The sequence below is a fragment of the Coffea eugenioides genome, chromosome 8 (assembly GCF_003713205.1).
Source record: "Coffea eugenioides isolate CCC68of chromosome 8, Ceug_1.0, whole genome shotgun sequence".
Taxonomy (NCBI): Eukaryota; Viridiplantae; Streptophyta; class Magnoliopsida; order Gentianales; family Rubiaceae; genus Coffea; species Coffea eugenioides.
Genome location: NC_040042.1, coordinates 41,325,017 through 41,570,819, shown reverse-complemented (window position 1 = coordinate 41,570,819; position 245,803 = coordinate 41,325,017). Strand labels below are relative to the sequence as shown.

Genomic DNA, 245,803 nt, shown 5'->3' with positions numbered 1-245,803 from the left:
ATTTTTCATTTACATTTCTTCTCTCGAATCACCCAACCCATCTCTCTCCCCTCTCCACTTGTACAGACGGCATCTTCATAATTGTGGAAATTTGATTGCCTTGCTACTCCCCAGGCAGCTCACCCACTCCATCAAGGGAAATCTCTTCTTTCTTATTTATGCCCCTAAAAGAATCGATTGGACATCACTACAGTATTGCTCTGGGCAGAGCTGTTAATGGAGCGGAGTAAGCTTGAACCAGACCCATTCAACTCAAAAAAAAGCATTTGAGCCTAAATTTTAAGTGGATAGACAGAGTTTGAGTATAAATATTAGATTCGAATTAAATATGAGTTGAGCTCGGGTCATGCTAGGTTCAAACTCAATTAAGGCCTCGTCCATACATGAATATAATTATATATATATTTTTATAATAATATCTATAATTCATAATTATAAAATATATTATATGTATAATTATATATTTAATTATGAGTTTGGACTGAATCCGACTTGAGCCCAAACCACATATAACAGTGTGAGTTGAGTTTGAATCTTTTAATTTGATCTCGAAACCGAGAAAGCCGGAAACTCCAAAGGCACCTAGTATAATTTTGTGAGTTAAGCCTGAACTTGTTAAATTCCGGTTCAAAAACCTCAATTTACACCCCTAGCTTCAGGAAAAAAGGGAAAAAACAAATCCTTCACCAGAATTTTAACCTTTGATGGCATTTGCACCTGTGCAAGAGAAGCATATTCGTGTTTCCTTCTTGTTTGTGGTGGGTAAGATGTTCCTCAGCAAATCAAACAAAACTTCTCTTCTTTCCAACTAAAATTTCGTTAGTACACAATGTTTATATAATTATATTATATATGTTGTAGTTGGTTAATACGAATAAAACAGTTGCAGTAGTAGGTGACAAACATGAGGGAACCCTTATATCAAAGTTGTTCAAGACAAATAGTGGGATACTAATACATTAGTTCGTTAAGTTCTTTTATGCTTTTAAGTACTTCAAAAAGAAGTCATGTTTTAGACTGTAAAAGCAAAAAGGGAATCATGTTTCAATAAATATCTTAATCTAAAAGAATAGTCATTATTCAGAAATTATATACAGTTCCATAATAACCCTTTCCAGTTGGGATATTTTGATGAATATCAAAATATTAGCCAACTGAGTTAAATTCTTCATTTTGACCTGTCCATAATTATGGGTATTTGGGGTATGGGGAACCACCTTTTCCATTGCCATTAAAAGCAAGTTCCTTTGTAAAAATTCTTGTGTAGCTAAACAAAAGTTTCCAAATTATTGCTTTCTGATACAAGTTTCAACTTGCAAATATTGTGGAAGACTAGAAAAGCTGTTAAATATGTCTCCTCATTGGCATCACAGCAGATACCCACTAAAAAGAATTCCTTATGCTCTTTTTTTTAAAAAAAAAAAAAAACTATTCGCCTTATTTGGTTTGTCATTTTCTCTTAAAAAATTTTACCTTTTTTTATGATCATATTTTTCAATCATCATTTTATTTCATATAGATCAAATTATTATAATATTTTTTTCTATAATAATTCTAAAAAATAGCAATCCAAGCGGATTTAGAAAAAGGGTTATTATCACTTTATCCCCTTAAACTATATCACTACTATCTGTTTACCCCCTAACGTTATCTTTTAGTCACTTTACCTCCATAAATAATTTAACTCAACATGTTAAGAAATTTTGGACAAAAATACCCTTTTATTTTATAGCATTACTACATTGTTATTATCACTTTATTCGTTTAGATTATAATGATACAATCACTTTAGTTCCTAACATTATTTTCTAGACATTTTACCTCATTGTTAGTCTAACTAGTATGGTCAAAAAATTTTAAATATATTTACCCTTTTTATATATAATTAAAAATAAAAAAATTAGAATGATTTTTCTTCATTTTTTCACTTTAAGAGATCGAAAAACATAAAAATAAAAGGGTTTTCTCAAATTTCTTTTTTTCACATTTATTAATACTAGGAAAAGAAAAAGAGATAGGAAAGAAGGAGACAAAAAAATTAGATTTTACAAAAAAAAAGAAAATAAAGAAAAGTCTAACATTATCGTATTACTTTAAGGTTGTCGAGATTAGGATTGGAATTTGGTGGTAAACAAAAAAGTGAAATAATTTTAAAATAATAAAAGTATTTACTTCTTTTTTATTTGTAAATTTTAAAAAAAGAATTGAGCTCTCTCTCTCCCTCTCCCCCTCCCCTTCCCCCTCTCCATCTTTCTATTTTTTTTTCAATATTAATAATATTGCCAAGAAGAAAGAAATTAATACTTTGATTTTTTTCTTTATACTAAAAAGGAAAAGAGTCGCTTTAAATTTTTTATTATTTTTATTATGCAAAGAGGAGGGTATTTTCTTCTAAAATTTTTTAACTTGCTAAATTGGTTTAATGGTAGGATAAATTGCTCAAAAAATAACTCTGGGGGTAAATTGATAATGAGACTATATTTTATGGAGGTAAAGTGATAATAATTTTAAGGGTTAAATATGTCTTTTCACTTTAATTAACAAACTCCGTTAAGTTAGACAGTTAGTCTTGGGGGTAAAGTGACTAAAAGATAACGTGAAGGAGAAAATTGATAGTAGTATCAAACGTTAAGGGGGTAAAGTGATAATAACCCTAGAAAAAATAATAAATGAAAATGCATAACACGAGATTCCTTGTCCTGCGGAGAATCCCATGGTCTTGCGTTTGACTTCCAAGAATGGCAAAGAATCTAGTCAAGACTTTAACAGCCAAGGATACATGGAGCCCTCGAAATAGAATTGTGAAGAAGCAATCTCCACCCACCGTTTTTGCTCACCAACCGTAGCAGTCTGATCCAACGGCTGTACCTTTTTTGCACCAAACTAGCCCCCCACCTTGCATGTATTGACAAGGGGGGCTTTCATCAGAGGTAATAAAACAACATTAGAAGAAGGAAAAAGTTACCATATTCCAAAATCAGGTTATTTGGCTCATTTCTCATTGATACACCATAATTTTTCCGCAGAATTCACTAACGAAAAACTGTCAGAGAATAAACGAATTTTTACCAGCTGAACCAACTTAAGTCTTATTACATTTGCTCATATGTTGCAAATTGCAATATGCAATTTCACACATTTTTCTCAATTGCAAATTGCAATGGTAGAGGCCAATCCTTCCATCCCTTATTATTAAATGCAAAAAAAAGAATCATTTGTTGATAAAAGGTCCCACACTTTTGGTTTAATGGGGAAGATTCTTTGGTCCTGGTGTAAAAGTGGAACAGAACTGATATTCAGCTTTTGATTAGTAAAAGATTCACCAACTTCCCCGGATATAATAAGGGACATGGGCCTATTGAAGCTGAAAGGTCTATAGAGTCTAAGCACGAATAATATCTATGAATGTCACTGAAAATCACTGGCAGAACAATCAAAAGAACAAAAAGTACCTGCTTGGATATATGTAAACTGCCTCCACGTGAATGGGCTGGTGGTTGGCGCCTCTTCCTCGGGACCGTCAGGTCCTGGGGTCGAACCTCCGCAGCAACATCAGTTCCGCCGTGCATCTAATGTGCTAGGTCTGATTGGGGCGTCGGACTGGGCCGGAGTGGGATTAGTCGGGCCGCCTTTACGGAATTGACCCGGATACCCACTTCGTCGACAAAAAAAAAAAAAAAAAAAAAGGATATACCTAAACTGTTATTTTACTGAAATATTTGGTCACTCGATTTGGACTTTTCTTTTTTTTTTTTTTAATGAAATGTAACAAGAACTTGTGTGCTTTATTCTCACGTAATTGAAAGGGAGCAGCTAATGACCATATTTATGTGGAGTTAATTCAGCATGGTAGGTGGACTCAGCTAACTAATATGCAGTGATTTGAACAAAAAGGCAACTTGCATTTCCTTTTGGCTGATAACAGGGTATTTATGTGGATGGAACAGTTCCTTTTAGAAAAAGTTAAGAGATTTCCTTTGAAAGTTGGTGTAGACGGATGGCATGGTACCCTGCATAATTTGAGAGCTGAAATTTTGTTGTTGGGGGGCGGGGGGGGGGGGGGGGGGGTTAAAAAAACTTTGACCAAGTTAGTTGTATTTGGATCTTCTAGTGCACAAAATTCCCTTAGAAATTTATGGCGGTTGTGAATGATGAGCAGTATCATTTCATACCATGTTAGGGACTAGAGATTCTTATAGTGCGATTGAAGTATCTCAGATACTACTATTTGACATCCTGCTACATTTGCCAATACTTTCTATTTTAATAACTTGCTGCTAAAAATTTTTTTTTTGTTGAACAAAGGAAACATCTGCATATATTTACTTCTTTATTCTTTTAATGCCTAGTTTGGGAGACGAGACTTGAGCAGAAAAGTAAAGAAGGGAAGAGAAAGGTAGGTATTTCCTACGTTTGAGAGTTTTAATGAAATAGAAAGGAAAAGAATTCGACTGATTTGAGAGGAAGAACAGACCCGTTACAGTTAAAAAAAAAAAATTTCCATCCAAATGGGGTAAAAAGCAAAGGAAAGCTACAGAAAGTCTACAAAAAATTTTTAAATTGTCCATTCTATCCTTGAAAAGCTATTAAATGAAATATTTATTGATCAATGTGTTCAAAATCATCTCCTTTCTTTCATAAACTCCGGAACAACAATAAAATTTCTTCTCTTCTTTTCTTATCCTTTTTTTTCCTCTCATAGCTTAAAGCTTTCTTTTCTTTTCTTTCTATCCTCAGCTCCCAAGCTAGCTATTAGAGTTCAGGTCTATAACTAAGAATTTCTTTATCAGGGCTTGAAGCAGGATCTTACTGTTCTTTATAGTAGTAGTTTATACAATCATTTCGCTGCTCTAGGGGAAGGGTGAATGGGGAGTTACATTTTTGTTCTGAGTATTTTTGAGTAACTAATTACAGTGCATGTTTTTTTGGGGGGCCAGTTATCAGCAAAAGCCTCATGTTTTCCATTGCTTATCCGAGCCGTAAATTTACTATCCATCCATGGCATGGTTATCATGTTTTTCTTAATAATATATTGAGATGTACTTGTTGAGGTGAGAGATTGAGATAAGCCAAGCGTGAAAGAGAATTTGCCAAGCCAGAGCAAATCCCACCCCATCACAACTTCCCCCTCTCCTACCAATTGATCCAAAACTTTTTCTAAGGCTTTGATTCCATTCCACAATTCCCCATTTTTCACTCAATTTTCATCCACTGAAACTCAATCCACCCCGATTCATTCCCTTCCATACATTCCCAGATCTGTCCGAGAAAAAAACATGCACACTCAGCACAGACACGCATGAATATACATAGATTCCCTCAAACAATTGGCTTTCACGACCTCAACCAGATGCCCACGTAACAAGAAGATCCCCGTCTTTTTCTTGACGTAGGTCCGCTATCTCTCTTAATCTCCACCCACCACCACCACCAGATCTTGAAATTGATTCTTTACTGCCACAAAACTAATCTTTATACCCACACATAAGAAGTATTAACAAATGTACAGTAGTATGATTAGTTAGTACTAGTATATATAATGCAAAAGACGGTATCGCCTCAACTCAACAACCCATTCCCACCACCCACCTCTTATTCAGTTAATGGAACAATAACAAACAGAGCAAAAAGAGCAGCAAAGCTTTAAAGGGCTTTGTAAAAATTCAATCTTTCTTGCATTTCTCATCCCCCTTTTCCAAACACTGAGAAGGGTATCTTCCTTTTCTTTCATTGCTGCTGATCAGTAATGGACCGTGCAAGAAAGCTTGCCAACAGGGCCATTCTGAAACGGCTGGTTTCACAAGCAAAGCAGCGTAGAGGCAATGGAGAAGCCAATGAATTGTTGTCAGCTCCTTCACCATTTTATAGGCCTTCAAGGTTTGTTTCCTCGCTGTCTCCTTGTTCGTTCCAAGGTCAATATCAAAGGACTAATGTCAATCCGAAAAAGAATGCATTTTTGCATTCTGGGATTGGCCAAGTTCGATTTGTTTCTGTTGAGGCACTGAAACCAAGTGATACATTTCCACGCCGCCATAACTCTGCAACCCCTGAAGAACAAATCAAAATGGTTGAGAATTGTGGATTCCCCAGTCTTGATTCGCTTATTGACGCCACTGTGCCTAAATCTATCAGGCTTGATGGTATGACGTTTAGTAAGTTTGATGAGGGATTAACTGAGGCTCAAATGATTGATCACATGCAAAAGTTAGCATCTAAGAACAAAGTTTTTAAGTCATATATTGGAATGGGATACTATAATACCTTTGTTCCGCCTGTTATTTTGAGGAATCTCCTGGAAAATCCTGCTTGGTATACTCAGTATACTCCCTATCAGGCTGAGATTTCGCAGGGACGTCTTGAATCCCTGCTGAATTATCAGACCATGATTGCGGATCTTACTGGATTGCCTATGTCTAATGCATCTTTACTAGATGAAGGAACTGCTGCAGCTGAGGCTATGGCTATGTGTAATAACATCCAGAAAGGAAAAAAGAAAACTTTTATCATTGCTACTAATTGTCATCCGCAGACTATTGATGTTTGTAAGACTAGGGCTGAAGGTTTTGATCTCAAACTGGTTGTCTCCGATATTAAGGATATTGATTACAAGTCTGGGGATGTTTGTGGGGTTTTAATACAGTATCCTGGCACTGAGGGTGAGGTTGTGGATTATGAGGGGTTTGTTAAGAATGCTCATGCTAATGGTGTGAAGGTTGTCATGGCATCCGATCTTTTGGCTTTGACAGTGTTGAAGCCTCCTGGCGAATTTGATGCTGATATTGTTGTTGGCTCAGCTCAGAGGTTTGGTGTCCCAATGGGATATGGTGGTCCTCATGCAGCTTTCCTAGCTACGTCCCAAGAGTACAAGAGGATGATGCCTGGAAGAATTATTGGTGTCAGTGTGGATTCTTCTGGAAAACCAGCACTAAGAATGGCTATGCAGACAAGAGAGCAACACATCCGCAGGGACAAGGCTACCAGCAACATTTGTACAGCTCAGGTAAAGAAATTATTTTGCTTTTTTGGCGAATGCTCCATATTTCATGTTATAAAGTGCCTTAAGTACCTAGGCTATTTAGGAGGAATTGAGTTTATTGCTCTTTGTCTAAATGATGACATAGAAAAAGGAACAAACATATTATTCATGGTTTATTTCTATCACTTGCAGACAATCATAGAGATATTTTTAGTTTCATATGACAGATCATCAAACATGCTTCTTAGAACTCTCTATCATGTTGTTGACTATTGAACATTGTACTATTGTGCTGTTATGAAGGCATTGCTTGCCAACATGGCTGCTATGTATGCTGTCTATCATGGACCTGAAGGGCTAAAAACAATTGCCCACAGGGTTCATGGTCTTGCTGCGACATTTGCTGCTGGACTGAAAAAACTTGGTACAGCAGAGGTGCAGGATCTACCCTTCTTTGACACAGTGAAGGTAAAGGTTGCGGATTCACGTGCAATTGCTGATCTGGCTTACAAGAATGAGATCAATTTGAGGATTGTGGACAAGAATACTGTAAGTATACTATTTAGTGTTGTTTACTGCATACATTGTGAGTTTCTTTATGGGATAACTGGAGTCTGTTCTCTTCCAGATTACTGTTTCTTTTGATGAAACAACAACTTTAGAAGATGTGGACAAACTGTTTCAAGTCTTTTCAGGTGGCAAGCCTGTAAGTATGATTGTTGCATTTTCCACATTTTGTGTAGTCATGATATTTTTAGAAATCACTTGTTTCTGATAAATTCATTATTTAGGTGGCATTCACTGCTGCAACTCTTGCACCTGAGGTTCAGAATAAAATCCCTGCTGTGCTTTTAAGGGAGAGCCCATTCTTGACTCATCCTATCTTCAACTCGTAGGTCCTTCCAACTGAATGTTAACAACCATTTTAAGTTTTCTTCTAGAGCTCATTTGACTTCTTTATGGCTTTTTAGGTATCACACAGAGCATGAATTGCTCAGATACCTTCATAGGCTACAATCAAAGGATCTTTCATTGTGCCATAGTATGATTCCTTTGGGATCTTGTACAATGAAACTGAACGCTACAACAGAAATGATGCCAGTGACTTGGCCTAGCTTTGCAAATATCCACCCTTTTGCCCCTACTGGACAGGCTGAGGGTTATCAGGTTGTTAGAATTATCTTGGAACCTTATTTCCTTGTGTTGCTTGTTTGCTCGATGTAAGTCGGTCACTGAACCATCATAACCTCTATTTCCAGGAAATGTTCAAGGACTTGGGAGAACTTTTGTGCACAATAACTGGCTTTGACTCTTTCTCATTGCAACCTAATGCTGGTGCTTCTGGCGAGTATGCAGGGTTGATGGTTATTCGTGCATATCATCAGGTTATTCTGATTCCAACTTGTTTTACAAATTAATTCTGCCCTTTTTGGTTCAAAAAATTGTGCTATAACGTTAAAGTGCATTGTGCTTTTTCCTCGAGTATGTGTGTGGTTCATGGCAATTGAGGAATGGATATTTCCTCCATTTTTTTATGTTTGGATCATGTTAATATATGATTTTGTGAACATGTGACAACCCTAGTTGAATGGTGCCCTCGTGATGTGGGGAGCGGATTGGCATTTGTGGTTTTCAGATGCCAATCCGCTCAAATTGAATGGTGCCCTAGTTCAAATTGAAGTTGATTACTTATATGCACATTCTTGCAACTAAATAATGTCTTATAAGCTGAACCACAACTAATTTCTGTTAGACAGATGAGGTGTCTATGAAGTATTGCCTTGCGCAACAAGTTTGGTCCTCAATTACTTACCCTTAAGAAGTAAAAACAAACTCAATATGGATATGATTCAGTAAATAAATATTGCAGTTGGATATACATCTGTCGGCATCCTACTGCAGGAGATGACTGTCCATAATACAGGATCACCTATTTGTAAATGTTAAAATAATATTTCAGAATGGAGTCTCTCTTCCTATGTCAGAGCACTCAAGTATGCATAAGTTAGTACTTAAAATAGGTGTGAGATGCCTAAATCCTTGACCTACATTTCATGTGCTGAGATCCTACATGTACTTTTACTCTCAAAAACTTCTAGAGTGTTTTTGAAGGCTGTATATGACAGATTTCTGAAGCATGCATGATGCAATTAAATGTTGATAGATTTCTGGAGCATGTATGATGCAATTAAAAGCTTCCTCTGACTTTCAAAAATATATAGTATGTAGTTATCTCGGTGTCTCTGGTCTATAAACTTAAGCTTTTTCAGTCTTTATATTGGCTCATGCGTGGACCTTGGGTTTCCATTGTAATCCAACTTAGAAAATTACAACAATGATATGAGTTTTTACCTTTTAAAAATGCAGTCAAGAGGAGACCATCACCGAAATGTATGCATCATACCTGTATCAGCCCATGGAACCAACCCTGCAAGTGCTGCAATGTGTGGCATGAAAATTGTTCCCGTTGGAACTGATTCAAAGGGAAACATTAACATTGAAGAGTTACGCAAGGCTGCTGAAGCAAATAAGGAGAACCTAGCTGCTCTTATGGTATGTGGTACATAGACATCCATAGTTTGTAATTTCTACATGTAGCAACTAAGTTTTCAGCCTTATTTTCTAATGGATTCTAGGTTACATACCCTTCAACACATGGTGTTTACGAGGAAGGTATTGATGAGATCTGTAAGATTATTCATGACAACGGTGGTCAAGTTTACATGGATGGAGCCAACATGAATGCTCAGGTATATTTAACGACAGTATCATTTCATGTTTAATGTGCACCTAGAAGTAATTAATGTTTATAAAAGTAACATCACTAATGCTTTTACCTCTTCATAAAGAGATACCCTTGAGAACTCTATTTCAGTCTTATTACTAGGATCCTAAATTCCTTTTTTCTATCTCTACATTTATTTAAGAATATTGATGAATATTTAGTTCATGTTTCCTTTGAGGTGCCAATGTATGTGTGTTCTGTTGTTCAACCTTTCATTGTATGACATTCATAGCAGGGCTTCATCATTTGGCTCCTTGATTTTGCCGCCCTAGGGTTTTCGTCTGAGGTTTCCTGGGAAACTTTTTTATTAGTATGCTTTTTGCAATTATTGAATTAGTTTTTCTCTGGAAAAAAGCTTTTTACATTTTGAATAGTCATTTTGTTCTTTGCTCTCCTCCTAGTGCTAATCCTGCAGCCATTTCCTTTTCAAAAATCATTCCTATCTTTGTTCTGTTTTGCAGGTTGGTCTGACCAGTCCAGGTTTTATTGGTGCTGATGTGTGCCATCTGAATCTTCACAAAACCTTTTGCATCCCACATGGTGGAGGTGGTCCTGGCATGGGTCCAATTGGTGTGAAGAAACACCTGGCACCATTTCTGCCATCACATCCTGTGGTATGCCCTATTTACAGCATAAAAAATATCACTTTTACACGTGGCACCTTTTGCATCCCACATGGTGAAGTATCTTTTTTTATTCTACCGTGAAATTTCTCTGTCTTTGAGAAAACTTTCTTATTCATGTCAAAACTGAATAATACATGTTAACTTCAAGTTGTTGTTATTACTGATGCTATTTATAAATGTTTAATACCTTCTAGAAATGATGGGAAGGCTAATAATGTGAATCAATAATGAAATTTTTTTCATTTTTCTTACTCCTCTTTTTTTCTGATTTTTGGTGCTATTATATCAAAGGTACCTACTGGAGGTATACCAGCCCCTGGAAAAAGCCAGCCCCTAGGTTCAATTTCTGCTGCACCCTGGGGCTCTGCACTCATTTTGCCAATTTCATACACATATATTGCTATGATGGGTTCTAAAGGACTTACAGAAGCATCAAAGATAGCCATCTTGAATGCAAACTACATGGCAAAGCGTCTTGAGGTATCTCCTTTGTTTTGCCTGATTGTTTCTTTGAGTTGGCTATAACTTCTTCCAAGCACGGCTATGTCACCCAAAAAGCAGTCACTACTTACATAAGTATTGGTTTTGCTTTTTTTCCATGCAGTACCTTTTTCCATTTTTTTTTTTTTTGGGTGAAAGATCATAAGATCTGCAGTTAGTTTTCCCGGTCAAGCAGACTCAAATCAGACATCAGTACTTGGTCTTATCGGCCTTTTTCAGATCAAGCCATTAACCAATTGATAATACTTAATTTTTTTAGTTTGCACTAGATTTTTTCAAGGATTAATATTTTAAAAATGGAATGGCAGAATTACTACCCTGTTCTTTTCCGTGGTGTCAATGGAACAGTTGCCCATGAGTTCATTATTGATTTGAGGGGCTTTAAGGTAAGTATGGCTAACATCAGTCGTTTATTGTGGGACATTCAGTTCTCAAATGTGGATTAGTTTCTTACTTTGACTTGCTGTACCTGAAGCACACTGCTGGAATAGAGCCTGAAGATGTTGCTAAACGTCTTATGGACTATGGGTTCCATGGACCAACAATGTCGTGGCCAGTTCCAGGCACTCTTATGGTTGAACCAACTGAAAGCGAAAGCAAGGTTCAGTTAACTTACACTTTATACCCATCTTTATCTATATAATTTAGTGTCCTTATTGTTGTTACTATGAGAATGCATTCTTTTGCAGGCAGAGTTAGACAGATTTTGTGATGCCCTTATCTCAATAAGAGAAGAAATTGCCCAAATTGAGAAAGGAAAATTTGATTTGCACAACAATGTTCTCAAGGTAAAAGAGGATGTTGCTTTCCAGGAAAAATAGTACTTTTTCAAGTAATAGGAGGTCTTCTAAAGATTCTCTCTCTCTCTCTCTCTCTCTCCTGCTAAAAGTTCTTCTAACCTTTCATTTCTTGATTTGCCTATATCTATGATATTTAGCTCAATTTTGGTTATGAGACAAACCAACATTGTAAAGCGTCATAAATTTCAATTCATTATGAAGACTTGGAAGTATCAAGATAGTTCACTTGATTAAAATGCTGGTGTTTGCCTAACACTTCAACATTATAATCTGCTTTCTTATCCTTTCTGTGGAGTTAAATGTTGTCTGTACTCTTTGATTGACAAAGTTTTCCCACTTCCTGCATAAAGTTCATAGATATTAACCGAGTTTTTTGAGTGCAGTCTGCTCCCCATCCACCCTCCCTACTCATGGCTGATGTATGGACAAAACCTTACTCACGGGAATATGCTGCCTTCCCAGCTTCTTGGCTGAGGACTGCAAAATTCTGGCCAACGACAGGTATGCTTAATACACGTTTTTGTCACAACTATCTGGAGGTGTCATTGACAAATTTCTTCAGCATAACATTTCCTTCCTTTTGTAAGTTGAGAGAAAATTTTGCGTACACATTTAGAACTCTTGAAAAGTGGTTATCAGATGGTGAAGTAGGTTTTACTTGTCCCTAAAGCTAATTCTTAGGGTAATACTAAGCTGCCATAAATATCCAAACCTCACTATGCCTGTAACAACATTAAACTTCTACTAGGTGGTGGCAGCCATATAGTATGGACCTCTCCTTTTAACTTTTGGGACTCCAATTGCCTTTCTGTTTGCACATATACAAGGAAGAGGAACACCTGTTTTATGCTTTATCTTATTCTTTGGTAGCCAAGTATACAGCTTAGCTGAAAACTTCTGTCAGATGCATCTCTGGGAAAAAATGTTGAGGTGATTATATACTTAACTGAAACGCCTGATAATATCCAAATGAAAGAATTGTCCCATGTGCAACACTTGAAGAACTTAAGGTTCGCTGCTAGGTTTCAGTTTCCTGACCTCTGTCTCTGAGTAGGCAGAAATTTAAGGTTTGCTCATCAAGACTTAGTTAGATCCAAGCGATGAAATAGGAGAAAAGGAAGCTAAATGCAATAGTATAGTAATGAAACAAATGCCAGATGAGTTTTGCTTTACATTTTCTTTCTCAGCCCTCTTGCTCGGCATTTAGATATTCCTTTTCTGAAGGTTATGCATGTTGAAGACTTTATTTGGTTACCAACCAACGGTACAAACTGGGTTGCTTTTTATCCTGTACATATTTTTGAATGCATGTTAAAACAAAGAGATTATATTTTGATTGCATTATGCTGCCAGTGTATCAGCTGTGTCATCTTAGTGTCTCAATTATCTGAAAGTTCCATAGAAGTCTTTATATCTTTTGTACAGAAAATGTTATTCATCTTTGGGTCTGGCATCCTCTTGTATTATTCCTAAAGCATCTCTAGTTTTAGAAAAAAACGTGAATCTTAACGAAGGAAATTTGATCCAGTTCATCAATTTATGATGTCGAGAACAAACTACAGAAACTTTCTTTTGATGAAGCGTCATCTCACTTCGTGTTTGATGCTCTAAAGAGGGAACAAACCATCAGTTTTTTTACTTTCCGTCCTCTGCCAACTTTTGGAGTATTCTTTGCACGTCACATGTGCTCCATCTGTTATTGCTGCTGCTGCATCTTGATGACTTCCTCGATAGTTGTTTCTGTACTAAAATGCTACTTGTAGTCGACACTAATAATTGTTTGGTTGGCTTATCAGAACGTGTTGATAATGTCTATGGTGATCGCAACCTTGTGTGCACCCTTCTTCCAGCAGCACAAGTTGTTGAGGAAGAGAAGGCTGCTACTGCTTAAGCCTTACAAGTGCAGCAAAAAACACAATGCTCCTCCACAATCATGAGAGCAAATCTCCCTCATCATTTTGTATATAGACATCCTTATCCGTATCCTTCTCTGTGGCTGCTGACTTTCATCTTCTACCATATTGATGTGCAGCTGCTGTGATGACACAGTTGTTTCTAATTTGAAGCATTCAGATGTAATTACCAACTTTTCTGCTTCCTATCTCTCTACATGATCTTATTTATTCAACAGCTACACTAAAAGGCTGCATTCACATTCAACCAACAGTGAAATTTAATGTCATGCTCTTTTACAATGAAGTAAAAAGATGACAATCCCCTATTGGGAAAGGGATCTAAATTGATGATTCAGAGTTGGTACCACAACTCAAATCGAGAACCAAAATAGCATGAAGGGAAATGCGGTTAGAACAAAGAATCTGGTTATACAAGATTGTGGTGATCATTTGAATTGGATGTGATATCTATGATGACGAAAATTAGCACATTGTCATAACTTTGATTCAAATTTTGATTATCATTACAAAGGCTCCTGTGCTTTTAGTTTGTTAATGATTTTCAGAAGCTCTTAAAACTGTACCCAAATCCTCTTGATGATCAAACTACTGCGACTTCTTTAGCCTTGTGGACAAACGACACCTGATTGTCATGTTATTTTTCTTCCTCTCTGTCTTATTTACTCTGATTAAATTTCAAGCGGGGGCTGGAAGCCCGCAAAAGGTTTTGGGTAAAAGTCTATATGATTGCTGTTTTCAGGTTCAGATTATATCCTAACAATCTCGAGGATCGTCCATAGATGAATCTCATATTGGACAGCACTCAATTCTGCACAGCAGTGTACTACTGTTCTAATGTACATCAAATAACTTCAAAGCCCACTTGAAGATATATATACTTGGTATATCAGTTACCTAGATCCTGTCCAATTAATTGGTTCGATATGGACCATGTTGAATTGTTGTTTTCAGAAATTTTTTATATTAAATAAATACGCGAATGAGCATGTGGCTCTAGGACCTGATGATCTGGTGGTTGACATATGCTAATCCTATCGTAAGTGTCCATATTGTGGCTTATTAATTTTACCAACCGAACGTAGACGTCTAGACATCCAAGGCATTATTAATCCAGGTTGATTCAATCCAAAAGGCAGTGAGTGACCAGTGATCTTCATTGGTCCAGATAAAATGGAGCTGGTTGAACTAGCAAAAGATCGTGTGGCTACACATTTTTTCAAAGAAAAATGTAAAGGCAGCTGAGGCATGACCAACAGTAAGCTGTAAGTGCTTGAACCTCATGCAGGGCATTATCAGATCTGGGGGGGCATGTCTGAAAGCTGAAATCCGCTGGTCAATTATAAACTTTTCTACCGTAAATGACGCACTAATCTGTGCAGGAAATTTTGCCCTGGTTTAGCGTCATACAAGCCAGCAATCTGCACTAACACGGGTCCAAATGCCCCTCTTTAAGTACATGAATCTACAGGCTTTTTACCAAGTGTACAAACTAGGCTTAGATGATGATATCTGTAAAATTCTGGCAAGATGGCTGTGTACAAGTGACTTTTAGACTATTGTCATGGGCTAGGAGTAATGCAGAAATGGATATCTGCAGATGAATGATAGTACTATTAACCATGATTTTCTACTAGCATGTTTGGATCAGGATTACCCAAATGAATTAGTGTAAAGGCGAGCAAAATCATGGAATGGGACGAAGTACTTCCTTGGGTGGTTAATTTGGTTGAAGGTGCTTAGGTTTCTCTACCAAGGAGTTCGATTGTGTTTTGCGTTTAGGTTTAACTATAAACTGTTTTAAGCTCCCCTTCAACATGGCCAATCAGATTGTACTCATACTTTTTCTTTTTTTTTTTCGACACGATAGATTCTATATTACAATTACTCCTACTCTACACTAGGGGGAGGGGGGACCAAAACAAGTCAAGGGAGGGTGCCTCTATGTTACAACAACTACTCCTACTCTACATTATTAGAAGGAGAGGAGATCTAAACAGATCAAGTGAGCCTGCCTATGCACTCGCTGGTGAAATATTTTCAAGAAAATCTGGATATTAGAATGCAAGCCAAGGGATTTGATCCCTTGACCTACATCCAAGAGAGATTCAAAACTTTCTTGTTTCCCAAATTGTAGTCATACATTCCAATACCATGCTATGAAGAACATCTATATGAACTAAGGATGACGAGACTAACTCTTTGCTCTTTCTTTTGTTTAATGGAAAGATGATCTAAAAAGTCCTTCACATTTTGAAAGAAGTTATTTTTTTGGTCCCTCACACGCACATATATATATATATATATATATATTCGTAAAAAAGCTATTCCACCACCCTCCTTCATCCTCCCAAAGATGGTGTTTGTGAATGCTTTTTGTCAAGAGAGTGTCATTATATTCATTCTTCTTGCTGTTATACCCTGAAGTAGGCATGGCCATGGTTCCACTTGGAACCGGGAACCGGACCGGAACCGAACCGTTTGGAACCGGACCAGAACCGGAACCAGAACCGTGGAACCAGAACCGTAGTAGAACCTTGGATAAAGGTTCCGGTTCTGGTTCTCTAAAAAATAGAACCAGAACCAGAACCGCCGGTTCCAGAACCGTTAAAAAATTTAAAAATAATTAATATAAAAAATAATAAAAGTAGAGGCATCATGATGACCAAGGTCATCATGATGCCACCACAATTTTTGCTCTCAATTTTTGCTCTCGGGGGCTCCTCCTGACTTGCACAAAGGTCCTCAGGCTCTCAATGGAAGAAAGAAACAAAGCAAAGGATAGAAAAAAAACAAGAAAGGTGGCTGCCTGCTAAATTTGACAAATTGGGGGTTAGGGTGAATTACAAGTTTACAACGTTACAATTCAACGTTGTAATTTTGTCCAAATTTTCAATACAACGTTACAAATTTGGAACGTTACAATACAACGTTCCAAATTTTTAATTTCATTTTGTCCTATAAATAAGACTTGAAATTTTATTTTCTACTACACCAAAATCAATCTTCTCTCTTCCATCTCTAAACTACTCTCAATTTCGTACTTTGTAGAATAATAATAAAATTAAAATATGATATTTATTTTGTATTTATTTTTTTACATTTTATTTAAAATTTTAAATATATTGTTATATTCGTATTAAAATTGGTAAGGATAAGAAATTAAATAAAATTGTATATAACCATACGGAACCGGAACCGGAACCAGAACCAGAACCAGAACCATAAGGAATCGAAATCAGAACTATGCGGTTCTGGTTCTACCTTTTTGAAGAACCAGAACCGCCGGTTCTGGAACCAGAACCAGAACCATCTTATATGGTGCGGTTCTGGTTCTACCTCTTTGAAGAACCAGAACCGGCGGTTCTGGAACCAGAACCGTTGGTTCTGGAACCGTGGCCATGCCTACCCTGAAGCATGAGCACGTGACTTGGACATGCAATTTTTGACGAAAATCTGATCAAAAGTCGGTTGTCGAACTAAATTAATACATTTATTATATGTGATGGGACTATTTTACAACGTTTTTGTAGTGAACCAAAAAAATACTTTTTAAAATGTGAGGACCATTTTGGCCATTTTAATTTTTTGACCGGCTCAACGCAAACACATATTATAATCTTTTTTCATTTTGTAGTTTGCACCCAAAAAAAAAAAAAAAAAAAGAATGCAGCAAATTATAAAAAAAAAAACTATTGTGCCAATATCTCATTACACAAGTTTAATGAATCAAATATCACCTCAATCAAAATTGATAATTGAGTTCATATATTGTTTAATTATACTAAAGTTAGAACTTGAACAAAATAACGACTTTTTATCCAATCAAACTTAAGTTGCTTAATTTACATGCATAGAAATTTTGCCTTTAATACTTGTCTCATAGAACTAAGTTCAAAATGAGATTAACAAAATTTATTCAAATTTGATCTAATTACATCAAGAAATTAATCACAAACGTCTCTCGAGTACATATCTAACTTTGTTGGCATTTGCACTTATAAATCCCGACCGATGGCATAAATTCGCATGACCAAATGTTCTTGTGATGGGTAAATAAACCGACTGATCCAACGGTCATTATCAAGTCGTTGGTCCACAAAGGTAGGCCACAGCTATTTATTGTACGCCTATACGTAATGTGTGTATTCTTCCTTGACTCGTCATGAAATTTTTTTTTTTGGGGTTAATTCTATTTTACGCCATTAGACTATCTCCTGATTTTTATTTTAGTCCCTAAACTCTAAATTGAGACACTTTAGTCCCTAAATTATGTTCTGATTTTTACTTTAGTCACTAAATTTTAATTTTGAACACTTTAATCCCTGAATTGTGGATTGAGTTCCACTAATTGGCTCCTAAACTCCTTTTTACCTTCTAATTATGGAATTTCTTTTGTTCTTGTTAAATATGATTTTTTTTTCTATGCCCTTAGAAATGAAACCATGCAAATAAATTGACTAGCATTATGTTAATTTCGGAAACATCTCGTTAATGATTGAACTTAAGTAGAACAATTTTTTATAATTTAGGGATTAAAATATCTCAACTTATTATTGAAGGATCAAAGTGGAAACCAAGATACAGTTAAAAGGATGCAAAATGAAATTAACCCTTTCTTTCCCACAAAAAAAAAAAAATTAAAAAACAAAATATAGTACTCCAACTTCAGAAGTTTTTATGTCAGTTTCGGAGCAAAGTTGGTCCAAAACCAATAAAAAAAAAAATTCCCGTGAACATATAAAGATCCATTTGCTAATTTTCATGCTAAGTGGGATTCATATGTTAAACAAAACAATTTAACACCTTTATATGTCCACTCAAAACTCTTTTTATTAGTTCGAAAATAATTAATAGTCATGTCTAATAGTTATTCCAAATCACTTCGGATCTGGAAATGGAACGAAACAATTAATAGAAATGTTTAATAGTTGCTCTAAATCATGAAATGAAATAAGACTCTTATATACACATGTGCATCATAGAACTTCCTTGATTAAAAATCAACTACTAGACATGGTAATAACTATTCCAAACCAACATAAAAATTTTTCATCCCAGTCCCACTCCCCAGTCCCCACTCTCCCAAGTCCCAACTGGAGAAGTAGTTATTATACACACATTTACACACCCAGATCTACACGCACTCAATTGTATATATATACACATATCAGTACACGCACTCAAATGTATATATATACACATCTCAGTATCGGTATACATCTGCAGTGACAGAAAGTGCTGGCTTTAATTGGAGGGAACTGGGGGGAAGCTTTTAATTGTATACCCAGACTAGACTACTATCTTCTTCATTAAGAAGCTTCCTCGGCATACCAAAATTATATAGAAAATTTTCCCAATTTCTCTTTCCACATATATAAATATATATATTTGTAAATATATATGTCTATCTGTAGAAGGAACTGATTGAGAAGGAAAGATTTTATTCCTTTTGTTTTTTCGTTTTTTTAATTGTTAAATGAGAATTGATGTCGAAGATGAAGCATTTACTGCGGAAACTACACATCGGCGGTGGTGGCGGAGGTGCCGGTGGCGGTGCCTTAACCGACCACCACCGCCCACTGCCTCTCGACCACCATCATCATAATCGGGGGACGCTTGTTGATCCTCCGGCGGAGGAACAAACGTCGACGAGCCAAACCACTACTGGTACCAATACGACGATGACCACCACCACGGCGACGGAGAGTTTGGAGTCGTCGGAGAATTCGAGTTTGGTGAGTTCCATCAATGCGAATGTGGCCGACTCGGATTTTAGTTTGTTGGAGGAGGAATTTCAGGTGCAATTGGCGTTGGCGATCAGTGTATCATCGGATCCGGATTCGCGTGAGGATCCAGAAACCACCGCCCAAATCAAAGCTGCCAAGCAGATTAGCTTGGGTTGTCCGCCTTCTCAGTCGCTCGTTGACTTCCTTTCTCTGCGATACTGGGTAATGATTTTCGTAATTAATTATTTCCTTTGTATTTCAGTTACTATTTTAGGTTTTCGATAGATTACTTGTTTTTTGGCTAATGATTCTCTGGTTTCATTGTTAATGTCTGAATTAGATCCTATGGTGCTTATGGATGCTGAAATTGTACACTTTTAGCTTCTGTTGTTTCGTATTCCTATTTACTGAATACATCTGTTGCAATTACCAAATTGGCTGCCAAATTTGTACATATTTATTGATTTTCATTTCCTGGTTTGGAATGTCTATAGTTAACCAGCTGCATTTGCTAAGCTGGTTGCCAAAAATTGTACACGTAAATTTTTTAAAATATTTTTCCTCTCATGATAATAGAACTTTAACCCATGTTCTCGGCTGCACTCACTAATTTGGGTCCAAGAAGTTTTACTTGTGTTATCATTTTGCATATTGTAATTGTGGAACTTCTATCTACTACATATCTATACCATATGAGTTGCAAACATTAACTTGGAAAGCTTGGATTGTTGCTTGTCTTCTCGGGTCTAATTTGAATTATGGATCATGTTCAACTTAATTGAACTGAAAATTGCTCGTTTTTGTTTCTCTTCCGCACCCCCTCCCCCCTGGGGGCTCTTTATGGTACATGACGTCATCTTAAAGCAAGAAGCGGTTTATCTTTGTTTCCTTGTGCAAAGTTTGGTATTGATATTGACGAATGTCTGTCAAGGCGTCATACAATTACTTAACAACCGTGCCAGACTGTTATTTTAGTGTTTAATTTGGTGTGAATCCTATCCATTATTCCCTTGGGTTTAGAGAGTAGGCGGTGTCGGTGTGATAGATGTTGATTGAGGAGCGTTTCACTTTGACTTGTTTGTTATGACAGTTATTTGTTTAATGGATCGGTGCGGTTCTTTTTGTTTTTGTCTTTTTAGTCATCATTTGGCAGGACTGAATTTGATATGGTTTTGTTTTGTTTTGGCATTGCAGAGTTATAATGTTGTTAACTACAATGAGAAGGTGATGGATGGGTTTTATGATGTTTATGGAATTAATTCCAACTTGGTGTCAGCAGGGAAAATGCCATCATTGGTGGACCTTGAATCTATTCCTGTCTTGGGTAATGTTGATTATGAAGTGATCTTAGTCAATCGTGCAGCTGATGTGCAGCTACGAGAGCTTGAGGAAAAAGTGCATTTAATCTCTATTGAGTGTCAAGCTCTAAGAGTGGGTGCTCTTTTGAGCTTTTTTGTGCAAAAAATTGCAGATGTTGTGGTTAATAAAATGGGAGGTCCTGTTAATGATGCTGAGGCAATGTGGAGGAGATGGACAGCCCGGAGTTATGAATTGAGAATCTTCCTAAATAGTATTATCCTTCCACTCGGCTCTCTTGATGTGGGACTTTCCCGCCACAGGGCCTTACTCTTTAAGGTTGTATAATATTTCCTTCTTTGCTTGTTATCAGTTATATTTTGAATTTTAATTGGTTGAATTTGCGATTTTTATAAATCATCAATTTATGTTCTTCTTTGGTTGTTTAATTCTCCATGAACTCGGGAAAAGCATTTGGAATACTCCCTCTGACCCATTCAAACTGTTGCATTTTCAATTCTGTGCTGTTCCAAAATTTTTGTCACTGCCAAAGTCATCAAGAAAATTTAACTCTGCCTTCCAATCTTTACCCTTCATTCAATCAATTTCGTTGAAATGTATTAGTGGGACCATCAACTGTTTGGATTGCAATTTTCTAGGGTTTTTATAAAAAATATATTGTAGTGATTTGATATAAGTGAGATAAAAAGGTGATTAGGAAATGTGTTAACGGAAAATGTAGAAATTTTTTGGTGAAAAATGGCTTTCCAAACAAGGCCTACAAAAACTTGAGATGCACACATTGGATCATAGCCAATAGTTGGCAAGCGTGTCTTCAGCTTGGGTCACTTCTGGCATAGTCTGGATAACAAACTTTGAATTAGAGGGACCCTGCATAGCATAAATTGCTTGACCATCGTTAAATCTTTACTACAGCTAGACAATTCAGTCAGCTTTGACATGGGTAAAATTGGAGAACAAAAGTCAATTTCAAAATTTTAGGCACTATAAATAATTAGTTGGAATCCCAAAATCGTCAAAAGGTATTGAGTGTCTTTCCCAAGTTCCTAATGTCAGGATTCTAGAGGGAACAAAGGCTAGCATCTTCATGTTGTAGATGTTGAAGAACTAATTTCATTAAATGGAAGAAGAATGAAAGTTTGATGGATGCTTAAAGTGGGCTGTAAGCCTCAAAAGTGTTCCATTGGAGCTTAAAAACTCAATTTGATAGGAATCCGCATTAACGCTGTAGTTTAGTTTGTTCATTTTGTTTTTATTTGATTAAAGTTGGCATTAATGTTATGGAGGTACTTTTATTGACTCAGCATGGTTGTGCTTCAACATGGTTCACATATGGGACTTGAGATTTTTTTAATTTTTATTTTCAATGGTGTACCCTACCCCTATGAGCTTTACTGGATTGCCTCTCTCTCTCTCTCTCTCCGCATGTAACAATCTTGTTATTGGGTACAAGGTACTTGCTGATAGGATCAACCTTCCATGTATGCTAGTCAAAGGGAGTTACTACACCGGCAGTGATGATGGTGCTGTCAACTTGATAAGATTTGATGATGGAAGGTAATTTTGCAAATTATAGCTTTCTTTCACACACTAACTTAATATTATTCCTTTGTTTGTTGGCTTTGTCACAGACTTTCATTTTATGTTACTGCTTTTGTCCTCATTTCAATTGGGAAAACATATTTGGTGACAAGCACTTGTGGTTTGATGGTAGGAATCCCATAAAGAGTTAAAAACTTCTCGCCTTCCACTTCCACTCCATACACTAATACTAGAATTAACATTGTCTCTTTCTGATAGGGTATAATATGGTGTTGAAAAGAGGTATGACATAAGAACATAGCAAATTTGTATGCTCTTGTTTTATGAATTATACCAGCAACAACTGTTGGTCTTTCTGTTTCTTTTTCTTGTTTTTCTTTCATTGGTTTCTTTCCTTTTTTTCCCCTCCACCTGGGAGGAGAGGGTGGGGGAGTACGTGAGGTAATGATGTTAACATCGAGTAGGTGCTTTGGGTTTTTGCTTCGTATCTGCATTAGGTAGATGATAAATTTGGACCGTTGTTGGGCAGGATTTAGAACCAAAAATCCAGTTTATACACAGTGTTGGAGCTTCAGGTTGTGATATCACACCTACATTTGGAGCTTATGAAACGGCCAGGGTGGGGGCGTGGACGGAAAACATTTAGAGAGAAAGTGATAAATTTTCTGTTCTTTGGGATTTCATCTGAGGAAGAAAAAGGAAAGAAAAGTTGAGAGAGAATCCAATGTACCTCTTATCACGCCTTTGAAAAACCTTGCTTGATTGCCCCATGTATTTTATTGTACATGTGATATCCAACAAACACAACTACTTCTCTGCAGGAAGCAAATCAGATGTTTACAAGTTATAGCTTTATTCAGATGGAAAATGTATTCACAATCCACATGGGTCTTGCCTGCATTTTCTAAATATTTTCTTGCCATTCTTGTATCAATATTGCTGTTAAATATTTCAGAAGATAATGCATGTTTGCTAATTTAATTTTCTGCTGCAGTGAGTACATTATTGACTTAATGGGTGCTCCAGGCGCTTTAATTCCTTCTGAAGTACCAAGTGCTCAGCTTCAAAGTTGTGGCTTAGATGTAAGAACCATGACACCCATTCAGGATATAGTAGAAAATACACAAGTAGAATTTGGGGGACCAACTGAAACACTATCCGTTATCCAAGGAGCATCAAATGTCGGCAGGTCAAGTTCTCTACCATCTTTTACTGGAATTGAATCACAGAGAAATTGTTGGACTGCTTCAGGGAACGCCCAAGCTAAGCAGTTTGAGCGTGAATTTGGAAATCTACAATCACTGGTCAAAACAACTGAAGGGTCATCAGGGGCTGCCCCTAAACCATCTGCTGCCCAACAGATCCAAGTTGAAGATGTTTCCAACCGTGTTGTTAGTGAAGAAAAAGACCCAGAATTTGCCCGCAATTCTTTAAGTCAAGGTCCTCATGATCTGGGAGAGCAGGAAGTGATTGAAAAGAAGCAGTTATTAAAGCGTGAGATGGTGTCTGAAGTTCAATGTCAACCACCAGCGTACTTGTCAGACCATAAGCAGGCACTCATACCCTTTTCTGGATTGCAGCTATCTAGCACTTTCCCGTGTAGCATTGACCTTAAATGTTCTCCTGCGGTATTGGTAGCGCAAAAGCAGGGACAGCCACCCAATAGGTCTAATGAATGTAATCCTTTAGGAAAGTTGTCTTCTAATACTAACAATTCAGGACATGTGCAAGTCAGAGATAGAACTGATTTAATGATCCAAACTGATGATCGACCAATCAACGTAAAACAAATTACCACCTGCGAGCAATTTGATCAGCGAACTACTCAAGACCAGCAAATTGATCCAGTGCTGGGTGAAGTTGCTGAGTGGGAAATACCATGGGAAGATCTGCAGATTGGTGAACGTATTGGCATTGGTATTTCTTTAGAACTATTCTCACTGACTTTTAAGGTTGACAGGCTTATATGATTTCCTGTTAGTTAAGCATCTCATGGTCATTTTTATATGACACTTTAGGCAGAATTTAAATAAGTTGACTGTTTCCTAGTCAATACTCGAGGCATCTTGAATTTTTGATACAGCTAACTTGAAGGATGTGTAACAAAAGGTTCTAATCAAGATAAAGTATGACATTCATATATTGTTTGTTGTGCAAAATTTTAGCTCATTGAATTCCTGTCTTGCAGGATCATATGGAGAGGTGTATCGTGCAGATTGGAATGGCACTGTAAGTATATCTTTGGTGTGCATGTGCATTCATCTGTGTTTTGCAGCTATTTTGTTTCAATAAATTGGAAAACACATGGTATGCCATTGTTTGACGTCATCTGCTTTAGCAAAGAGAGTTTTTCAATACTTTTTTAGTGCCGAAGAATTATGTAACATATCCAGATAAGGCTATTTGGCTGTCTTGTTGAGTTCTTACTCAATCCTGTTTTTAGCTTTGTGCTGTCTGTCAAATGTATGATCTATCCACTGAATCAACTGTTAATTGCTGTTGAAAAGCAAGTATTAATGTCAAATCTCTTTGCTTGTATAGCAAGACATATTTCACCTTCTGCTGGCATTTTGCACCACTTTGTGTTGTCTGATGAATGTGATTGCATAACAGGAAGTTGCTGTGAAGAAGTTTATGAATCAAGATATCTCAGGTGATGCATTAGCGCAATTCAAATGTGAAGTAAGTATGATAATGGTTTTGATTCTTTCTTCTTATTCTGTAGTTGAAATGTTTTCTGATGCTACAACTGTTCCTTCACATTTTATTAGGTTGAAATCATGCTGAGATTGAGACATCCAAATGTTGTTCTCTTCATGGGAGCAGTAACTCGTCCCCCAAATCTCTCGATATTGACGGAGTTTCTGCCAAGGTTGATGTCCCATTCAAATTGAATCGCTACTACATGAAGCTCGTTTATTTCTTTTGATGGGGTTGCTAATATGTAATATCTGACGGATTGCTTTTTAAATGATACTCTTTGTGCTGTCAAAGTGAAAGTATGAAAGTAAGGAGAATTGATGAAACGAACAAACAAAAAATTGGCTAAAGAAGAATTGACTAATCCAATCTGGTCTTTTTATATTAAGCTCCCAATCGTTTGATACTTAGTATGTTATGGGATCTAAACATTTACTAACAAATAGCTGATATAAACTATCTTTACCCACATCCTTTGCTCTCGTAGGCTTTGATGGGCTTTAGGTAATCTGCTGCAGTTACTTATTGTTAATTATCATCTTCGTTACAATGCAAAGTTAAACTTTGGCCATATAAAAGAATTCACGGATAAGCACAGGACAATTTACAAATTAAACACCCCTATATTTGCTGTTAGAATGTGGAACAAAATGTAGAAGGGGTGGCTGTGCATCAGACTTCTGCCATGAATGTCAAACTTATAAATTCTTTTCATTTTGGCATGCTCAGTACTTGCAAACTAGCTGAAAGGGCTTTCCGATCTATTTAGTTCCAGTTATTAAGCCATGATATATATGCCTTTTGGTGTCTACTCTGATCCACTCCTGAGCATCTGCTTCTTGCTTTTCCTTTTTTCCCCAAAAGTACGACTACGCCTTTGTCACCTGTGCTTAATTTTGTATAATCAGGGCTTTTTAGAAAATTAGTTTGAAGCATAATATCATGGCCATTTTTACTGTAGCAGCTGTTGTTGGCTTTATATGTTTATTTTAATTTTAATTAGCTGTTTCTTTTAAACCTAATACAACTCTGAAATATATCAATTGGACGAACTTTTTTGCCTTGTTGCATATCTCCTGGGCATATGGAGTGGAGGGATTACGAGTTATGATTAATTGAGATGCTTCCTGAATATTCAAGATGAATTTGTTTCTGCTGAAAGAGGTTTGTTTCTAGAGACTATATAACATGGCAAAATATCTTGATAAGGCTTTTTTTTTTCCTGCTCATGTGATGCAGGGGAAGCTTGTTTAAGCTATTGCATCGTTCAAATGTCCAAGTTGATGAAAAGAGGCGGCTGCGAATGGCTCTTGATGTGGTACAAGACTAGTTGGAAAACCCTGTTTCCTTTGAGTCTGTTATCAAGTTTTCTTCTTGTAAATATTGCTATTGCTATTTGTTCCAGGCCAAGGGAATGAATTATTTGCACACAAGCAATCCTGTCATTGTCCATCGAGATCTGAAGACCCCAAATCTCCTTGTTGATAAAAATTGGGTTGTTAAGGTTGTCAAACGACTCGAGCGATTGAGTTTCTATCAATATTTGTTAGGATTCATCACTGATTTATCCTTAATATGTTTTCCCTTGTTTGCCTACTTGATCTGCAGGTTTGTGATTTTGGGATGTCACGGATGAAGCATCACACATTCCTCTCTTCAAAGTCTACAGCTGGAACTGTAATGCTTCTCACTTTAAGAATATTGATCAGTTTATTCTGTTTATTGGGCATTTTTGCCTGCATTTTTTGCTGCCAAGTTTCATGGGATCTACTAAAGGTTTGCAACACAATGCAGGCTGAATGGATGGCCCCAGAAGTTTTGAGGAATGAACCATCCAATGAGAAGTGAGTTAGTTCTGCAGTTCCAGTTTCCATTTTTGTTGCAAAATTTTCAGTTTGAGTTGATTTAAAAGTAATTGTATTGGATGGGGCTTTGTTTGGATTGCAGATCGGATGTATACAGTTTTGGTGTGATATTGTGGGAGTTGGCAACGCATAAGGTTCCTTGGACAGAGATGAACTCCATGCAGGTGGTTGGAGCTGTTGGTTTCCAGGGTAGACGCCTCACTATTCCAGATCGTGTTGACCCTGTGGTTGCAGAAATTATAAGCAACTGCTGGGATTCGTAAGTTTCTAATTCTGTACTCATCTTCTGATTTCCATGGCGCTCATGAGCGGGTTTTTCAGATTGTATGGTGGGGGTGGTTTTTTTGATATACTGAATGTGGTGCGTGTTTTCTGCAGTAATCAAAATGCACGACCATCATTTAAGGAGATCATTACCCGTCTAAAGGGTCTGCAGCGTCTAGTTCAGAAAACAGATACAGAAACCAAACCGCAACAAGGTTGAAGGTAGGTGATTGTTGTAATGATAGCTGTGACTTTGTTCATGTGCTCGAAGAGCCAGAGCGGAACTTTTTGTTTCAGAAGCTTGTAGATGCAAAGAAATACACAGGACATAGTGGATTGGGAAGTGTTGGTTCAATCGAAGTGGGGGCTCAACACAGCCAGTTCAGTGTTCAGAAGCATATGTTCTCCGCAGTCAATGACGCACAAAGAAGTGCAGTGGAGGATATAGCAGCCGATGGCAGGTCAAAAGTAATTTATGCGCGGAGTTGTCACACAGTTGAAAGAAAAGGGGAAAAAAAAAGAAGCTCAATTTCTTCTTCTTATTAGTAGGCTGTAGAGATCAACATCTGTAGAATGATACATGTGTGAGAAGTCTATTCAATAAGTACATATGATGGGGTAATAAACAAAAAAAAAAAAAAAAAGAGAGAGAGAGGGAGGTTCTCAATCTGTGGAGGTCGTGAGGAAGCAAAATGTAGCTTCGCTTCAGTAAGTGTAAACATCTGGTCTCTGCTGGTTGTAACAAAAAACAGAATAAAAATCAATTGAATGTTTATCTTTCCGGAGACGAGCCTCTCTTTTTTTTTTTTATCCTTCTTAAAGTCATTTTCTTTTCTGATGCTTGATTTGAAACCTTTGGCATATGGAAAAGAAACAATTGCTCATTTTTGTAACCTGTCTTATCTGATTAGTGGGAGGAATGGTCTTTCTTCCCTTCCCATGCTCCATAATCCATATGTATAATCAAACATGATTAAAAATCTACTTTTCCTTTACCTCGCTGTAGTCTCTGCTTGACATTGACATTGACATTGCTGAAGAGGAAGCTAGCCGCCAATCCATCTGCTCTGTTTTTTTCTTTCCTGCTCTTAGGTAGTCATTTTGTCCCTTACGGGTTGTGTTTAAATGAGGTAAAGTAAAGCTTGGTTAATTCCTACCCAACAAATCAACGTCAACGAAATATGTCCACATCCTCTCAATCCCTCTGAACGCTGATCGAGTAAGAAACAAGAAAGAAAGAACCAGAGAGATATTTCGTTTCTTCAACACAAATTTATCGAAATGGACACACCTGCCAGTGCCAGAGGACTAGTGCTGTCCCTTGTGCTAAAGCAAAACAAAACTGCCAGACAAAATCAAGAACAGCAAAAATGGCCACGACACTCTTTCACTCACCGAAACCACCCCTCGTACAGCCACCACCCCCCACCAGCTACCAACTAACCACACCCTTCACTAAAATCAGCTCAATTCCCAGAGCTCAGACCATCCCAAAAACCAATCTTCACTCCAGATTACCCTCGGCATCATTCAGAAACAGCAGCAGCATCCCGCCAGAATCATCAGAAACAGGAGGAGGATGCCCAGTCCCTCTGGACCAGCAGCCCATTAATGAGTACAAGGCGCTCTCCAATTCCTTCCCATTTTCGTGGGCCTCAGCTGGCTTTGTTGAGTACAGCTCCCGCCTCTTTGTCGCCGGAGCTGCCTTTGCCGCCCTCGTCGGCCTACCCGTCTCCTGGTTCGGGTCGGTTGGACCAGAGTCCGACCCTATCAAACAGGTCCTGGCTGGCGTTTCAAGTGGGATTCTAGTGATGACTCTTCTGGTTGTGAGGATGTACTTGGGCTGGGCTTACGTCGGCAATAGATTGCTCAGTGCCACTGTTGAATGTAAATAATCATATTTTTTTTTTAAATTTCCAACTTTTAATAAGTTTGGTGATTCAATTCCAATTTCAGTTTAATATTTTATTTTATATTTGTTTTGCTTTTTTTTTTTTCAAAAAAAAATTATTTTGCAGATGAAGAGACAGGGTGGTATGATGGGCAGGTGGTTCCAAAATCACCTTTTCTTTTATTTATGTCTTTTTTTGAAGTCTTCGGATTTGACCCACTTTTATGCTGTGCCCATAAAATATGATAATGTATGAACTAACCATGGGGATTTGATCCGATTTGCCTCGGCAGATGTGGGTGAAGACTGCTGAAGTTTTGGCTCGTGACCGGCTTTTGGGCTCATTTTCGGTAAGCGATTTAAGGAATTTGATCCTAAACATATGACATGATAGAGACTTCTATTAGTATACCATGTAACAATATAGGATGTTTGAATAGTTGAAGCCATCTGACTACAATTTTGTGTTGGAAATACTGAGCAAGATGGGATTCGCAATAAAAGCATAAACTGGGCAATAAAGGAAAAACTATCAAATGTTACAGGTTTTTCCTGCCATTATACCACCATGGCCTGATTCCTACATCCCTGTAATAAGCCAAAGTTTATGAAAACAACCTCGATTTGGTTAATTTGAGGTACTTCTATTCGAAGTTAAAGGTCCTTTTTTGATTGGTTGTATGATTTTTTTGAGATGTTAAATGGGTTTTCTTGAATAAAAGGGAGAGGAATATCCAACTTGGAATGAAATTAATTGTAACAATAACAATTCTATCAAACTTGTTGATGGTTTAGGGCAATTAGTGGAACATATTCTGACCATTCTTTCACTGAGTACATGCCAATATTCTTCATGTATTACCGGTGATCAGCTGATTTATAGCTACAAAATAAAGTGATATAGCCCTTAGGATGGTACAATCCTCAAAACGTGTCAATGGCCATTCTGTGCTCAAGTTGGAGCTGGTCTCTAGTTTGATCTCCCCATGAAAGCAGCTCTTGACAAGTTATTTTTGAAGCTCTGAATCTACTCTTTTTTTTCTTTTGTGGTCGTAGTTAGCTTTCCCTGTTTCAGTTGTCTAACTAGTGGATTCTTATGCTGATTTTCTCCTCTTATGGTCCAAGCTGAGTTTCCATCCACGCCTACAAAAGTTTCAGATTGGTGGCTGCATAGATTTTTCCAATAATGGGACACAGTTTTATTGATCTGGCTTTCCTCCAACTTATGTCATCTTAGAGCAAAAGCAAGTATAGTCAGGTGATATCTGTGACTTCTACCAAACAGAACGCACAAATATGAAGACCAAATATCTGAGTTAGTTCTAAAATGTTCTCTACTTTGTTCTTTTCTCAGTTTAATAAATTTTTAATTACGAGATTATTACGGACATCTTACATATCTTCATATATGCAATCAACCAAAATATGACTTGTCACTTTCAAAACCTTGGTTCATGTACGTGTAGAAAGATAATCTTTTGATAGGACTTTCTCACACAATGGCACGAGTAATTTCACTGTTATGGCTTCCTTACAGGTCAAGCCCGTGCTGAGTAGATTAAAGAATACTTTGGTGACTCTTGCAATATCATTGTTTATATGTGTCGTCATCTTTTTGAACGTGGAGGGTAGCCAAGATAGGTCTTACAGGACTTCTGAGGAAGCTGGTGGTAGAGCTGTACCTGGAGTCTACAATGATGAGTCTGCTAGAACCTTTGAGCCTGATGCATTTTGTGGCGAACCTGCTATTAACTAATCTTAAAAACTGTCAGCTTTTATGTAAATATTATAGAATGTGAATTCCTTCCTTTACTGTACAGATGTGACTGATGTTGTCATATAGGATCCCTGTAATCTCTGTAAATTGGTTCCCCTGAATTTTGGCAAAAATTGTAGTTGGTAGTTGGTAGTTTGGAAAATGCCTGTGGAAGCATAAGTTCCAACATGGGTGAACAGAAAAGAAGCACAGCTTTTGCTAGATGTTGAACATCCACTATAATGATTACGTGAATTCTCAGCATGAATATGCCTCTTTTTCTCAAAATTCTTTTGCATCAGTAGGTTTGTGCTTGTGGATGGTTCATGAATGCTTTACTTCCATTGTGCATATGCTTTTAAAGATTTTGGATTCCTGCAGCAGCAGTGGATATTGGGAGCCTATTTGCAATCTGGCTCTTTACCAAAAGCTTGAGTGATGGTTGTAGCTGCTGCAATTGAAATGTGGAGAGCAGTCACAAGTTGACTGTTGTGACAACTTGGTTTTTACGGTGGCTTTTGCTGCAATTCCACCTAGCAGCCGGCCTTACATGGGATACAGGATGGTACCTAAGTTTAGTCTGGCTGCCATTTGATATTTCATATGCAGCCCGTTTTTCCAGTTCACTTTGGCTGGCCGTCCTTGTGATGAAAATAAACATGCACCTAGGTGTACATGAAAGTTACCCAATCTTGCACAGTATAGCCACCCATATCATCATTTGCACCAAATGACTTTTGTTGACGGATTTTAAGAGCTGAGAAGAGCAGCCACACGCTTGGAACTTGGGAAAGACTAATACAATATGATCATGTCTTCTTCCATTTGTTCTCCCTTCTGTCGGTGCTATGTGTAATGCAAAAATATCACGTGGTCTTATTTTGATGGATCATCCTAGGACACATGTTTTGCTTTTCTTTCTATGGTTCGTGTTTGATGTCAACACTATTTCTCTTAAAGAACCCCAAATTTCACATTTAAGTATCGTTTACCCAACTACTAATAAAGAAATAAAACAGTTTGCTTTTGTTTTTCCTAATTTTAGTGTAAGTAAGAAGATTAGAGTCGTGCTATTCAAAATAGTAGTTCTTCGGAATAAAGCGTTGTTAGTGTTTTTATCATAGTTATTGCAAAAGAAATTCCTAGTATGGTACAAGAATTTATTGCAAAAGAAAATTTTAAGAGTCAAATTACTAACCTCAATATTATTTAATACCCGTTCTTTAACAAGACTTTTATCATCCTAGTATGGTACAAGAATTTATTGCAAAAGAAAATTTTAAGAGTCAAATTACTAACCTCAATATTATTTAATACCCGTTCTTTAACAAGACTTTTATCATCGATTGTTTTTCTAAAAGAATTTATAGCATACATGAAGATCACTGTACCACACTTTTACCCAGCATTTTCTCCTTCTAAAATTGGAAATTAAAGGCGCCAACAAAACATGCACGACATGCTCTCGTCCAATGTCTAGATCCAGTTGCAAATTGCCTAAGTTTAATAAATTAAAGGACCTAACAACAATTAACTAAAACATCAGGGTCAAAATAAAAAAATACAAGGAAATCTTGCCCAACCAGCTAGGGTCCACCTTTGAAGAAGAGATTAAGTAGATACATGCATCTTCCCAAGTTTCTGCATCTTCCCTTTCCAATTTTTAATACAAAGAAAATCCGCCTAAAGGCAAAATCCAGTTACTTCCACCTCACAACAATTGCTAATAAAGTCACCCCTCTCATGCTCTCTTTTCTCTCTCCAGAAAAATTTCTTGTATTTTTTTTTTAAATCAGAATTATGGGAAGCATAAATATGGCTCCTTGTGTCTGCACCTGTATTTGTCGAAGTTTTCTTCTTCTTGTAACTCTTCTTCTCCTCCTTCCTCAGACTATGCAATATATAGCTGCCTTGAAACTATCGAACTTCCTTAAAACGTTCAAAAAGTGTTACAGGTTTGTTATCCATCTTAACTGTTTCTTAACTTAGTTTTGCTTTATTTGTTGCCATGATAATATTTGATTAATGGGGTTTTTTTTTAACCTTTTTTTTTCCTTTTGTGGAAAAAGTTTTGATCTTTTCCTTTCTTTATTTCTTATTTGGTTTGTTTTGTATCTGGGCTTGTTACATTGGTGGTATATATAAACTGTGACATTATCAAGATGGCATTTTAGAAAAGTTTGGTTACTGAGGGCTGAGTATCAAAGATAAATTAAAATTTTCAAGATATATAATTATTGTAGTTGCTAATCAACTTCTGATGCTTTAGGTTTATCCCCTGTTTATGTGAGTTATCCATTGTTGAGTACTTTATTTCACTTGTTGCTGATCAAAATATCTCTACAGACAATAATGATTGCTGGGGGAAAAAATTCAGTTGTTTAAGAAATCAAGTATGGGGTTTAATTGTTATAATCACAAGTCATAAGTTCATAGGTTGGTTTCTTAGGTAGTATTATGTTTAAGGGAGTTAACCAGATTCTTGGCCTTTCCCTTGAAGCTGGATAATTTATGAGAGTTTGGAGTATATGATGATTGAAAGATCGTTCAAGGTTTGACTGTAAGTTACTTTGAGTCCAAAAATTAAGAAATGCAATTCTTTTATAGCTTTTACTAAGGGCATTGGTTGTATGATATCTGAGTCCCACTTGGAGATGCTTGGTTGGCTTACTGGTCTTCATGCCGTGATGTTTCCTTAGTGGCCCTTCTCCAAAGCACTTATAGTTGTGGTCTCCCTAGTCGAATCAGTTGCTCCACATTAACTAGTGCTTTGGATTCCTTTTATTTATTGAGTAATAGAAACTTAATCATCCATAACTTTTAAATATAGGTCTCTTTTCTTCAAGCTCAAGCTTGATGTCATTTTTTGTTGTAATTTTGCTTGAGTGGTAATTGGAAATGTGGCTTTTCTTTGGATAGCAGGAATTAGGATTGGTAAGGCGGGTTAACAGAGTTTGATTTCAGGTCAGCAGTGAAGTCTCAATTGACCAGTAATGACTTATTGGCTTCAGACCATAACATCGTTGAGATAATAACCACATTCACTGAGTTAATTCCAGCCTTGTCAAGTACCTTTCTGGCTTTTGGGCTGCTGCCAATTGATGATTCTGTATGCATTTGTGCAAAACAAAAGCTCAATCTAAGTCATGCAGAAGGGATAGATTGCATCTTCTTCTGGCTCTTTTGGTAACCTATATTTCTATCATTAGCTTCTGAGGAATCATTCCATACTTGCCATCTTCCATCTCCAATACTGCACTTGGCAATCCTTTTTCTCTATGCAAGATGGGAATCCCATCAGCTAGACAGGGTGGAAATGTGGTAATGATTGTGTTACAAATTACAGAAATAGAACTAAATTGCAAGCTGGTATCTTCTAAATAAAAAGGGGATGAAAAGGTTGTATCAACTACTTTTTTTGATAATTATAGATATCTGACTTGAAGTTTTTGACTGCACGCCTTCGTTGCAAGCTTTTCCTGTCTGTTTTAATATTTGATCTCTGCATTTTGATTTCAATGGCTTACAAGAGAATTTCAAGGTGTTAAACATGTCTTTGCAATGCTACCATGCAGGGCAAGTTTAAGAGGCATGATGTGAAAGTTGAATGGAAATAAATGTACTTATGAAAACCTCAGTGTAGGAAATTATTTTCACTTTGATTTTTGTAATGAAAATGCTGAATGATCTTTCCTAGATTGGAGTTGATGGATTTGGAAAATATTGGTTGAAGCAATTACCATTTTGAGTGGCTAAAATTATTGAATGATACACAAAAAAGATAGTTGTTTTCCGTGCAGTAGTGAGTCACTAAATATCATGTGTGTTGCTAAGTACAACTAAACAGATCTTGCCATCTAATGAATGCTATCAAATGCATTCATGAGTAGATGGTAAGAGCATCTTCTGCTGCAACTTGTGGGTAATGTTGTATGATTTTTGGTAATTCGACAAGAACTGAATTAAGTTTGGGAAATGAATGGAAACTAGTATAACTCTATATAAGTGTTTCATGGAATGAATTTGAATATTATGGCAAAGAAGTTAGATTTGGTATTTGAGTATTCTAGACATTGTAATAGGTGCATATGTGCAGAATGCTTGAACCATATTTAACATTCTCATAACATTCCGTGTGCTCGTGTATGGATGCTAGTAAGGCATTAGGTAAGCAAGATATCACTCCAAAACAAGCTGCTTAATGCTAAATCATGGAATATGAATCTTTAACTATTTAATCAAGGTGAAGTGAATGGTGTGTATCAATGTGCTTCATCATTTAGTTCTGCTGCCTCTGTTTCTCTCTTTATTTTCAGATGAATAACCTTTGCTGATACTTATATGTCTTGTCTGAATTTTTTTTTTTTTTTACATGGTCAAGATTTTATTTTAATCAACATAAGCATTGAGTGCTTATTTCTGGTTGCTGCCCTTCATAGCTTAATGTTTCACTATAGTTTTTTTTTTTTTTTTTTTTTTTGCAGAGAACCTTTTTGCATTGAGTTACTGCACTATTGATATACCTGTCTCTGTCATCTTGTGTGAGTTGCATATCAATTATGTCGGAGGGTGTTGTCTGAACTGGAAATGCTTAAGAGAACTAGACTATTTATGGCCGTATGCCTTCAAGAAGACTTTCTATGATGGAGCTTACACCTATCCACAGCATTGGAAGTAAAAGTTCTGTGGGGAGGATTCAGCATGAATTCTGGCCACTTGGGGAGATTGATCCAAAAAATTCAAAGTTCCCCTGTTGTATAGTTTGGACGCCCCTCCCAGTTGTCTCATGGCTGGCACCTTTTATCGGACAGGTTGGCATATGCATGGAGGATGGTACTATTCTAGATTTTTCTGGATCCAACTTTGTGAATGTCAATGATTTTGCATTTGGCTCCGTAGCCAGATACCTTCAATTAGACAGAGAGCAGGTACTCCTTAATGACTGCTATTGCTTGATACTGGTGTCAATTGGTCTCTCTCTCAGTTAAGCCCCAAAATTTTGATACCTCCCCCCTCCCCTTCATTTTTCTTGAATACTAGAATGGATAGGAGAGGCAGCTCCATATGATTAGTCAGACTGTTGGATAACTTGTTTCTGCAAAAAATTTTAATGTTTAAACAGTGCTGCTTCCCTCCAAACCTTGCGGGGCACACGTGTAAGCATGGTTACAAACATGCCGAGAATGGGACAGCGATCACATGGGATGACGCTCTCCAATCAAGCATGCGTCACTTTGAGCACAAGTCATACAACCTTTTTACATGCAATTGTTACTCATTTGTTGCTTATTGTCTGAACCGGCTCTGCTACAGGGGTTCAATGCAATGGAACATGATTAAGGTTGCAGCTCTGATATTGTTTAAAGGGCATTGGGTTGATGTCCTGTCAGTTTTACGGTCATTTTTACCTTTTGTGGCAGTGATGTGCCTGGGTGTTGTCGTGGTGGGATGGCCTTTTCTCGTTGCAATGTTTTCTTTTTCCCTTCTCCTTATTGGATGGTACATTTTGGCTAATTACTGCCTTAACAATGTATTGGAGAGCTAGCTGGTGCGGCGCTCGGGAGATCTTGTTCTTGCCTGATGTAATGTGAAGTACCTTCTATTGAAAGTTTGAAGTAGTACTAGTTTTTGTTCGATAACTGATTATTTAAGAATTCACATTGGTCTTAGCAAATCCAGTGCCAGCCATTTTATTCATCTGCCGTGCATTCGATACAGGCAACATGCAAGGCGCCACACAGAGTGTTTTGGTCTTTGATGAAAGCAACATAGTGGCATATTAAGAAATAAAAGGGGATAACAAGGAAGTAGAAACTTTTTATCTTTCCCTAAGGCACTGAAGTTGATGAGGTCCATGTTTGAATTTTGGCAATTTCTGCATTACAATGGAGCATCTATAATGGGAAATAAATGCTATCTGGAGCACTAATGCAAATCATAGTGTAAATTGCAATGGTGAGAGACTAATGTGGTGGCTCACTCTAAACAAAAAGGTAAAAATCTATTATGATTATGATTATTATTTTACACCTATTGTCTTAGAATATACAATTGTTCCTTAACTGTCAACATTTGTTGCCTACAATGTACATTGTCTCGTACAATTATTGTGACTGAGTGCTCAGCCTCTCGCAGGTGAATTACCTTCGTTTCATGAGTAAATACAAGCAAAAACAAGAAGATAAATCTGGCCCTATACTTGAAAAGACCAAATCCATGCGGATAGACTGTTTCTCCATCCAACCATAGGAATGGGAAAAAGATGGTGAAATACTTTTTATCTATAGTATTAACTAATTCCCAGTCGTTGCTCAAGCTTCACAATTTGCCTCAACTTCAAGCTCCATACTTTGGGGCCTTCCAAAGCTTAAATGCCACTTCGTGTAGAAATCTATCAGCAGGTATCAAAAGGTATCCTCCATGCTGCATGACAAGGGGAGATGCTCAAACAATTACTTCAAATTCCAGAAAAATCGCCATGAATGTTATTATGTAGATGGTGAGTCACAATGATGATTATTGCAGATCAGTGAACCTAAAAAGCATCCAGTATGCTACTCACTAGAGGTAGGGAAAAGAAGCAAGAGATAACAATCTTATCACTTCTGCAACACTAATATGCATTAAGCTGAGTCTCAGCATCATCTACCTCACAAGAGTTGCAGAAATGACAGATTTTATAGGATCACCATAGGTCGTACTTAACAAAATGTCAATACCAGAGAAACAACAGACGGCCAACAGCTTTTTTGAAAAGCCAAACTCTTCATCCATCCTAAATTGCTAGTCCTATCCAGTTTTCCAACTTATGTGTAACAGTAGCTTGATAAGGAAGGAATTGGGTGCTGACTACATTTGATATTGAACTAAATGATGATTTAACACAGTGGACAACCCAGTCTCATGAAGTTCCACAAAATCAAACATGTGCACAGTAAAATTGGTGATTAAAAGGACTCCTCGTGCATTCCATGCTCGCAAGTGCAGCATAGCTATATGTGTAGATTCATCCAGCGGGGCCCTTAAATGCACTCAACAATTAGCAAAATAGAAGGGTTTGGCCAATAAATTTCCTACCAAATTTAGTTAGCAACAAATATTTTGTGAATGACCAGAAAGAAAAGTATGACGCTAGCAACGGGATAAAGGGAGCATGTAACTCTCACTTAAGATGCGCATTAAACGTCTATAAGTTCACAAATTTGTCGTCATAAGTAATTAATTTCCCAATCAAAGGACCTCCATGAATCACATGATGGAAACACCAAAACTGAGAAGGGATGCAACAAAATAACCAGTAATAACAGACAATACGGCTTCAACATTCTACTTGATCTAAAGTTGGTAGCATTAAAAACATATTGCATGAGAACATCTATCATGCTTTCCTACCAAAAAATAATTCATGCAACTACCCCAGTCAAACAGTTTTTAGTTCCTTGTGGGATACATATTGCTTTTGATTGTCAATGTCAACGTTGAGGAAGAAAATATTCTAAGATACGCAGAAACGAATAAGAGATGCAGTTGGATATTCAATCAACATAACTTGACCAATGTGCATTACTACAAATGGTAGACAAGAGTATACAAAACAGATAGCATGAGCACCAGTTCCAGGGACCAAAAAGCATTCAACAATCAAAACAATTGAAAGCTTGATAACTTCCATGGAGATTAACAAATATCCTAAGAACAAGGAAAGAAAACAAGGATGACACAAGAAGAGAGAAAGAAAAGCATCTACGAGTTACATGCTGCTATTCCATACTGTGCTCCATAGGATTCAAAGCTGTACCAAAATTTATAAATAGTACCTCTTTAAAATCTGAAAAGGAATAGGTCTCAACAACATCTTTGCGAGTTACAGCATTCTGCCATTGAGCAATTAACATCGGATAGAGGTGCCTGTTACATAACATGTTAGATGGAGGCAACATGTGTTGGTTTTACTAGAACATACCCTGCATCATTTACCTAACATTTTCTCGCAGCTTCCCTCCTTTCATTGTGTAGCTTTGACGGGGGAAAAGGACAGATAGCTCAGAGTTACTATCATGCTCGGCAACAGAGAAACAAAGATTTGGATTTTCATCAGTGAAGTTTCCATAACTCAATATAACAGACAGATGCAACCGAGAGCTAATCTCATTTCCAGGTTTTGCTATGTGCAGTAATGCACCAATTAAATCATTGACATGTTCAAGGTCCAAAAGACCATTTGGCTCTTCACCAGCTCCTATGTGAACAAAAAGTAAATCAAACTGGCTTGTCTCTAAAGTTTTCCCTCCTTCAAATCCAAGCAACTTCAGCAATTGAGAGGCCACAATTGATGAATCAGCCAGGGAAAGGCCACTGTCAATTACCTCATTTGACTGCAACATGGTTAATCCAAGTTTGCTCCCGAAGCATTGTAAATTTGAATTATTAGTAATTACAGCAGCTTTCATCCCCATAAACCTGAGATTAATTGAAAAGGTCAGAGGGGAACGGTTTATGGATGGACTGCAAATATTATCCTAGTCATACAGTTGGAGCGAAAAATTGAACCTCTCAGATATAGATGGAATAGGAGATTCAGCTTCCAAATATTCTTTCAGATTCTAAAAACCAAAACAAAGAGGTGTTAGAGTCAGATAAATTATGCTCACCAATATATCTTAATTCAAAAATTTAAAACTTACGCCCTTGTTATAAGCTTCAGAACTATCCACTAGCTCCGCAAAATCTCTAATTATTCTTGAATCTACATTTTTTGCAAGGTAATCCCCAAGTAAATAAAGAACTGACAAAATGCAATTCAAAGATTAAGAGTACGATGCTAATCATATTTGAAACAACTGTAAAGCCAAGAGCTTTAATTATCATCAAATTGTCCAAACTGCAAAGAGACGAGTTATACTTTCACGGCGAAGACTGAATCTTTGGAAATGTTGAAACCTTTATTCTCAAGAATTGGAAATAAATTCTCATTATTCGTGAATCATAAATTAGTTAGACCTGCAAACTTCTAGTTCACAGTCATTAGCATTGCCGGGTGAACTAATGGCATGCTCAGATACCAATTTAGACTATCTTAGAATCAACTAAGACAAAGTAACTTATTTTCTATAAAACAAAATCACCAACCCCACCAAAAGAAAAGGAAAAAGCGGCCCCATTTGGCCATTTCAGCTGTAAATAGCAACTAAATACAAATCACAACAAAGGGCATAGATAACTCGAAGAACTATATATGATGCATAATAGATGTAAGAGATTATTAAGCGTAAAACGCAAAAGGAATAAACAAAAACTGGTGCATGTAGAGAAGCAGTTACCAGAAGGAAGAGGAGGGGAATGAGGGAGGGTCAAGAAGCCACAGCAGGCGAGAGAAGCCAAGGAATGGAGGTGGGTATGAGACGGGGAGATGAATGAGGCCAACCCATCTCCGTACAACACCAATGCTCTGCTTGGCTTGTCCGCCATCTCTCTCTCTCTCTCTCTCAGGTGACAATAATGGTTACGAAGTCCCAGCAGGCAGCGTTGCGTTTGGGAAAGTCGAGACTAGGAATCAAACAGAAAAAACTGAAAAAGGAGGTCACCAGCGGCTTGCGGCCGAGGCTTATATAGCCTTTGCCAATTCCAAGTATGGGTTGGGCTTTGTCTTGGCTGTGAGTGGGTCTAGACATGTGTATGGTAGATGGATTTGCACCAGGGGCCTAGGGCTTAGGAACTCTTTCTGTCCTTTCAGTGTTTTGCATTTTTAAAGACGATTAACAAGGATTGATTCCTACTTGCTCTTTAGCTTGAACCCATCCCTTATGGATCGGTTACAAATGAAGCATTTTATTAACTATTCCTTACTAACTCTCTAACTCGACCCGTCACTTGTTGGCAAGCATTTTATCAACTAGATTTCACTTCGTTGTCATTTTAGTAACCAGCATAAATGTTGTTTGATAATTGGTTATGTAGCTAATAACCTCTTGGAAAAGTAATCATTAATAATCTTATACCTATGTGATGTGCAACCACTCTTATATAGTTGTTTAATTTGATTGATGACCACACTATTCTTAAAAGTTCTTTTCTTGGGTGATGATTAATTTAAAATGATTAAGTATTAATCTTTGCTATTTAAATGATTTTTTTTTTAAAGCACCACATCTCCAATTTCCAAGGAGGCTGTTATTATGTCGTTGTTTGTCTGGTGACAAAATTTAAGTGTAATCATTTGACCCGCCAACCCTTAGTTTTTAGTCACACTTTTCAAAAATACTAAAATCAAAAATTACCTGCAATACACAAATTGACGATGTATGTGTTAAGCATTAGTAGTCAAGCAGGGAGAAAAGCAGAGATAAAGCAATTTGTCATAGCTAGTATAGAGTTTGATTATTCATTATGAGCCAGACAGCTGCAATTACATGCAATCGAAGATTAAGCAAAAGTTTAAGGTCTGTATTGACGAGATTTGAACAATTAATCATCCTACTGCAAATGTTAAACAGTATTCAACTCTCAAATTTAAAGTACTGGAATACCCAAGAACAAAAATCAAGGATATTCTAGCTCTCTATTATAGATGACAATCGCCAAACACTAGGCAGATTGTAAAAAAGGCAGTCAATCATGTACAGAAAAATGACCCTAGTGAGCTTCACTAACAACAGTCAAATCTCAGGTGACCAGAAAGCAGAAAAGGAAACTGATGCATAAAAATGAGCAGAAAACACGCTAATGTATAATCCAAAGCTAAGGTTGGTTACAAGGAAAAGTAATGTACAGAAACGTTTGTAACCAACTGAAACATTCTAGCAGAAAATGCTGCAATGCTGTTGCTCTAAATAACTGCTCCAGATGAATATATGTACAGGGGGGCTTGCAGTTGGATTGTACGAGAGAATGAGATTTCAAAATTGATCAATCCATAGCAAGAAGAATACCAAGTGATGCCACCTCAAAATTCCCTGCTGAAGGACTGATTTTTGCACCTCTAAGAACTTGGTTGATATCTCTGCATCAAACAAGAAGCTGAGGAGCTAAAAGCATCCATGTCTAACCAATAGCAACCCCGAAATGATACTCTCCTCAGAATTTTACTTAAGCATTTTCAACCACTGTGTTGAAAACAAAACTGGGGAATACAGTGCTGATGTCTCTGGAAAATGAGAGAATCATGGTCAAATATTTTTTCAAGCTCTTCAAAATTGACAAAAGAGTACCCTTAGAAATGAATTGAAATTATCCCTCTAACAAGCTGACGAGGGCCGAAGTCTTAATAAGGAAGATAGCAATAAAGAAAGAGAGGGGAACTGGTACAACTTTCATGGGGCGAAAGAGTGCATGAAAGTCAATAGATAGAGAGCGCACACCATGTGCCTCCTACATATTGATGAGTAACTTCCAGTAGTGTAGGTGTCTTTGCTAGAAGGGGACTTCATGAATGTTGGAAAATGGTAAGAAAATGGAAAGAATGATAAACAAATAAGAATGAAGCCACAAGGAAGTGACATACTTCAAGTATGGAAGAGTCATGTTCCGCAAGAGTGAGGGATGCTGAATAACAAAATCCTTCCACTCCTCTTTATTAATTCTCCCATCCCTGTCTGCATCAACATCGGCAAAAGTCTACAAGTAGAATGAAAATGTCCAATCACAGCATGATCCATGAAGAAAGAGACCACTTAGTAAGCACGGAAGCATTGGTTAAATTTTGGAAAAACTAGTACCTTGTCAAGAATTTGCTCCAGAAGATCATCAGACAACTTCATCTCAGATTCCATTAGAATTGCAATCACCATTTGCTTGACCTGAAGTAAAGTTTTGTCGGTAACACCATAGACTCTAAATTGCTATTGCATGAAGCACTTAAAACTAATAGTTTGACATCGTAAGAATTGCTTATTAGGCCATTCAGAATGCAGATGATTCAAGGTGTATGAATAAGGACCAAGATCATGTTTGTCACAATGCTACAATTTTTTGTTAAAACAATGTGGAATTAGAAAATGCAATATGCCTTATGATTGGATGGTAACGAAATTCAAAAGCATGTCAAAAGCAGAATAAAAATGAACATCACCAACTTAAAGCAATATGTATGTGATCAATAACTTTCATAAACGTGATCAATAACTTTCATAAACCTGTTTATTGGAATGGGATTCTTTAGAAGGGAGCCAACATTGCCAGATTAATGGGTGGCTCGTGAGAGTCTTACTAATTATGCAGAACAGAAATTGCAACGTAGTAACCAATCCTTTATTGGCGATACCATTCCACCTACTTGAGATGTTTAAGTGATCATGATTTTGGCAATCACTCCACAATCTTGTAAGTAAAACAAGGTGGACAAGGAAGATTCCAAACTCAAAGACTTTTTGCCCTTGTGAAATTAAATTCAAGAAGCCATTTCACAAGCAGCATTGAATGAAAGTCACTAACCTAAGATCATGCAAAACATTAGCGAACATACACCAACTTCAATTTTAGTCGCATTTTCCATCTCTTTGTCAATGATACGGGAAAAACACATCTCTTTAGAGAGCAAAGTATCATACCAGTTGAGTTCGTCCAAAAGTGTGCGCCTCTAGAATACAAAAGACCTAGAATGACAAACCAGAAAAGCTAATTCCTACTGACACCATTCAGCCCTAGTTGCTTCTACTTTTATTCTTTACTTTTTTTCATGTGTCTGCTGATTAAAACCAAGGCTGCTAGATGATCAAATCAAGAACAAGGCACCAAACTAAAGGTGGAGGGAGGGAGGGAGGGAGAGAGAGGGAGGGGGGCATTCTCAAAAGTAAACTTTATTTTCTTTATTCTCATGCCTTTTAACATATTGCAATTCTTTTTTTTCCCTCTCCCTAATTAATACTACATGACCATGAGTAAAGAAATTAATTGACAAGCCACAGACATTAGCTTTAATAACAATGAAGTCTACTATGGAAATTTCCATGGCTTTTATGAGAGTTGTGTTTGACTTATACGTTCAAGCTTACTTATTTGCTTATTTTATAAGCTTATTCTGGTATGTTTGCATGAGTTGCAGTAAAAATGACAACTTATTTTTTCACTGTAACTTTGAGAAAGAAATCCGTAATGTACTTTGGCGTACTGTAGTTTACTAACTATTGTAGCCAATAAATCATAAATTTTGTACTTTTAGAGTATTGATTTCAGCAACAGTATCTACTAACAAGATGTTCATAATGTACCAGCACTTACTTCTTCTCGCTCAATGAACCCTGTCTGTCTCAGATCATAAAGCTTAAAGACAACTGCGAAAGAATACGAGGCAAATTTAGTCAGTACAATCTAAATCAGATGCCATTCTGTCAGCCAAAGAATTGATTCGCCTGGTCACTCACAATCTATTTTTTCCTCCATTGGAGCACATGGATGGAATACATTCAGGGCATGGATAAACTCCTCAAACTCAATTACACCATTTCTCTTTTCATCAAAAAGATCAAAAACCTGCAAAGGTGGCATCAGGTTAGTAAGTGAAGTAACTAAATGCAAAACAATTTGCACAATGCACGAACATATCACAATGACTCCTTAACTGGTAAAGTGATACGCTAAATGTGATATAGCATGCACTATGATATTGCACAAAATGTTAATCAGCTACGTCAATTTCAAATAACATTGAGCTCCAACATGTGCAATAGGCGGTAACTGGATGACTCAAATCAACTTGAAGGGATGGTATGCAAGCTTCCAGAATTGAGGGCCTTGCATATGAAATCTGGCACTGCTCTCAGGAGAGCATGACTTTGGCTATCATAACAACAGACACAAAAGTTGCAGATATAAATAAAAATTGAACCACACAATAAAAGTATCTCTTGTGATCAGTTATTTATCTGTTGCTTTCCCTGGTAATTACTGAGAATCATGGTCTTTGATTCACAGGAAGCTATTTACTTTTGAAAGGAAGGGGACAGAATAATCCTATATAAAGATAAAAAATGGCAGATATGGAAGTATTTGATGTCCCAAGTCACAAGCACTTGAAGATTTCCAAGTAATAAACAAATTGCAATGAACAGGCATGCAAAGAATTGCCTGCAAACATTTTCTTTGGAGGCCATTGAAATGAATACACATGCAAAGAATTGCGGCTCGTTAACCTTCTGGCAAAACCTAAACATGCACAAAATTTTGATTTCCATCTGGATCAACAATGCCTCATTAATCAACTCCATTTCTTTTTTAATTGAAGAAATAATTCGAATCCAACTAAAGGTTAGACACCCAAAAAAATGGGACAAAGAAAAAGAAGAAGAAGTGTTTATGGAGCATTTACCCGATCCAGAAAAAGATTTTCACCTTGTGAAGTTTGAAACAATGCTAGCTGAAGCTCTTCCTGTAATTGCAATAAATATCCAAAAAAGAATCAGATTTATCAAGGAAAAAGAAAACCCAGTACACCTTTATTAAGATAGCTAAGAGACCAAAAATTACCGCAATAAGAGTATAAACCAACACAACTGAAAGCGAAAAACCTTTACGTTAAGCAAGAATAAATTAAGAATACCTTGTGGATGAACCCATCATCAACAATCGAACAACTCAACTTCTTAAACAACTCATACAATGCCTCCACTTCGTTTACTGAGACTGAAAAAAGTACAGACCATTGAACACATCAACTTTCGATTCCCATTCTTCCCAACTGTTCAAACAGAATCCAGGCTTTAAACCGAAATTCAATAAACAAGCCAATTCATCCCTGTAGTCTAGTACAAAATCCAATTCATTTCGAGCCTTTCTTTTTCAAGTCCAACTCTTATGGAGGATAAGAAAAAGTATATCTTTTTCTGCATACCACTTAAAGCTAATCAAGTTTCGATCTGATTAGTCCAAAACCCATTTAACATTAGAGATCATAAATTCCAATTTTCATGCAGACAAACATTTCCACAACAAGAAAGAAAAAGAAAACAAAAAAGAAAAAAAAAATCCATTAGCTGCTGTTTCAAGAAATTTGAAGCCCACGATACAAGAATTGTGGATACATGACATCTGTTCAAGTTTAAAATTGATATTTTCCATTTTCGTCATGATGATTGTTAACGCAAAAGTTCCAGGCAAATAAGAGAAAGATAAGAACTGAAACGAATGAAGTAGGAAGTAGAAAGCATTTACATCGAGATTCTTGGGATAGTTGAACGAGTTCCTTGTATGCACACCGCAGTTTCTTGGGACGGCGGAGATTTATGGGATTGGGAAGACACTCGAAACAGCCCGACAACGCAAAGATTAAAGCTTCAGCTATTGCTATAAATGGGATGAGTGCGGCGCAAATCTTCTCAGGAAATGTGAAAGAACTTCCCTAAAATTTTCACATCATAAAAAGAAAAAGAGAGGAAACCAATTAACTCAACGTAATCAAAATCTACCATAGAAACACATTCATTTGTGAATCCATTGAATTCATCTACCACAGAAACACATTCATTTGTGAATCAAAATCAAAATCTACCTGAGAATTGTTGGTTGAATCCATTGAATTCATCTAAGCAAAAATGCATTATACTTCTCACATTTTTCCCGTCACAGCTGGGAATGTTTTCTTCTGCTTTTTGCTGGAGAGGGAATGGTTTGAAATTGAAAGAATGAGGCGACTCACTTGGTTGGTAGCTTTATCCGACCCAAATGTCATATATATAAATAGACCTTTTATAAAAAAAAAACTCTATAGAAAAATTTAGGATCGTATTTTGCAATTAGCCCTTTATTTATTTATTTATTTTACCAGATAAGATACCCAAAAAGATATCTTTTTTTTTTTTTGACGAAATAGAAGTTTACCCAAAAAGATATCCAAAAGGTGGGGAATCATCCACTACTTCATGGTGTTGCACGTAAGAAGTTGCAGAAAGTTGTTTGCGTATGATGTTGACAGCCAGAATTTGAGTAACATGTGATGTGGACCCGAGTTGGAATTGTAATGTGGAGATCGCACTTGTCATCCGAATTGGCCAGCTCAACAAGATTGCAAAGAATATGAAACCAAAAGTCTATGAATATTGTGTACATTGATTTACATGTGTTTCACACAACACCTGCATTGCTTTTTATTGTACATTAATATTTTTTTTTTCTGCGTAACGGCACGTTAATGAGAGGTAAGGTTTGGACCCCTGACCTCCCACCCCATTATTAATGTGGTGGTCAACTCCTCTATTGGAAGTTGGTTATACATTAGCATGTTTGAATTACTATTTTTAAGAGTTTTTATATTGTACGTTAACATGTTTGAATTGCTATTTTTAAGAGTTTTTATAAAAAAAAATTATTATAACAATTTGATGTGTTTAAAGTAAAAATATGATTGAAAAGTATTTTCACAAAAAAAAATGTAAAAATTTTTCTACAAAAAATCGCAATCTGATCATAAGCTTTCTATATAAAAAAAAATAATGAAGCTTGGTAGGGAATCCAATTAGTCGGTGAGTTTAAGGGACGATAATGACAGCTACATGTTACCAATTGAAATATTGGGTTGCATTTTTATGGATTTTTTTTGTAGAAAAATTACTGTAGTTATTTAATATATGTGAGGTAAAAAGGTGATTGAGAAATATGTTCACGAAAAAACGTAACAATTTTTCTTTGAAAAATTGCTGTCCAGACAAGGATTTGTAAAATCCATATATTCCGATTCGACTAAATTAAGGAAGCAACATGCTTTAAACTGTCACCGTGAAAGGGACAATGCACTCAATTAGAATTAGAGGTCCTGCGGCAGGAGTTTCCTTTCTCTGCCTCTTTCTCTCCTGCCCACTTCTTAAATTTCACCACTTGTCTTGTAGAAAAAATTGAAAAAAAAAAAAACAATAAACAAAGAATTAACTATGAAATTATTGCAAGTTTACACATTACTTTATCGGCAATGATTAAAGACACTTGACCTTTAAATTATTTTGGTCAGTGAATGTTTTAGAATTAAGAATTGTGTGTGAAGCCAAATTTTCACAAGTTAAATATCTATCTGTACAATAATACTAGGGGGTCCGCCCGCACACAGCCCAGGTGTTTTGACTTGTGGATTGGTTTTTGTATATTAACTCGTAGATGTTGGTGGCTATAAGTGTAGTTATATCAGTTGTAGTGCATCACAAAGCATGATTGGCGTGAAAGGAATTGTAGGAAATTATAATTTTGAGCTATGAAAGCAGAAGAATGAGCTTGGTATAATAAGCTCATTATTAAGTGTACAATGAGCTTATTACAATGAGAAAAATTGCAATAAGTGTAGTTGCAGCAAATTGAATTGCATTCTTGTAACTTCATCAGCTTTCCCATTTAACTAACTCCCATTTTCTATTTGTCTCAGTGACAAATTCAATGACTACTCAAGCCATTAAGTTCATTATTCAAAAGCTATGTGCCCACTTAAGAGGGCATTATAGGCAACCAACATTGGCAAAATGTATTACCATGTTGTATTGTATGTTAGGCTTCACCATTTTCTCCCTACTTGCCTCTAACCAAAATACCTCTACAGAGAATAATCCTCATTTCCCTCCTCAAAGGGCGATTTCTAAACTACACGTGCATTGGGTGTGCCCTTAACATTAGTCTATATAATATATAAAGGGCGATTTAGTGTAAACATTATTTGTCGCTCTTTGAACTTTCGATTTTACCCTTATAGAACAAAACACGTTTTACTTTAATTATTTACCTTAAACATACCTAATACCAAGCACTATAACTATCAATATAACAATTATTATGTGAAAGAAATTTAGGAGATTAATTATTATTTTGGCAATGAAAAATTCATATAAAATTTACTTACCATAAATATTATACATCTATTTATTGAACACACATCGAGTGTGCAATAAGCACTAATTTTCCATTGTAGCTAGCTACTTATAGAAACTATAAGCCATTGAGGTTTACATAATAGCCCTAATAGGTAGTACTATATATTTTATCAACCAAACTCAGGTGACTAGTGCCTTGTCTTAGAAGTCTGGTTTTGATGAGCACGAATGTACAGTTTTCTATATCCGTGTACTAGTTTCGCAGGCAAAATTCATGTGTTGGTAAGGCATAAAACACATATTCATATTGTGTCATCTTTGATTCCTTGACCACCTGTACAAAAAAAAAAAAACACGCATGTCTGATTAGATTGAAAATTATTTCAATTTTTTTTAGAATAATATCGTCTTTTTTTTTTTGCATTATGCTGTGTATAAAAACAAAACGATCATTAAAAAAAATAAACAGATAATTAAATAACATTAACACGATTTTTTTTTTTTTTTGGAAAATTAGGCATCCAAATACATTTAATATTTTTTGCCATTAAATTTTCGTATCAGGTAAGGCAGCAAATTTTCGTATTATGATTTTAGTAATCATCAATGAATAATGATAAAAAGCCGTGGTGTTAGTGTTACATTCATAATATATAAATAAAGATAATGTCGAGGTGTTTTGTAAAATTCAATGAATAATGATCAAAAGCTGCTGGTGTTACATCATCATAAATGAATCATTATACTTAATCTCCTTTACAATAAGTTGACCATTGACAATACTTTTTTTTATTGCCCATTGACAATACCATGACCAAGTTAATACAAATTTCCGAGATAAGATAGGTTTAAGTAGTCCTGTCTTCCAGTTATTGCACCTTTGAATTAGCTCCGTCATTTTGTCTCTTCATTTCTGGCTATTAAAGATGTCTAATCATTAGCTCCGTTATATACACGGTTTTGTATATATTACTTTTGAATTAATTAAATTCAAATTTTAATTAATTATCATGCATTCAACGGTAACAGTATATATATTATTTTTAAATTAATTAAATTTAAATTTTAATTAGTTATCATGCATTCAACGGTAATCGTGTATACACTGTCAGTATATATAAAATTGATCCATAGGCATAAAGGCACTACTAGTACACTAGCCATTGAGAATATTGCTAAACAACAAGATTACAATTTCTTTTAATTACCAAGTCGTTTACTGAAGACCCGGTGATTCAGTAACTAAGATTAATTAAGTGTGCTTACAAGAAAAGATTAAGTACATATTTGTTTTTCTTAGTTAATAAGTACGTATGATTTCATGAAGTTGGAATGTGAAAATTGTGCTAGCCGATTTTCTGCCTTATTTTTCCCCCCTTAATTCAAGAGAATAAACGGCACTGCAAGTCTTCAAACATTAGGTAAATTCCAGCACTGTTGCTTGATAATAAATTAATTGTTCTAATACACTACTTGACGTCATACCTTATATAATTGTGTAGCCTATTAAATGAGGTAACGTGCAGCACTATTTCTTGATAATAAATTAATTGTTCTAATACACCACGCGACAGTTCACCATGTAATGTAATTAACCGGGGGGTCCAATATTTTCGGGAATCACTATAGATCCCTTAATATCTCTCATTTGCTTTTCCACTCCATTTTTGTTCCATAACCATCCAAGCCCCGGTTCGTTTGCACATAGAAAACTTTTTCTTAAAAAACAAAGGGTAATAAACAAGAAAAACCTCTTGTGTTAAATTTAATATACAGAAAAGTCTCCTATGATTTTAAAACGTACAAAACGACACCTCATACTTTGAACTAAATTATAAAGGCAACAGAATTCGTTAAAATTAACGGAAATGACTTATTCGAACCTAAATTTTTTTTTATACTTAATGTTTAACAAATATACCTGTTTTACCCCTTAGCCCCTAATTCTCTATGTAGAAAATAAAATAAATGATTTTGTTGAACTGTCTTTTGCTTAGTTATATAAGGGCATTTTTGTCATTTCGTCAGTTCCCGTTAATTTGAACGAATTCCGTCACCTTTACAATTTAGTTCAAAATATGAGATGTCGTGATGCACGTTTTGAAATTACATGAGGCTTTTCTATATATTAAGTTTATCACATGGAGTTTTTTTATTTTTTACCAAAAAAAAAGATGAAAAATCAATGAGAAATGCTTCGTTAACTTTCAAAAGATGAATTAGTCACATTTGTCGAGACAAAAGTTTCAAGAGAATTTTTTTTCTCAGATCTAAGAATTTTTTCAAATCTATATGTTAGATCCGAAATTTCTTGGACCTTCTTATCAAATCTCTAACATCGATTTTGAATTTGAACCAATTGAATGGTAGATCTAAAGAATTAGACGTGCACAGATATTTATGTAGCAGCTCGCGTAATTGGTCAAAGCTAATGGTTTGTGATTCACAGTGTAATCCTTCTTATTTTTTAGTTTTGTTAAATCTAATGATTTTTCAGATCAAATATATTTGTGACATATTTTATATATTTTCCACCATTAATGTATTTTTTTTTTGTCAAACAAATCATGCTAAACAATTTTTAACTAATTTATTAATAATATTGACTTCTATTTTTATCAAAAACAAAATAAACCCCTCTCATGCAAAATCAAATTTAGATTGTCTGTCTAGCAAGCTAGGCATGCTCAAAGTAAAAACCAACTTAGACAAGTCCTCACCTATACCCTTGACTTTATTCAACACATTCAGGCGGCTCATATTCCATTATTTCCATATGAATTTGAGAGGATATCATGTACCTTTATGATATCATATCCTACATGGCACTTACGTCTCAGCTACAATTAATTAATGATTTAATTCTCGGTTGCAAGTCAAATAGTCCCACCATATCAGTATCCTGGTGACCGAGTGGTATTTGAGACGTGCAAACTTCACGTAGAAACAAAGGCCTTTCAACCTTTGACAATGGCACATTGTTGCTCCTCGACCAGTCCCGATCCATAGTCGTCTTTATCTATTATTCCCTGCATTTATGATAAGGCTGCCACGGTTGCCTCCTTCGGCCTATTTCTTGCTTGTAGACAGAAGAAAGATGAAGACAAAAGATTGTTGTGGTGATGGCACATCAATCGTGGTCATCCCTTATAGTGTGATTTTCTCTCATTTATGACAAATCATTTGATAATTTAGGCAAATTAAAGTTCATGTTAGACGCCGCTTTTTTTTTTTTGTGATAATGCTGCTCTGGTTTCACTTGTACAATCTTCATCTTTTGTCCCTTAGCTTTTCCTTAATAACTTATCTTTCAACTGTAATAACGACTATCAGTTGCTGTTACTTACATTTGCAAAAGAATAATATTGAGAAACAACCTTTATGATAATTATTTCTAATAATCTTTACCCATGTAAGCGATTTATAGTCTTATTAACACATGTTTTGACCCGTAGTAGCGATCAGAATATATGTTCTGATCCATAGTAGTGATCAGAACCGAAGCCATCCCAACTCTTGTTTACTAACAACAAAAAAATGAGCAAAATCATTCAAAATGTCCCTCATATTTAATCAAATGAATTTTTTGATCATTTACTTTTGAAATATTAATTTCACGTCTCTTACAAATTCAAGTTCGTGAAATTTGATCTCAACGTAAGTTTATCATATGTTAGATTGAAATCACCATGTGACCCACATGCAATCATATTTTATACATAAAAGGTCAGATCCTATCTTCTTAGTGCTAAGTGCTAAAAATGAATATGGATTGCATCAAATCCATTTTTTTTTTTTTTATAAATGAATACGATCTAGGTCAGATCATATTTTAGAAATAAAAATGAATATGAATCGAGTCATTTTTTTAACCACAAATTTGATCCAACCTTTTTTTTTTCCTAAAAAATGACCATGTGTGGATTACGTAATGGGTTCAGAGTAAAAGGTGGTAAAAAAATGCTTTGAATGATTTTTTATGTACACGGGGAAGCTTTGTTACACCATTTTTAAGGGTAGCTTAATCATTGAGTTCAGTTGTTCACTTGCGGGAAGAAGAGAGCACACACGCACATCGGGAGACACAACAGATTGTGATGTTGGTTCAGCCCATCATCGACAGCAGGTTCCGTGGGGCGACAGATAAAGTTATGACCCAGATTTATGCAATTAATTTTATTATTTCGTAAGAAGGAACAAGGTCGGACAGCTAAAGAGCTGAATTGGATTATTAGGCCTCCAAACTAAACTGGCCCGACCAATAAGTTCCTGTATATTAGACCCACCCAATTTCAACATGTGTTGAGTGGAGCCCAATACTAATATTTGCCTGTCTATTTGGGCCTTTGGATCCATATACTTGAATCCGACGGCATCTGCCACTTTCCTTCACCTTGGTACTCCACGTGTCATCCTCTCCATTTCTCTTCTGCCGACTCCATTTTCGTCCACTTCCAGTTCTTTCTTCCACTGAGTCAAACTCGACTCAACTCACCCCCCCTCTCTCTTTCTTGCCACTCTGCAACCATTAAGCCTTGCCGAATTTTCTACCGTTCCATTTCCGGTCGTTCTCAATTTCTCATTTACTAGCCACTTCTACTTTCCCGTCTAGTACCATGTCTTCAACCACCGCCGGGAGCTTTTCCTCCACGAGCACCGCAGCAGCGAAAAACGACGAAGCTGAAACTCTACGGCGCAACCGAATCCTGTCGAGCAAGCTCTACTTCGACGTTCCCCCTTCTAAAGTAACCCTAGAATTACTTAGTCCTACAAATTTCCCAATTATATGTGCTAATTTGCTTAATTTTTGACATAAGAAAGTTCTCATGCTTTTGTTACGATTTAAACTTTTTTTTTTTGATAAATTGAATCTGGAACAGGTTCCTCTGATATACTCGCCTTCATACGACATTGCCTTCCTCGGTATAGAAAAGTTGTAAGTTCTCTCCAGGCACGCTGCTGCAAACTTGCAGTTTTTCCTATTGTTGGGGTGGATTTTGGGAGGGGAGAGGGGTGAATTTGATAGTTATACACTATTTTTAGTTGTATATTTTAGGTCCAATTCATTAAAAATGCAGAGGCAGCTGATTGTCGGAAAGAAAGTATGGGATCATGAAAGATGGAGTAGGAAATTAATTGCCAGTCATACTAACCAGAAAAGCCATAACTGAGAATTAAAGCAGATAACGTACTTGTTTCCTCTGAGATGGGCGTGCTTTAGTTACTGCTGATTTACTCTATAATCAGATTGTCATTGTTCTTTACCATTGCTCACTGACTCACTGTACTAAAATTATGTTTTGGTTATGCAAATATAGGCATCCTTTTGATTCTTCTAAATGGGGCCGTATCTGTCAGTTCCTCATTGTGGCCGGTCTTCTGGAGAAAAAGCGCATAGTTGAGCCTCTGGAGTCTACCAAAGATGATCTCCTAGTGGTAACATCTGCTTCTCTAATCGAGAGTTCATCTGACATTTTATTGGTACTTGTACCTATTGTAGCCATGGTTCAAAGTCGCAGTCGTGGTTGCGGTCGCGGCCTGGACCGTTCCACATCGGTCTCAGCATATCGGTCGCGGTCTCGGCGAGACGCGAATTTTTGAAATATTTAATATTCTAAAAATTGTAAAAAATATGATAAACAAAAATAATTAAAAAATTAGTAAAAATAATAAAAATTCGAGTTGACTCAGGATGACTCGGTAAAACTCGGCCGTTTCAACCCTTCACGGTGACGTCTCGGCGATCAAGTATCTCGGTATCGTTTCGTCATGGTCTTGTCTCGGCCGGTGACGACTCGGCGGCCGAGTCGTCTCGGTCTCGGCCGAGTCTTCGAACCATGATTGTAGCTAGATGGTCATCAAAGTAACTCATTTGGTATAAATCATCTATCTATCTTGCACCTCATCCAAGGAATCCAAAACTTTTGATTATACTCTTCTTACATGTGAATAGCTTGCTTCTATCCAGTCAAGTTTCATTCTTGGGTAATTTGATTGTTACGTGGAGGATTGTATCTCAATTTGCTGCTGCTGCAGGAGGACTTCAAATATTCTTAGCTAGCTATTATATGTGATAGGTGCATCCAGAATCATACTTGAATAGCCTAAAGAGTAGCTCAAATGTTGCCATCATTGTTGAGGTGAGGTTTGCCATGCTGTCGTTATTTGTTATGTGATTTCTAATGTACTTTTCTGGCAAATGATAGCTATGGTAATCAAATTTATGGATAACCCTTTAGGTTCTGATCACTTGATCATTTGATGTATGGCATTTAGGTCCCCCCTGTTGCTGTATTGCCCAATTGTGTTGTGCAGCAGAAAGTTCTTTCTCCTTTTCGCAAGCAGGTGAGATTAACTATGTGGCTTCATTTTCTTCTTGCTTTGGTTCTAAAAGTTAATGCTAAATGTAACTCTAGGTTGGAGGAACTATATTGGCTGCAAAGCTTGCTAAAGAACGTGGATGGGCTATCAACGTTGGGGGTGGGTTCCATCATTGTTCGGCTGCTAAAGGAGGTGGATTTTGTGCTTATGCAGACATTTCTCTTTGCATACATTTTGCCTTTGCCCGTCTAAATATTTCAAGGTAATATGCATACATCAGATGCTTTTTTTTATGGATTTAGCAATGGGCACGCTCTTCATGGTCAGATGCTTCCCTTGCTCATTAATTGTAACAATCAACAGGGTGATGATTATTGATCTCGATGCACACCAAGGAAATGGGCATGAATTGGATTTTTCTAGTGACAGTATGACCTTGAACCTATCTCCTGGCCTCGTTTTGCTTTCATGATATTGATTGGTCTTCTATCATACTGGCAGGAAGAGTTTATATTCTTGATATGTACAATCCTCATATTTATCCCTTTGTAAGTCATCTTCTGAACCTCGTTTGTATTTATAGCAATCACGTTTGCTGGTTTATATACAATTGGTATTTTGTTTGGGATTTTCCTCTCACCTATTCCTTTTTTCTTTTCCTATTATTTTTGTTCAAACTTACATCCACCAAGTGGTGATATCAGAACAGCACAAAAGAGATACTTGTGTCATGATGGACATTCTGTCTGAGCCATTAATTTTCTCTTCATTGTTGTTTAGGACTATGAAGCCAGGAGGTATATTGATCAGCAAATTGAAGTGCCGGTCAGAATGAGATTTTATTGGCTGAGGTTTGTTGATTTGGATTCTTTCAAGTTTTCAAGTTGGATGACATCCTTTTACATTTTTTAAACAGACTGGGACATTAACAAGCGATTACTTGTCAAAACTAGATGAAGCTCTTGAGGTATATAAATCTGTCATTTCCAATCTTGTATTTTTCGTCCATTGAGTTGTAGAAAATCTTCTCAAGTTCTTTTCCTTTTCTTTTAAGTACAGATATGAACTCCAATATTACATTTTCAGGTCTTTAGTGGAAAAAGAAAAGCAGACACTGAAATTCTCCTTGAGAAAGATGACCTGCATGGCTGCATGTAGTTTGACATATGCATCATGTATTTTGTTAGTTCCTGAATGCTTCTGCAAAAGTGAAAATCGATGTTCTGTTCTGCTAAACGCATTCACAAGTGTTGCCAACAAGCATTATTGGTGGCAGCATTTCTAAGGGGGGTTATATGAATTGTTGTTCCCTCCATCTTTCAAATTGGTTCACATACGTTGCCTTTTATGTGCAACTACAGAGAGAGAGAGAGAGAGAGAGAGAGAGAGAGAGAGAGAGAGAGATGACAAGTTCTTGCTGAAGTTGATACGAAGGCCAAGGCCATTTACCTTGATGTCCAACTTTGCTTGAATTTTCTTCAAGAATTTTCATATTTAGGCACACCGGCTGATTTGAATTTGTTTCTTGTCGTCCTTGATGTTAATCTTTATGAGTCGCTTTTCACATACAGTAACATTTTGGTGGAAAAGTTGGGGGAGTTCATCCCTGCAACATGGGTTTTCATCCATAAGTTGCATGTAATGTTCTATTTTTCCCTCATTCAGTAAAATGCTCATTGATGACTTGCTTCTGGACTAGCAACATTGTTGTTCTTGGTCCAGCTGTAATTTGGTGGCTTGATATATTGCATTTCCAGCTACATTATTACATATTGTAAATTTTACCATCTGCATTGAAGTTTTATGGTTTTGATATCAAATTAGTTGTGTCAATTGTTCATCTGTTGATATAAATAGTGCCTTATTTGGTACTTTCTAGGTTGCTTCACGGAATTTTAGTCCTGAGTTGATCGTGTACAATGCTGGCACTGATATTCTGGACGGAGATCCTCTGGGCAGGTTGAAGGTATTTCTTTTGGTTTGGTTCTTTGGTTGTCATATATCTGTCTGGGAAATTATTAAAATCTAACTGGGACACTGTCAAATTCGCTTTGCTTTTGTCATGTGTGTGTCAAAGCAAAAGAAGACAGAAAGCAAACGTAACGCTGCCGATGAAGATTTCATGAATGTTAACTATCAAATGCATATCTTTGCAGATCAGCCCGGAAGGAATTGCCACAAGGGATGAAAAGGTGTTTAGTTTTGCTCGTGAGAGGAGCATACCTCTTGTCATGCTTACATCAGGTAATTGCTTATGAACCTTACCCTACAGGATTTAGGACCCCTTTCTTTTTACTGTCCACAACGCATTTATCTTATGCAACTTTATTGCATTTTTAGGTGGTTATATGAAATCCAGTGCAAGAGTGATTGCAGATTCAATTATCAACCTCTCCAAGAAGTCCTTGATAGATCTGCAGAGTTCACCAGGGAAAATTTAACCGCCATAGAGTCCTTTTTGTGCTCCTATTACAAAAAACAAAATGTTTACTACTTGGAAATCAAAATAGGTTCCTCAATTTTTTCTTTGGTATGCTAGTCAAGTACTCCTGGAAAACGAAAAGAATAGTCTGTAGATATAGGAGAAATTAGAAAAACGCCATGGATGTCATCATCTCCTCTCTCTCTCTCTCTCTCTCTCTCTAAGTGGTGATATGTAGACAGGCTACAAGTCTAATACAAAGCTGTACTGCTGAAATTGTTGTTTTATTTTGGAGTGGCTGTAAGGAAGCAAGATCAAGAGATGAAGGCTGAAAGTTATTCGGGTTAAACAGTGCAGAGCTCTCAATGAACTGGCAACTTGCTCCTGGAATTCATTGCAAAGGTCCAGTCTCGTTCTGACAAGACTATCAGATTCTTCTGTCAGCCATGAAATGCTGAGCTGAAATGGTTCTATCAGCCATGTAATATATGTGTCACATGAATCTTTTTACGCTGTTGAGTTCTGAAACCTCTCTCTGGGATTGGGAGTAAGCTACTTAATCCTCCTCTTAATGACCAAGAAACCATGGGGAGCGTGAGCCTTCGGCAAGAATACGTTGCTATAATTCCAATCACGAAAATATAAATTGGTTACTTCTAAATTATCTTGAAAATTCAAAAAAATTCTCGATAGGGGTTTGTAATGATCCTTAATGGATTCAGACGTTAATATTGTTCAATTATATTTGATAACAAAAAAGATAAAAATCTTAATAAACTAAATGGCTCTAAATTATTTAGATAAAATTTATTCAAAAAATAAGTGATACTTTGTTCACTCGTCGCTTAATTTAAAATATTGTTTACTTATCATTTAATGTAAAATATGCTTAATAAATTTAAATTTTAGATTTCAAACTTTAGTATCTTAATGATTTCACTTATGTGTCTAGGGATTAAGGATCATTACAACAAATTTCAATTTCACTTATGTGTCTAAAGGATTAAGGACCATTACGACAAATTTCAGATTTTGGTCCTTTTTTGTAACGTTCTCAATAGGTAGACTTTAGAAGCATTTAAAGTTCATTCTAGAATCTTCTAGTAAGAGGGACGTTTCAAACAATAATAATACTCAAAGTTCATCTCTGGCTTACTTCTAATCTTAAGCTATTTTTATGAAAAACGAAAAATTACGTTTGTATCCCCAACCAATATTATTGTTAGTTTTTCCCTTAATCTGCACCAAAACTCTGCAAAGGAATTGTAATCGTTGTTTGATTTCCAGGGCTCCGCTAACATGTTAATTTTCTTTTTCTGTCTCTTCCCCAATTTTCCAATTCAATTTGAGGGCTGGTATTAATTTTGTGCATGTGGGCTTGTACAATTTTGTACCTTGACGTGCATCTGCATGTGCATGCGAGTTTCTGAAGTTTTCTTTGATCTTGCAGTTCTTGATAGATATATTTGGTTAGAGTAAGAAGGCGGCATCAATCATCATAATGTTGGTAGAGTTAAAAGACCGGCTTACCCAAGCCATTCGGGATATGAAGAATGCTACTGTTGTGGATGAGAGCGTAGTGAATGAATGTCTCAATGAGATCACCCGGGCACTTCTTCGAGGTGATGTGCCCTTTCATTTAGTTAAGGAATTGGTGAACAATGTCAAGAAGAGTGCCAATCTCAACAATCTGCCATCAGGGATCAATAAGCGCAAAATTCTTGAAGAGGTATTCTTTTTCTTGGTTTAATTTTCCGTGCTTTTGTTATTTTATTGACTGCATGCAGTGCATTTAGACTTGGCTAATGCCCACATCAAGTTTGAAATATGTGAAAATTTAGAAGGTAGAAGCAAAATTAAGTATGGTGAATGTTTTGTTGCCTGATTTCGCAGCTGGTTGTATAGGAGGTTATTGGTTGAGACAGATAAGCAGTTTATTGGTTGATTGATTTCTATTTTTTCGGGATTACAAGCTTACAACTTTCTATTGCTCTTTGGTAGATGATCATGAGACTGCCTGGTAAATAGTAGTACTGACCTGGGGAATGTGTGTATGCCCCTGATTGAAATCAAAACAATAAATAGGGACTCTTATTATCCTACTTGCAAGATTCTATTTTGGTACATCCTTTGTGAAAAGGCCAGATAGGGTCTTATCTCAAGTTTTCTCTACTGCAAAATTATGATTCAAGGTCTACAATTTTCTATACATCTGCCTAAATTCCTGGCAAAGAGCATATCATGCTTGCTTCTTATTTCTTGCACTAATTCGCCTTTGACTGCGACAATCTCTTCAATTTTGTGCAGAGCATATTTAGTGAGCTCTGCAACATGTTAAATCCGGGAAAACCATCTTTTACCCCGCGAAAGGGGGAAACTAGTGTTGTGATGTTTGTTGGTTTACAAGGTATGGTTCTCTTCAATATATTGCTAATTCAGTATAGTATCTATGTCTCTGTTTATATGGTATGGGTAACACCTGTGAAATAATTAGTGTTGGATCTGTGTTTTTTTCAACATTCACGATTTAAATTTCAGGAACTGGGAAGACCACCACGTGTGCCAAATATGCCTATTATCATCAGAAGAAGGGATGGAAACCAGCATTGATCTGTGCTGATACATTCAGAGATGGTGCTCTTGACCAGTTAAAACAAGATGCTGTGAAAGTAGAAATACCCTATTATGGAAGGTAACTGAAACTTTGAATGCATAATTTTGCAGTCAAATAGATGCTTGGGATATAACGTGGTCAAAATGGCATTACGAATTCTAGTGTTTTACATTTTGTCATCATGCGTCCCTAGTTTGTTAAAGTTTAATAAATTTGTTGTGAAGTTTCATAAAATAAAAAGTTGATCATCCTTTGAGGGGCTTACAACCAGCAAAGCAATTGTGATGAATTCTTCAAGCTATATAGTTGCTGACATTTTTTGATCAAAAAACTAGAAATAGTAAATAGTTACACAGCAGTTTCAATTTAGATTATGACTTTTTTCCCTCGTGCAGCTTTTAGAAGGACTCTGATCATGTTTGTTTCATTCCTTCAGTGGACTATTGCTGATCTTGAAGTTCATTTCATAGGAATTTGTAAGTTGCAATAATCACCCTTTTCTTTTTTGCCTAAACAGTTCCACAGAGTCAGATCCTACAGAAGTTGCTTTGGAAGGACTGAAACGGTTCAAGAATGAAAACCGTGATCTGATCATTATTGATACAAGTGGGCGTCACAAACAAGAGGTCACACTTCTTGAAGAGATGCGTCAACTGTATGAGGCAACGGTAACTTCAAGATTACGAGTCTAATTGAGTGCAAGCTTAAATGTCTTTAGTTGTAATTTTAAAAGCCTTTCCGGTAACGTTCCAGAAACCAGATCTCGTGGTGTTTCTGATTGACAGTAGCATTGGTCAAGCAGCATTTGATCAAGCTCGAGCTTTCAAACAGAGTGTCTCTGTTGGAGCTGTGATTGTCACTAAATTCGATGGTCATGCTAAGGGAGGGGGTGCTATCAGTGCGTAAGTATGGTAGCCAAGTTAGATGTTTCTTGCTTATATTGTTTCTTTGCCTCATCTATGAGTTGCATTATATGCTCCTTCAACTTAACGTTATCTCAGTTGCATTTCCTTTCCTCGATTCTTTCTTTCTCTTCATTTAGATGCATGTGATGAGCTGTTGTTGAAGGTTAATAGCCATTTTTTTTTTCCTGTTTAGTGCATGTGTAGGGATTGCTTCATTCGTAGTTTACACTAGTAGAGGAGCAATTTAGACTTCTGTTTCTCATGAACAATGATGATTGGATTACCACATGAATCCGGCATATATGGTATGCAAGTATATACATGAGGGCAAAGTATACCTAAAAACTTTAAACAATTTAAAAATATTCTAGGCGTATATTGCAATAGATTATCTGCATGTTCCTTTGCTTGGCCTCTGTCACTTATTTGCTCAGACTCCCCTGCTTTTCCAGCCCCAAATTCTGGAAGAGTTAAAAAAGGAAAGTTGAGAAGGAAAAGATCTCTGTGCTGCTGCCACTAATCATCTCCTTAATGAACAGATAGGAAAACTTAGTCATGACTTTATCTTTTATGTCAGACATCACCTTCGATAATGCAAAGCTATAAAAGTTCAAGCTTCTGTTCATCCCAACCAATAAATGAATTAATAAGAAAAACATCAATATTCTGATCTAGGCATCTAAATATATTATTGCCAATGTTATAAGCATGGTTCGCCATCTCAGCCGAATTATAACCGGAACGTAAGGGACAGGTACGATACCGATTCTCGAATCATGGATAATTCCATATTCGCGGTAATTCACTTTGACTCGACTGATATTGATCGATTCGAATCTGTGATGCATGGAATTGACCAAAATATCCGAGTCTATTCGGAGTCGATTCTGATTTTTTTTTTTTTCAGATTGTGCCTTTTTGGTATTTTCTATTTTTAATAAAATTTTCAAATTTTTTTGAAAATTTTTATATGCTATAATGTGCGTATCACCTAATATCCAATCGATATGTCGCGATGGATGTGAAACAACCGCAACCGCGACGTGATGGTGACCCACCACAATGAACCATGGTTATAAGGATTTGAATTTCTACTCTTCGTTTCTCTTGCTTAGGCTTTCTTTTGATATCTGTGATTCATTTCATTCAGTTTATTCATTGTAAGGATTCCTGTTTGATATCTCACCTTATGCTACAGTGTGGCAGCAACAAAATGTCCTGTCATATTCATAGGAAACGGAGAGCAGCTGGATAAGTTTGAAGCTTTCAATGCCAAGGCTTTTGTTTGTCGTCTCCTAGGTAACTATATCTATATTACTTAATAATGCATATTTCCACTGAGATATTTGATCATTCTGGTTTCTCATCCCATAAACATTTCAAGTTCTGCACTTATTTTCTTCGCAATTACAATCAGGTAAGCATCATCCAGCTGAGCTAGTGGACAGATTTCGGGACTCCGTGTCTCTGGATGAACAGGCTGACTTGTGCCAAATGTTTACTGATGGGGAAAACTTTACCTTCAAAAAGTATCAGGCTGTTGTAAAGCACAATTACAAGGTATGGAAGCGTCAGGTTGCTTGCATTCGTAGTTGTATCATAATATCTGAGATCACCCCTTCTATTACTGTCCAGATGGGTCCTTTATTGTTAAGTCAAGTCCGGGATTTGCAGCCAAATGTCCAGGAAAACGTGAAACCAGAACAAATGAAGAAATATCTGGTCATGATGGATTCACTAACGAGTGAAGGCAAGTAATTTTTTATTTACTGCATTCTTTTAAGCTTATTTGGGCTTCATGATTGAAAGGTTATAGTTTCTTACGTTCATCTGATCCAATCTTGATATTACAGAATTAAACAGCTCAAACCCAAAGATTATGAAGGAATCTCGGATCAGGCGCATAGCACAAGGCTCTGGTTGCCATGTAGGAGATGTTATGAAGATGTTGGAGCATTACAAGCAACTCGCAAACATGTGCACCAGAAGAAAAATGGATAATATGACTCGAATGATTTCAAGAGGCCGGATGCCATCGGGCGCTGGCGTGAGTGGTGATCTCATGAATATGTTCCGACAGCTGAGTTCATCAGCAGGCATGGCCAGAATGCTTAGCGAAGCGATTTAGGCAAATCTTCCACAATATTTAATGGTCCACCAGACCACAATTGAGAAAGGAAGAGGACTCGACTAGAGTGGTTGTTGAAAAATGAGTTAATGGTGACTGTAGACCATTAAACGAGCAACCTTACAAATAATTCATCTAGTTCTTTAATGGGATGTATCCATTAGATTAGACCTTATTTTTCCTCCACATATTAATATAAATATAAATATATTATCTTCTTATGATTAATTCTCCACGATTGATTTTTGGTTCATTTAGAATGAATTTGCATAAGATTTCTATAGTTGTGAAAATCCTTTTTTTTCAAATTTCTCAGTATTAGAGTCATCGTCCTTCAAATTTAAGTCAATGTGTTTTTTTTTTTAATTCAAGAAGGAAAATAAATAAAGAAATTGTGTAATTATGACGGATTTAAAGGAGAAACTCACATAGTACATCATTTGAGCATAATAGTAGTATTGAGTTCATAATCAAAATAAGTAGTGCTCATTAGTGCTTTGAAAGTTATAAATAATAGCATTGAAATCAAAATTATACTCCTCTTTTTTTTTCTAGAAGGAAGACTCTAGATGGTACAAAAGAAAGAGTAATAAAGAGAAGAATTTGATAATGAAACTAAAAATTGTACGATCACTTGATTAATATTGGTCTGAAAAATAAATCGAATATTATATTAAACACTGAAAATACATCCTACCTGACATTTGTACATTCGTATTTATTATTTGCTCGGAGTCTCCCGTCCAATCCGTCCTGAATTCCTGGTCGAACAAAATAAACATATATGGAGTCCCTTTCGAAACACTTAAAAAGAAAAAGGAAAAAAATTACAAAAAAGTAGCCATCCGATGGTCCTCTAGAGTTGTTAATAACCTCACCATGGTTCGAAGACTCGCCCGACACAGTCGTCTCCGTCTCGGTCTAGGCCGAGACGAGACCGCTACGAAACGTTTTCGAGATACGTGACAAGTCGAAACATCACCGTGAAGGATTGAAACGGCCGAATCACACCAAGTCATTCCGAATCAACTTGAATTTTTATTAATTTTTTAATTATTTTTGTTTATCATATTTTTTACAATTTTTAGAATATTAAATATTTTACAAATTCGCATCTCACCGAAACCGCGACCGATATACCGAAACTGATATGGAACGATCTAGGCCGCGACCGCGACTTTGAACCATGAACCTCACGTGACCGAGACGCATCGCCAACAAAACATCCCTTCCTGGTGTCGTCTTCTGTCTTCCTAATCACTCTCTAACCATCCTAATTATTTACAACCTACCCCCCCAAATTCCAATCGTCATAATATTATATACACACACAGTAATTTGTTTTGCACGCAAACAAATGTAAATTATTAAGCTCTTAAATTAACAAATCCCAATAGAAATAATTTATGGGATTATTTAAGAGATGCAATAATGGCTACAAATTAAGAGGGCCAGTGTTTTTTTTTTTTGGATTAGCAAAATTGTAGTATCCAAAAAGTGTTCATTCAATAAAGTAATAAAATTAATAAATGTTAGTTTATGTATAATTTATACTTACGAAATCACTATCTATGATTCTATGTAAGTTTGTTTAAAGAAAAAAGTAACTAATTATGCTTTCAAAAGAAAAAGTTTTTTAGGCACTCATTAGTACTCACCCTTAACCTACTACTATATAACTACATACATTAATAATTATTATATTTTCCTGCATTTATATGTACTACACTTTCTATTTAACTGTAACTTGATCAAAATACTAGGGGTGGCAATTCGGGTCCAAATCAGGTTGGCGGTTCGGGTTCGGGTCAACCCGGCAGAAAAATCTGTTGACCCGAACCCGACCCGCCAACCCGTGACGGGTCAGGTATGCTGACCCGAACCCAAAAATTTCAGGTTGACGGGTTGGCGGGTCGACCCGAAATGACCCGAAACTTAATTTTAATTTATTAATTTATCACTGTAATTTCTAATAAAATCAATTTCTCACAAAACTAATTACATAATCAAGTAATAAAAATTTAAATAAATAATTCCAAACCAAATCTAAAATAAATTAAACACCGTAAAAGTGTTTTATCCCAAACAAAATATAAAATAAATTAAAACAATATAAAAGTAAAATATAATATAATATATTATTTGTCCAAATATAATAATTTCAACTTCACACAAATTAAATAAATTCATTTAGGATTAAGTAATTAATGCCTTTGAAAAAAAGAATAACTTAGTTTAGTTAGATAAAATTATTTTTATGTTTATTAAATTATTTTTAATTCGTAAACGGGTCATATCGGGTCATATCAGGTCACCACGGGTTGACCCGAAATTGACCTGTTTTCTTTTCGGGTTCATCGGGTCCAACCCGATTCTGACCCGAATTCCCGAAACCTCAACCCAAACCCATTAATTTCGTGTTAGGTTCGTGTCGTGTTTTCAGGTCGTGTCGAAAATTGCCACCCCTACAAAATACACTTGAATTCTGTCTTATGGACGCTTCTTAGACAAGGTAAATTTTTTTTTCAAAAGATAAAATTAATTGAAAAAAATTATATAAATGCAATGAAAAATAATATTTATTAGCATATGTGTGCGTGTCTATATATATTTTCGGTGAAATTTAGGTGTGTGAATAAGTAAGTGCATATTGAGCATTCAGTAGAAAAATTTACAAAAAAGAAATGATAAAAGGTTAATAAATAATCAAATGTATAACGCTGATAGAAATGTGAATATTTAAGGGAAATTTGTCAAATTGGTCCCTAACATTTACCAAAAACACTTTTTTAGTCCCTGACATATAAAATCAGCCAAAATGCTCCTTCACATTTAAATTGTGAGCCAATTTGGTCCTATTGCTCGTTTTTGCTCATTTTTCCGGCTAAAAATAGCACGCCCCTCTCACGTGGTCATATTTTTAGGGGCAAAATCGGAAACACATTTCATTACCGGTTGAAAGTAAAAGGATAGGGACCACCACCAAAATACACATTTCACCTTTGGCTCTCAAATTACCCTTTCCCTTTGGCTCTCAAATTACCCTTTCAAGAAACCCTATTTGCATCCCCGAATTAACAAGCATATGGAGCCAAAGGTGATTTGAGAGTGAATGGACAATTTTGTTATAATCAATCTTGAAAATTGGACAATTCAACTTAAGAGTGAATGGTCGCCCTTAGATTGGAAAATGGAGAATTCACAAGCTTTATGCCCTGATCTGGCGAGAAGATTTCGCTGAATGAGTGAAGTTTTTTGTGGCAACCTGAATACTTTGTGCACCTTCCATACATGATGCTTGAGCCGCCCCTTTTAGGCAAAGGAATCACATGAAAAGAAAGGCTAAGTTTCCTGGAAGGATCACATTTTCTTTACCAAACTTGCCAAGCTGGTCTCGGTGAAGTCGTCTTCCTCGGTGTGCAGGGGCGGCGGCGGCAAGTTCAAGTGGCCGTCGCTGCTGCCAATAGAAGCGGTGGAGCGGAAGGAACAAGAGCTGGGATCGGTCAGAGTGTCGGCTTCGAGAGGGGAAGTTTGAGCAATGAGAATATTGCGAAACTCGTCTTCCAGGCGGGCCATGGCGATCTGGATCGCGCTGTTGGCCTTAGCAGAGTCGTCTGAGATGCTGGCGGATTCCATTGACCGTTGGATTTCATCCACGGCTTGGAAGTATTTGTCGATCTCATATCGATCGCCGTCGAAGATCATTCTGTCCCTGGCGTCCTCGGAGGCTGCGGAGTCCCAGCGGAGGATGATTTTCTCAGCTGATGCAACAGCCACGGCGTCGTTTTCCGGTGGCTCCATAGAGGGTAAAGGGTAATTTGAGAGCCAAAGGTAAAATGTGTATTTTGGTGGTGGTCCCCTATCCTTTTACTTTCAACCGGTAATGAAATGTGTTTTCGGTTTTGCCCCTAAAAATATGATCACGTGAGAGGGGCGTGCTATTTTTAGCCGGAGAAATGAGCAAAAACGAGCAATAGGACCAAATTGGCTCACAATTTAAATGTAAAGGAGCATTTTGGCTGATTTTATATGTCAGGGACTAAAAAAGTGTTTTTGGTAAATGTTAGGGACCAATTTGGCAAATTTCCCAATATTTAATGCATAACTCCAGTCAACTGGTTACTCTCTCTCTCTCTCTAAAATTTGGGAGTGGAGCAAGAGGTTGCGCACAGGACAGTAACAGAGATAGAGTGCCACTCGCCCGTCACCACCCGAAAAGATTCACCAATATTCGTACTCTACGTCGCGTGTTTTTTTTCCACATTTACCAATTTAAGTATTACGACACGGAAACCTGGACAGCGACAGACCGACACCGTTTTGGCATTTTCCGGCAGTTACCAGTGCTCTACTATAGGTTGATACTGCTCCCGTTTCCGTCAATTTCTATTTCGTGCACAGATCTTGCTAACCTGCGCAGGGGGGGGCAGCGTAGCCTACGCCGGCGCCGTCGCCGTCGCCGTCGCCGTGGCCGTCGCGGTCGCAAAATCCAAATGACTATTAGAAGGAGGAGAAGATCCGCATCTGCGTCGTCTGCGTCATCCTTGTCATCCGCATTCTTCTTCTTCTTCTCCTCCGAGGTGTCGGTTCTGGCGGTATTGTCTTCGCTCTTGATTTTGTTTGCTCTGGGTGTACTAATTGCTTCGCCGCTCTCGTCGGCGGCGAGCTTCGATGTTGGTAATGGGAATGTCTCTGTTGAGTTGAATGCGACGATTGAGAATAGTGTTAATAGTAGTGATAGTACCAATGGCACTAGGAATCAGGCTAAGGAAGATAGTTTTGCCGACATGATCGATCGAGCACTCGAGAAAGAGTTCACTGAAAGTGAAGATCAGAATGAAGGTAACTTATCCCAGATCTGAGTGGATTTATTTTTTTTATTTTGTAATTATTTTGTTTACGTATTTAATAGTCTGTTTTTTTTTTGTATCGATTTTTGTTTCCTATTGCGCATTTTAGCGAATGATTTGACCTAGGGTTTGGAATTTTGATTAAGCTCCTATCACATTGTTCTGGTTTGAATTGGAGAATAATTTGGTTTCAAATATAAAAAATTGCTGGTTGAGAGGTGAAAAATTGGCTGCTCAGCTGATTGGCAATTAGGGGAGTTTTGGTTGGAATCTCATGGATACCTCTCCTCGGATAAATCTGAGAAATTAGATGATGGATTAGTCAAACTTGGGAATCCAGTTGGAATTCTATATGTTCGGAAGAATGCTGTATGTTTCGAGTAGTGAGCTAGACTTTGATCTTAAAATTCTCAAGGATTGACGAAAGGAGTGAATTGGAGATGGTCAGGATGTTCATCATGGCTCCTGCACGCTAGATGCCTGTCATGGTTGGTTACAGAAGAGGAACAAAAATCCAAAACTTCTGAAAAATAGGAAAAGCCTGTTGGACCAGTAATTTAGCATAATTCCTGTTGTCTAGGTTGATCTGAATTAGAACACTGGTCCCTCATAATTTGGATCAATGTTATCAGCAACCAATAGACACCTAGTGGATTTGGAATTTCACTTCACCATTGGGGTTCGTTAGTGAACTGTCAATGCCATTATTGGTGTTCCAAACGCAATGTTGAAACTACCTCGTGCATATACGATCTCTGTTTTTAATTAACTGTTGAAGTAACTGGTATATATTTGTCCTTTTCTTTATATTTGAAAAATATTTTACACTAGTCATAAAAGAGATGAGCCTAACTAGATACTGAGTATATTCAACTACTTTCTCGTCAAATGTGTACCTAACAAGTTAGGCTTCTATGTTCTTGATTTCATTCCGTCTTCCAGAACTATTCTTGTGTTAATCAAGATTGCATTTTCTTATGAGTTCCTTCCTGAATCCACCTCCCTTCCCCAAAAATAAACCAAAAAAGAAAAAATGGAAGAAGCTACCTGCTCTTTCTCTCTCTCTCTCTCTCTCTCTCAATTTTCTTTAAGGTATGACACTGTCAGTAGCTATTCAATTATAGTATGTAGTTCGATCACCTTTTGTGTATCTTATAGATGGATATGGATATGCCCAGTCTTGTTGAACCATTGCCTAATTTTGGACTTGCATTAATTTTGCAGCAAATGATGCTGGTAGCTTCAATAACAGCGTTGCAGAGCAGCAGGTACATGCTGTTACTAAGTCATGGTTTTTGGAACTTTTCAAGCTTTTGCTTTGAAAAAAATCTAGTTCGGTATGATAGTATGCTAGCCTATAAATATTATAAACTTGTAAATGGATAGAGTATATTTCCTTTCAGACATGCATGCGTTCACATAGTTGGGTTTTGGGGTACTTCTTATCATGAGTGTTATTGATGTCAGGCATGATCTGACAGAGTGTTTCTTTTTTATCCTTTACTTCCAAAGGTGTTGTGTGACTTGTCTGTGCTTGCTCAATTACCCCTTGTTTGTTGGTATCCACTCAATTGTCTAGCAAATACTTCCCAATTATTTGCTGCAACTGTGTAGTTTTGCTACCTCCTCACTGCTCAATCTATCTTGGTATATACTTCGTTTAGTCTAAGTTTGGTGATAATGTTCTGTTTGATTTACTGAGCTCCAATAAGGTTGGAAAGTGCCTAGGTCAGTTCTTCCTTGCTTCATTTAAGCAAAAATCACTTGGAGGGAAAATCTCCTTTAGATAGTTATTCAAGTTGCTGATGTGGTGTTGTAAAAGATTACTGGGTCGAGACAGATTTTTAGAAACTTCCATCCTAGTAAGGCGATCAACCAGTCTCATTGTTGGGGGATGCCTAAGAAATTAGCCAGTCATCCAACCTCCCATCAACGAAATGAGTAAAAGATGTACCAAGTATGAAACTGATTATTTGGTCCACTGCAATATGATAACGAATCTTGGCAAGAGGACAAGAACAAGAAAACCTGCTCTGTCAGGTCTTGATGCTGAAGTGTTGCATGTATATAGGCTCGTTATTTTCTAATGCACATTGACTTTGTTTGGATGCTAGTTAAATTTGTATTCAATTCAATATGCGGGCATTCTTTTTTGTTTAATTTTTTATATGCCTGCACACGTGTAAGTGTGCATGCCAGTTTGTGGGTTACAAAGGCAGGAAAGAATCTTTGCTGCAATGGGTTGACATGCTTTTTAGTTTTTTGACTTAATCCAGCACTGCTTTGAGTACTGAGTGTTCTTTTCTTGCTTATTTGGCTTGTGATTCATCTATATCTTTGATCTTTATGAAATCTCTATGGCTTACTTCTTTTTCATTAACAGGCAGTTTTGGAGACTGTAGCTAGAGTTAAGCCCAAGAAAAATGAAACGAAAGCAAAAGAGGAAAAGTATATCCTTCTACCATACGAGCTTTAGGAACTTTCTTGTTGACATGATACTTGTTCATTTGTATCCTTGTCTATTAACCGACCTTTCTTCGTCTTTGTTGAAAATGATTTTAGATCTTTTAAGCTTCATCATGTTTTCAATCTGGATAATGACAATGGAGCAGAAGAGACCCCAACCTTGATAGACAGGAAGGTAAGAATCTTAGATTGGTGTCTTTTACTTCCATGTGCACTAAAAGATGTTAGAGGGGCTCTAGTTTTTGCTTCAGGGGGGGTGGGGAAGGGGACTTGGGAAAAGAGATGAAGTTACGAATATTGTGGGACACAAGTAGATATTATATGACTGTTGTTATTTTTCAGGACAATGTCTTCATTATATCTAACTTCAAATCAAAATATCCAGTCCTACAGTTAGACTTAAGGTAAACTTGCTCAGTTGAGTTTGCTATGTTTAGTCCATTTCTTTTGTGCTTCAGCTCTTACCTAACTGGTTGATTTGTAGGTTGATATCTGATCTTGTGGTTGTCATTGTATCTGCAACTTGTGGCGGAATTGCGTTTGCTTGTGCTGGGCAACCGGTCTGATGCTAGAATATTTACCTTGTTCCTGACTGTATTTGTGGCTTATGCTTATGCTCTATGATGATTTAGTGTACTAATACTGTTTTAACTATTTCCTCAGGTAATAACCGGATATCTGCTAGCTGGATCTGTTGTTGGCCCTGGTGGGTTTAATGTTGTGAGTGAAATGGTTCAAGTATGTACGCTGCTTTCATTAGTTAAGACACTGATATAATTTGATTTCCAGATTTTACTCAAAAGCCTAATCTCTTTGCATCAAGCTTTTATTGTTGTTGGCTGGCTTAATCATTCTGATGCCAGTGGCCCTTTGTCCTCTTCAGTTTTAACACAAAATGTCCCTTTGTTGCATTGTTCTGTGTGCTTAACAAAATCTTGTAATTCTGACCTTTGTTATGCTGTTTTATGAAGAGGGGAATCATCACGTTGAATGCTTGAATGCTCCTGTACATCTTGCCTGAGTCCATACTGTTTAGCTATTACTTTGTTTCTGATTATGATTTATTCTCAAATTAAAAATGTTTTTTCTTACGCGTATTAGTTGACCTTCAATAAACCTTGTGGGTATAGGTTGAGACAGTGGCACAGTTTGGCGTAATTTTCCTTCTTTTTGCTTTGGGCCTGGAGTTCTCCACTACAAAGGTTGGTTCTGAATTTGCTTGATCTATTCTCCCCCTTTTTCTTGTATATGCATTTATACTTCTGTTGCCTGTCATGTGAAATATCATGCCTTCTTGGTATAACTATGCTTAACGTACAGTCTTTCATTTTCCTAGCTTCGAGTTGTACGAGCAGTTGCTGTTCTAGGAGGTCTGCTGCAAATTCTTCTATTTATGTGCCTATGTGGAATTACTGCATCGGTAAGTCTGCATCTCCAATACCACACCGTAAAGTAATCAAGTGTTTATGACTTGCGTGCTTCTGTTCTGAGCAAGTTCTGCCATTCTAATACAAAGCTTGAAAGTGATTAAGTTACAATTCTTCAAATGATAACAGGTTTGAGACATTCATTAGAACTAAGATGAAGCATTAAAAATACTAGGTTTGATCATTAAGAGTCAGCTTGATTTTCACTGTCTAAACTTCTTGCAGTATTTGTTCTGGGAATGACTATGTTTTCTGTGCCTTTCTCTACCAAATTCTATTGCCTCTGGTCATCCCCTTTCCAAAAATCTACTGAAAACCTGATTTCTTATCCTTGTACATTCACTGTTTGTTACTTCTGCCATTGCCATAGTTGTTGTGATACGGAGTGTGGATGTTCCGTTGCTGGCATTGAATGTACTTGCCAAGCATGCCATCTTTATATCCCTTTCACATGCTGCATTTGTAATCCATGTTGCAGTTGTGCGGTGGTAAATCTTCAGAGGGGGTATTTGTAGGTTCATTCCTCTCCATGTCGTCAACAGCAGTGGTAATTCTTTTTTCCTGCCAATGGTTGACGAGCGCAGACTCCATTGTAATTTGTTCTTAAAATTATTAACATTTTTATGCATTCAGGTCTTGAAATTTTTGATGGAGAAGAGCAGTACAAATGCCCTTCATGGTCAAGTGACCATTGGCACCCTGATCTTGCAGGTATCTTGGTGGTATTCTTGAATAGTAACATTCTATACTTCTAGTTTTATGTTTTTGTGACATGTAAGCTCCGTGTTAACGAGTTTCCACAAAAAGCTTCCTGTTTGGCTTTACTTATCCTTAGGCATTTGACATGGTTGTGATAATTTCATGCCCCATGCCTGAGACTAATTGAGGTTTCAGTTCTTTGTACGATGAGTTATAATGCAATCTTATTTTGGCCCAGAATTCCAATCTCTTTGCATAATTTCAGGACTGTGCTGTTGGCTTGTTGTTTGCACTACTTCCAGTCCTAGGAGGAACTTCGGGTGTTCTCCAGGGAGTAATATCCATGACTAAATCGTAAGTCTGTGACCACTTTGACTACTCCTCCTCCTCCTCCTTTCTCACACACACAGACACACGCTCTCTCTCACACACAAACACACTCAAAAAGATAGGGGTGTGTACACTTGATTATACTGACTGGGGAGGGGGGTTGGTTTCCAACTTTTTTTTGGTGGTCATTTATGTTTGCTTTTCGATTCTGTCATATTCGTGTTGAAGAAAAGTTTTTTTTTTTTTTTGAGGTCTGTGATTTTCAAACAAATCTTCTGGTGGATAGAGTTATATTTGGACCACCAGGAGCCATTTAATGACTCATATCCTTCCTCTTAGCTTTTCTCTTTCCTTCTTTTCGGGTCATCTGGGGGTTGCTTGGGATTCAGTAGATGCCTTATTGTGTATTTTGTTCCAATCATGAGCTACGTATTCTTTTCTTTCTACTACTGATTAATTTACTAGCCAGGTTGGTGGTGTTAATTGTGTTCTTGGCCATTTTGACAATATTGTCTCGGACATGTGTGCCTTGGTTCCTCAAGCTGATGATCAGCTTATCATCTCAGGTGAGAATTTACCTTGTAACAATCCTCTAAATGTTATTATTTCTGATTCCTCTGTTTGTCCACATGAATCCTATTAAGTACACAGGTCTTGGGCACTAAATGGTTTTGTAGTTTCCCTGATTAGAAAATGTTTTTGGCTGCAGACTAATGAATTGTATCAGCTGGCATCAGTTGCATTTTGCCTACTTGTAGCCTGGGTTTGTTCCTTTACTGATACTGAATTTCTGTTTCATAGCTCTCTTGCTGATGTGAGTTTGGTTCCTCTAATATTGTGCTAGTGATCCCTTTGTTTTCTGCTCTCTGTTCTAATTTGTCTCTGCTATTTGTGAAAACTGATAGATCCCACCATGTCTGACGAATCAGTTATGCTCAAGCTCCACAAAATTGTTGGGTTCACATAATAACTCTATTTGTTTGGGTGGCCAAGCACTTGAGAAAAAGGAAAAAAAGTTATGTTTTGGCTGAGTAAGGCTGTGAGATGTAATGAAGTTTCTATTAATTCAGTTCACTCAGTTTCTAGTATCTGATTCTTGGTAGCTTATGATTAATTTATTGGCTTTGTTAATAAATGTGTTTTGGTGTGTTCAATCAAGTTGGCTTAGGACTTGTTGCATGCTGTTTGTATCGATCCCTTCATTTTGTCTCAATGAGCAGTATCATACGTAAATGTTTGTGTTATTGCAGAGTAGTGACAAGCTAGGTCTTAGTCTAGAGTTGGGTTCGTTTGCTGCGGGAGTCATGATCTCAACAACTGATCTCGCTCAACATACGCTTGAACAGGTAAGACTCCTTGCTCAACTTTCTTATGGATTTTGGTCACAAAGTCTAATTTTCCTGCATCCAACTTGTGGGTTGCAATAATTAGTTGATAAATGGAAGCTACTTTAAGACTATTTGCTTAGTTGATCTACTTCTGCGACGATTTTGTATGATGAGATAGTTCTTAATGTGAGGTCGGACTTGTCAATTTTCACTTTAGGACAACTATTAATAGTCAAAATTCTTCTATTTTCAAGTAATTCAAATGAGATTCTTCTAATCTGTGCCTTATGGGTCAGGATAAATGGTGGGCCCGACTTAGAATGTCTGTAAAAGTTTTAGCTTAATGTAGGGGGTGGGTGATAAAGTAAGAATTTTGTACTGGGTCTATCCCCTCTTTTGTGTGCTTATTCTGTGCCCTTATGGCACAGAATAGAAAAGCTTTAACTATAACAAAAGCAACGATTATTTAGTTGATGCATCATTGCTGTTGCTTTGTTGTCCCATTTTTCATCCTGATCACAAAAGAGTGCTCATAGTTCTGAGGAGCTTGTGAAGATCATCGTTTATAAAGGGCTGCTTATACCATGTTTGTTGACCGTAACAGGTTTTTAAATTAAACAGCTGATCTACTCTTGTTAAAATTCAGTTGATGACTAGCTTTTCAACCAATTATTCGTTCACACATCCTGTCAAGTTTTATGGAACAAAACAGATGATAATTGGCTAAAGGTTTGTGAGAAAAATATCATTGGTATGACATTACACATCAAAACAATGCTACTTGTGTTTAGGAGATCACTTCATTGATTGAAATAATAAGCAAATGGCTTTTTGATACTAAAGGATAGACGGGGAAATCAACAGATAGCTGAAGAAAACATAGTCCTCGAAACCTCCTGCTTTAGCGAGGTTTGCAATGTTCAACCTATGCTACTTCTGGGTATTGAAAACTTAACTTGGTCACAGTGGAAGATACTGTCGTCCATGACAACTTCTTTGTATGATAGTCCATAGGCATAAATTGATTATTCCTTTTACAGATGTGCTTTTGCATGTATATGCATATGCTTGTAGGAAGTTTAGGTTGAGTAGACAATAGGTGGTCCTGGTTGTGTTTCATTTAAGTTTGTTTATTCATGCAGGTGGAACCCATCCGGAACTTCTTTGCGGCACTTTTCCTTTCCAGTATCGGGATGCTGATCCACGTTCATTTCCTCTGGAATCATATCGATATTTTACTTGCCTCAGTGATATTAGTAGTTGTTGTGAAGACTCTTGTAATTTCAGCAGTTGTCAAAGGATTTGGCTACAACAACAAAACTTCTCTTCTAGTGAGATAACAAACCTTTCTGTGCAATTTTAATTCTTCATTATATATTTCTTGTATATCATTTGATGACGGAATTTGGTCATCCTTGTGTAGGTTGGAATGTCACTGGCACAAATAGGAGAATTTGCATTTGTATTGCTTAGTCGTGCTTCAAATCTTCATCTTGTTGAGGTATCTTTTAACCAAAACTTTGAGTTGTATTGGCTGTTATCAATATGGGCCTGAACCTTTTCTTTCCAGGGGAAACTGTACCTGCTGCTTCTGGGAACAACAGCTCTTAGCCTGGTACAGCAACATGCTGATCTTAAACTTTACTTACTTTGTCCAAATGCCATTGGAGCCAGTAGCCACGAAATAGATAATCATCGGTTCAATATTAATGTTTTCCATTTCTTAACTACTGTAGTCCTCTTGTTCTTATTCTGGATTTTGGTGGGAGAAGCTTTATATTTGTTTGCAATAAGTTCTCTCTCTTTGTGCTGGGAGATCGTGGATACCATTTGTCAGTTAGATTAATTGGCAACTCATTCATGCTTGTGTCGGTGTGTAGGGAGGGAGGGAGGGAGGGAGGGAGAGAGAGATTATGAGTTGAGTAATGTTACAATTTTGCTTCTGCATTCTTTTATCCATTTTGAGAGAGAGGGAGAGATCACGAATCAATTATTATTATGATTTTTTGCTTCTGCATTCTTTTATCCAGTTTGCACTTAAATATACAGTGGATTATACCTAGAGAAATATGCAGGTAGAGATGGAGTGAGAGATTACAAATCTATTGTTAATATTGTTTTTTCATCTCCTTTTTTTTTGGCACGTAAATGTACAGTTGATTATAACCAAAGAGAATCTGCAGGTAACTACTCCTTTACTTTTCAAGCTGATCCCTGCTGTGGTGCACCTAGGCGTGCTGCTACGGTGGTTCCCTCCCGATAGCCAGAGTGAGGTAAAACCCATGTTTGTGTTTGCATTGTCAGGAACCGCTCTTAGCAAGAAATGGATATGTGGTCTTTTTCCTGTTAAAAGCTGATAATTTCTTGTATGTTGTTATTTTCCAGTTGGGTTTCAAAGCAGACAATCTTCGCTCTGAGAGTGCCAAGCAGAGGATCGCCAAAGGATCTCTTGATTCATGAAGGATAGATTTGTGAGAAAGTTAAATTTCCAATTTTGCCTGAAAAACTTATTCCGAGTCTGGTATGCGGTACAGCGCAAATGAGTTTAGCTGGTCTGCCCTTTATTCTGGTATGCGAGGCTTCGAGATTTTATCCAACCAAAACAGAGCAAGGCAAATTGAAATGAGCTCTGAAACGAGCAGCAAGCAAAACAGAGGAAGGCTTTGATTCAAAAGGGGGACCGCAATAGGAGGTAATCTAACTGTCAAAACCACTGACTAATTGAAGCTTACTATTGTTAAGGCGATTTTTTGTTTTCCATTTTTATCACAATGTAAAATGGTTCAAGCTTGTGACGAGTTCCAAGAGTGTTCTGTTTACATCTTTTCACTGGTTTAATTGAGTTTGTATGATCAGGCTGTTGTAGATACAGAATGTATAAATTCGTTATGGTCAACTGTACAAAATACTGAGAGTTAAAGCAACAAGTAAAAGCAAATTTATCAACCTGTTTCTCTTTCGTGTTAAATGTTTGGTTCTTCTTAAATAGAAAAAGAGGCGTTTTTTTATGTCCAACAAAGAAGGATGTTATTAATGCTCACCAACATTCTTTCCAGTATTTTCAGTTTAATTTGTGAATATAACACTTGAAGCAGGAAATTGAAATTGCATAGGTTTTTTGACCACAGGTATAACCCCGCGTTTGGTATTACACTGAAATATTCAGAATGGAAAGGTTTTTCTCCCAGAATATCGTCTACATCTAATGATATTAAAAAACTTGTCATTTCAATGTCTGCTACACAAATCCATCCCATTCCCGGGGTCTGGTATAATCAATTTTTAGATGCCAGAGTAGAATAAAATCTGTACACATTTGACTTAATTGCTCCGAATATCTTATAAAACATTCTATGCTTTTACTTTTGTTCTGTTTGTTTTGCTATTTATTAGTTTACCTTATGCAAGGAACTTTGACTCTTTCTTTCTTTCTTTTTTATTTACTTTATGAATAACTAATGTACTTAATGAAATAATTCAATTGTGATATTATGTTAATTCTAAAATATAAATCTTTATTAGCAGTATAATTAATTTTTATTGCCCTCCCAAATCTCCATAAACTCTTTCCATCCCAACTGATGGGCACATGATTTGAACTAAAGGTGGCAATTTGGATCGAGATCCATTTATCCATCCATATAATTCATAATTAAATGGATTTGGATTATCCATTTATAGTATTGGTTTTAAATGGTTGACCAAAGTAAAACCATTAAATTAAATGGATTTATATGGATTATCCACAAAAATCACATATATCCATTTACTTAAAAACCAAATAAAAGAAAATAAAAAAAAATGATTAAAAAAAGGAGCTATCTTAAAATGGAGGCGACCGAATCTGAGCGAACAAATATATTTGTAGCTTTGAAAAGAACCTGCTCCATGGCTTCCTTTTATTATCTTTAAGAAACGATATGAAGCAAACCCATTACTTTTTCCCAACGATATCAATTCGCTATCTAACAGATTGGACTTATTCATTTACTGGTGTCTTATGCTGCTCAATGTTCTCATTTTTTAAACCAGTGATAATTAGGTCTTAGCTTCATCAATCAGGTCTTGCCTTCATTTGTCCTCTTTCTCATCCAAATACACCTAAATTTTACAAGTACATAAAAAAGTATCTTCATATTACAAGAAATAGTAATACAAAAAAAAAGTAACAAAAATATTTAAATGGATTATAAATGGATAATTGGTTCTTATTTAATCCATTTAGATCCATTTATTAAATGTATTTAAATGGATTGGATAAATTTCATCCACCATCCATTAAGTCAAAACCAATTATGAACCATTTATCCATATTGCCACCTCTAATTTGAACCCTAAATCTGATAGCAAAAAAGGCTCTAAGAGCTCTTCTCTGACCTAGTGGTTAGTAGTATAATTACTAACTTATAATATTAATGAAATCAAACATTCATGTTCTCTCTTTATTATTTCCCATTCTATATATCAAGTGCAAAAAAAATTCTTATACATTTGTACAAAAATATAGAAAAATAATATCTTAAAACTAGCAAAGAGAAAACAAATTTCAATTAACTAAAATTGAGTGTTGAAAAATTATAATAAATTATTGACAAACTAACAAACAACCTAAGATTTGGTGATAGAATAAGTAGATGTATGAGCATAGTTATTAAACTCGGTCCGGTCTGGTGGTCGAACCGGTGAACCAGCAATTGGACCGGATTGGGTTTTAAATCAGATCGTTTAAGCATATAAACTGTTGACTAGTCAACGATCTGGTGGTCTGACCGGATTAAATCGAAAATCCGGTCGGTTTTGTCCACGAACTGGGTTTTGTGGAAAAATTTTATTGCCTTTGCTGGAGTTCGAACTTTGGACCTCTGGCTAACAATACAACATGCTTACCACCAGGCTGCTACAAAATATTTGTCAATGCGATCCTTTTTTTTTATTCTCTAAAACAAATTTATTTGGAATCTATTAATAAAAATTTATGACCCTTCAAACTCTATAAGTTATAAAATGGATTTAAAAAATAACATATTATATAATTCATTTTAAAGACAAATATTATTTTTAATAATTTTTTGTATTTAAAATTCATAAGTAAGCTAGATAATTACATTAAATATAGATAAAATTTTATACTTGAAGTTTGGTGTATTACTAAACAACTTTATATTTGATTGATTCTTATATGAATTAATTATTTTATAGCAAATTAAATTAAATGAGCTTTTGGTATGGCATTATTTATTACAATTTATATCATATATTTTATATCAAAAATTATGAAATATAATATTTAAATATATTTAGTGAACCACCGGTTGAACCACTCATCCACTGGTTGAACCAGTAACCCGTTGATCCACCTCCTTCGTCAGGTTCCTTCCCGGGTTGGGTTTAATAACTATGTGTATGAGAATAAACTTGACCTTGTACTTAAATGGTACGTATCAAACATGAGAATGGAGTAATCAAGTTGGGAAGATCTTTCCATTCTATAAACCGCGAAACGAGGGAAATGTAGACTACATAGTATACATGTGACAATTTCTAAAGAGAGTCATCACGGTGAAATTAAGTTGACCTTCTTACTAGAATTTTTAGCAGCCCAAAGAAATTAGAAATGTGAACAATCTGAATATGCATTTGGTCAATTCACGAGCTGATTCTGCTGTTCGTTTTGGACCCGTTAAAAATTTGGAAAAAGTGAATTGGTATTTAATTCTTCTTGCAATATTGTTTTCACACCAGATTGTTTAGTAGAAAATGCTTCCTTTATCGTCTTTCAACTCATAATCGTACGAGCTTTTCCTGTAAAAGCAGTCAATACTGCCGTGCAAATTGATTTCTGTCTAGTTTCTGTCACACGAAAGTTATCAAATTTACTAAACCAGGCATTGAACTTTCTCAGTGGCTGTGAATGGGTATATTGCGCTTTGACCTGTCATCGTCTCTATTCTGGAATTGGAGTCTTGTTTTCTTTTGCTTTTTGGTAGCATTGTTGATGGTTCTAAGCTTTAAACATTTTATTGCCGTGTGAACGCAAGCTAAAGTTGCTTTGATGAGCACCATTCTATACAATATATATTTATCTGTTTGGATTGATCATTTTTTGAAAAACACAAAATAATAATACACAAATAAAAATAACCTCAAAAATGCCAAAAACAATCTCAAAAACACCTAAAGCACAAAAAATAACCTTAAAAACACCAAAAATAGCCTCAAAAAACAACATCATTTACAGTAAAAGTTTTTCACCTATATTGTTACAGTAAAATATTCTTAAAACACCTCCAAAAACAGGTAATCCAAACAGATAGATATGATATTTGAATTAAAGATACAATTAAAGTGAAGACCAAGCATGCAAATTCTTCTTTACGGGCTTCTTCTTGTACGGTCAAGGTCTTTAGGTCTTTGTAGATTGTAAAAAGAACAGCTTTTTCCATGTCCAAAGTGATGTTAGAGAACGTACCCTTACAAAATTCCCTATTAATGTCAATGTAATTATATATACATGCATGCTTTTTTGACATTAAGAAGTTTAAAGGTACTCGAAGGATTATGATATTTGGTGATACGATATAGCTTGTACATGCAGGCAAAAAATAAATAAATAAACAAATAAATTACAAAGCATTCCTGAAAAAAAAAATTTTTTTTTTTGGGAAGCGCTCATATAGCAAGCAACATGTTATACTATTTATTCCTTTCAATAATCCAACTGGAACTGATTACTTGAAGTGTCTGTACCTTGGCATATAATTAGATTACTTTGTGTTAAGAGACTAAATGTCCCATCTTGATATTTCAAGGATTTTCGATCATATTAATTAATACGATTTTGGGCCATTTTACTATTGTCGATTAGTTTTGAGGTGAAAGTTCAAATTCTTTATCTCTTTGTACTCAGCTTTTAATCTATTGTGAAGAAAGAGATTAAAAACGAAAATTACCTAAAGATTATAATACTAAAGATTTGTATTATGATTGTTGATGAGACAAGCGTAGTCTAATCATAATAACATCAGTACCGTAAGTTTTGGTGCTTGGCTTATATGCTGATGCATGATTTACATAGATGAGATGTGATACTAGTCTCAGACCACTGTAAGAAGACAGGAAGCAACAGATATTGGTTTTCTCTGATTGTGTCGTGCCTGAGGAACGGCAAGAGTAAGCTCTAGATTGGGTGGTGGAGAGGAAGAATTTTGATCATGATCATGCTCAGGGTTAGTACTTGAGCTACTCGATGGAATAAAACTGTGCTCCAATGATTCAGATACTCCAACTGGGACAGGTACCTGACTGGACTTCAAATCTTGCTCCGGCGGCGATGATGAACTGAAATTTACCATACATGAAGCAGTACTTATTTTTGGCAAAAGCATTCCACCTGAAATTGAACACTCTTGCTCAATTGACAAGGAGAAAATTGGGCGAACCGATTGGAGGGCAGATTTATCCCTCTCCACCTGATGAAGATTAGGTAGACAAAGCGGATTTAGTTGTTGTGCCAGGAAGATAATCAAAGAAAACTATTGAACAAAAGAACGAAAAAGATCGGCAGCTAGAGATCATTTTAGGGTTAATACCATATCAAAAAGGCTAGGGCGACGGTTGATCTTTCTGTTGAGGCTATTTTGTCTGAGAAAATACTTTTGTGCATGACTGGCTACTTGGGTTGGAGTTCTGGTGGTCACAAAGTTCCTGGAGATGCCTCTCCAATCACCCCTACCAAGTTTTTCCAGGCCAACTAGAAATATCCTGTGCTCCTCTTCTGTCCATGGCATGCCTACATATTTGGCGCATTCAAATAGAAGGCATTAGAATTGTCATTTACATACACATGACCAGGAAGAATACATTACAATTTACCACTATATATATATGTGTGTGTGTGTGTGTGTGAAGATGGTAAAAATGATGGAACCTTAATTCTAGAAGAGGGTGGTTAAGATGGAACAGAAAGAAACTCATCTCACCCTTCTTCTTCTCCTGAGTTGTTTGGATTAGGCCATCAGAGAGATATCCACTAGACTCGAGAAGGACATGGTCCTGAGGAGACGGAGAACAGGAGGGTGTTCTTGATCCGGAAGGAGCGTTGAACTGTGAAACTGATAGGCAATCCAGGCTGAAGCTTTTTTTCATGGAAAGATTATTAGAAGATGAAGGAAAAGGGGATTGATCGAGCAATTGCACCCCGAAAAGCTTCATCCTAGCAGCATTTCTTCTCCTTTGAGTAGGGCAAGTCCTCGAATTGTGACCTGTGGTTCCACAACATGAGCATTTCCTTCCCATTTTTTTACTCGGTGAAAGTCATAAATCAGGACCACCCACAATAAACGAAATAAAGATTTTTGTACTCGATATCTTCAATAATTGTGTTGTTTATATAATTGTGGGTTGTGACTAATGGGCTGATTGACTAATGACCATAGGAAGCTGAATAGAAAATGATATTGTATCAGAACTGTTTCTGATTGGATTGTTTCCAACCAATGCTCTCTCTCTCTGGCGAATAGCTTATGAAAAGCTAGCTTATCTCAGGTCATTGTCGATAATGTTAACACGCCTTGTCCTTTTTTGCATTGTTGATTTATATCCACAAACCATATATAAAAGCGTGCACAATTACTTTGTATGTTCCACAAGATACTTTTGGCACCTTGAATGCATAGGATAGGAGGATACCTAGTACCTGGAGATGTAACTTAACCACCACAAGAATGGAATCTTAATAGAATAACAAACGTTTGAGTTTTTTTTTTTTTTTTTTTTTAAATTTCGGACGTATATAAATTCAAAATCGTTATGTAGATACAAGTTCACAAATTCACCCTTTTACAACTTCTTTTATTTTTTTCCTATTCTTTCTCTTTTCTTCCACCCCACATGATGTTAGTCTGACTAGCCTAGTCTATGCTTCTTGCTAATACGTAGTTTTCATTAATTTTGTTTATGTCCTTTTGCGATCAGAAAGAAAGAATAGCTTCAGAAGGTTTCGATGTCCTTTTCTTTCCTTTGTTTAAGAATAATTAGGTAAGTAAAGAGACTTGGTTAGCATGACTTTTGTCTCCTGGAACATTAACTTTTGCTTTGCCTCGGGCACGTTTACATTATGGAGGCATAAAATAGAGAGAAAGGTTGTTGGGAGGGTGGAAGGCCCTCCGAAATCTGAAGTTGGTAAATCATACTCATAACTTAACAGGTGGGAGATCAGAAGAAATGTATGATGTAGAGAATTGGAAGGGCAGGAGAGTACCTGATCTGCCAATGTTGATGTTTGATCGAACAAACACCAGACTGGTTGAAAAAATTTGCAGGAGCTTCCCTCCTGTTGCTTGCTAAGAGAACTTTGACAACTTGCTACAGATTATACGTAATGCAGCTTTCAATTGCACTATCCTCATAAAAACAGCCCACCTCATGATAGTTTCACCCAATAGTTATTTAACGAGTATTGCTAAATGTAAAAATCAACAAGTAAGAAGCTCAAATAATCTCCAAATTAAGGTGTGTAAATATATATATATGTAGGATTAATATGCTTACATACTATACATAGTTTTGGGATATGATTGTGGCAGGTACGTATGGATGACTTCTAGTATTATTGTTACAATTATTGTATTTCATTTAAAATTTGATGTATGTTTAAAGATCTACTTGTATTCATATATTGAATTGATGCCCAAGAACAAAATAGTAGTAATGTACATCAGATCATGTAAAGTATGCAACAATCGTTTAATCACACTAAATTAGAATTGTTTGGATTGTGATTTTTCGTAAAAAAATAAAACTTTACATTTTTTGCGAGTACATTTTTCAGTTGCCTTTTTACCTCAAATCGTTACAGTACATTTTTCTATAAAAATTCCTAAAAATAACAATCCAAACGGGCTCGGTCCGTAAACCCTCGAATAGTCACTTGCTTCTCTAGAAAATGGTTTGCCTATTCAGTGGAGAATGTCATCCACTTTCTTTGTTTGGTCCTTCAGAAATGAGAACGTCCGGACTTCCATATAACAGCCATTGATTCTTTTGACTTCAAAAGATGGAATAAAGTCTTGTTGCATTGTGAAAAGGTAGAAAAAATGGAGGCTTTGAATTTGGATGACCAGAATATGTGATGTTGTCATTACCTCTTTCAACAAGGAAACTTTTAGGTAGACTAGTCTATCAGGACTTGAAAATGATTTTCACATTAGTCACTTGCAAACTTCCCAAAATTCACACAATTTCTAGGCATGAAATTTATACATATTTTCATGTAGTACAATCTAACCTAGAAATGGTTGTTTCATGGATTGGCGAGCCATCACTTTTCAAGGAAGACTTTGGAATCATGAATTGCCATTATTAACTCTTGATGGTCTTGGTTTCTTCTTCTTGTACTCGAATTGACTGTTAAGTTGTGGAAAACATGCGACAAAACAAAAGGTGGAAAATCCATCAGCTCTTTTATTTAATTTTTTTTTGTCCCCTAATAGAAGCAATCCTTCATGAATCTACTTATCAATTGTCTGCACCTGGTTGGAGATTAGAATATTGTATTGCTACCATAATATGGTGAAGACAATCCCCAGTTATACCTTCCCCTACTTGCTTTTGTCCTCTCAAGTATACTATACATTATTAGTCAAGTTGATGGACAATACTTTTTATTTATGCTTTTGTGAGCTCATCCCAATGCTTATAAGTCACTTATCAACCTTCTGCATCCAGCCTCATCCATCATCCTGCATTATGAAGGTGGAGGAATCTTCTTCTCAAAGCAATACCCCAATAGAAGAGAAACCCTTTTACTTTTCAGGGCAGATTAGTTGAAAACGTCTCATGAATTATCTCTAGTGCTCTGAATTATTATGTCTCATGAGCTATACAAACCATCTTATTCGTCTTCCAATAAACTAATATGCTCAGAAACCAAGGTGACTGAACTCAAATACTATATTCAACCATGCAGCAGCTAAGATGATAATACAATAATTTTTTTTCATGCTTTGATCACGCAGATGGGTAATTTATTTGACCATATTTAGAACGAAGGTCCCCCAACTCTACAATAATAATATTGCAGAACTGTTGGCTATCTTTAATTATTCCTATGGGTTCAACCTGTTCACCAATAAAACATCAAAGTTACGTATAAGTCGAATCACTAGTTTCCTTAGTGCTGGAAAAAAAAAACTAATTACTTGTATTCTACAACTATTTCATACACGAGTTGCCACGCTCTGAATTGAAAATTCAATATTGTGTCTTCTTTACTATTAAGTCGTTCGAGGGCTCTTCGATCTCCATCCTCTATTCATGTTAGCATATGAAGGGTGAAGGGATGATGGGCCAAGGTTAAAAATGGGGATAATGAAATCTTTTGGGGGGCGGGGTACTTCAGGGCGCAGGAGATTAGTCGGGCCGCCTTCGGGTCTTGACCCGGACACTCCTGTGTTGACAAAAAAAAAAAAAAAAAAAAAAGAAATCTTTTGGATTGTCTGATTTGTGACCTTTTCAACAGTCACATGTCTGCCTTGTGCAAAATGTGTGTGTGTATATATAACACTTTCTAATTTAATTACTGTTTCTCTTTTCTAGGTGACATGTCTTGTTGAAAAGAATTGATGGATCATTTGGGTACTTGGATTTTACCTATATCCATATCCAACTCTTCTCTAACAAAATTGCTCGTAATTTCTCTCTCTCTTCCAACAACTTAATACTTGGATTCATTTGAAACAAACTTATTTTTTTATTTATAAATTCAAGTAATTTATTTTATCTATATGTATTGAATTTATTTAGTATTATTTTGATTGTTACTTAATTAATGTTGCTAGAAACTTCTTATTTGCTCATGGAGAAAATATATTTTTGCATATTTGGTATTTAGTTGAATACAAATATATATATATAGGTTTTTAATCATATAAACATATTTAAAAAATATCTATCAACCTTTTCATATACCTTAAATATCTTATAAATAATATTATATTAAAATAAATGTATTTATAAAATTTTTCAAAAATTAATATTGTACTTGAAGGTTTAGATATGCTTATTTTCTAAAATAAATATTCATGAATGTGTAAGAATATTTTTTTTTTATTTTTTCTTGAATTATTCATGCTTCTATAAACTCATAACTAACACTAATAAAAAGAAAACTGTGCTAATGCATGGGTTAAAAACGTTACTCTTCTTGTTAATTTTCTTGTATTATCATAGATCACCATGCCTATGTGACTACAGAATAACGCTACACTGTCTAGAACTGAGCTTTTAGTCCAATTTTGATTGTATAAAATTCTAGCTGTATTCTTCAACATCCTAATAATGCTATGGCAATCTTAGTATTTTTGATTTTATAACGCTCTTCATTGTTGATTTCTTTCTTACATACCCCATTTTTTCAAATAATATTTCGCTTGCATCATTAATACATTTTTCAATCTACCTTTTTATATTTCTAATCACTTTTTTATCTTATATATATCACATGACAAAAAATACTACAGTAATCATTCCAAATAATATTTCAAATAACCAATTAATATCCAGGCAGACCCATTGATTTTTCAAAACTAAACACAGCATACTAGTAAAACTAAAATTGGGTCGGCTTTTAGTTCTAAACATTCCCCATTAGAATTTATAAGTTGGACTGAAATTAGTTATAGCGCATGTTCAATTCAAAAAGCCCACAATGTGATTCCACGTCAACCAAACCGATGCAAAATGAAAAATCCAACTTTAAAACCATGACACATACCTAAAGGCCAAAACAATTTTTATTCCCAAACAAACCATAAAAAAAAAAAGGCTAAAACAATTGAAGCAAATCAAGATTGACTAAATCGGCATCTATAACCAACTCCCTCTACAGAAGTTGGTCACCACATTAATTGTGGGGTGAAAAGTCAAGGGTTCAAATCTTACCTCTTATCAATTGGCCTCTTTACGAGGATTGTTCTAAATCCATACGGGTACGTGGTGCATCCATCTGGTCTAATAGTGATTCAATTTCCATCAGATTCCCTCGACTTAGTTGAGCCACCCCTAGAATTGGATCCTCCCTATGGAAGTAGGAATATATTAGATATCAAAAAAAAAAAAAAATTCGGCGTCTGTTGCTGATTTGAGATATCCGTACCAACCATTTGTTGGGCAATATGTTGTAAGGAAAGGAAGGTCCCTTGCTTGAATTGGGCTTTGCTGCGTCCTGACTCCTGACCTGGGCTTTGAATTTGGTATCTAGGCCGATAAATGAATGAGGGCTGAACAGGGAGGGTCTCTCAGCATAACCTCTTTTTTTTTTTTTTTTTTAATCTCCCAACACTCAATTTGCCTGATAGCAATGTATTGAAAACCGGACCGAATGTCAATTTGTACAATTCAACAATTAACCTGGAAATTCCGTAGTTCAAGAACTAGTTGAACCAAAAAAAATCGGGAAATTCGAACAGAGCTCACTAATTTTTTTTAAAAATTGCCCCTAATTGAGCCAGCCAAGAATGAAAAGTACTAATTCTGCAAAATCTTGATCTTGTTTATTAAATCTTATTCGCAACAGGGTTTTGATATCAATAGACTTCACAAGGACCTGTTTTCTTTTCACTTGTTTTGCACAAATCCAGGTGCTAATTTATTTATCTTTGTTATAACTCATCACTTTTAACAAAAGTTGAAGTCAGATATTCATCTTAAAAGATAAGAAGAAACTTCAAATGGAAGTAAACTAGGATTCTCCATCCTATCCGGTTGGCACGACCCACAATTAGAAGCAATTAGGAGTGTAATAAAATATAAACCTTATTTGAGGCTTACTAAATATGCTACTTCAGAGTTCTTTACGATTTTACTGCATTCTTTGGTTGCTTTTCATTGCTCCGGGCAAGAAAACCTTCTTTTATCACATGCCCTACAAGACTATGTTAAAGAAACACTGATGGAGTTATGGCTAATGTGCTGTGGGGCATAAATTAATGGGGGATTTGAATAAATTGAAGTGTTGCATCTTTTGATATCAGATCAAATCTCGAAAACTGTTCCTATAATGAAACTTTTGCAATCCAAAATTCTTAGTCAAAAATCAATCCATTTCAACCTAGATGCAACTCCTCCAGTAATTTGCTTCCTAAACTAACACGCGTGAGGTCTTCTTTGCTACAAATTGAAAATCTTTGGTGAATTCTCCTCGACCGATTGGAAATTATGCAATTAAGTAACCAAGATTGATTTTGGCAAGACTTGTGGGCAACTGTGGACCAAACCCTTAACATTTTAGGCCAAAACTGCAATTCTCTATTTTTCTATTTCCCCAAGAACCTTTTTTCCCTTTTTGGGTTGTAAGCAATTTTAGGCCAAAACTGCAATTTTCATTGATACTCAAAGCAAGATTACAGTAATGTAAGGGCATACCAAAGCAGATCGTAAAAGACTAGAATATCAAGTAGGCCTAGCAAAACCAGTAAGGCTAACTATACATAAAAGCCAAGCATCTGTACTCTATGCAAAGGTGAGCATTTGTTCTTGTTACCTCTCTACCCCCTTCCATCCTGCTTCAATGCCTTGTACTCGGGAGGATAGATAATTCTGTATTATGTACTCGGGAGGACAGATAATTTTTGGAATATCTTCTTGTTCCTGCTACACCACAAATGACATCCTGTACTAGCAAAAGCAATTCTTCTGACTTGGGATACGAATGCCTCTTTTGTGCTGTGCTGCAGAGTGCAGAATAGGGAGAGAAGAAAGAGAGGTGAGGCAACGACTCTGGTATACAGTGGCATGATTCACACAATGGATGAACCATTACACCCCAAGAACACAATCTGTCCTTAATGAGCAATCTCTGCCTACATACCAACCAAACAGTGAAAGAATGCCTTAGGTTATGCTTCTTCCCCAAAACAATGGAGTACCAAGCCACCGTTCCTCCTAGAGGCACTAATTTTCAGAAAGCACACTTTGCAGTATAAGTTCCTGAAGGATCATTAGTTCAAGTGACAGAATCATTAGTTATACCAAGAACTTAGCTATCAAGTGAAATAGCCCCATGATCTGGAATATCCATGTTAAAATTTGGGGATCGATCTAACGCAGATGTCTTGATACGAGGGCTAGAGCCGTCAGCTTCGCAGAACCAAGTGGAAAAAGACCAAAGAAAAAAAAGAAAATAGTTCGCCTGCATACTTCTCAAGAAACCGGCACTGACCAGATTCGTGAGGATCCTACGCGGATTGGGACCCACTTCGAATTAGAGCATTCTGACCTCAATCCTGCCCGAACGCCTACTGATTCCGCATCAAACCACTCACAAGATTTTTTTTGTTTCCCTTTTAGTTTTGGATGTTTTTAGCCTATGAATAGGCGTTTCTTGGGGCATTGTTGTTAGACTCTCATCAAAATTTCTGTCAACGCTCCCTGTTTACTTTGGTTCTTTTAAATCGAAGGTTTATTTTGATTCTTTTAAAATCGTTCTTGAAAGTTGATCTAGTGTTGCTTTCTTTTAAAACTGCTTCTGCTTCATCCCAGGTTACAAATTAAGGACCAACTGGATCAACAAGAATGGACGATTAATTCAACTTTCACATGAACAGCATCTCAGAGTTCCAAAACAGTAAGCACACCTATAATATCAAGTTAAGAATGCAATAAAACAGACAGTGTGTAGTAGGTTCATTTACTTTGCAGGTACAAAATGCTTGTGAAGGCCAGAACATTCAGTAAATATGAAAACCATAATTAGGGATAGAGTGATACTGAGACCTCAGCTAGGTACGTTGCTAAACGGCAGGGTGCTAGAGATTATGATTGTTTACCCTTTTTTTTCGCCCTGGTAGTATTGGAGGGCACCATATAATGCCTGAACAATGGTGAGAGCAAAAAGAACAGTGGCAGCTATAACAGATACCAAGGCCCATGGATTCCTGAAATAAGTTTGCATGAAACTGGCTCGCCACTTATGCGGTTTTGTTTTGCAGTAGCTGTTAATAGCAACATGCACCTTATTTAAGCTGCTATCTCGATCAAGCACAACATCTTTGGAAAGTGAGTTGATCAATTGAGCAAGAGCTTTATCACTTCCAAGTGCATTGTGGAGAATTTCATGGGATTGTAGGATGTTAACATCCTTAGCGTTGTCGATGAGTTTGTCCATCAAGTACATGTAGTTAGTCACCTGACTTCCTGCCCCTGCATGGAATCGCTCAAAAGCTATTAGATTTAGAAACATTGTTTCACTTACATCATCCATACAGATTGGTGGAAGCTTCAGGATACCCCGATTGCAAAGGATACCCCACTTGCAATCGAATTGGATGTCTGTCAGGCTTGTACTTTGGCTCTTCTTGATTCGGATTCCTGATTCTTCAAGCTCTCTTGCAGAGAGAATGTCACCATTGTTGTTTTCCACTTTACGATGTGGAGTAGATTCTTGAGTTTGAGTATCATGGTCTTTCCATAACAAGATCGTTCGGTATGCATCCAGTATATGCAAGCACTTGTCCAGCTTCGCGCTGCTATGACTATGAGAGTAGAATTTGAGGATGAGCATATCAACGGACTCCTCAGATAGCTCAATGGATTTCTCGGATGAGTCAACAGACACCCCAGATGTCTGAAAAATCGTACAACACTCAGAAAATTTTGAAAAAACTAGGAAAAGCAAACAAGAGACTGCGCTAGATATTCTTGTGTATAATCAATGCCGTACTTCTACATGTCAATTGGTTCTATTTTACAGATCAATTCGGTGGCTTTTGCCGGCATATTCATCAAAATCTGCTGGAAATTATTCACGCAAGTAAAGATAGAGAGAGACAAATATATATAGGAGAGGAAAGGGGACCTCGGCATCTTGTTTGTAAACACCATGCAGCTTTCTAAGCAGCAACATGGGCAACTGATTTTCGAGCATCAACATGTCCCGCTTTATATATGGCAACATGTAAGTCATGCCATGTTTGCTGAAGATGGGATCGTTAGAGGCATAGCCATTCTTGGTTAGATCAGGGGATGATGCCCGCAAAACTTCTAGCATAAAACAGCCATCGCGAATCATCAGCTTCAAGAAAGCTTCTGAATCTTGTTGCCATTTGTCTTCCAGGGAGTCATATGCATCCTTCAATTCTTTCACTACTCCAGATAATTCGCGACGGTAGTGGTCGAGAGGTTTCCTTGACCTTTTGATAAAATGTAGGAGAGCTCTTTTCTTGTGAGCTTCCATTGGCTTCAAATTTGACTCGCCGTAATGATATGGACCAAAAGAGATTGCCCGAGGCTTGTAAACACTCTCTTTCCTATCACTGACAAGATCAGTGACACAGGCAGGCAATTTGTAGATGGAATGACTCTGCCATGCTTTCTCTTCATCCCTTGTGATGTCTGATAGACGATTGACGTCGTCATTTATTTCAACTACCCATGAATTTTCGCCCATCTTTCCTGCTGGCACTGATTGTTTATTCAAGGAGGAAGAAGGACGGACTATAGCTGCTTCTGCAAGTCGTTTGTAACTTAATCTGCTGTTCTGGACAGTACAATTATAAGTAGTTGCAATTGTATCAAAAGCTAATTCTTGTGTAAATTAAAAAGAAAGATTGTATTGAAGTAAAGTTGGATTCCACATTCCTATCTTGCCACAACTAACAAGTAAGCAGCAGTAAAATGATATCCTTCGCTTTTGTGTATACTACGTTATCGCTGTTTTCTTAGTTCTTTACAGGTGTTAAGATGCCAAATGATTGGATGCTTTTAATAAAGTTTCTAAGATAGCATGTTTAATACTGGTTATTCTTACTTCTAAGGTGTTTCTAAGACTTGCGGTTGTTCTAGGAGTTGAAAATTGCACTTTTTGCATCTTTGGATAGCAGATATCGATAAACATATTCTTCTCCTGAACTTTTTGCATTTCAATTTTTTTTAAAAATGTTAGGAAATTGGCTTAATTTCTTTTAGGTAAATTTCTTGTTTTGTGTGGAAATAACTAGTTTTCTAATTGGTTTTATTTACTTGATATAGTAGCTAAGGAATATTCTATTTAGTTTAGAATTAGAAGTTATTTCCAATTGTGTACAAGTCTAGGAATTAAAATTAGTTTCCTATTGTTATTTGGGTTTTGACCAAATAATGTTCCCTATAAATAGGTGGGTTGATATACTACACAAGAGACATACAAGGACACACAAGAGGCGACATGTAACCTTGTACATGGGGGTGAGAGAGGGTTCTTAGAAGATGAGAGATGGTATACAAGGGTTGGGTTTGGATTCAAATTGTATTCTTTTATAGGGTTTTCCTCTCATAATAAATAACAAATTTCTTTCCGTGGACGTAGGCTCAATGATAGAGCCGAACCATGTTAAATATTGTGTATCGTTTATTTTTCATGCCAATGGTTTGTTTCTCATTAAATTATTGTGCACTTAATGTCTCAATAGTTGTTTATTTCGTATTTGGATCCTAACAAAAAAATACTTACAAATTAGCTGGTTTGGATGCACAAAAGCATTTTTTTAAATGAGCGGAGTTAAAGCAAATTGATTTCAATTTCTTGAAAAACAAGTTGTTTTCATGAGAATTGGAAATCACAGGAAGTAGCAATTTAGGAAAATGAATTCTGGGATTTTAAGTTTTAGTGTTTTTCTGCCAATATATATAAGAGTAAATAAATGACCACACAAATCTAAAACACACCATATTGGATGTTTTTTTTTTTTTTTTTTGTGGGCTGTTGGGAAAGGAGGGGGGGGGGGGGGGGATGGATGGATTGTAAAACATCATGGATTGAGGGACTTCCCAAATATTAGGAACTTGACACAAAAGAACACAAAATTCTCAGGACTTCCCATTAATGTAACAATCACATTTACGAAAAACTAACCTTTTGGAAAGAACACACACTGAACGATTTGAATCCAAGTCAGCTTAATGGTTTTGAAATATATTGGTGTAAGAGGCGGGGCTACAGTCTGGCGTGCAAATGATAAGTTTGGCTACGGAAGTTCAAATCAACTACTTTTAGCCAATGTTTTGAAAACCGGACCGGACCGGTCGGTTCGACCGGTTGAACCGCGAACCGGCCATGGCACCGGTCCGGTTCAATGACATTGTTGACTTTGCTAGAAAACCGGTCAAAGACCGGTTGAACCGTGAAAACCGTCGAACCGGATTGAATCGGCGGTTTTTCGGTTTTCAGCTTTCCCTCTTTTTTTTTTTTTAAGTTTTGTAAAATGCAGCTATCAAGATTCGAACCCAACCTTTGTAATAAAAGACCAATGTATTAACCGTTGCACCATCACATCTTATTAGTTTTTTTTTATAACTTATTTATATAAAGCAAACACTCATATTTCTTTTTTCCATTTTTCTTACAAAATCTCATCCTCTTATGGCTCTTTCTTTTTAATTTTCAACTCTCTCTCTCTCTCTCGATCCTCTTTTCTTTTGTCACTCCCTTTTTAATCAAACCTCTTTATTTTTAATTTATTGATATTTTCTTCCATCTTTTAATTTTGTTTTTGTCCATTAAATTGAAAAAAGTTAAAAAAGAATTTTTTTTAACCCAAATTATTTAATGCCACAACCACTCACTTTTATCTTATTTTTTGTTTCTTATCAAGTTTACATTTCTATTTTCGATTTTCTTGACTTCCTTTGAACTCCAAATTTTCTTTTTAAAATTGCAATCTCTAAATCCCAAAACGTAAATTAAAATTTAAGTTCATAATATCTAAATTCTCAGAGACATGAATTTTGTATAATTTCAAAATATTGTGATATTTTGGGGTTGGATTTAGATATAATTGAAATTGAGATGAAATTTATTTGTTTTAACTTATAATTTAAAAAATTTATTTTTAAAAATCCAAGTTATTAAAAAATAGTAAACTTTCCATCATATAAAATATTAAATTAGTCCATTACATGTCTTATTTTGTACATATATATATATTTATATAAATTATTTTTTAAAAAATTCATTGAACCGAGGTTGAACCGGTCCGACCGGTTGAACCTCGACCCTTTCACTTCACCGGTTCAATTAACGGTCCGATTTTTAAAACATTGCTTTTAGCAGGTCAAAAATATCAAGATTAAAGCAAAACACTCCGAAACCCTCCAATCAAAACAGTCCCTCAACGGGAACATTGAAGTGTAACACACAAATTAGGCAACACGATCAAGGGTGTCACTGATCTAGCAACATCAGTGCATGACCGAATCAGCCTTACCAGTAATGCACCATAGATCATTAATCACTGGAAATGAAATAAAAATAATTAGGACAAGGAGATCGTTGATGAAATAATCAACTTCTATGCGATGGAGGTGGACGTGGAGGCGGAGGTGGGGATGGACTACTGTTCAGGGCCTGGTAGTATTGGAGAGCACCGTATAATGCCTGAACAATGGTGAGAGCAAAAAGAACAATGGCAGCCATAACAGATACCGAGGCCCATGGATTCCTGAAATAAGTTTGGATGAGACTGGCTCGCCACTTATGCGGTTTTGTTTTGCAGTAGCTGTTAATAGCAACATGCACCTTATTTAAGCTGCTATCTCGATCAAGCACAACATCTTTGGAAAGTGAGTTGATCAATTGAGCAAGAGCTTTATCACTTCCAAGTGCATTGTGGAGAATTTCATGGGATTGTAGGATGTTAACATCCTTAGCGTTGTCGACGAGTTTGTCCATCAAGTAGATGTAGTTAGTCACCTGACTTCCTGCCCCTGCATGGAATCGCTCAAAAGCTATTAGATTTAGAAACATTGTTTCACTTACATCATCCATACAGATTGGTGGAAGCTTCAGGATACCCCACTTGCAATCGAATTGGATGTCCGTCAGGCTTGTACTTTTGCTCTTCTTGATACTGATTCCTGATTCTTCAAGCTCTCTTGCAGAGAGAATTTCGCCACTGTTGTTTTCCACTTTACAATGTTGAGTAGATTCTTGAGTTTTAGTAGCACTGTCTTTCCATAACAAGATCGTTCGGTATGCATCCAGTATATGCAAACACTTGTCCAACTCAGGTGGGGTGCTGCTATGACTATGACTATGAGAGTAGAATTTGAGGATGAGCTTATCAACGGACTCCTCAGATCCCTGGGCAGACTCCTCAGATCGCTCAATGGATTTCTCTAATAGGTCAGCAGACTCCTCAGATGTCTGAAAAATCGTACAACACTCAGAAAATTTTGAAAAAACTAGGAAAAGCAAACAAGAGACTGCGCTAGATATTCTTGTGTATAATCAATGACGTACTTATACATGTCAATTGGTTCTATTTTACAAATCAATTAGGTGGCTTTTGCCGGCATATTCTTCAAAATCTGCTAGAAATTATGCGTGCAAGTAAAGATAGAGAGAGACAAATATATATAGGAGAGGAAAGGGGACCTGGGCATCTTGTTTGTAAATAGCATGTAGCTTTCTAAGCAGCAACATGGGCAACTGATTTTCGAGCATCAACATGTCGCGCTTTATATATGGCAACATATAAGTCATGCCATGTTTGCTGAAGATGGGATCGTTAGAGGCATAGCCATTCTTGGTTAGATCAGTGGATGATGACCGCAAAACTTCTAGCATAAAACAGCCATCGCGAATCATCAGCTTCAAGAATGCTTCTGAATCTTGTTTCCATTTGTCGTCCAGGGAGTCATATGCATCCTTCAATTCTTTCACTACTCCAGATAATGCGCGACGGTAGTGCTCGAGAGGATTCCCTGACCTTTCGATAAAATGTAGGAGAGCTCTTTCCTTGTGAGCTTCCATTGGATCCAAATTTGACTCGCCGTAATGATATGGACCAAAAGATATTGCCCGAGGCTTGTAAACACTCTCTTTCCTATCAGTGACAAGATCAGTTACACAGGCAGGCAATTTGTAGATGGAATGACTCTGCCATGCCTTCTCTTCATCCCTTGTGATGTCTGGTAGACGATTGACTTTGTCATTTACTTCAACTACCCATGAATTTTCGCCCATCTTTCCTGCTGGCACTAATTGTTTGTTCAAGGAGGAAGGACGGACGGACTATAGCTGCTTCTGCAAGTCGTTTGTAACTTAATCTGCTGTTCTGGACAGTACAATTATGAGTAGTTGCAATTGTATCAAAAGCTAATTCTTGTGTAAAAAAGAAAGATTGTATTGAAGTAAAGTTGGATTCCACATTCCTATCTTGCCACAACTAACAAGTAAGATATGCAGTAAAATAATATCCTTCGCTTTTGTGTATACTACGTTATTGCTGTTTTCTTAGTTTTTTCCAGGTGTTAAGATGCCAAATGATTGGATGCTTTTAGTGGGCCGAGCAACAAAAGTTTCTTAGATAGCATGTTTATTCTAACTTCTAAGGTGTTTCTAATTGTTCTAGGAGTTGAAAATTGTACTTTTTGCATCTTTGAATAGCAGATATCGATAAACATATTCTTCTCCTAAACTTTTTGCATTTCAAAAATACCTACAAATTAGCTGATTTGGATGCACAAAAGCATTTTTTTAATGAGCGGAGTTAAAGCAAATTGATTTCAATTTCTTGAAAAACAAGTTGTTTTCATGAGAATTGGAAATCGCAGGAAGTAGCAATTTAGGAAAATGAATTCTGGGATTTTAAGTTTTAGTGTTTTTCTGCCAATATATAAGACTGAATAAATGACCACACAAATCTAAAACAACACCATTTTGGATGTTTTTATTTATTTATTTTTTTGTGGCTGTTGGGGGGGGGGGGGGGGGATGGATTGTAAAACATCATGGATTGAGGGACTTCCCAAATGTTAGGAACTTGACACAAAAGAACACAAAATTCTCAGGACTTCCCATTAATGTAACAATCACATTTACGAAAAGCGAACCTTATGGAAAGAACACACACTGAAGGATTTGAATCCAAGTCTGGCATACGATAAGTTTGGCTACTGAAGTTCAAATCAACTACTTCTAGCAGCATAATCCATTTGGGTTTAAATGACGATTTAGAGTAAAAAATATCAAGATTACAGCAAAACACTCCAGGGATTTCCACCCGGAAATCCTCCAATCAAAACAGTCCCTCAACGGGAACACTGAAGCGTAACACACAAATTAGGCAACACGATCAAGGGTGTCGCTGATCTAGCAACATCAGTGCATGACCGAATCAGCCTTACCAGTAATGCACCATAGATCACCAGTAATGCACCATAGATCATTAATCACTGGAAATGAAATAAAAATAATTAGGACAAGGAAATCGAAGATGAAATAATCAACTTCTATGCGGTGGGGGTACAGGTGGGGATGGACTATTGTCCAGGCCCTCATAGTATTGGAGGGCGCCATATGCAGTCTGAGCTATGGTGAGAGCAAACAGAACAATGGCAGCAACAACAGAAATCAAAGCCCATGGGCTCCTGAAATAAGTCTGGATAAGAGCTGCTCGCCACTTATGCCACTTTGTTTTGCAATAGCCGTTAATCGTCTCGCGCACCGCAGTTAAGCTGCTATGTTCGTCCAGTGCAACATCTTGGGTGAGCGAGTTGAACAATTTTGCAACAGCTTTATCACTTCCAAATGCATTCTCGATGATTTCATGTCTCTGTAAAATGTTCACATCCATGGCGTTATCGATGATTTCGTCCATGAAGAAGATGTAGTCAGTCACTTCATTCCCCGCACCAACGTGGAATCGCTCGAAAGCTACTAGGTTTAGGAACATTGTTTCGCTGACATCGTCCACTGTAATCTGTGGAAGCCTAAGGATGCCGGTATCACAGTCGAAATGGATGTCATTCAGGCTTGTGCTGTCGCTCTTTCTGATTCGGATTCCAGATTCTTCGAGCTCTCTTGCGGAGAGGATGTCATCAGGGCCCCTTTTGCAAACGCCTCGTGTTGGCTTTTGGCTATCGGGCTCTGTCCATAACAGGATCCTTCGATAAGCGTCTAATACATGCATGCATTTGCCCAATATTTTTGGGCGGCTGTGGGGAAAGTAGAATTTGAGGATGAGGTTATTGATGGACTCCTCGTCTGTCTGATAATGCACAGGCCAATTCCAACCAAAATAATAATAATAAAAAAAAAACAAAATGATGTTAGTTCAAATTTACAAGAAACTAATCACTAAATCGAAACCAGCTACAACAAGAGCTAGATGTGCATAATTAGCTTATACTATTAGCATACGAAAAACCTTTTTTATTTAGAAGAAGTTGATAACTTAAAAGAGTGTTAAGTGCTTATTATTGAAGTTTGAGTTGCAAAAAGCCAATAATAGTAAGTAACTTTTTTTAAGTGTAAACTGTCTAAAATAAAAGTTTAATTTACAGAACGAGGAGGGTGCAAAGTGAATTAGCCCAAGAAGATTATTATAAAAATCCATATGGCATTTCCCCTAATATTTAGAACCTTTTATGGTTTTTACACTGTTATCCGTATTAAAAAAACTAACAAAGCAAAGGATTAATGAGCTTCCTTTTTCTTTTGGGGGGCCGGGGGGTTGAGGGGGGACTAGATCGAGCATATTAAAAACCAATCCAATATAGTTTCCATCTAATTTTGCAAAACAAAGGATAATTTTTATAAAAAAAAAAAAAAACCTGCATGAAAATATGGCCATAGAACATTGGAGAGAGATCAATAGAGCCATTGGTCGACCTGTGCATTTTGATTGTCAACGGCAAGCAAGGTTTTAAGAAGCAGCATGGGCAACTGATTTTCGATCATCAACATGTCGCGCTTTATATAAGGCAACATGTAGAGCTTGCCGTGGTTGCTGAAGATGGGATCGTTGTGAGCATAATCAACCACGCCAGTTTGAGTATCAGCGAATGATGTCCTCAAAACCTCTATCATGAAACAGCCGTCCCGAATCATCAGCTCCAAGAATGCATCTGAGTTTTGTAGCCATTCATCGTCCAGGATGTCATATGCGTCCTTCAGGTCTTGCAAAACTTCACGTAATGGGCCAATGTAGTCCTCCAGAGATTTCTCTGATCTGTTGAGAAAATGAAGCAGAGCTCTTTCCTTGTGGACTTCCATTGGCTCCAAATTCGGCTCGCCATGATGGTACGGACCAAAAGAGATTGCCCGGGGCTTGTATGCATTCTTGTTCAGATCAGTGACACAGGCGGGTAGTCTATAGATTGAATGCTGCTCCCAATCCTTCATCTCAGTTTCTGTGATATCCGCTAGATGGCCGACTTTATCGTTCACGTTAATGATCCATGATTTTTCTCCCATTTTTCTTGCTCCCTCCTGAACGAATGAAGGAGGAACGAGGTCTAATTCTGCTTCTGACATTTATAATATCTTACAGAAAACTCGTCCAATATTAGAGTATATAACAGCTCAGTTGCTGGAACCTAAGCAGGCACTTGAATAATAAAAATTGACTTCGCATTGAAGCAAAGTTGGATTCGACATACCTATCTTGTCAACAACAACCAGTACAGAAGAACGTTAAAAAAAAAAACTTCATTTTTACATGCTACAAATTAAATTGGTCCTTTAGCTCTTTACAGCAGATCTTAGTCTGCATTCAACTGGTTGCTTTTCCATCCTATGGGGCAACAAAAGATTCGTGGCAAGCTGCTCACGCTAAGGTGTTTCTGGGAATGACATGTGGGGTTACTCTGGAGTTAAGAATTGGAATTCTGTATCTTTTTGGTTTTTGGTAGCAAGATTTCGACAAAGTGACATTCCTCTTCCAAACATTTGATTAAACATTATTGTTAGAACTATGGCCCGATTTGCCAAGTGAGTTTTTTGGCTGTTTGTTTAAAACTTTACTGTAATTTACTGTAGAAGTTGTAGACAAAAATTTTGAAGTGTGTAAATTTTTGGATATTTTAAAATGTATAATTTAAAAACTTTGATAAGTTTTTTGAGATTACTGTAGTTAAAATTGTTAAAAAACTTATAGCAGATAAATTTGATCAAAACCTTGCTCACGAAAACAAAGCCTACTTTAAGGAAAAGACCAAGTATAGTATATAAAATAAAGGGTAAACAACAAAAAAGTCCCATGTAATATAGTTATCTAACAGAAAATTCCTCTATGGTTTCAAATCATACGTATTGGTACCTCATAATTTGAAGTAATTTGAACATTGACGGAAATCATTAAAACAAACAGTTTTGAGTGAAATGATAGAAATGTCCTAATAATATAAGCAAAAAATAGCCTAAAATAAATAGTTTTGATTCTTTAGTTTCATTCACTAATAATATAAGCAAAAACGTCAACTTTTACAAGTTTGGAGCAAATTTGAAGAAGAATAATGATTGTTTTATTAAGGTATGAGGGGCAAAATAGGTATTTCAAGTCAAAATTTGCCTTAAAAAACTATTGTTTGGAAAAACCACGTCCATTTCCAGTGCGTCTACATCACACATATTAAATTTAACGATCTCCGTTGATTTTTCACTTTTTTTTAAATCATGAGGTACCGATGTGTATAATTTGAAACCATAGAGGGCTTTTCTGTAAAATAGTTATACTACAGGGAGTTTTTTTTTTTTTTGTTGTTTACCCAAAAATAAACTGGAGTTTTGACCGGTTATAGGATGTGGATGCCACTCAGCTAGGCTACTAAACCGATGTTTGGAAAGAAGAAGAAAATTGGAGTGCCCCTTCTTTGCATCCCTAGATTTTGAAATTACTCCTATGTATTCTTCCATGTTGCCCAAGGATTCATGTCACATACATTAAAATAAAAAATTATGTTAAAACATGGAAACCAAATAAAGGTATTAAACATGGAATCTGATGATAAAGGAATAACTAAATCCAAAATCTAGCACAACGTGGAAATGTAAAAATTAAAAACATATGGAAAAAAAACTTTGACACTAAAAGATGATAACAAAAAAAAAAAAGGAAATTAAAGACTGGGTTTCAAAACAAATGAAAAAAAAATTTAGGAGAAGTTTTAAGAAAATGAGACAAAACAAATATTTATTTTTAAGATAAAATGTTAAAAGAGGAGAGAATTAAAAAGAATGTGTCCAAGTCAGTGCAACATGTAGACGCTGTCTGTCTTGGGTTCTGATTTTAACTTCAACATGATAGAATAATTGTTCAATCGGAATTTGTCTAAAGTTAACACTCCCAAATTGAAGGCACAAGTTATTTTCTCAAAAGGGTAATATTTAATTAGAAAATTAACTTCAATTTATATATATATAAATATATATATATGTGTAAAAAGTTACAAATAAGATTAATTATATCAACTAATGCCTCCAGACACCCCTTGAGAAAAATCCTTTGCGAAGAAGTCCTCCTTATCTAGTAAATTTAATATAGTTCAAGATGTATCCATCACATATACATGATTTAAAATTTAAATTTGAATTCATATTATATAACGTGATCTAAACCTGTCAGTGTAAGAAAAAATTTGTGTGTACACTAACAATGCATAAAAACACTAAAATATTTTACAAATAACCATCAATCAATTATTGTTTGCTTTAAAACTTTTGACAAAGTGGGAAACTTAAAGTTGATTACATATTGATGAATAGGAGGCTTGTGCATCAACATCAACCCGGACATGGGCCTCGTTTGTCATGTAGCCTGATAAAATCGAAACGGGGCATCTATTGGACTCTAAGCCCGATAACAAATCCTGATATATTGAAGTTTTTTTTTTTTTTTTTGTCGCAACGATAGAATTCATATAATCTAATCTAGACTAATCTAGGGAAAGAGGAAAGGGATTCGATGTGAGTACAGACTCCATCGAAGGTCAATTAAGACCGCTACAAATTATGACAATTTTTTGGTGAGAGGCAAGGATTGAACCCTTGACCTCCCACCTTCCCAAGACTTAAATGTCTTTGGGTGGCATTTGCTTTTGTCCCAAAACCCAATTTGTTTGGTAAGAACATTTTATATAGTTTAACACTCTAACTTTCCTTTGGCCTTTTCCTTTGTAACTTGTAAGGGTTAGAGTCTCTTTTCAGACAAAACAAAATATTATACATATCCCTACTTACGTAGTATATTACTGTCCTTTTTCCACTACTCCTCACTTTTTTCTGTCATCTGATGATATTGCTTATGCAAAAAGCGAGTGACGGCAGCAAAAAAAAAAAAAAAAAAAAAAAATGTCTGTATCTGCAATCCACCATATAATGTCAAAAGCGCAACAGTTGTCGTCACCGAGTTTTGGAATTGTTGGGCTCTGAGAGAGCCAATCTCGGAGAGAATTTAACCATGAACTAGAATGGAAATCACGATCATGGGTTTGACACCATATCCAATCCAAAACCTTAAGACATTGAATCTATGGATCATTCCCACTTATATGTTTATTATTCTACTCATCTCTTTTCGATGTGGGACATTGATTCACACTTGATATCCCAACAGGAATTGGTCTCCGACAACATTGCTGCCGCTCGGTTAAGTGCCACCAAGGACAGTTGTCTTTTAATTTTCTTTTAATGTTTTCCCAAGGACTTGTGTTTTTTGTTCAGAAATTCTCATGTATTAGCCATAATGTTATTTTGTTTACCCTTGTTAAATATCAAAATTATAATTAATGTGGACTAGAGTGTAGACAAGGAGCGTCGAATTCTAGTAGTATACTATTCAACATCAATTTAAACTAAAATATGTGAGTTCAGACTCATCGTGCTCTTAAAATTAACTTGAGCTTGAATTATACCCCATAGGTATTTTGACTCGCTCGAACTCAATTTTAAACTTAAACAAGCCTAACTTAGTCAAGCTTAATTCAGCATTTTATATTTTTCAAAACAAGATAAAATAAATGTTTTACTTAATAAACATATAAAATTTATGAAAATATCTAAAATGTAGACTATATGAAATTCACACACACATATATATATAAGATTTGTTTACATTCCGCAAGCTTTCAAATCTCATAAATATATGTTGAACTCAATTTTCAAATATATTCGAGCTGTTTGAGTTTTGGCTATAGAAGCTCGCTAGTAGCTTGTTTCAACTCGATTCCTTTCCACCCGACCCTAATATGGACATACCCTAGCCCTGGGGGTATATAAGAATTTCTCATTATTCATTCTATCTCTATGATATCTATATATTTCGATAATATATGTTGCGCGAGGCAATTTGTTTTTGTAAATCGTGAAGTGTTGGTGAAGGTGATTAAAAGATGTTGGCGGGCTTTTGCACAGGGCTGGTTTTATCTAGTACACACTCTCGGATAGCGGTTGCAGGTTTTTTTGTCAACGAAAAATTGTAGGTATCTTCTATGTTGGGTTTAGATCACCTGATATTTCATATAGTGTAAGTTAGACATCTTAGACCATTAATTTCGCGTATCTGAATTAATCATTACCTATTTCCAATAAGCAATATACATTTTTGTACGTTAAAACGACAATAGAAGATGTGCAACTCTTCATCGTCAAGTACAATAAGGTGAAAATGCAAGTTTTGCCGTTTATTAACTTCCCTTATAATTAAATATAAAGCGGACAGAAATGACGGAAAAGCTTCAAAAGTGGATTCATGAAGAAAATTACAAAGAAAGGAAAAGAATATAAAAAAGAGTATTTGATGGAAGCTAGATCAAGGTCATGGATTCCAAAAAACAAAGAAATATATATAATTCTCCTTTCTTATATAAAATTTCAGCAAGTGCGAGTGTCTCAATTTGTAATGGAAAAGAAATATATTCAGACATCTGCATTGATAAGTTTTCTATTTTGGTTGACATAATATGTAGAATGTTAACAATTTTATTTTCATTGACATAATATTTACAATGTAAAAATTTTCTTTTATTGCCGTAAAGGAAATACTAAATGAGCATTTGTAATCCTGATTGTATCTATCAACTAGTTTCTTTCCCATGCATTAACACGGGTCATTTTACATTTAGTAGCACAATTAAATATTGCAGCATAAATTTTGAAAATCCAAATATTTATTTAAATATATAAACTAATTTTTTGATTAACTATTCAAATATGGTTTGAGGATAGAAAAAAAGATATGCTATATGTAAAACTTAAAATGAGCCAAATTTTGAAAAGGACATGTAATATACTAGACAGAATGAGAGTTGGGTAGAGCAATAAACAAAACATTATAAATATTCAATATAAAGTTAAGGTAATTAACCAAATTAATGGTGAGCAAATTGTAACAAAATATAATGTAAAATTAATTTAAAAACCAATGTAGTCGGTTAAACCTGTGCATATTTTAGGACAATATTTTTGGTAATAAGGGAAGAAGTATCATGACGTGTTTAATAATATTTCATTATAATCCCACGAAAGGAAAATAAAAGTAAAGATTAAAAGGAAAAAAGAGAAAAGGTTGTATATTATTTTTCATAAATTGAAAAAGTAAAATGCAAAAATAAAATTATTGCCATCATTATATAACTATGGAAGTTTATGAATCTCTCATGCTTGAACATCCAAACGATGTGACTCTTTATTCCTTGGTTTCCATGGGAGTGAATCAGGGGCTTGTCATGGATACGGGTGAAAAAATATTGACATGGTTTAATTGTTCTTTGTCATTTATGTTAAGCTGATTGATATATGCCAACAGGAAGTTCATAATAGAAGGGGCTTGATTGTGAACATAAGTAAACATATATAATTTTCCTACTTTATATGAGTACCAAAATTAAGGATAACAAAGTGGTAATTGATTGTCATTAACAAGTGGTCATATTCTAAAATATGACCCAAATTAAACACAATAAGAACGCAACTTAAGGATAATAAAGTGATTGATTGATTGTTATTAATAAAACTACTACACCTAAAATGTGAATTTATAATTAGTTGTTGTTAACAAAAATAAAACAATTTAAACCTAACCAAAAAAATTAAGACAATATGTACACATAGCAAAAACATAGGACATCCAGTTGTCCGCTTGGGAGAACGTAAGAATTATTAACTCAGCAACCCATTATATAGGAATTGAACATGAGTGTTTGGATAACAAAAATATCTCCAATAATATTTCGTTTGCATCATAAACACATTTCCCAACCCACTTTTTTATACTCTCAATCACTTTTTTATCTCACATACATCACATAAAAAAAGTGCTACAGTAATTATTTCAAATAATATAATATTTCAAATAATACTCTATACAATGTTTTATATATATATATATGTCTCTATGTGTGTGTGTATGTGTTTTATATATAGATTAATCTTTCCTACACTGATAGTGTATACACTGTCAGTATTTAATGAATGATAACTATGCAAAATGAATCAAACGATGATAGTGTATACAGGGGGAGGGATGGGTTCGGTGGTACGGAGGGAGGGAATGTAAGCAAGAAGTCTCGGATTCGAGTCCTCCTGCTTACACAAAAAAAAAAGTAAAAAAAAAAATCATAGTGTATATTGTATACACTATCAGTGGATGTAAGATTTACTCTTTATATATATATATATATATATATCAATAGTCAATGCTGCTTAACATGCTGCAGTTTCTAAATTCATAAGGTCTGATAAAAGTAATGGAAAATTCAAAAGAGAAGAAAATTTTTTTCCTTTTGCAGTTGGAAAGAGTGGGTCCAATTGAGGTGGAAACGCTGCAAACTGCAAAGTGGTGTTTGGATCACGCGGCCAGTTTGTTAAACTGGTCACATGATCCACGAATCTAACAGCTTGCCCTTTTCAACGATTGTGACCACACCCTTCCTATGCTGACCTTCTCCCTTTCCCCTTTTTCCCCTTCTATCCCTCCTCTCTTCCTTTCTTTCTTTCTTGTTTTTCCTTTTTCTTCTTCTCTTCCCTTTTCTTGTTTGGCTGAATTTCTCGATAACTTGAGATATTAGAACAAGTAGATGGAGATGACAGACCAACTAATTACCTATCATACAAGTTGGGATCGAAGATTATTCAATTTTTTTTTTTTGAAATAATAATATAGCACTTTCTGGGATGCAATATATCTTCTGGGATTAAAAATTATTTAAAAAAAAAAAAAAAAAGCAGAAGCTATCCAAAATTCCAAACAAAGCTATTTGTTAATTTGTAGAAAATCTGTCTTATACTTAAGAGAAGGTTGCGACTATCATTGACTTATCACTGAAGTAAAGCTAATACATATCCTTAATTAGCTTTCCTCCCTTAATTGCTCCTCATAACCACAGGCTAAGCATCCCCACCACTTTCTCAAAATAGTAAGACATCTATCTATCTTATTAAAGTTGGGGTTGACAAGGCTTCACCAATTTCCCACCTTTATAAAATACTATGCAAGTAGCAAGATAAATTAGAGCTATATCCCCTGAGAGATTCTTGCTTGTTTAGGTATGAATTGGTCCCTGCTATAATCTCAAGATTTGGCAGTAATTGCCCATTTGGGACAGAGACAAACACTGTGCTAAATTCTTAGATCACCTCAATTTTAGAAACCCAAGGGCACATCAGGCAAAATGACTAGAGGAGAACTTTTTTGCAGTGGCAGCTAAATAAGATACCCCAAAAACTTAGCATTACATAAACAAAGAAGAGAACCTTACCCCCACCCCCAACAAAAGCATCCACCTTTATCCCATTTTTGGCTACAAAATGCGCCCAAAGTAGAACCAATCAATCTTGTCCCCAAGTTTTATTTTTCTCCTGCTTGCTGTGGTTGCTTTTGCAGTCTGCACTCTCCTGCAACTGCAACCCCTTATTCATTCTTGAATCATTCTCAGTTTCCCAAAAAGAAAAAAAAAAAGTAGATTAATTAGCCATTTTATCAAGATTTGTCAAAAAAATGGATGGCAGCAACCAAATCCCACAAGGGCTGAGCCCAGAAGAATTTTCTGAACTCGAGCCGCTAATTTCCACGTACCACACTTTTGAGCCAACCCCAAATACATGCACATCCCGGATAACTCAGCGCATTGATGCACCAGCAAAAGTGGTGTGGCCATTCGTCAGGCGTTTTGACAATCCTCAGAAGTACAAACACTTCATCAAGGGCTGCAACATGACAGGGGATGGAAGTGTAGGCAGCATCAGAGAAGTCACGGTTGTTTCGGGGCTTCCAGCTTCTACCAGCACCGAGATACTCGAGATTCTGGATGAAGAAAAGCATATTCTGAGCTTCAGGGTGGTTGGGGGAGAGCACAGGCTAAACAACTATAAATCTGTGACATCAGTTAATGAATTCGATAATGAAGGTAAGGTTTACACCATTGTTCTGGAGTCTTATATTGTTGATATACCAGAAGGCAACACTGCGGAGGATACAAAGATGTTTACTGATACAGTTGTGAAGTTGAATCTCCAAAAGCTTGGGGTCGTGGCAATGGCTTCTTTGCATGGACATGAATGAATTTGATCGGATAAAGGTGGCGATGGTTCTGATGGTGCGTTTCTGCAATACTCTAGCTCAAAAAAAGGGGAGGGGGGGTGGGGATTTATTACCCCATTAAAATGGTAGTACCATCTTCTCTCAAGGGTTTGTTGAAAGTTGAAATTGGTTTCTCGTTTTTCATTTCTTGTTTTAGGTGATCATCAAATATAATTAATTACTAGTTTTTGTTGGCTGAATGTGAAATCAGCCATAGTTTTTTGGGCTATCATTAAAGAAAGTTTCATTTCCTTCTAAAATAAATGATTGGTCGGCGGCATTGGCACATTAATTAGTTAGATTTTTCTTTGGATTTAATAAGTTCAATCAATTGTACTTATTGCTACTTTATACATTTGATCTGATTTGTGGACATCAAAGGCTGAAGGAGTCCTTGATTAATTTGGAGCCCTCAATCAAAAAACAAGAAAGTCAAAGCCGATAGCTTTCTCCTTAGTCATTAGTTGGCAATCCATTATATTTCACAACTTGCACTCAGCAGCTATATGCATGACTGACTCAGTTGATAGATGACCACAAAGAACAAAAGGGTTGAATTGAATAAAATATACTACAATTAGGTGTGAAGATTAATATATGAGGCTTGAAATAATGAAAGGTACGTGGGGTGTTTGATTTTGGGGGTTGACATGTACTTGATGAGCAACTTGCAACTGCTATGCCTTTGTGGTGTGGCTTCAATGTTCTATCAAAATGGCCCAAGGCATAGAATAGATGGATATCTTGAGAACCTCGTGAGATAACATGTGACCCCCCCCCCCCCCCGGGGAGCTGATTAGTGACAGATTAGGGACGTCAACCCTCAACTAATGGTGGTGAAGGTACTATACCATCTATAAAATTAAGCTTTTCTGTGGCTTTTTTATAGCTGTCGTTATGAAAATTGTGTTGGTGAGCGATCTCTAATTCCGACGATATGTCCTAACCTGTGACAGTGACGAGAGTCGAACCCATCCAAACTTTTTGGGACAAAAAGATAATAGATCTAAAAGATCTAACATATACATACATTTCAAATAAATTATGTACGTCAATCATTTATACAGGAGTAGCTTCCTAACTTGGAATAAAATTCAACGAGGCTGGTTCATGACCAGCACAGACACAAAGAAAGGGAAGAAAAAAAAAACCAATTACAAATTTATGCTCCTTAACTATACATGCAAATTAATTTGACAGAGGGAATTAGAAAAAGTAGTTGTAAGACGGGGACAAAATTTTCTAGTTTGCAACCTTGAACAATGTACTCGTATTTCTTTTTATGTTTTGGAGCTGTATTTCAAGCAATGTACTGCAAGATGTTTCCAGGTATGTAACAAAACTCAAACCTCGTGCTATGCATTCTTCTCAACAAAAGAAAGAGAAAAAAATGCATAAAAAGAAAGGCTTGCTGCTATAAACATATATATACTTCGTGAATGGTGTAAACGTCTTCAATCCAATCTTAACACGAATATGCAGAGCCTATTTACAAATCCTCAAATGAAACTGGTCATTTTTTACAAGGAAAAAAAAAAAAAGGAAAGAAACTGGTCGTATTTCAGTAGAAAGTGAAATCAAAAAAGGGAAAAAGGGTACAATGAATATCATTTCATTTTTCTTTTCTAAAGGAATCAAGATGAGACAACGACATCAGTTGATGTCAAACTGGATGCATATTAACGTTAAAGAAATAGTAAAACTGCTGGTAGTTTCAAAACTTGGGAGGGTGGCATATTTAATTTCTTGGAGGAGAAGGTGGCCTCGCTCACGCTGTTGACAGAAAGACTGAACCTTAAATTCCGAGTCAATTCAATTCATCTACGCTTTTGTGAACTTATCCACAAGCTTGCAAATTGTACAGCTTGCAGTAGGTTGAGCTCAACTCTGGGCAATGCGCCAGATTCAGAATGCATGATTTTAAGGAGTCAACATCTAACACCACTTAATAATAAGTTAATGAGTTTTCCTAACGAAAGCTCATCGGATGCTCATTAGTGCATCTAAATTCTGCTTAACTTATCATTTATGTGCACATATCAATAATTATTATCTTTTCTTGTATTTATACACTTTTTCTAATTAATCTTATCATTCTAAAAATTAAACACTTAAAGTATATTTTAACGAGTGTTTAGTGGGCACCCGTTAAACGAACCCTAAGTTAAAATGATGCTGCATTTTAATATTCGCATTACGACAGTTGATTAATGAATGATTATTTGTCAAGTTCAAAATACCATGCAAAAAGATCATACTATTTTGTAGACCTGGCAATTATGCTCAAAATTCAACAATCCACCCAACTCATCCACTAATTTGAGAGGTTGGGTTTTGGATCAATTTTGGATTGGGTAATAAAAATTTACATATATTTTGGACTGTTTGGGTATTTATGTTAGGCAACCATTATCCAACTTAAGTTAAAAAAATAAATTAACAAATGAAAATCAAGAAACAAGAAATAATAATGAAAGTAAACACGTGTTTTATTCAATTTAGGAGCTATATGATCGGGGAGCCAGAAAATTTGGATTTCTGAGCTTACGCCCCTTGGGTTGCTTGCCAGCCCCTCGAGTTCTCGATCCTAAAGGCCACCATGCTGGCTGTTTTGAACAAGCTAGTGCTCTAGCATTTGCACATAACAATGCTCTACAGGCTGTCCTCCCCAATCTTGAACTCCTGCTCAAGGGTTTCAAATACTGCAACTCCAATTTCTATGATTGGCTCCTTGATAGGATTAATGATCCCACAAAGTATGGTAAGTTAACAATCCACAAGTGTATTTCAGTGTGTTTGTATGTGTAAAAATAAAGTATTTCAAAAGAGCTTAAGAAGTGAGTGTGTGTTTGTATCTGTGAGTGTTTTAGTGTGTGAAAATATGTTTATCTATATGAAAAATGTGTTTATTTGTGTGAAAATTTTTTTATTGCATGTGAAAAATGTATTTGAAAGAGTTTATGTATCAAAATCTATTAATTAATATATTTGGTCATATTTGGGTCATGGGTTTGAGTTAACCCAATATGACCCAATCCAAAATTAACCCAATCTAAAGTTGACGGGTTGGGGTAACCCATTTAAATGAAAATCTAATATTAACCCGCCCAATTGCCAGATATACTATTTCGACACAGTTTCAATATATAATTTACTTGTTTAAATTTGTTTTTAACAAGTCTTGCGAGAAGAAAGGGAAAGGAAAAGGTATGAGAGTTGGACCAAATAATTCACAGTTGATATTTAATTATTGTCCCTATCAATTAAACTGGATCTCAAGACCACATTTAATTCTTGTCCAAAAGGAAATCGCAACTAATACACAATATGTATACTCCGGTCATTATTTTGTCAAGATTCAACAAATGTAAAAGTTTATTAGGTCCTCAAAATTAACCAAATTCACGCCTATTGTAGGATGTCATGCATATGTGTGTTTTTATGTGCATGAATTTTGCAAATGTTGTTTTTTACTTGACGTGAAAACTTCATAGCACCAAGGCTAATTTGTTTTAAATGTCCACTTTATTGGCAAAAACAAAATATAAGAAGCAATAATCTCCAAGTATTTCAGTCCATAGCCCCAATAAAAAAAAGCTTTTGAATCTGATTCAAATCCAAATCAAGAGAAAACTAAAAAAGAAGAAAGAGCAAGTGCAGGCTATTGGTACTGTCCAGCAACACTAACCTAAGCCCAATAGTTGCCAGATCTAAACTGGGATCCAATATTTAGGCCGCTTTCAGTGACGGGTCTCCACAAAAAGCTTGATCCACGATCTTTTGAAGAGTAACTTCAAGCTACTCCAAATCTCCAAGAGACTCCAGGCCCAAGTCCATTGATCTAATTATTAGCGAGGGTTCATAGTTAGGCATGTTAATGGGAGAGTCTTCCTCAAATCCAACCCAAACTCAATATACTTGGGTAGGTTTGGATTTAATTTGTCAAACTCACACCTTTACCAGATCCATAATCTATAAGAGACTCGTGATTTTGGATAGATTATTTATTTGAATTCATAGTCTTGAATGTTAATTTTATTATTTAAAAATAAAACTGGATGGTATTTATATTATTTTTAAACTCTATATATTTACAAAATTTCACTTTAGTTTTTTTACCTTTTGTACAGAAAAATATTCACGAATATTCATTGGATATCCAAATCTATTCGATAGTTTGGGTCTAGGTTTACTTTTTCAGATACATAAGAGTTGGAGTCTGAATCTAAGTCTCATTAAATTTAGAATCTAAAAAATTTAACCCAAACTCTACTCATTTAGATGTAGTTAATGAAAATGATCAAAAGGTAGGAATAAGAGTATGACTCAAGCGTCAGAAAGGACAAGTGATTAGCATGCTATCAATAAAAAAAAAAAAAGCATATTAGCTCAAATTTCAATGGGTCTGTTTTATGATTCAAGATTTTAATGCAAACGTGCATAAAATCATAGAAAAACATCGCATGTAACAGAAAATAAAAGAATGAGAAACCTTATAGTGATCTTTTGCTTGAGGCTTTTAATTCTTTTTAAGAAAAATAACAAATGGCATACTATCATTTACATGATTTAAAAGCATGACCTTGTAGGACTTGCATATTGGCTCCACAACTTATTAGCACATCGTTTAGACGTGACATTTTAGGGGAAAATATTAAAGAAAAAAGGGGTAAAAGAAATACGATTTCAACCAAACTGTTGCATTCTTGTAACATATAGGGTAACAAGATGGATCATTCAAAATATAAGAGACTAAAAAGAATATATTACAAGTTTTACCGGTACAATTATGCAAAATTCCCCACAAAAATTGAATATGAAGTCATTTATAGCCCCTTAGGCTATCGTTGAGATATTGAATAGATTCCTTTTGCTCTATCGAAAAGGATCCACTGTAAATTTTGCTAATTTTTTTTTCCTTTTCTTTAATATGACACACTTCCTCATGTTAAAATAGAGAGTGCCAGAAGTATACCTAACAAGCCCAATGGCTCCAAAGATTGATCTTGATGAAAATGGAACATGAGCTTCACGAAACAACTATTTTTAATTACTGTTTAGGTTGGATTATAAATATATTTTTTTAATCATTTTTTTTATCTCATAAATAATTATTTTAAATAATCTTCGATCCAAACAAACTGTTAAATCATATAATTCTTCCCCTGCTAACCAACTGAGAAACAACAATACACTCGTCTCTTGAAGGATTTGGGGTAGGAACGATCAACAGAGAAATTGTGAGGATCGATTTTGTGTATTTTGTGCATGATATAACTCAATTTATACATAATGTAATTTATTTTACACAATATATAATTATAAAATTTTAATAAAATTTTATGAGCTCTGCACATATAGTATAAAAAATAATATACAAAATGAAAAATATATAAATATATATATATTTGCCAAATTTTAACTACCAACCTTTGAATAGTTGCTTACTGCAATCATTTCTGCCCCACATCCCCTCTTGAGAGTGGTTTGGCAGATTTTAGACTTTTGGTCTATGGACCTTTTATGACTCGACACAAATAGCCAAAACTTCCAGGGGCAAAGGCATAACCTTTGAAACTTCAAAGGATATATGTGAAATCTTGTCAGTGATCAAGTGGATTGTTATATCACTCCCATGCCCTTACCTTTTTGAAGTATGAATGCAAAGCCAAAGTATGACTCTCTCTCTCTATCTCTCCCTGTCTCAGTCAGGCCCAGCCGTACAAAATCAAAGCAGTGGATAGGCATCGTAATTGCACCAATAAATTCGTCAAAGATCTCCATATCAGATCTTCTTCCCCAAAACCCTCCAATTTTGCTTGCATCATCCTTTCTTTCTATATATGGTCTTTCATTGACCAGTCGATAAAATATATTTTAAATATTAAATTTTTTAATTTCATTTGAATTGCTATTTTTACTGAAATTTTTTTAAAAAAATATATTTTAATAATTTGATGTATATGAGATAAAAAAAATAATTAAAAAATAATTTAAAAAAGTATAGACGACATTTAGGTATATTGAACGAGTATACATTGAGCAATAGTTAAAAATGCTTTCTTTCTTTTTGTTTTCTTTTCTTTTTAAACACTCCAAAAAACTAAAAAGTAGTACTAGGACAAAATTACACTGCCGGTGGAATAGTCCTAAAAGTACCACTGCCCTTTTCCTCCCTCACATCAACTTGCTTTTATTTCTTAGTTGTTAAATTCAGGTAACGAAAGCATGTTTCTTTCTTACCCTTTACTCTCTTGTTTCTCATCGCATTGGGTGGCACTTGTACTCTTCGCGTCCCATTTATATCTAAAAAAGTAAAGTAAAGACTCCATTTTTCCCCCTTATTTTTCTCTTTCTCAAAAATGGTGAGATAATAATAAGACTAGGACCTGCCACGCACAGGAGTTTGAACAGGAGGGAATCCAGATATTTAGATTATGATGATGGCATTGGCAGTGGCAGGGAAGGGTGGCAGATGATGAGAGGTAAGGAGGAGGACAAAGGAGATCAGATTCATGAGGAGCCCTCTTCACAAACAACAACAGATGAGAGAGAAGTACTAATGCTAATGCATGGGCCCTTCCATAAAAAGGCTGCAAAACAAATGAGTGGAACAGCAGCACCAGAGTGTAGTAGCAGCAGTAGCAATAGCAATTAAATCTTTTTCCTGATGACTTTTTCTTCTTTCTTGTGTTGTGTGGCTGTTTTTTTTCTCTATCTTTTTTAATAATGGGGTCAGGTTCATTCATTATTTCTCCATTTCCATACATGATCCCTGCAGAAGCTCCTATTATTTTCGCCTTTTTAACTCGCTCCCTTTAATGATAACCTGGCTTGTGAGTGATGATGATCAACACTTTTGTCATTGTTGAAGCCTTTAGCTCTTTGTGAGTTTATGTTAAAGACTACTACAAAAGAGGGTAGAGGGAAAATGATGAAATGATGCATCATGATTCTTTCTTCATGGGTTATGTATGAGATTCTGTCAACCGAGTTTCTTGGGTTCTGGATTCTTGAATAAAATCCCACACTTTTCCTCTTCATGCAAGCAAAACAGCTCACTTTTTGCGTTGGTGTCCTTCTTTAAGTATTCACTTTCTGCATTTTTAAAGACGGTGGGGTTAATGCAGTAGTGTAGTACTACTCCTTGGCTTTTTCTACCCGACTCTATACTAGCACTACTTCAATATTCAAGGTGTATCAAAATTTTCAAAAAAATTACCGAGAAAAAGGGGTTCTTTAAGCACTGTTTAGTGGGCTTTGATTTGTCGTACTGTTTGGGGAGAGCCGGGAAAACCCATGAGTATCCTTCATGAGAGTTTCACAGTACTGCTTACACAGGATTCTTTTGGATTCTCTGAGGAAACCTACATGTAGTGCCCGTGCCCAAGTATACGTTTTCAAGCTTTCACCTTTTTTCTTGTAATGGTAAGTATCAGCAACAATTTAGGTCCCTTGTAAGGCGAAGTATCCTACCAATCTACCTTCTCATATCTTCATCCAATATATTCTCTTGACAAGGCTGTTAAAGATTAGTAGGGGAAGGTCCATTATCCAGTAGACTGGTTATTTCAAGATACTTGATCTTTCCTCTACAAAGACAATCAAGGTTGGTTACCTTACCTGTTCTTAACGTCCCTAACTTTTGGTGTTTCTCTTTCGCTTGTGCGTTTCCTTGGTATTCTTGCAGTCCTGAATATAGTAATATGATATCAAATGTGTTACTCTCATGTCTTCCATGCCTACTTAATTCTCTGTGTTTCAGTTTTATGCATTCTTTTTTTGAACTTCTTTTTTGCGTTTCAATTTGTGTAATGTATACATATTTATGGTACTCCACTATGCCTTTGTACTCTATCTGTTTGCCTGTTTCTTGTTGCTGCTGTAATGTGTTAGGCTGTTGTAATTTTAACTAGTTCCATTGATGACGGACCCCTTTAGACTCTCCTCACCTCCTGTCATTGGACTGGACTGTCTTGAAAAGTTGAAATGCTGGTTAGTGGTTTAATCAAAATGGATTTGTCTCGTGTCTGAAAAAATACTAAGTATAAGCTACATAGCATAATTAATTAGTTCCATAAGCGGCTTCACACTCCTTTATTAAACAGTACAAAATGTGGTTTGGCAGTTTGCTGTCTAAAACTTGTACTGTAGTTTATTTTAAGCACGTGCATTTTATGTAAATAAATGCTGCTGACAAACAATCTAGATGAAATCTCTCTGTCTTAATCATTATTATGGATGAAATCTAGATTGGACGCCCAATGGGCAATGAATCTTTTTCCAACTTGGCTTACCCCTTCTATCTAGCATGCTACCTGTGCTGAATTCACATCAAGTTTCCTCTATTGGTACATCATTTAATGGCCGAATAGCTCTTGTTACTGAGGAGTAATATGTAGTACCAGGGGATGTTGGTTTGAGAAGTCAATAATGATTTCTTTCTAGAGATATTTTGGAGAATTCCAGGCCTCCTGTTCATGGAGAGGAAGTTACCAAATAGACAAATCCAAATAGCGATATTGATTTAGATTGTTTCTGTTTTTACTCGTAATGATAATGAAACTTCACATGTCTCTTCATAGAACTGCATTAACGTGTTGGCCATGTGAGAGACATTGTACTTGTTAAAAGAGAAGTACATAAGAACAGTCAATGGCTTGTGGTCTTGAGTTTGAATAAATTGTACCATTGGAGATTCAGTTGATTGTCAATTTAAAATTTTATTTTTATTTACTAGCTAATCCCTGCTACTCTGAAGCTCCTCGAACATTTTCAAAATTTTCAAGAAAAAGAAAAATTAGTTAGCAATGAAAGTAGCATTGGTACTTTATCTTGGGAGGCTTCGTTATCCGGATAACAGGTTGCTTCAAGTGCAGTAACTGTTTTTTTTTTTTTTTTAATTAAGAATACAGTTAGTTAATAGTCTTTAAGCACAGGGCTTGGTTTTGAACTCAAGACCGACTGTTAATGTTTTCAGAGCTGTCTATCAATTTCCTTTGGGTTAATGCTTGGTTGTCAACATAACAGAAATTGATGCATTCGATATGCCAATAGACATGACTGAACCAAGTTCTGGAAATCCATTTGATGCAAACTTCCTCAGCTCTTCTGAATTAATTGTGTTGAACAACCGAGACCGGATACTTTCTGGAATTCCTGGGCCTTCAGTAGTGCAGGGTGACGGCACCAGTTCACAAGCATGGATCCATGAGCCAAATTCTGGCAGGATCTCTGATTCTTATATGTTAAGAAACACGCTGCCAGAAAGAGAACCTATGGGGGTTGTCCCATATGGAGCTTCACATCAAATCAGTAGTACTCAAGTTCAGGATAGATATATGGAGGGAGTGCCCCTTTCTGCTGCATCCATTGCCACCCTTTTAGCTGCAAGGTCTGATAATCAGGAGAATCTAGAAAAACCTGTTTCTTCTGCTCCTTTAATTTATCCCTTGGAAATACCCAGAAGTATTGTCCTAAATGACAATGCTGACAATTTAAATCCATCTCACAGCTCTATGAGATATGGGTATGATGGTTTACCTGCTTCTACAAGCACAAAATGGGATTTTAACAATTTTGCTGCTCATCCAGAGCTAGCAGGGGCAGCAGTGGGAAGGACTGGATTGCAACCATTTGAGTCAATGATGAACCTCTATCCAAATGAGTGGATAACGTCAGAAAATGCCAATTTGGACTCTGATAGTCCCTCAGGCTGTTCTAGGTTGAGTAACGAGCTGTCCCTCAGCCTTGCTATGACAAACCCTTCTGTTGTACACAGGACTTCTATCCAGGATCAGTGTTCCGAAATTTGCGGCTCCAGTAGCCCTTGTGAAAGATGTTTGGGCTCCGAACAAACTTCTTGCAATAGGAATCTTTCTTTGGGCTTTGGTTCTTATAGGCCAGTTCAGCTTTCGCAGTTCTTATCTGGCTCAAGATATATCCATGTGATGCAAGAATTACTCGCTGAGATAGCTGCCTATTCTCTTGGAAGTCTTGACCTGATGAAGTCTCCTGCTATTGGAATGGAAGACAGGGCAGATGCTTCAATTTCTTCAAGTTGCACTGCTGTAGAAGGATATTTATCTGCAGCTTCTGAAGACTTTTCTGATGCATCAAACATAGTAAGATATCAAATTGATCCCGTACTTCCAGGACGAAATGCAGAAAGAAAGAAGAAGCAACTGCTGGGTTTATTAGAAGCGGTATGTGGTGCAACTTTTGCTTTCAAGATTGATATGTCACTTGCTTTATACTTAGTTTTTATGATGGATTACACTTGGCATGCGAAATGCCCTGGGAAGGATGAGAGAAAGGAAAGGAAGGGGCAATTCTTATTTTAATTTTAGGAACAGTCTGTTTCCTTTCACAACATAATGGAAATTTAGGGATTACAGAAACACCTAGAGGAAATCTGAGATGCACCATTCTTCCCCTTTTTGTGTGTAAAATGTTCATTTTCACATATATTTCCTCTAGTATAGGAGCACATTCATGTCCACGTCTTTTATTTTCTTTCTGATTTCAAAATCGGAATTTCCATTGATCCGCAGCCAAACATAATTCAATAAGAAAGTACTTTTGTTATAAGCCAACATTATTGGCTGAAGAAGTCATAAATTGTTTTGATTGAATTAGCTTCTTAACAAGAACTTATTTTGCCTATCTTTGATTGCCTTCTATTGGATTCATGATATGTTAAGAGTATGATGGGAACTAGTTCTATGATGCTTCTGTCCTCATATTCACTTGTGCCAAACATGTTACTGCTTATGTTTCCTTTTTAATGACTTAACACCTGGTAATGTTCTATAACACTTCTATTAGGTTGATGATAGATACAACGAATGCTTAGACGAGATACATACCGTCATTTCTGCATTTCATGCTGTGACTGAGTTGGACCCTCCTATACATGCTCGTTTTGCTCTTCAAACAATCTCTTTCTTGTATAAGAACCTACGCGAGAGGATTAGCAACCACATTCTTGCAATGGGAGCACATCTCAGTCAAGGAGTAGTGAGAGAAAATGAAGAGTCTTTTGAGGCGTCTTTCATCCAGAAGCAATGGGCACTTCAGCAGCTAAAAAGGAAAGACAATCAGTTATGGAGGCCTCAAAGAGGGTTGCCAGAAAGATCTGTTTCTGTCTTGAGGGCCTGGATGTTTCAAAACTTCCTCCACCCGTGAGTTCTTGGACTTATGAATTCCTGCTTTTGCATCAATCCATCAGAATGACTGCATGATTCCTTTTTGTATCTGTGAGTTAAAAACATCCTCCTCCAACTAGCCGGTTAATTTGTCTATGGTGTACTCCTTTCTGAATTGTGCCATTGACTGTGTTTCTAGGCAATAATCAGGAATTTTCAGTTTCATGGTCGGTTTGGTTTTATGTTTTCCCCTACTGGCTTGAGGAGATAACTAAAGTGCATAGACATAGGTATGGACCCATTACCTAATAGCTTGAGTTTTTGGTCAAAGTTGGGTATAGGGCCTTCTTTAACGGACTGCTTCAGAATCACCCTAACAGGAACTGAGGATGATTCAGAAATTTAACACCTCAGGTTAAAAGCACCAACCATTGTCTCAGAAGGAAATGGTCCGTGTGCCTCAATGGTTCAAAGAATGCTTCTTCATATTAAGACTGCTAAATCATGTTAAAGACATGGAAGAAGGTGGTAAGAATTTTCAACGAAGAGTGTTTTGATTATTACATGCACATTTCAAAAAAGCAAAAAAAAATGCCCACACACACACATACACATATCAAATTGGACGTATGTTGTAGTTGTTCCTTCATCTGTAACTTTTTTTTTTTCTTTTTTTGGCATATAACATACATCCTTAAACAATTTGTTATTTGTTGTTCAAGAGATAAATTGAAATTCAAATCTTCCTTCCCTGCTTGATAATCCTATATTTTTGTTACAAGTCTCTTCCACATTTCTGCATGCTTCAATTGTGTTCCATCACCTGTTCCACCTTCTCCGGCAAATATGCAGCACAAACAATTTGTTCTTGGAAAGATTTTTTTATCTGGGGATTCATAGACAAAGATGACAAGATTCAGCATATGGGATCATCATGGGTCAATCGAAAACATGGAATCTATCATCATCATTTTCTAAATTGAAGTCTGTAGCTTAGTGTATGTATTCCCATGAATTTCAGGTATCCGAAGGATGCAGAGAAGCACTTGCTTGCAATGAAAAGTGGCTTGACCAGGAGCCAGGTAAACTAATACTTTCGGCACTTCAGTTTTTGTTTTCGAACAAGAACCGGAATGTGGCTATCTATCTTTCATCATTTGGTGGCTTCTTAATCAATACCTGAGTTTGTAAGTTGTCCTAACCAGGTATCCAATTGGTTTATAAATGCTCGAGTACGACTTTGGAAGCCAATGATTGAGGAAATGTATTCTGAGATGAATAGAAGAAAAATTCGTCACAATGACGAAGAAACGAATAGCAACCAAAGAAGTCGAGTGAGCCTCGAGAATGGAAGATTTTCGATGTATTAAAGTGCTAAAGGTGCTTGATTTTTGGCTACTGCAGCAAAGATCCGTGCTGACAAGTCACTGGACACTGGAACTGTAAATTTTCATGGCATCCTACAAGGCAACTTAGTTATCATTGCAAATGCTCTCTCCCCCTCACTAGTGATGATGCAGGGAACGCAGATTAGATGGTGGGATGTGGCTATTGCAATGTATGAACGTACATTTTGCCTCTACGTGACTAATAAATTTCAGGGTTTAGATAACCCTGAATATGAATTTCAAACCAAGCAACCATAAGGATATTGAAACTGAATCATCTAGTCTTGTGAATTGATCCCCTCTCCACTTCTCGAGTCTCATCTCTCCCTGCTGGTAATTAAAAAAAAAGTCTTGTGAATTGGAGTAGAGAATAAAATGGATCCTACTAATGGTAGCTTAGATATGAACCTACCGTCTATATTTTGTTTAACCATTTTAAATACTAGCTTACACATAATCCAATGACTTATGTTTATATGACAAGGTTATCATGATTACATATTCTATCTTGAAAATTATGGAGATTTTAATCTTAGAGACTTGAAATGCGTAGACATTGCTATTTCTATGCTTATTTGTAATTGAAAAATCTCAATTGCTAAATTAAATTAAAAATTAAAAATTAATATTTTTAAACACTTGTAAAATGTTTGAAAATATTACTATCTTAATGCAAATATTTTTCCTCCTTTTGTTTTATTTGTCAACATGTGTTACTTGGAACTATAAATAGAATCAAATAAACTTAAAGAAGAGGGCATTTTATTTTTTAAATAAGTAATTAACCATAAAATTAGTTTTATTTTTAAAAAAATAAATACAATTAAATTTATTCTAAATAGTATTTATTTTTTAAAAAATATAATTAAATCATTTTTAAATTCAAATTTGAGTTTGAGCTCGTGCCAAAATTTGGCTCAACTAGTTTAACAAGTCTAGCTCGAATTCAAAAAATACTCGAATTCGAGTTTGACTTCGAATAACGTTCATAATAGCTCATCGATCGAATTCGAGCCGTAAGTCTGAACAGTGAACACTAAGGGCAACTCCAACGGAGTTGCATATATCGTGTAATGGGGTAGGCCACCCATTATTGAAAAATTAAAGGAAGAGTAATTGGTGGGCCGCCCATTAATTAAAAAATTAATTGTGGATCATGCTATTACATCTTGTGGAATGTAATTCATTGTGAGTAAAAGTATAATAAAAGAGGAGAAAATAGAATGTTGCCGTGGCATGTGACTCTAAAGAGTGTAAATCATTGTGGACGTCCGGAGGATGCAACTCGTTAAAAGCTCAACTTCCGAAGCAAAATATTCTATGGTACGTACGTACGTACCGGTGATTGGAAAAGATCATACACCGCAGTACGCCAAAAGATGAGAAATGCTGCGAGCCCACCTTCCCTTCTTCTGTAATCACTTTGATGTAAACATGCTAATGTGCCATTTGAAATCAAGAAGCATGCGAAGGCTACTGCATCCACTTATATTTACTTCCACGTCTCATGGCGCAATAAAATCCAACAGATGCAAGTTTATTCAAATGACTTGTGAAAATATTTGTTGAGATAAAAATGAGTTTAATTCACTATACAGAAACCATTATAAGGAGGAGCCGACACATTGAAGAAATATCTTCCAAAACTTCAGTTTTCAACTTTCCCTTTATGGATGGGCTCAAAAAAAAAAATTAATTATTCCCTTGCCCTTTTCCCAAAAATTAACTATTCCTTTCCCTTTCCCTTTCTGCAAATTGTATGTGATTGTGATGCTGGGACAAGCAAAAGACATCAACACCACACCTAAACTCGTTCTCTACTCACTCATAGTCATGGACAATGAACCTCCTACCTATTGGACAAGGAAAAGCAACTGAACTGAAAACAAGATGACATCTCACCCCTACCGACACTTTCTTGAATCTTATTTGCTCATTTACTAATTCCCTGTACATTCTGACTTCAAGGATTTGCATATCTAACTACTTGGTAGTAATATTTAGGGAAATTTGTCAAATTGGTCCCTAACATTTACCAAAAATACTTTTTTAGTCCTTTACATATAAAATCAGCAAAAATGGTCCTTCACATTTAAATTGTGAGCCAATGTGATCCTATTGCTCGTTTTTGCTCATTTCTCCGGCTAAAAATAGCACGCCTCTCTCACGTGGTCATATTTTTTGGGGCAAAACCGGAAACACATTTCATTACCTGTTAAAAGTAAAAGGTGTGGACAACCACCAAAATACACATTTCACCTTTGGCCCTCAAAGTTTCAAGAAACCTGAATTGCATCCCCGAATGGTGGCGAAAATTATTTTGTAATTCTCCTGTATAAGTGATGTGCTTGATGAATCCATAGATCTGGTTCTTGTTTACTTATATCCGAAAGTCCTAACCTTTCCATTCTAAGTGAGAGACTAACAAGTCCAGGACATTTGTGCAACATCGATCCCACGAATCCAATTTGGGCCTTAGCTGGAACCCTAAGCCTCAGCTCCTCCGCCGCCCGCCAAAGCCGCTTACTCGTGTCCCTCCATCCTTTGCAAACCCTGGCCGCCGACAACAGTGTTGGAGGCGGGAGCCTCCTCAACACCTCCCACAGACAACTCATCGGCAGCTTCCCGGACCCGGCAAGATCCGATTCAGGGCTCCAGCTCAAGAAGCTCCTCCTCGTCCTCCTGGTGCTCTTCTTCATCCTCTCCATCGTCTTGCGAGTCCCTCGCATCAATATCATGGTCGAAGGAGAGAGCTTGCCGGAGGTTGGAGAAATGCTGGCGATGAGGAGGGGGAGGGGGAGGATGGACAGTGGAGAGAGGAGAAGGGATAGCGAGGGAGGAGGCGGCTGAGTCAGTTGAGGGCGTGGCGGTGGGATGCAATTTAGGGTTTCTTGAAACTTTGAGGGCCAAAGGTAAAATGTGTATTTTGGTGGTTGTCCACACCTTTTACTTTTAACAGTAATGAAATGTGTTTCCGGTTTTGCCCCTAAAAATATGACCACGTGAGAGAGGCGTGCTATTTTTAGCCGGAGAAATGAGCAAAAACAAGCAATAGGACCACATTGGCTCACAATTTAAATGTGAAGGACCATTTTGGCTGATTTTATATGTAAAGGACTAAAAAAGTGTTTTTGGTAAATGTTAGGGACCAATTTGGCAAATTTCCCTAATATTTATATGGGGCCAGTACTATTTGGGAGTTTGTATACCAGAACTCTTTCAACTCCTCTCACCAGACCAGATTGAATATGTTAATATGTTGTTCCTATCTATAATTGGTCACTGCTACCAAAGATCAGTTGCAATCATATTGTCTTTGTCACTTCCATCATCCTCATTTTCCAAAGAAACTCAAATTCCCCCTTGGCCTATTAGTTACACTCAGGAAGCAAGCTGATTGCGCTAGCTGCTGATATAATGGTAAGGTCCCCAGTCATGGTGTAAGTAAATGCCTGAATGGAAATCATAAAGCTGATTGTAATCTCAATTTCAGATGCCTCTGTAACAGATCTCTTGCATAGCAGAAGGTAAAAGCATGCTGCATTGGAAGAGAAACAAGGAAAATACATGCCAAAAAGAGAAGCACAAGAGATGCAGACTGTTTAAATTGAAGGAGAACTTCTCCCGCCTTTTATTATCTTCATTTCGCTGTCTTGACAAATAATTATTCAGGGATTTACAGATACTGTAGATACATCTGCACTAATACTTGTGATTTTACAGGTTTTGAGGAAAAATAATAAAAGAAAAAACTCCCCTTCAATCTCTTCTATCCTAATTTTGCTTTGCTTTCTATCTTTTAATTTTATCTACAGGCCTATTGTAGTTTCCTCTTCTCCTGGTATAGTTCCTTTCAATGAAGTAGTGGCATGATAAACCTCCTTAACTACAAAAATACAAAGAAACAAAAATGCCTCGCGTGTTCATTCTTCTCATACTTCTACAGAAATCTTTGTCTTTATTGGTTTTAACTTCAATCCCATACTTTCTGGTGAGAAGAGCTCTGGGGAGATGCTAGTCGGACTCAAAGGGCTTCTTGGGCTAACGTTGAATGGAGATTGTCTATAAAAGCCATACCCCATAAGGAAGTACTCCAATGGTATCAGCATGGCATCTGGCTGCTCCTCAGTGACTATTGACCCACATGCTTGAACCTGTACAGTAATCCAACCTTAGTTAAACAGCGTCTCAATCACTGCGTCTTTACCAGGAATGCAGCCAAAGCAGAGTTTAATGAGAGAGCGCATAAATACCTCGACTAAGGCACTGAATCTTCTATCAAGTTTTGAAGTCATATGAAGTGCCTCAGAATGGCAAGGAGAGTTTTCGCCAACAAATATTAAGGATCGGCATCTTAACTTTCTCAAACCATCAGTAATATCTGGTCTCCTGCAAGACACAATTAATTAAAACAAGGGTACAGATTCACCACGTCAGAAAACACCCCAAAGATAAAACTCAAGGGAAAAAAAAAAAACCCATACAGTATACCTATCTATCTGTGTATATAGATAGATAAGCTAGGCAAGGTGCTTGGGTATGCAGAGGATTTGATTCCTGTCCATTCCTATGAAGAAGCAGGAACAAATCTCCAGGCTAACATACTAGCGGTAAAGACATACTCTAAAAGAACTTAAGAGCAAAAGTATTTACTCGTTCATAGCCTCAAGAAACCGCAAAACATTTGGACTCTGTCTCTCTCCCAGAAACTGCAATAAGAACCAGCACACAATAAAAGTCAGACAAATGATAAACTCAAGACAAATAACCATCACTTTAGAGGTTCCTGTAGTAGACAAGCATACTGAAAATGAAATGCACAAGAGCAGAATTTGGGTGACTGACTCTTCTACATGATTGAACTACATCTGATTCAGGTACTTCAGCACTGCCACGGACACCCTGCGCATGATTTTCAAGTCCAGTCAAACCAATCAATTTATGATGGTTTATTATGAAAAAGTAATGAAGCTTTACCTTGCTAAAGTACCGTATGAGTAATAATTCCTTCACCACACTACACATGCCACAAAAGTAAAGCAAATTTGACATCACCTGTCAGTGGTGAGCAATTTCTTGTGTTATCAATCCATACAGAATGAACAATTATAGATGAAGACAAGAGCACTAAACAATTTTATCAATGAACCTTGTTACACAACCATTCTGTCCAAGATGGACCTTTGCATATAGGAGAAACGAGTATCAAACCCAGAACTCTTTTAGTGTATTTCATCTGCAGCACAGTCATAAACCATCAAGTTAGTCAGGACACCGGACAGCAGATCTCAAGCTTGTTTCATTGAATAGGGAAGCAGGAACAAATAGTCTGGCCCAACTTACAGCAAACAGAGTGAGAACATAAGCACCAGCACTTACACCCATACACATCACAATGCCCAGTCTGGGTTAAGATACACAAATGACAAAAAGAAGGAAAAGAATATCAGCAAGCTTCTTATTTCCCAGAAACAGCTTTCTAGTCAAGTGTTTGACAAGATGGTAAATCATCAAATCATAGTAAAAGTGATATGCTCCAAAGTACATAAATGCATATGTCTTAACCTAGTGTCACGAATACAAAAAGAGCAGATTAGGCAAGAAAATGCAACAGAAATATTACCCAAAATAGTCAAGGACGTCAACGATCTGATCAGCTAGATCATCAACAGATAACACTGGCTCATCAGGGTTTATCGCAACAGCTCCCAACTGAAATAGTTCTTGAAAGATATACAATATAAGCAACGATACAAGCAATAATAGAAGTCTTTCATAAAGGATAACCAATATGTTACACACAGCACCCAGTTCACAGACCTCATGACCAGGAGGACTGATATGGTAAATACAGAAGTTATGGAACAGCATGGAAGATGCTTCTTGACAATAGAACAATCCTTGGAAACAGGACATATCTGTTCAAAAATTATACAAGCAAACACACAAAAAAGGTTAAATCTTAGCAGCTGTGCAGCTGTTGGATGATTTAATTGTCTCTAAACCAGCCAGAGGCTATAAGTAAAGAACAAGAAGCCAGCAAGTAACAACTATAAAACTCCCAAGTCAACCATTTCAAAGCAAATGTTTCTTTTATTCGGGAATTCAACCATGCAACCATCTTGGTTCAAGCATAAAAAAATTCTTGGATAAATTTCGAGACAAAACTCGTATCAGGATTGAGTCCGTCAGAGTTATTTGTACAAAAATCTAAAACAATCCCTGCAAAAATTAAAAGGCTCTTGGACAAATTGGATTACACAGCTAGACAACAGATAATTTACCAGTAATATGGACAAATTTATGGATAACGACTGTCATGAAAAAACAAAATCAATTAGGCTTCCTTACAATTTAAAGCCAAATCAGGATAAGTAATTAAAGCCGGCTTGTCTGGATCTCCAACCACAGAAACAGAGACACAACCACGGCCAGTCTTGACAAGGTGCTCCTGGATGCACATCATATCTTGGATTTAGTCCAAAAAGAACTGATGAGACAAAACAAACAAGCCCAACAAAAAACCAAAGCTTCCGGTAGTAAAAAACAAAAGAATTTTCGATCCAATACTTTTTGCTTCGAAAAGAGGAACAATGGATATATCATGCAAAGCCACGCTAAGTATCAATCTACTTCCCAGATGAAGTTTTCCCATGTGCCATTTGTCCCTTGAAAAGTAATCTCGTAATTAGTTAGCTCATGCCAATTAACTGGCTAACGTAATTAATTTTGTATGTTTTCTTGCTTTTAAAACTTAACGCTAGCTTCTATCCAAATTTCAAAGCTACTAGCTCTTCAATAAACTACCACATATAAAGAGTACACGCAGCGACTATAGTTTATTCTGCACATACTTAAACTTCAATAATAACAAACATAGGCGGGAAGATTAGTTATATGTTGGTGTGATAAATAGAAAAACGAAATTACCAAACTGGGATCTCTTTCACCTTCTCGTGATCATAACAACAAGAACTAGAAAAAATTTCGAAGTTGTTAGAAACATTTGAAATCTATGTAGTAATGGTACTATACTTCGTCATTTACACCAACCAAAAGGAAAAACAAAAAAAAAGGACCAACGGCCTGTATGTTCTGCAGAAGTTAAAATACTCCTATATTTGGAAATTCACAAGAACTTTGGAATCAGCAATAAAAAAGTTACTATTAATGCCGGATAGAATAATCCCATTTAAATGGAAACTAAAATGCAAACAACATATTTTGGGAAGAAAGACAAACTGGATTATATTCCCGTGCACCGCAGATGAAAATGCAGCTTAAACAGCTCCAATTCTTCTCATCAAAAATCATCATTAAAAAATATAAAAACAATTTGATAAATCCAAAATGGCTAGTATCATTATTGTGCATTAAATCATGAGGCACCCAGAAAAAAAAGGAAAGAAAAAAGAGAAATAGAAAGTCATTCAGGAGATTGACCTTCAAGAAGATTATTAACAGTAGTAGAAAGCAACATTTCCCAAAAAAAAAAAAAAAAGGAAGTTGGGGGGGTGGGGGGTGTAAAAAATGAAAATCAAGGCGATGAAAACAATCGAGACGATAATGTGGGGTGGTGGAAAATGCAATCAACCTTCCTGGCAAATGATATGGCGTCCTCCATATCAATGGAAACGGAGTCGCCGCTGGAGTCCCCCATTCTTCTCGCCGCCGACGGTTCTCTTCCCTAATGCACCTTCTCTCTCTAGAAACACACAACACCCCAGCCCCAGCTCTCCAAAGCTTTTCCTTCTCCTTTTCCTTTATTCTTGCTCTATCTCAAAATGGAAACGCATTGGATTCGGCTTCCATGGCTCATGTACCAATCCTCTCCTGCCTTCGTTTCTATCTCACCTTCTTCTCTCTCTCTCGCTCTCTCTTTCTCTCACTCTCATCTCTATTTATCATTTCATTTCTGCCTATATTTTTTGTATTTATCTGCGTATCTCTTTTTCATTTCTCATTTTTCATTTTTTTTTGGGTTAAAGTTTTCTAAAGACGTCACTTTCCGTGTGTGGCCACTGAGTTGAACTCGCAACGTTCACTGGGTCACCGACGCTCTCACCAGTCACCGCTCACCACTAGTCCAAGCTCCAAACTAGACAGAGGTTCGAGGTTCAATTACTCAACCATGGTTAGCCTCAGGCCGACAGAAATTTGTGTCAAAGGACATGCATGCCCTTCTCTCTTCTTTATGCTTCCACCTCCACTAATTGATGACTTGGCTTTATTTTTTCTTTTTCTTTTCCTTTTTTTTTTTGCCGGGGAGGGGGTTTTACCTATTTGTGAATATATTTTTTAATCATATTATTATCTCACATAAATTAAATTACTACAGCACATTTTTTCTACTAAAATTTTAGAAAATAGCAATCCAAAATTTATATGATTTAGTAGGTGAACATACTAATCAAAGGTAAATTGATCACTAAAAGATATTTAAATCTCTATGAAACCCCATGTGTACAATTTTTATAAAAAAAAATAGAAGAAGATATACGATACCATAAACAATTCATCTAGCTGCATTTTCTTTCCTCCGTGATAACCCTTATATAACCTAGTTGAGTTCTTTTTTCCGTCGGTAAAAGGCATTTACCGACGGAAAAAAAAATAAGCTGGATTCTTTGGTGTAAGTGCCCGGTGCAACCCAATGAGTACAAACAAATTCACAATGATACACAAAGATATATCAAATTTAAGCACAATAAAGAAAACTTAATTAAAGAGAAAGGATAAGAAATGCAAACCAAATATCAAACCAATAGCCTCTTCAATTGATGGCGATGCTAACCAAGATGTACAAGTGAAGGCTCACTCCTTCCTCACCCCAAACACACTTTGGTTGAGCCAAGGAGTTTTACAACTATTCTAGTTAACCCTTAACAACCTACACTTGAAAGATCACTCACCCAATTAAGAACTATTTTATACAAATGAGGCAACCTTCACCAAGGTTTTACCACTTCAAGTGATAGGTTCACCTTCACCAAGGTTTTACTTCTCCTAGAGAGAAACCTTCACTTGAGCAACCTCACAACCCAACTTCCCCAACCCCTTATACAACCAACAAAGAATCTTTCTACTCAAAAATCTCACTTGTAAGCTTGTATTTTGTGTTGGCAAAAGTCTCTTGTCTTCTTGTGCTTTGGGGTATTTATAGAAGGTGAGAAATGGCTTCAAAAGGCTCTCTAACGGTCAAATATTAAATGCTGTCAAAACTAGCCGTTGGCCTGTCGGACGTCCGAACCACCTGTCGAACGTCCGAACCCTGCGTCCAAACCACCTGTCGGACGTCCGAACCCTGCGTCCGAACGTCGTCAGAGAGTCATCAAATCTTTGCGAAATTTCTCGGACGTCCGATGCGATCGATGTGCGTCCGATCCTTCCGGACGTCCGATACTTCCTCACGAGCGTCCGACAGAGTTTCCTTCTTGATGTTCTTCATCCTTTCGGACGTCCGATAGCGTCCGACATGAGTGCCCTGTTTTTGCTTCTTCTTTTATGCCACAAGAATCTGTTCTAACAAATTACTCACATAAAAATGTTAACCCAAATCTACATATTGGTTTGTTAATCATCAAAACCAAGGATTGATCGACCAAGGTCAACATTTGGTAATATACTCACGGAAAAAAAAATTAAGCTGGATTCTTTGGTAATATACTCAAGTGGTATTTTTGAAGATGCAAGTACATTTGAAGGACAAAAGTTATATAAAAAAAAACAAACAAACAAACAGAACCGTTTGGTAAAATAGGAAGTCGCTTGTGTGAAATGACTGACCTTGGAAAGTTGCCCTTTGGTACTTGAGTGATTTGCCAAGTTTATCTGTTACAAGATTTTTAAAAATTTTAACTACAATAACTTCAAAAAAAAAATTTAAAATTTTTAAACTATACATTTCAAAATATTCAAAAAAATTTTAAAAAACTTCTACAATAAATTACAGTAAAATTTTATATAAACACCCAAAAAATTCACTTGCCAAACGGGACCTCTCCTGAGTATGCTATAAAAAAATCTCTGACTGTTGTGATGTGAAATCCAAATAGCTGAGCTCAGGTTCCAAATTTGGCACGAGAAATACGCGCATGTAGAGGTGGTAGGCCCGTGGGGAAATCATTGGCAAGACTTCCTAACCAAGGGCAAAACCGCAATACTCAATAATATGAGTAAGATCAAAATGACGAACCCCAAAACTAGTCCAACTCCGAGGCAGGATATATTTTGGGAAAATTGTTGAATACTTATCCCTTTTTGAAAAATGGTAAAAAATAGTAATGTGAAAGTCACAGTTACTTGAAGCACTAATTCTACCTCCACAAAAGATTATCGACTCCTTCAAAACAAAAAATAGATAAATAAATGTCAAGTAAGAAGACAAAAAAAAAAAAAAAAAAAGAGAAAGGTTTGAAAATATTGACATGACCTTCATTCTCGAGTCTCTTTTACTCAAGTGATAGTTTGAAGCTTGATTAATCGAGAATAATCCTCATTTATCATAGTAATCCCAACATTTAATGCTCAAATTTACATTGTACATATTATTGAAGGTTCCTTTGCTGCGCCGGATTATCATTAGAATAATACAATTCAAGACTAAAAAGAAGCAAAAACAAATTCAGGCACATTTGGCAAACCACGTTGAATAGATTTGAAAACCTTTTTTTGCGACAAAAAAGTTTTGATGGGTTTGATTGCGATCACCATCACGGATCAGGATATGTTTTCGAAATTATAAGTCTTTTACAAGATTCTTATAAATCTTTCACCAATACAGTTTTCGTACCGATAACCAAATCTGAATACACAATATTTTGTAAAGAAATGATCCGTGGTTACCAAATTTAAATACACAATATTATGTAAAAAATAATAATTTGCTCGTGCTTGCCAATTCAATCAACTTACGTCGGTGAGTGCCTAATAAGTGCTTTTTGTGCCAAAGGATCGTAGATTTGAAGGTGAGACATGCAAGGCACTGTTGCATTCAGCAAGGTCCACACCATTAAGAGCATCACTTTCCTTTGAATTGGTACAACTAAGGCAGTCCTCGATCCTCACATTTGCTTTCCTCATATTCACACACGCACGAATTATAACCTCTTCTTCCAAACTTGCAGGTGGCAAATAGACAAACAACCTTCTGACATAAGTACATGACTCATCCATAAAGAAGCTTTTCTCCCGTCGGCACGGCATACCAATCACGTGGGCAGAAATGGAAACTAACTACTGATTTCTTTAACACATTTATAATTGAATTTTTTAACGAATATTTAAATAAACACTCGATGACGCATTTAAATTACATCTAATTTCCTATGTAAATATACATGATCATAATAATGGTACCCCCTATCTTTGAACGATTTCCCAAATTAATTTCGTTGCATGCATTAGCCAAAACCTTTATAATTATTCTCCCACGAATTGGAAAAAAAGTGCTTGGCTTAATTTAACCACGACGAGAATTTATTAACTGAACAAACTCCACTTGTACAAACAACAAAATCCCATTTTTGAATAAACTTTATTTGTACAAACAACTGCTCCGTTTGGATTGACTTATTTTTTAAAAACAAGTTTTTCAAACACAATGTTATAGTAATATATAAATAAAAACAATTCAAATAAATCTCATCCACACAATATATTAAAAACAATTCACAAATATACACAAAAAAATAAATTCTACAACATTTTTTACTTATCACTCTATCACCCATCATCACCGCCAGCACCCCCTCCCTCTTCCTCCTCCTCCCATCCCCCACCATGGAATCCTCCCCTTCCCTCGCTGCAACCAGATCAAGGAGGGGAGGGGGAAGGTTGGGAGGTGGAGGAAAAAGGAAAGAGAAGAGGGAGGAGAAAGAGGAAGAGGGAGGAAAAGGGAGGAGGGAGTGAGTGGGGGTAGTGGTTGTATTTGTGGGTGGTAGTATTAATTTTTAAAAAGTATTCTAAAAAATTTTAATTTTAAAAGGTACTTCAAAAAACATTACAAAAAACATCTATAGTAAAAGTTTTTTATATATACACTATTACAGTAAAATATTTCAATAACACTCCAAAAAATAACTAATTCAAACGAAACCAACGAAATCCCATTTTCGAACAAAGCCTTTTGCGTGGAAAAAATCTCTAAAATTCTAGTACTATTGTTTTGATGAGCCGTGTGATTTGATTAGATTCACCCGTATAAGATTGTATTGATTTCTTGCTAATTTCGTGTGGAATTAGTTTGTGCGAGATATCTCCGTATAAGGAGATAAATTTCTCTCTTATTATCATCTTAATAAGCAATAATAGTCTTAGGCAAAAGACTTTGTTAATAAGTGTAGTCATGTCAACTTTCCAGGTCAAAAAACTATACCAAATCCAATTATAGTTAAACAATGACTGGAAACTACTACTACAATTCAACGAAACTCTCAGTCCTTTTTTATTCTTGTATGTGAAATGTCAAAATTGGTGTTAAAAAGTTAGGTTGACAATTATTATCATGTACCCAATTATCAGCAACTTTCCGCTGAGACGCAAACTCCAATCCATCAAGACTTCACAAATCTTGACCAGAGGAGTCATTTTTTAATTGTAATTAAAGGTCATAATCTCAATTAAAGAAAACTAACTATTATTTTGTTCTATGCACTTTATTCTGCAGATTTTACCATTTCTTTCTTCTGAAAGTTTCCCATGAGTTCCTCCACGATTTCAATTACCCCGCGGACTGCCGATTTGTACAGCTCAACTGTCCATTAATTTGGTCAAAAACTAATTTGAGTTGTTCTGGATCCACTTTTCGAACCCGAATCGTATATAATCCGGCAGAATTGGAATCTTTTTAACTTTCTTTTTTTTTTTTTGTCGTGGTGGGTAGAAAGTTCCAATACAAAAATATGATTACCAATGATTGAGAGAATGTAGCATTCACTTCGTTGTGTAATTATAGTAGGAACAAATTACAGAAGGCCGTCCAGATAAGCAATTTCTGGCAAATGAATTCTCTTTTGTCTTACAACTTTTTCATTTTTTAATTCCTTAATACAGGTAATCAACTAGTACTAATTAAGGACAGTTGATTAATTAAGTATTCATAGTATGCTTGGCCGGTCTATTTCTTGGGAATCTTTGACTCGAACTTAACTCAGAACTCTGAGTTAAGTACATCATGTGTTAAAATGTCTTCTCATTAACCTACCTTCTAGACTAGGGATTTTATTTTTTTTCTTTTTGGCTTACAAAACTAGTGTTTAATTTGGGTTTATTAATTAACACTTGAATTATAAGTAAGGTTATGCAATCAGGTCTTACATGTAACCATCAGAATACGACGGAGGCAACCAGGTCAAGATTGTGGATTGATCAGTATAAAGATCCTCCTATTGTTTGATCTTTTTTGGGTCATCCATGGTTAATATCAGCTTTTTATGTCTTCTACTTTGACAAATTCAATGATCAGGTTTTTTGATGGAGTATTAAAGTGTGTTAGTAAGAGGAGAAAAAAAGAAAAAAAAAACAAAAGATTTCTACCCTAATCACCAGATATGAGTCATGTGATACACTTTGGATTGTTCTAATGAACCATTTTTTCAATTTCTGATTTATTTAAACCTCAATACTTTCTGATTATAGCAGTATATATTGAACAATTTAAGATGGCCTGCAAAAATTTCATGGCCTACCACCATATTGGAGAAGTGTAATTAATTTGAAAAAGTGTCTAAATACAAGACATGCAATAATGTGTGTTCCTATAACAAGATAAATGTAATTTAAATATGTTAACAAGTGTTTGATGGACATCGATTTAAAAAATCCATATTATATATCTACTCCTGCATTTGTTGTAGTAGGTCATAATAATGCAGTTCCATACCGGGATAGGGTTGAAAAATGAACCAATTACTCAACGTTCAATTTGAGTTTGACTTGTTAAAAGTTTGTTTGGATTTTGTTTGTTAACCAGTTAAACTAAAGAGTAAATCTTATATACACTAACACTAGTGTATACACTATTATCGTTTGATTTATGACATGTGTGTAAAAGTTAAATTTTAAATTCAAATTTTGCACAATTGTCATTCATCCAATGCTGGCAGTGTATGGTATAGAAAAGATTAATCCTAAACTATAATTAAACAGCATTTTATATCCGATAAACTTTCAAGCTCAGAGGCTCGTCTGCACCTCTAATCTAATTCGATGGTCTTCTTTGGTAAGTGTACTAGTAATGCAAAAGTTGCGTAGTTAACGCACCAAGATAATCAAAGTCTAAATTGCAATTACTGCCCAGCCATAAATCTCGCGAAACAGAGGAAGATGGATAGGGTGGAGCAATTACTACCCTTACGGGCATTGGAAAAGTGCATTGAATTAAAGTTGACTAATCCATTAATGATTTGCATGTGCTATTGTCTTCTGGTTCGAATTCATCATATGATTTTCGCCATTTTTAGACATTAAAGCAAGAAATAGATCAGGTTAAAGACTACAATTCACAGGTTCCTCCACCATGTCTTGGAGCAATTAAACAAAATACTACTTACTTTAACTATTAGTATTCAGCAACAAGAAGTAGTCTCAAGAAAGTAAGAAGATAAAGCACCACAGAGTCTATCAAAATCATGAGATGATAATGATATATACCTATACGAGTTTCTTTCCTAATTTATTATCTTACGTGAAAAACTTGGCTAACTAGTAGTACTACGTACACGATTGATGTACTTAATTTGGCTTTGCATTAATGGCGAAAATTCTATTCAATGTTGTAATATAATTGGAGGAACCCACAAAAGAAGTAGAAATTTTAGATACGGAGAATTTGATGGTCAAGCTGTGTTTGGATAGCAATTTTTTTCAAAAAGATTTTTCGCTTGCATCATAAATACATTTTTCAATTTATCTTTTTATATTCCCAATCACCTTTTTATCTGATATACATCACATCACAAAAAAAATATTACAGTAATTATTTGGAATAATACTCTATCCAATCTGAATTTTTTTTTTGTAGAAAAAATACTATAGCGATTTGATATATGCGAGGTAAAAAGGTGATTGAAAAATGTGTTCACGGAAAATATAGCAGAAAAATTGCTTTCCTAACAAAGCCGGCCCTTGAACTTGTCAGGATAATAAGTTGATAATTGCAGTTAAATCTTTTAATTAGCTGCTTATTCTTGCCCTCATTGTTTGCAAGTAATGTTAATTTCACTATTCTAACAATAATATAACTCGTGGAAGTCATAGATTTTTTTTTTTTTTGTCTTTTTCTCAGCAGCGTTTCTTACAAGCTTCAGAAAGAAAAAAAAAATACAATGACTATGCTTTATTAGTTCATGCGCCACGTAATTGAGAGTTTTTTTTTCCAAGGAGTGCAAAAGAAAATATATAATTACAATTATTGTCATTCTCAAAACCATCTTTTACATTCTAAAGTGTGTAGTTTAATTTTTATGTAACTAATTAGCAGCAGGCAGTGACTACTTCTTGGCTGATGTGATTGCAGCAACGTTCCAAACTTCTGAGCGTGGGTTGCATCCTCATTTATGCTTACCATAGCTTCTTTTTTTTTAGTTATAGTTTTAAAAGTTAAAACGACTACGGGAATTAATATTATAATTAGCAGCAAATATATTTAAAGGAACATAACAGTAGAACTATTGTTTAATTTTGCAAATTTTAAAATGTTCACTTGTCAAAACAAAAAAATATATACTGGAATCTCTGATAAGTATTACTCCCTCCGTCCCATTTTGATAGTCTTGTTTTCCTTTTTCGTCTGTCCCAAATTGTAGTCCACTTTCCAATTGAAGAATGTAGTTGTATTTTAAATTTTCTAAAATACCCTTATTCAATGTAAGTTATTGTTACTATAAACTTACCCTATTTAATGAGAGTTGATTCTTTTTTTACCATCAATTCAAGTTCCCATAAATTATTGTGAGGGTATTTTACGAAAATAGCTACCTAAATTGATTGTTCCAACAAAGTTAACTACTTTTTCTTAAACTGTGTGAAAAAAATTCAGAACTATCAAAGTGGGACATAGAGAGTAGTCAATAGTAATTTTTTTTTTTTTAAAAAAAAAAGGCTTACATGTTTAGCTGAAGTAATGAGATGGGACCTTCAAATATTGTCCTTTGTTCGATTCTGGCAAATCCCAGTCAAAAGTTTTTATCAATACAACATGTGATGTTTGAAATTTTAGGACTAGGAATTATTTGATCTTGTCAACTGTCTTTCAATACAAGACATAATAATGATTAACATGAAAGCAAATATTTTCTCTTGAGAATAGCATCAATCTGTTTGGTTCAAAAGAAGAAAAATAAAAGATAGAAAAGGAAAAAGGGATTCAATCTGTCGGTGGACTTTGTTTTCCCACTTTTTTTTTATTATCATAATTGTGTTTTTTTAAAAAAAATTTTGTTAGGGAAATATTTGACCAATAGGGAATTATTATTGATTGGGGTGGCCTGTAACAACTAACCAGAAAAGGCCAGGCATTAAGCAAGGGAAGCAAGGAAAGAGTAGAAGGCAATTCTGGGAATTAAAATCCCCGGTAATGGGGGGGCACGTGTAATTTGATCGGCTCCTCCGGTTGGTGTGGCTTCAACTTTCATGATCCAATGGTTCTCGTGCTTCTCACGTCATATATTTATGTCAATCACGTTATACCTGCAACGCGGCATTGATTCTCCACCTTTTCTCTTTCTTTATACTAGTAATCGAAGCTAAGGTTACAAATGAGTCGAGTTGATCCGAATTTTGGTCTAATCGAACTGAGTTTTGATTTAATTTTATCAAGTTCGAACTCGACGAACTGCCAATTTATAACTCGAACTTGAGTTCGAGTCAAGTTCCACCTTGAGCTCGAAAAAAAAATAATTATTTTATTTTTTTAAAAGAAATAAAATAACATTTTTTTCTTAATAAATAGTAAAATAGTAGAGATATATATGTAATTTTATTATTAAAATAATGTATGTATATATATATATATATATATACTCGGCTAGCGAGTTAACGAATTTAATATTTTTGAACTCGAGTTCGATATTGATCGAACTCAAGTTGAACTTTGATTCGAACTGCTCGATTCGTTTGCAGCAGTAATCGACGCATACTCGATATGTGTGTTATAGAGAGTGAAGAGGTAGGGTTATTTTGGAATTGCGAAAGAAGGAATATTGTATTTAGTTTAATAGTTTAAAGTTGTCCAAACTAACCGACTAATTGGAGAAAATAATGGGTGATTATGCAAGTAAGTGATTATATGATCTATATTAGAAAGTCTTTGTAGTCTATTTGGGGCGATTTTACCATTAAAATTTGGGGTTATAAATAGAAATTAAAAAGTGACATTGTATGTTTACACTGCATAGTGACGTTCTTCCTTATCTATTGTATAAATTTCTTTTTGTGTTCTCGTTTTTGAGTCATATTTCCTAACAATATATTCCAATGTTCACAACGTTAGAGATTACAAATATTAATTGCTTTGGTATCAATAAAAAAAAGATTAACTTTTTATACACTAATAATATAGTGCATTTTTACATTAATAACTTTGGGTGTATGTCATATGTGTATGATTTGAATTCATGTTATGTTGCATGTTTTAATCTTGCTAGTACAAAAAAAAAATTACACTGATTGTGTGTAAAAAAGTTATCCGTAAAAAATATATAAAATAACTATTTTATTTAACATACAAAATAAAAAAATGTTAGGGAAGGGTTCGGTGGTTCGGAGGGAGGAAATATGAGTGAGAAGTCCCAAGTTCACACCCTCTCACTTGCACAAAAAAAAAATACCTTGGTATCAATAATTTTGGAGAGTAAGTAGTTTTTACCATTACATATTTAAAAGTCAACTCGAATTTAAAGCGCATCGGGATTGTAAGTTCTCATACAAAAATTTTTAAAATATTCTCTTGGCACATTTTATAATCACCTTTTTTTTTTGTCTTACACAGATCATATTGTTGTCACAGAATATTACTTTTTTTTTTACAAAAAATTCAAAAAAATAGCAATCCATCAAATAAGTAGGCCTATCAATCTTAGTTCAATTAAAGTTCATAGACATCAAGAGCAAGTAAAAATACAGATTCTACTTTGTTCAATTAGCATCGAAAAGAATTACAAAAAAGAATTGCCAAAACAAAAACTAAATCGAAACCAAGAAAATAGGTTTTTTTTTTTTTTACATTCTTAAAAAGAAAAGTCTTCTGAGCAAGAAAAGACATAATAAATCCGAAAATGTTCTAAATCATACTAAATTGGAGGGAAACTTCTTACTCTTACCAAAATATTTAACCTACTTGTGCCAATTAAAGAAAAACAAAAGGAATAAACGAATCTAAAAGGATACAAGAAAAACAAGGACCCAAAAGCCAATCTACCCTTTTACATTTAAAAAGTCCACCAAATAATTGTCAGGTTAGCTGTCCACATGAAATGCAAGCAAATGCTATAGTACAAGAAAATCTTCTAAAGTATATGGTTGGTTGGGATCATGGTGGACCATTACTCTCCAAAGAGTTCCAATGATGATACATCATACTTGGCTACGTTCTAGAATTATCTACTCGTTGATTTTAGTTTAAGCCAATCAGGTTCTGGAAACCTAAACGGAAATGCGGAAATTGAAAAGTGAACAAAGAAAAGGTCAAAAAAAAATTAAAAAGACAGTGCCTATACGTGAAAGTAACATAAGGTATGGTTTAAAATGGTCTTCGGATGATAAACCATCATTATCAGGTTCACCTATTCACGCAATTGAAGTATATCTGGTTGAAATCTTTGGCTTTTGGATGTTGCAGTTTGGATGAATATTTTAAGAGCCTTTGAAATTTCATCAACCATTTTTTTCCTATGTGGTAGTTGGCACTGGAAATTACTATAAGATAACATTTTTTTTTTGTTCGGACTTAATTTCACCGAAGTTACTTTAATCTGAAAGGAAGGAAAAAAAGTTATTCAGCAAATATACGATGCTCTATATGCTTAAATTAATCGATTACAAGAACCAAAAGTTTTTCTTGATTTGAACGAGAAAAATGACTTCTTATTTCAAATTCTTTTGTCGTGGACGTAACAATAAAGTAGTATAATATTAACAATGTAATATATGTTAAGTAAAAAAGTGCGTTGAAAGAATTTTTTCTGCGAAAACTCGCAATCCAAACAGAGTCTGAGTATATACTACTCTAGATTTGATCGGTTAATACATTTTGTTAATTGAGTTGTCAAGTTATATATGTTGTATATGGACCACAATGACAATCACTTGCTAGTTGCTAACAATGATAGACTGGGGAAACCAATTTAATCACCTCATCAAACAAATACTTCAACTGAAATTTTATATATCTTTCATAGAAATTACATTGGCAAGCTTGCAAAATTGTGAAATCAAAGTTATGATAGAAGTCCAGCTGAATTCTGGAAGGATGGGTGACAGATCCAGAATGAAGAATGGGTAGCCATGCCACAGCCCAGATGAAGGAGCCTGGGCCGCCTTGTGAGATTTGTCAGACGGCTAAGGTTGTACAATCCGAGGTTAGACGGAGGAGATCTTCCGGCACCTGGCAGATGATATTCGTGGTTCTCATTACCATGTTGGAGGAAATAACTCAATTGAATTAAACGGCACGTCTTCTCGACAAGTGTCACACAAATTTAAGCGTATTTGAATAGAATATTATTTGGTAAATTTTTTTGGAAGAGTATATGATGTATGTAAAATTAAAAAAAAAAGTACTCGAGAAATGTGTTTGTGATGCAAATAAAATAGTTTTTAAAAATTATTGAATATCCGAACAATTTGTCTCCAGAAATGATTTAGTGAAGATGGTATTTAGGCTTTTGCCCTAGGTCCATTCTGAGCTTGGGCCTTTGAGAATTCTGTTGGATGAAGTCAAGAGTTTAATAACGAAAGCCAAATTTGGTTGCTGGCCCAAAAGCATGGACTCCTTTTGAATGATCATGTAATTGGGGAAAAAAAAGTTTTGCTTATTTGGGGATGGTAATATTTACACGTTAAGAATATAGGGATTTTTTTATGGGCTGTAATCTTTAATGTGGAGAGCTTTCTCCAGAGACTTTCATCTCAAGATAGAAAGAAAGGTGATTGGGAAAATGAGTTTAGAAAAAAGTAAAATTTTTTTGGGAAAAATGGCAATGCAAACACATGCACATCTTCCCCAAAATTGAAGCACAAAACAAAACACTCTCATCAAGCAAAATTTTAAATGCCCAAACTGTTACAGCCACAAAAGTTTCTCTTCGCATTGAGTTGGACAACACTTGATACAATATGCATGTTTTTAACTCTATCGTCACTTTAAAGCCAGCAGGCAGAGAGCCGTGGTAGTATACTACATCTGCCAGTCCCAAAAGAAGGGATGGGGAGGAGATACCTTCTTGGTGTAGCCAAAAAATGTATCCTCGACATTTTGAGTATCTTCTGGACTCCACAAAGTCCTGCCTCAGTGGATTCTAATTATCCTGTAACCATAACCTCCATATCTTCATCACAGACTGGATTACACATGTCTACTCCACTTCCAAATTTATCTTTGTAAATTGAGGTTTCATGAAGGTTATACTTGACATGCTTAACCCTTGTTTCAACTTCTTCTCTCATTCCATCTTTGCGTTTTCTTGTGCCCTCTATTGATGCTTCGTGTGTGACTATGGAAGCTGGATCTGCACGGCAAGAGGGATCAGCCATCTCCTCATCCATATTGACTTTATATTCCCTTTTTCCGAGATTCCCAGAGCAACTCAAGATGCTTTTCCAAGTAATTATAGTCTCAAGTTTTGTTTTAGTTAGGAACCTTGACAGATTGTGATAGAAAACTCCAAGTCCTTGATCTTCAAGAACTAACAGCCACCCTGTTAAAAAAACAATATAAAATAATGCCATTATGCATCTTTTCTCAGATGCATGAAGAAAGAAAGAATAAAAAATTGTATATCAGGCAGCTTCTCCTCGGCTAAATTTGTGATAGGAATTGAGTGTATGGTTAACAGTTGTAAAAAAGGTAACTTCTATTTCAGCTAAACTGGTTCTAGCTTCATTAACATGGCAGCAAAAGGACACACTACTATTACAGAATTTGAAATGCATCGATTTACTCGTTTCTTTTCCTTTTTTTTTTCAAAATAAATAAAGATAACATCTCTGATGATCATATAGGAAGCAAACTTGTAAGCAGCTGGAAATCTCAAGTAGCTTGACTAAGGATTAAAGTAAAGCAACTCACTGATGAGATCTCTGGGAGTGCCAATATCATGTGTCAATCCATCCTCCATGCAAGCTTGATTAGAGATCCATTTAATCAACTGATTAGATAAATGAGATTCATTGAAGGAATTGACATAGGAAAGAGCCCTGCTGTGGTCACATATATCCCTGTCGCCAAAGATTTCCAGCATTAATGCTCAATCCATGATTGATTGATGCTATCTTTGAATCCCATCCAGGGTAACATAGCCATACCTAGCAAACTGTACAGCATCATCAGCAACTAATAACCACATCAAAGCCAAGTTTCCAAACTGATTGTCACACAGCTGCATCCATCCACGAGAATTGAGACATGAATAGTCAACAATTAAGACAGCATCATAAAGAACCTTCATCAGAGACATTGCATCATCAGAACTCTGCAGCAGGAAGCAAATTAACTTTCAGTCAATAAACACCTATGATTAGCACAAGGTCACTGTTCTTTTTAAGTGACAAAAGAAATATGCACACAAAATCATAACAAAAGAGAAAATTGCAGGAAGAAACAAATAATGATTGACGATCATACTGGGCACTTTGACTAAAGTTACCCCACAAACAAAGAAGAAGCCAGCTACCTGCACAATATCATCTGGTCCCAATTCTGGGCTCTTCAATTATGAGGGATCAACAAAAAGCCCACTACTTCAAACCTAAATAATATGACAAAATAGAAAAAATAATAACTGCAATTACTGACCAGTAAGTTAGCGATTGGCAAGCTTGGCTCCAACAGCATTCTAAGAAGCATATCTGCCAGGAAGTAGTTTAAGATAAGGAACATGTAAGAAATTGCTTTTGAGAAAGACCCACATAAATGGTATTCTAGTTATAGCTGCTACTAGAAAACTAATTTGACTGAATAAGGAAGAAAGAACTAATAGAAGATCTTCAAATAATCACAACAATATTATACAAAAGGAATGTGAAACCAATTATTGAATAGCATTATAACCATTTAAGCAATGATTTTCTACATATGCCGAAAATGATATTAAGAATGGAAGAGAAAAGGCACAAGAGACTGAGACTCCACAAGGGAAAATGTGCAACTACAGATCAACAAGAACTTGTACAAAAAGAAAAAAGGAAGTCCTAAAGGAACAGAAAGCAAAACAAACAATAAAAAATGGAAACATGCCACTGGACTCTGATGCTTGTCACTTGACCAATCCTTTCCAATTTAAGCTTGAAATGACATTAAATTATAAGTACATTCACATTCTTTCTCGAATCATAAGTGGAGACCCAAAGGAAATGAAAATCAATTGGTTACACGAGCATTGGTGTAATTCTAGGAAGATAAGAACCTCTGATTCACTACAAGCAAGGAGAATAGAGAGAGTCAGAGAGACCTTGAGAAGAAATGCGCAATCCATCCAATAGAACAAATTTCAGGTTGAATGGCTCTCTCCAAAATAATAATGCAAAGTGATTAATTGCAAGCCGATTGGCTATCTTTAAGTGCAAAATAATGATATGCAAGAAAGCCAACGTGGAACTGCTTTTGAGTTTAATATCACCATAAGTGCATGTCAAGAACATACAATCAAACTTACAAAGTACTTAGTTTCTTCCTCGAATTTGTGGCTCAGGTAAGAGCTTCAACCATAATAAAGAAGTACAAATTAGTCAATCAACTAAGAATCAGTATCAGCAGCTTTGTGACTGCATGATACCCTCAAACCCATCTGCTGCTCCACAATTAATACTTGCATGTTGATAATTATAGCATTTGGACAGACACACTTGCTCCACTAAATTGAAAACCTACAGCTTGTATGCAACACAGGGCCTCATAACATGAACTCTATAGTAGTTTGTGCAAATTCTACCATCATAAAATGGAAGATAAGCAATTGATTCTAAGATCGAGCATAACCAACTACCAGATTTAAACAATATCTAATGGTAAATGAATAGCAATTCACATGGAGTATCTGACCCAAAAAGTAAATGTTCTCAAAGCCATTGATAGTCTGAACTACCCAGTTCCGCATATCCATCTCTAGCTCGTCTCGCCTAATTCCCTGATTGAATTTCAAGCACAACCTCAACCAAAACACCTCACAAAGGACAATCCCAGCCAAACATTCAATCCCACTTCTTCTATCAACCCCTCCACGAACCTCATCGCTCAAAACTGGAAAAAACACCCTTAGATTGTCTCTGTAATCGCAACCCTCATCCACCCGATCAACAGTCCAAACCCTGACCAAATCCTCAAAACAGACCATCGGAAGATCAGAATAATTTCCTTTTTCAACATCATGACAACAACAAACACTAATATAACTAACTATTTTTTCCAACAAATCCTCAATTTCTTCCCTCAAAGGGAAACCATTTGTCAACGAATCACGAACTATATCATACAATCGGAAAACAACCGGCGCGAGCAATGCAGTTCTTTTCCACCCATTACTCAAACTGGAAGACGAAACTAACAACTGAAACAAATCTTTAACTAGTAACATCATTCTGTTGGAAGTGCTATCTGGGGTAGTTGATTCTTTTGAGCTGTGAAAAGTGACTGCAGAGTAAAACCAAGTAATTTCAAGAGGTGGGTCGAGCATTTTTTGGATTAAACGGAAGAAAATCGCCTCGAAAGGGGAGAAATCAGAGTTTCCATTTCTGTATGAGGCTAAAAAGTGCTTGATCGATTCTCTTAACATGGGCTCATGGTTTTCTAACTGTGAGTCCATTGTAAGCATAATTTTTTGATTGAAATGGCATAAAATTGAGTGGGTTACCGGTTGATTTCTGCGAATTTGATAGAGGAAGAAGAGATTGGAAATTTAGAGTTTGGGGTTTAACGGTAATGTTGAAACCCTAGGTGCTGTAGAGAATGGTGCTGGCGACTGGCGAGAGGGAACTTTTGGGGCTTTTAGCTAACGGACAGTATTTGAATTTGGTCTTGGTACTCTTGGACCCTGGAGTCTTGGCATTAAACTATTAGTTTTTTGTTTTTTTTTTTTTGGGCTAGGTGTTTCGGGGGGGGGGGGGGGGGACTAAGCGTCTTACTCAGCTTTTTGTTGCGGCAATAAAACTATTTTTAGTGTCACTTATTTTTTGTGGAGTCCGCTTTATTTAGGAAATTAAGTGTCACTGAAAATTAAGATATACTATTTTTAGTTATCAAATATATTAAAATCTGAATCCATTAAATTTAAGTATTGAAACAAGTCCCCTATTTTTGGGGTGTTTTTCAAAAACTAATTTTTCAAATACAATAAAAATTTTTAAAAAGTACTCTAAAAGGTAATCTAAAAATTAGTTTAAATTTTTTTAAAAATTTAAAAAATATCTCAAAATATATTCTAGAAACTCTTCTACTCTTAAATATCCCAAAATATTTTCTAAAAATATTCCAAAATATTTTCTAAAAACACTGCTACAGCAAAGTTTTTCAAAAACACCCCAAAAAATAGTTAATCCAAACGGGGAACTTTTTTAGAATATGTCACCAAGTAGCTTGCTATTCTTTGGATCTAGATGACGGTTGAAATTATACAGGAACTAGTTTTGTACCCGTTCGTTGAATGGGAATCATAGAAAAATAATAAACTATTTAGTCAATTTTATAAAAATGTCGATATAAAATACAAACTTAATGTATAATCTATTATAACCTATCTTAAGTATATTACTATGTGCACATTATAATATAAAGTATTCTTATAACCTGTCTCAGTATATTGAAGGAAGATGTACCTGATAATCAAGATGAATAGAAGCCCAAAATCGATGCTTTAATGTGCCAACTGCTTGCATCGGAAATACCTAACCATGAATTTGATGCTTGAAATTCATATATTAGAGGCTATATGTAGTGTAGGCATATTAAAAGTAAGGATATAAAGTAGTTTTAATAAGGATATAAAGAAATATTAAAAGGAGGAAATATTAAAAGAAATATTAATAAGAATATTAAAAGTAGTTTTATCTTGATTTAAGTTGCTTAAAGTACGTAACTTTGGGTAGGAAATAAAAATAATATAATATTAAGAATTCTTATAGGAAATAACAATTGATATACATCCAAACAAAAGGAGGAGCAAGCAGCTCCAAACAAAAAGAATTCTTAAGGACGATTTTATAAGTCATGCTTGGATGATAAGGATGGTTTTAATATTTGATACTTGAAATTCATATATTAGAGGCTATATGTAGTGTAGGCATAAGAAATAATAATTGATTAGAATATAAAGAAATATTGATAAGAATATTTTTTTTTCCCGAACAAAGACATAAAGACACACACCCAGTTAGATTAACGCTCAGGAAGTTAATACCAAAGAGCGGCCCAAAGGACAATCTAAGAGGGACCCACAAAACAACTCTGTTCAGCCAATTGGTATAAGAATATTAAAAGTAGTTTTATCTTGATTTAAGTTGCTTAAAGTACATAAGCCACGTAGGAAAGAGAAAACAAAGGCAAAAGAATAAAGAGATGGAAGAGGGTAGGTCATTTTATAGAGCGTATTGAAACTATTTGTGTGTATCGTCAAGTCACGTAAGAAAGAAAAAACATGAAACGATAAGAACGAGAATACGACTTTATTATATATATATATGATTGTCTAAATAACAAGACAAATTAATCTATATCCACTTTTAATTTAAACAACCTACCTATGGCTTTTACGTTGTATTGAATTATCCTTTCTTCCTCTCGGATTAAGACATTGATAAAAGATCCATACTTTTTTGCTACTATTTATTATTTGAAAGACATTTGAAAGAATATTAAAATCTCATTTGTATTGTTATTTTTAGGAGTTTTTGTAAAAAAAAAAAAATATTATAGTAATTTGATGTATGTAAGGTAAATAAGTGATTGAAAAATATATTTAATTATATATAAGGTAAAAAGGTGATTGAGAAATTGAATTCAAGGAAAACACAAAAATTTTTCTGTGAAGACATTGGTTAAAATATGTGAAATGCACAACGGCGTCGCATGAGAGAACGGAAATAGCAAACTATTTTACCCTTTCTCTTTTTGGAACAGACAAACACCCAAACTACTATTGCAAATTAATTAGGAACCAATTATATATATATTTTTTTGCATAAAAAAGGAACCAATAAATCAAGCAGATCTCCTGTCTGTAGTCTGTTGGCAACGTCGCTTCGAAATGGCTCTCTTAGCTCGAAACGCGAATCGCCTGGGGCTAACGACGGCGTCGTATCAGAGAGCGGCAGGTTTAGCCTCAATCCACACTACCCTTCCGACAGCCTCTTCTCAACAGTCCTCGGCGGCACCGACGACCTACGCACGTGCGCCTCCTCCCTCAACTTCGTCCCCGACGGGCCTGCCCAAGGCAGCTGAATATGTGATCTCAAAGGTGGATGATCTCATGAACTGGGCCCGCCGTGGATCCATCTGGCCCATGACATTCGGGCTGGCTTGCTGTGCCGTCGAAATGATGCACACCGGCGCCGCCCGCTACGACATGGACCGATTTGGGATCATCTTTAGGCCTAGCCCTAGGCAGTCCGATTGCATGATTGTTGCTGGTACTCTCACCAATAAGATGGCTCCTGCTCTTCGCAAGTACGTTTTTAAGTAGTAATTCCTTAAGTTTAAATTTTTATCTATTTTCTCTTGTTCAATAGTTTTTCGACATTTTCGCATTGTTTTTTTGGAGATGAGTTCTTTGTTGGGATTTTGGTTTCCTCTTTTGCTGTCCCGAGGAAAGGCAGAGTAGGGATTTTGATACGTTGACTTTATGCTAATGAGTTTGTAAGTAGGTTTGATTATGTGTTCCCTTTCCTCGAGTTCGGGGATTTGGTTATTTAATTGTTGTGTGTAATTTTTATGCTATTTGTTGAGTTGGATACAAACGGCAATGGTCGTTCGAACTGCTTTTGATTTTGCTTGTCAATGATTTACATCGTTCTCGCTTGGTTGGATTTTGAAAATTTTCAAATTCCATCTGAGAAGTGTGGAGCTTTAGATTGTTAGTCTTATTAATAGATTAAGGTTTTAGGACTTTGGAAACCTGATTTTGATTTTGCTAATGTTTGAATTGGTGAACTTGCCGAGTTTTTAGTGAGGTTGTTGTTAGATAGGATAAAATTTAAAGGGTTCCTCCCTGTTTCTTTATCACAAGCTCTAAATTCCAGAGTGACTAAAGGAAGATTTTTCCAGAACTGAGGTGAGGGGTTGTGGAAGAATTGGAATACGAAGTGCCTTGAAGGAAATTGTTTGTGGTAGATTGGTGGGTGGATGTCTGTCCTTGAAATTTTGCTATCTTTTCTTGGTTGTTCTGTCTTTTAATTGTTTGGGGCTGCATGTCTTTGCCTCGTCTAGAAGAGCTTTTGGACTGGAGTGAGAATCCACTTACCCAGTCTGGAAGACCTGCAACACAATTATGCTATTAATTTTCTTTGTTGCAAATAGGCTGTTGCTTCTTGTATAAATTGTGGACATGGTGGGTACTTATCAGTGGTTAAGAATTAAGTTACCAAGGGTAAACTTCTTAGTGTTTGTGGGTCCATTTGATAATTTTATGCCGGTGCTTGTTAGCTTTTGCAAACTTGAGTTTTGGCATGCTGAATATCAAGTTATTTGTGTCCATTTGGAATAAGTCTTTGATACAAACTGATAAACATAATATACACCTAAGAATTTGCAGTGATGATCTCCTTTGCAAGTAAAGAAACTTTTGTATACAAAATGACGTGTCTATTAAGTGTTATACTGTACAATTGTGTGAAAGTAAATTAAGTGTTATACTGTCTATTAAGTGTTATACTGTACAATGGTGTGAAAGTAAAACCAATCATGGGGTCTGCCCCCAGCATATATCCTATTCATGCTGTGTTCACTTTTTTTTTTTTCACCCTTCCATCCCTGATCCAGTTTTTTCTTCTTGTCCTTGTTGTACGTTTGTGAGTTTTACCATTTACTTGGTGTATTTTTTGAGGCAGTATTTTAATGGTCAAAGGCCTTCTAGAACTTGATTATTAGGTTGTTGATATAAGAATAAAATCAGTTGTGGCGGTGCTTTCTTCGGATGTTTTAATAGAATTGAGTTGTGGTCAAAACAGCCTGATAAGCGTGAAGGATTGTAAATTGTTTTTGTTGTTATTTGAAAGGATTTGTGTTTGGACACAAGTTTACTTCAGGACTCTTTTGAATGAAATGTATCGTACTAGTTCCTATGAACTAAAACTTCCAGGATGTTGTATAGTTAATACTCAATAAAGCATGTTCCTGGATCACTCTGGCTGTCTCTACTACACTGCTTACGAGGCAGCAGTATTTTTTGGAACTATGCTGTGCCTAGCTTTTCTGTGAGGATTGGATATTTTTTATGTTTGCCTTTCCTATCTGATCTTTATTCACTAGAAGAGAGTTTTCTTTTGGTTCATAGAACCATTGGAATGTCATTACTCTTGAGAATGTTATCCATTTTTTGGTGCAAAAGTTAGAAGATCAACATGTTGAAGTTTATTTGTTATATATCTTTCTTTTTGTTGGAGAATTGTTCGCTTGTTGGTTGGGGAGCCTTCTTGTTTTGTCAGAAAACCTGTGGGCAGAATAATTAACTCACATATTCTTGGTGATTTGTGGAGGTTACTATATCAAAAAGCAAACTTTTGTTGAAAGATTTGGCAGCTATCAGTTTGGTGTATATGTCTTGACCTGATTCCATATGTACTGCTGCTTAGCATAGTCATTCTCGTGGATAATTAAAGTTCACTAAACTGATTATCATTGTTGTGTGCGCATATTGGTGGTTAATCTAATTTGGCAAAGGACTGCTGTTGATTCTTTTTCTTCTTTCAAAATGTTCCTGCAGGGTCTATGATCAAATGCCTGAGCCTAGGTGGGTCATATCAATGGGAAGCTGTGCAAATGGCGGGGGATACTATCATTATTCCTATTCTGTTGTTAGAGGTTGTGACAGGATCGTGCCAGTTGACATTTATGTCCCTGGTTGCCCGCCATCTGCAGAGGCTCTTCTTTATGGACTTCTCCAGCTGCAGAAGAAAATCAATAGGCGCAAGGATTTCCTTCATTGGTGGACAAAATAAGGCTTGCTGATGCACTTTAGGGCTGCTGTGGCTTGCTTTCTGTTGGAATAAACCAAACTGTGTGGTTTCCCTTGCTAAAAAGTGATGAAAAGGAAAAGTTAGTTGGGCTATTACGGTATTACCTACCAGGAACTATATTGTACGTTGTTGTACTGAGTAGCCACTGGTGTTGCTTGGAGCCATATACTATTGGTTTTGTTTCACTGTTTATCATATCTTATAATAAAGACGCAATGTGTTAAGTGCGCGTGTTTTTTTCAACTTTAACACTGAACTAGATGAGAGGGCTTCCTAATCATTATTGTCGAGTTGGACATGGTGTTCTACTAGACTCGTTTCATTCATTCAATTAGGTGTTGTTGCTGCTAATATCATGCTAATGTAAACCACTATTTTTAAAAAAAAAAAGATTTCTCTGGCTCTAATCGTCTGGTTTGCCTCAATTCTTTAGGGTAAGGTATCACCTACTGTGCTAATTAAATCTGTCTTTCAGTCTACCAGTTTTGTTTCTTTGTTTTGTGCTCTTGCAAGAGCAAGATCGATTAAACTACTGCATTATATCATGCCCTTCGGGTTAAGGAACCAATGAATAAGGCAATAGTTGCATTTCGTTAGCTGTCAACTTGTGTTTTGGACGATGTCCAAAATTCCGTGCTAGTAAAAATGTTTAAAGGCCATCTTCCAAAGAAAGGTTTATGAATGCTCAATACAGCGACAAACACGAATTTTACATAATTTCAGTCTTTGGAAAGAGGAAGCTACTCTAGCAAGCACAAGCCAACTGTCACTGAATTTAAGGAGAATCACTACTGTGTTCTGTTTTTATAGAAATCAAGGGAATTGACAGTCTACACCCTAATCAAGTTCAGTTTTTTGTTTTTTTTTTACAAGTTCGGATTGCTACTAAGTTGAGAAAAAAAAAAACATGGGAGTAAATTTCGCACCTCTTACTTCAATGCCTGAAAAATGGTCTGGAGAGCTTCTCCTCTGGGCTCAACTTTGATGGTGATCCTCTGGACTTGCTGCTAATGAAGTCCTCCATGAAACAAGAGTGATTGCTACTCCTGCAGCATCTGTGTGGTGTTTCCGAGTCTTTCGTATCAGTTAGGGGCGATTCTAGATGATATGGGCTTCTTTTTTTGGGCAGATGGTATTCAAAAAAAGTTCGTAGGGATCATGTTAATCTAGTGCATAACTTAGACAAGCAAGCCAGACTTTTGTAATGTATAACTCTCCGTATATCTAATAAAATTCAAGTTTCCTTTTCGAAAAAGAAATAGCATTTGGAATTCAAGAAATAGATGACTGAATAACAAATGTTAAAAAAAAAAAAAAGATTAAATAGAGAATGCTAATTTCTTGTTTTAGGAATGGTAACGGGGCGACAGTAGGGTGAGGGTTGGGGTAGGGAACCCTTCCCCTGCCCTTGTCTCGCAAGTGCTTGTGAGGGCGAATAAAAATTTATCAAGTGTAAAAGAATAAAATATAATTCGTAATTTAGTATAAATGTATAATTATTAGTATAACTAATAATATTAATTATATTACATGTACATAATTTGGTACTTATAACTAATAATATAATTATTATAATTAATAAAATTAAATATATTATGTGTATAATTATAATATATATATTAATTTTTTTTAGGCATGTACCCCTCCAATCTCATTTTCAAATAGGTCCCATTAAGTGTACTCGCTTCAATTGTTATCCCAATCTAGTCATCCCAATCAAATCTTAACCACAAAATACTTCAAAATGAAATAAAAAAGTAAAGAAAAGAAAATTTAAGTACTATTACTATTAAAACAATTAAATAACAGGGGGTTAAGAATTCTGGGCTCAGACAATAATGGGTCAAAGCTCACTAGGCCCACTAAAAGCTCAAATCATGGCGGAGTAAATGGCTTTTATTAACTTTTTAAAGATTAATATAAAAATAAAAAAAGAAGCAGAAATAACATTAAAGTTACAGTAGTGGTAACTGGTAATAAAAACTACCGAGAGCGACTATTCTAAATCCCAAAAGCGGAAAAGTAAAAAACGAAAAAAAATCTCACTGGTCAGCCCGGCCAATCGATCTACTATAAAATGGTCTAACAATCAACCCTTCCTCGGTCTCTTCTTCTCTCTCTTTCTCTCTCTAGGGTTTTCGCAACCCTTTCGTTCCCCCATTTTTATATCTCTCTCTCTCTGTCATCCGAACCTGTGCACACGGGAAAAATATCTGTATCTGAACGAGCAGCAATGGCGGAAGAATTGCAGTACGGTTCGGACTCACTCTCCAATAAGAGGAAGTACGAAGACAGCCAAGCGGCTCTTCCGTCTAGGAGCCGACCGACTGGATTTTCTGCTCCGATCTCTTCTCAGTCGCCTCCGGACTCCAAGCAGCCTCCGGCTTACAACACCGTCCCACCGCCTATGGATGAGATCCAGCTTGCTAAACAGAAAGCTCAGGAAATTGCTGCCAGGCTCTTTAACAACGTTGATCCTAGCAAGAAGCCTAGGGTTGATAACGGTGGCAGTGGTGGATATGACTCCATAGAACGTACGACTTTCAGCCTTTATTTTTTTATGTGTTTCTGCAGATTTTTTTTTATTTCTTCTCTGCCTTTCGCCACTCTGGCAAGCTTCCTTGTAATTTTCGTTTGCCTTGTGGCGGTTGGGTTTTTTTGAAGTTTTTTTTGTAGCTGTTTTGATCTTCAAACTAAATTTTTTGCGTATTAACCTGTTTATATGTAATGATGGTGATATTTCATATTTGCGGAAGAAAATCTGTATGCTTGTTTCAGGTGTATCTCATTACTCTCGCCTTGTAGGATTTTGTGTGAGGGCAATGACTAAATTACAGCACGAGTCCTTGCCCCCTCCTTTTTTTTTTGGTTTTCCGGTTTCTAATTTGATCCTTCAGTGTGCGGCTCATCCAATTATATGCTTTCCACAAAGAGAATGCTTCTGCATATTTCATTCACCTTTTCATATTCCTAGGTCCTTCTGATGTTAGTAGCATTCAAGTGATGCATAAACTTCCATCTTTGATTGAATGCAGCTGTGGTTCAAAAGCCCTTGAGTGGTGCTCCTTCAGTGCCAAGTTCATACGGGTATCCTGGTCTAAGTAAGAAGATAGAGATACCTAATGGACGGGTTGGAGTGATTATTGGTAAAGGTGGGGAGACCATTAAGTACCTTCAGCTTCAGTCTGGTGCAAAGATTCAAGTTACCAGGGATATGGACGCAGACCCTCATTCTCTGACTCGAGGGGTTGAGCTGATGGGTACCCCTGATCAGATTACAAAAGCTGAGCAATTAATTAATGATGTCCTTAATGAGGTAACTGTTTTGGTCACGAAAATTTTCACATTTGATTTTTTTTTGGGTACTTTGCTATAAATACTAGGGAATGTTTAGGTTGTAGGATTGTATCTCATTTCAAACAATCATTGGTTTCATGACATTCAGTGTAACTAAAGGTTGAGTAGTTATTTTTGCGTGATAGATCAGCTGAACTGGGTTAATAAAACATTCCATATTGCTCACAGGCTGATGCAGGTGGTTCAGGCATAGTTTCTCGAAGGGTAACTGGACAACCAGCTGGAGCTGATCAATTTGTCATGCAGATTCCAAATAACAAGGTCAGTTCCAAAAGATGGTTGACTATTAGATGGTAGACTTTATCCCTTCTGTTGTTGACTAAATTGATGTGTTCGTTGTAGGTTGGACTTGTTATTGGTAAAGGAGGTGATACCATAAAAAACATGCAAGCCAGAACCGGTGCTCGGATTCAGGTGTGCATCTTTTTTGCATTTGTTTCTGTTTGATTTTTCTATTCCAGATTCAGCTTCTTTTAGTGGGATCTCACTCCTCAATAATAAAAGTTCTACTTTAATTTTCATGGCTTTGTCAATGTTACAGCTAAAATATTTTGTTTTGCCATGAGTAAGTGGATGAAATATTTTACACTGATAGGTGCTGTAAAAAATTTTGCAGGTGATACCGTTACACTTGCCCCCAGGTGATACATCCACTGAAAGGACACTACAAATTGATGGCACTAGCGAACAGATTGAGGCTGCAAAACAATTGGTCAATGAAGTCATCGCTGAGGTATGTTTTGATGACCATAAGTATTTGAGTTTCATCTCTGGCAGGCATTTAGTTGCCCTTGAGAAGAAATTTGATTGCTATGATTCATTTTTTGGACTTTTGCCTGGATGTCTGCTTGTTAGTCTGCACACGCAGACAGGAGATCAAGCTTGAGCTTGGTAACAAGTAGATGCAACCCATTATCTTTTCAAAACATTTAAACCATGTATACTGCTGTTTATTCATGGTTTGGTCTTAGAGTTATTTTTTTCTGCCTCCCTTTCTTTGCTATTGGGCCTTTAGATCCAGTTAAATTGTTCACAATCTGATAGTTAGATGTGTTTTGCTATTGCAATATGAATGCCTTTTTGGTTTAGTTGTTTTTTATATTTGTTATGTGTTGCTTTTAAGTAGTGGACTTTTTTTAGGGGTGTAGCTTCCTTACTATGATGTTACTTACTTCACAACATGGAAACTACATTTTGATGTGACTGTTTTGCTTATTGCTGGCTTTCTGATGCTGTGGGTTTTGCGAGGTGATAGGTTCTCAGACTTTTTGGACATCTTTCCTGTTTCTGAATCATACTTGGTTCGAATGTGTCCAAAGCAAGTGCTAGTATTGCCAACCATTTAACTCTCCCTCCTTAAATATGATAATATATCTTCAGAGTATGAATTGTTTAGATGCTTAGTTTCAGTTTGACAATAGGCTCTTAGTGGTGTGCTATTCTGAAATTAGTACACCTCTCTAATATAGATAGAGAACAGATTTTGGCATATGGAATATCTCTGCAGGATCACATTTGGTGTTCCAAGCTGTATATTCTTTTGCAGTTCATTATTGTTTACAGATCAGTTTTGATGAGTCGTGGAATTAAGACTGGGGATCTTGGAAGTAGAAAGTCAAAGTTCAGGTTTGGTGGTGTTGATGGCTTCATTGGTTATTGAGATATATGCGTTAATCCTATATTGAACTATTCGATATCTGGATATGTGGTTTTGTGTGAGGCAGGTATCTGATCAGCCTTTTCCATGAGGTAACTAAGGCTTTATAAAGTTCTTGTGATATTGAAGGATATATCTTGAACTAAGTTATGCAGTCATCCTCAGTTGAAATGCTTGAGTATATAGCTTTCGGGTTCCGACATTCTTGTCTTGGATTATGCTGGTTCTTTTTGTGTATCTTAATACTGATTTTGTTGTTGGGAACAATTGTAGGGTTAGTAGGTAATGGACTTTAGTGACACCAACATGGACCCATTTAGTGTTGGTGTTCCCTCAGCATTTTTCTGGTATGGTTCTGAACCTCTTTTCTGACAAATGTCCTCATATTGTGGAGATAAGGACCAATTTGGCCTAGATGCAAGGGAGCTGACTGCCATTAACTCTCTGTCTGATTGCAAATGAAACATAGGCAAATGGATAATTTATCTTGGCATTTTCTTGATTTTATTTAGCTTGAATCAAGGGAAATGATCGGAAGTTATTGCGATTTGAATTTTTTCTTCGTATTCCTATTTAACATTAATTGTCTCTTATATTTTTGTTGTGTGGGGGGATAACTGGATGTGTAAAACCTCAAATTCAGCCAGAAGAGGTTAACTTGTTACTCTATTCTGGTTTGTTTGCTGGAAACCTTTTTTCTTTATCCCTTATTTTCTTGAATAGACTGAGTTTGTTTGGATAAGAGTTTGTTTAGATGATTTATTTGAGATATTTACTGTAGCACTTTTTGTGATGTGATGTATGTGAGATAAAAAGGTGATTGGGAAGATAAAAAGATGATTGGGATTTGTGAGGCAAAATATTTTTTTCCAAAATCTCTTTGTCCAAACAAACTCACTGTCTTCTAAACTCTGCTAACTGTTACCCTTTCTCTTCACATGCATTCCCCCCCTCCCATGAAGAGTAATTGGTAACTGGATCTCCTTTTGGACATTCATTTCTGCCGTTTTTGTCTCAGTTTGGTGAAAATCTTTTGGTGATTTAAAGTACATATGATTGCATAACCTTCTAGGGTAATATAATATTCGCGTGACGAATGTTGATAGAATATTTGATGCATCATTTTCTTTTACATTTAGACTATCAAAGTTCTCGTTGCTACTTTCATTTATCATCTGTTGCTCCTATTGGAGAAGATCATCTGGGTGATTGCTTGTATATGAGGCCTGTATAGTTTTTCCTTGCCTTTTCTTTTGTACCTATTCGCCTCGAATAGGAGAGGATGTGCTTCTGCTGGAGTATTTCAATAGTGCCAGCCCCCCAGTACGGTATGTAGGCGTCTAACTTTGCTTAATGGAAGTATGCTAATATGATATGACTTTTGGTGTACACAACTTGAATACTGATTACTCTGTTATTTGCACTTTTATGGGTACCTGTGTAACAGTTTCCACTTATCTCTTCGTTGTATGTTGTATTGTATGCATTGAGTGAGATCTGCATTGTTCATTTAAGATATCGAATTCATGCAGAATCGTATGCGTAATTCTTCTATGGGAGGAGGTTATCCTCAGCAAGGTTACCAAGCTCGGCCTCCTGCAAGCTGGGCTCCTCCTGGTCCACCAATGCAACAACCTGGCTATGGTTACCTTCAGCCTGGAGCTTACCCTGGCCCTGCTCCTCAGTATAACATGAATCAGCCACCTTACCCTGGTTATCCCCCTCAACCTACCTCTGGTGGATATACCTCTGGCTGGGACCAGACAACTGCTCCATCAAATCAGCAGAATGCTCAGGGAGGTGGCTATGATTACTATAGCCAGCAGCAGCCTCCACAGCAACAGCAGGCTCCGGGAGGTCCTGGTGGTCCTACAGACAATTCTGCCTATGGTTATAATCAGGCTCCAGCTTCAGGTTATAGTCAAGGGCAAGGTTATCCTCAGGATGGTTATGGGGGATACCAATCTACTGTCCCTCAATCTGGATATGCTCAATCCCAGCCAAATGCTGTACCTGGGTATGATCAGCAACAAGGTTATCATTCTGCATCTGGATATGGTAGTGTATCAAACCCACCAACTGATGGCCATACACCTTCGTATGGAACTCAAGCTGATGCCAGCCAAGCTCCACCTGTGCAGTCATCTGCTACTGGCCAGCAAGGTTATGCTGCTGGTCAGCAGCCAAGTCCTAATCCTAATTACCCTCCGCAAGGAGCTGCCCAGCCTGGTTATGGAGTACCTCCAACTTCCCAAGCTGGTTATGGGACTCAGCAACCGTCAGGTTATGGCTCAAGCTATGGGCCCCCGCAGACTCAAAAGCCTCCTACTAGTCAACCAGCTTATGGGCAAACTCAGCAGTCACCTACTGCCCAAGGAGGTTATGGCCAGCCTGGGTACCCACCTGCTCAATCTGGTTATGGACCACCATCGACTGGTTATGGAGCCCCTGCATCTCAGCCAGGATATGGAGCCCCTGCATCTCAGTCAGGATATGGAGCCCCGCCTTATGGCGGACCACCAGCGTCTCAATCTAACTACGGGCAGCAGGCAACGTACAGCAGTGCTTATAGTGGTGGTTACTCCAACTCCCAGCAACCACCAGCATACTCTTCTGATGGCAGTTCAGGTGGCAATCCCCGGGGAGCATATGATTCAACTACAGCGTCTCAGGCTAGCCAGCAGCCAAGCGGGGTCTCAAAAGCCTCGCCTCAGGAATGATGCATGTAATGGGGATCATGGCTGGCTGGCCTTCTTATCATGGTCTATATTCAGGGTCTTTGTTCCATTTGTCTTAGGTTCGGTGGTGAATTTTTCCTAGGTCTTTGTAGGTCTTGTAGTGTTAGTGGATTAAATGCTTGTTAGAATTATGGCTTTAGACTTGCGGAGTATGACTGTAAAATTGTTTTGGTTTATGTCTTTTGTATGGTTGAACTTTCTTTAGATCCTTATGTTCATCACAAATTGCTTAGTCGGCTACATGATTTGCTCTATCTGCTAGCGGTTTTCTGTTTTAAGTGGCTAGATGTGTGCAATTCTTTGGACTGGTACCTGCATTGCACTTTAGATTTGTGCATCACAGGATTGTGTGGCCGTAGCGATGACAAATTCTACTATAATAGGAGTTCTGTAATGTTTGTTACAGGGTGGGGTGGTTAATCCTGTATGCGGTCTCGGTTCCATGCGGCTCTTCTTTTTCGATCTTTTTACGCCTAGAGTCTTGTGGCGTCGATGATTTTAATGGTCTCATTCGTTTCTCTTTTGGATGGTCCTCTGTATTTAGTGCTGTTTGGAACCGTCTTGTAAGCAATAGCTAGCTAAAATGGATGCTTGTGTTCGGATAAATCAATCCCTCAAATAACTCTTTCAGAGCAGCTCGAGGAGTAATATTTAGATTGAGTAATGCATAATTAGGTTGGAACGAACCCTTTTACCTGAGAACTGAAGTGGGGCTCGTGCTCAGAACTCAAAAGAAAATTTGGCAAATCAACCGAAGAAAACGAGAAATGCTCGCATGCTTGAATGCATGTGATTTCTGTTCCAGCTGTGCATAAAGTTCTTGATTTTAACTGAAGATGTTCAAAAGTTGTCTTCACTGGAGCACTTTTCCAGTTCTTCTTGGGCAAATTTGTTTTTTTTTTTTTTACTAATCTAGTGATTTTCAAAAGAGATTACGCTGTCAATCTGCCCTTGGAATTATTGAAATTAGTTAAAACTTTCTCACTTCAGCTAATTCTCTGTTTACAGAAAATTCTTTGGACGCAACTGAAATCTGTTTTTTGCTGATTTGCTGTGAAGGATGCGTGCTCTCTTCCTTTCCCCCAAATATAGAGTAAAGAAGACTCAATGTGATGTGATACTTCCATCCACAGGATCAATTGGGGATTGACTCCACTGTGCTTCTGCGAGCTCCGCTGTTCCATTTCTAATTGACCTCACTCAAAAACTTCTCCTCTCCGACCAAAGAGACTCATTTGATGACTTGGACCCATTAACCATTTCCTTCCCCAAAAAAAAAAAGAAGAAAAAATTCATTAACCATTTGAATACAGGTGAAACCAACTTGTGCTTAGTTATCTCCTCTCCGTTATTTCCTACTCCAATTATCCCTCATTTATTAAATAACCAAAATGTCCAACATTTACTTTTATTATTTTTTCCAACAAGTGGGTAAAACATACTTTAAAATTAATTCCATGTAAAATATTCATTTGTCATCAAATTTGCATGAAACATTTAGATGATGCATAATAATGAAAAAAAAAAAAAAGTTCTATCGATTAACCTAACTACAAAATTTAATTGATTAGTTGAAGTTCTCGGTATGACTAAAATGAAAATTTTGATTATTAGGTATCTTTTTAGAAGCATATTTGTTAAGGGCTCAATTAGATGGACAGGAGTCAAGTCGATGAATGTTCTAGAATTTTAAATCTATCACAATCATGGTAATAAAAAGAAAATTATATTAAGCCTTTTTGAAGGGCAATTTTACAAATTTTGGTAAATTAGTTTGTATGTCAAGAAGTGGGAGAGATTCCTCACTGTCTTAATATTTTATCGGCTCATCTTCCCAGTAACCTAATATAATTTCAGCACCCTCAACAATCAAAGTTTTTGAAAATTACCAATATTAGTTTTTTTTTTTTTTTTTACAGAAAATGGTAACGTAGGTGATTTGGTCAAGGAACCATTGCCAATTTGCCACCACGCTATCCAATCTTTACAAGAATATGAGATCAGCATTCTTTGAAAGCCAAAGAAAATTTCCTTCTCCCACTCTTTACATTCACCTTAAAATGATACCTACAATCAGAATGATTCTATCAAAACTTTTGGATTCACAACTGATGAACTTATCATTACAGCATTGTGGTCTTTGCAAGTAAGAGAGATGAAGTAAACATCTAAAGGACTTTCTCCTGCCTAATAGTTTACCCAGCGTAGAAGTAACTTTATGTCAAAATTTTCTGCAAAAACCTATCCACCTCTATGAGCAGAACATCTGCAGCCTAATATACACTCATTGTGTGAGAAGCAGAAAGTCATCTGCCTCTTAGTTTTGTTCCCTTCAGAGAATGTTATTCCTGAATGCCAGGATGACTTTCGGAGAAAAAAGCAAAACAAATGCTAAGATTGAACCAAAGAACAATCTGATAATGTATCTCATTGGGTCATCATAAAGTTCGTCTTCTGATGCAGTATTTGAGGTTGACATAGCCATTGCTGAAGGCAGTGCCTCAATGACAGCATCTGCTAGATCATTAATGAATGATGGGGTGCAATTCAGAGCAGGAACGCGACCCCAATTTGAAATGCCCGACTCAAGAGCAAGGTGCTTGTATTCCATATCAATCTCTTCAAGAGTCTCAATGTGCTCACTGACAAAGCTGCAATTTCAGAAGTACTTGTATATTGAGATATGATAATAATAACAATAATAATAATTATGTCATATCTGAGAACAGTTGGAAAGAGAAAAAAGAAAGAAAATCAGCAATAGAGGGTAAAAGGTGGCATGTGCATGGTATTTATCATATGCAACAGACAACAGGTAAGTTCCATGTTTGGAGTAGGAAATACTTAAAAGGTTCGAGTTTTACATCGGATATTTGGTTTCATATTCTAGTTTTAAGATGTTTCTTTCTAGTTGTTCAAACTCCAGGATTTTCTGCCCATTCTTGCTGATGTTAAAGTATCACTTGGTCCACTGTGAAATTGTTTCTAGAATCCTCCTGAGGGCAAAGATAATCTTTAGGTCCTTGACCAGAATGCTTTCCTTTGTTGCAAACAAAAGTACCATAAGGTAGGTTAAATGGTTTTGTATCTCCAGAGTCCGGAGAACAGACACTAAAAATGAGCCAGAGAAGTAGTTTTTCACAACCATTAGCTTTTACTATTCCAACTCTTCAAGTATCTACAAAATTGATCAAGCACTCATCCCCCCTCCATCAGACATTTACCTTTAATAATCAACAAGTGCATATAGGCCACCCATTCTGTCACTTATCTGGATAATGTGAACCATCAAAGCCAAACTACAATTACTACCATTTCAGCCTTTTACCACTGCCAAAACCACAGTTCTACAAGAAAGCGTACTCAAATTCTACTTTAAAGATCCTGCATTGATTATCTTGATCCTCTCTGTGGATGCAGTTGCATAAGAATAGCACTATTAAGTTGCATTTTTGTGCCATTCTTGGTCATCACCAATTTGACAAAGGCATCACGTCAAATATGTACATAACCTACAGATGTGCCTTTTATCTATCAAGTGGTCTGATGAAATGCGGTGTATGAGTTAATACAAAGAAAAGGAAGCCACCAGGTTTAGAGCCATGGCACAGCAGAATTAGAAGGCACCTGGATAGTTTCAGATTGAAAACTAAGTGTAGCTACTGTAAGAACAGATTAATTGCAGAAGTGGAAAAGGTATATACAAATATAAATATATGTGCCCGTGCTCCTGATTTGGCAGAGGGAGGGGGGGGTGGAGCAGGACACTCTGATCGCCCTGTTAACCTGGTCTTGGGTTGCATAAAGTGTATATGGAAAATTCTCAATTGGAAGTTGATATTATCTGCTTCTAATTCAATATGCATCAAAAACTGGAAATCGCCAACAACAGGAAATCAAAAGATGTTCATTGTAGAGAAAATGAAAGCAACAGAATGAAGTATATGATAATCCAGAAGACAAACCTGACAGGGACAGCCAGTAAAGACCTCACCCCTTTCTGGCCAAGTTCAACAAGGACTTCATCAGTATAGGGTTTCAGCCATTGTACAGGTCCTACTCGACTCTATGCATGACAGAGAGATAAGATCAGAAATCAAGACAGATAAGTGACATATAGTTTAGTTGATCATATTGCCAATTATCTTGTCCATAGAACCAACTTCAACAAATGCAGAGAAGAGTTTGGATTGGATTATGGACGCACATAATTGGAGATCAATGCTATAGAGAACATAGGTTAGTTGAACACTTTATTAATGGGCATCCATTGGTGTGTTGATCTCAGGCATATAGAGAATACTAGAAAACTAGAACCAACCTGGTAAGCCAAAGTATGGTTATTTTTAGTCCCTCTTGCTTTCAACTCTTGCATTATCAAAAGGATGCACTCTTCCATCTGATCTTTATATGGATCACCAGCATCCTCAATGTAACTAACTGGTACACCATGGGCACTGAAAAATATCATAACCTAACAATAGAATAGAAAAATCATCTAATAAGTTTGTCAAAGTAAACTGAACAAATTGACACAAGAAGTAAGACAAGTAACCTCTTCGGGCTCAGAGAAATTTGCTAACTCTTTCTCAATCAAGTCGGCCATAGACCTGACATATCCATCTCGTTGATACCAGGACTCGATAACAGCAACAGGCAGACTCAACAAATGTGCATCATTCCTGATGAAGGATTTAGGTTAATATATACCAGGAATAAAAAAAAATAGACGCATCCTCGCTTCCCTACAAAAAATCACTACCATGTGGCATAAATGTTTTTTCTCCCAGACTGGAAGGTAACACTACCTGAACATTCTTTGAAGAACTCGAATGCTTGAGCCAGTGGTAGAGATAGAAAATTGAGGATAAAGTGGAAGTACCACAAGCCTTGTGATTCCATCAGTCTTGATCTGTCACACAAATACAATCTGTCAAGTAATTTGCAAAACCTAATTGGTTGCCACAATCAACTATCGCTTCCCCATAAACTAGAGCAGGTGCTGATCTCTTTGAAGGTTGAAAAATGAAGTGCCACTCCAAAAGCAGTGTGCTCATAGAAGTTAGAAGGTAAAAAAGATGGTACCATATCCAGGATCAGATACCAGGTCAGAACAGCCACCAACTACAAGAAATTAAGTCTCTTCATGCGGTATCACTGAAGTAATGCCCCAAGTCAGAAAATCTTTTTCCTTGTAAGTGAGAAGTATGTAAAGAGATGAAGATATTTGGTAAACAAAGCAAGTGGTTACGGTTGCAAAGATAGAATCTCCAGAAAGTTGTCAACAAAAATTCAGTAGTAGGAGGCCTTGGGCATGTACTCAATGACCCAAATCAGTCAGTCTGTGACAATTGGAAGGCAAAAAAGAGAATATTGTACAGCCACTCTATAAATACATTCATACAAGTGTAAGATAACTTTGGACACATCCAAATGTAGCATGCTATTTTTTTTTATTGCAAACAGGATAGAAATGCACCCCACACAATCTTCAACGTGTAACTTAAAATGGAAACTGCTGGTTACAAGAACGAACAGTTACCCGATGAACAGCTTCCTCAGTGAAGGGGTGCCAATAACGCATTGCAACATAGACATTTGCAGGGACCTTTTTTACTTCTAATGCCATTTTCAGAGCAATCGCCTTCCACGGAACGAAAATTACAGAACATTAGTAAAGCAGAAACACAGTAAAATGAGAGATGACAAGCAAGGCAATTAAGGTGATATGTGTACCTGCTCATCTGTTATCTTACGCAGGGGCGAACCACCTCCAATGGCAGCATATCCTTCCTTACTTTTGGGAGCTCTGAGAATAGAGATAAGCTGTGCTAACGGACGCTGCAGGAATTTGAATAACCGCGGGAGACGTATGATATCCTGTCATGAAGCCAATAAACAATTACAACAACCTTCATAGCATCATCTGATTGAGTTGAGATCGTTAGGACAGAGAGTGAGGAGAGCATACTGGATCAGCAAACAAATTGTACAAAAATGGCTGAACATCATGCAGTGTCTCTGGTCCTCCAAGATTCAAAAGCAGCACCCCAACCTTCTCCTCTGCAGTGCGTGATCGGTAATTGATAGCACCTCCAGAATATGCATATGGCCCAGCAGAGCAAAACGTTTTCCCAACAGTTTGCCTATGACTTTTAAGAGACAAACCTCCCAGGACATTGCTTTTCTGTGTGGTTGATTCACAAGATTGAGTTGCAGATGCTTCATTAGATTGACAGTAAATTTGTTTCTCGTCATGTGAAGCCTTGAATGAAGGTGATCTTACTCCATTCCGAAAGCACACCCTACAACCGCATAGACTTTGACAGTTAGCTTCATCCATATGGTATATATTTCCAAGGCTTAAATCATCTAGGTTTACTTGCCTCTGAAATTGACGAGCAGAGAATGTGTTGTTTTTTCTAATCCTAAATCAACTAACTTATCGTACATTAAGAGATGAAGATGAGGAATGAAACTAGTAGTCAGTATTAACTAAGAAAATTTGCCTATCTTTGAGAAATACTGATTAATGTGTATACTCAACCAGACCTTAAAAATCATTAATTAAAGTGGTAATTCCCAAGCGCAGTAGTCAGTGCATCCAATCATTTCTAACTAGGTGATAATCTAATCTTTGCATGTAAATAGGCTTTACAAGCCAGCTTATTCCAAGAATTTGGAACAACTAATAGCTCCTAAATTAACATATTTTCAAGCTTAAGAACCAACATCGAAGGCTCCTTTTTCTTTTTTCCTCCTTAAATTCTCAGCCAAAAAGTTCATACAAATCCAGCAAATTCAAATATTCAAAACAACCCCAATCGCCGCACCAAACAAAAACAAAAGAAAGCCAAGAAGTCATGAACAATCAAACAAACCCTCAGATTTACCAACATGATCCACACATAAACCCGTCAAATACTTGAAAATCCAAAAGCTTTCCCATTAAGATATCAAAATTCGAGCTTACAAGGAAGAGTTATTATTGGTAAAGGTTTCAAGATTGGAAATGGGCTGCATCATTTGGGGAAGAACACCACCAGAGGCTGCTGTTGCATTCATGGCTACAAAGTTCCTTGCTTTTGCTCCAAAATTCTTGTAACAAGGATTAGTGGGAAATCTAGAATTTATTAACTTACTCGAAATTGAGAAACCTGCAAAATTCTTGAATTTGGACTTTCTGTGGAGTCCAAATACATAGACACGAGAAAAACGGAGATAAGTTCTATTATTATATTAAGAAAGAGGAAAACAAATGGAGGTCAAAAATGGGGGTTGGAAGAAGAAACGCGTTCAGCAATTGTGGCGGTCCCAACCACCGCGGGAGTTGATTCTGCCGAATTCCGATTTTCGCTTATGAAAATTAAGTTGGTTAATTACATCTGGACCCCCCTAAGACTTGGTCATAATTTCATTCAACCCCTTGTATTTTTTTTTTATCTAATAAGAGATTCCAAACCTTACAAGGAAGAAGAGAAAAGGAAAAATCTTAATTTTCAATTTAAAACCTCATGGTTACTTAATTGGTGTTTCCCCTTACCATTTGAGCCCTTGTATATTTTTTTTTTTATCTAATAAGAGACTCCAAACCTTACAAGAAAGAAGAGAAAAGGAAAAAATCTTAATTTTCAATTTAAAACCTCATGATAACCTAATTGGTGTTTCCCCTTACGATTTGAGATACTATGCGTGGATCCTTTCGACTCTTACCTTAGCTAACAAAATATTTGTTGCAAATATATTTTTAATGTTTGTGTGCAATACAAATACAAATCAACCAAAAGAAAATCTCATCCTTTTTTTTTTATTCTCTCACGTCACTTCCTTTTCTTCTTCTTTGTATTTGTCCTGTGCTCTTTTTTTAGAAGTACTCTATCTTGATTTTTTTAATTTTACATTTAATAGCTGCTTTTGTTAAATTTTACTATTTTGTACATATCGATTATTCTTGTTTTCTATGATGAAAGCTTCATTTTTTTCCTTTTCTCTTTAATCCAAAACTTTGCCTAGAATGAGGGAGAATTGATAAGTTTTTTGCTTTTGCATTTTAGTTACTTTTTTTTTTTTTGGCATAAGTTTATTTGTTTTGTAGTAAGGTAAGTCTCATCTCTTGTTATGGTAAACCTTCGTAGAAGGGCCACTACGGGATAGGTCGGCCGATCATGTAGTCCTTTTTTAAGACATTGACCAGTGTTCGAGTCCCGTGGTTACTGTACTCTGAGTGGGTTGAGGCGCCCTCTCCCGGGTCGCAGGGAAATTCGTCGGGTCGAAGGCTCGGATACCCCGTGTATCGTAAAAAAAAAAAAACCTTTGTGGAAGGAACATTGGTTAGCAGTTAGCACAAGCAAACTTCTCACTGCATTCAAACTCTTTTTGATCAAAGGGATAGAATATTATAGCTAAAAATATTGGGGTCAAATGGTAATTTGATTATAACAAAAGAGGTCAAATAACAATCAGACAAAATTAGTTACTTGCTTACATCCAACATCAGCATCGACGTCAATCTAAAGAATGAAAAAAAACAAAAGAAAAAAGAAATCTCTACAACATAAATTCTCTTTAATAATACAAGTTATTGAAGTTTCTTTAAATTGCGTGGTACAAAATGAGTTAGTTATTAATCAGAATCATTGTTTTGAATAATTAGTTAGTTATCAAATATTATAGTACTTTACATATCCATAGGCCCTGTTTGGCAAGTGAGTCTTTTGGGTGTTTATCTAAAATTTTAATGTAACTTACTGTAGAAGTTGTAGAAAATATTTTTAAAGTGTATAATTTTTTGGATATTTTGAGATGTATAGTTTAAAAAGTTCGAAATTATTTTTTGAAATTATTATAGTTAAAGTTGTTAAAAAAACTTGTAACAGACAAATTTAATCAAAAACTTGCTTGCCAAACGATGTCATAATTTGAAAGGGGTGGAGTCACTCGTATCATAAAATTTTCTTGGGCACTGCCCCCACTCATTCATGAAATTAAACCATTTCTTATGGGAAAAGAAACTTTAATAACTTTAAAAGGTGAATAATTTGCATTGAAAAACTGGTCCAAACTATCTGTGCCAAGCTAATTGCATAAACAATAATATTTGCTGATTGAGGAGCTTTCTCTACACATGCAAATACAAAAGGAAAAAAAATGGAGGAATCTATTTTTAAATTGGTACTGGGGATAAAAAGTTGTTTTAGGTTAAATATTAAAATAAGCAAATGGTATTTAAAATTTTTTTTTGGATATAAAATACCGATTAACTTTTTATGCACTGACAGTATAATAATTTTTTATACTAGCAGATTTGGATGTATATCTAATATATATGATTCGAAATTTAAATTTAAATTTATGTTATATAATATGATCTAAGAGCTGTTAGTGTAAAAAAAAAAATTATACTTTGACAATGTATAAAAAAAAAAAAAAAGCTATCCATAAAATACACTTACACATTTGTTATGGATGCAATAAGTGGTTAGCAGCATTTGTTTATGTCAACAGCATTTGTGTATGCTTGTCATTGGTGCAATACGTAGTTAGCACCACATGTTTGTTATGGATGCAAAAAGTAGTTAGCATCATCTGTGTATGTCAAACAGCATTAAGTAGCCAGCACCATTTGTGTATGCTTGTTATTGATGCAGGAAGTAGTTAGCAGCATTTGTGCATGTCAACAGCATTTGTGTATGCTTGTTATTGGTGCAATAAGTAGCTAGCACCATTTGTGTATGCCAACAGCATTTGTGTATGCATTACCGAAATATATATACACTATTACAATTAGATTCATGACATCTGTGCAAAAGTAAAATTTCAAATTCAAATTTTACATAGTTGTCATTCATCCAACGCTGACAGTGTAAGGAAAGATTAATCCTTTTGTTTACAGTGCTTATAGGAGATTTTCGAATTTGGAACCTTTCACTTATATTTTCTTTTTCGAATTATCCAATCCATCCCTTCCCCTGTAGTTACTTGTTTGTCTTCAATGTAATAGGGAAATGTTATTTACACTCTTTTTTTGTTATTTGCAATCCCACTATCATTTTTATTATATAGTTTTCATTTATAGATTATACAATATAACAAAAGGTGGGAGTGCAAATAACAAAATATGGAGTCCAAATAACATTTCCCATGTGATAATTCAGCGGCTTTTATGTACGTTTTATTGCTCTTGATATCCAAACCAAGACAGCGTAGGCGAGTTTTGAAGTTGCTCGATTTCATATGTATGCTTGGGATGTTTCGAAGTAATATAATCTAGTAAACAAGTTCTAAAGTTCTCAATTTCATAAAACTTGGGTGTTTCAAAAGTAATTTTAATCTTGCCTTTCATGATCAAACTCACTGAGATTATATTTCTACAAATCATGTAACTAAATCGGATAATTAGTATGCTCGGATAATTTGTTAACCACACTTTCACTATCATTTTAATCATATAGTTTACTGACTCCATAACTAATCCATGTATTTGTGTACCCCAAACTATTGGCGAAGTATAACATCCACTGAATTTGCAGTTCTTTCATTGTGATTGAAGTATGACATCTTTTCTTTTAATATTTTTTTTTTAATATAAGCGGTAGGTTTCGAACCAAGAACTCTCACTTATATTAGCTTTCTCCGTATCACCCGTATCACTCAATCCATCGAAGTATAACATTTTACTATTTCCATCATAAGAAACTGTGGATGTTATAATCAATTACCAAGTCTAGTCCGTTCAATAGCCAAAAAAAAAAAAAAAAAGTAAATATTTGGATGCTTGGGTTAAGGACCACGTACTAGTTGGATGCTTGGGTTAAGGTCCTTAGCTCGATCCCTTTTGATGCAAATACTTATGAGAGAATGGAAGTGTATTTTAATGTTCTCAATTTTTTAAAAATACGTATGACATATTTTAGTAATGAATCCTAAGAAATTGTTTGTAAAATCAAAATTATTCAATATGATGAATTAGTTAAAGAACAAAAGGAATATTTATCACATTTTCCAAATTAATTCATGCTCCAAGAATATCAACTGAAGTAATATCATGGTAAAACAGAATACACCATTAAGTTCTTTTTAGGGGAGAAACTTACCAATTACCATACTAGATTATTTACTTAAAGGAATATTTTTTCCATTAGAGCTAAATCGGTTTTCTTCAATTTTTTTTTAAAAAAAAGATACAAAACTGAATACTAGTGAGTGAGAATAAGATGTTCAAGCCAAAAAACCAGGGAAAAAAAGAAGAAGAAAAGAATACTCATTTTCTATGAGAAAATATGTAAAAGCTTGTATGATATATGTGAAATAAAATTATTGTTGAAAAAAAAAAGCACTTAAAGAATAACGAATAGATTTTTTTTCTAAGGACTCGTTTAGGATTGCGGTGTTTTTATTAAAAAGAAAATGCTTTTAAGCACTAAAAGTGCTTCTAAAGTGTTTGATAACTAATTTTTCGTGATTTAAAGAGTCCAATTTTTAGTAATTTAAAAGCACTTGTACCAAAAGTTTTTTTTTTTTTTTGTAAGCCATCGCAATCTCAAAGAGGATGTAAATGGTATATTGGCACGGTAAACTCACTTTCCCACTTTTTTTTGGAATAAATAAAAGTTTTGGATAGGTTCAATATTTATCAGTATTAGGATAAAAATATGTTTTCGAAACTGTAGGTTGCTTATAAAGGAGTTCTTATGGAAGTAATTCGCTTTTTTACCACAACAGCAGGACTTTTACCATTACTACTAGGAATGGCAATGGGGGCGGGCACTCGCCCCACGGGGGGTTAATGGGGAGGAGGTTGGGGCTGGGGGGTGGGGCAGGGGAAATTTTTCCCCCCACTTAGAAACGGGGCGGGTTTAAAAAAATAAATATATAAAATATATATGTATATAATTATATATATAATATATAATTTAATTAGTTACAAACTTATGATAATGATATTATTAGTTATATGTATTATATAATGTCTATTAGTACATATAATATAATTAATAAATATTAATTATACTAATAATTATATATGTGTACTAATACAAATTATTAATTAGTTATACTAAATCTACTAATACATTTATACTAAATCCCTAATTATACTTAATACAATAATATTTTTTTTCTTAAAAAAAGCACAGGCACAATAATGAATTAGTGATTGTATTTGTGCCAAAAGTGAAAACTTGACTACTTTAGTTATATTCATTTCATCATGTTGGATTGTATTCAAATAATTTTTATTTGATTGTTTTTATAAGTTTCAATTGTAAAATTACAATGAATAATAATTTGATGATGTGTTCATATTTTAGTACTTGATTATTTGCTAAAATTTAACTATAATAAAATTATATAATAAATTTTTATTAGCCCCGTGGAAGAAGTGGGGCGGGGGACGGGGGATGGGGTGGGGGGGAGTTTGTAGGCCCAGCTCCGCCTCGTTGCCATCCCTAATCACTACAATCTAGTAGGACCTGGAACGTAATATGTTTGGTATCTTTGTCCTTCCAAGTAAATTCCTACTTGATTCCAACATTAGGGTTTCCCTTGCTAATCTGTTCTTTATAGATGCATCCGCAAGCCTGTCACCATCCCCAACGAATACTCTCTGTCTCTTCTCCTCCTCTCTGCTGCTCCCCGACCCATCACCTTACCATCATCTCAGCCGCAGAAGGGATGGTGGCAAACTAGCAATCATCCCGGATAACCTTAATTTCAATCTAACCTCTGAGTGAGTTGCAAGGTCGGTCACTCACAAACTTCTTATTTAGCAAACACTTTCTGCTCCCAGCCGGGCACTATGGAGCAGGGTTCCACACACTGGCCTTCAATCAGATTCTTTCTTGATGCCAATTTTGCCCGCTTCTGTGCAGGTGAATAATGTTAGAGTTACACACTCCCTTGCCAATCTTACCCATAACATGAGAATGTAATTACAAATTTACGGAAGAAAAAGTAAGAAAACGAAAGAGTTTGTGCGATATCGAGATTGCACGTCTAAGACTGACCTATTTTGTTTCAGGAGTAGATCATGTATTGTGATCGAAAAAGGGTGGAGAAATTTAATGGGATTTGGTGGTTCTTGAATTTGTGCTTAATAATCTATGGCTCTATCATCGAGTCAACAGCAGGTGCCATCTCAATGGCAACCCGTCTGCCGCATTGAGCCTATATCATATTTTTCCGGGCTGAAGATCCATGAAATTCATTCCTTATTGTTTCTTGACACAATAGCTCGGATACAAATTATTATCTCTGCATTTCGATCAGCTTTCTGCATTCTTTGTCTTGGTTGCGAGGTTTGACAAAAGGCACTCCGTCAGACACGGGGGCTTTGTTCTTGATTTGCAATAACAAGCCACCTTTTGCATGGTGCCTATAAAGTGCTACTTATCACGATTGGAGGAATTTAGTTATTTCCACTGCTTCCTTCAAATTTAGAGTGGCTAAATCTTAAGATCATCATATTATTCCACTCTGTATTCTCAGTCGATACAATTCACCATTTCTGAAGTCATTTTAATTTTTTTTTCTGCTTTCTATTGCACCTCAAACATACTTGTCAAAGTGTGTTTTACTAGGTGTTTACGTTGTTTGGAATGGGATTTCCATGTGAAATGGAGCTCTCTTTCCCTTGCGCAACTTATCATGCTCGTGCTGTTTCCAACTGCTGCAGGGGAGGCATTTTCCCCAGATGTCAGTTTTGTGCCAGCTTTTAGGCATTTAAAATATAAGCAATGATGAAGAGTAACATGTAAGAAGAGCCAATTTTATGCTTTGGTTCTTCGATGAAATGTATTTGTTACGCTTGGCTTCTGAGCTTTTCTCCCAGTTATTGTTTGTTCAACTTTGGGGATTCTTTTACAGTGTCCAGATACAATTGCATGCAATTATCTTTTCAAAGGCATGTTTTAGCTAGCTTTCTTCATCATCTCTTCTTCCTGGTTGCTTCCAGGCATCTGCTCTGCCGTTGGAGCACTCCAAGAATGTATTTCGACCATCACAGCTGTCTAGGCTCATGACCATTGACTAAAGATCATACCAGGTCCTGGTTGCAGATTTTGGAGCTTGGTGTCCACCCAGCTGAGCTGTTGATCCTCTAGATTTTCCATCCTGCATTGCTTTCTTCTCCTCACAATCTAGGTGTTGCATATTTTGATACAGCTCGTGTGAAGTAGAAAGAATCTTCAGGATACAATTGGCATTCTGCGAATGGACGAGCCTAGGGAAGATGGATAAATGATCGTGGTTTGTGCACGAAAAATTCAATGCTTCTTGAGCCAATCATTCTAGGTGTTGCAGAGAACAAAATGTTTCTTCAAGCAGAATGTCTGCATTATTATAAGTTACGTTACTGGAATTTGGTTTATATGCTCCCTTCCTGTTTATTCTCGTTTTTACTAAGCACCCTGAAGAAGACATCTGCCTGAAACGGGAAATTCAACTGGATGAAAATTCTGTTTTGGAAGAAGTTGTAGCCTAGGAAGGGACAATGTTAAAAATACAAGGATGACACTAATGCATCCTATGACGAAGATAGGTACCTCATATGACTTGAGAGGGCTTAGAGATTAATACTGCCATTTACAGATTCGGCTGGGCGTGGATTATGTGTCATGATAGAAGGGGAACCTTGATTTGAGATAAAACCAGTCGAACCTGAAAGGAAACAAGAGAGAAGAAGAGGTGGAAGGGCGCGCAAGAGAAACTTCTCCCGCTTGTAAGAAATCCCAATGCTCCTCGCCTGCACATTTTTGGTTTCGAGTCAGAGAGCTTTAGAATTCTTTGGATGAGGGCACAGATAGCAGGACAATTGGGATACCCTCTTGACATATGAATTATCGACCCAAATGAAATTAGCAGTCCCTTAGTTGCAGGGAAAATTACAAGCTGGTAGCCCAGTACTGTACTGTCCCTTAGTTGTACTTTCTGCCCTCATAAATGAAGTTTGCAACTGATACGAATTCCTTACCTGTAAAACCTCTGGGAAATTTGCCCCTCGTCGATCAAAGCTTCCAAAAACTTCCCGCGTAGTGACTAAATTCAACGAGGAATCAGAGGAAAAACGAACAAGAATTTACCCCAAAAAAAGGAGAGATAGGACAATAGTCGTTAAGAAAACCGGTGACCTGGAACCAAACTTTCAGCAAGTGCTATATAGTATCCATAAATAAAAGATGGCAGATGGCGCACAGTTGAGTTAGTAGTAAAACATTCCGATTGTCTAGTCTATCAATCCAGATGGATATTGATTACAGATGACCAATTAAACAGCGGATTTAGAGTTTCCTTTGGTTATGTGGATGAAATTTACATCAGAAAGTTAACAGCCGTCCATGCAGCGGAAACCTCATTCCACCTGTGAAAGGCCACCTCCCAATTCAGCCCGTGTCCTGCATATAGATGTCCTCAGCTCGTTAATACAATTCCAACGAACGAACCAGAGTGCCAAAAAAGAAGCAGGACTTCACCAAAGTAATACTAACAAAGAAAAGTTCTTTTTTTTTTTTCAAACAAAGAAAACTATTGATCATCTGTAACACACGGATTAAACAGTACAAACACATTAAAGTTTTTTGGTAGAATTTGAGTAATCAGTGTAGTACAGATGAAACAGAACATTAAATCTTGCTATATTGTAACAAGGGAGGGAAATTATTATTGAGCTAAGTTTTCTGTATTATATCCACGAGGATGCAGATATGTTAATAAACACCACATTAGTAACTTGAGATTGAACTACAAGACTTCAAACAAACATGACTTAGTTTATCATTGTACAGATGCTTCCACAGTACGTTGTACAAGCTTTCGATACTTAAAAAAAGGAAAGATTGAAAAGAACCCCAGAGTTAGACATTTAAAAAACCAAATTATATACTCACTTGTGATCTGAAGGATTTGGCCTCAGTTCATAAACAATTGTAGCAACGACATCTCTCTTCAACTGTTAATAAGATGAAAACAATGTCATCTTCTTCAATACTGATAAAACACCAAGATTCTCAACTTAAAACAATTTACAACAAATTAAACCTTCAAGTGGAAACCAACTTCGATTACCTGTGTGGCTTCACCTTTTAAGCCAATATAATGAATTTGAGTGGTCTCCCCACCAAAGTTTTCTGGGAAATGCAAAGTGATACTTGCCACGCTCTGAAACTTAGCATACCTGGTTGTTTTACTCAAAGCATCAGAATAGCAAAACTTCCAATAACTATAACACTAGCCAATATGGTAATTATGATGCCTCAAGAGTTACCTACAAATGACCTATTAGCCAGCAGTTCCCAAATTTATAATGTATTGGCTATTAGTAAGGAGGAAATACTCAGATCTACTGTTTGCAACATCTGCATTAAGTAAATTTACAGTAACAAAGACTGTTGCTTATCTTTTTTCTTTTTTTTTTGTTCTTTTTCTGGAATATTATGATGTTAAAAGCATTTGCATTTGTCCATTGACAAAAGCAAGGGCATTTGAAATTGGTTATAGATGAAGAAAAACAGAAGTGCTAAACCAAGTGGTGAACTTTAAAGCTTACATCGGGCTTCCATATTTGTCAATCTTACCATAGTTAATAAAGGAAAAGTATTATTACAAAGAAATGTAAGAAATCCACCACATACCCTTCTCAGACCAAAGTTTGTATACTCGCAATGTCAAAATAATTAGGTATCAACTTAAAAAATGCATACCTTGTTTGGTATTCTAACACTCCTTGGAAATTTTCCACCAAATCCCATTCCTTGAAAAATGAGGATAAGTGAAATAAGTAAATTAGGCCAAGCATTGAACCTCCAAAACTAATACAAGAATACCTGGATTGGTTGAATGGATTGAGCATCTGAAAAGTCAATACCATCCTTATTGATAAACCTGCATTGCATGCAAAGTACTCTCTATTCAGGTAGAATAAACACAATTGATAGTATAAATTTCAATGACTGCTAATTCAACAAAGGACTCTCATTAAGCCATAAGCTATATATGACCATATCTTCAACAAGAAAACACATGCTTGCTCGAAAAATGGGCAGCAACCCAATTAGAGTAGAATGTAACAACTTAGGAAGAATATTGTTTAACTCACGCTCTCATTTTGGCAGGACTTGTTCCATCAGCGCCACCAATAACTGATATGCTTTTGATTTTAACATCCGATGTAAACCTAACCAGCAACAAACAAAGTAGGATAACAGAAACCACAAACAGTTGCAAAGAGTTGCTGAAGGCCTGAATTTCAGAAACTATATGGTACTAACTGCTGTAGTGCTCGTGCTTCTCAACAGATACAAGAGAAGAGAGAATGAAGTGATTGGATCAAGCTACAACCCAGAAATTCCCATATCTATTTCCTAAGCAGGATTGTAAATGCTTAATCTCAACATTTTTTAGAAGAAATTTTTCATGATAAATGGGATAAGTAGGAAGGTTATGAAAAACTCATTAGAAAACTGGACGAGGGCCAATTACAAGCAGTATAAATTGCATGTAAGCATGAATTTCATCATACTTAATATTGGCAGCAGGAAACAAAACCAATAAAATATTTTTGCTCACATGTATCTGAAAATGACCATTTTAAAATGTTAACAGTAAAATCTATGGTTTATTGGGCCAAGCCACTGCCAAAACTAGAAGAAAGAAAAGACATGGTGAGGCAGATAGTAAGTAAATTGACAAACACTAGCAAGTAAATAAGCCAAACAATAGGTTCAGGTTAAGAAAGTATTCACGCACGGGATGAAGACAATTAGTTCTGGATCTCCCTCATTGCTCTCCAAGTAGCCCTGTCAAGAGAAAGAACAAAAATTTTAGACCTCTTGCAGTGAGGAAATAATGAAATTTAAGAGTTACGGTATCTTAAACATTACAGAAAAGTGGCAAAAAGACAGAACCAGCGACCTACTTTAAACTTTCAAACCAATTTGAACAGTCAATGCACTTAGAAGGGCATCAAGCTAGTAACAGCAGATATCAAGCACATTTCTTGCATAAGACAGTGGGAGGAGGGGAGTCCATCAAAACTTCAAAAACTCACGTTGACATTGTGTAATCTATTAGAGACCTAAGTAGCTTCTCATTATCTCTGATGACACCAAGATCTAGGTGTAAATTCAAGTTTGATGTGTGTCATTTCAGAGAGAGTGCAATTCACAGGCAACATTTCATGACCATTCAGACTACAACAAATATCGAGCACAAACAAAATTCCATACTCATATACCAAGGAGAATGACAATAAGGTTAGCTGATTTGTCTTGATGAGTACAATTAATCTAGGGCTTTGAAAAGCACCTCGGAAGAATTCAAGCGCTGGTCCCAAGCTCTAAAAACTGACCGAACGCTTCCTGAGACAGCCTCATTCAATGCAGATACCTTTCACAAGAAACAAAACAGCCACTTGCATTATTTCTTTTCCCAATAAACGTTCAGTACAAGTGAAAGAAAAATACATATAAAGGATATACTTCTCTCTGTGTAAGCAAATAAGATGTTCACTAAGTATAAAGTAATCCAAGATTAAATTCCACAAGGAATACATTCTTCAGTTCCAACAAATAATTGTTTGGATAGCTTGGTATTTGCAAAAAATTATTTGGTTGCATCATGAACACTGATGAATAAATGAAATGAAACACGTCATTTCCTAATCTACATATAATCACGATATCCTCACTTAAGCATGTCAACAACAACTACATTTGAATCAAAAGTGAAATGATTTATGTACATAGTTGCCACGCTAAAAAAAGGCTTAAGTGCTGAACTTGAAGACTTGAAAAAAATAAAAACAAAATGTAAAAGGTGTCACTCATCTGTCTGCTTAATTATCACAGCATATAATTACTGCCACACTAATATCTAATCTAAATAGACTGTCTAGATCAAGTTAGAGGATTTTGAAGAAAACCATTTTAATTGAGAAAACGATCAAGAAAACATCTAGCTTTGAAGAATAAGAATCAAGCTTATCTTCCAAATATGCAGGATTAGCCACGATTACATCAGTCCTCACAACTACACAAGATGACAAAACTAATCTACTTTTTACAAAAATGAGGGTAGAACTAGTAGAGAAACTAGAAATCAACACGAGATTGCTAAACATTTAAACATACTTCACCATCTACAGAAAAGATCCCATGATAACCAGACCATTCTTGAGTACCTAATATCATAGATAAGCCAAAAGAATCAAGAACTAATACTAGTTTCAAATATGGAATGTGAACCGCAAACAGCACAGCTCTCAGGGAGCTCATATGAATATTTTTCCCTCCTTAACTCAACAATAATGCGATGCAGGGGTAAAATCAATATAAATTATTCAATCCATGGTTTGTAACATTATAATTTTTCAAGCTCGAAATTACAAAGCCAACTTTCCAGTTGGAAGCATCAACAAGCACTCACACTTTCCCATTGAATTTGCAGCCGCAGGAACATAATATTCAAGACTTTAGGGTTTCATCAAATTTGAGCTACAAACCCATACACCATTTCACTTCCGGAACTAAAATTAGCAAAACCCATGAATTTTAGCGCAAAACCCGTTATCAACAAGCAAGAAATTCGGCCAGCTTTTCATAGAAATTGCAACGGCTCTAAATGGAATAAAAGGACAAAACAAAAAATGAAACAAGCTCGGAAAAATAATACAAGAAGTTTGAGCTATAAGAGAAAAGGCAAAGAACCCTGGGGAGGTCAATGTGTTGGTAAAGAGTCCAATTAGCAGAACAATCATGATCCTCGCAGCTGTGATCGTGCAAACACGCCATTTTTTGCCCAGCTAGTGTTCTTCCTGAAGATGGTTCGTCATATTTAATTTTTCTAATGGAAGCTATCTTAAAGTATTTACACGATGCCCCCTTGAAGTTTCTACAACTATATTGACATACCACACTTGCGCTTTTCTATGAAAAGTTTCTTGTTTTCTTTTCTTTTTTCTGCTTGTATAGTTATTAAAAACCTTTTAATTTTAAAATGTAAATATATATCTAAACATAACAACCTAATGGATATTGTGGGAATTTAGGAGTGAAAAGAGAATAAGCAAAACTTTAAGTTGGAAAAGAAAAGAATAAAAAAAGATTGCATTATTTTTTTCATGTTATTTGGGAGTTTTCGAAAACAAATTCGATAAAGTAATTGTACTTTATTTGGGAGTAGAGATTACATTTTACATTAGAATTCTCAAAACTTAAAATCCACATAATATTTTGTAAGGTTATACAGTTATGTATATTAAAAAAATCCGCTTTCCTTAATAATTGTTTCTATTCTTATCAAAATCCCCCTCTCCAAACGAGCTATAAAATTCTTATAACTAGTTTGAAAGTTGGAATTTGATGAGAAAATAAAAGAAAGTAAGAGAATTGAAAACCTTTTTAAGCTCGTTAAGTAATTTTTATAAGATAAATAATTAATAAATTTAACCAATTTATAAGAATATATTTTAATGATATAGTTTAAATTGTCTTTTGCCCATTTATAAGCTGATTTTGTAGACAATTAGAGATATCCTTGTAAAATTTTTTTCAGTGCAAGTCTGACTACAAAGCAAAATCTTAATGATATTTGAAATTATTCAATTTTTTTTCTAAATTTTCAAACAATATTAAAATATCTTTTCTTCTTTTCTTGTCTATTGTAACTTAAAGTTTTCTCTTTTTTTACTTCCCATCTTAATCTCCCAATTTAACCATTTAGTTATTAGTATTTTGTCAGCTCAATGTAATTAAAATATTCAAAATATTAATTATTTTGAGACTTTTAATTCATTTCACTCGCCAAACGAAATGTCTTATTAGAAGGAAACAATTAAAATTTAATCCTATATTCATATGTTCATAAATTTATTTTATTATATGTGGTTAGTTGAATTCCATTTCTTATTCAAATGGAACCCCAATCACTTGTTAAGGGTGGGTTCTTGGAGCCTAACCCTCGAAACAGGGTGGCCTTACAATTTCCTTAAAATCAAAGGGCATAGTACGCAGTTTCTCCGAGACAATAAGTACCTTAAAGGCAAATGTTTGAAAAAAAAAGAAAATATCAAAAGAAAAGAAAAGAAAGGAAAGAAAAAAGGCAACCCAGGAAGGAGCTATAGTGGCAGAGACGGCTAAGGGTGTGAATCTTGGTGCAGGATGCAGGGACTAGAGGGACAGAATTCTGCAACAACAACGGCGGCAGCAGCTGGAGGAGGAGGTCTCTATACGCTGCCACCGACCAGATTTTCAAGCGAAGATATACTATTTTGCATAGATGTGGACCCTGAATGCTTGGTGGAAATGAAGGTGACCGGCCCCAATGGCAGACCTTTTACCAGATTGGACACCATCAAGCAAGGCATTCTTCTCTTCATCCACTCTAAGCTTGCCATCAACCCTGATCATCGTTTTGCCTTCACAGTTCTTGGAAAATCCGTTTCTTGGGTATCCCCCACTACCCTTACTTCTTGCATTAATATTTCTTTTATTTTCTAAAATTACTCTACTTTTTTGGTTTTATTTTGTGGGTTGATACCGAATTATGAAGAAGTTGAGCTATTATGTTAAATGTTCTGACTTGGGTTCAAAAGCTTTGGTGATGAATTTGGAATCTTGGAGTAAAATGAAATGGTTTTGTTTCATTCTAGTGCAGTGAATGTGTAATATGTTTGTTAGATATGATTTTTCAATGTGACATAATTTTTTTTTGTCTAATTGTCGTTCTATTGCAGTTTATAGTGTCATGGTAATTCTATTATAATGTATGTGAACATGGGCCTGTGGAGATTGGAATTGGTTAAAGGAAAGGCACGGAAAAATTCTTTGGAAAAGCAACTTGAATGTGACGGAAGTTCTGAAATGCTTGATGTTATCTCAGGACACTTTTTAGTCTTTTTGCCTTTAATTCAAACGATGCATTAGGACAAATTAACTTTTCACTGATCTCATTTGTCAGGATAGGAAACACGGGTACAGTTAGTACTTTTTAGTCTGAATATTTGACAATGTGGAAGATTTGTGATATACTCAAAGCAGGGTAATAAAAAGAATTGGGAAAAGACTTCTTTGAGTTGAGTAAAGGAGACTATCCTCCCAAGAGGATCTTAAATTTGTGTTTAGTGAATGAATAAAGATCTGTTTATGCTTTAGGGAGTCCGTTTTGTCTAGATCCCTAACAAGCATTAAAATGACTTCTAAGGAGGGGTCCCTAAAGGGCATCAAATCATGTCATGCTTAGTTCAACATTTACCATTAAACTGATAAAACATACGTGCATTTGAGGAACTTGTTCATTTGTTTGCACTTTATGTTTCCTGCTCTTTTAGTTTGTTTTAAAGGGTCAAGGGAGATCATATACACAACCTCCTGATCTTTCCTTTCTTTTCCATTTGATTTTTGAAAGCTTCGAAAAGAGTTCAGCGGAGAGGTAGACGCTGCGCTTTCTGCATTTCGGGGGCTTTCTGCTGATTCATCATCTTCTGGTCAAGCTGATCTGACGCAGCTGTTTAGGATAGCTGCTCATGAAGCAAAGAAATCTCGGGCACAAAATCGAATCCTGAGAGTGGTGAGTACAAATGGTTTCACATAAGTGCACATTTCATGTGTTCAAAGTTGATGATTACTTTTTTGCATCTGTTGTATTGCTAATATCTGCTATGTTCTCTGTCCAGTCCTTATCCACATCTTGTAGTGTTAATTCAAAAATGGTCTTCCTTCTAGCTGAACACTGTCTTTGGTTGTCCTATTTATTCTTTTCTCTTCCGATCCAGTGCTCAAGCTATTTGCAACTTTAGTATGATGAAGTTGTCTCTGCTCAATGTTTAGTCATATGTTCTCCCCCACCTCATACTTCTGTCTACCCAAACTTTAGCCTGGTTAGGGGTGATGCTGCGATTCACAATTCAATATTCTTTCTCTCTGTGTGTTGGTGGCCCACATATTGTCAAGAATACTGATGTGATACTCTATTAGATCATGCATTCTTTCTACAATTTAGTAATTCACATAATTCTTGACTTTTCACAGATTTTGTTGGGGAATTTTGTTCATAAAATATGCCCGAGTTTCAGCCTTTTGAACTGCATCTGCAACATTTTGTTTAGGGAGGGTTTGGAAGAGCTGGATTTGTTCTTTTGTTTACTTCAAGCTGAAATGTCATGGATCTATTAAGTATCTGTGTATGTTTGCATTTTCCTTTTTACCAATATATACAATCAACGACTAGATGCATATGGTGTAAGTCATGGGAATAAATAAACTGTGGGTCAAGCACAGTGTGATAAAAGAGGTTATCTGTTTTGGTAGCATTCATATTTATAGAAGAAGTATTCTTCAGCAACTGTTAGACCGTCTATTATATGAAAGATCCTTATGTAGCTAAAAAACGACATGCTCATGAATAACTGTAGCCAAAACCAAAATGTTGAGATGGCTTTGTGATAAAGCAAAACTAAGAAAATGTACTAGAATGAAGAATGACCATTCTCATAATATGTTTAACAAGTCACCATACAAGAAAATCTGAGCAAAAGACTACGTTGTTGGCAAGGATCAACTGATTTACCAGATAGGATATATTATGATGGTGTTGAAGCTAAGGCTAGATAAGAAGATTAAAAAAAAAATAGACACTTACTAGGAGCTATAGTAGCATGTCATCCATTGGGATATCAGGCATTAGATAGAGCATAGGATTTGTTCAAGTAGATAGAGTTGATTCATTCTTTGAGTAGCTACATTTTCTCATTATGGATCTATGATGCCATGCATTTATATAGTCAAGATGAATATAGTTTTACAAGGAAATATCCTTGTTAATGATTTTTGTTCTCATGTGAAAGAAACAGTAATTTGCTCCATTGTAGGTTAATAATTGGAAAAATATAATATTTGATTAGAGATTCCCGCCAACTCCTATTCCTTTTGCTCATCAACTGAAGGTGTCCTCGCTTGTACCCTAGTGCAGTGGTACCAGAGTTGGCTAGCTTCATTGAAATGGCGTACTTAATGACCAGACTTCAGTTAGAGCCAGATCCAGGACACCCTTTTCTACTTTAGGCTTCATACTGAAGATTTGCTTGAACACAATTAAGCTTCTCCTGGAGAAACTGATGATCCACTATCCAAGTTAAATTGTTATCTGTTGACACCTTTGACTTTGAATGATAAAGTTTCTGTGATCTTTGAATCTCTCAAAAACACATGATTAACTTCTTTTTTTTCCTCTGGAAGCTGGTGAAGGTTTGGTTTGCTTCAGAAAGCATTTCAAATGATTTTGCTGAAATTTAAAACTTTTGTCTGTGTAGTCCTCAGATCTGAATTTCAAGAACCTTTGGTTCCCCTGCTTCTCGTGAACAATTTGAGGCTATTTTTTCAACTTAATTTAGGGCCATGCTGCCATGATTTTCCTTGACTATGTTGATTGTCCCATTCTTTGAACTGGCTCGATTCTCACAAGATCTTATCATGGTGCTTTCTACAAATTGTAGATTCTAATGTACTGTAGATCTTCGGTACCACCACAACATCAGTGGCTAGCCACTCAGAAAGTCTTCACCTTGGATGTGATCTACCTGCATGACAAGCCTGGACCTGATAATTGTCCTCAGAAGGTGTATGATTCTCTTGTTGAAGCCCTTGAGCTTGTCACTGAATATGAGGGGTACATTTATGAGAGTGGCCAGGGGCTAACTCGCATCCTGTTGCGCCACATGTGTATACTGTTATCTCACCCTCAGCAGCGGTGTGTGCAAGATGATGTTGATGTGCCTAAGTCTCTCACAAAGAAGTCACCTACGACTGAGTCGGCATCTGTTGATGAAAGTGCTCCTGTGTCCAGTCAATAACAGAAAAAGATCAAAAAAATGCGAAATATGTGCCATGGGTGCCATGCCTGCTTTTAGGCATCCTTGAATTGGCTTGGCATTATCTGTAATTCTATGTAGTCTCTAACCATTTGTTCATTGAACTTTTTTTTTTTCCCCGTATGTGGTATAGTACACACGTCTGTAATGCAAAGCATGTAAAGTTTCCGATCATTTTCCATATTTCAAATTCTAGACTTGATCTATTATTATGGCAATGAAGTTATTGTAGTTTGGATTACCATATCTTTGAGTGACGAGCTTGTTAATAGCATGCATTGTGGTTCTCACTTCTCAATCAACTCCAGTGACTGGAGATGCTTCGGATGGTACTTCATTCCAAGCTATTGAAAGAGAGCAACAGCCTTTTTTCCTGTATACATTTGTTGCCTTTTTGTGAGCGAAAGGGGTCTTGATCATCCCATCTGACTGGATTTCAAGCATAGCTGCTATCCAAGATTATTCCGATACAATTCCAAGGGAACCATTCTGCACAAATAATTGCAGTTTGATCGTTCCATGTGACAAGTATAACTGGAAGAACCAAATTATTCCGATACAATAATTTCTTTTTTTCCTCTCCTTTCCCTCCTATTCCTTCAAAACAAACAATAATTCAGAAAATGAGACAGAGAACTAGAGCCATCTCATCCAAAACATTCTTATTGTTTTTGGCTAATTTTGTGCCTGGGTTTGGAACATAGCTGGCCATCCATAAATTATTCTTCTCATCAGATGGTAATATCAACGTTCAGTGGCAAGCGTCGCCCACATGCCTTAAGTCGTTTATGTTGGAGAGTTCTTTTTTCCTGAGACATTGATCTTGTTCTCTGGGTCAGATTCATTGCCTAATAGTAGAAAATTCTACAATCAATAATTCGGAACTACTAATTCAAACTTCAATTCGATTAGCTATTTCATACTCCCTCTATCAGGAATTATCTTTTCTTTCTGTTTTTTTTTTGTTTAGTTTGAGAACTTCCAACTCTATCCGTTTCCCAATTTTCTGATTAAGAGCTTTAGAATTCTTGGATGGTTGCAGATACTCTGGATTAGGTTGGTATACATTGAAGAATGCGCCTTGTGACCTCAACTGAATTGGGTATCAATATTTTAGCACCATTGTCCTTTCTTGTCAAGTTAAAGTTTTCTGTTTGTTTGAGGAATCAATTGACTTTTAAGGCTGATTGCTTTTTTATTATATGTTAGAGTTCGTCCTAATCTTACTTAAACTTTGACAAAAGCAAAAGACTCTCCCTCAAGCCACAACCATCCACCGGCCAGCCAGCCAGCCAGATGAAGCCTGCAATGATCTAGACAAGCAACTATTGAAAATTGTTTGAAGATTATAGTTTAAGGTTTTGATCAAGATTTTGTACATTCACATTTCCTGCTGGAGTGTTTTGAGACACTTGGGAGATCAAAACTTGCTGGTCACATGTCCTACGAGAATCTAAAAGAGAACAGCTTGGCATATGTTTAGTTCTCTATTAAGAATATATGTTTGATAAGAAACTGCCATTCTTGTATTTTTCGAAAAGAGAAATTTATCAAAAATGAGAATATTCTTGAGAACCCGTTAGTCAAACTTACGTTTGTCTGCAGGGAGAGGAGGTTTGAATTCAAGATCTCACATTTTTTCCAGAAAAAGAAAGAAAGAACTTGCGTGTGAAAGACTAAGTCTTTTATATCTTGTTTTGTAAAGGAATATGTCAAATTTATACAATGGCTTGGAAATTTTACAAAGCCGTGCTTGGAGTTCAAGACCAAAACACTGTTTAGATTGCTATTCTTGACACCACACAATAAGTAGATGGAGTTTGGAAATTCTAAAGTGTGGCAGTTATTGATCTGCATCATGTAGGGTCTTTGAGATTCAAGAAAGTCGTGTCCTTCCACATCTGCTTTCTTCCAGATCATTTGGCACCTTCAACGATGTGAAACCACGTATTATTAATAAGCTTTTCAAGTAAAAAGTCCAAATCAAGAGACCATTGATTTAACAGCTATCTTGTCATTAACTTAATGATTCATATAATCATGGTGATTGATGTCATGTGGTGAAGAGCCTAGTGTCTCCCAAATGGTTGACCCACTGATTCGACTTTCTCCTTGCACTTCTTCAACCTACTAAAGTAAAGGGGGTTCTTACCTTGTTGGCTTTGCCATCTAATTGAATCTTTCACCCTGTAAAGTGCATCAAGTTGGCCAAGGTCAACCATCTAATAGGACTGTATGACAAAAGTGCTAATTAGATCAGCCACGGCTTTAAAATGACAAAAACCTACCCTGAGTTGTCATTCACTCATTCCATCCCAACAAAGGAAAGGAAAATGTGTACTAAATTTCTGTTTGCGAGAAAAGGAAACATAGTAGCAACCGGATGAAAAATAATAGAATCTCTTACGAACACTTCTATATGATTATTATATGGATTTTTCTAACGAGCGTCCATATAAACCCTTGTTATATTTGTCGGGAACTATTCTAAATACGGAACTTAATTAAAAGTTGAATGTTTTCTTTTTTTTTTTTAAGAAAATTATTAAGAATTCACACCTATCATTTAAGACTTTTCACTCTGATTGCCGTTCCCATTCATTAGATTATTCCCAACAAGTTAAGCTATTCACATATCCCTACAGGAAGAAAGAGATTTCCTTTTGAAAATTTAGTTGGTTATACTTGCAATCAATAGATGGTGATAACTGTTATGTCAAATGAAGCAAATTTATTAGTAAGTGGAGGACTTTCTTGGTTGCTTATCAACAATAGGACCTCTGATCCAGCACCTTTTTTATTGGAAAGAAGTAGAGGAAAAACCAGCCAATGACTTAATTATAATATTTGAGCGGCTTAATCCTACACGGGTACACCTCAGAGGCCCCATCAATTGAATCTTGGGGTAGTCTTGATAACACTCAAAACAGAATAAAAAAAAAAAACCATGGATAATTGAACCTTAGTGCGTTTCCAAGCGTGCTAGGAGCCACCCATAGTCTCACAAGTAATATAGATTAAGCGAATGTAGACTTCAAAGGTTCCCAAACCGCATATATAAACAGACTATATTACCAGTTCCTGGATTCCAAAAAGCATATGCACCATAAGAAATACACCAGCAGTTGACTTGACTCGACATGGGTTCTTGCATCTCCACAGCATCTTCAGAGATTCTGAATGCTGAAAGTGCTCAAGAAAATGTGGTCTACCATGAAGATACTAATTATTCAGATGAATCCCAGGTGAGAGTTGGCTCCATTCATTCTCATCAAGGAAGCAAAGGTCTAAACCAAGATGCTGCAATTCTCTATCAGGTAAGAATCAAGATGGTCATTATTGTTACTGTATGCTCTGCATGTGTTTTTTTGTTAGGTAATGGTACCAAGGAACGGGACCTATTTTGACAGGGCTATGGAATGGAAGATGGAGCTTTCTGTGGAGTCTTTGATGGACATGGCTATTATGGTCATAAGGTCAGCAAGATGGTGAGGAACCGGTTGCCATCGTTGCTTCTGAACCAGATGAATGCAATGGCAAAGGTCATCAGTCCTCCAAAATATAATGAGAAAGTGAACGGTGAAGTACAATTCAGCAAAAGGTTTAATAAATGGAAAGACGCTTTTCTGAGTGCCTTCAAGGTGATGGACAAGGAAATCAAGCTTCTTGAGAACGTGGATTGCTCTTGCAGTGGAACAACTGCTGTTGTTGTTGTAAGGCAGGTATGAGGCTAAAAAAGCATGAAGGAATAGAACATCGAATATGTAATTTGTGTTTGCAAGTCTCTGGAGTTTTGACTTGGTAAAGATTTTTACAGGGCGATTATCTTATTGTTGGGAATCTTGGTGATTCAAGAGCAATTGTGGGAACAAAATCAGAGAATGGAATTGTTCCAGTTCAATTAACTACAGATCTCAAGCCTGGTTTACCTGGTAAGACCTCTTTTTTATGTCCTCATGGACATAATCACAGCTTGAGCGTGCACTATTCACGTTGAACAAGAGGTCATTTTACCTTAAACTATTCACAGAAGTGTGTGCTTTAATTTCATCTTGATGCAGGGGAAGCAGATCGAATAAGGAAGTGCAACGGTCGAGTGCTTGCATTGAAGGAAGAACCACATGTTCAGCGAGTGTGGCTACCACTGGATGATTCTCCCGGCCTAGCCATGTCACGAGCTTTTGGAGACTTCGCGCTTAAAAACCACGGCATCATTGCCATCCCTGAGGTCTCTTATCACCGGTTGTCTCAGAAAGATCAGTTTCTTGTTCTGGCGACAGATGGGGTATGGCCATAGCCAAAAAAATTGCTATGTATCTGCTTAAATCATAAGACGATTTGGATTTTAATCTGTCATTGCATATTTGGTTTCAGGTTTGGGATGTACTTTCCAATGATCAAGTAACATCCTTAGTTTCTTCAGCGGCTAGTGAAGAAGCAGCAGCAAAAGCAGTGGTCGATGCATCAATAGCAGCGTGGAAACAAAAGTTTCCTAATTCAAAGAGAGATGACTGCACTGTCCTCTGCCTCTTCTTGCAAAAGAGTCAACCATGTACTCTAACCTAAATCCTCGGGCTGCAGACCTGCAAATGCTCTGCGAGAGACCTTGTCTCAGGCTCTGAGACTAATGTGCTGGATGAAGGCAGTATAGGCGTTGTAAGAAACTTTCCATGTTACTGTTATTCTTGGATATGATCAAGTGGAATGTAAAAGCAACTGCCTGTACATTCGTCTTCAGCACACGAGTCCAAGAATTGCAGTTTCAGAGAACAAGAACAGGAGGAGGAGCACTTGTGCTAGATAGAAGAAGTGTTTTGATAACACAAAACTTGGACCGTGAGATGGTTCAACAAATCTTACCCTGTTTTGCAGTAATGCCTAATATACTCTTGCTTATTAATCCATCTAGCAAACTCCTAATTGAACACGATACAAGTGCAAGTCACATTCTGATCCGAAAGGTACATCAATTATCTCCCTGATGGATCTTTCCACCACGTACACGGATGATTCCTGAATTTATTTTTAGTGTCTCCTCCGCTCCTCCAGTCTTTAGAACCAAAAACAAAGAAGGGTTATAATGATTATTGATGGAGAGAAGACAGGGGAGAGCAAAAGAGGTTCAGAAGCAGAGGACTAGGAGGGCCGAAAACCAAGTTGGAACTTTATTGGGCTTTCAAGGCATGCGTGAAAATGTCGTCAGACAATCACGAATAACAAGATAAAAGCAAGAGCATTCATTCAACAAAAATTCAGATTATACGTTCGGAAAGCTAACCCTTCAAGACATCCTGTAAGCTTTTAACTTCAAATTTACTTTCCGAATTATATACAGAATTCTCTCGCCTACTTCAAAAATGTGTAGTTTCTCGTCCCAAGATTTACTGCAAGGCGTCGCAAAATGCCACAGAAAAAAAAACACAGAAGATGGAAAAATTCTCTCATATAATAGAATGAGGTCGTTCAAGCATTAACGACATGCAATTTAAGCTACAGATGCTCCTCCATCTCCAGGATTCTCTCCGTCAAGCAAATCATCATATGCAACTGGTATCCTAACACGCTCATGCACAGATACTCGATTCCGCTCGCTAGTATTTTGTTTGAGCTGGTTCTCCTGATGAGATGCCTCTTGAAGGCCATCCACAACTTCTCCAGTAGTTTGGGAAGGGTTTTCTTTGTTGTGCATGGCATCTAGGTTGACATTTTGTGGCTTAAATTGCTTCTGCATAATTTTCATATAACTAGTATCAGGAATAAATGAAAGTGAAAGGCAATTGTTTATCTGAAATACTTGAGTTCAACATATAACTTCTCTATTACAAAAAAACTTCATCCAGCAACACTATCAAGGCATTTAAGGAAACCAAAGAATAACCCTTATGAAAGGCAATGGACTCAAACAAGCAACTGCATAAGATTTACGTACTATGTTTCCAATTGAACCTTTAACCTACAATAGCAAATTCGTTGGGTGATGCATCCTACCCGAAAAAAGGTGGGCACTAACAGGACCATGGCATCTTGGTAAATTGGCTTTATAAATAGATTTAGTGCACACCACAAATGAGATTATCCAGCTTAGATGATGCTTAGCTCCATACCTAGTGGGAGAAGCATAAAACTAATTCCATAAAATGGACTAAAGGTGGACACGACCTCACACTTAAGCTAGAAATCAATTTTCACTCTCCCCCTTGTTGCTCTTAGTGTTCCACATTTCTAGTTCAAAAACCCGAGTGAGCAAGCTACCATATTGATCATCTTATCCTACTAAGGAACCAGCTGCAGTTACCCATGAAACATGAAAACTAATAGCCAAAAAAGTGCATCATGCATGAATAAGTATGCTTTATGTACTAAACTTTTACAATCTTATATTTAACCAGGAAAGACAGAAAAAGCAGTATGTGAAGCGCGCATAAGAAATTTCTTAGCTCAAATACAAAGACAAAATGATAGTATACCTCAAATTCCTTTCCTCTTCTCATAATCTCTTTGTAAGCATTTGGATCACGGACTTTAAGGACACTCCACAATATGCCACCACCTGTTCGGAAACGTCTACCATCTGCAGTTTTCTGACCTCCACAGGCCTGAATTGCTTCCACCTACAATGTAATGCGTAAATTAGTATTGAAGTTAATAAAGCAAGAAGACATTGAAGGCAAAACAATCTTAACCATAAATATGCATGCTCAGATCCAAGAAATTCTACAAATAGAAATTCAATCATAAAATTTTATCATGATATTCAGAATCACGTTTTAACATCAATAATAAATAACAACTAACAAGCTCAACACTTAATGCAAAATAAAACTCCTTCCTTAACTCCAACTTATAAAAATGGAGAAGCGAAAATGTTGACATCAATATATTAACTGGTCATCAGAGTGAAGAATAACACAAGAACTTTGTTTAGCTCACTTCTTTATCAATTATTTTTCTGTCCATATAATTGTTCCATCACAAAATACCACAACTCCTTCCTACTGCAAATATGATGTCAGTGCTTTTCATTGCAATCAAAACTATTGTCCACCTAGGAAGCTGAAATTATACTCTCATTCACTCTGATGTGAACAACAATAAAACTAAATCGAAAAATATTTCAAGACTCAATATTTCAGTAGAGGAAAAGGAGAATTTGACTTTATTCACTACAAAATTTTAGTCTCTTCCCTTGCCCCCTGCGCTTTATTCTGCTTCTTTCTTTCTATCTAATTGTCTGAGACGGGTGTTACGATAAGTGTTGTATACAAGTGGATATTTCTGTATCATACCATTTTAGTCTGCCTAAGCCAATATGAAAGGTCAATGGTTCAGTCTGAAGCTATTTCAGATAAGAAGGGCCACAACACTGTCACCAGTGACAATGCTTCTTCAAGATGCATCTGCAAAAGGATAGGAAACTATAGGCATCAGAAACTCAATAAAGGCAGAAGATCTTGATACAAATTGAGCAACCTTTTGGACCATAATCTCTCACTTTGGTTGTAACAATTAGTGATTTATTTCTCTATTTACCAGAAAAAAGGTCTATGAATGATCTCTAATATTCCCAATTACAACCTGTGTAAGATAATGCTAACATATTGTCATTACATAACTACCATAATTGCGCCTAGATAGAATCCCAGAAGGTTTATCAGAAGCTGCTGTCTCTAGTTATGCTTATAGGAGTAGATTTGGGAGCGTCTTGGAAGTTGCAAACAGTATGAAGAGAGATGGGGAGATGTTCCCTTTTACTAAATATAATATTAGAATGTTAAAGATGCATCAGTTTCATGACAGGCCTACAGGAAATTTACCAAGGGAGGGAAGAATTAACAATATAAATATAAGCAATTTAATAAAATTAAAGTCAAAAAACAAAGAACCACAAGGAGCACAAGCACAATGTGTTTATGAAGGTCCATGGAAAAATTCTGCAAGAAACAGAAGCGCAAACCAAATTTCACACCATACAACTATACAAGCCATGAAATAATATATGTGATTTCCAAGATAGCAAGTATAATCTTGCTGATGCCCAGAAGCCAAAATTATGTACCCTCAATTCAAATGTAGCCATTCTCGACTAGAACAAAAAACTTGTATAATACTTTTGAAAATACCAGGAAACAAAGACCAATGGCAGTGACCTCCTTATCTACCATACAAGACCATTGTTATCCCCATCTTTCAAAACTTAATGTTGGTTGGTGATTGCATGAATAAAGAAAAATAATCCTCCATTTGTGTATAAAATGAGACAATCAAATTAATTCCCAACAACTAATTTGAGAGTACTTCAGAAAAAATTGATATAAAAAAGAAGTCATTTTGATGCTGTTAACTACTTATTCATGAACACCATGCACTAGAGAAACAAAGGGCAAAGTTGCAGTATGTACAATGCCTTCATTTGAAATAAAGTTTAAAATCCCATACAAGAAAAGGCTAGACGTTTGAAATAAATACCACCCAACAAAGAAGGAAAACAGGAATTTTACCTCTGTTACAAGATCACCCAAAGCAGAGACACCAAGGCAACCCACAGCAGCCCAAACCAAATAAGACTTCCTCTCTTTCAAGCGCCTACAGACATCCAGTACAAATCTGCATATGACAGCAAAGTAACTGGTTACCAATGACATAATCCTTGAAAGATACTAATATTAAGAGATCATTTCATTATTGAATAATAGAACAAAACATTCCAAGAGTTGAAGCTGTAGTAAAATCCTTAGAGCAGGAAAGCACCTGTTGATATTTGTCACATTAGGACCTGAACTGCCTCTCTTTCTCTTGCTCTTCTTCTTCTTCTTCTTATTCTTCTTTTCTCCTGGATTATTGGTGCAGCCTTCAGAATTTCCAACCTTAACTTCTATGCCAGCATTGCTCTCTCCATGTTCAGCCTCTGTACTAACCTCAACCAACTCTCCCTCTTCTACATCAAGCATCTCAACATCTTCGAGATTCTCATCTTCAAAAATGGTTTCAAGTACATTGTCTCCTCTCTCCATGCCACAAACTAATCTGCAATGTGTCCAAACAAAAAGTCACTTCCAGATTCAATCATAAGACAAGACATAAACTTCTGCAACCATCACAAACACGATTACTTAATAATACACAGTAATATTAATGCATAATATTTAATTCATAACCCCAAAAAATTTAAAAAAAAAAAAAAAAATCAATCCTAGAAAAATTTTGATTAATCACTCCCAGCTCAAAGTTTTCTTTCCTTATATTTTTTTAATTAGATACATACGGAAAAAAGTAGCAAATTCGAGCTTGCCCCTTTGCAATCAAGGGCCATTAGCCCAATGGAGTCCTCAGGAAAAAGTTGCTAATTCCTCATCCTTCTCAGAATCAAGCTACAACCATTTATGCATGTTCACATTCATGTAAAGGAGCTTTCTCCCATTCTCTTAAAGAAAAGAAGGAACAAGTCTAGATTGACTATTCCAACGTCTAACCCAAAACTACCCACGCTATCAAGAAACAACACCCGACCTTGTTCAAAATTCCAATCCTTTCTTTGTCTCCTCACAAATTCGACAAAGCTAGTGATTTTCCCAGGAATAAAAAGACAAAAGGACAAAAGGGTTCATTTATTAGCATCATCTTCCTTCAGACTTTTCAGCCCACTAAATTAAGTAAATAAGACGGTAAGGGGAAATGAACAATAATATCAAGAATCAAGTGTAGTACAAGTGTCCCCAAAAAAAAAAGCGCTCAAAAGCAAGAAACCAAATCGACAAGTATAGAAAGATATATGCATACCGAAAATAATAAGATAAATTAAATAATCAAACGAAGCAAGGGAGAATCGGACCAACCTGATGAGGGGTTCTGAAGAACACTCGAAGGGACGCTTGTTTCGCTACCCGTAGTTTGGAAGGTTTTGTGTTAATTTCCCTTTCGACGCTGTGGATTTTGGGTGGAAAGAGAAACCGCCAATCGGTGGGTTTTGGATATTTTGGGCTCAACAAAATTTTCATAGATAAGGGAAAACAAAATGTGATGGCCCGAAATCCGTGGGCTCCTTTTACCCCTACAATGGAAAGACTCCAGAATGGAAACACAAAAAGACTAATGGGCTTATCACTGTTGCCTTAATTTTGACACTTTTGTGTCATTATTTTCCGATTTTTCCGGGGTTAATTCCATTTTGCACTCTTCAACCATATCCAAAATTTCATTTTGGTCCCTAAACTTTAAAACAGTACGCTTTAATCCTTAAACTGTAAAATTTGGTTCACTTAAGTAAAATCATGAAGGAAGTGAGATAGATTTTATGCTTAAACGGATATACGTTAGGGACTAAATTGGGGTAAATTTTATACTTTAAGGACTAAAATGGACAAGTACTATATTTTAAGAATTAAAGTACAACAAATTTTATAATATAGGGACCAAAGTGTCCTATTTTAAAGTTTAGAAACCAAATTGAGAATTTGAATATAGTTAAAGGATACAAAATGAAATTAACCCGTTTTTCCTTCAAGCAAATTGTCACTTCAAAGTTGAATACAATTCATAGATGATACTGAGAGTTCCCAGGAATAAAATATAGGAAAATCCCATACTAAACAACACACGATTTAAACGACAGAAATAAACTGATGCGTAATACACCTCTTTAATCTTAGGAATTTTTATGTTTGTATTTGTCGTTTAAGAATGTCGTAATCTAAACTCGCTTTTTATAAATGATGTGATTTAGACTGCTTAGGTCACCCCAACGCTCAAGTCACGAATCCCAGCAACGTCTTGAGCTTACTTGTTTTATAGTGTAATTCGTGCAAATGCAGGTGGTTAGTTTAGTAGAAAGATCATCATCCAAGGAACATTAGTCAAGTTAGTGTGAGTTTCTTCGTTTGGCTCTCAAATTTTTCCCTTTTTTCTTTCTGTCTCTTTTGTAAAGTTTGAAATTGTTGTAAAAGTAGCACTAATTTAGCCATTAAAGTTGAGATTCTAAAACGTAGAGATTCTGAATTTAAATTTTTTTTCCTTCTCTATTTCTTAAATTCCACCCCTCGCATACGAGAAAAAAAGTTTAAAGTCTTTTTTTGAACTCAAAAAAAAAAATAGTAGAAAGAGATAAGACAAAAAAAAAAAAAAAAAAACACGTATCCTTCCATGCCAATGGCTGAAGTATGGGTGTATTTTTATCGCTATGACTAAAAAGGCTTGCAATGAGGGACGGAGGTAGATCCAACCGGAAAATAAATAAACGAAATAAACATACGCAGAAGGAAGAGATGAGCTATCCAAAAATCGCCCCAGAAATGCACCATTTGCTTGTTTAATGTTTTTATGTTGGTCGGGAACAAGAAATCCGATTAAAATATATGCAAAATAAATAAACCTTTTCTTTAGCCCAAGAAAAAAGTTACAATTCCATTTTAGTTTCTTGTGACTCAAATACTTATACTAGCATGACGTAACGTAAGAAACAAGATTCCCCTTGTGGCAACCGAAGGTGGACTTTGCGTATAAATAACAAGTTGACAACAAGAAAGTGGATGCAAACGTCATTAGATGGGATTCAGGCATCCTTATCATCACGCTAAATATTTAGTACAATTTGTCATGTAAGAAAAAGCTTTCCACGCTTTTGGGTCACAAATACAATGGCGACAAAAAGACTACGAAGTATAATAATAACATTTACGATGGGGTCTTAGCCAATTTAATTTCTTATTTATCATTATGACTATTCTAATCCCTTAACTTTTAACAAAAAAGTCAATCTATGATCTTAAACAGAAAATTAAAAATTTGTAATGGACTTAGTCACATGGAATGTATGTGCACCATTAAAAATGATCCATTATCGTCAAAGCTGTGCCCAATTGTATCTTTGCACAACAATTTAAACTTTATCCTCACAAAACAAAGTAAATCTAGGACTTCTAATGAGAAATTGGAAAACCCTAATGTAACCAGTTCCATGCACCATAAGTCTACCTATGAAATTCAAAAAAAAAAAAAAAAGAATGACAATTAAAAAATAAAGATACGCGCATACCGATGGTTATTGGGTGACACATAAGGGACAAAATTGGACATGACTCTAACAATAACGGAGCAAAATGGTAATTTTCAATGGTGCACATATTGTGCATAAGACTAATTCCATTAGAAATTTATATTGTGTTTGGATTGCATTTTCCATCATTTTTTTGTTGAAAATTTAATGTAGCGATTTGACGTATGTGAGGAAAAAAGATAATAGAGAAATGTGATCACGGAAAACGACGTAATTTTCCGGCAGAAAACGGCAATCCAAACAAGGCAGCAGCCTAGATTGATTTGTTATAGTAAAGACAATGGATTAAAATGGTCGCGGTGATAGATTAGAAACTAAATTGATCAAAATTTTGAAGATAAGAGACTAAAATGGTCATTTTTTCTATTTATTATATCACCATATATTTAGAATTCAACAGTTGGACGCAATAAACAACTCTTCAAACACTACTTACAATAAAAAATCTGGGTTTTTTGTTTATATCAAATAAAATGTCAACTCTTGCTCTTTGGAGAAAATTTTTTGGCACAATAAAATGGCAGCTATTAAAAAAGAATCTCACCTGCTAAAGAGGCTCAACATATAAATTGTAAATTAACATTGGCTCAAAAACTCATCCCATATCTATGCATTAAGCACTATTTCTTCTCCTTCAAACTGATGTAGGACAAGTATCCTATTTGTGAATCACCATGTATAAGGTGGAAGAAAATGAAATTCAAGCATTTGCATTTAGGACGAAAGCTGCTACCTCGCCATTCAATGCTTGACCATATGAAATTGCAATTGCTTGGACTCAGGCAACGTGTTCAGGAGTAATGGTTTCAGCTAGCTAGCTGATGGCTACTCGAGAAAATATCGACTTTGAATTATTGATATGACTACTAAAAAAAAATATCGGAACTTTGAATTATTGAGACGAGGAGTCTATGTCGCACCATAATAGTTGGACTCAAAATTGGCATTCATAGCTCATAGGGATAAGATTGGCATTCATAGCTCACAGGGATAAGATTTAATCTGTGTCATCCTGGATTCCTTAAGAGTTATCCCGTGAGCGACCGAAGTCCCAACATCATTTGAGGTTTCTGGTTTTATGGTGTAAAATTTATTATTTGAATATAAACACTAAATATAATTTTATCATACAGTCTAATACGTGAAATTAAGATTAAAATAAAAATATTTAATTTTTATTTATCAAACACGTTCGTTTGAGGGTATTAAAGTCTGAACTTATTAACATTAACTGTTAAATTAGATTATAAAATAGAAAAGACGGGTGTTCCCAAGATTAAGGAACATTCAACTTTAAGTTACTTTTTGAGTTCTATGATTCCACTTTCAACTTTTCCTTTTCTCTGTTTCTTTTTATCAGATTTGAAATCACCCTTAAACTTAAAAAAAAAAAAAAAAAAAGGTAGAAAGAGGTAACCAAATCAAAACAAATTTCCTTCGTCCGCCAACTAATGAGAGAGGGAAGTACGATGGGAGACGGCAACTGGGAAATAAATGATGGACAAACAAACACAACTGTATGATCTTTGATTGAGAAACATAACAGCTTTTCCTGCAGTGCCTTTGACGACAGCAGTCACTAATATTCTTGGGCCCTTTGGCCGCCGCCTTCAGATTTTCTAACGAACCCCCCCGTGACACCATTTCTTCGTATCTTTCCTGGATCCCGTGGATCCCCCACAAATGAACAATTTGCATTTTTACTGCCACCAATAATAGAACGAAAAATAAAAACTATTGCTTTAGCCCAAGAAAAAGTAAAAATAATTTACACAGCAGCATGATGTGAAAAACAAGATTCATTCCACTTGTAGGGACCAAAGTTGGACTTTGGGTACCAATACGATGACAACGAGAAGCAGGATGGAAACGAGATTCAAGAATCTTTATCATCAGCCATCACTCTTCAATTACCATTTTTTTTCGTGTAAGAAGCAACTTTCTAAATCCCTCCTGCCCGCCCGCCCCCGAGGTCGGCTCGCCTGGTGTTGGGATTGTCTCGTTAGGTCTCGGTATCATGTGATCAGGATTCGACTTTTTCTACCGTCTTGTGTATTTTGGGGAACGAATGCACAGGCACAGAGAGATTAGTCCGAACGAGATACTTCCTGTGATGATTAAAAAAAAAAATTCCTCTACTCTAAACAAGAATTGGATTCAAAGAATATGAAGCACATATTTGCAATTTCACAGTTGGACGCGATAAGAAAAAAAGAAAAAACTCACCAAAGTAACATTTACGGCAACAAAATGTAGATTGTTGGCGTCAGACAAAATGGCAACGACAAGGGAGAAAATATTTTGAGTCAAATAAATTGGCAAATATTAGGGGCAAAAATCTCTTCCTCCAAATTAGGCCTTGATCACATAAATCAGAACCCAATATTCACTCAAAAATTTTGATTTGAACTCTTATGCGTGACAAATATCAAACTCACGAACACCTAACGCCACTAATGAAGCGAAAGAAAATGATGATTTTCCAACCATTCGTATTTATCAGGAAAGCTGCTGCATCACGATTCAGTGCTGGATGGATATCTGAAGCAGCTGCAATTGATTGAAAACTGAGGCGATGTGTTTCTTCCAATAATAATTGAAGCTTTTTCTGCAAGTTGATGGCCAGTTGGCTACGCAAGAAAATGCACAGGAACTTTGAATTATTGAGATGGGAAGTCTGTGGCGTAGCAGAATGGTTGTCTGAAAATGTTTCGAGCAAGAAATGGAGCGGTCATAGTCCTGCTTACGTGTTTGTGAAAGGAAACGCATGTTCCACTCATGTGAATCGTCATCAATGACTTTATTGTCGTTCTCATTCACTTTCGTCCTCTGCTCACAGATACTGAAAGATTCCATTCAAGTATCCTTCACTCAATCAGGATGAGACTTCCAACTTGCTGATTTCAGCAATCTTATTCATTTTTTGTCCTTTGCTCAGAGATACTAGCAAAAGATTCCATTCAATTATTCTTCACTCGATCAAGATACAGGGTTTAGCCACTCGGGTCGGGTCGGGCTGGCTGGGCTGGGCTGGGCTCATTAGGCCCTGACACCGTGTGATCGCGGTTCGATTCCTTCTACCGTTTTGTGTATCTTGGGGCAGATGCACAGACACAGAGAAATTAGTTCGCAAGGGATACTCCCTGTGATGACAAAAAAATAAAAATAAAAAATCAAGATATAGGGTTTTATTATTGTTTGTTTTGAACAGGAGCAAGAGGTGATTCAAAGATGTCAATGTAATGAACAGAGAACGAAATGACAATTTAATTATATATTTATTCTTGTTATTGGTTGCCTTTCTTTTTGTGAATGCATGGTTAAGTGCTGTCTAGATTAAGAACAGGATTAAACTTGAAGGAATTCTCATTTCTTTCTCTAGGGAAAAAACTTGCATTCATTCTGTTTAGGTAAATTTGGTTGTAGTTAGTAGATTGCGTATATAGGAAAAAAGATGCACAGATGTTTCTCTAGTGAAGAATAATCAATGGCGCATGCTTGAGAGTTTCTGAAACATCAAGGTTGCTTGGGTTATAATTTTTCTCATAGTTTTTTTTTAAAAAAATTACTGTAACACTTATTAGGATGTGATGTATATGTACACTTTTTAGGATGTAATATATATATGTTAAAAAAGATGACTAAAAAAATATGTAAATGAAATATTTGTTAAAATCGTAAAATTTTTGTGTAAAAAAAAAAGGCAGATTCTAGTAGCATAACTTTGGGAGTTAGAATATATATTAAACTTTTTTTAATGTTATTTTATAGGAAAAATTATTTAAAACGTTTCTCACATTCCATCAAATATATTTTTTCATCCTTTACTTTTAAAATGTTAATTTGATGCCTTTATAAATTCAAGTTAATAAAATTTGATCCGAACCTAAATGTTTGACCACTTTTTTGGCTTGAAAGTTGAAATCACTACGTAATCCACATGCAGTCATTTTTTTATACACAAAAGGTCAAATCTTACTTTTTAATAGCAAAAATGAATATGGATTGAATCAAATTTCACCTTTTTAGGAAAAAAAGTGAATATAGTTTGGGTTAGATATCACTTTTTAGGGGAAAAATGAATATAAATTGGGTCATTTGTTTAATTATAACTGAGATCTATCCTTTTTGCCCCTAAAAAAATAATCATGTGTGGATCATGTGTTGGATTCAATGTAAAAAGTGGTTAAAAATCTAGCTTTGGACTAAATTTTACTGATTTAATTTTGTAAGGGACATAAAATTATCATTTTAAAAGTAAACAAAATGTAAGTGATGTTTTGAACGATTTTTCCTATTTTATATTATATAGAATTTTAAAGACCCATTAAAGCGTCTAAAAATTGGGGTGAAAATACCTAAGACTTCGTATGGATTAAGTTTTATTATAGTTGTTTATTGGGGTGATTTTAAAATTGAAATTTTACTAGCATTTTTTGAAAATAAAAAAACCACCTATCACTATCACCTACCACCCCTTCCACCGTCATCACTGTTTTCTCCTCCTTTTCTCATCCCTTTCCCATTCCTTCCCTCATTCTTCTTTCCTTCTATTTTCTTTTCCTCTTTTCCCCTTCTTCCTCTTCTTCCCTCCTCTTTTCTCTCCCCTCCTCCCTGCTTGACCCCTTTTCTCTTTCCTACCTTCTTCGATCATAATCAAATCACAAATTAGGAGAGAAAGGGAGAAAAAAGGAGAGACAGGAGAGAGGAGAACAGATGGAGAGAGGAAGAAGTGGCGGTAGTGGTAGAGGAGGGGACTGGTGGTGGGTGGTGGTATATGGTGGAGAGGGAAGGAGATAGAAATGGTTGGTTTTACTTCGTTTGTATTAAGTATTTTTGGGAGTGTTTTTAAAAAATTTTACTATTGCAATGAATATAAAAAACTTTTACTATAAATATTTTTTGAAATATTTAATATATTGCATGAATGAGATGTTTTTTGAATTATTTTTATTTGTATATTACTGTAACATTGTATTTGAAAAACTTGTTTTTCAAAAAAATGGTCAATCCAAACGGACTTATAATATATTGTATTTGAAATATTGTATGGATTATGTATTTTTAAATTTATTTTGTTTATGTGCAAATGTAACATAGGAGTTGAAAAACTTATTTTTAAAAAATAGTCAAATCCAAACAGAGATATAAAGATGAGGAGATAAAATAACGAGAAATTTGAAGAAAAAAAATTAATAGCCAAGACTAGTCTAATAAGTTTGCGGCCTTTATTACATCCATTCTGATTTAGAAAAAAGATTCGGGTAGTTAAACGAGGTTGGCGATTTAGAAAAAAGATTCCGGTAGTTGAACGAGGTTATCAAATGAGTAGATCGCCCAGCAGCCAGTATACAGTAGGGACAGTGTACTTTCCCAGAAGCAGCAGCCCCTCTATCATTTTCTCAAATCAGAAGATTAGCTGCATCCTAATTCCATCCATTTTTCTTGGTACACTTTTCTTTGACTTTTGACTGATTGGTATATGTGTAAATTCCCCATTTGCCCATTCTTCAGGAATGATTCGTACTTCTGCAGGAAGGAAGGAAAGGGTCACGCCGCAATTGTCCCTCCCCAGACCCCAGGGGACAACGACGGCTTAGAAAAGTGCCCACAACCTGTCATGTTGGTTTGGTTTTTCAGCTCAGCAAGTAACCAATCTATCACCGCCCTGCAGGGTCCACTGAGGCTGCCCCGAATTTTAAGCAACTACTCCAGTATTTAGAATTTACCGACCGACGGACTAGAAGCTTCCACGTAAGTATCTATCAAGAATCCGGAGAATCTCCGATCAGATTGCAGGTCAGACCTGGACTCCGAGCAGTAGGGAAAATATGTTCCCATTCATGGGCAAATCCCAATTTAGCTCCTCAAACTCAGAGCTATTCTAATTGTGGCTCCGCATCTTCTTTCATGATAATTGGACCATGATCTTATATTATCGTAACTAATTGTAATTAAATGGGATTTTTTAACTAGTGTTTAATAAACACTTATTCATATATCTAAGGTCCCGTTTAGCAAGTGAGTTTTTAGGTGTTTGTCTAAAATTTTATTGTAACTTACTTACTGTAGAAGTTTTTAAAATGTATTTTTTTTAAAAAATATTTTAAAATATATAGTTTAAAAATTTTGAAAAGTTTTTTGAGATTACTGTAACTAAAGTTTTTAAAAAACTTGTAATAGACAAATTTAGCAAAAAATTTGTCTGCCAAACAAGGCCTAAATCATACACTGATCTAATCACGTGTTAATGCACACGTTAACAAATATTACTCCACTTTGCGTTTATAAGTTTTTTGTCTTTAACTTTACATTTCTAAAGTGTTCAACACATGAATTGAAAAATGTATAAGATTCACAATTAGAACATAAAAAGCATGTGCAAGTAAATATCTTTGTCGTTTCTAAAGTAATAAGGGCCATTAAAATTCCTATTTCTAAAGTAGTCTAAGAAACACTTACCTTTAAAAAGGAAAAATCATTTTTAATTGTTCTCTTGAGCAAAAAATTATTATAAAAATGTTGAAGGGTATGGATAAAGACAACTAATTTTTGGTAAAAGCAGAGTGATAATTGACATCTTTGGAAGGGGCAAATTGAAATTAAGATTATGTCTATAAATATGGAGGGTATGCCATATGGCAATCCCAACTTCGAATTTTCTATACCTAACTTCACCTCTCTTTCCATAACCAGAGACAGCAATCCAAAATGATGCGGTACGCTACCGCTGCCTTGCTCCTCCTTGCACTTTCGATCATCGCCGTTGCTGAGGCTCGTGATAACTTCCTAAAGTTACCGTCGGAAATTGCCGATTTTTTCCATCCCAAGGAGAGGAGCGACGCCGGTGGCGACTCAGTGGGGACCAGATGGGCTGTTCTGATTGCCGGATCCAACGGTTACTGGAATTACCGCCACCAGGTGATCAAATCTGTACTTTTGACGAATTGTTTTATTTTGCTGAATTTTTCTCCATTAAGTTTATTTGTCGTAAGATTGTTTTTTTTTTTGAAGTATACTCCTGATGATCGAGCTGCAGAGCAACGTTTTTTTCCCCTTAACAAAAAAACAAGAACGGATTTTTTTAAAGGATTATTTGGATTAAGAATTTGGGTTCCAGATAAATTGGAAGGCTTCATAGTTTCATGATTTTAGCTACAGCTGAGAATGGTTAAGGATAATTAAATCCTTGTGACATTGTCAGCTGAGACAAAAAGTTTTCATCTTTCATCTGATTAGGAACTGAATTACGTGGTATATAATATTAACTTGATTACTGTTAAAGGCTTTTAAGGAGTGAAGCTGCCTTTCTTAAGTGTGGGAATTTTTTTCTTTTTGGTTGCTCAGCTCAGTCTTGATGTCCTGTATCTAAGCCTTATTGAGTTATGTTCCATAGAAGGGGGACAAATGATTTTGGGCTATATAACCGAGGTTTTCAGCACAGGGTAATACTGGCAGTGTAGGATATAGTATCCACGTTTTAGAATCTAAGACAAGGAAAGCTCCAGTTTTGGCTGTTGAAGAGTAATTATTGTTTGGATATCTGAAAAAGTAAAGGCTTCTGTTAAACTTTCTGTCTAAATCTTTACCACTGTTAGTTCGTTTTTTGGGCCAACAGACAATATTGGGGCTGCATACCTGTTTTCTACAACGTTAAGAATCTCTAATTGCTTATGCGCGCTACATGTTTGTTTTTGGCTGGAAGAACTAATTGATTTGAGATGCTGTGATTTTGTCTTATTGTGTTAGTGAATCTGGAAGAGGAAATTCCTATTTCTACTCTAAACATGCATGGCTAAGGTGGCTAGGTTTCTTTTTCAAACATGGGATTCCACTCTTGGAGACTCGAGGCTTTTGTGATTTTTACCGCCATGGAATTGTTTAATTACTTCTTTCAGCTAATAAATTAGAATTTTTTGTTCTGGATCTGTGAAGAACTTTGGTACTATAGTTGTTATGGTTGACAATTTGTTGAAAAAGGAAGATTGTTAATTTCTGTTTAGGACACTCGCATACCATGACACTGAAATATGTACAATTGTGTTTATTGATACTATGGTCTTTAATGTAGTCTATCTGTTCATGAAGTGCAATGTTGGTGTTCATAAGTACAACTCTTGCTTAATAATTCCTGCTGTAATGTTGTCTTGACCACATCTTTATAGAGGATACGAGTTATTTTCTTGTTTTTCTTAGTTAGCATTTTAACGATTTGATGGTTCTTTGATCTAGGCTGATGTTTGTCATGCCTATCAAATCCTGAAGAGGGGAGGTCTTAAGGATGAAAATATTGTTGTCTTCATGTACGATGATATTGCTTACAATGAAGAGAACCCTAGGCCTGGAGTTATCATTAACAGCCCTCATGGTGATGATGTCTATCAAGGAGTACCAAAGGTTTCTTCTTCTTCTTCTTCTTCTTCCTGAAGAATGAATTTCTTGTAGAATTCTAATATTTTCTATTGAGACTTGATGCACCCATGTGTGGCAGGACTATACTGGAGATGATGTTCATGCCAAAAACTTTTTAGCTGCTATCCTGGGGGACAAAACTGCAATTACTGGGGGTAGTGGCAAGGTTGTGGACAGTGGTCCAAATGATCATATATTTATCTACTATACAGATCATGGTGGTCCTGGGGTTCTTGGTAATTACCTTTAAGATCTCTTCTTATTGGCAGTTAACTCATCCCTTAAATCATTTTGTGATGATGTTCTTTTCGACTGTCTAAATTCCCAAAAATGGGTCACATTCTAGTTTTGCTAATCAGAAAGCTGCATCTGCCACTTATGCTCTCCTTACTAGAGATTGGTCCTTAAGCACCATTCTATGATGGTACTTGACCTATTATAGGAAGGGGAAAAAAAAAAGAAAAAGAAACCCCGGCAGATAGGAAGCCTCTCCATTTCAAAATAAGAGACGTACCTATGATTTTTGGTTGTAGCTTGGGAAAATTGTATTCCTTTAATACATCGTTCCTTTTGCATAAACCTTTTCTTCTATCCCAAATTTTGCGTACCTGGGGAAATTTGTGGGATGGTCAAAAACTAATTTTTATATTTCATGTCCTATAATACAGTTCTAATTTATAATTTTAGGCTTTGAAATGATAGATTTGCAATACTTTTCCTTTGTGTTGGCTGGTCTACTTGTTTGTTTCCTTTATTATGTTGGAATTTGAATCCTATGTACGGTCAAAGCATATGTCCATCATCTGAAAGAAAAATAGTGAAATCTACATTATCTACATAAAGTTGAAGTTTAAACTCCAAAAAAATTTTGGTTGATTATATTTTTGTCACTTAATGCTGTGTCGTTGATCAATAACTTGGACTGTAGGATTTTTTTTTAATTGATAACATTGTGGTCATTTAAAATCATGCCATGGATCAATAACTTGGACTTTAGGATATTTACTTTTATTTTGGCATGCAATCAGGGACGCCGTCGGGTCCTTATCTCTATGCAGACGATCTGAATGAAGTCTTGAAAAAGAAGCATGCTTCTGGCACATATAAAAGTCTGGTATATATTCTTTCCTTTTTACATTTCCTTGTGAATTATCCCATGCTCAGAGAGAGTGCATAGATGGTTACTGAAGTCTAAAAAAATGTGTTGGATACTGTTATCAATATCTAGGTTTTCTACCTAGAAGCTTGCGAGTCAGGAAGTATATTTGAGGGACTTCTTCCTGAAGATCTAAATATATATGCTACCACAGCATCAAATGCTGAGGAAAGTAGCTGGGGGACCTATTGCCCTGGAGAGTATCCTAGCCCTCCCCCAGAATATGAGACCTGCTTGGGTGACTTGTATAGCGTTGCTTGGATGGAAGACAGGTATGTTTGACTGGTATTGAAATATCCTAGCCACTTGTGCATATTATTAACTGTGATGTCAGATATTAATCTGGAGATATACTTGTTTTAAATGCTAATCTTTTAAAGGTTTCATGTTGGTGTGATCATGATACTGTCTTTTACATATCACTAGTATGATGAAGAAAAGTGCCAATGAGCCGCAATTGAATACAATATATGGACTTGAATTGGAGGTGTAACATTTGAATATAGTTATTGGGTATTTTTTACTCTCTAACAAACAAAGTGGTCTACATGATTTCTGTTTTCTTTGTTTGTTTTTGGTGCTCATCATAATAGTTTTTCCTTCTACAGCGAGATACACAATTTGCACACTGAAACTCTGAAGCAGCAATATCACCTGGTAAGGGCTTGTTCCTCATTTTAAATTACATTGAAAGGAACATTTTATGTTTCATTACTCAAAACAATTAGCAAGTACCATCTTGTGATTTCAAAATGCTTGAAATTGGCAGGTTAAAAAGAGAACCTCAAGCAGTAATTCAGCTTATGGCTCCCATGTTATGCAATATGGTGACCTAAAGCTGAGTTTCGAGGATCTTTTCCTCTACATGGGTACCAACCCTGCAAATGATAATTACACTTTTGTGGATGAAAATTCCCTACGGCCATCTTCAAAAGCTGTTAATCAACGTGACGCTGATCTGTTGCATTTCTGGGACAAGGTATTACAGCTTCCTTGTAGTGCATTGAGTTATTTTGATGCTTTTCTTGTGATGTCCAAGTTTTAGTTTATGAGTTATAACAGTGATGTGGAGCAGGACAAGGGTAAATCTGCCACTCAGCCCATGGTAGATTGAAAAGAAGTTAAGACATTTGGCTCCACTGCTATGCAGGAACGAAAAGTGTTTCTTGGAGATTTATTTGCTCCCTAGTTTGATAGAACTAAGTGCTGATTAGTATAAACATTGTTGGTTAGAACAGGGTATTAATTAAGAATGTGCTCATGTTGTATTATTGTAGGGTAAACAAGAGAACTAGCCAAAATTATACTAGTAATTTTTTGTTTCATGAGAACAGGCCAGAAATCCTCAACTGGGTGAATTAGAATGATCCCCTTTCGTAATGAGGGGGAGATAATAGTGCAAAAGCTTAAATTCCTTCCCAAGATGTGGCTGACTTTGCTGTTTACTTTTTCATGCTTGTAGTTCCGCAAGGCTCCTGAAGGCTCTGCGAGGAAAGTTGAAGCTCAGAAGCAGGTTGTTGAAGCTATGTCACACAGAATGCATATTGACAATAGCGTGAAACTAATTGGAAAGCTTTTGTTTGGAATTGAGAAAGGTTCTGAGATACTGAACTCTGTCCGGCCAGCCGGCCATCCTCTTGCTGATGACTGGGACTGCCTAAAATCTTTGGTAAACTTTTATATCCATTTCTATCAAATAGATTCTGAAATCCCCAAGCAACACACATACTTAATAACACCAATTACAGTTATTGACATAATTTGCAGGGATCGTTGTTTTAGGTTTTTCTTTTCTGTATTTCCTTTAGCTAGGGGAACTGTATTGCTAAGTGTTTACAACTCCAGTTTTTGGCAAGGTTTTGCAACATATTTCACCCTGTAATAACCTTATCTTATACATTCAAGTGCTCTTGTTATCGTGCAGGTCAGAACATTTGAGACATATTGTGGTTCACTATCCCAATATGGAATGAAACACATGCGATCCATTGCGAATATCTGCAACGCTGGGATTAAAAAAGATCAGATGGCTGAGGCGGCAGCCCAAGCCTGTGTCAGCCTTCCATCCAATTCATGGAGCTCCCTCCGCCGGGGATTCAGTGCATGATGATTGTTTCAGAAATTGATAACAAAATTACCTAGAATGTGACAGCATATTTTTGCTTGCACATATGATCAATTATGATTGTAAAATAGCCTACTTGCTTTTCATTGGATTTGCTTCCTTGTAAATAATCCTCAGAGAAGCATATCATATCTCTACCGAAAAGCCTAGGTGCTCTATATTTAGATAATGACAATTGTCATATGGCTGTATTTTTCTAGTCTTGCTGCATCATTGCGTTTGTGTGTGTGTGTTAGTTTATACTGCAGCAAAATGCTTATGTGACAGCATGAGAGGGGAATATGGGTAACCAATGTGCTCTGTCTCATGGAATTGGAAGCATAGCATAAATATATATATATATATGATTATGTTTGTAATCATCTGTATAACTTTTTTCCCTTGAGTTTGGCTTTGCTCCTATATCTATTTTGTTCTGCGTAATGAAGTCCCTATTTTTTAAGCAGAAAGCAATCTGAAAATGTTTAATAATTCATTCATCATAAAACTTATTAATGTTTGTGACCAAAAAAAAAAAAAAAAAAAATAAAACGATACCTTACACTCTAAATTTGGCTCGAGCCTCACTAATAAATATTTTATATATGTTTGTGACAAAATTGCCCCTACTCACTCAAAAATCCACCGCTACTCTTCACTCTCCATCCTCCCCTGACCAATTCTGCACATCACCATCATTGCTCAAAATTATCCCCCACACAAAACTCTGGAATCTTCACCTTCCTCAAGTAGCACCCAAAAGAAAAAGATTTTCCATCTCATCTCTTCATCCGAACGAATAAAACACTCCAGAGACTTTTTTTTTTTTTTTTTTTAAAAAAAAAAAAACAGAAAGAGAGAGACAGAGACAGATAATAATATTTGCCAACTCCTAGATTTTTTCTTTTTTTTCTGGGGGGCAGATTTTTGGTCAAATTTCGATGCATGAGAATTTGTGATGATATGCTTCTTTCTTGTCTTTACTTTTGGTTTGAACGGTCGTAAAGGAGTGCGTGATGTAGCATAGTGATTGTGGGGAGATAGAAAACATTTTTCTTTTCAATGGATAAAAGGACACAATTGGAGCTTAGGTTCAAACTTAGAGCACAAGCAACAAATAACAATGGCCAAAATAACAAAGAATTAACGGTTTTTTCATGCGCTTTTGGGATCCATGCCCATCATTTCATACAGTAATGAGACAGACAGAGCATAATGAGGCTTCTTCATCAGCACCCCGTTGTCCAAAATACAGGGCATCTATTAACGCAACATCATTCTCTATTGACTAACAATAATAATAATCAAAAAAGAATCAATCTTGTATATATATTATTACAGTTAGATGTATAAAATTTAAAATTTAAATCTAAATTCAGATAATCAGTTATTATCCATTCAATGAAGATAGTGCATACATTATTGTTGTTACTGTGAATAAGATTAATCGAAAAAATTGATGCAACGCGGAATCGTAAGTTTTGCTTTTTTTTTTTTTTTTTTTTTGTCAACACAGGGGTGTCCGGGTCAAGACCTGAAGGCGGCCCGACTAATCCCCTGCCCCTAGAGTACAGCGCCACCCCAACCGCACCCAGGCGTTAAGTGGGATTCGACCACCTGACCTTGGAGTTCCGAAAGAAGCCCAAGACCAGGTGGTCTAGCCCTGGGGGGCTAAGTTTTGCTTTTATGCTTTGATGAATGTTTAATTTTGTTTACCTGATAAACATACTAAAAATAGTAAGGCCACATAGGACTGGATTCTCCAGATAGGCCGACGAAAAAATGTGTGTAAAGGATAAAAAAAAAAAAACAACCTCCACCCTTCAACGCTACATGCTATATATATATATACTTATATATATGAAGTATTTGCATCCACTGACAAATAGAATTTCTTCCGAGCATGTTTTACAAACACAAAATTCTGAACACATTTTTTTGTTTGTTTGTTTTTAACTTATCTTTTTCCTCCAAATCTCGGTGCATTGACACAATGAGCTCAAACATCACACGTAAGAAATTCATGAGTAGATTCAAGAGCATATGATGAGGCGAATTAGAATTAGTACATAAAGAGCATGACTAAAATAGCATCAGACATTTTGAAATTTTAGAAGTTTCTAACAAGTTTCTAAAAAGTATGACTAAAACAAGTTTTTTGACATGCTTGTTCCGAACGTGGAAGCAAAATTATAACATGTATCGGGACGAATGATTCACTAGTTAGAGAAAGTGCAAAATTGTTGTTTTAGAGTATGTAAAAATCCAATCAAAGGTATGATATATGGCTTTTTGTTTATATCATTAGATTTTCTTTAGATGCAGTTGAATATTGTAAATAACCTGCAGTTTTTTTTTTTTTTTTTTTGAAATTTAGTGTCCTCATCCCATATAATTGATGCTTATAATATGATAAAGGTCCAATATTTGCATAATAATTGTTTTCTTTCCCTAAATTGATATTTTGGCAAATATATATTTATGTAGGGGTTGATAAATTTTATATCTCTCTTCAAATAATTTTTCATTCTATATGCTCAAATCATATAATTTTATGTAATTGCACTCAAATTACATAGCACGATGACAGAACAATAAATTGTCAGTGAAACCTTGCTCCCTCGCTAAAAAACCAACTATGGCGTAAATGTGGAAAAAAAAAGGAGGAAAAATAGACCTATGAAATAGTTTTGTTAGATTTGGTTTGAAAATGAATTATGATTTTTTTGGGGTATTACATGGCTTTTTCGAGCATGATGATTCTCTTACAAAATTGGTAAAACCAAAAATTCATTTAGCGAAATAGATTGGGTCAAATAAATTGTGCGGAGTAATTGAGTGATGCAATTGAAATATCGAGGTAAAATAGGCTTAAAATTTGAGGGGGTAGAGTGAAAATGTTAAAAGTGTGAAGATTCCATCCGACGAATTAACGACGAAAACGGGGGAATTAACAAAGATGATGACGTGTGGAACGAGGAGACATTTGGGCCGTCCGATAATATCTACTACACAGGGGATTGAAGATGGGCGGGCCTGATGTAAAGAGCATGGAAATTGAAAAAAAAAAAAAAGGAGGGTATAAAACCAGGGGTTTGAAAGAAAGGGAGAGAGACTATTTCGTTCTGTTTTGTAGTTTTTATCTGAAGAAGAAGAAGAAGAAGAAGAAGAAGAAGGAAACAGCACTCTCCTTCTCTCTTTCTCTGAATTTTCTGTTTTTCCTTTCTGCCATATTCTTTTAAAGAGAAATAGAAGCAGCGGAGCGTCTTGATTTTGCTGGAAACATCTGGGTAGGTGAAAATGTTGGATGGATTTTCTTGAACTGAGAAAGATCTGCCTGCCTGCTGCTCTGTTACAATTGTACTGAGAAATTGTGGTGAAAGGCCCAGCTTATCTGTAGTAATTGAGAAAATTGATCTTATGTTGCTTGTTTTTTGTTAAACAGATACATTATTCAAAGAGGAATTGGAGTTGTTTTCAGAAGAATTTGTTTGGACTGGGATTTGAGTTTCCTTAGAAATCTCATTTTTCTGTCTGATCCTGAAGCTTTGGAGGTTAGTGATGGTATTGGAAATTTGATTTTCGTGGATTTTCTTGTATGAATCTTTGGCGATTTAAGCTTGTCTTTTTTTGCTGAATTCTGTTCGACAGGGGAGATTGCAGGAATTTTCAAGTCGGAGGATCAGTTTCTGGGTTGGTGAAGATCGGATTGGGAATTCAGACAGAGGATTAAAGCTCTGATTTACTTGAAACAGTTCCTAATTCTGAGGACTAAAGACGATCAGAACCATTGTTGATTCTCGGTTGTTGATATGAGTTTTCAAAATGAAATCCAAGTGTATAAATACAAATTCAGGTACTAAAATTTGTTTCTTTCATTTGCCAAAAATCAGAGAATTCATCTACTACTGATGTTTGATTTTCAATAAACTGATGGAATTTTTTTATGGGGCTTTGTTTTTACAGATTTTGAGGCCGATTCGTGTGATGTGTCAAAACTAAGGTCTCTCTGACAGAGATTCCAAAGTGGTTGCCAAGATTTCATCCAGGAGCAACTTCTTTGATTACAGAATTTCAGCATAATTTTGAGGTAATGTGATTATTTGGATTCCCAAGCAAGAGTTTCAGAACATTTGCTGGTCTAAATTTCAGCAAGCAAAAGCCTGTCAGATGATTGGAATTGGTGATCAGAATATTTTCTTCTTCAACTTTTGCTCTTTCTCTATTCCAGTTTTTCAGATGGAAACCTTTTTTTTTTTCTTTTGGGATTTTTCCCTGCCTTTTATCTCTACAATCCAATTGAATTACTCAGAGATTTGCTTCAATGAACGAACCCTGTTATGAAAGGTAAAAAAATCTTCTTCATATGCTGTTTCTCCCAGAAAATTTTCAGTTTCTGTTTTTTCAAGAGAAGCATTTTATTTTCTAATTGCTCCCTTGACTGTATACGCAATTTTGGGCTCAGGAGGATGACCCTTTCTTTATCCTTTCCCCTTCTTTCTTCCTCCCCTCAATGGTGTTTGTTTTGAACATAAATGGCTAAACTTTTTCCATTTCCTCCATTTTTGATTCTTGAATAATGTAATTTTCCTCCATATGAATTGATAAGATCTTCTCCTGGAAACCAACTCGTCTTCCAAATCCAGTGTTAGTACCACTTTAGAAACCCAGAATTTCCTAATTTTAGCAAACAAATCCTGAATGGTCAATAATTGATCACCAACTCTGATTTGGTGTTAATTTTGTGACTTTTTTTTTTAAACTCCAGTTAAATGCTGCAGTAAAGAATTTTAATTACAGTGGTGATTTGTCCGACAGGTGGAAGTAAAAAAAAAAAGGGCCAGAAAAGGTAGAGATAAGGATGGAGAGGAATTCGAATCCTAACCACCACTATAATAGTAGCAATGAGACCAGGTCCCCTGCTACGACGTCGTCTGACTTCGGTTTACAGTGGGGGAGCCGTAAAAGGCTGCGTTGTATGAAATTCCAGGCCAAAGTCCGGGACAACGGCAATAACCGCGACTCCTCCGGGTTGCAGCCGGGCGGTCTGAGAGCTGTGGTCGGGGTTGATCGGCGGCTTGTAAGATCGGACCATAATAAGGATTTATCTCAGCCCAGTGATGCTAATAACAACAATGGGAATTCCAATAACGGCGGAAATGTCTATTTGAACCTCCGTCAGCGGCCGGCTTCTCCATCTCACCGAATTCTTAGGTACATTTTTTTTTATTGTTTTGTTTTCTGTTTTGATAAAATTGGTTGTTATTTTTTCTTCTGGTTTTTTTTGTGGGGTTTAAAAATCCAACTCAGTGTGGTTGAGTCACGTGAGCGGCGCATGGGATTGGAGAGTTTGTGGGATTTGGGTTGATGGAAGTGGTGGGGCTCCTTAATTTTTTGATTGATGATGGTTTAGTGGGTGGGGTATGGATTGATTGATGGGCAAAATAGAGTTATTAAAAGATTTAAGACGGGTTTCCCCAATTTTATAATCTAATCTATTATCAATCTTTTTTTTCTTTTAATTTTTTTTCATATTTGAATATCCTACTTACGGCTTGCAAGAGGAGTTGTCCTACTTACATCACATGGATGCGTCATTTTTTATCATCGTTTTATCTCACATGTATTATATCACAAAAAATATTATAATATTATTTTAAATATAATTATTTTTTATTTTTTATTTTATATATATACATCGCATTATAAAAAGTGATACAGTATTATTTTAGTTAATTTTTTTTCAAATAATCTCCAATCCAAACGGACCCAAAATGAATTAATAGACTATTATTTTAGTTAATTTTTAGTTATATATATATTACATCTTAAAAAGTGATACAGTAATATTATTTTAGTTAATATTTTTTTTTCAAATAATCTCCGATCCAGACGGACCCAAATGAAATAGTAATAGAATATTATCACATGGGTGGACGTCCAGCCCAAAATAAGACGTGTGGCTGATCATGGCATGGAAATTTCCATTTTTAAGATAATAGTTTTGGGACTTGGATCCTTTGTCACTTTTAAGTTGGATGGATAGGCATAATATGGCGTGCTAGCACGGTCTATTTTGTCTGTCTGACGCTCAATGAATTCTTTGATCTCTACAAAAATTTTGAAGTGATCTATTGTCACGCGCGTCTTGATCCTTGGTCGCTTTAAAGGTAACCATCAGATAGTTGCAGAATTGAACCCCTCCACGTATGGCAATTTTGTCATGATTAAATGGAATTATAATGTTTTGATTGAGAAGACGTGGATGGGGCGGGGCCTCCGCTGGGTGGGTGTAAACGTTATTAACCACAGATAATGAGGATTGCTGGTGTCATTATGGAAGGTCAAAACGGATCAACTGATAAAAAAACAAAACATATTAATTATTTTGATTTTCTTGATGGGCTGGGGAAGACGAAACTGAGAATCCATTTTTATGATCGGGTCAATTAACCCATTTCTTTCTTTCTATTTTGTGTGTTGTTGCAATCACAGGCAATTAAGGCAGTGGGCCCTACTTGCTGCCCTTTTCAACACGTCCATGTATGTGTATGTATAACAATAAGGGATATCATGTAAACTCCAATTCCCTATCAATTTCCAGCATCATTAGAAGATCCATCCAATAGAGAGGTGTTGGGACACGTAACCCTTCCCTTACATGTAATGGGAATATCGATCCTACGGCCAGAAACCAAAAACCCGTAAAAAGCTTCCCCTTCTCCCCCTAAAATATTCCCAGCGTATAACACGCACCCAACCCACATAATCTTTCTTTTTTGATCACTTTTTTTAAAGCTTTTATCCGGGCTCAAGAAATCAGCGCCCGTATACCCTTCGCCCATTTTCTACGCAATTCCCCAGCGTGATTCTTGTTTTCAATTTTCATAGCGTACAATTCAACGTAACCCCGAGATCTATCGTTTCGTGACTACCCCACAAAGGCTATTTTGGTAGTTTACTTTTCCCTTGTAGTAAAAGGGCCTAAATGTTATTGGTAGTACATATTTTACAGCCCATGCTAGTCCTAGGAGGAATGATGTTAGAAATTTATGTTCAGTGTTTTCTGATTACAAATTGTTGTTTGTGTTTTTTTTTTTTTGGTTCTTTTCTTTTCTTAGGAATTCCGATAGTTCACTGGCTATGAGGGGACAAAGCAACGGGGTGAGGGGTTTGGCTTCCCCGGACAGGGTAGGGGCTGGTGGCCATGATAGGAAAGGGGGCAACAACAGCCTTCATCACCACAGCAATGGTACCAAGAACAACAGCAACAACAATAATGATAACAGCAACAACAATAATGATAACAGCAATAATATCAATGGGTCGGCATCATCGGATAGCAAGAAAGGAGGAGGGACTTCATCCGGGAGTGATGCGATCCCTGCTGTTTGGCCGCCTAAGTTCGTGATCGCCTTGACGAATAAGGAGAAAGAAGAAGATTTTATGGCCATCAAGGGTTCCAAACTCCCTCAAAGACCCAAGAAAAGAGCTAAGTTCATCCAACGCACCCTCAATGTAAGTTCTCTACTCTCTGATTATCTTTTTTGTTTTATATGAAGTTGCTATAATTTGTGATCAACTGCTCTGTTTGAACTTTCAAGTAATCTCTGCTTCTTGTTGTTCCCTTCATTACCCTTTTTAGAATTATCCATAGAGAGTATAAAATTTGTTGCCACAGCAATAGAGTTGCTGCTTCAGTGTTTTTCTAGCAAAATCAAGTATACTAGTACTTTTTTTTGATTATTGAGTCAACTGGGTTGTTTAATTTTTCTTGTTGATTACGCATTTACTGAATTATTGCCTCTGAACAAAAGGTAGCTTGTTTGCGAAGAAGAAGATCTTTAGAGAATCAGTACGTTAGTTTCACTTTAGATAATAGTTGCTGGTTTAGGTACAAAAAGCATTGCAAAAGCAATGGTGGAAACAACACCATGCTTTTTGGTGAGGTCTTCTCCTCCTCCGTGACTTAGGACCTTGGTGGGCTTTTGGCTTTTTTCACAAAGGGCTACAAACCATAAAGAACTAAGTGCTTATGTATGCGTGCAAGAGGATGACATCTGGTTGATGCAGGACACGTGCAGATGTAGCATGGATGCAGATTAATTTAGCAATTGCTGACCATAGAAAACGTAGCTGGTTGATCTAAGAGTATACAGGGTGCCACGAGGCCTTTGGAGAGTGACGAGAACCCAATTAATTATTTGGTTAGACAAGTTGATTAGCTAAGTGATCAAAGATATTGTATCACTTGCACTAAATCACATATTACACGTTATTTGTTGTGTGTGTGTGTGTATATATATTTATATCTGTATGTATGTGTATGTATATTAGTAGTTGGACAGTGTCTAATTGTGCTCTTCAAGGAAGAAAAGTAAAGCACTGTGTATAATGATGCCTACTCCATTCAATAATTGCTTTGGAATTTGGATCATAGCTCCGGCAAACAAATTTCTTTGGAACATGGAGACCAAGCTCGATATGATTCTAATTCCTAGCCAAATGGTTTGATCATCTTGTGGATGATAATGGAAGAACATTATACCCATGAGTGTCATATTCCTTTTTTTTTGGTAGAAGTGTCATATTCTTTACTATTACATTTGGTGGAATCCATCTCTTTGGACCACCTGACCAACTGACAAAGGCACAAGGGACAAAGCACAATGGCATAAAAAACACAGGGCGTGATTATGTTTAAGAAGTGCTTTTTGCAGTCCAAAACTGGTTTATGTGCTTGAGTAATTTAATTATTCACTATTCAAAGGCTGTTATGCAGCAGCAGTTAGCAATTAATCTAATCTGCTGTATTACTTACTTCCTACCTAACTTAAAAGTAGTGTGGTTGGTGATTGCTCTTGTCTGCCCTTCTAATATTTCATGTGGTACTTAATATCTTGCCTAACCTCTGAGATTTTTTTTCCATGTCTTGATTTTTTTTTTTAATACAAAACCCTGTGGTTGTGTATGCCATGTTCTTGTTTCTTCCGAAATTGGTTTTTAGCATTTTATGACTTGTTTGTTTTTATCACTTTTGGGAAAATTTTTTTTAAAAAAATGTAAGTTGCGATTTTGTTTGTGGTGCAGTTGGTAAGTCCAGGGGCATGGCTCTGTGATCTTACACTAGAACGGTACGAGGTTAGGGAGAAAAAGGTGTCAAAAAAGGTATGCTTCTTCTATATTTGTATCACTTCTGATTAAGTTAAAACATTTGTTGGTTCTGTAATCGAACATTTAGGGAGATTTCAACTGTGACCTCTTAATTTCACATTTGTAGAGACCACGAGGACTAAGGGCTATGGGAAACATGGATTCCGATTCCGAGTAGAACCCCCCCTTTGGATTTGATTGACTTGTAGGTTTCGTGCTAAAAGGTGATCATCTGCTGCTGATAATCAATGGGTAAAGAAGGTTAAGCTTTTGTCAAGTGGAGTACGCCAGCGTACTTTTGGCAAGATTAATGTGCCCTGTATTTGATAAAGTACACTTGGAGAAGAATCCAAAGCAAATTCAGTTGGTCTTGAGTATCTATCACCTTTCTTTTCCAACTCGGGGATTTTCTTTTTCTGATGAGTCATTAATCAAGGTTTAAGAGGAAGGTTCGGTTTTTTTCGTGAATTTCATAATTTTATAAGAAATAATTAAAAATTATATTATAAATATGTTACTTGATAAGATTCGACGACGAATACTCTCAAAGTAGACTAGATTTTCTTATCAAGTAGGTCGAATTCGATTCCAACTAGATGAACGCTGTATTGAAGTTGGAGTTACTCGTGAGTCCGAATTGAGTACACCCCTATAGCTCAGTTGCCATAATTTGGTTTAGCTTGCTCGATAGAGGATAGGGTCATCGTGATGGTTGAGAAGTGAAATAGAACAATGCTGGATTTAGTGGCTTATATATAAATTCCGCTCCTGACACAAATTGGAACATTATGTATTAGCCCCATTTATTGATCAAGCATTTTGATTGAATACTTTTTCTCATTCGAATTTCTAGTTTAATCAACCATTTTTTTCTTCGCTAAAATAAGAGTCTTAATTAATGCTAGACTCATTAAGTCACATAATGCTTCCCTCCTGTCTACTAATAATGTTTTTAGGCCTACTTGTAATTATTGGTACACAGAAAATTGTCTAATACTAGTATTCATTAGTTACCAAGGGTAAAAAAAAAAAAATTGTAGAATAACACGATTTTTTTCCCCTGTGTACAAAAATAAAAAATAATAACGGTGGAATGAGACAATTAAGATTGTAAATCAATAAAAGATATTTTAACGAAATATTAATGAAGAGAAATTTAAAATAAACTGCAACTCAATAACATGCTAGAAACAAACCCCTCGAAGAAACTCACAAAATAATAAAAAAAAAAAGGAAAAACGAACTGCAGCAGCGGTTACTACACTAACATCATAGCTAAGTAGTAATAAACACATGTACAAAACCTCCTCAAAATCAAATATCTCCTGCAAATAATATAATATCTGTACTACTTCAAACTCTGAATCCAGATCCGAAGATGAAAGAAGCGAAGGCAACGGCGAATCCGGCCACCAATGACGGCGAAACTGACACGGCGGAAGAAGCGGGAGCCGGTGCAGGAGCCTCGGCGGCGAACGAGGCTCCGACTAGCGAGAAGACCATGGCCACCACGACCAACAATGGTACAGCAGAAGCTGCGGAGCGTGAGACCGCCATTACTCTCAAGGTACTGAATAAGGAGAGAGACAGAGAGAGAGAGAGACTAGAAAGAATGGTGGCAGCAGATTTTGAGAGCGATGGGGGCTGGAATTTATAGAGAGATTAGGCGGGCAAGAGTTTCGGGCAGAGAGTTAGGTTGTTCGGGCAGCAATCTCGACAGGCTGGCTATTGGTTGATGGACAGCTGGTTTAATTGGGCCCACAACAGCTCAAATTTAGGGCTGTTGCGAATCTAATCATTCAACAAGGAAATGGGATTGGGCGTAATTGATGGGCTGGGGAGATGACTAATCATTCAACACGAATGATGGGATGGGATGGGGAAATTGATGAGCTGTATCGAATCTATGTTTTTTCTTAGCGCGACACCTGCCCTATATATTGTTGGCACCTGGCGGAAACACAATTTGAGCTTATCTATATCTCCCTGTATGACGGCTGCTATCAAGCTAAGTTGCCAATTGTCACCTTTAAGTGCGCCCATTCCCAAGATCAGGACTTCAAAATTTGACCTTAATAGGTAGCTTAATTCAGTCAATTTTTCCATCACTTTGGCAGAGATTAATTTTTCATATACTACTGTTAGGATGTATATTAGCGAGTTGCGATGTATGTTACGTGCAAAATTTAGAGTTCAAATTCAAAATAAAATTATGTGGCATGCATAAGTGTCGTCAAGTGTATACATTAATGATTTATAAAAAGATTAATCCCAAGTTATAATAAGTGTGTTCAGATAGAGGATTATTTAAAATATTATTTAAAATAGTTATCGTAACATTTTTTATAATGTGATGTATGTGTAATAAAAAGACGAGTGAAAAACGTATTTTTTATTGAAATAAAATGATATTTTAAGTATTCATTTTAAAAAATTATAATTTATTTATATTTATCTCCTAATGTAACGGAATCTGTTTATCTTGATCTTGCTAATGTACTTTGAGGGAGAATAATATTAGTACGAGAAGATAAATGATTTTTGTTGAGATATGCCAACTTTTTCTACATATTTTGCTAGATTATATTTGGTGTCAAAATAATTTAGTTATTAGAAGAATAAGAATATTTGTTAACCAAAGATCATGTTGGTTTGTTAACAAATATTTTAGCTAAGATTTGCTAGCAGAAGAAGGTTATATTTTGTTGAGATTTTTAGGATAATTGTTAGTTGGATATTTTACTAGTTTGTTTTATGTGTGCACTATAAATAGTGAGCTGATAAATGAATAACGTAAGTTTATTTCAGATTCAATACAAGTCTCATATAAATTTTTTTTTATAATACTAAATTATTGTTTCTTAGTTTATGCCCCGAAAAATCAACAGTTTTGTTGCTGCTGTTGTTGAGGTTAAACTTCCTTCAGTTTCTGAAAAGTTTATCATAGAATACTGTCACCGGTCCTTCAGTGAAGTAAGCAGGTACATCGGTATAAAATTCTAAATTTCTCTGTTCTTATCTTCGCTTGGCCAATTTTCTACACGCTATGCATGCGGTACAATTTATGAACGTCTACTACACTCAACGAAATTGAGTTTGATCTTCTTCTGGGCTTCAAGAACCTCTTCCATACTTAGCCTCTCATTAGGAGAATCAAGATCACAATTTGAGGCTAATTTCATCAATGATCCTATACATTCCAACTTTTGCTCCAAATGTTCATCTTTCGTATTCAACAAATTGGGGTCTATAACTTCAAGAATTGCGTCAGGCATGGAATCGTTTACCCGACTTTTCAAGTTTAACTGTCCTGCAAATACTCATCACTCGGCCTTCTTCTTGTAAAAACTTCAATTAACATAATTCATTAGCTATAAACATCGCATGCTGTGGATACTAATCCTTCAAATCCACACTCTACCCAAAAAAAGAAATAGAACAAATTAAAAAAGGAAAAAAAAAGGAAGCAAAAGAATACTAGAACTAGGAATTTTTACCTGGTGCAATATAACCAATGGTAGCAAAAGTCTTGGTTAATGCAAAGCTTTCTTCCTTTCCCAACAATTTTGCAATTCCAAAATCGCTTACACAGGCTACCATGTCTTCATCAAGTAGAACATTACTAGGCTTCAAATCACAGTGAACGGCCGGTGTCAAATACTCTTGGTGGAGATATTGCAATGCACTAGCCACGTCTATCATCACGTTTAATCTTTGCAAGATGTCTAGGAAGTAGTTTTCAGAGTATAACCATTTCTCATCTTAAGGCTTCCATTGCTCATATACTCGAGCACTAAGTCCTTAAAATCTTGGTTAGAACAGCTACTGATGACCTTCACAAGATTTCGATGGCGAAGGTTCCGCAATACTTCACATTCTACATCGAAGCTTTTCAGTGCTCCTTCCAATTGCAAATTGAATACTTTTACAGCAACTGTCCTTCCATCGTTTAGCGTCCCTTTGTAAACAGATCCAGAACTCCCAATGCCAAGCAAATTGCTTTTGTTGTATCCGTCAGTTGCTTGAAGAAGTTCATAGTGTGAAACTCTTTCTTGTGTTGATACTACGACCCTGGTTGTTCCCCCTGAAGCCACTTCTTTCTTACGATATCTTCTGAATAGACATGCTGAAACCATGGCATTCACAATAGCAATTCCAAGTGAAATAAACACAATTACAAGTATCTTCTCTGCTCTTGACCGAGGGTTTGAAGTATCATGTTGGCATTTTGCGACGTGAAACTTTGAATCTCCACACAATGCACCATTGGAAATGAAGGATTTACTCGTCAAGGTCTTGAAAGGACCCTCAAAAGGAATTTCATCACTTAAATGGTTATAAGAAACATTAAAGTGCCTCCAGTGACTTTGGGATCGTAGCCGAAAGATTGTTATGTGACAGGTCGATGGATTCCAAGCTGACCATCTTGCCAATTGATTCTGGAATAGATCCTACTAAATTGCTGTGTGCTAAAGAAAGGTTAAGCGAGTTTTTCAAGTCACTGACTGTGCTAGGAATTTCCCCTGAGAATTGATTCATTGACAGGTCAATGGATATAGCAGCCTTTAGATCTCCAATTTCTTGAGGCAAGGGACCGATCAAAATATCCGAGGATGCATTTAGGTGCAAAAGGTCTTTGAGGTTATAAAAGCTTCTTGGTATAGCAGAGGCTAATAGGTTGTTTGTTAGATCAAGGATCCTAAGAGAAGTCAGAGTGGCAAAACATTCTGGTAGCGACCCTGAAATTTGGTTTTGGTATATATATAATTCAGTCAAGCTTTGCAAACAAAAATGGTCTAGACTGCCAATGATGTTGTTTCTTGAAAGAGATAATCCTCGCAGGTTCTGCAGATTCTTGGCTGTTGTTGGAAGCCCTCCAGTCAATTTATTGTTTCCTAGAGCAAGTAGTATTAAATTGGTCAAGTTGCCAATTTCACTAGGGATAGTACCCTTGATTCCACAACTTCCGGCATAAAATTTCTGAAGGAAAGCAGAGAGGCTTCCAATAGAAGCCGGAAGTACCCCATTGAATGGATTCTCATCCAATGCTAAATATGTCAAGTATTTGCATTTTGTCAGGGAGGAGATGAAGCCCAGCTCAGAAGATGAAGGTTCAATAGTCAAATTGTTCCGGAATAGAACCAAGTATTGTAGGAGTCTAAGATCCCCAAAGGAGTTAGGAATGAAGCCACTGAATTGGTTGACTGCAAGAGACAGTAATAGCAATTTGCAATAGACGCCGGTATTAGTCCACCAACATAGTTTCCATCGACCTGTATTTGCTCTAAATTGGGCAACTTGGATCCCAAATTCGATGGAAGATTGCCTGTGAATAAATTGAATCCTAGTGGAAGATTGCCTGTATTATTATTATTACTTTCTTTTTTGCTGAATTGACAAAAAAACACTTAGCATACTAGTGTTAATAGAAGATATATATAGTTAATGACTACTATGAATTATGAAATTTTCAAGCCTGGCTCTGTGCAGTATACACACACAAAATTAGCTACGTTTAATTTTTCTTTTCATAAATAACAATGAACACCTAATCTGTATCTTAATTTGTGCTTCCGCCGGGCACCTGTTAGACAAATTAATTAACTTAAAGATAAATTAAGGGTTTTTATTTTGAGATGTCCCTGGAAACTCATGAAGAGGAGACATTATGTATTAGCTTTTTTAATAAATTAAGCTAAACATACATAAAAATGCCTAAATATAGGACCAATAAATGGGTGTGCCTAAATATGAAGTAAATTGCAAGTAAAATTACAGATTCAAACAAACAGGGTTTTGGGGATCAGAGAAAACGATCCAAGTTGGCTTTTTCCCCCAAAGATTTGAGAAACTTATTTACTATATAGTTTCTTAATCCGTACAGAAAGATGCTTTGGAATATTGCATTCTTTATTTATTTACGTCCGTGACATGACACTCAAGATATCTTAGCTTGATCTTATGCAATGTATCCACAACAGCTTTCATACTGAGCCTTTCCTTGGGAGATTCAGGAACACAATTTAAGGCCAATCTCATGATTAACGACAAACATTCCAACTTTTCTGCATATCGTTCTTCATTAGGCTTCAACAATTTTGCATCTATAACTTGAACAGTTGCATTAGGCATAGAATCTTTTACCCAACTCTTCAAGTTTATATTTCCATCAAACATTTCATCACTAGGCCTTCTTCCCGTAAAGACTTCCATTAGCAGGATTCCATAGCTGTAGACATCACATGCTGTTGACACTAATCCTTCCAATCCATATTCTACAAGAAATGGTGCAATCAATCCAACAAATCATTATAAAAGAAAAAGAAAAAGAAAAAAAATTCAATAGAAACACATTGTTAAGATTACCCGGTGCCATATAACCAATTGTTGCTAAGGTCTTGGTTAATGCAGTGCTCTCCTCCTTTCCCAAGAACTTTGCAATACCAAAATCACTTACATGGGCGACCATATCTTCATCAATGAGGACATTACTTGGTTTCAAGTCGCAGTGAATCACAGGTGTCGAGTATTCATGGTGCAGATATTGCAAAGCACTTGCCACATCTATCATAATGTCCAATCTTTGGAAGACATTCAAGAAATAGTTAGGAGAGTGCAGCCATTTCTCAAGGTTCCCATTACACATGTATTCAAGGACCAAGGCTTTGAAATCATGTTTAGAGCAACTGCTGATGACTTTCACGAGATTTCGATGGCGAAGGTTGCAGAGTGCATCACATTCCACATCAAAACTCTTCTCTGCACCTTCTAGTTGCAAATTAAATACTTTTACAGCCACTGACCTACCATCACCTAGAGTCGCTTTATAAACTGATCCAAAACTCCCAGAGCCAATTAAATTGCTCTCACCATACCCATTAGTTGCTTGTAACAGCTCATAATAAGAAACTCTTTCTTTCCTGGTTACACCAGGAAAGAAATCTGTTGCACTTGGAACCTTTTTCTTCCTCTGGAATCTTATGAATACAACGGCCAAGGCTAAGACGACCACAATAGCAATCCCCAGTAAGCAAAGTGTAATTAAAAGCACCCTTTTCAATTTTGATCCATGTTGTGGATTGGTTTGGCATGGTGGAACATCAAATTTTGGATCGCCACACAGAGCGTCATTGGAAATGAAGGATTCACTTGTGAAGCTTCTGAAAGGACCAGCCGAGGGAATTTCACCCCTCAAATGATTAGAAGAAAGGTTAAGGACTTTCAAGGATTGAAGTTTATCCAATGATTTTGGGATCAAACCAGAAAGGCTGTTATTTGACAAGTCTAGGGATGTTAAGCTGAACAGGTTTCCAAAAGATTCAGGAATTGATCCTAGCAACTGGTTGTCTGCCAAAGAAAGGTTTTGGAGGTTCTGTAAATCTCCCATTGTCAAAGGAATCTCCCCAGAGATTTGATTCATTGACATGTCAATATTTATGGCAGCCTTCAAATTTCCAACCTCGAGAGGCAATGAGCCAATTAAGGAGTTTGAGGCCAGGACAAGCACTAAGAGATCTCTTAATTTCCACAAGCTTCTAGGAATAGTAGAGGTTAATAAGTTGGAGCGAAGGTAAATATCCCTGAGAGATGTCATATTGCCAAAACAATCTGGAATAATGCCTGGAATTTGGTTTTGGCTAAGATATAACTCAGATAAGCTGTGCATCTTACAGAAACTATCTAGACTGCCCCCTAGTTTGTTTCTCATGAGAGACAGCACCTGAAGGTTTTGTAAGTCTTGGACTGTTCTTGGAATATCTCCAGTTAACTGATTGTCTTCTAGAGAAATCAAGAGTAGACTGCTCAAGTTGCCAATTTCTCTTGGGATGGGGCCTTTGATATTAGAAGCTCTTGCATTGAAATATTGTAGGGATGTAGAAAGATTTCCAATGGAAGCTGGAAGAACCCCGTTAAGTGGATTTTCAGCTAGCTCTAAAGTCTTTAAATGCTTGCAATTTGTCAACGAAGTAAGAAACTCCAGCTCCAAAGATGTAGGATCACTGGTCAAATTGTTGTCAGAAAGAAATAGAGATTCCAGGAGTTCAAGATTCCCAATGGAGTTTGGAATGGAGCCAGTAAATCGGTTTCCTGGAAGGGATAGAATGGTTAATTTAGAGCAATTTACAATAGAAGCTGGCATAATTCCACCGATGTTATTTCCGTCAAGATGAAACTTTTCTAAATTTGGCCATTGGTAACCAATATTTGAAGGAAGATTGCCTGTGAGGTGATTGAATCCCAATGAAACCACACTCAACGTTGAGAGGTTGAAGATCCCAACCGGTATTGAGCCATTTAACTCATTGAATATTAAATAAAGTGCCTCCAGTTTGTGAAGGTTGGACATCTCTTCTGGTATTACACCTATCAAATAATGCAAATGGAAGTGGCAAGTGTAAATTCTTAAAGAACCAGGAAATAAGAGATTTAAGATGTTATGGAACATGATTTTGGAAATATCACTAATTAAATGTAATCTGGTACCTGTTAAGAAGTTGTGCGCAAATACAATCAATGTAAGCTCGGTCAAATTCCCAATTTCTCTGGGTATAGAGCCTGTGATTTGGTTTCTTTCTATGCCAAATTCCTTGAGGTTCCTAAGATTGCCGATCTCTCGTGGAATGAGCCCTGCCAATTTCAAAGATTTATTTGTAATATGAAAGCGTACCCACAAATAAGTGATGAAAAAAAGACACTGACTACCGAAATGTAAAAGAAATATTCTACTAACAGTTTGTGAAAAATGATAAATTGGAAGTATGTATACACCGTCATGCGTTTGCCTTGGAGTTTTGACATTGTTTGTACAAGATAAAACTAATAGAAGAGCTCAAGTTCAGCACCAGTATGTACCTTGTAAATTGTTGGTTCCGAGGTATAAGCCCTCAAGCATCTCTAAGTTTCCAATTTCTTTTGGTATGGATCCACTGAAATTGTTGTCCGAGAGTGACAGCATCTCAAGTTGTGAACATTGAGATAAACTTGATGGGATTTGACCATGTATCTGGTTGAAAGATAGAGCAATCCTACTGAGATTTGGAAGATGGCGGCAAAGATAAACAGGAAGAGTTCCAGATAAGTTGTTAAAAGTGAATCCAACTTTTTCCATGGTTGAGATGTTGAAGATGGACAAGGGTATGGAACCAGTGAGCTGATTGCTTTCAAGATTCAGAAACTTCAAGCTCTGGAGGTTCCCAATCTGTTCAGGAATCTGCCCTCTCAGGGAATTTCCCCTAAAATCCAGATGTTCGAGTTTTGACAGGTTAGAGATAGAAGAAGGAATTAGGCCAGTAAAATCGTTGTTGTACAAAGCCAAGACTTGAAGTTCTGGAAAGTGACCAACCCACATTGGAATGGCCCCAGTGAAGTTGTTGGAGCTTAAACTGATGAACTTGAGGCGGCGTAAGCGTGACAACTCCTGGGGCAGATTTCCATGGAAGTAGTTACTTCCCATGTCAAGAGAAACAAGAAAAGAGAGGTTCCCCACTTCTGGAGGAACGGTGCCTGCAAGTCCCATGCTTGAAATATTCAAAGCAGTAACTCTCAGGTGCCGAGAGCCGCACTCGACTCCTATCCAGTCACAAACAGAAGAAGCTGCAGCAGCATTTGAAGACCAGTTCTTTGACAAGAATTGGTGAGGATCTGAAGTGATGTGGGCTTTGAGGGCTAAAAGAGCAGATCGATCGGTTGCAACATCTGTTCTTATCATGGCTGTGGAAGTGACAATAATGAAACAGCATTGCATCAGAACAAGTGCAAGAGGGTAGCAGTAGAAAAGGCTCTCCATAACGAATTTGGAACAGCTAATAAATTGGGTCTTAACTCCCAAGACCTCTGCCTTAACTAGTAAACTACTAAATTGAGGCTTCTTCAACCTTGCCAACTTTTGCTTCTAAGGTTAGGAATGATGATAGTTTGTGGAAGGATTGCTGGTTGATTTTGAGCAAATGAACACTTGATTGCAGGGCACTTAGACCTTTATCATGTAAATTTCGGTCATTAGTATGTGGTTTCTACTTCAATTCTCTGTTACTAATTTCCTGAAAATAGATTGTCATCGTCAAGTCAATGCGAAGTTTTTTTTTTTTTTTTTTCAATGCGAAGTTAGTTGATGCAAAGATTGGCCATTTTATTCAAAAGCTGTAGATTGGTTAGCACATAGACGCCAGTTTGGAGTATAAAATGGACTTCTATCTATGCTTTTTTTTTTTTTTTTTTTCCAAATTCAAACTAACAAGGAGTATAGACGCCAGTTTGGAATACATTTAGCATTTACTTCTGAAAGTTATTCCAAATTTGCATTAAACAACCATTTCAATTGAATTCTGATCAAATTCCACATCGCTTTATTTCCTTGAGGGTTGACTCAAGTTGGCTGCTTTATTTCCGGAGTCCGTCCTAAATCCAACTCCACTATGAAGTATGAATTGACACTGGAATGCACCAAAGGGAACTCAAAAAAATCTCAGCCACTCGTCCGCCGCAGTACACCTCGGTTTGGCAGCGTGCATAAGATGGCTCGTAAGTGGTAACCCGTTTGGATTGTTATTTTTTTATAGTTTTTGTAAACTAATATATTATAGCGATTTGATATATATATATGTGATGAAAAATGTGATTGAAAAATATGTCAACAGAAAATATAAAAATTTTTTGGAGAAAAATTACTTTCCAAACAAGGTTGGTCCAATTTTATGAGGCAGCAATTTTTGGGCCAAAAAAAAAAAAGAGTTGTTAACGTCACCTGAAATTAATGGCCGGGTTTGGCAAGTGAGTTTTTTGGGTATTTGTCTAAAACTTTACTGTAACTTACAGTAGAAGTTTTTAAAAAAAATTTTGAAATGTGTTTTTTTTTTTTTGAAAATTTTGAAGTGTATAGTTTAAAAACTTTAAGAAGTTTTTAAAAAACTTGTAACAGACAAACTTGGCCAAAAACTTGTCTGCCAAACAAGACCAATATTATATTTGAACTTGAAAGAAGTAATCTCATCATTTTTGCAAAAATTACTTAGAAATTAATAGCTGAACCGTGGCACTATCACTTACCATACAACATGATGCGAATCTATATTAACATTCAGACTGATGAGGTCGTTGAGATTAGGCCATGCTTGGATTGCTTGTTTCCGTCGGAAAATATTGTCGTTTTCCGTGATCACATTTCCCTATCACCTTTTTCCCTCACATATATCAAATCAATATAGTAATTTTTCCATGAAAAATGACGGAAAATGCAATCCAAACACAATCTAAGTAAACGCGGTAGTTAACTTATTAGAGCTCCCAATGGTATCAATTACTTCTATAAATGAAATTCAATTGATTACAAGCACAATTAATCCTTTCGGATTGTTGAGGACGACTATGTGAATTGGAATCAACTCCTTTCCCCATTTGATCAAATTAGCCATCAAATTACTATCTCGAGCAGTCTATCTACTACTTGCTCGTAGAATTTGTCCAATGATTTAATTTGCAAATTTTTTTTCTGTTTACATCATAAATGCATTTTTCAGACATCTGTTTTTATATTTCTAATCACCCTTTTATCTCACATATATCACATCACAAAAAATGAAACAATTGGTTCCAAACAAACTCCTATCCAAACGCCACCTCAACGGGTTGAAGAATTATATATGCCCAACCTATTACTATAGCGGTGCTTTTTTCAAGAATTAACTTAACTTATCCTATGGCCAAAGTTTATCAGAAAAATAATCTGGAATTTACCATTCATCTCATATTTGTAATGTTATGTTCTTAAAGGACAATTGTTGCACCTGCATATGTTCGATAGAAGCAAAACTCAAGAATGCATAAAGAAAGTAATTATATACCATCATGTTTTATCACATTTAGTGGCGTTAAATATTTGCAACTTTTATGTGTTACTGTAAGCGTTAATCTAATCTAATCAATCGAGAAAATATCATTTCATCGAAGCTTCACAAAGGGTTTTAACGTGTGTAGAAAAAGTCTTGAAGAAGATCGAGTGAACCTCTGTAGTTTAGTCAACTATCCAGTCTTCAAGTGGGGAAAGTTGACTGCAAGTCAACAGACTAAGGGCCACACTTTTTTTGTAAACAGTAGTCACTAGTCAGGCTCCAGGAAATTCCCATTATGTTTGTGCCGTACCAGGCTGGGGGTTTGGAATAGTCTCAGCTGACTCGGTCGACCAAATTAAATTAACTTCAAAAATTGTTAGTTTATAACTTTTCTTTGTATTTCATTTGGGGGTGAAAAGGGCGTGAGAAACGTAGGAGGTATAAAAATTAACTTAAAATATTATGAGGTGGAATCTAAATCTTTTAATTCTGGTTCGCAATTGGCTCAGTTGATTCAGTCAAGTGAATCGTTAAGCAATAAACTGCATATAATTTTTCCAGTATTGGGCTAGAAAAGCAGATTGATCAATGGTGAATTATGAAACCATTCCTCATTATACAATAGCGCGCACACAGAATTTCAAGAATGGTGGGAGCAGAATTTCCTTCTCTCGCCTGACCATACGTTTATTTGACCGGAAAGGCACTTTAGTCAGTCAATTGTGAACCAGAATTGATTAAAATCTATGGAGTACGTATGCTGTGATTAGTCCCTCTTGTAGGTGGGTTATTTTTCTCTCTCAAAGTGGGGAGCCTTTTTCACCTTTAGTAGGTGTTACTAGGTTTTTTCAAAATTTCAAATTTCCCGTACTTTCTTTCAAAAAAAAAAAAAAAAAAAACCAAAAGCAGAAAACAAAACAATTTCAGATCCTTTGCCTGATTCTTCGATGGTGAATTCAATGGAGTAATAATGCGGTATCATGATGATGTTATCTTCCTGGTTTGGAGTCCCGATCGTTGGCGGTAGAAGTTTTGAGCTAAGCTTCGATCGTTTTTTCGTTCTAATTTTGTTTCTTCTTTTTCAGTTGTCGTCGTCTCTCTGTTTTGTGCTTATTGTTTTCTTTTCAGTCGCAGTGGTTTTTTGTGCTTTCTCTGAGTTTTTTTTTACAATCTTAGCCCAGGCTCTTTCATCTGTTACAGATCTGTGTGTGTTTCCATTTTCCGTTCATATATTCTAGTTTATTGGCTTCGCTTTGTCTTTTTCATTTGGTTTAGCTTGGATCCTGAATTTTTTCTGTCATAGTTTTTCTGGTTTCTGTTTTTTTGGACAGGCTACTGGTGTTTGAATTTCTTTGTGTCTGTGGTGACTGGGGAATAGCTTTGGTTTGATCAAAATGACTGAGGAACTGGAAGAAGTGTTGAGGAAATTTGTTCTGACTGAAGCTGAGGTTGACGGTGTTGAATTGGATGGATCGGATGTGGTTCATGGAGTGGCTGAATGTAAGTTGAGTATTATTGGTAAAGTGATAGGGGAGAAATTTGCAAATATTTCAGGTATTAAGAGTTTTGCGAATAACATGTGGCCTTTTGCGAGGAAGTTAAAAGTAGTAGAGATTGGGGTAAATCTGTTTCAGTTTATCTTCATTAATAGTCAGGACATGGAGCGAGTGATGCGGGGAAGACCGTGGATATATGATAATTTGCCTTTAGTTGTTCTACCATGGGAAGAGGGATTAGAACGTAGGGATGAAGCCTTTAATAAGACTTGGATTTGGATCCAGTTATGGAATTTACCTATCCACTGGATTACTAAGGAAATTGGGAGGAAGATTGGAGGGGTCTTTAGCTCTGTTAAGGAAGTTATAATTCCAAATGGAGGTGGTAAGGAGGGGAAACATTTAAAAATCCTGGTGGAGATGGATTTGTCAAGACCTCTTCTGAGGGGTACTACAGTGAAGTGGGAGGGAAGTGCGAGATGGATTGAATTTAGATATGAGAAATGTCCTGAGTTTTGTTATTGATGTGGGATAATGGGGCATAGTGAGAGAAATTGCAGTTTGAAGGTTGTTAATAGTGGTAAGGAAGCTCAGTATGGTGCTTGGTTGAAGGCCAGTACTGCAAGAAATCCAAACAAAAGACAGGATGTTCCATGTACTCAGGAAGGGGACGGGGGTGAGGATGTATCTCTAAACAGGGGGTGGGGAGAAAAGGAAAAGGACCATTTCCTACTTCCTTGGAAGTTGGTAGAGGTTAGTGTAGATACAACTGTTCAGGAGATTGCGAAGGAGGAGGTTCAGGACAGGAAACAAGGGACTTTTTTGGAAGGTGCTAAGAGGGAGACTCCTCTGAATGTTGTTTGTAAAAAGAGGGGGAATGATCTGGGGGGAAGCAGCAATGTTAATCTAGAATCAAGCATAGGAATTACAGGAAAGATACAGAATGAGTGTCAGAGGGAGGTTGTGAATGACAAAGGTTTGGATGACTCTATGTGGATTGATGGATCAATTATAGACAACAAGGTGTGTGAGAGTAAGGGGAAGGGGTCAGATCCTGCAGATAAAAAACTGGATCAAACCACTTGCTTAGGGAGGAGAGCTGGTAAGAACAAGGGAAATAAAGGATGGAAGAGACTAGTTCGTGAGGTGGGCAATCGAGCAATTCTGAGAAACAAAAATGAGGTAATGGAAGTTGATAATGAGGGGGACAAAAGGAAGTTATGTGGGGCAAGGGACAAAGAGAATGAATGCAAAAAAAAATATAAGATAGATGATACTGGAGTAGGGATGGAATTATCTACTGAGGTGGTGGAGTCCTACCTTAATGGGGCTCCCAAAGCCCAATGAGAGCTCTGGTGTGGAACTGTCGAGGTGTTGGGAGCCCCTTGACAGTTCCCCAGCTTAAGGAGAGTGTCAAACTCCACTCCCCAGAGTTGATATTCTTGTCTGAAACAAAAAACAGGAAGGATGTTATGAATAAAGTACGACTACAGTTAAGGTATGACAGGTTGTTTGTGGTTGATCCAGTTGGGAGGGCTGGTGGACTGGCAGTTTTGTGGAGGAATGAGTTGCAAATCTGTAAGGTACTATATACTGATTTTACTATTGAATTGCTAATGGAAAGGACTGGGGCTAGGGCTAGATGGTGGTTGATATGTGTTTATGCTAGTAGTGAGGACCAGATTAGGGAAAAGCAGTGGAAGGTTATAGAGGGTAGGAAAAGTTTATGGGGCCAGAATTGGGTACTGGCAGGGGATATGAATGACATTTTATCTAATGATGAGAAATGGGGGGGCTGTAGAAGGCCAGAAAGGAGTTTTCATACGTTCAGGGATTTTGTAAACAAAAATCAGCTTATTGACATTGGCTTTGAAGGAATTCCATGGACTTGGTCAAACAATTGGGAAGAGGGTAAGGAAATAAAGGAAAGATTGGACAGAGTACTATGTAGTAGACAATGGAGAAAGGAATTTGAGAAGGCTAAATGCTTACATATCCAGAATGAGGCCTCTGATCATGCTATGATGCTTTTAGATACTGATTCATGTGGGAGGAAGTGGAAAAGAAGGTTCTTTTTTGATAGGAACTGGTTAAAACATAAAGAGGTAGGTGAACTCATTAGTAGAGAATGGGGAAGGCAACAAGATGGTTCTAGATGTTTCAAGTTACACCAAAAGATAAAGAGCTGTAGGTTTGCTCTTTTGAACTGGAACAGGCAGAGGAACAATAATGCTAAGAATGAAATAAGGGAGTTGAGACAGAAACTTGCAGAGGTTCAGAGTGAAGGGCATGCAAATAGGATTGGAAAGGTCAGGGAGCTCAAGAAGAGATTGGAAGAGGCTTATAAGAGAGAGGAGGTGTTTTGGGGGCAGAAAGCAAGAATTAAATGGTTGCAGGAGGGGGATAAAAATATGAAATTTTTTTCATGCAAGTGTTGCAGAAAGAAGAAGAAGGAACAATATTTCATGCTTAAAAAAGGGTGATGGTACTTGGTGTGATTCAGAGCAAGAAGTTGCAAATGAGATTCAGGGGTATTTTCAGGAGTTGTTCACTTCCAGTAATCCTCAGCAGATTGAATCAACACTGAGGGATATTCCTCTAGTTATCACAGACCAAATGAATGAAATGCTGGTTAGACCTGTGTCAGAATTGGAAGTCAGAAATGCTGTTTTTTCCCTACAACCAAACAAAGCACCAGGGCCTGATGGTATGACTTCTGCTTTCTTTCACATTATTGGAATGAGATTAAAGCTGACTTGATCAATGCTATTTCTAGCTTTTTTCACTCTGGCCAGTTATTAAAGGCTATTAATGAAACTATCATCACTCTTATTCCTAAGGTCGATTCCCCAGTTTTGGTGTCTCAGTTTAGACCAATCAGTCTGTGTAATGTTGTCTATAGGATTATATCTAAAATTCTGGTCCTCAGATTAAAACCTGTTCTCAATTGTTGTATCAGCCAAAACCAATCTGCTTTTGTCCCAGGAAGACAAATCATTGATAATGTTGTTATTGCTCATGAATTTATTCATTGCTTAAATAACAGAATGTTTGGAACAAATGCTTTTATGGCTTTGAAGCTTGATATGTCCAAAGCTTATGATAGAGTTGAATGGCTTTTTGTGCTTAAAATAATGGAAAAGATGGGTTTCTGTCAAAAGTGGAGGGACTGGATTTTTAAGTGTATGTCATCTGTAGTATACTCTTTTAACTTGAATGGGGAAAAAAGGGGGATAGTAATACCTACAAGGGGGATTAGGCAGGGAGATCCTCTATCTCCATATATTTTTTTGCTTGTCTCTGAGGGATTATCCGGGTTACTCAGGAGTGCTATGGTCAGGCAGGAAATTTCTGGTCTTAAGATTGCCAAGCATAGCCCAGCACTGTCTCGTCTCTTTTTTGCAGATGATACATTGATTTTCTGTAAAGCTAACAAAGAGGAAGCTGCAAAGGTGATGAAGCTGTTGGAGCTGTATGGGAAGGCTTCTGGACAAATTATAAATGCTGAAAAGTCTTCTGTCTTTTTTAGTAAGAACACAAAGGAAGGGGAAAAGGCAGAAATTTTGGATACTTTGGGAGGCATGATGGAAGCTAAGCAGAGCAAATATCTGGGCCTACCACTGGTTATAGGAAGACCAAAAAAACAAGTGTTCAGCTACATTAAGGAAAGGGTCATTAGAAGAATGGGGGGTTGGAAGGAAAGGTTGTTGAGCAATGCAGGTAAGGAAGTTCTTTTAAAATCTGTGATTTTAGCTTTACCAGCTTATGCCATGAATTGTTGCAAATTGCCAAAAGGTTTATGTGTGGACATTTGTAAAGAAATGGCAAAATTTTGGTGGGGGGATAGGGATGATATTAGGAAAATTCATTGGATGGAGTGGGGGAAGTTATCCGAGGTTAAAGGTAGGGGGGTTGGGTTTTAGAGATTTGCAGCAATTCAATACAGCAATGCTTGCAAAGCAATTATGGAGGATTTTGACAAGGCCAAATCTGTTAGTCAGTAGGATTGTTAGGGGGAAGTATTTTAGAGGATCCTCCTTTTGGGAAATGAATATCAATGCTGGGGATTCTTGGGTTTGGAAAAGTTTTCTCAGTGCTAGGGAGTTGCTGGAAGAAGGGGTGAGGTTGAGAGTTGGGGATGGCAAGCAGATTGATATTTGGGAGGATAAGTGGCTGTTAGATCAGGAGTATGGGAAAATCAGATCATGTAAACCTCAACAGTGTCGTATACAAAGAGTGCATGAGTTGATTTCTGATGGGAATTGGAATGTGGATATGATTAGAGAAGTTTTTGAGGAGGAGGATTGTCAAAGAATACTTGATATTCCAATTAGTAAGTGTGGTGGTAAGGACAGGCTAGTATGGAGTTTTTCTAATTCAGGGGAGTACTTTGTAAAGACTGGCTATGCGGTGGCTAAAGACTTGCAGAGGAAAAAAAAGGGGGTATGCCAGCAACAGGGGAGTAGCAGTAGGAATGAATTTAAGTCAGGGGTGTGGAAATTGCTATGGGGGTTGAACGTTAAACATAAGCTGAAACACTTTGTGTGGAAATGCCTGCAGCGAATTTTGCCAGTAAATGAAACAGTTAGGAGAAGGACTGGACAAGGAGATGATAGGTGTTGTTGCTGTGGAGAAAGGACAGAAACTCTTGAGCATATGTTCTTTTTCTGTAAGCATGCGGAACTGATTTGGAAGGTTGCTCCTATTAATTGGGAGGGGTTGAATGAATACAGATATAGTTTTTGGCATTGGTGGGGCAGTCTGATGGAAGCACAGGTTAGAAAGGAGGGAAGGGAACACATTGAGCTGACCATTAATGTGCTTTGGCAGATTTGGAAGTCCAGGAATTTGATTCAATTTAATAGGGAAGGGAGATGTCCAGGCTTGACAAGTAATAAGGCTGTTCAGGAATGGTTAGAATTCCAGAATGTTTCCATAGTAAAGATGGAGGAGGACGAAAAGGGTAGGGGAATTGAAAGAGGACCTGTGAAATGAGAGCCACCTCCAGAAATGTTATATGTTTAAATACTGATGCAGCTATCAAACAAATTGGTGCAAAGGCCAGTTGGGGAGTTGTGGCTAGATGCATGGAAGGGAAGTTAAGAGGAGCTTGGGCTGGGTGTGAAGACAGGAGGGGCATTCCAATTGTTGAGGAGGCAAGAGCTATCCGGCATGCGCTTGTGTTGGCCAAGCAGAATGGTTGGAGAAACATTATTATTCAAACTGATTGCAAGAGAATTGTGGATCAGATTAGAGACGGAAAGTTGAATGACCATTTAGCAGGTGCTGTCCTTTTTGATATTATGGCACTCAGCAAGGACTTCAGTTCTTGCCTGTTTTCGTTTGTCAAAAGAGAAGGGAATAATGTATCCCATCAATTGGCAAAGTTTGCCTTAAAATTAGTTTCTGAGATTGCTTGGAAGGAGTCTTTTCCAAGTTGGCTGAGTAGTATAGCCAAAATGGATGTAGGGGCCTTTGCTCCAAACCTTGTTTCTTCTGTTTTCAAGTAATGCAATTTTTATCGTTTGGAAAAAAAAAAAAAGTATGCTGTGATTCGAGAAATGAGAAAATTCTGGGCACTTTAGTTGCCAAAATTGTTGGATGAATCAGAAATTGTCGTTTTTGGGAATTGTTTTATAATCTAAGCCATAACTGGCAAAGAATTGAAGCAGATATCATCAGTGAAAGCAACTACAGCGTCATGACATTGAGGAGGTTATTTTTTGAACACAGAGGTTCCCTGCCCCTTTCCCTGCTTCTCTCTACATTCAGAAATTCCAAATTTTAATCATACAATTTTATTTGCAGTAATACAACGCCTTTCAAATCTCACGTGGTTCAGTTTATTTGATATAAAACAAATTGGCCTCTCTTCCCTAATATTTCGGATGATTATAAAAGATGCCACATATTCGATCCGAACTATTCATCAGCCTGCCTGACCTGCATGAATTTGAGTTTGATCTTCTTCAGTGTTTCAAGAACAACTTTCATACTGAGTCTGTCAGTTGGAGATTCACGAACACATTTCAAGGCCAATTCCATGATGGATGAAAAACCCTCCAACTTCTCAGTGAAATTTTCATCCTCACGCTTCAACAACTTAGCATCAATGACTCGAAGAATCGAATTAGGCAGAGAATCATTTATCCAACTCTTCAAGTTCAAATTTCCAGCAAACATCTCATCATTAGGCTTTCTTCTTGAAAAAACTTCCATCAGCATGATTCCATAGCTATAAACATCGCATTTTGCTGATATCAACCCCTCAGATCCATACTCTAATGGACAAGTATCACATAAAAGAAGTTCAAAAAGAAACTAAATGCTATACACAAACTTTAGGATTAAGATTGAAGAATCATTACCTGGAGCAATGTAGCCAACTGTAGCTAAGGTCTTGATCCATGCAAAGCTTTCCTCCTTTTCCAGCATTTTTGAAACACCAAAGTCGCTGACGTGGGCAACCATATCCTCATCAAGTAAGACATTACTGGGCTTCAAATCACAGTGAATCACAGGCGTTGAATATTCTTCGTAAAGATATTGCACTGCACTGCACATTACTGGTTTTCTTGAGTGAGACGAAGAATAGGAAGCATGTGATAGACAGACTGACTAGCGTTTTAAGATGTAATGGTAATGTGACTGTTGAAGCTATGAACAAAGCAGGTGGTATGGCTCTGCTGTGGAGTCAGGATACAAACATCTTGGAGGTGTATAAATCTGCTTTCACGATAGAAGCTAAGTTAGAAGACCCTGATACTCAGGTTAGCTGGTGGTTTATTGGGATTTATGCTAGCTGTGACCCTATGATCAGAAAAGAACAATGGAGGGTCCTAAGTAATAGGAGAAATCTGTGGTGAACTAGATACATAATTGCTGGGGACTTTAATGACATTCTGTCCAATGATGAGAAGTGGGGAGGAGTTCTAAGGCAGGAGAGAAGTTTCGAGGACTTTAGAGACTTCATAGATCAGAACAGCTTAGTAGATATTGGGTTTGAGGGACAACCTTGGACGTGGAGCAACCATTGGGATAATGAAGGAGAGGTTAGACAAAGGTTGGACAGATGTTTGTGTAATATGGATTGGTTCCAAGTTTTTGGAAAGGCTAGATGTCAGCATATAGACACCTTTGCGTCTGACCATTCTATGCTTTTACTAGATACTGACCCGGGGAAAGAGAGGAGAAAGAAGAGATTTTATTTTGATAAAAGATGGCTCCAAAGGGAGGGGATCCAACAGGTGATAGAAAAAGTTTGGAGTAAGGAAGAACAAGGATCTAGAATGTTCAAAGTCACTAGGAAGGTTAAAAATTGCAGAATTGAGCTTTTGAAGTGGAGGAATACTTTCCAAGCAAACTCTAGGCAAAGAATTACTGATCTGAAAAAGGATTTTGATAGAGTTAAGGAATCGAGTTTTACCAATAGGAAAGATATCCTAGCTCACATAAAAGACCAATTGAAAGCAGCTTATAGGGAGGAAGAAAATTTCTGGTGTCAAAAAGCTAGGATCAGTTGGCTTAGGGAAGGTGATAAGAATACTAAGTTCTTCCACTCCTATATAAAAGGCAGAAGAGTGAGTAACAGAATCAGAACCTTGCAGAAAGAGAATGGTTCATGGACGACAAATGAGGAGGAGGTTGTGGCTGAAATCTCAGAATTTTTTAAGGAGTTGTTTAACAGTGGGAGGAGGGGTGATATGTCAGAAGTTCTAGATGGTATTCCTCAATCCATAACCCAGGAAATGAATGAAAGACTGACTAAAGATGTGGAGGAGGAGGAAATTCATGAAGCACTTTTTTCTATGAACTCTGAAAAAGCCCCAGGACAAGATGGGATGACCCCTTTGTTCTTCCAAAGGTTCTGGAGTACCATCAAATGTGATGTTATCCCTGCAATCAAAGCCTTCTTTTCATCCGGATACATGCTTAAATCAGTAAATCATACTGTCATATCCCTGATCCCTAAAATCTTGCACCCAACCAGTTTGAAGAACTATAGGCCTATCAGTCTTTGTAGTGTACTCTACAAAATCATTTCTAAAATCCTTGCTAATCGACTGAAATCTGTCCTGGATAAATGCATAAGCAAAACTCAATCTGCCTTCATCCCAGATAGACAGATCCTTGACAATGTGATGATTGCACATGAATATATGCATTACCTCAAAAACAAAAGACAAGGAAACTATGGATACATGGCAATCAAATTAGACATGGCAAAAGCATATGATAGGGTAGAGTGGCATTTTTTGCAGGCTATGATGGAAAAGATGGGTTTCTGTCCGGTATGGATCAACTGGATCAATAGCTGTTTGAAGACTGTAACTTACTCCTTCAATTGCAATGGAGAAGCCAAAGGTTTTGTGACTCCAGGGAGAGGTATACGACAGGGAGACCCTCTGTCCCCTTATTTATTCTTAATCTGCTCTGAAGGACTATCAAGTTTGCTGAGGAAGGCTGAAGAGAGTAATAGAATTCAGGGACTGAAAATCAGCAGGCAAGGACCTGAACTTACCCATTTTTTCTTTGCTGATGACTCCCTCATCTTTTGCAAAGCTGATAAGCAGCAAGCTACTGAGATCATGAATGTTCTTAAAATCTATGAAGCTGCCTCAGGTCAAATGATCAATCTAGACAAATCTGCTGTATTTTTCAGCAGAAACATGATCAGTGATCAAAGGGAGGAAGTACGCCAAGCATTAGGAGGGATGAATGAGGCAAAGCAAGGAAAATATTTAGGCCTCCCGATGGTGATTTCAAGAACCAAAGACCAGATATTTGGCTTTGTTCGAGAAAACATCAAAAGAAGACTTCAAAACTGGAAAAGCAAGTTCCTCAGCTCAGCAGGGAAAGAGGTAATGCTAAAGTCAGTAGCTATGGCCATGCCAACGTATGTCATGTCATGTTTCAAGCTATCAAGGAAACTTTGCAAAGATATCAGTGCTCTGATGGCCAACTTCTGGTGGGGAGAAACAAGTGGTAGGAATAAAATGCACTGGACTTCTTGGGAAAGAATGGCACGAAAGAGGAATGAGGGAGGACTTGGTTTCAAGGACCTTGAGGCTTTCAATAAAGCAATGTTAGGGAAGCAGATATGGAGAATTCTCACCAAGCCAAACCTTCTTGTGAGCAAGGTGCTAAAAGCTAAATATTTCCCTAAGGAATCCATACTTCATTGCAATCCCCCCAAAAATGCCTCCTGGATTTGGCAAGGCTTAATGGGAGCAAGAAGTTTGCTGGATAAGGGATTGATTAGGCGAATTGGCAATGGAAGGAATACACGAATCTGGGAGCATAAATGGATACCAGAGACAATCTCAGGAATGCCAAGTACAGTTAAACCAAACAATTGTGATTTGGAAAGAGTGGATGAGCTCATTTGCCACAACAGATGGAACAAGAACCCCATATTTAGAGTCTTCAACAGAAATGACGCTGAGAGGATCCTAAGTATCCCCCTAAGTCTGTCAGGGAGGGAAGACAGCTATTACTGGCAACCGCAGGCAGGTGGGGAGTACACGGTCAATTCAGGTTACAAAATCCAAATGAAGAACAACAGGAAAGCAAGGAAGAGTGTTTCAGAGGTAGCTGGTTCGAGTTATATAGAGGGGAGCCAGCAAGTGTCACAGATGTGGAACACACTCTGGCAGCTCAACATCAAGCACAAAATCAAACTCTTCATTTGGAAATGTATACAAGGAGCTTTACCAGTGAGAGAAGCCGTGAGTAGAAGAACAAGAATAGGAGATCCAATATGCAGAACCTGTGGAGAGGCACAGGAAACAATTGAACATCTATTGCTAACATGCCCCCACACGGTGGACATTTGGAAGGCATCACCTATTCACTGGAAGGGGGCTCAGGATCAGCAGGGTGAATTCAGAAGATGGTGGCTTAGAATCTCAGAAGCAAGGGCAAGACCAGAAGGGAAGGAACATATTGGCTTGACGGCGAATATCTTGTGGCAAATATGGAAAGATAGGAATAAGAAAGAGTTTGAGAGCTCAACTAGATCAGCACCACTGAGAACAGTAGAAAAAGCACATAGAGAATGGCTGGAGCAAGTCGACGTAGAGAAATCAAAAGATAGAACGAGTACAGAAGAAACAGCCCACATGCATGATCAACAAAGCCAAGGCAATGAAGCTCAGGGAGCTATGATCATGGACCTGTCAACAGTGATAGGGTATAATTTGTTAGTATTTTTATTATTAATTTTCCCTTCTATCCCTGACAAATATTGTGTTAATTGCTGATATTTACTCATATTTGGTATTTGGAATCAATTTCAGGAATGAAGCAGAAAACTACCAAAACTGAGGGACTTTGTGAAAAATATGAAAATTTCTAAGGGCTTCAATCCTTGGGCCCTTGAATTGGTGGGGGACCACAAGTTAGTGAAAGGCATTTGGTCATTTGGGCTTCAAAGAAAGCAACGTAGAGAGACTTGGAACAAGAAGTACTTGGGAGGCTTTGTCCACATGTGTGGGGACCACCTAGATAGTTTTTAGTCATCTTTCTTTTGTTGCTTTAAAAGGGGACAACGGACAGAAGCAAGGGATATCTAGGGCTTTAGTTTTAGTTTTTTAGTTTAGTTCTAGTTTTCTTTCTTTGGACTGGCCTCTGACACACGCCAGGTATTCGACAATATTCCCCAACGGGGAGATTTTCTCATGAGGCGTGGTTAAGCTTTTCTAGTCAAGGGGACAACTGACGATTTGGTTCGACAATTACTGTGAGATCGAATCTGTTTTAATTATTTTCTTCATTTATTGGTATTTATATGTTTCTTGATTTTAATTGCTATGGCCTTGTGTATGATTGATTAGTGCGCAATAATTAATTATTCATATAGGCTATTTTTGCTAAATAGGGGTAATTGAATCCGTAATTGTTCGTTATCTCTATCTCAGTAGCAACCGGCGTAATTGGGTTTATGTCAGGGGAGCATATGATCTAATTTAAACAAACCCTCGTAGCGTGTTTGTTGGTTAGGATTGAGCCTTTCTAATTATTAATGCAATCTAGAAATTAAATCCTACGGTCGTACCTAGGGTTATTTTTGGGTTAGAGAAATAGCTAACGGTCGTACCTTAGCTATCGAGAAATTAAGGAAGGGTTGGTTGTTTATCGCGTGCATGACAACTATAACTAATCTATTGCTAAATGTTGGAATTATTTCTGCATCAATGATCAGTGCATGAACCATTTCTGATGTGTACCCTTGGCTAGAGTTTCCCCAATCATTTCTTTTAATTAATTATTTTCTGCAGTTAATTTATTTAGTTAGCATTTAATCCAAAACCCCCCATACTTTGGACTCTAGAAGAAACAAATTATCCCCAGTCCCTGTGGATTCGACCCTACTCACCGCTATATACAAAATCTGTATTTTTCTCGAGTAGGTATTTATTATTGCACAGGTTCGGCACCTGTCAAACAGCTACAAGGAAAGGTCAAAACAATCTAGGCATTGGAGTCACAGTTAGAACAACTGCAGGCACCAAGATTGCAGAATGGAAGCTGAAAGAAAGAAGCCTGGGGAACCAAAGCCTGGATGATGCACTAGCTTTAAAGCTAGTCTTGTGTAAAGCTGCGCAATATCAGTGGAGCAGAATCAGGCTCAATTTTGCCAACAAGGAGCTGCTGAAACAACTAACAAAAACACAGCCTATGGGGAGCAGAATGGCTACATTGCTGGAGGATATTGTGAATGTGAAAAAACTGTTTTGCATGTGCTCCTTTTGCTTGAGTAGGGAAGAAAATATGATAGATAGTAGAAAATTAAGTGTTGATGCTTTAGGCATTATTGTGGATGAGGAAAGGAATGTTCCTCAGTGTCTTTGAACACTTTTGTAAAGTTCTCTCGAGCCGTTGCTCGCACTTGTAAATTTTTCCCTTACTATAATGAAATTATTCTATCGTTTCGACAAAAAAAAAAAGTAGAGTATCTAAGAAATAGTTGTCAGAATACAGCCATTTCTCAAGGCTTCCATTGCACATGTATTCAAGCACCAAGGCCCTAAAATCCTGGTTCCAACAACCGCTGATGACCTTCACAAGATTTCGATGGCGAAGGTTCTTCAGGACTTTGCACTCTACATCAAAGCTCTTGAGTACTCCTTCCAATTCCAAATTGAAAGCCTTTACAGCAATAGACCTTCCGTCATTGAGAATCCCCTTGTAAACAGATCCAAAACTCCCAATGCCAAGCAAATTGCTTTCACCGTACCTATCAGTTGCTCGAAGAAGTTCATAGTACGAAACTCTTTCTTGCGTTGGCACCAATACCATGTTTGTTCCTTTAGAATCCTGATATTTCTTCCAATATCTTCTGAAGTGACAGGGTGTTGAAGCCTGTACAATAATAAAATTAAACCTAATTGCTAGTTAAAATGACCAAAACCCAATTCCAAGTACTGGAGCAGGGACTCTAGGTGTGCAATGGGTTACTTGATTCACCCTGTTCCCGAAGAGTTTGCTTGGTCCGATATACCCGAATGGGATGATTTTTTTTCCACAAATAATTATGAATCTGTAAACAGGGCAAGTAGGGTCGTATCCTCAGGGATTGGGTATATTTGTCTCTTAAGAAATCCAAAGTAACACAGGGAGTGATTTTGTAGGAACGACGACAATCAAATAAATGTAAATAAGAAAATAAAAAATAAATAACTAACTAGAAATTAAACAACAATTCACTAAACTCAGAGTAACAATAATTAAAGGCCTAAATTAATTAAAACAAGAAAATAATTAAAAATAAAATAAAGTAGGCAACTAAAAGTCAAATGGCAATTCACTAAAATCAAGGTAATATTAATTAAAGATCTAGCCAAGAAATAACTTCAGCAATGGTTCACCTAATTGATCATCGATGCAAAGGCTATTCCAATTATTTATCAATAAATAGGTTATAACTACCAAGCAAGCGTTGGCAGTCAACCCCTCCTTACTGTGTCGGTGATTAAGGTATGCCCGTTAATCACTGCTCTAATTAGGAAATAATCCTAGGTACGCCCGTAAGATTTAATTCCCCAATCGTCTTACGTATTAGAGGAGCCCTATTCTAATCAAATAACACACTACCAGGGTTATTTCAGATTAGTCCGCGTATCCCCCTGACACAAACCTAATCGTGCCAGTTGTCACTAATTCAAGGCGATTAAATAATTACGGATTTAATGTCCTAATTAATAATAGATTACCCAATCAATTAATTATCCGGATCCACGACAATCAATTAATTAAATAACCACGAGCATAGCAATCAAGGAATATGCGAATACCAATAAATAAAAGAAAAAATTTAAGTTAAATCGATCTCACAATTTTCAGGCAAACCAAAGCCTTCGTTGTCCCTTGGCTAGAGTGGAGAGATTAGTTCATGTTTGATGCGAAAAACCCACACGAAATTGTAAAGGAAGCAGCGGCCATCAATTGGAAAATGAACGAATTCGTTTCGTTCTATTCGACAGGGAAAGCAAGCTACAAGCTGTAATTGATTGTTTTTGCTTTTCCTGCCATACGAATGGAAAGGAACTACGGCTAGAGCTAAAAGGGAAGAAAAGTCCAAAGCTAAGCTGCAGGGAAAGTCATTCAATTGCTTCCAATTGCTCCTCACATCCGAGGAGACAAAAGCTACCCAAAAACTAGAAAGAAAAGTCAAAGGTGAAGCTAAAGGAAAAAGATGCAGCCGTCCTCCTCGTCCTCTGCCTTTTCTTTTGTTTCTATACTAATAGCTATCTCCTAATCCCTGCTCTGATGCCTCCCTCTTCCTTGTGCGGCGGCCAAAAGAAAAGCGGAAGCTCCCTCCGCTGTCTTCGCGGCAATTACCAAAATGGGCATGAGTTTGTTTCTTTTCCAGAAATGCCCCCTAGGACCATCTCTATTACTTGGGCTTAGGGGTGAGCAAATTCGGTTCTTACTGAATTCATAACCGATTTCAAATTCAATTTGATAATTTGAAATCGGGTATTTGGTAATTTGGTACAAATTCGGTAAGTACCAAATTCACCGAATTCTAATATGGTATGAAATAGGTAATGAGATTATGAATTAGGTAATAACCGATTTCGCATTCAAATTCGGTAATTGAAATCGGGTACCGCATTACCGCATTCGAATTACCAAATTGGTATATAAAATTATATAATATATAGATAAATGCTATTTAGTATTAGTATATACTACTAATACTTTATTATATTATATAGGTAAATGCTATTAATAATAATTAGTATATGGTATTATCAATTTATCATCATATCATGTACTTATAATAATAATAATATATAATAATGTACAATATATTATTTTAGTATTTGTTAATTGTTATATGACTATAATAATACCAATATATAGTAATACATAACAATATAAGATAACTATAATACTTATTATTTTATACATGAGTAATATGACTAGAATTAGATAATAATTAACACATATATGTATAATACTAAATATTAAACAATAAACATAATTAGTAATTAAATTTAGATATTGGTAATTTGATACATCATTCATGTTTGAATTATTGAATATTTGAATGCGTAATCTCTAACTTGCAAGTATTAGTGTACTCTACATATTTAACATAAAAATTCATATTATCTATTCACTAATCTTAATTCTTAAGACTTTACGTATAGATAAGACAACTAAGTAGTTAGCAGTGTAAGTGAATGCATATGAATTGCAAATCAATGTACTAGTGTATTGACTTTCACAATAATATATGTAAGTAAATAAGTTTTATTTTGATTTGAAATAAATTATAAGTTTGTAAGTAATATAACTTATCACTACTCATTGTAATTTGTAAGTTTGTAACTAATATTACTTATTATTAATCATTGTAAATTATAAATTCATAAATTATCACTAATCATTGTACAGTCTAAGGTTTATTCTAGTTTAAATTAATCACTTTTTATGTGTTCCTTAAATCATAGACTAATGATTTTAGGCATAAGTTATCAAATAAGTTAAAATTCATATTATCTATTTACTAATCTTAAGGCTTTAAGTATAGACAAGACAACTAAGCAATGTAAGACTGTAAGTGAATGTATGTGAATTGCAAATCAATGTATTAGTGTATTGACTTTCACAATAACATGTGTAAGTAAATAAGTTTTTATTTTGATTTGAAATAAATTATAAGTTTGTAACTAATATAACTTATCACTAATCATTGTAGTTTGTAAGTTTGTAACTAATATTACTTATTATAAATCAGTGTAAATTATAAATTCATTGTAACTACTAACTAATATTGCTTATAATTAATCATTGTAAATTATAAATTCATAAATTATCACCAATCATTGTATAGTCTAAGGTTTATTTTAGTTTAAATTAATCACTTTTTATGTGTTTCTTAAATCATAGACTAAGGATTCTAGGTATAAGTGATCAAATAAATGCCAATTAAACCACAAAATGATTAGAACATAAGTAATGTGTTCAATTATGAATAAATTTAGGGATCAAATCAGTAATAATTTATAAATCATAGATGAATTCGGTTTAACCGAATTCATTACCGTTTTCGAATTTGAAATCGGTTGCGGAATGAATTTGGTTATGCCCAATTCGGAATTGAAAACGGTTTAAATTTTTACAGGTAGAATAACCGAATTCAGTGCACCGAATTACCGAATTTGCACCGAATGCACACCTCTACTTGGGCTCCTTTTCTGCTAAATTGATACTTGTTATCATATTTCCATTCTACTCCCTGAAATAAATGCAAAACAATAAAAGTGAGTAGAATCCAACAATTAATCCACATCAACTCGGGTAATAAGGAAAATTAATAATAAAATTGCAACCTATCATGAAGACAATTGCTAAGGCTGCGACAACCACAGAAGTGATTCCCAGAGGAGCAAATACAAATAGAAGCACCTTTTTTGTTCTGGACCTGTGAATTGAATTAGTTCCTGGGCAAGGCGGCACATGAAACCTGGAATCTCAGCACAATGCCTCATTGAACAGAAAAGATTCTGCAGTAAAGTTCCTAAAGTGACCACCAGAAGGAATTTCACCACTTAAATGGTTATAAGAAACGTCAAGCTCTTTGAGGTCCCGAAGTGCCTCCAATGACTTCGGTATGAAGCCAGAAAGATTGTTGTGCGATAAGTAAAGTCCTTGCAAGCTGAGCATATTGCCAAATGACTCTAGGATAGATCCATGAAATTGGTTTTGGGATAAATTTAAAATCAACAGGTTTTGCAAATCACCTGTGGTGCTGGGAATGTCACCAGAGAATTGATTGGCTGATACGTCTATAGATGTTATAGCTTTCAGATTTCCAACTTCAAGAGGCAAGGAACCATTAAGGGAGTTTGAGGATAAGTTCAACTGCAAGAGATCTTTGAGTTTCCAAAAACTATTAGGTATGGCAGAGACTAAAAAGTTGTTTCCTATTTTAAAATCCCGAAGAGAAGTCATATTACCAAAGCATTCTGGTAAAGACCCGGAAAACTGGTTTGTGGTCAGATATACTAAAGTCAAGCTATGCAAATTGCAAAGGTTATCTAAGGTGTCGTTAAGATTATTATCTTCCACAGCCAAACCTTGCAGGTTTTGTAGATTTTTGAATGCTGTTGGAATACCTCCGGTCAAGTGATTCGATCGTAGATCAAGCAATAGCAAATTGGTCAAGTTGCCAGTTTGACTTGGTATGGTGCCCTTGATTTCACTACTTCCTAAATGCAATATCTGTAGAGAAGCAGAGAGATTCCCAACGGAAGCTGGAAGAAGCCCCTTGAAGGGGTCTCGGCCCAGGTATAAATAATACAAGTTTTTGCATTTTGTCAATGAAGTGATGAAGCTCAGCTCCATAGATGTAGGATCACTTGTTAAATTGTTGCCATACAGAGCTAGAAATTGCAGAAGTCTAAGGTCCCCGAGGGCGTCAGGAATGGAACCAGTGAATCCGTTAACTGAAAGTTCTAGCATTCTTAATTGGGAACAATTTGTAATGGACACTGGTATAACTCCACCAAGGTTATTCCCATCAAGATCTATGGCTAATAACTTGGGCAGTCTGTATCCTAGATCCGGCGGAAGATTTCCTGATAGAAGATTAGATGCAAGGTCAATATTCCGCAATGCTGAGAGGTTGAAGAGCCCAGGGGGAATGGAGCCATTCAAGCCATTAGAAAACAACTCAAGATTCTCGAGTTGGTAAAGGTTACCCATCTCTCGTGGTATTGTACCTGCATACCAGATTCATTTTCAAAGGAAGCATATCTATCATTAGGCTGTAAAATTCTCTGAAGAAACCAGTTATAAATTAAAAAAGAAAAGATGTAAGCGTTTAGTTAACCGATTTCGATTTACTTCAACAAAAAAGATGTATTTACCTGTCAAGGAGTTGTTGGCGAAATAGAGTTCAGTAAGCATCGTCAAATTCCCAATTTCTCTTGGAATGCTTCCCGTGATTTGATTCAATTCCAGATTGAGCCCCTGCAGGTTTTGGAGATTGCCTATCTCTCGTGGAATCGTACCTGCCAATCGTACAAGTCGGCAAGCAGCTAACATCAAAAATACCAAAAAAAATGGTAGAGCGAATAATATAAAATGTTTCTCCACATAATAATCGTTCCAATGCAGCACAGAAAGGGGTTAAAAAAAAAAAAAAAAAAAGAGATGGTCCAAGGATCTAAAGTATGTAAATGTAAAAAAGTGGTTAATAATCATTGGATTTATGCTTGTCTAAAGTATGTAAATGTTGTGACAACTTTCTAAGTAGTTACGTCCAGGGAATATAGACCTCTTCAGGAACTTCTAAGTTTGCT

The 245,803-nt window shown here is 36.3% G+C and overlaps 33 protein-coding genes, 1 long non-coding RNA gene and 1 other non-coding gene across 40 annotated transcripts in view; 20 read left to right on the top strand and 15 right to left on the bottom strand.

The window, feature by feature from the left end:
* Positions 1 to 5,555: 5,555 nt before the first annotated feature.
* LOC113779061 (glycine dehydrogenase (decarboxylating), mitochondrial) lies at positions 5,556 to 13,927 on the top strand. Its single transcript, XM_027324482.1, has 15 exons — positions 5,556 to 7,000; positions 7,280 to 7,525; positions 7,605 to 7,682; positions 7,768 to 7,868; positions 7,948 to 8,143; positions 8,236 to 8,361; positions 9,344 to 9,529; positions 9,613 to 9,726; positions 10,223 to 10,375; positions 10,679 to 10,867; positions 11,197 to 11,274; positions 11,364 to 11,489; positions 11,578 to 11,676; positions 12,072 to 12,189; positions 13,485 to 13,927. The coding sequence occupies exons 1-15, from the start codon at positions 5,747 to 5,749 to the stop codon at positions 13,577 to 13,579; spliced, it is 3,159 nt and encodes a 1,052-aa protein (XP_027180283.1). The 5' UTR covers positions 5,556 to 5,746; the 3' UTR covers positions 13,580 to 13,927.
* Positions 13,928 to 18,975: 5,048 nt separating this feature from the next.
* LOC113779867 (probable serine/threonine-protein kinase SIS8) lies at positions 18,976 to 27,805 on the top strand. Its single transcript, XM_027325631.1, has 13 exons — positions 18,976 to 19,552; positions 20,525 to 20,965; positions 22,101 to 22,204; positions 23,184 to 24,106; positions 24,378 to 24,418; positions 24,803 to 24,871; positions 24,961 to 25,061; positions 26,129 to 26,207; positions 26,295 to 26,393; positions 26,498 to 26,566; positions 26,684 to 26,733; positions 26,837 to 27,013; positions 27,133 to 27,805. Exons 1-13 carry the CDS (start codon positions 19,091 to 19,093, stop codon positions 27,236 to 27,238), a joined length of 2,721 nt encoding a protein of 906 aa, XP_027181432.1. The 5' UTR covers positions 18,976 to 19,090; the 3' UTR covers positions 27,239 to 27,805.
* Positions 27,806 to 28,282: 477 nt separating this feature from the next.
* LOC113781110 (uncharacterized protein ycf36) lies at positions 28,283 to 30,935 on the top strand. Of its 2 annotated transcripts, XR_003469554.1 has the most exons (5): positions 28,283 to 28,905; positions 29,037 to 29,065; positions 29,203 to 29,259; positions 30,035 to 30,224; positions 30,447 to 30,536. XR_003469554.1 is itself a non-coding variant. In XM_027326961.1 (4 exons), the coding sequence occupies exons 1-4, from the start codon at positions 28,389 to 28,391 to the stop codon at positions 30,663 to 30,665; spliced, it is 822 nt and encodes a 273-aa protein (XP_027182762.1). In that variant the 5' UTR covers positions 28,290 to 28,388; the 3' UTR covers positions 30,666 to 30,935. The 2 variants fall into 2 exon arrangements, 1 of the variants encoding a protein (XP_027182762.1); XM_027326961.1 differs by lacking the exon at positions 30,035 to 30,224 and having other exon boundaries at positions 28,290 to 28,905; positions 30,447 to 30,935.
* Positions 30,936 to 32,334: 1,399 nt separating this feature from the next.
* On the top strand, positions 32,335 to 36,299 carry LOC113779435 (protein REVERSION-TO-ETHYLENE SENSITIVITY1). Of its 3 annotated transcripts, none has more exons than XM_027325010.1 (4): positions 32,335 to 32,620; positions 33,630 to 33,851; positions 35,150 to 35,593; positions 35,788 to 36,299. In XM_027325010.1, exons 3-4 carry the CDS (start codon positions 35,285 to 35,287, stop codon positions 36,208 to 36,210), a joined length of 732 nt encoding a protein of 243 aa, XP_027180811.1. In that variant the 5' UTR covers positions 32,335 to 32,620; positions 33,630 to 33,851; positions 35,150 to 35,284; the 3' UTR covers positions 36,211 to 36,299. The 3 variants fall into 3 exon arrangements, with proteins under 3 accessions (XP_027180811.1, XP_027180809.1, XP_027180810.1); XM_027325008.1 differs by having other exon boundaries at positions 33,588 to 33,851; XM_027325009.1 differs by lacking the exon at positions 33,630 to 33,851.
* Positions 36,300 to 36,650: 351 nt separating this feature from the next.
* Positions 36,651 to 40,209, bottom strand: LOC113779434. Of its 2 annotated transcripts, none has more exons than XM_027325006.1 (6): positions 39,986 to 40,209; positions 39,350 to 39,420; positions 39,216 to 39,268; positions 38,643 to 39,125; positions 38,483 to 38,573; positions 36,651 to 37,088 (listed from the first exon to the last, which is right to left on the bottom strand). In XM_027325006.1, exons 1-6 carry the CDS (start codon positions 40,131 to 40,133, stop codon positions 37,002 to 37,004), a joined length of 933 nt encoding a protein of 310 aa, XP_027180807.1. In that variant the 5' UTR covers positions 40,134 to 40,209; the 3' UTR covers positions 36,651 to 37,001. The 2 variants fall into 2 exon arrangements, with proteins under 2 accessions (XP_027180807.1, XP_027180808.1); XM_027325007.1 differs by having other exon boundaries at positions 39,350 to 39,411.
* Positions 40,210 to 41,168: 959 nt separating this feature from the next.
* LOC113780935 (calcineurin B-like protein 10) lies at positions 41,169 to 46,283 on the bottom strand. The gene is made up of 9 exons (XM_027326721.1): positions 46,147 to 46,283; positions 45,810 to 45,996; positions 45,199 to 45,281; positions 44,968 to 45,027; positions 44,024 to 44,132; positions 43,881 to 43,933; positions 42,380 to 42,460; positions 42,166 to 42,278; positions 41,169 to 41,808 (listed from the first exon to the last, which is right to left on the bottom strand). The coding sequence occupies exons 1-9, from the start codon at positions 46,177 to 46,179 to the stop codon at positions 41,751 to 41,753; spliced, it is 777 nt and encodes a 258-aa protein (XP_027182522.1). The 5' UTR covers positions 46,180 to 46,283; the 3' UTR covers positions 41,169 to 41,750.
* Positions 46,284 to 52,850: 6,567 nt separating this feature from the next.
* Positions 52,851 to 57,745, top strand: LOC113781474 (histone deacetylase 2). Its single transcript, XM_027327417.1, has 13 exons — positions 52,851 to 53,187; positions 53,323 to 53,378; positions 53,761 to 53,878; positions 54,520 to 54,582; positions 54,719 to 54,787; positions 54,859 to 55,025; positions 55,127 to 55,191; positions 55,265 to 55,311; positions 55,544 to 55,588; positions 55,680 to 55,730; positions 56,643 to 56,729; positions 56,920 to 57,007; positions 57,104 to 57,745. The coding sequence occupies exons 1-13, from the start codon at positions 53,059 to 53,061 to the stop codon at positions 57,202 to 57,204; spliced, it is 1,086 nt and encodes a 361-aa protein (XP_027183218.1). The 5' UTR covers positions 52,851 to 53,058; the 3' UTR covers positions 57,205 to 57,745.
* Positions 57,746 to 58,686: 941 nt separating this feature from the next.
* Positions 58,687 to 62,832, top strand: LOC113780801 (signal recognition particle 54 kDa protein 2-like). The gene is made up of 8 exons (XM_027326579.1): positions 58,687 to 58,914; positions 59,493 to 59,592; positions 59,724 to 59,877; positions 60,317 to 60,467; positions 60,553 to 60,701; positions 61,903 to 62,003; positions 62,122 to 62,454; positions 62,558 to 62,832. The coding sequence occupies exons 1-8, from the start codon at positions 58,687 to 58,689 to the stop codon at positions 62,830 to 62,832; spliced, it is 1,491 nt and encodes a 496-aa protein (XP_027182380.1).
* A 4,148-nt stretch (positions 62,833 to 66,980) lies between these two features.
* On the top strand, positions 66,981 to 76,878 carry LOC113781064 (K(+) efflux antiporter 4). Its single transcript, XM_027326905.1, has 20 exons — positions 66,981 to 67,674; positions 68,907 to 68,950; positions 70,066 to 70,130; positions 70,245 to 70,323; positions 70,491 to 70,552; positions 70,633 to 70,708; positions 70,812 to 70,886; positions 71,279 to 71,350; positions 71,485 to 71,568; positions 72,054 to 72,122; positions 72,209 to 72,286; positions 72,540 to 72,628; positions 73,074 to 73,170; positions 73,314 to 73,367; positions 73,855 to 73,950; positions 75,075 to 75,263; positions 75,356 to 75,433; positions 75,503 to 75,547; positions 76,116 to 76,205; positions 76,318 to 76,878. The coding sequence occupies exons 1-20, from the start codon at positions 67,326 to 67,328 to the stop codon at positions 76,390 to 76,392; spliced, it is 1,866 nt and encodes a 621-aa protein (XP_027182706.1). The 5' UTR covers positions 66,981 to 67,325; the 3' UTR covers positions 76,393 to 76,878.
* A 4,009-nt stretch (positions 76,879 to 80,887) lies between these two features.
* Positions 80,888 to 82,300, bottom strand: LOC113781021 (transcription factor MYBS3-like). Its single transcript, XM_027326847.1, has 3 exons — positions 81,912 to 82,300; positions 81,522 to 81,721; positions 80,888 to 81,401 (listed from the first exon to the last, which is right to left on the bottom strand). The coding sequence occupies exons 1-3, from the start codon at positions 82,225 to 82,227 to the stop codon at positions 81,027 to 81,029; spliced, it is 891 nt and encodes a 296-aa protein (XP_027182648.1). The 5' UTR covers positions 82,228 to 82,300; the 3' UTR covers positions 80,888 to 81,026.
* Positions 82,301 to 89,543: 7,243 nt separating this feature from the next.
* Positions 89,544 to 91,417, bottom strand: LOC113781328 (UPF0481 protein At3g47200-like). Its single transcript, XM_027327245.1, has 2 exons — positions 90,785 to 91,417; positions 89,544 to 90,553 (listed from the first exon to the last, which is right to left on the bottom strand). The coding sequence occupies exons 1-2, from the start codon at positions 91,373 to 91,375 to the stop codon at positions 89,753 to 89,755; spliced, it is 1,392 nt and encodes a 463-aa protein (XP_027183046.1). The 5' UTR covers positions 91,376 to 91,417; the 3' UTR covers positions 89,544 to 89,752.
* Positions 91,418 to 94,016: 2,599 nt separating this feature from the next.
* LOC113781351 (UPF0481 protein At3g47200-like) lies at positions 94,017 to 95,972 on the bottom strand. Of its 2 annotated transcripts, XM_027327271.1 has the most exons (3): positions 95,339 to 95,972; positions 94,761 to 95,107; positions 94,588 to 94,668 (listed from the first exon to the last, which is right to left on the bottom strand). In XM_027327271.1, exons 1-3 carry the CDS (start codon positions 95,927 to 95,929, stop codon positions 94,647 to 94,649), a joined length of 960 nt encoding a protein of 319 aa, XP_027183072.1. In that variant the 5' UTR covers positions 95,930 to 95,972; the 3' UTR covers positions 94,588 to 94,646. The 2 variants fall into 2 exon arrangements, with proteins under 2 accessions (XP_027183071.1, XP_027183072.1); XM_027327270.1 differs by having other exon boundaries at positions 94,017 to 95,107.
* Positions 95,973 to 96,895: 923 nt separating this feature from the next.
* Positions 96,896 to 99,213, bottom strand: LOC113781265 (UPF0481 protein At3g47200-like). The gene is made up of 2 exons (XM_027327173.1): positions 98,579 to 99,213; positions 96,896 to 97,955 (listed from the first exon to the last, which is right to left on the bottom strand). The coding sequence occupies exons 1-2, from the start codon at positions 99,161 to 99,163 to the stop codon at positions 97,191 to 97,193; spliced, it is 1,350 nt and encodes a 449-aa protein (XP_027182974.1). The 5' UTR covers positions 99,164 to 99,213; the 3' UTR covers positions 96,896 to 97,190.
* Positions 99,214 to 106,661: 7,448 nt separating this feature from the next.
* LOC113781543 (abscisic acid receptor PYL2) lies at positions 106,662 to 107,480 on the top strand. The gene has a single exon (XM_027327500.1). It carries the CDS (start codon positions 106,683 to 106,685, stop codon positions 107,244 to 107,246), a length of 564 nt encoding a protein of 187 aa, XP_027183301.1. The 5' UTR covers positions 106,662 to 106,682; the 3' UTR covers positions 107,247 to 107,480.
* A 6,684-nt stretch (positions 107,481 to 114,164) lies between these two features.
* Positions 114,165 to 120,106, top strand: LOC113781253 (homeobox protein ATH1). Its single transcript, XM_027327159.1, has 5 exons — positions 114,165 to 114,873; positions 116,295 to 117,469; positions 118,092 to 118,447; positions 119,433 to 119,493; positions 119,617 to 120,106. Exons 2-5 carry the CDS (start codon positions 116,312 to 116,314, stop codon positions 119,779 to 119,781), a joined length of 1,740 nt encoding a protein of 579 aa, XP_027182960.1. The 5' UTR covers positions 114,165 to 114,873; positions 116,295 to 116,311; the 3' UTR covers positions 119,782 to 120,106.
* A 3,292-nt stretch (positions 120,107 to 123,398) lies between these two features.
* On the bottom strand, positions 123,399 to 127,684 carry LOC113781258 (protein NDL2-like). Its single transcript, XM_027327164.1, has 11 exons — positions 127,394 to 127,684; positions 126,151 to 126,250; positions 125,620 to 125,717; positions 125,423 to 125,511; positions 125,143 to 125,203; positions 124,949 to 125,035; positions 124,777 to 124,854; positions 124,645 to 124,701; positions 124,453 to 124,508; positions 124,053 to 124,188; positions 123,399 to 123,953 (listed from the first exon to the last, which is right to left on the bottom strand). Exons 1-11 carry the CDS (start codon positions 127,457 to 127,459, stop codon positions 123,732 to 123,734), a joined length of 1,050 nt encoding a protein of 349 aa, XP_027182965.1. The 5' UTR covers positions 127,460 to 127,684; the 3' UTR covers positions 123,399 to 123,731.
* A 12,392-nt stretch (positions 127,685 to 140,076) lies between these two features.
* Positions 140,077 to 143,960, bottom strand: LOC113780955. Its single transcript, XM_027326747.1, has 5 exons — positions 143,057 to 143,960; positions 141,812 to 141,864; positions 141,322 to 141,488; positions 141,086 to 141,234; positions 140,077 to 140,714 (listed from the first exon to the last, which is right to left on the bottom strand). The coding sequence occupies exons 1-5, from the start codon at positions 143,823 to 143,825 to the stop codon at positions 140,320 to 140,322; spliced, it is 1,533 nt and encodes a 510-aa protein (XP_027182548.1). The 5' UTR covers positions 143,826 to 143,960; the 3' UTR covers positions 140,077 to 140,319.
* Positions 143,961 to 146,208: 2,248 nt separating this feature from the next.
* Positions 146,209 to 149,489, top strand: LOC113779242 (NADH dehydrogenase [ubiquinone] iron-sulfur protein 7, mitochondrial-like). Its single transcript, XM_027324772.1, has 2 exons — positions 146,209 to 146,671; positions 148,926 to 149,489. Exons 1-2 carry the CDS (start codon positions 146,253 to 146,255, stop codon positions 149,158 to 149,160), a joined length of 654 nt encoding a protein of 217 aa, XP_027180573.1. The 5' UTR covers positions 146,209 to 146,252; the 3' UTR covers positions 149,161 to 149,489.
* A 1,810-nt stretch (positions 149,490 to 151,299) lies between these two features.
* LOC113779633 (far upstream element-binding protein 1) lies at positions 151,300 to 157,184 on the top strand. Its single transcript, XM_027325291.1, has 6 exons — positions 151,300 to 151,712; positions 152,214 to 152,494; positions 152,704 to 152,796; positions 152,878 to 152,949; positions 153,152 to 153,268; positions 155,725 to 157,184. Exons 1-6 carry the CDS (start codon positions 151,412 to 151,414, stop codon positions 156,910 to 156,912), a joined length of 2,052 nt encoding a protein of 683 aa, XP_027181092.1. The 5' UTR covers positions 151,300 to 151,411; the 3' UTR covers positions 156,913 to 157,184.
* Positions 157,185 to 158,913: 1,729 nt separating this feature from the next.
* On the bottom strand, positions 158,914 to 164,206 carry LOC113781211 (ferrochelatase-2, chloroplastic). Its single transcript, XM_027327088.1, has 9 exons — positions 163,904 to 164,206; positions 162,902 to 163,235; positions 162,667 to 162,810; positions 162,473 to 162,574; positions 161,739 to 161,842; positions 161,486 to 161,612; positions 161,252 to 161,404; positions 160,896 to 160,996; positions 158,914 to 159,581 (listed from the first exon to the last, which is right to left on the bottom strand). The coding sequence occupies exons 1-9, from the start codon at positions 163,993 to 163,995 to the stop codon at positions 159,263 to 159,265; spliced, it is 1,476 nt and encodes a 491-aa protein (XP_027182889.1). The 5' UTR covers positions 163,996 to 164,206; the 3' UTR covers positions 158,914 to 159,262.
* Positions 164,207 to 169,521: 5,315 nt separating this feature from the next.
* On the top strand, positions 169,522 to 171,890 carry LOC113780934. Its single transcript, XR_003469542.1, has 2 exons — positions 169,522 to 169,799; positions 169,949 to 171,890. It is a non-coding gene; the product is annotated as an uncharacterized LOC113780934 (long non-coding RNA).
* Positions 170,658 to 170,750, top strand: LOC113781823. Its single transcript, XR_003469726.1, has one exon. It is a non-coding gene; the product is annotated as a small nucleolar RNA R24 (small nucleolar RNA).
* A 168-nt stretch (positions 171,891 to 172,058) lies between the features above and the next one.
* On the bottom strand, positions 172,059 to 176,758 carry LOC113779734 (PITH domain-containing protein 1). Its single transcript, XM_027325437.1, has 9 exons — positions 176,628 to 176,758; positions 175,228 to 175,308; positions 174,670 to 174,719; positions 174,020 to 174,097; positions 173,748 to 173,805; positions 173,625 to 173,674; positions 172,990 to 173,098; positions 172,812 to 172,873; positions 172,059 to 172,319 (listed from the first exon to the last, which is right to left on the bottom strand). The coding sequence occupies exons 1-9, from the start codon at positions 176,709 to 176,711 to the stop codon at positions 172,277 to 172,279; spliced, it is 615 nt and encodes a 204-aa protein (XP_027181238.1). The 5' UTR covers positions 176,712 to 176,758; the 3' UTR covers positions 172,059 to 172,276.
* Positions 176,759 to 178,016: 1,258 nt separating this feature from the next.
* On the top strand, positions 178,017 to 182,030 carry LOC113779864. Its single transcript, XM_027325627.1, has 3 exons — positions 178,017 to 178,367; positions 179,326 to 179,487; positions 181,412 to 182,030. The coding sequence occupies exons 1-3, from the start codon at positions 178,080 to 178,082 to the stop codon at positions 181,766 to 181,768; spliced, it is 807 nt and encodes a 268-aa protein (XP_027181428.1). The 5' UTR covers positions 178,017 to 178,079; the 3' UTR covers positions 181,769 to 182,030.
* Positions 182,031 to 184,797: 2,767 nt separating this feature from the next.
* Positions 184,798 to 186,783, top strand: LOC113779760 (probable protein phosphatase 2C 72). The gene is made up of 5 exons (XM_027325471.1): positions 184,798 to 185,103; positions 185,197 to 185,508; positions 185,604 to 185,718; positions 185,848 to 186,071; positions 186,161 to 186,783. Exons 1-5 carry the CDS (start codon positions 184,927 to 184,929, stop codon positions 186,350 to 186,352), a joined length of 1,020 nt encoding a protein of 339 aa, XP_027181272.1. The 5' UTR covers positions 184,798 to 184,926; the 3' UTR covers positions 186,353 to 186,783.
* Positions 186,784 to 187,026: 243 nt separating this feature from the next.
* LOC113779761 lies at positions 187,027 to 191,706 on the bottom strand. The gene is made up of 5 exons (XM_027325472.1): positions 191,620 to 191,706; positions 190,535 to 190,810; positions 190,285 to 190,390; positions 188,254 to 188,397; positions 187,027 to 187,511 (listed from the first exon to the last, which is right to left on the bottom strand). The coding sequence occupies exons 2-5, from the start codon at positions 190,795 to 190,797 to the stop codon at positions 187,272 to 187,274; spliced, it is 753 nt and encodes a 250-aa protein (XP_027181273.1). The 5' UTR covers positions 190,798 to 190,810; positions 191,620 to 191,706; the 3' UTR covers positions 187,027 to 187,271.
* Positions 191,707 to 200,479: 8,773 nt separating this feature from the next.
* LOC113779012 (vacuolar-processing enzyme-like) lies at positions 200,480 to 205,890 on the top strand. The gene is made up of 9 exons (XM_027324410.1): positions 200,480 to 200,756; positions 202,068 to 202,232; positions 202,327 to 202,483; positions 203,276 to 203,361; positions 203,476 to 203,675; positions 204,012 to 204,060; positions 204,173 to 204,382; positions 204,866 to 205,072; positions 205,328 to 205,890. Exons 1-9 carry the CDS (start codon positions 200,547 to 200,549, stop codon positions 205,508 to 205,510), a joined length of 1,467 nt encoding a protein of 488 aa, XP_027180211.1. The 5' UTR covers positions 200,480 to 200,546; the 3' UTR covers positions 205,511 to 205,890.
* A 2,768-nt stretch (positions 205,891 to 208,658) lies between these two features.
* On the top strand, positions 208,659 to 215,119 carry LOC113781697 (homeobox protein 2-like). Its single transcript, XM_027327668.1, has 8 exons — positions 208,659 to 208,797; positions 208,953 to 209,061; positions 209,159 to 209,363; positions 209,474 to 209,597; positions 210,326 to 210,721; positions 212,629 to 213,025; positions 214,598 to 214,675; positions 214,788 to 215,119. Exons 5-8 carry the CDS (start codon positions 210,369 to 210,371, stop codon positions 214,836 to 214,838), a joined length of 879 nt encoding a protein of 292 aa, XP_027183469.1. The 5' UTR covers positions 208,659 to 208,797; positions 208,953 to 209,061; positions 209,159 to 209,363; positions 209,474 to 209,597; positions 210,326 to 210,368; the 3' UTR covers positions 214,839 to 215,119.
* Positions 215,120 to 218,385: 3,266 nt separating this feature from the next.
* LOC113780800 (receptor kinase-like protein Xa21) lies at positions 218,386 to 219,929 on the bottom strand. Its single transcript, XM_027326578.1, has 3 exons — positions 219,919 to 219,929; positions 219,083 to 219,818; positions 218,386 to 218,967 (listed from the first exon to the last, which is right to left on the bottom strand). Exons 1-3 carry the CDS (start codon positions 219,927 to 219,929, stop codon positions 218,386 to 218,388), a joined length of 1,329 nt encoding a protein of 442 aa, XP_027182379.1.
* A 482-nt stretch (positions 219,930 to 220,411) lies between these two features.
* LOC113779098 (probable LRR receptor-like serine/threonine-protein kinase At3g47570) lies at positions 220,412 to 224,673 on the bottom strand. The gene is made up of 4 exons (XM_027324537.1): positions 223,514 to 224,673; positions 223,145 to 223,288; positions 221,027 to 223,024; positions 220,412 to 220,935 (listed from the first exon to the last, which is right to left on the bottom strand). The coding sequence occupies exons 1-4, from the start codon at positions 224,445 to 224,447 to the stop codon at positions 220,571 to 220,573; spliced, it is 3,441 nt and encodes a 1,146-aa protein (XP_027180338.1). The 5' UTR covers positions 224,448 to 224,673; the 3' UTR covers positions 220,412 to 220,570.
* Positions 224,674 to 227,882: 3,209 nt separating this feature from the next.
* LOC113780799 lies at positions 227,883 to 228,509 on the top strand. The gene has a single exon (XM_027326577.1). It carries the CDS (start codon positions 227,883 to 227,885, stop codon positions 228,507 to 228,509), a length of 627 nt encoding a protein of 208 aa, XP_027182378.1.
* An 818-nt stretch (positions 228,510 to 229,327) lies between these two features.
* LOC113780798 lies at positions 229,328 to 232,979 on the top strand. Its single transcript, XM_027326576.1, has 4 exons — positions 229,328 to 230,341; positions 230,463 to 230,639; positions 230,780 to 231,607; positions 231,780 to 232,979. The coding sequence occupies exons 1-4, from the start codon at positions 229,328 to 229,330 to the stop codon at positions 232,977 to 232,979; spliced, it is 3,219 nt and encodes a 1,072-aa protein (XP_027182377.1).
* LOC113780797 lies at positions 232,976 to 233,494 on the top strand. The gene has a single exon (XM_027326575.1). The coding sequence runs from the start codon at positions 232,976 to 232,978 to the stop codon at positions 233,492 to 233,494; it is 519 nt and encodes a 172-aa protein (XP_027182376.1).
* Positions 233,495 to 233,854: 360 nt separating this feature from the next.
* Positions 233,855 to 234,548, bottom strand: LOC113780796 (probable LRR receptor-like serine/threonine-protein kinase At3g47570). The gene is made up of 2 exons (XM_027326574.1): positions 234,353 to 234,548; positions 233,855 to 234,265 (listed from the first exon to the last, which is right to left on the bottom strand). Exons 1-2 carry the CDS (start codon positions 234,546 to 234,548, stop codon positions 233,907 to 233,909), a joined length of 555 nt encoding a protein of 184 aa, XP_027182375.1. The 3' UTR covers positions 233,855 to 233,906.
* A 9,423-nt stretch (positions 234,549 to 243,971) lies between these two features.
* LOC113780795 (probable LRR receptor-like serine/threonine-protein kinase At1g34110) overlaps positions 243,972 to 245,803 on the bottom strand; it is a 3,790-nt gene continuing 1,958 nt past the window's right edge. The window contains exons 2-3 of the mRNA XM_027326572.1: positions 245,369 to 245,512; positions 243,972 to 245,221 (exon numbers count right to left, since the gene is read on the bottom strand). Of these exons, the coding sequence (XP_027182373.1) occupies positions 243,972 to 245,221; positions 245,369 to 245,512 (1,394 nt within the window). The remainder of the gene's footprint in view (positions 245,222 to 245,368; positions 245,513 to 245,803) is intronic.

Excerpts from the sequence above, each read along its gene's own strand:
- LOC113779012 (XM_027324410.1), top strand. The coding sequence starts at position 200,547 with ATGATGCGGTACGCTACCGCTGCCTTGCTCCTCCTTGCACTTTCGATC. Across the intron at positions 200,757-202,067 it reads ACTGGAATTACCGCCACCAG|GCTGATGTTTGTCATGCCTA; the intron begins GTGATCAAATCT and ends TCTTTGATCTAG. Across the intron at positions 205,073-205,327 it reads GGGACTGCCTAAAATCTTTG|GTCAGAACATTTGAGACATA; the intron begins GTAAACTTTTAT and ends GTTATCGTGCAG.
- LOC113780955 (XM_027326747.1), bottom strand. The coding sequence starts at position 143,825 with ATGCTTACAATGGACTCACAGTTAGAAAACCATGAGCCCATGTTAAGA. Across the intron at positions 141,489-141,811 it reads TGCCAATCGCTAACTTACTG|AGTTCTGATGATGCAATGTC; the intron begins GTCAGTAATTGC and ends TTCCTGCTGCAG. Across the intron at positions 141,235-141,321 it reads GATGCTGTACAGTTTGCTAG|GGATATATGTGACCACAGCA; the intron begins GTATGGCTATGT and ends CTTTGGCGACAG.
- LOC113779760 (XM_027325471.1), top strand. The coding sequence starts at position 184,927 with ATGGGTTCTTGCATCTCCACAGCATCTTCAGAGATTCTGAATGCTGAA. Across the intron at positions 185,104-185,196 it reads ATGCTGCAATTCTCTATCAG|GGCTATGGAATGGAAGATGG; the intron begins GTAAGAATCAAG and ends CTATTTTGACAG. Across the intron at positions 186,072-186,160 it reads TTGTTCTGGCGACAGATGGG|GTTTGGGATGTACTTTCCAA; the intron begins GTATGGCCATAG and ends ATTTGGTTTCAG.
- LOC113779867 (XM_027325631.1), top strand. The coding sequence starts at position 19,091 with ATGTCGAAGATGAAGCATTTACTGCGGAAACTACACATCGGCGGTGGT. Across the intron at positions 19,553-20,524 it reads TCCTTTCTCTGCGATACTGG|AGTTATAATGTTGTTAACTA; the intron begins GTAATGATTTTC and ends TTGGCATTGCAG. Across the intron at positions 26,394-26,497 it reads ATAAAAATTGGGTTGTTAAG|GTTTGTGATTTTGGGATGTC; the intron begins GTTGTCAAACGA and ends CTTGATCTGCAG.
- LOC113779864 (XM_027325627.1), top strand. The coding sequence starts at position 178,080 with ATGCAGGGACTAGAGGGACAGAATTCTGCAACAACAACGGCGGCAGCA. Across the intron at positions 178,368-179,325 it reads TTGGAAAATCCGTTTCTTGG|CTTCGAAAAGAGTTCAGCGG; the intron begins GTATCCCCCACT and ends GATTTTTGAAAG. Across the intron at positions 179,488-181,411 it reads AAAATCGAATCCTGAGAGTG|ATTCTAATGTACTGTAGATC; the intron begins GTGAGTACAAAT and ends TACAAATTGTAG.
- LOC113779098 (XM_027324537.1), bottom strand. The coding sequence starts at position 224,447 with ATGGAGAGCCTTTTCTACTGCTACCCTCTTGCACTTGTTCTGATGCAA. Across the intron at positions 223,025-223,144 it reads TGCGCACAACTTCTTAACAG|GTGTAATACCAGAAGAGATG; the intron begins GTACCAGATTAC and ends ATTATTTGATAG. Across the intron at positions 220,936-221,026 it reads AATTGGTTATATGGCACCGG|AATATGGATTGGAAGGATTA; the intron begins GTAATCTTAACA and ends CATTTCTTGTAG.
- LOC113781211 (XM_027327088.1), bottom strand. The coding sequence starts at position 163,995 with ATGAATGCAACAGCAGCCTCTGGTGGTGTTCTTCCCCAAATGATGCAG. Across the intron at positions 162,575-162,666 it reads GTAAGATAACAGATGAGCAG|GCGATTGCTCTGAAAATGGC; the intron begins GTACACATATCA and ends GTTCCGTGGAAG. Across the intron at positions 160,997-161,251 it reads ACCATACTTTGGCTTACCAG|AGTCGAGTAGGACCTGTACA; the intron begins GTTGGTTCTAGT and ends TGTCATGCATAG.
- LOC113779061 (XM_027324482.1), top strand. The coding sequence starts at position 5,747 with ATGGACCGTGCAAGAAAGCTTGCCAACAGGGCCATTCTGAAACGGCTG. Across the intron at positions 8,144-8,235 it reads GACAGGCTGAGGGTTATCAG|GAAATGTTCAAGGACTTGGG; the intron begins GTTGTTAGAATT and ends CTCTATTTCCAG. Across the intron at positions 11,275-11,363 it reads TTGATTTGAGGGGCTTTAAG|CACACTGCTGGAATAGAGCC; the intron begins GTAAGTATGGCT and ends CTGTACCTGAAG.
- LOC113781351 (XM_027327270.1), bottom strand. The coding sequence starts at position 95,929 with ATGGGCGAAAATTCATGGGTAGTTGAAGTAAATGACAAAGTCAATCGT. Across the intron at positions 95,108-95,338 it reads TTTACAAACAAGATGCCCAG|ACATCTGAGGAGTCTGCTGA; the intron begins GTCCCCTTTCCT and ends ACGATTTTTCAG.
- LOC113781258 (XM_027327164.1), bottom strand. The coding sequence starts at position 127,459 with ATGGGGGACTCCAGCGGCGACTCCGTTTCCATTGATATGGAGGACGCC. Across the intron at positions 125,512-125,619 it reads TCAGTCCTCCTGGTCATGAG|TTGGGAGCTGTTGCGATAAA; the intron begins GTCTGTGAACTG and ends GAACTATTTCAG. Across the intron at positions 124,189-124,452 it reads TTTCTTGAGGCTATGAACGA|GAGACCAGATATTACTGATG; the intron begins GTAAATACTTTT and ends TGTGTCTTGCAG.
- LOC113781328 (XM_027327245.1), bottom strand. The coding sequence starts at position 91,375 with ATGGGCGAAAATTCATGGGTAGTTGAAATAAATGACGACGTCAATCGT. Across the intron at positions 90,554-90,784 it reads TTTACAAACAAGATGCCGAG|ACATCTGGGGTGTCTGTTGA; the intron begins GTCCCCTTTCCT and ends ACGATTTTTCAG.
- LOC113780799 (XM_027326577.1), top strand. The coding sequence starts at position 227,883 with ATGACTGAGGAACTGGAAGAAGTGTTGAGGAAATTTGTTCTGACTGAA.
- LOC113781697 (XM_027327668.1), top strand. The coding sequence starts at position 210,369 with ATGGAGAGGAATTCGAATCCTAACCACCACTATAATAGTAGCAATGAG. Across the intron at positions 213,026-214,597 it reads TCATCCAACGCACCCTCAAT|TTGGTAAGTCCAGGGGCATG; the intron begins GTAAGTTCTCTA and ends TTTGTGGTGCAG. Across the intron at positions 214,676-214,787 it reads AGAAAAAGGTGTCAAAAAAG|AGACCACGAGGACTAAGGGC; the intron begins GTATGCTTCTTC and ends TCACATTTGTAG.
- LOC113781474 (XM_027327417.1), top strand. The coding sequence starts at position 53,059 with ATGTCTTCAACCACCGCCGGGAGCTTTTCCTCCACGAGCACCGCAGCA. Across the intron at positions 54,583-54,718 it reads ATGTTGCCATCATTGTTGAG|GTCCCCCCTGTTGCTGTATT; the intron begins GTGAGGTTTGCC and ends TATGGCATTTAG. Across the intron at positions 57,008-57,103 it reads TCTTGTCATGCTTACATCAG|GTGGTTATATGAAATCCAGT; the intron begins GTAATTGCTTAT and ends TTGCATTTTTAG.
- LOC113780800 (XM_027326578.1), bottom strand. Across the intron at positions 218,968-219,082 it reads CAGAATCAATTGGCAAGATG|GGTCCTTTCAAGACCTTGAC; the intron begins GTCAGCTTGGAA and ends ATTCCTTTTGAG.
- LOC113779761 (XM_027325472.1), bottom strand. The coding sequence starts at position 190,797 with ATGGAGAGAGGAGACAATGTACTTGAAACCATTTTTGAAGATGAGAAT. Across the intron at positions 188,398-190,284 it reads TGGGTGATCTTGTAACAGAG|GTGGAAGCAATTCAGGCCTG; the intron begins GTAAAATTCCTG and ends ATTACATTGTAG. Across the intron at positions 187,512-188,253 it reads GAAGAGGAAAGGAATTTGAG|AAGCAATTTAAGCCACAAAA; the intron begins GTATACTATCAT and ends AAAATTATGCAG.
- LOC113781021 (XM_027326847.1), bottom strand. The coding sequence starts at position 82,227 with ATGGGAAGGAAATGCTCATGTTGTGGAACCACAGGTCACAATTCGAGG. Across the intron at positions 81,722-81,911 it reads AACTCAGGAGAAGAAGAAGG|GCATGCCATGGACAGAAGAG; the intron begins GTGAGATGAGTT and ends CCAAATATGTAG. Across the intron at positions 81,402-81,521 it reads GCCCTAGCCTTTTTGATATG|GTGGAGAGGGATAAATCTGC; the intron begins GTATTAACCCTA and ends AATCTTCATCAG.
- LOC113779242 (XM_027324772.1), top strand. The coding sequence starts at position 146,253 with ATGGCTCTCTTAGCTCGAAACGCGAATCGCCTGGGGCTAACGACGGCG. Across the intron at positions 146,672-148,925 it reads ATGGCTCCTGCTCTTCGCAA|GGTCTATGATCAAATGCCTG; the intron begins GTACGTTTTTAA and ends ATGTTCCTGCAG.
- LOC113780797 (XM_027326575.1), top strand. The coding sequence starts at position 232,976 with ATGAGAGCCACCTCCAGAAATGTTATATGTTTAAATACTGATGCAGCT.
- LOC113779434 (XM_027325006.1), bottom strand. The coding sequence starts at position 40,133 with ATGGCGGACAAGCCAAGCAGAGCATTGGTGTTGTACGGAGATGGGTTG. Across the intron at positions 39,269-39,349 it reads CTGAAGCTTATAACAAGGGC|AATCTGAAAGAATATTTGGA; the intron begins GTAAGTTTTAAA and ends TTTGGTTTTTAG. Across the intron at positions 38,574-38,642 it reads AAGCTGCGAGAAAATGTTAG|GCACCTCTATCCGATGTTAA; the intron begins GTAAATGATGCA and ends GTTATGTAACAG.
- LOC113779435 (XM_027325009.1), top strand. The coding sequence starts at position 35,285 with ATGCCTTCAAGAAGACTTTCTATGATGGAGCTTACACCTATCCACAGC. Across the intron at positions 35,594-35,787 it reads TTCAATTAGACAGAGAGCAG|TGCTGCTTCCCTCCAAACCT; the intron begins GTACTCCTTAAT and ends ATGTTTAAACAG.
- LOC113780798 (XM_027326576.1), top strand. The coding sequence starts at position 229,328 with ATGAGAGCTCTGGTGTGGAACTGTCGAGGTGTTGGGAGCCCCTTGACA. Across the intron at positions 230,640-230,779 it reads GACCTGTGTCAGAATTGGAA|TTATTAAAGGCTATTAATGA; the intron begins GTCAGAAATGCT and ends CACTCTGGCCAG. Across the intron at positions 231,608-231,779 it reads AATATCTGGGCCTACCACTG|GTTTATGTGTGGACATTTGT; the intron begins GTTATAGGAAGA and ends AATTGCCAAAAG.
- LOC113780801 (XM_027326579.1), top strand. The coding sequence starts at position 58,687 with ATGTTGGTAGAGTTAAAAGACCGGCTTACCCAAGCCATTCGGGATATG. Across the intron at positions 58,915-59,492 it reads AGCGCAAAATTCTTGAAGAG|AGCATATTTAGTGAGCTCTG; the intron begins GTATTCTTTTTC and ends AATTTTGTGCAG. Across the intron at positions 62,004-62,121 it reads TTTTGTTTGTCGTCTCCTAG|GTAAGCATCATCCAGCTGAG; the intron begins GTAACTATATCT and ends AATTACAATCAG.
- LOC113779734 (XM_027325437.1), bottom strand. The coding sequence starts at position 176,711 with ATGGCGTGTTTGCACGATCACAGCTGCGAGGATCATGATTGTTCTGCT. Across the intron at positions 173,806-174,019 it reads AGTCCTGCCAAAATGAGAGC|GTTTATCAATAAGGATGGTA; the intron begins GTGAGTTAAACA and ends CATGCAATGCAG. Across the intron at positions 173,099-173,624 it reads GTGTTAGAATACCAAACAAG|GTATGCTAAGTTTCAGAGCG; the intron begins GTATGCATTTTT and ends TAAAACAACCAG.
- LOC113780796 (XM_027326574.1), bottom strand. The coding sequence starts at position 234,548 with ATGTGCAGTGCAGTGCAATATCTTTACGAAGAATATTCAACGCCTGTG. Across the intron at positions 234,266-234,352 it reads AGTTGGCTACATTGCTCCAG|AGTATGGATCTGAGGGGTTG; the intron begins GTAATGATTCTT and ends CTTGTCCATTAG.
- LOC113781064 (XM_027326905.1), top strand. The coding sequence starts at position 67,326 with ATGACTATTAGAAGGAGGAGAAGATCCGCATCTGCGTCGTCTGCGTCA. Across the intron at positions 73,951-75,074 it reads CTCAACATACGCTTGAACAG|GTGGAACCCATCCGGAACTT; the intron begins GTAAGACTCCTT and ends TTATTCATGCAG. Across the intron at positions 75,434-75,502 it reads CAAATCTTCATCTTGTTGAG|GGGAAACTGTACCTGCTGCT; the intron begins GTATCTTTTAAC and ends TTTTCTTTCCAG.
- LOC113781253 (XM_027327159.1), top strand. The coding sequence starts at position 116,312 with ATGCCAATAGACATGACTGAACCAAGTTCTGGAAATCCATTTGATGCA. Across the intron at positions 117,470-118,091 it reads TGCTGGGTTTATTAGAAGCG|GTTGATGATAGATACAACGA; the intron begins GTATGTGGTGCA and ends CACTTCTATTAG. Across the intron at positions 119,494-119,616 it reads GTGGCTTGACCAGGAGCCAG|GTATCCAATTGGTTTATAAA; the intron begins GTAAACTAATAC and ends TGTCCTAACCAG.
- LOC113780935 (XM_027326721.1), bottom strand. The coding sequence starts at position 46,179 with ATGAATTCAATGGATTCAACCAACAATTCTCAG. Across the intron at positions 45,282-45,809 it reads ACTATCCCAAGAATCTCGAT|TCTCAGTAAACGAAGTGGAG; the intron begins GTAAATGCTTTC and ends TACTTTTTTCAG. Across the intron at positions 42,461-43,880 it reads GGTTCATTGAGCGAGAAGAA|GTCAAGCAAATGGTGATTGC; the intron begins GTAAGTGCTGGT and ends ACTTTACTTCAG.
- LOC113779633 (XM_027325291.1), top strand. The coding sequence starts at position 151,412 with ATGGCGGAAGAATTGCAGTACGGTTCGGACTCACTCTCCAATAAGAGG. Across the intron at positions 152,495-152,703 it reads TTAATGATGTCCTTAATGAG|GCTGATGCAGGTGGTTCAGG; the intron begins GTAACTGTTTTG and ends TATTGCTCACAG. Across the intron at positions 152,950-153,151 it reads GAACCGGTGCTCGGATTCAG|GTGATACCGTTACACTTGCC; the intron begins GTGTGCATCTTT and ends AAAATTTTGCAG.
- LOC113781265 (XM_027327173.1), bottom strand. The coding sequence starts at position 99,163 with ATGGGAGAAAAATCATGGATCATTAACGTGAACGATAAAGTCGGCCAT. Across the intron at positions 97,956-98,578 it reads TTGACAATCAAAATGCACAG|ACAGACGAGGAGTCCATCAA; the intron begins GTCGACCAATGG and ends GTGCATTATCAG.
- LOC113781110 (XM_027326961.1), top strand. The coding sequence starts at position 28,389 with ATGGCCACGACACTCTTTCACTCACCGAAACCACCCCTCGTACAGCCA. Across the intron at positions 28,906-29,036 it reads GCTCAGTGCCACTGTTGAAT|ATGAAGAGACAGGGTGGTAT; the intron begins GTAAATAATCAT and ends ATTATTTTGCAG. Across the intron at positions 29,066-29,202 it reads CAGGGTGGTATGATGGGCAG|ATGTGGGTGAAGACTGCTGA; the intron begins GTGGTTCCAAAA and ends TTGCCTCGGCAG.
- LOC113781543 (XM_027327500.1), top strand. The coding sequence starts at position 106,683 with ATGGATGGCAGCAACCAAATCCCACAAGGGCTGAGCCCAGAAGAATTT.